At 45.8% G+C, this 286,239-nt stretch overlaps 4 protein-coding genes, 1 long non-coding RNA gene and 2 pseudogenes across 8 annotated transcripts; 4 read left to right on the forward strand and 3 right to left on the reverse strand.

Annotated features, from left to right (window-relative positions):
• Window positions 1–12,747: 12,747 nt before the first annotated feature.
• On the forward strand, window positions 12,748–68,509 carry Fam117a (family with sequence similarity 117 member A). Its single transcript, XM_004655552.2, has 8 exons — window positions 12,748–12,943; window positions 48,255–48,424; window positions 56,496–56,591; window positions 59,027–59,137; window positions 59,521–59,655; window positions 61,889–62,090; window positions 63,168–63,318; window positions 67,404–68,509. Exons 1-8 carry the CDS (start codon window positions 12,748–12,750, stop codon window positions 67,702–67,704), a joined length of 1,362 nt encoding a protein of 453 aa, XP_004655609.1. The 3' UTR covers window positions 67,705–68,509.
• Window positions 23,791–23,985, reverse strand: LOC123463675 (annotated as a pseudogene).
• Window positions 68,510–71,372: 2,863 nt separating the features above from the next.
• On the forward strand, window positions 71,373–79,776 carry Slc35b1 (solute carrier family 35 member B1). 3 transcript variants are annotated; one of them, XM_004655551.2, is made up of 9 exons: window positions 71,373–71,601; window positions 72,277–72,380; window positions 72,981–73,111; window positions 74,282–74,312; window positions 74,800–74,957; window positions 76,242–76,368; window positions 77,964–78,070; window positions 78,238–78,391; window positions 79,509–79,776. In XM_004655551.2, the coding sequence occupies exons 1-9, from the start codon at window positions 71,393–71,395 to the stop codon at window positions 79,559–79,561; spliced, it is 1,074 nt and encodes a 357-aa protein (XP_004655608.2). In that variant the 5' UTR covers window positions 71,373–71,392; the 3' UTR covers window positions 79,562–79,776. The 3 variants fall into 3 exon arrangements, with proteins under 3 accessions (XP_004655608.2, XP_045015577.1, XP_045015576.1); XM_045159642.1 differs by having other exon boundaries at window positions 71,515–71,601; window positions 73,006–73,111; XM_045159641.1 differs by lacking the exon at window positions 71,373–71,601 and having other exon boundaries at window positions 72,970–73,111.
• A 20,060-nt stretch (window positions 79,777–99,836) lies between these two features.
• Window positions 99,837–105,223, reverse strand: LOC123463572. The gene is made up of 3 exons (XR_006638988.1): window positions 105,111–105,223; window positions 101,397–101,501; window positions 99,837–100,127 (listed from the first exon to the last, which is right to left on the reverse strand). It is a non-coding gene; the product is annotated as an uncharacterized LOC123463572 (long non-coding RNA).
• A 253-nt stretch (window positions 105,224–105,476) lies between these two features.
• Window positions 105,477–213,644, forward strand: LOC101611465 (speckle type BTB/POZ protein). 2 transcript variants are annotated; one of them, XM_045158589.1, is made up of 11 exons: window positions 105,477–105,674; window positions 163,630–163,675; window positions 188,856–189,002; window positions 189,640–189,761; window positions 193,749–193,900; window positions 194,012–194,139; window positions 201,043–201,220; window positions 204,874–204,929; window positions 205,436–205,558; window positions 210,410–210,552; window positions 212,416–213,644. In XM_045158589.1, the coding sequence occupies exons 3-11, from the start codon at window positions 188,925–188,927 to the stop codon at window positions 212,558–212,560; spliced, it is 1,125 nt and encodes a 374-aa protein (XP_045014524.1). In that variant the 5' UTR covers window positions 105,477–105,674; window positions 163,630–163,675; window positions 188,856–188,924; the 3' UTR covers window positions 212,561–213,644. The 2 variants fall into 2 exon arrangements, with proteins under 2 accessions (XP_045014524.1, XP_045014525.1); XM_045158590.1 differs by lacking the exons at window positions 105,477–105,674; window positions 163,630–163,675 and adding an exon at window positions 189,100–189,166 and having other exon boundaries at window positions 188,865–189,002.
• LOC105943829 lies at window positions 105,623–130,164 on the forward strand (annotated as a pseudogene).
• An 18,327-nt stretch (window positions 213,645–231,971) lies between the features above and the next one.
• Nxph3 (neurexophilin 3) lies at window positions 231,972–236,064 on the reverse strand. Its single transcript, XM_004655548.2, has 2 exons — window positions 235,830–236,064; window positions 231,972–233,481 (listed from the first exon to the last, which is right to left on the reverse strand). Exons 1-2 carry the CDS (start codon window positions 235,881–235,883, stop codon window positions 232,777–232,779), a joined length of 759 nt encoding a protein of 252 aa, XP_004655605.1. The 5' UTR covers window positions 235,884–236,064; the 3' UTR covers window positions 231,972–232,776.
• Window positions 236,065–286,239: the final 50,175 nt, after the last annotated feature.

Genomic DNA, 286,239 nt, shown 5'->3' on the forward strand with positions numbered 1-286,239 from the left:
AAGTTTCAAGTATGATCAAAATATTAGTTGGAGGGCTGGAGGGATGGCTTAGCAGTTAAGGTGTTTGCCTGCAAAGCTGAAGGACCCAGGTTCAATTCCCCAGGACCTACGTTAGCCAGATGCACAAGGGAGCGCATGCATCTGAAGTTTGTTTGCAGTGGCTAGAGGCCCTGGTACACCCATTCTCACTCTCTCTCTCTTACTCTGTCAAATAAATAAATACATATTTTTTTAAAAAGTAAAATATATATATGTATATTAGTTGGAGCCAGCCATAGTGGAGCATATCTTTAATCCGGCCACTTGGGAGGCAGAGACAGGAGGTTCGCTATGAGTTTGAGACTACAGAGTGAATTCCTCAAAAAACAAACAAACAAAAAAAACCAAGATATACATGTATACATATATATTTGTAAAAACACAATTTCTATTTTGGCTGGGGTTCCAAGGTAAAGTCTCAAGCCCAGGCTGACCTAGAATTCACTCTCTAGTCTCAGAGTGGCCTCAAACTTATGGTGGTCCTCCTGCCTCGGCCTCCCAAGTGCTGGGATTAAAGACATGTACCACCGTGCCCAGCCAGGAGAAACACTATTTAACATCAACTCAGCACACTCAACATTACTGGATGTGTCAGCCTGAACTAGTTGCTGACAAGAAAAATTATAAAGGTGCCTAGAAACTAGCATAAAACAAAAAGTTACAAGCCAACCCCTTTGTCCTCAGAGAATCAACTGTGGTCTAACAAGGTCAGTTGAATATTTGGAGAATGCCAAATATAAGTGGAAATTGAAACAATGGTAAAGAAAATGGATCTGCAGGAAGGAAGAAGGTCTCACGTATCAAGCTGTGAAAAATTAAATTGTGGGCTGGAGGGGTGGCTTAGCGGTTAAGGCATTTGCCTGCAAAGCTAAAGGACCCAGGTTCGATTCCCCAGGACCCACGTTAGCCAGATGTACAAAAGGGCACATGCATCTGGAGTTCATTTGCAGTGGCTTGAGGCCCTGGTGTGTCCATTCTCTCTCTCTCCCCCTTCTCTGTCAAATAGATAAATAAAAATAAAATATTTTTAATTAAAAAAATTGAGGGCTGGAGAGATGGTTCAGTGGTTAAGGCACTTGCCTTCAATGTCTAACAATGTGAGTTTGACTCTCTAGTACCTATGTAAAGCCAGCCATATGCACAAAATGGCACATGCATCTGGAGTTTGTTTGCAATGGCTAGAGGGCCTGGCCAGCCCATCCTCCCTCTCTTTCTCTGTGCCTCTCTGCTTGCAAATAAAATAGAAATATTTAATAAAAAAATAAAAATAAAATTTGGCTGAAGAGATGGCAGATAGTTAAGGTACTTGCCTGCAAAGCCTAAGAATGCAGGTTTGACACTAGTTCTCATGAAGACACATACACATGATGGCGCATGCATCTGGAGTTCATCCACAGTGGCTAGAGACCCCGGTACAACCATTCTCTCTCTCTCCCTCTTTCTCTCTCTATCTAAAATAAATAAATAAATAATATCAAAAAAATAAAATAAAATCGAGTAAGAACATGTAGTAGCGTTTTCAGTTATCTATCCCAAAAGCCCTTATAGAAACTATTTTGGGCTCTAACAATAAATTCTGGGGCCTATGCTCTGAGTGGAAAGGAAATCAGATTACAGATCAGCTTTCAAATTTCTTCTCCCTTTTGTTACATTTAGAATGCCATTGGCAGAACTGATACTTAATGCCTGATTTGCTACAAAGTATGAAATGAAGAGATATGAAATCAGAGAATTTCAAGGGTATTATAGTTTATTTGCCCCTGGGGCAATTACATTTTTGTTGATTTTTTGTTATTGTTGTTGTTGTTTGTTTGAGAATGACAGAGAAAGAAGCAGAGAGAGAGAATGGGCTTGCCAGGGCCTCCAGCCATTGCAAATGAATTCCAGATGCATGTGCCACGTTATGCATCTGGCTTTCGTGGGTACTGGGGAATGGAGCCTCGAACCAGGATCCTTAGGCTTCATAAGCAAATGTTTAACCACTAAGCCATCTCTTTAGCCCTGTTGGAGGGAGGGATTCGACGTAGGGTCTCACTGTAGTCCAAGCTGACCTGGAACTCACTCTGTAGTCTCAGAGTGGCCTTGAACTCATGTGATCCTTCTACCTCTGCCTCCCAAGTGCTGGGTTAAAGGTGTGTGCCACCACGCCCAGCTCCTATTACATTTTTAAAAGTATTTTTACTTATTTGAAAGCAGAGAGAGAGAGGCAGTATGGGTATGGGTGCACCAGGGCCTCTTGCCATTGCAAACAACTCTAGACTCTTGCACCAACCACTTATGCATCTGGCCTTATGTGGCAACTGGGGAATTGAACCATTGGCTGCTGGCTGTGCAAGCAAGTGCCTTTAACTACTTAGCTATCTCCCCAGCCTCAATTATATGTATGTATGTATGTATGTATGTATGTATGTATATGGGCTTTGTTGTTGTTGTTGTTGTTTCTTTTGAGATAGGGGCTTGCTCTAGCCCAGGCTGTAGTCTCAGGGTGGCCTGAAACTCATGGCAACTCTCCTACTTCAGCCTCCCAAATGCTGGGGTTAAAGGCGTACCACACCCAGCCTCCAATTACGTTTTTTATTAATTTATCTGAGAGAGAGAAAGAGGCAGACAGAGAGAGGGAATGGGTACGCCAGGGCCTCCAGCCATTGCAAACAAACTGCAGACGCATGTGCCACCTTGTGTATCTATCTGTCTTCACATGGGTACTGGGGAATTGAACCTGGGTTATTAGGCTTTGTAGGCAAGTCTCTTAACCAGTGCGCCATCTCTTCAGCCCCAACTCCATTTTGTAAAGAAATTTTATTTATTTATCATTGTGTATGTTGTGCTTATGATGTGTTCACATGTGTATGTGTGTGTGCACACGCACATATGGACGTGCACATACCATGATGTGTGTGTAGAAGTCTGAGGACAACCTAAGGTGTTGGTCCTCACCTCCACCATGTTTGAAGCAGGAACTCTTGTTTGCCAGGCTCCCTGGCCTGCGAGCTTTCAGGAGAGTGGCCTGTCCCCACCTCCCGTCTCACTGAGGTCACAGTCATGCACCACTAAGTCTGGCTTTGCATAGGTTATGAGGCTCTGAACTCAGGTTCTCACACTTGTACAGCAAATGCTTTTACTCACTGAGCCACCTCTGAAGCCTGGACATTATTATTATTATTATTTTATTATTTATGAGAGAAAGAGCAAAGAGAATTGGCACACCAGGGCTTCTGGCCACTGTAATTGAACTCCAGACACATGTGCCACCTTGTGCACGTGTGAATTCTTGTGCATGCATCATCTTGTGTGTCTGGCTTATGTGGGATCTGGGGAGTTGAACATGGGTCCTTAGGCTTTGCAAGCAAGCACCTTAACTGCTAAGCCATCTCTCCAACCCGCCAACGTGGTTTTGAGGCAAGCGTGTAGGCAGTGAATGGCAGCAGTGAAGAGGGCACTCAAAGCAGCAGTGAATCAAACCGCTCCTTTGGTTTAGACCCAATCCTATGGGATGTACTGAACCAACATCTCAAAGTTCCTCTGTGGGGTTGGGCTGCCTGGGAAAGTCGGGTGTGAGGGTTACAAACTGCTTCCTCCAAGGTGCTGCTTTAGGAACCAGCTGTCCCCCTGAGACATCCAAATAACATTGCACAGTGGAGCTAAAGTGCATTTTGTTTTGTTTTGTTTTGTAGCTCAGACTGACCTGGAATTCATTTTCCAGCACCAGGCTGGCCTCAAACTCACAACAATCCTCCTATCTCTACCTCCCAAGTGCTGGGATTAAAGGTGTGCACCACGACATCTGGCTAAAGAGCATTTTAATTGATTTTTCTCTCAAGTACCACCTGCATGCTGGTGGCAGGATGGGTTGTGTGGCAATTACCAAGGCACATCTGTCTTCAGGTGAGTATGATGGTTCATGCCTGCAACCCCAATACTTGGGAGACGGAGGCAAGAGGATCAGGAATTGCCTTTAATCCCAGCACTCAGGAAGCAGATGTAGGAGGATCGCTGAGAGTTCAAGGCCACCCTGAGACTCCATAGTGAATTCCAGGTCAGCTTTCTCCTGGCCCTGTTTGGGCACTACCACAGTTGCTATCTCTTGGACATCTTTCATTAAAATATTACTGTCAACTTTGAGAATACTTTTAAGTCTATTGAGCTCTCTTGGAGCATTCTTTTTTCTCTTCTCAGCATGCATCTTCCTTTTCCATTTACTCCGTAAGCTTTTAGCCATGTTTTACCCAAGAAACAAACGCACGCACGCCGCATGCCAACTGGAAACTCACCATGTCTTTTTAAAAAATATTTATTTATTTGCATGCAGAGAAATAGAGAGAGATCAGAGACAGAGAGAATGGGCATGCCAGGACCTCCAGCCACTGTGAGTGAACTCCAGATACATGTGCCATTTTATGCATCTTGTTTTATGTAGGTCCTGGAGAATTGAATCCTGGTCATTAGGCTTTATAGACAAGAACCTTAACTGCTAAGCCATCTCTCCAGCTCCAAAGAAATCCATGTCTTTCTTTTCTTTCCTTCTTTCCTTCCTTCCTTCTTTCTTTCTTTTCTTTTCTTTTCTCTTTTTTGAGGTAGGATCTCACTCTGGCTCAGGCTAACTTGGAATTCATTCTGTAGTCTCAGGATGACCTCGAACTTATGGCAATCCTCCTACCTGTGCCTCTTGAGTTCTGGGATTAAAGGCATGCACCACCACGCCCTGCTAAAAATCCATGTCTTATTACATTTCTCATCATGGACTTTTTAGCAATATCAAGAGGGCAGGTATATTTGTTTCAGCCTTAAATATACTAAGAATTGCAGCATGGTTTCCCATATAGCATGGATCTCTCATCTGTAAATTTATCTAAATCTTTTTAGGAAGAAACAGTCTGCTTTAAGTATAATTTATATATCATAAAATTCACCCATTAGCCGGGCATGGTGGTGCACACCTTTAATTCCAGCACTCAGGAAGCAGCGGTAGGAGGATCGCCGTGAGTTCAAGGCCATCCTGAGACTACAGAGTTAATTCCGGGTCAGCCTGAGCTAGAGTGAGACCCTACCTTAAAAAAAATCACCCATTGCATATGCGTAATTCTATTTTTTTCTTTGTAGTAAATTTATAGGATTGCGCACCATTATCACATTTCAATTTAAGAACATTCCACCACCCCAGAAAATTAAATTGAGTCTGTTTGCAGATAATCATTGCTCTCCTCCCCCAACTCTAGGCAACCATTAATTTGCTTTTTTTTTTAAGTTTTTTTTTTTTCTGAGGTAGGGTCCCACTTTAGTCCAGGCTGGCCTGGAGCTCACTCCATAGTCCCAGGATAGCCTCGAACTCAAAGCAATCCTCCTACCACTGCCTCCCAGGTGCTGAGATTAAAGGCATGCGCTACCACAACTGGCTCTGATCTGCTTTCTGTCTCTATAAATTTTCCATTTCTGGACATTGAGCATACATATGGAATCATTATATACATACATACATACACACACACACACACACACACACACACACACACACACACACACACACAAAGTTTTGTGTCTGGCTTCTCTCACTTGGCATAACGTTTTCACATTCCATACATAGTGTAGCATGTTTCAGGAGTCTGTTCCTATTTATTGATAATAGTTGTCCATATATATTCTTCTACAAGTTATTTATGTTTTGAGGCCACATTGAGTAGACACAGGAAGCCTGGTCCTGTCTGCCTCTGTTTAGCTAAGTGGACTCTGGCATTTCTTTTGTCTGGGCATCTGTTGCTCCTATAACATGAGAGACTGAATCATCTACAGTTTCTTTTTGTTGTTGTTTTGCTTTTGTTTTTTGTTTTTTTGAGATATGGTCTCACTCTAGTCCAGGCTGACCTGGAATTCACTATGTAGTCTCAGGGTAGCCTCAAACTTACTGTGATCCTCCTACCTCTGCCTCCCAAGTGCTGGGCTTAAAGGTGTGCACCACCATGTTCATGTCCAGCTCTGAACATATATATATATATAATATTAGTTATTTATTTATTTGCAAGCAAAAAGAGAAAGAGAGAAAGGGTGTACCAGGGCATCTAGCCACTGCAAACTCCAGATGCATGTACCACCCTGTCATCTGGCTTTACATGGGTACTGGAGAATCAAACCTGGGTCATCAAGCTCTGTAGACAAACATCTTAACCACTGAACCATCTCTCCTGCAAGCCCCCCCCCCCATTTTTTTTCAAGGTCGTCTCTCTCTAGTCCAGGCTGACTTGGAATTTACTATGTAGTCTCAGGTTGGCCTCAAACTCACAGTGATCCTCCTACTTATGCTTCCTGAGTGCTGGGATTAAAGGAGTGTGCCACCATGCCAGGCTCCCGGCTGAATTTTAATATTTATTTATTTTGGTTTTTTGAGTAGGGTCTCACTGTAACCTAGGCTAACCTGGAATTCACTATGTAGTGTCAGGCTGGTCTCAAACTCACAGCAATTCTTCTACCTCTGCCTCCTCAGTGCTGGGATTAAGGATATGTACCACCATGCCAGGCTCCTGGCTGAATTTTAATATGTTTGAGTCCACATTTACTTATTCTTTGCCTATTTGAACATTTCTCACATACCTTTCTTTGCTAGGGACGAGAACCCTTCATGTTAAGAGAGGCTGCAGTCTAATGAGAAAATTAGGTTCTAGCCGGGCATGGTGGCGCACACCTTTAATCCCAGCACTCAGGAGGCAGAGGTAGGAGGATTGCCATGAGTTCGAGGCCACCCTGAAACTCCATAGTGAATTCCAGGTCAGCCTGGGCTAGAGTGAGACCCTACCTTGAAAAAACAAAAAACAAAAAAAAAAAAAAAAGAGAGAGAGAAAATTAGGCTCCCACTGAGTCAAGGAGAGTTAAAGAGTAAATATTCTCTAGTCCAAGCAAAGGAGAAAAACAAGTGAGAGAAGTAACAAGACAGAACGTGTGGGTCACAGCAAGGGACAAAATATGTCAGAGATAATATGGAAGGTCAAAATCCAGGCCGGCTGGTTGTCACAGGAGTAAGAGAGAAGGGTACAGGGAGAAAGAAGACAGTAGGATGGGAAGAGGTGCTAAGGGAGAGGACCCCTCCTTCTTCTGTTCCCATAACCTCATTCATTCCTTCAACCCTCCTTCCCAATCCCTCTCAGGCTGCTCTGCTCCTTCAGTTCTGACCCCATTTTCTCAGGATTTCGTTCCCTGAGGAGCCAGGCCTGACATTTCAGACAGAGGCTGAGGAAAGGAGGTAGGTCAGAAAGAGACACTGTGCATCTGCGTCATCTTATGTTCTGGTTTGTTATTTTGGAATTATAGGACCAAAGACGTAAGCGTACAGACATTTACCAGGATACCAGAGACGGTCTCTTAGGGACTTAAGACTTTCAGGACTTCTCTAGTCCCTGCTGAACAGTTACTAATGGTTATTATATTTTGGAAAGCAAAAAATTGGAATCCCCAGCCTTGTGGGCTATTGTGGCATAAAAGGACATACAGGGAAGAACGAGAGGTGAGTGGTGTAGGCCTGTGTAGGTAGAGTGCCTTCAGAACTGTGACATTCCTCTGGGCTGTGACAACTCTAGCCTTTCTTGACCTAGTGGCCAGCAGGATTAGGCCTCCCTGCTGACTCTGATGCGCCATTGTTCCCCCAGAGACTTTTTTCCTCAGTCGTCCCCCAGGGGTTCTATAGCTTTTAAGGTCCATAGGGCCTTACTTGGGGAGTGGCTATACCTCTGACTCATGCCTGTAGGAAAAGAACTCTAATGCCTTGCATTGTTATTTATGGCAGGTGTGGACATCCCAAGAGCAGTTTGGGACCCAGGCTCTTAAATATTTGTTGTTGGAACCCCTTACATAACTTAGTGTCCTATAGATTAAAAAAAAACACTATTTACTTGGTATCTGGAACACTCCACTTTTGGATGTTTTTGAGTGCCTTACCTGTGGCCCAAAGTCTCTGAAAGCAGAAACCAGGTTGTGTCTCTCAACTAGAATAACTAGAATAATTTAGCCTAATGCCACGTCTGCATACAAGCTTCACAGCCTGCTGGGTAGGAATCACATCTTGAACATTACTGCTACTCCTAGCTCAGAGTTTAACACATAGTGGTCACTCCAGCAAATCTGTGGCAAGTGAATTCCTGGCAATCATGATGATAAGGATGGCAGTAACAAGGGCTTTCTTGCAAGCCAGCAGATGCTTTGTAATGCCTCAGCATTGCCCAGCCTCTCCAAAGCTGGGGATCCTCTTACTAGTGAAAGCAGACAGAGGCTGATCTTCAGATGAGGTCCTTATCCTTCCATCATGCCCAGGCCGGGAGAAGCTATCAGGGAGAGAGAAGGGAACAAGAGACAGCTGGTTGGGCACGATACCTCGGAGAGAGAGGATGAGGTTCTGGGCCCACCTGCTTCTATGCTGTCAGCCGAGGTCAACTTCAATGCCTTTTGCCAGCAACTTATCAAGAAAGACCATAACTTTCTTGACTCAGCAGATTCTGTTTTTCAACTGTGCCACCCCTGGTGGCTTTTTCCACTGTCCAGATCCTCAATCCTGTCACCTTGGCTTTGGAATAAAATCTAAGTCCTGTGTCCTTGTGACTACCCACCTAACTCCTCTCTCCAAGATGAGACCGTATCAGTAAAATAATGTGTCAGTTCATCTTTAAGACAAGTCTGTAAGGTTGGCAGAGCAGGGGTGATTCTGGTACGCCAAGAGAAAGCCACTTGCCTAATGTGTCTGAAGATTGCTCAGCCCAAGTATTTTGACACTCATTCATGCTATAAAGCCAGACCAATAAATATCACTCTTCATCACCTGAAACTAAGATATGTGAGAGGGGCCCCAAAAGAGTAGAAGTATTCAGACAATATTTTGAGAGGCTAACCAGTTCACCCTTGTGTTCTCAGGCAGCTCCAAGTGCTCTAGAAGCTTGAGTATTGGTTGGGGAAGTACTTGAACCTGGAACCAAAAGACCCGGGCTGTAAGTCCAGAGTCTGCCATTTACTAACTGGAAGATCTTGGGCAAGCAGTCTAACCTCTGTGTCTTAACTTCTTGTAGAATGAAGACAATGATATTTGTGTTTTCTACCTTACATGTCTATTGTGAGAATTAAGTGAGACAATGCACATGAGAGCTAGAAAGCACTAGACAAATATTAACATCTCAGCTAGGTTTTTGTCTTGGAGAGTGTGTAAAATATACCTTCTACACTCATGAAGAAGTATTATGAGCCGAGCATAGAGACTGAGGTTTGGTTGTGGAGTCAGGCTGCCTGAGGACCTATCGGTATGTCGCCTCTCTCAAAAGCCTCCATGCAGAGGTGGTATACTCATAAGCACCCAGTGAGAAATAATGTGTGAACAGTACTTGACATGGACCTGGCATGGAGAATGGAATCCAGTGAATATCAGCTGCTGCTATTATTGATGTCATCCGTGAGGATGTGAGGCAGGGTGGTCCAATACAATGTCATACAGGCCTGAGCTAGGAATCCAAAGGATTCATTTTTCAGTTTTCCTACTTGTACCAATGGTAAAAAAATTGTTTTTCAGGCTGGAGAGATGGCTTAGCAGTTAAGTGCTTGCCTGTAAAGCCTAAGAACCCCTGTTCAAGATTCAATTCCTCAGGACCCACCTAAGCCAAATGCAAAAGGCAGTGCATGCATCTGCAGTTCATTTGTAGTGGCTGGAGGCCCTGGTACACCCATTCTCTCTGCCTCTTTCTCTGTCTGTCGTTTTCAAATAAATAAATAAAAATTAAAAAAAATTTTGAAAATTGTTTTTCTTCTTCCAGATACATGTGAACATTTTCTTAAACATGGAAATAAATATGGAAACTTAAATATGGGAACTTTGAGCTAGTTGAAATTGAGGAGCAATATGAATAGAAGCTCCTCCTCACCCTGGTGCCAGAAATCAAACCTAGAGTCTGGCCTTGAGCATACTAGGCAAGTGCTGCCCACTGACCTCCATCCTCGGCTCTAAGATATTATTTGTGTGTTTGTTTGTTTGTTTGCAAAAAGAGACAGAAAGAGGAAGGAGAGAGGAAGTGGGCATGCCACTGCAAAGAACTCCAGATGCATGTGCCACTTTGTGCATGGAGTTTTATGTGGGTATTGGGGATTGAACCAAGGCCAACAGGCTTTGTTAGCAAGTGTCTTTAACTGCTGAGTCACCTTACCAGCCCCCTAAGATATTTTTAAGTCAAGTTATATTGATCATGGCTGAGTTTTTTTTTTAAGGTAGGGTTTCACTCTAGCCCTGGCTGACCTGGAAGTTATTCTGTAGCCCCATGCTGGCCTTGAATTCACAGTGATCCTCCTACCTGTGCCTCCCAAGTGCTGGAGTTAAAGGTGTGCACCACCATGCTTGGCCTTAATGGTTGAGGTTTTTTTTTTTTTAATCAGTTTTTTGTTTGTTTTTATTTTTATTTTTATTTTGAGGCAGGGTCTCATTGTAGCCCAGGTTGAGGTGAAACTCACTCTGGCTTCAAGCTGGCCTTGAACTCCAGGTGATCTGATCCTCCTACTACATCTTTGGAGTTCTGGGACTAAAGGCATGTGCCACCACACCCAGTTCAGTTTTTTTTTTTTTTGTTTTTTTTTAATTTGGATTCTTGAGGTAGGGTCTCACTGTAGCTCAGGCTGAGCTGGAATTCACTATCCTCCTCTCTCTGTCTCCCAAGTGCTGGGATGAAAGATGTGCACCACCATGCCTGGCTTTTTTTTTTTTTTTTTTTTTGAGGCAGGGTCTCATGGAGCCCAGCTTGGCCTCAAGCTCCCTGTGTAGCCAAGGCTGACTTTGAACATCTGATTCTCTTCTCTCCATCGCCTGAGTGCTGGGATTACAGGTGTGTGTCATCACTCTGTTTATGTGGTGCCAGGGGTTGAATGCTTACCATCGGTTTTTATTCTTCCTATCTGCCTTTAATAAGATTGTTTTCTTCATGGGTAGGGAATACAGCTTACTTCAATGAACTAAAAAGGAATCTCTTAGTTCTTGAAGCAAATCTTTCAAACCAAAAGAAAGAGTACAAGAAAACCTTTCTACAGGAAGTTCCATTGTCCAATTTGTTTTGTGTGCATAGGCTGATTCTAATACCCAACCAGCTCTTGAATTTCCACTTTGAGTATTATCTGCTTTCAATACTTAAACCCACATGATATTTCATTTTTTTTCTTTCTTTTTCTTTTTTAGAGGCAGGGTTTCACTCTAGCCCAGGCTGACCTGGAACTCACTCTGTAGTCCCAGGCTGGCCTTGAACTCACAGTGATCCTTTTACCTCAGCTTCTCAAATGCTGGGATCAAAGGTGAGCATGACCACACCCAACCACAGTAACCTTTCATTCCCTCACACCATGCTTCTAGTTTACCTCCTTCTCTCTGATTAGTTAGTGTGGCTTTAGGGAATACCTTCCTCTTAACATTAAATTGGGCAAAAATTTAAATAGAAAGATAAATCTGAAACAAGATCAAAAATAGAATTCATAGCTAAATATAAATCTAGAGGGAATTAGCCAATTACTTGGATGGTCCCTGATCACAGACAATCCAGGGTTGGTTCACTTTGGTTTTTTTCCATATATAGAACAAAATGCTTTACGAGCACCAAGAGTAGTATTTTTTCTTTTGGGGAGCAACAATTAATAGTACCTTAAATACAGTTTTCTTTCTCAAATGGCTTACAGATTATGCTACGGCATGTGATTTTTCACAACTGCTTGTTTTTTCTTTGGGAACCATGCAGTCTTAGTTTGATTTGTAGGTCAGAGAGCACCGAGCTGCAGAGAGCCACTATCAAAGGGCACACTTCTCACTATTCAGCAAACATAGGCTTTCAATGGAAGACTCTGAAGGGAAATTCCTAACTCCCCCTTTAAATTCCGAATTTGATTTATGCTTACAGATTAACAACTATTTTGTGCCTTTCTCTCTCTCTCTCTCTCTCTCTCTCTCTCTCTCTCTCTCTCTCTCTCTTTCTTCTTTCTTGGTTGACCAACCCTAAGAAGAGACTTAGAAACGTGGAGAATGACAAATGTGGGTGTCACATGAGGCGAGGTGGCCATTAAGTGTACGAATTTAATGCAAAGCTCATGCAAACGACATGCAAACTTTGTTTAAATTTGTAGAATCTCAGTTTGGAGTTTGTGAGCAGCCCTGAGACCCTATGAGAATTTAAAACGAATGTTTTTAGGTTAAAGTAAATGAAATGCCTTTTGAAGTAAATGCCCTCTCGCTTCTGCTTGGACTAAAGTTCTTAAAAGTCTGATACGCGGCCCCCTATGAAGAGTCCACTACGGTTTGATTCCAATTACATCCATCCCCCGTCCCACTGTACATCCTGACGTCATGTGACATCATATTTGCATACTACCTGGGACTGGGTGTGACGCTCCCCCTCTTTGAACCTTCTCATTGGTGGAACTAGAGAACCTACCCTTTTCCCAGCGAGCCAATCAGCGGCCTTCTGGAAGTAAAAAAACGTACGCGGGGAGGTCGAGTCTTGGGTTAGATGGCTAGACACATTGACCAATCATCTTTAGAGAAGGAAGAGCCCCCGCCGGGGGATTGGCTGGGGGTGGGGCCTGGCTCTCAATAAGCCAATGAGAGCACTGAGCTACGGAGGCCGGTTTCCGCCCCGTAGGGCAGATAAGTAGCGGCCGCGGGGGTTGGGGGCCGAGTGGGGCTCGCCGTGCGGCCCGGGGCGGTTGGGGCGGCTGGGTGGGACGATGGCAGGGGCCGCGGCCGGCGGCAGAGGCGGAGGTGCCTGGGGGTCGGGGCGCGGGGGGTCCGGGGGGCTCCGACGAGGTTGCTCTCCGCCGGCTCCCGCCGGTTCCCCCCGGGCTGGGCTGCAGCCGCTCAGGGCTACGGTCCCCTTCCAGCTGCAGCAGCCTCACCAACGCCGGGACGGGGGTGGCCGCGCAGGTGAGCCGGGTCCGGAGCGGGTGCTGGGGGAGGGGGTGCGTGGCGTGCGCGCGCGTGTGCATGTGTGTGTGTGTGTGTGTGTGTGTGTGTGTATTCACCAGGAGTAGCGTGAGTAATGGATAGGGTGGGGGGCGGCGAAGGAAGAGAAGGGAAGGCGCGTAGAGTTTGCGAGGGCCGACGGGGGGAGAGCTAGGAGCTGCGAACTTGGGGTGCAGCTCCCCGGACCGAAAGTGTTGGGTGGTGAGGGGAGGGACCTGGCCGATGGGAGGCTGGCTCTTGGGGGCGTAACCACAAAGTGGGCAGGAGTGTCGCACAGGGGCGGGGGTAGGGTGCGGGAGGTGGGAGCGGGGGCGCCCCGTGCGCCGGGCTTCTTCCCTGGAGCCGGTGGGCGCTGGACGCCTGCACGGGGAGGGGGAGGGGCATGGAGCGGAGCCCGGTGGAGCCATGTGTTACTTCTCCAGCTTGAGTGTGGCCCCAGCGTCCCTCTCTGCAGCTCCGAAGTTCCTTTTTCCACCACTTCACGTGCGCTTCCCTTTATGCCAACCTCCAGGAGCAGATTTGATCTCCGCCCATTGCAATAAGTTAGTTTAACGGCTTCTACGAGGTTTGCAAAAGCTCCGTTGCTCCTGACTCTATGCATTCCTCTCGGCGTGGCCCAGAAGTTGTATGGTCCCCGATCATTGACCTGCTCAGTTAACATGGCTGTCTCATTTCAATCGTCCCGTGCCTGTGCGCTCGTGTGTGGGACTTGGGCAGTTTGCTCCCTGCCTCCTCCCCAGCTTGGCCCAAGGTGGTTTTGTCCAGAGCATTGCCAGCCAACGTGGCAGTGGAGTGAGGGCTACAATCAAGTATGCCGAGGCAAATACCCCCACTTTCTGAACAGCGTCGGAACAGTTTCTTCATGGCAGCTTGATGTGCTGGGTGTGGAGAAACCAGGGTGAAGCAGGCTTATTAACCTTGCTTTCACACTCAAAGCTGTGATGGGACCACAAATGCAAGCACTTGGGAACGGAAAAGGAACCTACTTGCACGAGGAGGTTGGCAATAAGTTGAAAGTGAGGCTTGCATTTGATTCACACCAGATGTGAAAAGATCATTGCACACTTCCAAAGGCCGAGTCTGTACCAAATGTACAAAAGTCATGCTCCCTGCCATCTTAAGGGTTGACGATGTTCTCTAAAGTTGTGGGTTTTGCTTTTTAAGATTACTAAGCTTGGATGGTGTACATTCCCCTCAGGAAGGTATGGCTGTTAAAGAGTCTTTCTAGGCAGGAATGGGCTTCATCAGGTAGAAAGCTAAGCCTATTTGGTGCTTACTGTATGTGTTAGCATCACATCGTGGAACGCAGAAACTTGATCAAATCTGATAGCAAGATGATGAGTGAATATTACAAGTATGTGTAGAATCTGGTGGTGACAATGCCCAGACACACTCTTGCTTATCGTCAACTATAAAGCAAACCGCAAGACTACAAACCTGTTGGTTTTGTTTGGGCTTCCTTGAAGCCAAGGGAAGTTAGTGGTTGAACAGAAAGCACCAGGACCTTCGTCACTTTTAGTAGGAATCAACAGAAAGCCTAGCCTGTGTAGTAATTGGATATTGAAGGGCCATCCTATTTTAAGAGCAGTTATTCTGTGAATCCTACAAAGTTAATGCTAAAAGGTTAACACTAAAACCCTGGTGGATCCTGTGCAAAAGGGGAGAGTGTAAGTTTGAATGCTTGGATCCTTTACATGGCCTGCTCCTTTTGTAGGGCCGGAGGCCCCCCAACATACTGATAAAAACATAAAAAGGCAGCACTGCACAACTTGTGACTTAAGGCAGATGGCTATGTATTGGGCTTATCCATTGTTTCTCCACCTATTAGTATTCCAAAGGTACTGAAGGGTGGTGTGATGATCTGTAAGTTTTCACTAGGGTAGGAGAGAATGAAAGAGTAGTCTGGGCCTGTGGGCTTCTTTTTAGCTAGTCGTTGGGGAGTATTAGGTCTTGATTTGGGGCAAATGTTGGTCTCAGCCTTCATGTATCTAGTCCCTGGCCATGGGAAGCAGCAGTGTTTTCCTCTGGGCCAATAGGACATATGTGACAGAAGGAATTTATTTGCTATCATGAACCCTGAAGAGCAAGGCATTGGTAGCCTGGGGTTTGAATATGAGTTCTTCCATTTTCTAGCTGTGTGGTCTTGGCTTCTGTGCCTCCCTTGCCTCATCGACGGATAATAGTGTCTACATGATAAGAAGAACATGAGTTAACAGAGTGCTGAGGATGGTGCCTGGCACACAGAAGGTGTGCACTGCTGCTGCTCTTGCTGTTGTCCCCTCCACTGAGCCACGGTGAGAGCACTGTTGGCCAGAGCCCATTGCCTTTTCAGGCTTCAAAGAGCAAACCCAGATTGGTTTGAAACCAGTACTGCAGGTTTCAGAATTTCAGGGCCTCCTCTTGCATTTTTATTCCCTCAGTTTTAAAATGAGCTTTCTGAAACTCAGCTGTTTAAAAAGGCACGTGAGCTGGGACTGGGTTTCAGGAACAATTAAGTGTCGTCACTGCTTCTGTTTTCCATCCCAAAATGATGTAACACCCGGGCTGTGCAGTTATCTCCCACCACACACCCGCTGTGTTCTTGACAAGATAGATTGGGCCTTGTAAAAAGGGTTATGGTGTAAAGAGCCAGTTTACCTTCTGCAACCATTCATCCAGAAGGGATATCTTCATAAAGCAAGATATAGCTTCATTTTTATGGGCCTGGGCTAGGAGCAAGGAACGCTGGGAGAGCATAGCAGAAAGCAAGGGTCATCTCTAAGAACCACTGGTGGGCAGTTGAAACCTGGGAAAACTTTCTTACTATCATTGCCCTTTGGATTGAATTCTCTTTCATGTCTGAGGCCAGTCAGAAGCTGCTGACTTTTGTCTTCTTCCAGGATCACTGAGGATGGACAAAACAGGTCTGGAAGGTGAACTTTTTGGCTCTTATTTATCCTGTTTAGTCCTTCTGTCTTTATATCCCTAGAATGAAAATAATGATGATGATGTTTTGTGGTGCTAGGGGTTGAACCCAGGACCTTGTGCATACTAGACAAATGCTCAACCACTGTGCTATATCCCCATCTCCATGAAAATAATATTTAGTCAAACTTTGCTAATTATTTCTCCAGTGCACCTAGGCAACCAAATACTGCTTTAGAACCTTCATAATCCACCAGAACCTTCTTTAAACCAGGTTTTAGCAACTATGGTCTGTAGGCCGCATCTCAACCTGTGTCCGTTTTTGTAAATAAAGTTTTATTGGCACATAGCCACACTGAGCATTAGCTATGACTGCTCCGCCTGTTTTCCTGCTGTCAATGGCAGAGTTGAGTAGCTATGACAGAGGCTATCCATGATCCTAAAATACTCATTGTATGGCTCTTTTTGGAAAAGTTTGCCTATTCTTGTCCTAATAATATGTCTGACTCTTACCCCTATATAAAGATCAGTTTCAAAAGTATGCAATGTACACTTCCTCAGAAAACCTTAAAAGGGCAGAGAAAATTAACAACCCTGTATCCCTGCTCATATTTTAGGGGAAAAGGAACCATCTGTTTCCAGTCAGTTCTGTCTTTGTGGCAGATCAGCACGTGTGAATCCAGACTCCCTACCCCCACAGTTGTCAGGTGACATGTGTTCAGTAGACGTAGCTCATTTGAATTTATATAAAAGCTTAACTGTTAAGCAAATTTGTTCCCCCTTTTTCCTTATGGCCCCCACCCCTCGGCCTATCAACTCAAACTAGCAAAGAATGCATTTCAAAAATCAGATGGGACTCACTTGAGGCATATCTCCTGTTTTGAATTTTTCTCAATACTGTTTAGTTTTCTGAATAGATCGTTTAGAGCTGGTAGTAGTGATGGTTGCCCTAATATACTAGCTTCCCTAGGGAGAGTGGTTTATGTCAAATGTTGATTAGGATCCTCAGGGTGACTGTTTCATGAATATAAAACAGTGTTGTTATTAGCAGTGCTATTGCTAATTATTAAACTCTTTTCCTAGCACTGCTTTGAATGCTTAGTCCTTAAGGGATCAGTGTTCAGATAGGCATGAAGCCACATCAAGGAGCTTGTGTCAGAGATCTTGAGAGAAAGTCCTCATCAGACTTTGGTCCTTCTGGCTCCTGGTGCCAGAAACAGCCTGAAGAGTAGAATAGAGTTTGAACTTGCTATGCTAAGGAGCTGTTTTGCTGTAATGAGCTGTGGGGATGCAGTTAAAATCCTTTATGAGCCACAGTTGCCCTTCTACAACCTGTCACTGAGGCTTCTGTTTGGGAAGCGTTAAGACCTCAGGCTCATCCTAGCCGGGCATTGCTAAGTGCTGCTTTCTGTAGCTTCACTGGATCCAGGCACATGGTCAGCAAAGTGCACTCCTGCAGCATCTGACCTTGAAATGTGGTCAGCAGTGATGGCACCCTTGAATCTGGGGCCTCTGATCTAGGATGTCATTACTGCTGACATTTGCCTGTCTTGTCTTTTTGGTATCCAGAGGAGTCCAGGCCCACATGTTCTTCAGGGTTTTTGGATAGTACAGGATTAGATAGCTTGGGAAGCTCTCTGTTTACGTTATTCAGAGCTAATAGGCCAGTAGAGGAGGGGTGAGAACATTGTGAGGTGTGGGTGGTAAGAGGACGTTGTTCTCTGTGGTTCCAGATATGCTTATTTAGGAAACTTGAGGCAGGACTACAGACTTGTCAGAATGCAGCTGGGGAGATGGCTCTGTTAGTAAAACATTTGCTGTGCAAGAATAGGTCCTGAGTTCAGATTGCCAGCCGCCAGCACCCACGTAAATGCCAACATGGGGCCTGGAGAGTTGGCTTAGTGGCTAAGCGCACTTCCTGCACAAGCATAAGGTCCTGAGGGGGCCTGAGACTGCCAGAGTTGGAATCTCCAGGTCCCCCATAAATGGCTGAGCATGGCTACACACCTGTAACCCCTGTCCCTTAGGTAGAAGAGACTCGAGTATCACTGGAACCCCACAAGCTCTGGAGTCAGTAAAGAGACTCCAGCTCAAAACAAGACCAGGCAGAAGACTGATGGACTGGGCATGCATGCACACACACACATACACAAAATATTATGCTTACACACATGCAAAAAAAAAAAAAAAAGCCATCATGGCAGTGTGGGCCTGTAATGCTAGTGCTGAGGAGGTAAACACAGGAGGACCCTAGGGCTTGTTGTACAGCTAGTCTAGCTATTGGTGAGGAAGACACCTGGTATTAACTTCTGGCCTCCACTTGCATGTTCACATATGCTTTCATACATGCATATTTCACATACACTTTCTTGCATACATATACACACATACTTTGATAGAGGTGATATAAATTTAGGTGTTGCCAAAGTGGTTGGTGGAGCTTTTGTAGCTAACAGGATTTTGTGTCTTCATTCTCTGCTGAAGTTGTACTGTATCACATGGGCCACAGTGTTTCTTGATCTCAGTGGAAACTTTAGGAATAGAACAGCCATCTCTTGGTTCTAATTCTCACACTGAGCCTGTCTGCCTTTCAGACATCAGCTGTGGCATATTCTGGGGTCAGGTATATTTTGGAGTTCTTTTGGACGTTGTCATGTATCAATATTTTCTTTGTGTTATTTATTTATTTATTTGCAAGCAGAGAGAGGGAGTGGGCATGCCATGGCCTCTTGCCATTGCAAACAAACTGAAGATGCACATGCCACTTTGTGTATCTGGCTTATATGGGTACTGGGAAATTGAACCTGGATCATCAGACTTTGCAGGCAAGCACTTTTAACTCCTGAGCCATCTCTCAGCCCACTGTCACGTATCAGGTGCTATTTAACACGAGTTCAAATGCTTGAGCAAATGGATTTACCTGGGCTTCTTTTGCTCCTTGGACATTGTGGAGCTCTTTGAAGGACTGGAAGTGAAAACTTGGTATTTCTTTGCCGATTCAGAGCACAGGTGGATGCCCACTAGCAAGTTAGTTTAGGGAGCATGAGCAGTCTCTTCATGGCTTGATAAGTTCTGTCCTGTGACATGGAAGCTGCTCTTCCCTGTCCTAGGAGAGGTAGTAGGGAAAGGAGTAGAAGCCAAGGAAGGCTGAGTGGGAGGTATGGTCAAGTTTCTCCTCTGCCTGAGTTTCATCCTCACACAGATTACATTATTTGGTTTGCAGAATATGAATTAACCAAACAGCCAAATCTATTCACATGGTTAGTTCAAAAACAAATCCTGATCTCAGGGAGGAAAGAGTTGGGAGTATTTGAAGTTCATAAATTATCTGTGCTCCAATTCGTCTGCAGCCGGGTGGAGCTAGGGATGGGACTGTCATTACTGGGCCCAGCTAGCTGTAAGCACACAGAACTGCAGCTCCCGGTGCCTACTGGGCATCTTGGCTGTCTGTCTGTCTGTCTGTCTTTCTGTCTTTCTTTCTTACCTAGCTTTGCAGTCACTTTAAATAGTATTTATTTACGAGCAAGAGAGAGGCAGATACAGAGGGACAGAAAAAGAAAGAGAGAGAGTGAGCCTGGGTGCACCAGGGTTTCCTTCCTCTGCAAATGACCTCCAGATGCATAAGCCACCTTGTGCATCTGGCCTTACACGGTTACTGGGGAATCAAACCCAGGTCCTTAGGCTTTGAAGTCAAGTGCCTTAACTGCTAAACCATCTATCCAACTCTTTGGAATCATCTTAAATGCTTGTCCTCAGGTCTGAATAAGCCTCAGTTGACTTTTCTGTGTGGGAGCACCACAGCCAATCAAGTGCAGCTTTAATGAACTTAAAAGAATGCTATCGAAAAAAAATGCCATCAAAGTATTTCATAATAGGAAAACTTCAAGTCCAGCCCCAGGGGACCTGGAATTGAAGGCCTGGCCTTGTACAGACACTTACCCTGCCCTGTTTGGGCACACAGATCTGTGGGTTTGCTCATGAGCCCCAGACAGCTGACGCTGAGGATAGTGGAGTGCCTCTGGCTTCGTCCTATGTGCACATTAGCTGTTCATGCTTCTAGCTTTCCAATAAAAGGGTGTGTGGCAGGGGGAGGGCTGGGAAGATTTTTCTAAGGGCTTTGGTTGCTCTGATACAGCTGGCCTATGGTTGAAGATTGGAGAGCATTCTCTTGGCTGCCAGAATATGGCCTCTTAGTTGATGGACCATACTTGGCAGTGCAGAGTTAGGAATTTGGGGTGCCTCCTCTCTGACTGTGAGCTCCACTATCTGTGAATGACAGGCAGCTTTTCCAGGAACCATGATTGTTGGGGGGCAGCTTAGTCCACCACCAGCTCTGCCACCCAAATTCCTTGTCACTCTGATCCTAAATGCAGAGCTGCAGGAGGGCATTGGAAATGTTAAGGGCCAAAGATAGCATTTGATACAGAGCTCTAAAGCAGTTGCTGGCACATCTTACCAGGGAATCAACTGTAAATTTAAGCTGGAGGAGGCACAGAATGAAAGAATACTCTATGTGTGGTACAGTTAATTATAGAACTATAGGGATGTTTTCAGTAGGCCTTTTTTGTTTGTTTGTGTTTTTGATTGGCCAGTGTACTCTCTGTAAAGTTAAATTTAATTTTATATTGCCTTCTCTCCCTTCCTTTTCAAAAATGACATTAATTGGGGCTGGAGATATAGCTTGGTAGCAGAGCATGTGTTTAGCACGTGTGAAGTCTTGGGTTCTATCCCTGTCAGTGCCAAAAAAAATGGCATCATTATAGTCTTGTCTGGTCAGCTGTGTTCCTTAATTTTCTCAACTCTATAGTTACTACTGCTCCATCCTAGAAATTTAGTGCCTGCCTTTTTAAGAGTTAGGCACTTCATGTTTCAAGTTCAAGTGCAATGGAACTCACCCTGCAGCTTTAAAGATTTGAGTGTCTTTTCTGAGGGAGGGCCAGGGCAGATGGGGAGTGTCATGCTCAATAAATACTTGTTGGATTGAGTTGCTGGAAAGGCAGTAGGGTGGGGGAGGGAGCCACACCTCCCCCAGGCTTACTTGTAATGGCCTTTCCCACTTCTGGTCCCCACACACTCTTTCCTCTCTATAATACCTCTCTGTCCAGTTCCTTGCAATACAATCCCCCTGCTCCCCAAAGCATCAGTGCTCTCTCTTTAAATCATTGGTCTCCTGTTCATCCTGGTCTTTGGGCTTGAAGCCCAGCTGGTGGCAAAGACGTGGCATTTCCATGAATGCCATTGCTAGGTTTTCTTCCCAACACATTTAAATCCCAAGGGTGAACTTGGGCAGTTACCAGGTCTGTCCATGGAAACAGCCAATGTGTAGGATTTTGTTAAAAGGCTCAGCTACCTGGCTTTAGGCTTAGAAGTATGTGATAGGCCAAGGAAACTGAAACAAATGTCCATTGTCCCTTCACTCCAGGTACATTGGTACCAACTTTTCAAGTAGAAAAACAGGATAGCCAAAGTCAAATCCATTTTTTTTTAGGCCAGTCAACAGAATGACCTGTAGGCGCTAGGTGGCCTTTCCAGTTGAAAAGAAGCTGGAAATTCCCTCTCTCATGCCAGATACCAGGTACTGCTGTTCCTCCTCTTCCTCCTACCAAATGAAGAATGAAGAGTGAAGGTGTGCTTAAGGCTGGGGAGTTGATGCAGTGGGTGAGAGGACGTAGACAAGTATGAGGGCTTTAGTCTCATTCCCAGCACCCACTGGTGTGGCCTTTCACATCTGTAACCCCAGTGCCCAGGGGAGCAGAGTCAAGAGGGTTGCTGGGCCTTGCTGGTCCACTGGTCTAAGCAAAAGATGGCACAAGAGCTGGGTGTTGTGGTGCACGCCTTTAGTCCCAGCAGTCAGGAGGCAGAGGTAGGAGGATCACCATGAGTTTGAGGCCACCCTGAAAGTACATAGTGAATTCCAGGTCAGCTTGAGCTAGAGTAAGAACCTACCTACAAAAAAAAAAAAAAAAAAAAGGATAGCACAAGCACTAGATTCATTTAGAGACACTGTGTCAAGCTAATAAGGAGCTTGGAACGAGTGAATCTGCACATGCATGTATATGATACATGCATACCACATACACTACACACATTTTAAAAAGATGTGATCAGGAGGATAAGGCGGCTTCTCTACCTCCTCCTTTCTCCCTCCTCCACGTTCCCTTCCCTTTAAGAGTTTTCTGTGCTTCCTGCCTGTTTGATCGCCCACATAACTTTGAGAAAACCACTGTTGATAACACGTGCATTCCCTGCCCCACAGCTGCAGGCTGGCAGAAACCTGTCGCACAGCCCCCGATTGGGGAATCATCTCTTTAAGCCAGTGCCCATCAGATAGGACACACAAGCTGGAGGTGGGGTAGGCGTGGATAGCATGCAGATAAGAGGGGATGCAACCAGAGGGCTTTCACAGTAAATACAGCATAGTCTGGATTGAGAGAGAGGAGGAGGGCTGTGTGAGTCACGTGCATGCATACAAGACAAGCACCCCAACCTGAGAGAAGGATCTGGATGTTTTTTCAGGGGAGCTGCCCTCTTAGGTAGGTCTGGATTCACAGCAAAAAACTTCACAGCTGCTTCTACAGAAAGAACCTACAAATCCCAAATCACCTGTATTTTCCAGAGAAGTTGACACATACATGATAGGTTTAGTTATGACAATATGTTCTATTTGTTTGGCTCTTGGTGCTGATAATTGGTACTCATGTTACTTTCATAGTGTCCTACAGGCACAGGTAGCATTGTCTTGTTTTTGCAGGTAGAAAAACAGGCAAAGAAAGGAAGTCAGTTGCCCAAGACCATGTGACTGACAAAGGCCTTTTACTTTATGAAGCAAGTGCATTTCTCCATGCACGCATGGGGGTGTCATGAGCTTCACCCCACCATGGTAATTTGTCTGTCAGCCTAGCACATCTCCAACCTTTGTTTCCCCTCTCTTTGTGTCCCTGTGTTCCAGGAGCAAAGATCCATCTGTTAAACTAATCAAAAGGGAATTGGAGATGTACTACAAAGAAGTCTGTCTCTTCAGCACCCCAGTGTGAGCACACACAGGCTTTCCACGTGCCAGATTTTCCCTGTGCAGCATAGATAGGTATGGATAGTTAGATGGTGATGCTTCCTTACCTTACTTTATGTGAGTGCTCTGGTAGTGGCTTTTGGATACTTACAGCTGGTTTGAGATACTGTTGTGTCTGCATGGAATGAATAGCTAAGCAGGGACAAGTGGCATGCAGGTGTTCCTGCCTCTGTGGAGTCTTGGTTATGGTTACTGAATTTGGAGCATAGCAAGGAGACATGCTCAGGTGATGCTGATGACAGGGTGTCTTATGTGTGTCCGTGTGAAACCAAAAAAGCACCTGAGGAAAATGTGGGTGGTGCATTCCTATTCAGGGAAGGGGGTAGTGTAAGCAGCATTGTGTCACAGTGACAACTTAGTCCTTTGTGTAGAGCGATTCCTGGCACTCCCCCTTCCCCACACAAACATACTCCTGATGTGCAAGAAGCCTGGGGCACATCATCTGCCTAAACAGGTCCCTCTTATGTTAGAATGACTGGAAATGGGGTCCTTGTAATATGTGATAGCACCCAGTTAGAGGAGCAGCAGAGATTTGAACTCTGGGAGGCAGCTCCTCTAGGGACTTACTGTCAGGGGAGATTGCCTAGCTTGCAGAATGCAGGCATTTGACTCCCACTAGAAGGTATGGACAGCCCCTTTCTCTCTAGAGAATTCTTTTGTGTTCTAATAGCCATATGCTTGTGTGGAACTTTTTCAGTTATTTCTTGACCTCATAAGGTAATTTCTTATTGCAATAAATATTACAAAACCACTTCTGTAATAATAAAGTTGTTTCCATGGTTCATATGAATGTTGTCTTGTTCTTTTTTTGTGGGTTGTGCTGTTTTTATTTTATTCTATTTTGTGTTCCCCCAAACTCACCCGGAGGAAGAGAAGAACAGCCATCAATGGCAGTGGGCAGTTGCAGCAGAGCAACACCCAGGGCCAGCTTCATGCTCGGGAGAGAGCGCTGTACCTGCGCCTCTTCCCCACGCAGCAGAGAGACTTCTTCAGTAATGAACTTCCAGAAGTGATCCCCGAAAGTAGTCTTGTTTTCCCTTTTTTATTTTTGAAATTTTATTCATTTGCATGTGTGTGTATATGTGTATGGGTGTGCCAGAGTCTCTTGCCACACAGCAAATGACCATCCAGCTCTACGTGGGTAGCTGAGGAATTGAACCCAGGCCAGCAGGCTTTGCAAGTAAGTGCCTTTAATCACTGAGCCATCCCCCAGCCCCAGTTTTGCTGTTTAAAAGCAGGAATGTGTGAAAGTTACAGTTTCACATGACTTCACTGTGTGGCCACTGTCCGTGTACCGGAGCACCTCCGCAGCAGAACGCTTCGTGTGCACTGACCGCACGTGGGCAGGGAAGGGAGCAGAACCCGGGAACTGTCACCAAGTGGCAAGGTTTTCTTTGCTTCCTGTTCATCTCCAATCTCCTGTCCTCAGAATTCCATTATGTGTACCACACAAAAACCAAGGAGTATGGTGTGTGTGTGTGTGTACATTTGCATGTCAAATGTGAACGCAGAAGAGAGTGACTGTGTGAAAAAAGTGCATGTGGAAGCAAGGTAACAGTAAAGCAGATGGCACAAGTGGTGGCAGGCAAATGGAGGTAAAGATTGTGAGTGTCCTCTGTACTTAACATGTGTCAATTTCTAATTATTTCCAAATAAAACATTTACCCAATGAACACATGCTAGACCAGTTAGACTACCAGTTTTTTTTTTTTAGAATGTAAGTTCTTTCTGTATCTTTATAACATTGCTTCTTCTCCCCATTTAACAGATGGAATCATTGATACCCAAGAAGTTACAGAACTCGTCTTGAGTTCACATGGCACATTGGGCAGACAATATGTTAGTCTGCCCCTCAGGACACTGCAGCTTGGCTTTCTCCAGCTGGACAGGATTGGCATCAGATCCTGGGAAACTGGGTGCCACAGTGTGTATGGGGGAGCGCACAGGTTTAGTGATGTGTGCTACAATACTGAGCATGCTCAGAGTATCCAGGTGCCTTCTGGGGAGAGTACCTCCTTACTGTGGTGAAACACTCCCTCTCTCTTCACTCAGCTTTTCATTTCTTAAAATACATAGAATTGGGGCTGGGGAGAGGGCTCAGCAGCTAAAATACATAGAATCCAAGACCTTACTGTGTCTGAGCCATCCTGTATATTACTGTGTATTTATACAGGAGAGGGCAAAGGTTTGGAAAGCAGCAAGCCTGGTTTAGAAAGGATGACAGGTCATGGGCCTACCTTTCCCAGGTAGCTAGTAGTATACACTCCATCTCATGAGTGTGGTGGGCTTCAGCAGGAAGTGAATGGTTTAGTGCAACACCAAGTGAGGCAGGAGTTACAGCTTCACACGCAAAGGAAATCCTTTGGATCAACCTTCCCTTAAGTCCAGGCCTAAGGAAGGCTGGATGTGGGAATCACTGCTAAGCAGATAGAGTTAGGGGCTTCAACTCTGCTGTGCTTCTGCCCCTTTCCTCACACCAACCCATGTTAGGCACCTGTAATTCTTTTTTAAAAAAATGTTTTAGTTTTTCAAGGTAGGGTTTTACTCTAGTCCAGGTTGACCTGGAGTTCACTATGTAGCCCCAGGGTGGCCTTGAACGCATGGCAGTCTTCCTACCCATCTCCCGAGTGCTGGGATTATAGGCATGTGCCTTCATGCCCAACAAAACTATTTTATTTTATTTTTTATTAGAGAGAGAGAGAGAATGGGTTTGCCAGGGCCTCCAGCCACTGGAAATGAACTCCAGACACATGTGCCATCTTGTGCATCTGGCTTACATAAGTCCTGGAGAATCAAACCTGAGTCCTTTGGCTTCACAAGCAAGCACCTTAACCACTAAGCCATCTCTCCAACCCTTGCTCTATTTCTTTTTAAAATTATTTTTATTCATTTATTTGAGAGCAACAGAGAGAGAGAGGATGCTCCAGGGCCTCCAGCCACTGCAGACGAACTCCAGATGCCACCTTGTGCATCTGGCTTATGTGGGTCCTGGGGAATGGAGCCTTGAACCAGGGTCCTTAGGCTTCATAGGCTAGCGCTTAATGGCTAAGCCATCTCTGCAGCCTGCGTTCTACTTCTTAACATAGAAAATAAAGTTTTTTGAAAGTCTTTGTAGTCTGCATCCTTTATCTGAGGAGCGTACTCTGTGGCTGTAGACATGACTAACCTGGCTGTGGCTAAGTAGTCCTCAGTGGATTGTTTATTTCATGGACCCAGCCAGCTATGTGAAATGGATCTGTGAGCACTTGCTAGATGGTCACCCTAGCTTTGTGTCCTTGGATTATTGGTCCATAGTCAGTGATCAAGTTACATAGACAATCCCTACAGTTCTCTGGTAGCTATCTGTCTCTATAGTTTGTCTATATTCTGCACTATTCTGGTGTTGTCCTGCCCCAAGGTAACTGATAGGTAGTTGGCAACCAAAATCAGGTCGAGGAGGAAGAGGAGAGTGAGAAAGGCCTGCCTCAAATTCCTTGGGGGCTGTCTGAAGTTGAGATGCTTGTGTAGAAATGGCAGTGCTGTCTTCTTAGAAAGGACTGTGACAGCTGAGCCTGCCTTCTGGTTCTCAAGAGCTTGAATAGTGCATTGATGATTACCATCCCATACTGTTTTCTGGACCCAGTTGTCATTTTGCTTTAGCAGAATAAGCCTTGTCTTTACCTGACTTATAAAAGGAGGTGACATTACCAGGAAGCTACAGGGCTGTGTGTTGGGGGTGTAGATGATATCACCTACCCCCAGTGATGTGTGAGACCACACCTCTATGCCTCTGGAAGCACAGGTGGGCAAGGAACCCGAGAGCAGGAGCAGCCTTTGGTTAGGAAGCTGGTTGTGGCCTTTCCATTGGGGAGGGTATAGGAACACTCTTGAATGGGTTATCTCCAGGCTCTTTGCAGAGGGCAGAGGGCCATCTGGTCTTCTTTTCAGACTGCTTTACCCTGCAGGCACTGCATAACCTTGTGCCTCTCTTAGGAAATCTGAACACTTGGCAGGATCAGGACTTCAGAGCCGGGGGTGCTGCCCTGGAATGTCATTCAGCACACTATGGGGTTTTTCCACAGCCAGGGTACAGCATGGGAATTTGCCACTAATTCCAGGTCATTACCAGAAAGTCAGAGCCCAGGTAAGGAGGCTTTGGTTGCGATGTAGAGGTCTCTTCAGGTAGCTCTCCTAAAAAGTTGAGGACCTGGAATAGAGCTTGAGTGGAGATGATCAGAGAAGACTTCCTGCAAGTGGGACAAGAAGGTTCACACAGAGGTTTTGGCAGTGCTGGAGATTGAACCTAGGGTCTCGGGCATGCTAAGCAAATGTTATACCACTGAACTGCATCCCCAACCCTTTCACACAGGTTTTCAAGAATATGAGGTGTGAGGACCATACCCTAACGGAAGCTTAAGAGTCCAAAACCAGCAAATCCTGTGATTGACATGTCCATCTCTAAGGAAGCTGAGCAGTTGTTCTTTATAAATGCCCCACTCCAGCCCAGAGTAGACTGAATCACAGTCAGTGTTCAGAGCAGAGGAACCTGACAGAGTCCAAGCTACTGAGGTGTAGCAAGCCGGCAAACCTGCCTGTCCTCTATGCTCCCAGCTCAGCTTGGTGGTTCCACGTGACCAGGCCTTCTGCTATGGCCAGCCACAGGTAAATTGAGAGCTATTTATATTTTTCTGCTCGGGGCAGGAGGTAGGCGAGATCATCTGGGAGCCCACAACACAGCTGTTGAAGCAGTCTAGGCAAGGTACGCTCTCCCTCTGGCTTGGTGACGTTTTTCTGTTTCTCCTTAACTTGTCTTGCCCCAGATGTACATGGGTTCTGAGGTTCAGTTCAGGTGTATTGGTCAGCACCCTGTCTTATTTAATAGTTGCAGAATTCTAGAGCTGGAGGAGGCTCAGACACATCCAGTCCAAACTCCTACCTTCAGAGGCCAATATTAAGCTGGGAACCTGAAATGATCTCTTCCTGGTGCTGTTGGAGACCGACTTCATGGTCTCCCTCATTTAATTCTAACGAGAGCTCTCCAGGTGAAGCTTTTCTACTTCCCGTTCGCACCACTGAAGACTACTGATGATTTTAAGTGTATCTTACCTTCCTCCTGAGGTGGAGCTGCCATCCCTTTAACCCTACCTGGAATCTTGCTCAGTCTCACTGGTATCCTTTTGAGGAAGAACAGTGAAGACAAGTGAATGCCTGGGGGGTCAGTTGGCTGTACATTTGAAATTATATCTTTGTTTTTGGACCCCTAGGAACTCCTTAATACTGCCCATGTATTCCTGAGATGAAATGCTACTCTTAATTACTGAATGTCATCCTTCACTTAGCATCTTGATTCTACTTTGCTTCACCCTTCAGCTTCTGAGAGTTTTCCATTCCTTGCCTCAGATTCTCATTCATGTTTTTTATTATTCATTATTACTATTATTTCTCCTCTCTAATATTTATTAATTTATTATTATTATTATTATTATTTGGTTTTTCGAGGTAGGGTCTCATTGTAGCTCAGGCTGACCTGGAATTCACTATGTAGTCTCAGGGTGGCCTTGAACTCACAGTGATCCTCCTACCTCTGCCTCCCAAGTGCTGGGATTAAAGGCATGCGCCATCATGCCTGGCTCTACTATTTAATTTTTGAGACAGGGTCTTATATGTATCCCAGGCTGGCCTCAAACTTGCTGTGTAGCCACGGATACCCTTGAACTCCTGATCCTCCCAGCTGCACATCCAGAGTGCTGGGGTTACAGGTGTGTGCTATCCTACCTGGCGCGTGCAGTGCTGTGGATGGAACCCAGGGCTTCATGCCGCAAGGCAGTCCTCTACCAACTGAACTATACCCCCACTCCATTTTATTTCTTCTTGCCCACCTTTTCAGTTGTCTAGAAGTCTAGAACAATGAAGTTGTCTGCAATTTGCTAAGGTTGACATGCTAGAAGGTTTAAGACTTGCTGCAGAGTGAATTGAATTCCTGTCCTTCTCCAATTAGGCCAGTTTGTTGTTTGTTTCTCACAGTTTATTTTGGAAAATTTTCAAACCTACCAAAAAGCTATGACCATTATGCATAACTTGTTTATCCTTCACCCAGACACTGTGGTCAACTTTGCCACAATTGTCCTTACCTGACTCCTTTACTGTGTTCCTCTGTCTATGTGTGTCTAGACAGACTTTTCACCAATACAGGTCTCTTTCAGGTGAACTTTAAAAAAAATATTATTATTTACTCATTTGGTGTTTTCAAGGTAGGTTCTCACTCTAGCCCAGGCTGACCTGGAATTCACTATGTAGTCTCTGGGTGGCCTCGAACTCACAGTGATCCACTTACTTTGCCTCCCAAGTGCTGGGATTAAAGGCATGTGCCACCACACCCAGCTATTTATTTATTTTTTGAGGTAGGGGGTCTCACTCTAGCCCATGCTGACCTGGAATTCACTGTGTAGTCTCAGGCTCGCTGGCCTTGAACTCACAGCGATCTTTCTACCTCTGCCTCCCAAGTTCTGGAATCAAAGGTATGCACCACCATGCCTGGTTCTGGTGAACTAGTTGAAACTAAGTTGCAAGTATTATGACACTTCCTTCCCCTTTTAGTTCAGTGGTTTCTCCTGAGAATAAGGGCATTTTTCTACACGACAGTATCATGTCTAAGTAAGTTAACTCCGATTGGCTGTCACTTAATACTTAGTCTGGCTTTCACATTTGTCTTTGGTGATTTGTTTTATGATGTAGGACCCAATCACAGATTTTATTTGCTTATGGTTTGGGGGCCAGAACCTAGAGCCTAGCACATGCTAGGCAAGCTCTCTATCACTAAGCTACATCCTCAGCCCAAAGGATCTTATTTGGTTATGTCTTTTTCTTTTAATTCATTTATTTATGGGAGAAAGAGTGGGAGAGAATGGGTGCGCGAGGGCCTCTGCAAATGAATCCCAGATGCACATGCCACCATGTGTATCTGGCCTGTTCTGGGAAGTCGAACCTGGGTCCTTAGGCTTCACAGGCAAGCCCCTTAATCGCTAAGCCATCTCTCCAGCCCCAGTTGTGTCTTTTTGTTTGTGGCGGGGGGGAGGGAGGGTTGAGATAGGGTCTCTGACCTGGAATTCACTGTGTAGTGTCAGGGTTGCCTTGAACTCATGGCGATCCTACTACCTCTGCCTCCTAAGTGCTGGTCTTAAAGGAGTGCACCACCATGCCCAGCTCCCAGTTACGTCTTTTTAAAAAGTCTCTCAATTTATAGCTATCCTCAACCCCAGTTTTTGTTGCTTTTTTTAAAGAAAATATATATATTTATTTATTTAATTTTTTTTTTTTTGATTTTTCGAGGTAGGGTCTCCCTCTGGTCCAGGCTGACCTGGAATTAACTCTGTAGTCTCAGGGTGGCCTTGAACTCACGGCGATCCTCCTACCTCTGCCTCCCGAGTGCTGGGATTAAAGGCGTGCGCCACCATGCCCGGCTATATTTATTTAATAGAAAGAGGCAGAGAGAAAAAGAGAAGGAAAGAATGGGCGTGCCAGGGCCTCCAGCTATTGCAAATGAACTCTACATGTACATGCCCCCTTGTGCATCTGTCTTATGTGGATCCTGGAATCGAACCAGGATCTTTTGGCTTTGCAGGCAAATGCCTTAACTGCTAAGCTATCTCTCCAGCCCTTTGTTGACTTTTTTTTTTTTTTTAAAGACGTTGTGCAAAGTAATCTTGTAACTCTTACCCACTCTGACATTTTTCTGCCCGTTTCCTATTGGTGGCATTTAATGTATTCTAGTCCGTGCTTCTTGTAATTCGGAAATTAGGTCTGGGATCTCATTAGATTTAAGTTAGGCATTCCTAACAAGAACATTTCATGGGTAAAGTTGTACTTTTCTAGGAAGTACAGAGTGCCAGGATGTCCATAACTGTTCACACTGCTAATTTGTTTTAGGAGGGCTGCTGGAGTTGAACCAGGACCTCCCATACATGGCCATGCCACTGAGCTGCACCCCCAGCCTGGGCATGCTAAGTTTGATCACTTCATGTATTGACTATCAGATTTACTACCGTGAAAGTACATTGTTCTCTTAACAAGTGGTTTATGGGGTGATACTTTGGCATTGTGTAAATATCCTGTTCCCCACAACCTTTGGCCCAGGGGTTTTGGCATCTGTTGACTGTTCCTGATTGAGATATTACTCTGGGAGTTCCATAAAGTCAGTTCTGATCTAATACTAACGGACACTAATACTGACATGACTGGTTCAGCAGAGGAATCACAAAAACAATTTTCTGTTGGATTCATTGGAGAGAAGGTAACAAAATAGGGCCATCAAATTTTGTCAACACTTACAGGTATTTTGTGTAAGTTGGATATTATTAGTTGCTTAAACATGTACTGTTGTCTTAAGCTGGGGAGATAGCTCAGTGGCTAAGAGGTGCTTGCTTGAAAAGCCTGTAGACACAGGTTCAGTTCCCCAGTACCAAGCAAAGTCTGATTTGTAAAGCAGCACAAATATCTGGTGTTCATTTGCAGCAGCAAGAGACCCTTGGCATATCCATACACACCCACACATGCAAATAAATACATTAAAAAACCTATGTTGCTGCTTCATGGTTTGCATGAAGCCAGGGAGAAAATAGACTGAATAGAGCTAAAAGTAATCATGGTGTGTTCACCAAGCAGAAACTAGTTTAATTGTCTTAAAAATTGTGTGCCCCTTACTTCTTCCTTTCTACTTTCCTCATTAAAAAGGTAGTATCTGAGCTGGGCATGGTGGCACACACCTTTAATCACAGCACTCAGGAGGCAGAGGTAGGAGAATCACCATGAGTTCAAGTCCACCCTGAGACTCCATAGTGAATTCCAGGTCAGCCTGGGCTAGAGCGAGACCCTACCTTGAAAAGTCAAAACAAAACAAAACAAAAGAGATGGTATCTGGGCTGGGGATAATGGCTTAACAGTTAAGGCACTTGCCTACAAAGCCAAAGGACTCAGGTTCAATTCCCAGTACCCATGTAAGCCAGATGCACAAGGTGGCGCGTGTGTCTGGAGTTCATTTCCAGTGGCTAGAGGCCCTGACACACCCACTCATTCTCTCTCTTTCTGTCTGTCCTTACAAATAAATAAATAAATAATATTTTTAAAAAGGTGATCTCTAAGCCAGGCGTGGTGGCGCACGCCTTTAATCCCAGTACTTGGGAGTTAGAAGTAGGAGGATTGCCATGAGTTCAAGGCCACCCTGAGATGACAGAGTTAATTCCAGATCAGCCTGGACCAGAGTGAGACCCTACCTCGAAAAAACAAAAAAAAAAAAAAAAATTTAAAAAGGTGATCTCTAAGCTGGGCGTGGTGGTGCACGCCTTTAATCCCAGCACTCGGGAGGCAGAGGTAGGAGGATCGCTGTGAGTTCAAGACCACCCTAAGACTACAGAGTTAATTCCAGGTAAGCCTGGACCAGAGTGAGACCCTACCTTGAACCCCCCCCAACAAAAAAAAAAGGTGATCTCTGTCTCTCACTCTGTAACTCTGTAAGCCTCTATAGCTATTCTCCTACCTCAGCCTCCTGAGTGCTGGGATTAAAGGTGTGTGCCACCATGCCCAGCTCATCCCTCATTTTTTAAAAAGTGTTTTTCCTATTACTAGCTTAAACAATTGTAACTCTTTTGTTTGTTTGTTTGTTTATTTACCTATTTGAGAGCGACAGAGAGAGAGAGAATGGGTTCACCAGGGCTTCCAGCCACTGCAAACGAACTACAGACATGTACGCCCCTTTGTGCATTTGCCTAACGTGGATCCTGGGGAATTGAGCCTTGAACCGGTGTCCTTAGGCTTAACCACTAAGCCATCTCTCCAGTCTCGATTCCTCATTTTCAAAATGTCCTCTTTCTCCCTTGGCCAACCCAACATGCCCAGTGTCTATAGCAGTATTTCTGAGTCCCAGATATGATCATCCAGGATCTTAGGAAGAGAAGGGACTAGAACCTATAGTCCACAGTATTTCCTGACCCAAGGCAGCTAGGTCATGAAAGAGTTGAGACAGGCTCAGTCAAACACAAGCGTGGGAATGTACTTTGAAAATTCTCCCGTTTGGGTAATAAAGGGCCTCACTTTGCACTTTAACTTTGGAGAAATCACTTTACCTCTCTACATGGGAGTGTCATCCCCCCCCCCTCCATTTGTAACAGTTTGGAAGCTTGGCCCCATGGGTGAATGCATGAGAGGGTATGGGTTGCACATATCCAAGACAGAAGTCAGTGTATCGTCTTCTAGTTGTCCTTTTGCAAGAGTCATTATAGATGAGCCTCCGTAACTTCTAGTTCTTTGCCTCACTTACCTCAAAGACAAGAACTGACTGGGTGTCATGCTTTCTATTCGATAGGAATCAGATTGCTGTGAGTGAAATAACAAAGGTGCCTGCCTGTCCTTTGAGTTTATATACCACCCCAAATGTCCTCCACTTCCAAATACCCATGGGCTGAGGAACTTTTAAAAAAATATATTTTACTTATTAATTTATTTGAGACAGGCAGAGAGAGAGAGGGAATGGGCACACCAGGGACTCCAGCCACTGCAAACGAACTCCAGTCATAGGTGCCCTTTGCATCTGATTTACATGGGTCTTGGAGAATTGAACCGGGATCCTTTTGGCTTTGCAGGCTGAACCACTCAGCCATCTTTCCAGCCTTTTTTTGTTTTGAGGCAAGGTCTCACTCTAGCCCAGGCTGACCTGGAATTCACTATGTAGTCTGAGGGTGGCCTCGAATTCACAATGTTCCTACCTCTGCCTCCCAAGTGCTGGTATTAAAGGCATACACCATCAGCCCTGGCTTGAGGAATTCTTTTTTCTTTTGGAGGTAGGGTTTGAGGTAGGGTCACTCTAGTCCAGGTTGACCTGGAATTCACTATGAAGCCTCAGGGTGGCCTCAAACCCAGGGTAATCCTCCTGCCTCTGCCTCCCAAGTATTGGGATTAAAGGCATATACCACCATATGCCCAGTACAGAATTTTTTATTTTTACTTTCTATTTACTTATTTTAAAATATATCTTATTTATTTATTTAAGAGAGAGAGGCAGAGGGAGAGAGAGAAAGAGAGAGAGAGAGAGAATGGGCACATCAGGGCCTTCAGACCCTACAAAGGTACTCCAGATGCATGCATCCACTTGTGTATCTGGCTTACATGGATCCTGGAGAATTGAACAGGGATCCTTTGGCTTTGCAGGCAAATGCCTTAACCGCTAAGCCATCTCTCCAGCCTGAGGAACTTTTTTTCTAGTGGGAGGAAGCTGGAATACTTGCTGTGTGTGTTGTCTTACAAATGCCCAGTAGATCCTAAAGTAACTGCTAGTGTTTTGTCTTGAAAATGCTGAAATCCTACAGAACTCTTCAGAGAACTCAGATAAAAGGTGAAAAGTTCAAACCACTTCCTTTTCTTCTAACTGCAGTTTCTTGAGAACCAAATAAATGTCAAAGGCCTTGCAGCCTCCTCTTGATGCATGCATATACTCACACACACTTTGGGGTTACCCTTTGCCTCCTGGATGATACCCAAAGTTAGCATAGTCCTTATTTTTTTCCCACAGTAACATCTCCAAAAAGGCTTCTCTTGGCCTGTCTCTTCAACTGTCTCCAGATGTGATCTGCATTTTGGGAAGTCAGACATGCAGCCAGCAATGCTTTCATTGGCCCTTGCTTGAGCTGTGCATTCAGCTATGGAGTGGGTGACTGATGGAGGCCTGGCTGAGGAGTTCTTCATGTGTACTCAGACACCACTGCTCTTTCTGTGGGGAGGGGGAATAAGCTGCTGTCACAGGAGAATCATGATGTAACTTTTTAAAAAATTACTTCTCCTTGCAAGGGTTTAAGTAAAATATGACAGTGTAGAAAGAAATGTTAGAGCCAGGCGTGGTGGCACACACCTTTAATCTCAGCACTTGGGAGGCAGAGGTAGGAAGATCTCCATGAGTTCGAGGCCACCCTGAGAATACAAAGTGAATTCCAGGTCAGCCTGAGCTAGAGTGAGACCCTGCCTCAGAGGGGTCGGGGTAAGAAATGTTAGTCAGTCGTGGGTGTGGTGGTGCACACCTTTAGTCCCAGCACTTGGGAGGCAGAGGTAGGAGGATCACTATAAGTTCAAGGCTACCCTGAGACTACATAGTGAATTCCAGGTCAGTCTGAGCTACAGTGAGTGAGACCCTACCTCAAAAAAAAAAAAAAAAATAAGCAAAAAGAAAGAAATGTTAGAGCTAGGGTTATAGGGTTATAGAGCATTTCCTTAGTATGGGTAAAGTCCTGAGTTCAAGCTCCAGATTGAATTTACCCGGCTGGGATGGGTGGGGTCTCTGTAGGCTTCTGGCGCTCACATAGTCATATTAGGGGTTTCAGTGTCACCACAACTTCCCTCCAGAACCCACACATCACTGAGTTAAGCAGTTAAGTGGCCTCTGAATCACAGGGAGCTTGAGACTGCCTACCCTGTAGAATCCCAACACACATGCAGAACTAGAAAGGTAATCCTGAGGCTGCTTGGAGGAACTCCCCCTGCTTACTCAAATATGTTTTGGGGAAAATGTTTAGAAATTCTGAATCCCCTGGGGTGTGGCAGCTCATGCCTTTCCTCTTAGCACTCGGGCAGAGGTAAGAGGATTACTTCTAGTTCGAGGCCAGCCTGGGCTAGAGCGAGATCCTACCTCTAAAAAAAATTTCTGAATCCCTGTTTTATTTTATTCTTTTCTAGATTAACATTGCTCATCACCACAAGGAATAGGATAGGGCAGGACGTACACCCTCAGTATCCAGCCATACTTCCTTCCTTGGTCCTGCCTGCTTCTGAGTAAAGAACATTGACTAAAATACTGCGCACACATACACACAGACACGCTCATTCAAAACAGGAGCATAGAGTATTTGCTTAGTAGACACAAAGCTCTGGGTTCAGTTAATCCCCAGCACCGCATAAATTGCCTGGTGGTATATACCTATAATCCCAACATTTGGGAGGCTGTGAGTTCGAGGCCAGGTTGGGCTACAGTGCGAAAGGAGGAGAGGTGGAGGTATCGTGATCAGTTTAAGGTCACACTTGGGATCAGGAGTTCAAGGTCATAGCAAGTTACATAGCAAGTTTGAGGCTAGGTTGGGATACATGAGACACCCTATCTCTAAGAAATTTTCTTTTAGCCTGGCATGGTGGCGCATGCCTTTAATGTTAGTACTCCAGAGGCAGAGGTAGGATGATTACCTTAAGTTCGAGGCCACCCTGAGACTACATAGTGAATTCCAGGTCAACCTGGGCTACAGTGAAACTGTACCTCAAAAAACCAAAAAAAGAAAAATAAAAAAAATGCTGCATACAAGCTGGTCGTAAGGGTGCATGCTTCTAATCCCAGCACTCAGGAGACTGATGTAGGATTGCTGAGAATCTACTGCCGAATGAGTTTCAGGTCAGCCTGGGCTAGAGTAAGACTCTGCTTTAGAACAGGCAAAAAAAAAAAAAATACACACACACACGTTGAGAAAAATCAGAACGAGTGTAGCATTGTAGTGATCTCTGGGGCATACATAGTCTTTAGTTTTAGCTTCTGGTCATCTGCAATTTCTTTTTAAAAATTTTTTAAAATGTTTTTTGTTTGTTTATTTATTTGAGAGTGAGAGAGAGAGAATGGGAACGCCAGGGCCTCTAACCACTGCAAAAGAACTCCAGGTGTGTGCACCCCCTTGTGTATCTGGCTAACGTGGGTCCTGGGGAATCGAGCCTCGAACCAGGGTCCTTAGGCTTCACAGGCAAGCGCTTAACCTCTAAGCCATCTCTCCAGCCCCTCTTTTTGTTTGTTTGTTTGTTTTTGTTTTGTTGGTGGGATTAAAGGTGGCTTCATCTGCATTTTCTTTGTGTGTGGTGGTGTGTGTGAATTCACATGTGTATACAGATATGTAAGTATGTAGAGAACACAGTCGATATTGGGTGTCTTCCTTAGTTGCTGTGTACCTTTTTTTTTTTGTTTGTTTTGTTTTGAAGTAGGGTCTTACTCTATCCAGGCTGATCTAGAACTCACAGTGATCCTCCTACTTCTGCCTCCCAGTGCTAGGATTAAAGGTGTGTGCCACCATACCTGGCACCACCTTATTTTTGAGGCAGTGTGGTACTGAACCTGGAGCTCACCAATTCAGCCAGACTGGCCAGCAAGCCCCAGTGGTCATCTTATCATTGCTTCCCCAGTGCTTGGATTGCGGCGTGCTCTGCCTTGGCCTGGCTTTTTACATGGGTGCTAGAATCAAACTCAGGCCGCCATGCTTGTGCAGTAAGCGCTCTACTGCCTGAGCCGTCTCCCCATACCCAGCCCCTTCATCTGAGTTTCCTTATGTCCTGGAACATATGTGTGGCTTCTGGTATAATGAGAATCATTTTAAGAGGGGAGGTGAGAAGGCTAGGGCTGAGAATGCCTGGCAGTGAGAAAATGACTCATAATTTGTTTGTGGCATCAGCTAGTTGTTGAGTTTTTGCCATCTGAGAAATCTCGTTGGCTGTCTCTCCCATTCTTGAATGTACTGGAATATACTAAGTGCATGATGGTGGAGTGGGGACTAGCCATGTAGTCAAGTCTTTCTCAGTTTTCTCCCAAGGACAGTAAAATGGTAGAATTGTCCCCTAGATGCCCTCGTCCTCATCTCCCACCTTCCAGTCTATCTCCAGCCAAGCCAGAAGCACTGTCATGTGCTGTATACCATCTGTTGCCTTCCTCCTTCCCTTGAGCCAAGTCCTGCCCTTCTCGAAGCACCGTCACCTCTCTTTTCAGGTTCCTCTGGCGGGGCTGTGCTGGTGTGGTTAGGCCTGAGTTGATTTCCAGTAAGGGATTTTGAAAGTAGCCAAGACAAATGGTCAATCCTTTGGAAAGTACTTTTGCTGGGGGTGACTCCCGGGGTGTGCCTGGTGGAAGTAGCTGGCACTGATGGGGTGAGTAGTGGCATCAGTCTTCCCTTCTTCTACCTTGGCAGTAGCTTTTGTCTTATGCTGCCTTTCTCGCCTGTAAGTTGCTTTATTGGTTTTGTTTTTGTTTGTTTGAGACATGGTGTCCCTATGTAACCCAGGTAAGTCTCAAACACATGATTCTCCTGCTTCCCAAGTGCTGGGATTACAGAGCTGGAGCTCAGTGGACACTTCACCTGTTCACCGAAGGAGTCGTCTGCCAGGGCACGCTGGGCCCTTCTCCCCCTGCTTCAGTGTCTTGTCTGCTGTGTGCTCTTGGCTCCGTTGACCGTCCCCAACAGAGACACCTGACTGCTGATTTTCCCCCTCAGCCATACGAGTGTAGCAGTTGGGAGACAGGGCCAAGTGGCTCTGGAAGATAGCACCTAAGGCTTTTTATCTTCAGCGTGTGCTGTTTTGTTTTGTCTTTTCCACTTGCTGTTGCCCGAGAACCAAAGCATCTGCCACTGCTCAGCTGTGTGGTGAAATGGTCTGGCCTGATGCCAGGGTGCTTCCCCAGGTGGCTGGGCTGTGGAGGCTGCTGCTTGCGATGGGCCGATAATACCCCACAGGGCTGTAAACAGGACGCTCCACCCTCCTGCAGCCACCCATTGGTGCCCTAAAGCTGGCTGCTCTGTCAGAAGCCCGATTGTGCAGTCTCCCTCTCTGTTTCCCAAATCTGAGAGGAGTGCTTTCCAGAAGTGAAACCAGTCGTCTTCTAGCCACAAGCAGCCGTTGTCACTTTTCACCACTTCCTATCCATGAGCTGTAATCACACAAGTGCAGGGCCAAGCCCACTCCCCAGATCTTTCCAGTATGCCCATGACAGAGACGCCCATGAGGTCCTACAACAGCCACACTCAGCTTGTGAGATTCCTTGGTGGGGGAGGGGGATGCAGAATTTAAGTGCTCACCTGCAGTGACTGATGCCCAAGCCTGTAAGTTGCTTTATTGGTTTTGTTTTTGTTTGTTTGAGACATGGTATCCCTATGTAACCCAGGCAAGTCTCAAACACATGATTCTCCTGCTTCCCAAGTGCTGGGATGACTGGCATGTGCCACCACACCTAGCTTAAGGCAGCTTTATATCCCCCTGCCCCGTGTGTCGCAAATGTGTCCAGGACTGCGTTTGACTGTCACTGGTAAGGACAGACCCCTTTCCAGCTTGGTGGCACAGGCCTATAATCCAAGCTACTGGGGAGGAGGGTAAGGCAAGAGGATTACAAATTTAGGGCCTTTCTGAGCTATAAAGTGAGTTCAAGGCCTGAGTAAATTAGAGAAAACTTGTTTCGCAAAGTCAAAGGGGGGGCTAAAGAGATGGGTTAGTGGTTAAGGCACTTGCCTGCAAAGCCAAATGACCTGGGTTCAATTCCCCAATACTCACATAAAGCTAGATGCACCAAGTGGTGCATGTATCTGGAGTTAGTGTGCAGTTGCAGGAGACCCTGGTGTGCCCATTGTCATTCTCTCTCTGTCTGTCTCTATCTCTTTTTCTTTCTCTCATAAAAAAATTTAAAAAAAAAATTGTAAAAAGAAAAAGGTTATACATAGTGAATTTCAGGTCAGCCTGAGCTAGAGTGAGATCTCAGCCCCCCCCCCCCAAAAGTATAAAGGACAGGAATATGGTCAGTTACAGTGGGTTTATGAATTGAAATTCTCAACAAAAGGTAAAAAGTGCTGGAAAGGGCTGGAGAGATGGCTTAGCAGTTAAGGTGCTTGCCTGCAAAGCCAAAGGACTCTAGGTTCGACTCCCCAGGACCCACGTAAGCCAGATGCACAAGGGGACAGCCCTAGTGAACCCATTCTCTGTCTCTCTATACTTACCTATTTCTGTATCTCTCTCACTCAAATAAATAAATAAATAATTTAAAAAGTATTTAAAAAGTGCTGGGAATACAGCTTAGTAAAGTGTTTGCCAAGCATCCAGGAGGCCCTGGGTTTAGTCCCTTCTACTCTGGTGGATGGAGCCTTGTACCTTCCCAGAAGACTAGGAAAGTCACAAGCCTACAAGTGACTGTGGTTAAAACCCAGCACTTGGGCTGGAGAGATGGCTTAGCGGTTAAGCGCTCACCTGTGAAGCCTAAGGACCCCGGTTCGAGGCTCGATTCCCCAGGACCTACATTAGCCAGATGCACAAGGAGGTGTACACGTCTGGAGTTCGTTTGCAGTGGCTGGAGGCCCTGGCGCTCCCATTCTCTCTCTCTCTGTCTCTGCCTGTCGCTCTCAAATAAACAAGCAACAACAAAAGCATTTTTTAAAAATATTTTATTTATTTATTTGAGAGCGACAAAGACAGAGAGAAAGACAGATAGAGGGAGAGAGAGAGAGAATGGGCGCGTCAGGGCTTCCAGCCTCTGCAAACGAACTCCAGATGTGTGCGCCCCCTTGTGCATCTGGCTAACGTGGGACCTGGGGAACCGAGCCTCAAACCGAGGTCCTTAGGCTTCACAGGCGAGCGCTTATCCGCTAAGCCATCTCTCCAGCCCAACAAAAGCATTTTTAAAAAAGATGTTAAAAAAAAAACCACAGAAAACCAGCATGTTTCTGGGTATTCAAGACAAAATCATACTTGCTTTGCTTTTCTTTCCAGTATCTCTAGGAGGTAACTTGGGCCAGACCGTGCCCTGTTGTCAGAGAGAAGGCAGCCTGTGAGGATGGTGGTGTGGCCCCATGCACGCTGAAGTGAGTTACAGCTGTCAGGCCCATGCTGCTTCCATTGTAATCCCTATCCAATGTGCCTGCCTGCCTGTGCCGCTTTAAAGATGGCACAGAAACAAGTTAGTATCTGATTTTTGGCTTTGATTTGTCTTCCTTTCGGGGGAAATCAATGCTTTGTTTTAGCCCTTAATTAGTTTTGGTGCCCAAAGCAGCAGCAGGTGCTTGCCAAACCATTTGAGGAGAGGTTTATGTTATGAGCAGTATATATTTTTTCTAGTCAAAAACCTAATCTCTTAAAAGTGCCCTCTCTTTCATTTCCTAGGCACGAAAGAAGCATGGCATTTTAGTCTTCTCAAAGGGCCTGAGACATGCCAGGAATCTGGGGATTTGGGAGGGGCAGTGGAACCTTCCGAGGACTCTGAGACAGAGGGTAATTCTACCTTGTGGTTGGCTAGAAGCTGGGCCAGCACCTTGCTGTGGGATGTGGCCTCTGTGAAGACAAGGCTGAGGTAAAGCACCTCCTCATATGAGGAGGACAAGCGAGGCAGGTCCATGCAGGTGGACGCCAGTGCGGTGAAGTTCGTGCAGGTCTGCCAGCAGAGAGGGGCAGGGCTGTGTTCATTGTACATGGACATGTGCTCTTATTCCACTCTCTCCTTCCCTCCATTCCTCTCTTCCTTCTTTTTTATTTCCTTTTGAGCATTGCTGCTGTTGCTATTGTTGTAGTTATTATTTTGTTTTTTTGAGGTAGGGTCTTGACCAGACTGACCTGGAATTCACTATGGAATCTGAGGGTGACCTCAAACTCATGGCGGTCCTACTGTTATTTTTCTATATATGGAGGAACAAGTCAGAAGCCAGGTGTGGTGGCCCACACCTTTAATCCCAGCACTTGGGAGGCAGAGGTAGGAGGATTGCTGTGAGTTAAGGGCCACCCTGAGACTCCATAGTGAATTCCAGGTCAGTCTGAGTTACAGTGAGCCCCTACCTTGAAAAACAAAACAGAATAAAAGAATCTGCTGGAACCAATCAGGATCCCTTAAGTCCACAGAGTCATTGGATTATTATAAGAGTTGGTCTGAAGGGGAAGTTGAGCAAAATGATGATTTGATTTTCATACCAAATTCCAGAATTCTGGGTGTGCCCTAAATTCCATGAGGAAAAAGTTCTACTATGGTTATTGTCTGTGAGAGTGGACTCCAATATTAGCTCACTAACCAGGGTGGGCTATCAAGGATTATTAGAACTGCTATAAAATGAGTGTGGTTAAAAGTGTCTCTAGAGCCAGGTGTGGTGGCCCACACCTTTAATCCCAGCACTCAGGAGGCAGAGGTAGGAGGGTCGCCTTGAGTTCTAGGCTACCCTGAGACTCCATAGTGAATTAAGGTCAGCCTGGGCTAGAGGGAGACCTTACCTTGAAACCACCCCCCTCCAAGAAAAAAGGGTCTCTAGGAGACAGAGGTCGTATGTGACAGATTTAAGAAACAAAAGAAAACACAAAGGAGAAACAGATCATAGGAGATCCAGGGTCAGGCATGCCAGTTTCTCTTACATGACCCATCCCTGAGTGGAGTGTAACATGCAGTCCATCATCAGGTGGCCCAGGGGAGAGACTGGGCTTTGGTCTAGGATGCTGCCCATCTCTTGGGATTTGGAGTATCGTCAGTGACTACACTCCTCTGGCCTTTGCTTTCCTTGCCAGCCTTGCCCTACTCCCTTGCAGAGCTGACGGGAGGAAAAGGTAACATTAATCAAAAGTACTTTGTGGGGACTGGAGAAAATGGCTAAGTGGTTAAGGTGCTCCTCTACAAAGCCAAAGGACCCCTGTTTGATTCCCCAGGACCCACATAAGCCAGATGCACAAGGAAGTGCATGCATCTGGAGTTGGTTTGCAGAGGCTGGAGGCCCTGGCATGCCCGTTCTCTCCCTCCCTCTATCTCTTCCCCCCCCTCAAGTAAATAAATAACTTAAATATTAAAAAAAAAAGTACTTTGTGGGGCTGAGGCAAGACTCGAAAGTACTGTGTAAGCACGAGATAGTGCTGAAGGCTCTCAGGAGATTGTGAGCAGCTGAGAGCATGGGGCAAGTGGCCCCAAGAGTTCTGCTCCCCATTGCTTATTTCTCAGCCCTAGAGCCATTGTCCTTGTTCTTGGAAACAAGGGTGAAGCAGCCTATAGAATTAGGACGTAGGGCTGGAGATGACTTAGAGGTTAATGTGCTTGCCTGCAAAGCCTAAGGACCCAGGTTCGATTCCCCAGTACCCATGTAAGCTAGCTGCATAAGGTGGCGCATGCATCTGGAGTTGATTTGCAGTGGCTAGAGGCTCTGGCATGCCCATTCTCATTCTCTCTGTCTCACTCTCTCAAAAAATAAAAATAAAAAAAAAAAACAACAACAGGCATGGTGGTGCACACTTTTAATCCCAGCACTTGGAAGGCAGATGTAGTAGGATTGCTTTGAGTTTGAGACCACTCTGACACTACATAGTGAATTCCAGGTCAGCCTGGGTTAAAGAAAGACCCTACTTGGAAAAAAGAATTAGGGCATGGTAACCTGTATTCCAAATTGCTTGCTCACCTTCCTCTTTGGTTATCTATCATGTGCAGTTGCAAAGCCCTGGCTCATTATTGTGCTCTTAGGGACAGTTTAACTCCTTTATCGACAGCTTCCATAATTATAGACAATAGACCATGATAATTCCCTCCCCCACTTATCCATCCTCCATCCTCCCCTCCCCCACTCAGTCTCTCTTTTATTTTGATGTCATCATCTTTTCCTGCTATTATGAGAGTATTATGTAGGTAGAGCCAGGCACTGAGAGGCCATGGATATATAGGCCATGTTGTGTCTGGAAGAGTGCATTGTAAGCAGTCCTGTCCTTGGTGAGCTTTTTTTTTTTTTTTGGTTTTTCTGAGGTAGGGTCTCACTGTAGCCCAGGCTGACTTGAGATTCACTATGTAGTCTCAGGGTGGCCTCAGCCTCATGGTGATCCTCCTATCTCTGCCTGTCACTAGTAGGCCTGTCACTACCTTGGAGGCACTGACAAGGTCTTAGGAAATGTAGGGAAGAGGTTGGGCCCTCCAGTGCCTCCAAAGGAAAGAAAGACAAGTGGCAATGGGGTGAGTGGGTTGAGTATATGCATACACACAGATTATTTGGTATAATTTCACTCTTCTAGTATAGAATCTACTGTAAATCCAACTGCTTGGGTGCCTGTCAGTTGCCATCTCTATGCTCTAGACACTGAGATAAATAAGAGCCAGCCTCAGCTTCCGACTGCATTATCTAGGACTCACAGATACCTGCAGCCCAAGAGAGGGGGTGGAAGTGTAAGGAGAGTACAGAGTATCCTGAGGAAACCTGGAGCATTCGGAGATCCTCCTTGCAGGGGATTCCCAGGATCAGGTAGAGGCAGTTAGGCTGCTTGCAGATGGCTCAGATTTCAGTCCTGAGCAGGGCAGAGCCTAAGAGGAAGGAAGGGAGCTAGAGAAGTGAGGTACAAAGGACAGGCAAGTAGGGCCCGAACACGAGGCCTTTGACTCTCAGCTGTGAAAGGGCCTTTGAAGAGTGTTGTTTGTTTTTTGTTTTCAAGGTAGGGTTTCACTCTAGCCCAGGCTGACCTGGAATTCACTATGTACTTTCAGGGTGGCCTCAAACTCACAGCAATCCTCCTACCTGTCTCTCAACTGCTACGAGTAAAGGTGTGCACCACCATGCCTGGCCTTAAATCCTTTTAAGCAAGCACATATTACTGAGGGAGCTTGATCTAGAAATATGGCAGAGAATAGACTAAAACTGAGAACAGGCCTGGAGAGATGGCTCAGTGGTTAAGGTGCTTGCTTTTAAAGCCTGATAGCCAATACCCACATAAAGCCAGATACACAAAGTGATGCATGCATCTGGAGTTTGCAGTGGCAAGAGGCTCTGGTGCAACCCTTCTTCCTTTCTCCCTTCCTCCTGCCTTCTCTCCCTTCTTGAAAATAAATAAAAATTAAAATTAAAAACAAAGGTGAGACTAGCCAGTCATGGTGGCACACATCTTTAATCCCAGCACTCGGGAAGCAGAGGTAGGAGGATCACCATGAGTTCAAGGACACCCTGAGACTACATTGTGAATTCCAGGTCAGCCTGGGCTAGAGCCCATTAATATTACTGTATAACCAACCTGTATTCTCACCTTTTTGTTGTTGGTTTTTGAGGTAGGGTCTCAACTCTAGCCCAGGCTGGCCTTGAATTCACAGTAATCCTCCTACCTCTGCCTCTCAAGTGCTGGGATTAAAGGCAAGTACCACTATGCCTGACTCATATAATCTTAAAAAGACAGTTGTATAGATCATCGATACTCGAAAATGGAGTTATGAAATGGGTAGAATGAAACAGAATTTAATGTCATACTGATTATAAGCATGACAATATATATGTGTGTGTGTATGTATGTGTGTGTGTGTGTATGTGTATATATATATATGTATATATATATATATGTATATATATATGTATATATATATATACATATATATATAATATATATATATATATGTATATATATATGTATATATATATATACATATATATATAATATATATATATATATGTATATATATATGTATATATATATACATATATATATAATATATATATATATGTATATATATATGTATATATATATATATATGTATATATATAATTAAAAAATATTTACTTGAGAGAAAGACGCAGATAGATAGAAAGAGAAAGAGAATGGGCATGTCAGGATCTCTAGCCACTGCAAACAAACTTGATGCATATGTCACCTTGTGCATCTGGTTTACGTGGGTACTGGGGAATCAAACCTGGGTCCTTTGACTTTGCAGGCAAGCACCTTAACTGTTAAGCCATCTCTCTAGCCTTTTTTTTTTTTTTTTTTTTTTTTTTTTTGTGGTTGGGTTTTAATCTAGCCCAGGCTGACCTGGAATTCACTATGTAGTCCCAAACTGGCTTTGAACTCACAGTGATCCTCCTACCTCTGCCTTCTAAATGCTGGGATTAAAGGCATGTGCCACCACACCCAGCATCAGTATCTTTTTCTATTCTTTTTTAAAATTTTATTTTATTTATTTGAGAGAGAGAGAAAATGAATGTGCCAGGGCCTTCAGCTGCTACAAATGAACTCCAGACACATGCACCACTATGTGCATCTGGCTTACGTGGGTCCTTTAAAATCTGGGTCCTTTGGCTTTGCAGGCAAACACCTTAACTGCTAAGCCATCTCTCCAGCCCACAATATCTTTGTTTGTTTGTTAATTTTTTTTTTTTTTTTTTTGAGGTAGGGTCTTGCTCTAGCTCAGGCTGATCTGGAATTGACCATGTAGTCTTAGGGTGGCCTCGAACTCAGTGATCCTTCTACCTCTGCCTCCCAAATGCTGGGATTAAAGGCATGCACCACTATGTCTGGCTCACAATATCTTTTTTACTGTGAAAACAAATAATGTAAAATTTAACATTTAAAAAAATTTATTAATTTATTTGAGAGGGAGGGAGGGAAAGAATGGGCACACCAGGACTTCCAGCCACCGCAAACAAACTCCAGACGTGTGTGCCCCCTTGTGTATCTGGCTAACATGGGTCCTGGGGAGTCAACCCTTGAACCAGGGTCCTTCGGCTTCACAGGCAAGCGCTTAACAGCTAAGGCATCTCTCCAGCCCCAAAATTTAACATTTTGAACATTATCTTAAGTTTACAATTCCGTGGCATCAAGTACATTTACAATGTTGTGTAATCATTGTCACTATTCATTTCTGGAACTTTTTTGTACATTCTAGAGAAAAAAGTCTAGAGCCAAGTGTGGTGGCACACACCTTTAATCCCAGCACTTGGAAGGCAGAAGTAGGAGGATAGCTGTGAGTTCGAGGTTACCTTGAGACTACATTGTGACTTCCAGGTCAGCCTGGGCTAGAGTGAGACCCTATGTATATAAAAAAAAGGAAAGTCTAAATAACTCAAAAAAGGAAAGTCTATGGCTATTAAACAATAACTCCCATTCCCCCTTTATAGTAAGTTCCTTCCCCTCCCTTCCTCCCTTCCTCCCTTCCTCCCTCTAAGCTTGCCTATTCTAATGCCTCCTGGAAGTGTAGCCATACAGTATTTGCTGTTCTGTGCCTGGTTTATTTCACTTCATGTCATCTGTATTGCAATATGGGCTGCCTGCTTTTGGGGGCTATTATAATTGATGGCTATTATAATCATAGGCATACAAATAACTTCAAGTCCCTACTTTCAATTGTTTTTTTCTGCAGGGGGAGATCTATACATACTTAGAAGTAGAATTTCTGCATCTTAAGGGAATTTTGTGTTTAATTTCTTGAGGATCTGCCAATCTTGGTGTCTTTTAAATATAAAGCTCTTCAGGTCTATTTATATCTACAGTTCCCAGTTCTATTTTGCTGTGCTTAATATATACATAAATTATCAAAGGATTACTACAGATGTGAAAGCATTGTTCTTTTTAAAGGAGAACCTTTGTAGATCTTCAGATAGCATGGCCATGGAAAACAGGGTCAACCCAGACCATTGAAACCCCTAAATGAGTCTAGAACACTTATGTTTAATCAACAGTTTAAGGTTTTACTTTTTCCCAGAAATCTTTAGCCAAGGTAAAATGAGATGAACAAATGAATTTATAATTGCTTTTTGTTTTGTTTTATTTTTCGAGGTAGAGTTTTGCTCTAGCCTGGCTTGACCTGGAATTCTATATAGTCTCAGGGTGGCCTCGAACTCAAGGTGATCCTCCTACCTCTGCCTCCCAAGTGCTGGGATTGAAAGTGTGCACCACCATGCCTGGTATAATTGCCTTTTTCCTCCCCATTTAAATAAAAGGCAGAGGAGGAGGAGAAAACCTGAAGACTTGGGTATTTTTTCTAACTGTACTTCTCTTCCTGTAGAGTAGAAAGTAGTTATACAGTTCTCTTCATCTTAGCCCCTAGGTTCATGGAGATAAGAGTCCTGAAGGAAGTATCCTTTGAGCCAGATGTGGTTATAGATTCCCATAATTCCAGCTGTTCTGAAGGCTGAAGGCAAAGGTCCCAGGTTTAGGGTCTGCCTGGGCTACATGGCTAGCCTGGGCAATGCATGTATCAAGACTTAGTCTTAAAATAAATGAAAAAGGGTTGAGAGTTATGCAGTAGTAGAGTGCTTGCTTAGCATGTACGAGGCCATGGGTTCAATTCCCAGTACTACCAAAAGATAGTTGATTGGTAAAATGCTTGCTCAGCATATGCAAGGCCCTGGGTTCAATCTCTACACTGCAAATTGAAGCAAAGCAAACAGAAAGAAAGAAGCCTTGAATAAAGTGTATTTTTGCAGTGCTTAGCAACCCCACAATAAATGAAGGCAGGCAGGAGCTAAAAGAAGGAAGAAAGCTTGGCATTTGTACTGTAGCACCTCCTGTAGCAGGAGTGTGGGGGCTTAGAAGTTCACCACGCATGGTGCACTGGAATGGGCAAAAGAGAACATGCGTAAAGTAACCCGGAAGTCCCATGTAAAATGGTTAAAAAAAAAATACATCCAGTGACACAGTGAAGGCAGGAAACTCTGGTACAATGGGATGTACCTTTGCTGGTTTGAATTCTGTCAGGAGGGAAGGAAAGAGGTGGCTGGCAGGCCAGGTGCCCTGGAAGAGAGAAGGCTGGTTGCCACAACTCCTTCCTCCATGCTGATGTCAGGGCGTGTGGGCTGTGCTCTCTTTCAGCCAGCGTCCCGTGTTCCGTGGCCCCAGAAAAGTCAGTGTGTAGGCCTCAGCCACCCCAGGTCCGACGTACATTCTCCCTGGACACCATCCTCAGTTCCTACCTTCTGGGCCAGTGGCCACGAGATGCCGATGGGGCCTTCACCTGCTGTACCAATGACAAGGCCACCCAGGTAATGCAGCTGTCTCCTAAGGGGGTCAGGAGGGCTGGGAGGGTTGGCCGGCTCAACACCCAGTCATGGAAGTGATTTGTCCCGGGTTTGGTTGTATATATAAGCTTTCTTTTTGTTGTTTTGTCTTTTTCAAGGTAGGGTCTCACTCTAGCTCAGGCTGACCTATATATAAGCTTTTTGTCATCTGCTGTTTCCCAGTTTGTTTTTCTTTGTAAACTTAGATGAAAATGAGTTTGCATTCCACCCATCTGGTGAAAGAAAGGCGTCAAGCTGGGGTTTTCAGTTTGGCTTTCAGGGTTCCTGTGTGGGTAATCCACAGTTGGATTTGGAATTCAGGATTTAAAAATGAGATTTGCCTTACTAAAATTAAACTAAGGCCAACGTTCAGTTGAGTTTGCATGCATTCTCCACACAGCTGGAGAAAGTGTCCAAGGAGGGTGCTGTGAGCTAGGGTAGATCCCATTGGAGTGACAGGAATGGGACGTTTTCAGATCATGGAATTACTGTTGCCAAGAGTCTAGTGCTCTAGGGCGTGCGTCTCAGTCCCATGGTGCTCAGGCTTCTCTCCTTCAGTGTTTTCACTTAGGACGTTTCTCATGAAGACTTCTGAGCTTGGAAGGCTTCTCTGCAGACCATACAGCCCATATGTCCGTTTTGGGATAAGTCACTGTTAGCCTGAACAAGAAGTCATCTCATCTGTAACATTGCCCAAAGATAATTCTTGGTCTGACTCAGGACTTGCAGAATTCTTAGCATCTAAGTTGGTGAGGCTTTGGGGGTAACATGAACTGATTCCTGTTCAGTACAAGTGAGCTGTTCTTCAGTAGGAGGAAACACAGGAAAGCACTCCCGGCTCAGGCCTAGCCCAGCCCTCCATTCTGGGCAGTAGGGCAAGTCAGTTCTTCCTTTGCAAGCTAGGTAGGGTGTTCCTATTGCCCACTTACCGGCTGCGTGATGGCCATGGTTATGGGCCCTGGGCCCCAGCAACTCAGTCTATCTCCTCTTCTGAGCACATTCATGTCTATTTCTTTTCATGAGATCCACTTTTAAATGTTACTGGTGAATATTTTAATATCCAGTCCTGTCCTTGCCATGTTGAAATGGAAATGAGATTTGGCCTCCTTGAGCCTGGATTCCAGTTCCATGATGGCCAGTGAACAGACAGCCAAAGGATATGATGGGGCCAAATGTCTGGCAACGTTTTGAGGAGCAGGATTCTCCTAGGAATGTCCCATCTTGAATCAACAAGAATTAAGACAGCAAGTTTAAAACATCAAGTTAACATTCATGGCCCTCTTTACATGTGTGACTAGAAGGGAAGACAAGACACTCCAGGGACATAACACAGGCCCTCCCTGGGCTCACTGGCACTATTTCCTCTGTATCCTTTGATAAGGCATATGGAACAGGCTATGCTTCTTCCCCACTGGCGCATGAGCGCACACTCCTTGTAGTAGTTAGAGATCATGCCTAATCTGTGGGGCTTCCTCCTAGAGGAGGAGGTCTTGAGGCTGTTTAGGGGCTGTAAGCTCGTGTGCATCCCGCTTTGTCAGGCATCAGGCTTCTGTGAAGCCCACCCATACCGATCATTATCACTGCCCGCTGCCAGCCTTCTATGAAGCCACCGTCCTACTCCTCACATAGCTTTCTCTTTGTCACCCCAAGGCAGGGTTGGCCTCAGAAGTCCCTGGCCGGGTGGAGTGGCCTGGGCTCTCAGCTGCATGTTTTTGCTCCGGCTCCAGCTGCAGGCCAGATCTTTTATATAACAAGTCTGGGCTTCTTGCCACTGCAAGACAGAGGTCAGCGATGTGCCTCCACGGGTCTGGCAAGGCCCAGCCCTCCAGCTTTCCTTTTTCCCTGGGATGGGCTCCAGCCCTCGAGGAACTCTTAGCAACCTGTCAATATTGTGGCTGCAGGCAGGAGGTGGGAGAATTGTGATCAGCGCAAGCATCCAGACCACAATCTGCACTCTGCCCGTCTTCATTCCTGCTCTTTGGGGAATTTTCTGCTTCCATTCAGATTTCTGCTTGTGGCCCCTGACCTGGCACAGGCTGCCACCTTCAGCCTGGTATTTAACTGTGAAGGCCTGAGGCTCACTTGCCATCTCCCCCAAGACACCTGGTCCTTCCCCAGTGAGTCCTGGAAGATCACTCAGAAAAGATGGGCATGAAGGAGAGGTTTTACTAGGGAGATACAGGGAATGTGGGGATGGGAGGAGGGAGTATCTATTGAAATCCTTGAAAACTCTGTGTGTTTCTGGGGATGGAACTCAGGACCTTGAGCATACCAGGCAAAGATTCTACCACTGAGCTGTGTCCCCAGCCCACTGGAAGCCTTGAAGCTGCTAGGAGCGGGTGGATGCTAGACCTTTCCTCAGCTGCGCTGAGCAAAGGAGCTATTCCTGTCTTTCACCACCATGTGCGCTTTCTCTTCTAGCCCCAGCAGTGGAGTTGTTTATCATCTGATTTGTCCACTGTGCTGGCAGACACTATTTTTCTTAGTTTCCCAAACTTCTCTGACCTGGAGCTGGCAGCCAGATTGTATGTTGGAGGCCACATGAGCCCTGGCATACCAGGGGCATCTGTGCAGTGGGGTTCGCAGCCACAGTGATGGCTGAAGCGAAAAGCTCCTTAGCCACTCCTTCCTCACAACCTCTAGGGGGAGCAAGGGCCCTGCCCGTGCCAAGCCAGTGTCAGAGCTGGGCAGCAAGCACAGAACACCTGCCACTAGAGAGCCAGGTGCACTTGAGGTCTCTACATACAGCAGATGATCCTCATAGGGCAAGGGTGGACTTGAAAGCTCGCAGCTATTGAGTCCATGCCAGTGTGGCCAGTAGTCTCGGGATTCTCTTCCTGGCTGTGCTGTAAGCACTCAAGAACCAAGGCAGCTCATAGTCTGACCTAGGGAGCTGAGTTCCCCATGGAGTTAGGGTACAGGAAGCAAAAGGTTCAGGGACAGTTCTTAAACGGGGAGGCAGCTGTTCTAGGAGGGAGAAGAATGTGTTGGGGCCAGCCCCAGTGGCACCGCCTTTAATCCCAGCACTTGGCAGCAGAGGTTGGAGATCACTGTGAGTTCGAGGCCACGCTGAGCCTATATAGTGAACTCCAGGTCAGCCTGGGTTAGAGTGAGACCCTACCTCGAAAAGACCAAAAATAAATAAATAAATAAAGAGAAAGAAAGTAAGAAAAGAAAAAATAGAATGTGGTGATGGGGACGAGTTTTTCTGGAAGTGTTGCTTGTCTTTTGTTGATGTTTTTTTGTTTTGTTTTGTTTTTCCCCACAGTGCTGGACAGGGAACCTAGGGCCTTACACTTGCTAGCTAAGTGCTCTACCACTGAGCTTTACCAGCAGCCCAGCTTGTTTTGAGGCAGAAGAAAAAATGAGAGAGGAGTGATGAGGTGTCAGCCCAGTGAGAACAAGGCAGAGCCTGGTCCAGCAGGCCAGGAAGGACTCGGAAGGCCCCGTGCAGCATCACGTCTTCTGTGGGAGGCATTTTTGTGTCTCGGGAGAGGTTTTCAGGGCTCCTTGGTTGATCTGAATGTTTTTTCCTCTGTGGCTCACCCTTCCCTCAGGCCAGTTGGTAAACCCAGAGCTGGTCCACCAAATGCTTTGGATTGGGCCCTCGTAGTGTCTGGGCCCAGGCCAGTACCAGAGATGGCAGCACATGCTGGTGGCTGTGGTCACCCTTCTCCCTTCTTGCTGTGCAAAGCATTTGAGTCTTCTTGTACTCTTCTGGAGGGAGGAAGTGGTCTCACCACAGCTGGGATGACTGTTTGAGCAAAGTTCCTTGGCTGGTTACATCCTGCCCACAGATGGAACCCTGGGTACCTGCCCTGCTGGACCCCACCCTGTTCTGTTCTTCTCCAGCCCCTTTTCCTCTGCATTCTCCAGGGGAAGCCTCTGACTTTTTTTTTTTTTAATTTTTCATTAGACATGGCTTATCCTTTGGGCAGAGGAAGTATAGCCAAACTGGGCATGGTGGCACACATCTTTAATCCCAGCAGAGTTAGGAGGATCGCTGTGAGTTTGAGGCCATCCTGAGACTACATAGTGAATTCCGGGTCATCCTGGCTAGAGTGAAACCCTACCTTGAAAAAGAAAGCAAACAATCCAACAACAACAACAAAAAAAAAGCAAGGCATGGTGGTGCACGCCTTTAATCCCAGCACTCAGGAGGCAGAGGTAGGAGGATCACCATGAGTTCGGGGCCACCCTGAGACTACATAGTGAATTCTAGGTCAGTCTGGACTACAGTGAGACCCTACCTCACCCCCCCACAAAAAAAAGTGTAGCCTAAATTTTTGACAAACCTCATGGGGTATCCTAAAAGGCCAGACTGAAGCAGAGTCAGACTAGCTGGTTTGAGACTTCCTTTCTGTTTTTCTTTACCTACTCCCCTTCCTCAAGCTGTGCTTCAACACTTACTGTCGACACATAACTCAGTCTGACCATTACAGGCTTTTAAAAACTGTTTCTCTTTGTGGGTATAAGGGCCTGGGCACAGCGCCAGTTTTCCAAACTAAAGACCAGGACCAGTTGTTCAGTATATCATTTGACAACAGCAGCAAATATTTGAAAATGGGGCCATGATGGAAAATCTGAGGGCTGCCTAGTCACTGTAGGCCCAGAGATGGCAGCTCTGGCCACTTGCTGCCAGAGTTCTCAGTACTGGCCAGTGGACTACCTTCAGAGCCTTTTCCTGCCTTTGTGTTTGGCTAGAGTCCTAAGGGACTACTTCCCTGCTCGCTCGAGTGCATCACGTCACTATTGACCCTATGACCGTCTCTGCAGCCGGGCCCCATGCTGCTCCTCACTTGCACACAGGTACAGTGCGTTATGGTCAACCCAGCCCTGCACCTGCAACCTATTAGAGGCCCAAGGCCCCTGGAGACTGAGGGCCAGGACTCTGCCAGCCTCTGCCTATACACTCCAGGTAGAATGTTGGGTTGGAGGCTAGAAAGGCATTTCAATGTGGAAGGTCTCATTCTTGCATTATTAGGCAGCACTGTGGGAACCCATCCTCTGTCCTCTTGCCCAGCTATCACATGTTGCCCTGAGACCTCAGAATCCCAGACAAGGTGTCCTTCATTTAACCGTGTCCGCTTTTGCACAGTCTGGGCATCCACTGCACAGCTGGTCGCTGCCACTCATGGTTGGTTGGCGATCCTGCTTCTCGCTCAGCTGCTTCTCCTGGCTAGAGTGTGGACTAGTCTGTTCCAGTGGAGGCTTTTCTCACCAAGCGTGGCTTTTTGGTCTACTATGCCCAGGTTCTCTTCTGCTTGCAAAGAACCATCTAGAATGACCACTTAAAATACTACCACTTAGCCAGGCTTCACCCTGTCCTGGTGGCCACCATGAGTAGACTTCTCTAGCTGTGGTTTTTCTGTGCCCCAATGAGACCTTGATTCAGACCTCTGTGGTAATATCCAGAGGGTCCTGACCAGTCAGAGACACAATCTCCCCTTTTGACATGCCCTGTTGCACTTGGAGGGGCTGAAGGCAGCAGCTCTGTGTATACCTGCCTTGACAATATTCACACCAATATGGAAACAACCGGGAGCTCCAGCAAATCACCCCATGGTAGGTTCCTCAGGCTGCTTTAACAATGACTTCACTCAGCCTTAGTGGCTTAGATAATAGACGGGTACTCTCTCGTGGCTCTAGAGACCACAGGTCCACATTATTGACAGTGATGATCTCTATGTAGCCCAGGTTGACCCTTAACTCATTGTGTAGCCCAGGCTGCCCTTGAACTCTTGATCCTCCTGGCTCAACCTCCCAGTTGCAGGTGTGTACCAGGATGCTTTTGGGAGAGTCTGCTTCTTGCCTCTTCCAACAGCTGCTGACTTCTTTTGATTTGTGTCCACACTGCTTTAGGGACTGTGATGTTTTATCCTATTCTGTGTGCACATTACTCCTTTAGCCCCTTTCTTTAAGGACACATACGGCATTTAGGGATCTACCTAGATAATCTCAGAATAATCTACCATCTCAGGGACCTTAATCACACTTACAAAAATTTTGCCACATAAGGTTACATTTAGAAGTTTTAGTGTTATTTCTTTTTTGTTGTTGTTTTGTTTTTTTTGTTTTGTGAAGTAAGGTCTCAGGCTAGCCCAAGCTAACCTGTAGCCAAGGCCAGCCTCAAATTCATGGCCCTCCTACTACCTCAGATTCCCAAGTGCTATAATTAAAAGTGTATACCATCATGTCTGGCTCATTTATAGGTGTCTAATATCTTTGGGAGGCTATTTTTCATCTTATTGCCCCCTACATATATTCCAGGGGCTCATCAAGATATTGTTCAAGGCCTGGAAAAAAAATAAAGCTATCTCATGTTATATGTACCACTGAGTCAACATTCCATAATACATCAGTTATACTTGCCTTTACTTCATAATTTTCTGATGTGCTACAGTAGACATATCATTTTATAATTAGAAAAAAAAAAAAACAGTGGCTGGGCATGGTGGCACACCTTTAATTCCAGCACTCAAGAGGCAGAGGTAGGAGGATTGCTGTGACTTTAAGGCCAGCCTGAGACTACATAGTGAATTCCAGGTCAGCCTGGGCTAGAGAGAGACCCTACCTTGAAAGACCAAAAAAAAAAAAAAAAGAAAGAAAAAAAAATGCCATCATATGCCAGGCATTGGTGGTTCATGACTTTAATCTCAGCACTTGGAAGTTTGAGGCCACCCTGAGACTACATAGTGGATTCCAGGTCAGCCTGGGCTAGAGTGAGATCTTACCCCAAAGAAAAAAGAAAGGGAGGAAGGAAAAGAAAAGAGCATGATCCTCTTTATTTTTGTCATCCCTCCTCTGTGGCCTTTGCCACTTTTCCAGGGGTGACAGGCTTGTGTGGTACTCAGGGCTTTGGTAGCAGATCTAGCCATCCACAGGCTTGGCTTGGGCATGCTACGTGTTTGCCATATCCCAGTAGCTGACAGAGAGATGGGCTTCCTCTTGACACGTGCTGTAGCCACTTCTGAAGTCTGACACCCTGGTTTAGACCTGAGGCTGGTAGTCCTGGATGATGGGGCTAGACTGAAGGTGCCTTCCCTCGTGACACCAGTGTTAGGACAAGGCAACTGGGGCGTCATCTTGCCATGGCTGTGTCATGGTAAAGACACTGCTCCTGCGCAGCTGTGGGCAGGAAGGGTCAAGGGCTCCGTCCACAGTGGCTCTTTTCTGCACAGCTGTCGCACATGGCAGTCTGCTCTCACAGTCTGGCTTAGACCGCCTCATGAGCTCCTCTTGGCAGCTGTTGGGCGAAGAGCAGTGTTTTCCCCGTCCTCTCCCTTTGTTTGCAGCAGCCTCTTGGGGGAGGTCAGCAGATCTCTCGGAGAAGCAAGCTCCCAGGCCCTTGTGCTCTGGCTACATGTGGAGTGGTTAAAGCTGGTCCCGCTGGACACTCGCTCCCCTCAACCCCTCCCTTGGAATGGAAGTAGGATGTTGGTAATGGTGGGGGCAGGGGTGCAGATCTGGGCCTCTTCAGCTTTGTGCTTAGAGCCAACAGTTTCCTCACGTGCCATCTTGGGTTCCCTGTCTTGGAGCAACAGATGGAAAGTCCCTCATGAGGGACAAGGAAGGCCCACCAAGAGGACTGAGCAAGGTCCAGAATTTCTGAAACTCCTCTCTGCTCATTCAGAAGGACTTTGGGGTTCCTGGTACTCCTGTGTGAAGGAGAAAGCTTGATGCACCACACTGCAGGGGAGCCTCCACTTTCTGCTAGGGCCATTGGTGACCTTCCCCTTCCCCACATTGCAGTCCTGTGTGCTGACTTGTTTTCAGTGGGCTCCCAAGCACCTAAGCCTGTGCCAGGCACACGGAGGGAAAGAGACTCAAGGACACAGGATCCCTGAGCCAGTGCTCTTCTTTGGTGCTGTTTGGGAAATGGCCTCACCGTTGGTGTACACCCACACCACCTTTGTGGAAGAGTGAGGCAAACTAGCATACCCATAAACCGATGAGATGAGTAGATGTGAGGTCACTACCTCTGCCCAGGACACCGTGTGGCTGCTTCCTGGGTCTGCCTGTGAAACTGTCGTCTCACTTGTGTGTCTCCCTGCAGACACCCCTGTCCTGGCAAGAGCCGGAAGGTGAGCGGGCAAGCTCCTACGTGCACAAGCGCTCAGCATCATGGGGCAGCACAGACCACCGAAAAGAGGTAACGCCCTCTCTCTGCTGCTTCTGTCCATCTCCTGGCACCATGTGACAACCCTGCCCTGAGGACAGCCATACTTCCAGGCTCCCTTGCCTCCTCCCAGCCTCCTCAGCACTGTCTGCAGCCTCCAGTGGCTTGATCCTAGGAGCCCAGATGTTGCTGGTAGGAAGGACTGGCCAGTGGCTGCTTGTGGCTCTCTGGAAGCCAGGCCCAGGGTAGGAGTGTTGATTGTTTGCACTCTGTTTTGAGGTTAAGACCCTGATCATTGGTGCACAGACTGAAGAAAGGGAGAATAAGCCCCTGGGAATCAGGAGTCCCCAACCTCATCTATGACCTGTCTACCCAGCCTTTTTCTTGTTTTTTGAGGTAGGGTCTCACATTAGCCCAGGCTCACCTGAAATTCACTGTGTAGTCTTAGCTTGGTCTTAAACTCACGGTGATCCTCCTACCTCTGTCTCCCAAGTGCTGGGATTAAAGGCGTGCACCACCACACCCAGTGCCCCCAGCCTTCTTTTAAATGAAAAGGAAAAATAATCTTAGGTTCCAAAATACTTTGTTCTTCCTCTGCCCCATTGATAAAGAGTAGAAAAAACCACAGGCTAGAATTATAGGGCTCCCAAACCAGCTCTTCTGACATGTCCCATGGCAGCTCCTAAGAGGGTCAACTTGCCAGGACTTACCCTCTACCTCATCATGAAGGAAGGTTGTTTCTGTCCTTGTTGCTGAGAGCGGTGAGAAGGTATGAAGTGAATGTGCTGTCAGGCTAAAGCTAAGTGGAAATTCAGAAGTTCTTAAAGTCTTGAATGTCAGAGTAAACAAGCCACACACGGTAAGGGTGGGAGGCATGGTATGAGGGACCCACAGTGGCGAGTTTTAACAGCACGTTCTTGGCCTGGGAGTGGAGCTCCGTGGTAAAGTGCATGCCTATCACAGGCAAGGCCTGCGCTCAGCTCCAGCACTTTTTTTTTTTTTTTTTTTTTTTTTTTGAGGTAGGGTTTCACTCTAGCCCAGGCTGACCTGGAATTCACTGTGTAGTCTCAGGTTGGCCTTGAGCTCACAATGATCCTTCTACCTACTCCAGCACAATTTTTTAAAAAAACACAGCTTTTTGTTCTTGGCTATGGTCATAAGTTTTATGCTGTGGTCAGCAGATCTACTTTCCGAATGCCATTCAGGCTATGTTTATATGGCTCTGCACCCCACAAGCACCTGCTAGCTCAGAGTACAAAGGCCCAGATCTGCAGATGTGACATTAATAATATTCAAAACAATTTTTGGAGACATGTCGCTGTGTAGTTCAGCTGACCTGAAACTCAAAATTCTCCTGCCTCAGCCTTCCAGTTACTTACATGTGTGTGCCACATGTGCAAACTCGCTTATGATACTTTACAGGGTATGCAAGTCAACACAAAAGATAGTATTCCTTTAGGAGAGCCTATTCTTGCATAGTGTGGTCTATTTTATTTATTTATTTATTGTGGGCTATTTTAAAATAAAGGAAAACATTTCCATCCTTCCTGGTCTGAAGGCCTTTGGGATAGTTAAAAATATCCATTGAGGGCTGGAGAGGTGGCTCAGTGGTTAAGGCGCTTGCCTGAAAAGCCTAATGACCAGGTTCAATTTCCCAGTACTCAAAGAAACCCAGATGCACAAAGACTCATGCATCTGGAGTTCATCTGCAGCCAGTAGAGGCTCTAGCACATTAAAAAAAAGAGAGAAAGAAAGGGGAAAAAAATATCCTTTGAGGAAGGAATTGTCATTGGCACTTAGAAAAACCATCTTAAGCCTGGCATGGTGACTCATACCTGCAATCTTAGCACTTGGGAGCCTGAATCAGGCAGAAGGATCATCATGAATTCAAGGATAGCCTGGGCTGTAGTGAGACCTTGTCTAACACCCCCCTACACACATACCAAAGAAGAAAAAAGTAAATAAATACATCATTGCTCTTGGTGGAGGAATGTTCCTGCTTGTCCATCTGTAATCAGCAAAATGGTTCTGGTGTTGCCTGCCTTCAGTTTGTCAGGAATCAAGTCATTCATATATGGTCAGTAATAAAGTTAAGTGGGAGCTGGAGAGATGGCTCAGTAGTGAAAGATACTTGCTTGCAAAGCCTGATGGCCCAAGATTGATTGCCCTGTGCCCATATAAAGCCAGATACACAAAGTGGTGCATGTGTCTGGAGTTTACTTGCAGTAGCAAGAGGCTCTAGTGTGTCCATATTCACTCTCACTTTCTCAAATAAATATTTAAAAAAGAAAGAAAGAAAGAAAGAAAATCAAATAGTGCAGTAATAAGCTGTCTGGCTTGGCTGAGGAGCTGGTTTTAGAGTGAAGATTAACCTCCATGTCACTTCATGGGCCTGTGGCAAGGGCCACGTCTTGGAGGGACCTCAGTGTGCTTCTGCTTTGCCTCACCCTCCTCCCTGCATTCGCTAGATCACCAAGCTGAAGCAACAGCTGCAGAGGACCAAGCTCAGCCGCCCAGGGAAGGAGAAGGAGCGAGGCTCCCCGGTTCAAGGGGATCATGCTGTGCGGGGAGCAGTGAGGGTACGTTATCTTCTCTGGCTCATGGAGCACTCCTCAGTCTGGCAGCACTGAGCCACACCGCATACTTTGTGACCCTGTGGTGGCCAGGCGAAGCTTAAGGACACTGGAAAGGCTTCTTGTCCTCAGTGTGTTTCTCCACCACGCCCATCCGTCCCTGTGCAATTGAGGCAGTGACTCTGCAAGCGCACTGCAGTCCTCAAAGCTCTAGCTTTTGGGGAAAGTCACACTGAATGGACCTGTTGCAATCTGCAGTCACCCCTCATTCATCCTTTACTCACTTGGTCCTGCCGTGTGGACATGACCGTCACCCCCTGGTCAGAGATGATAAAAAATGATGGTGCTTGATTGAGGTTCATGTGATTGCTTCATTTGCCTCTCCTCAGGCACTCCCTCCCAGCTTCCCCTCAGGGTCCCCTGTCCTGCGGCTCAGCCCCTGCCTGCATCGGAGCCTGGAAGGACTCAACCAGGAGCTGGAGGAGGTGTTTGTGAAGGAGCAGGGTGAAGAGGAGTTGCTGAGGGTGAGTGGTGGCTGTGCTCCGAGAGCACTAACGGGCACCAGACTGTGCCTGCATGAGGGGAGCTGGGGGCGCTTGGGCTGCAGCTCTGCAAGCACCAGCAAAGACACCTGTACACATGGAGTTCATTCTTCTCAAACGGATTTAAATACAGAGGGAGTAGAGGTAGGTGGGTGTCGCTGGGGAAGGCTTTGTAGTAGAGAGTGGAAAGAATGAGTGGGGAGGAACAGAGAGGAGGGTCCCCAGCTGGGAGGAAACCAGCGTCCTGCTGGTGTCTGAGCATTCAGCGCCGTCACCCACCTATACCTCAGCTCCTGCTACCCCACTTTCAGGTCACCACTTCCCTCTAGCTGCCTCTGCATGATGTGCATCCACCTCTCAAGCCCAGGCACCCTGTACGATCTTCTCTCTGCCCTACTCCCAGGCAGAACTATGTGCTACGTTTTCTGCAGCCTCGGGCATAATCTTATCTTGACACGGTGCTATTGGGGAACGTCAGTTGGACAGTATGAATATAATTGTAACCAGCAGTCCTCAGCTTATGTTTTACCTACTGGCCAGTTTTTAAAAATTGGACATATGTAGCAGTTCATATGTACATGCACACAATTTAGTGCACTGGGGTCCAAGTACCACTGAATGTTTAAAAATGAGGAGGGCTAGAGAGATGGCTTAGCAGTGAAGCGTTTGCCTGTGAAGCCTAAGGACCCCGGTTAAAGGCTCGATTCCCCAGAACCCATGTCAGCCAGATGCACAAGGGGTCGCACGTGTCTGGAGTTCGTTTGCAGTGGCTAGAGGCTCTGGCGCGCCCTTTCTTTCTCTCTCTCGCTTTTTGCCTCTTTCTGTCTGTCTGTCACTTTCAGATAAATAATTAAAAATTTTTAAAAAAATGAGGCGGCGGAGGTAGGAGGATCACTGTGAGTTCAAGGCTAGCTTGGGACTACAGAATGAATTCCAGGACAGCCTGGGTTAGGGTAAGGCCCTACCTTGAAAACAACAACAAAAAGCCAGGCATGATGGTGCACACCTTTAATGCTAGCACTTGAGAGACAGAGATAGGAGTATTGCTGTAAGTCTGAGGCCATCCTTGGACTACAGAGTGAATTCCAGGTCAGCCTGGTCTAGAGTGAGACCCTACCTTGAATAAAAACAGAAAGAAAGAAAGAGAGAGAGGGTGGGAGGGAGGGAGGGAAGAAGGAAGGAAGGAAGGAAGGAAGAAAGAAAGAAAGGGCTGGAGAGATGGCTTAGCAGTTAAGGCGCTTGCCTGCAAAGCCAGAGGACCTCAGTTCGATTCTCCAGGATCCACGTCAGCCAGATGCACAAGGTGCCACATGCATTTGGAGTTCATTTATAGTGAGTGGCTGGAAGCCCTGGCATGCCCATTCTCTCTCTCCCTCTTTCCCTCTCTCAAAATAAATAAATAATTAAAAATAAAATATTTTAGAAAAAGAAAGGGCTAGAGAGATGGCTTAGTGGCTAAAAGCACTTGCCTGCAAAGCCAAAGGATACAGGTTTGATTCCCCAGGACCCACATAAAGCCAAATGCCCAAGGTGGTGCATGCATCTGGAGTGCTTTTGCAGTGGCTGGAGGCCCTGGAGTGCCAATTCTCTTTCTCTCTATCTGCCTCCCTTTCTCTTTCTCAAATAAATACACATACATACACATTTTGGTTGTTCGAAGTAGGGTCTCACTATAACCCAGGCTGACTTGGAATTTACTCAAGTAATCTCAGACTGGCCTTGAACTCACTGTGTTTCTCCTACTTCTGCCTCCCAAGTGCTGGAATTAAAGGTGTCCGTCACCACGCCCAGCAAATAAAGTATTTTTTAAAAAAAGAAGAAAGGAAAAATGAGATGACAGGTCTTTAATCTGTGATAACCATCTGGATGCTTGTCTTGTGGTGGCTTATAGCATATGTTGGTGTCCTGGTACCTTGTCCTTAATGTCTTCCCAGCCTCCAGCACATGGGGTCTCTGCCCTCATGAGGTTTATACTCTGGTGGGGTGACACACTGACCATATCCCACAAATGAGTATGATACTGTGCTGGGCTGACAGTGCCATGAGGGAACAAAGTACTGTGGGCGAAATAGCTCAAGGAAGCAATGTTCAGCTATTGTGTGTTAGGAGTTGAGGCTGAGCTTCTAGAAGAGCCCAAGGAGTACCCTGAAGGTCATTGCAGTGCTGCAATTTTGACAAGGTCCAGGATTTAATGTCTTTCCTCTTTCCTCCTCAGATCCTTGAGGTCCCTGATGGGCACCGTGCCCCAGCTCCTCCACAGAATGGCAGCTGTGACCATCCCCTCCTCCTCCTGGAACCAAGCAACCTTGCCAGCTCTCCCTCCATGCCGTTGGCATCCCCCCAGCCTTCTGGCCAGGCCAGCCTTGAGGAGCACCAGGGTGCCATTGAGGAGTTGGCACCTATCCCCAGTGACAAAGGTAAGTTGCGGAGCCAAGGCAGCAGAGATGGCCCAGGGCTGTGGGAGAGGCTCCACTCCCTTTGCCGCTGAGCAGTTCCAGGCCTGGCGTTCCTGTGAACCAACACGACCGTCTTTGTGATTCATCGATGTCTTGTACACCATCCCAATAACGATAATGGTCCTTTGCACCCCATTCTGACCTGTAGTTTATGTTAACTGTCTCTGCACCTATCTTTCTGTGTAATCATCACTGAGAACTTCAAGGCAATTATAAATGGTCTTGTGGCCAGGGTCCTTCAGTTTGACCCAGACTGACACCTAAACTTTCTGACTCCAAATCCCTAGTTTCTCCCGTGCCCTGGCTGTTCACCAAGGAGTGAGACAGGACTCCTGCCTCCTACTAACGCTCCCTATGTTAGAAAGCACTGTTGCTCACACCGTCTGATTTGATGCTCACAGCAACCCCATGAGGTAGGCTGAAGGGCATGATCTAACAATACACATAGGTAAACAAACAAGCACAGAGTGAGGAGGAATAAATGTGAGAAATGCAGATAAAGTCAATATTTGCAACCTAGGCAAAGCACATTCACAGGTTGGAAAGTGAGAGGAATTTTATCCTCCAAGTGGGGTTGAGTCAAGGTTGCTCCTTGGAGTGGAGTACTCCTTTCAAGGAGTGACAGCTTTTCTAGACTGTGGACAGGATAACACTGTAAAGTACCGGCAGCCAGGGTCTGTCAGGAGAAGCTAGAAGGATGGCAGGTAGGTTCCTTTAAGTGTGGGGTCTAGAGATCCTCGCCCCAACTTGCCTCACGAGAATACAGGATTCTGTGAGACTTTTTCACATCAATTCAGTTTTTTATTTTTATTGCTTTTATTTTTGTGGTGGTGCTTGGGATTGGAAATAGGGCCTCATGTGTGCTTAGCACATACCCTCTGACTGAGCTCACCTCGAGCCCTGAACCGTGTAGAGTACAAAGCAAACCAGCTGACGGGCAAAGCCCCCTTGCCCCTTCGCCCCTTCGCCCCTAACCCCGAGCTGTGGAAGGCAGAGAGGCTCTCCTTGTCTCTGCTGACGGCCTTGCTCTTTTCGCAGCTTCCTCTCCAGGCCACCCTGCCTTCCTAGAAGATGGCAGCCCCTCTCCAGTCCTTGCCTTTGCTGCCTCCCCTCGGCCTAATCACAGCTATGTCTTCAAGCGTGAGCCCCCAGAAGGCTGTGAGAGAGTGCGTGTGTTTGAAGAGGCCACGTGAGTACAGCCCCGTGAGCAGAGTGGGAAGAGGAGGGCAGCGTGGAGGCGAGCCTGGCATCCCACCTGACGGGCCCTTCTTTGCTTGTGTGTGCTCTCTGCTGTATAGAGGTGGTGTCAGCATCAGATGATCAGCCCTGCAGTTTTTCCATGATCAAACTTGTTGACATTACCTACTCTGAGCACTTAAATCTTTGCTTATCATTATCTCCATAGAAACCCGCTCTCTGCCCACATGCCAGCCACAAGCGCAGCAGGAGCTGGAAGGGAAAGATATCTGAAACCTAAGCCCTTTGTTTCTTCTATTTTTTTCCATCCCTGGGGAAGGTGTGAGGATTTGTAAACCATAATCAGAGAGAACGAAGAGAGAGGGAGGGAGAGAGAGGTGGGGAGGGAGGTAAGAAACGAGGGAGAAAGAAAGGAGAGAGAGCAGAGGGAGTGCACGCTCGCAGTAGGTTCCTTACCCCCGGGTGTAAGTGTGATGCAAGTATTGGGAACTGCCAGACAGAAATCTCCACTCCTTGCCGGAAGAGACAATGGAATATTCCCAAATCGTATTGGATAGTTTCAGAAACCATCTGCTGATCTCTTTACAGTTCTCCCACATTAGAAGAGGGTTGAGGCCTTTCCAAATGCCACACTATCCCCACCCCCCCCCACCCCGCCATCACCCTTAGCAGGTCCCAGGAGAGCATACTCCATTTTCTTCTACCACTTCACATTTGTTGGGGCAGATTCACACTGGAAGTTGTGGTTTCAAAGGCAGCCAGGAAGTTTAGTCATGGTGTGGGAGGGAAGATTTGGCTGGGACTGTGTTTCGGGCATTGAGGGCACCATTTGTATCTCAAGTGAGGGAGAGGGCAAACCTTGGGTGGGGGGGTTGCATAGCTGGCCCTCTGGGGTGTTGTGGAATGAAGAGGCCAGCTCTCAGAGCTTATGCCGGCGGGTCGTTACCATTTTCCCTCTCTCCAAGTTAAGAATGCAGCTAGAAATGAGGCTGTTGCCATCCAGATTCTTTCACAGATTCAAGACAGAGGATCTGTAATCATCTAGCTTCCTGCTCTGCATTAACCCTTTCAGGGAGCCGGCAGCTCGTCACCTATTTCCTAATACACCTGGGGCTGAAGTGCTGTAGACCTTGGGCTTCTTCATCTTCCCAGCTTTCATTCAGAGCAGTTCTTGTATATAGCATACAGTAGTTCTGTTTTGTTTTTAAGATACTAGGGGATTAGAGAGGTGGCTGAGCAGTTAGGGTGCTTGCTACAAAGCCTAAGGACCCAGGTACAAGTCCCCAGAACCCATGTAAGCCATGTAAGCCAGATGCACAAGGTGGCACCATGCCCACCTTCCTTTTTTTGGGGGGGGGGGAGGGTTTGAGGTAGGGTCTCACTCTAGCTCAGGCTGACCCGGAATTCACTATGTAGTCTCAGGGTGGCCTCTAGCTCATACTCATTCTCCTACCTCTGCCTCCCGAGTACTGGAATTGAAGGTGTGTGCCACCATGCCCAACATCCTTTCTTTTCTGAACACCAGAAAAGTTCCGTCATGCTGAGCTTCTTCATTGTATTTCTGGTTTTGTCATTTCTGCTGCTTCCTCATATTCAGCATCATCTACAGATAGAAACATGTCTCAAAGGTATCTTCAGGCTGGAGAGATGGCTTAGCAGTTAAGGCACATGCCTGTGAAGCCAAAAAACCCAGTTTTGATTCTCCAGGTCCCACAGAAGCCAGATGCACATGGTGGCACATGTGTCTGGAGTTCATTTACAGTAGTTAGAGGCCCTGGAGCATCTATTCTTTCTCTCTCTTTCCCTCTCTCTGTCTCTAATACATAAAAATAATTTTTTTTAAAAAAGGCATCTTCATAGCTGGGCATGATGGTGCACACCTTTAATCCCAGTACTCAGGAGGCAGAAGTAGGAGGATCACTGTGAGTTCCAGGCCAGCCTGGGTGAGGCCCAGGTCAGCCTGGGCTAGAGTGAGACCTTACCTCAAAGAAAACAAAACAAGTGTCTTCATATTCTTCAGAAAAGACACAGCTGTCCCCTTTCAGAATCAGCCTCTCTGTCAAATCCCAAATCATGCATATATTTTCACATCTTGAGAGAAAGTCTGAATTAATGATTCTTTTATTTTAAAAATATTTATTTGACAAAGAAAGAGAGAGAGAGACAGAGAGAGAGAGAGAGAGAGAGAGAGAGAGAGAGAGAGAGAGAGAGAGAATGGCCGTGCCAGGGCATCCAGCCACAACAAACGAACTCCAGATGCGTGTGCCCCCTTGTGCATCTGGCTAATGTGGGTCCTGGGGAATTGAACCTGGATCCTTTGGCTTTACAAGCACATGCCTAAACCGCTAAGCCATCCCTCCAGCCCAATTAATGATTCTTTAAAAAAAATTTATTATTTGAGAGCGACAGAGAGAGAGAGAGAGAGAGAGAGAGTGGGGGGGGGGCGGTTGCCAGGGCCTCTTGCCACTGGAAACAAACTCCAGACGTGTGCGCCCCCTTGTGCATCTGGCTAACGTAGGTCCTGGGGAATTGAGCCTCGAACCAGGGTCCTTAGGCTTCACAGGCAAGTGCTTAACCACTAAGCCATCTCTCCAGCCCCCAATTAATGATTCTTGACACTGCCATCAAAACAAGCTGCTCAACCTCTTTTACCTTCTCTTCCTCATCCTCCCTGGCTGCCAGTATGGCCCATGCTTCCTTGATTCGTCACTGGTAATACACATTCAGGGGTGCCATCTTGGCCCCATTCTTCTTGTTCATTATAAACCCCTTACCCAGGTTCTCCCTGTCCTAACTTCATTCCATCCTGACATTTTGCCCAAATGATCAAAAGACCTAGGATGAGACAGATACAGCCAAGACCACGTGGTAAGGTAGAACCTAGATCTGCTGAGAAGCCATAACTACCTTACCTCTCTCTGTCCTTTCCTCATGGTAAAAATGTTGACAGTCCTACCTTTCAAATGTACTCTAGAATTAGATTTAGGCCTGTAGATTTCTACCTGCATCCAGAGAGACATCTGGCCATGTCAGGAGACTTTTCTATTTTGGCCATATTGAGGAATGGAACCTCATGCTCTGAGTGCTTTACTACCTAGCTACATTCCCCAGCCCAGGAAACTCTTGTAGCTGACATAACTGGGGAGAAGAGGACCTGGTACTATTGGCACCTGGTGTCCTGTGAGCCACAAGTCAGCACTTCACCACCACGACCCTGCCTACAGCAGAGAACTGTTCAGCACAAATGTCCATGTGGCTAAGGCTGAGGTCCGTGCTTTAGGCTCTGGAATCTCAGAAGTCACAGTGCCTGGATCTGTGCTTTCAGGCAAGTGGTGGGCCCTAAAATTCTTGGTGGGCTCTGACATGAAGACCCCTTGCTCTCAGAAAATGAAAGTGCTCTCTAGAGGGGATCCAAACTGTGGTTATCAGTCAGGCTTGCATAGCTCTTAAGCATTCTGGAAGCACATTGTTGGGATATTAGCCCTCCAGTTTATCCCTGTGCAAAAACAATGGGCTGGTAATGGTGACACATGCTTTTAATCCCAGCACTCTGGAGGCAGAGGTAGGAGGATCACCTTGAATTCAAGTCCAGCCTGGGCTACATTACCTAGAGAGTTTTTCCATGTCACCCTGAGTTAGAGTGAGACTCTGCCTCAAATAAAATAATAAATAAATAAATAAAAACAATCTGGCTGTGGTGGCACGTGCCTTTAATCCCAGTGCTCAGGAAGCAGAGGTAGGAGGATCACAGTGAGTTCAAGGCTACCCTGAGACTACAGTGTGAATTCTAGGTTAGTCTGAGCTAGAGCAAAGCCCTAATTTGAAAAACCAAAATAAATAAATAAATAATAAATGGATGGGCTGGGGGTGTGGGTTAGTGGTGGAGTACTTGCTTAGGATGCAGACCCCAGCACTACAGAACCACAACAAACAGGTGAGGTGCCTCCAAACTGAACTTTCAGTGTGTGGCCAGGTTACTGTCCTTTGAGCAGGACCCCAGCTCCCTGGCTGCCCTGCTGTGGCAGTATCTTGCTATTCCTCTGTGTACATTTGTTTCTGTCTTTCTCTATCCTCCAGGTCCCCTGGTCCTGATCTGGCCTTCTTGACTTCCTGTCCAGATAAGAACAAAGTGCATTTCAACCCGACCGGCTCAGCCTTCTGCCCTGTCAGCTTGATGAAGCCCCTCTTCCCAGGCATGGGCTTCGTCTTCCGTAACTGCCCCTCCAGCCAGGGCTCTCCCCTCCCCCCTGCCAGTCCCAGGGCACTGCCTCGGAAGGATCCAGAGACTTCCAAGGCCTCTTCATTGCCATTTGAACCATGGCAGCGCTCCCCACCATCAGAAGAGTCTGTGCTTTTCCAGAGCTCCTTGGTGGTCTGAGGGGACCTTCCATCTTATTCACATACACTTTACCAGGGAGACCCAGTGCCTTGGTGGCAGGCTCCTCTTTAGCTCCCTGAGCTAGAGGATGGAGGAACCCTTCCCTCTCGGCCTTTGAGCACTTTCATTTATTGTGTCAAAGCCCCAAGTTCTCTGTGGTGGACACCAGCCCCTCCAAATGGGAGAGGACCTGTTCTGTCCACATGCAGCTGGGCAGTTCAGCCGTCCTTGCTGCTTCCCTCAGTTGGTGGGAAGATCTTGAGTCCCCCATCCCAGGGTATGAGTCTCAGTGACTTACAGAAGGCTCTTGTCATGGAACAAGCTGGCTGTGACAGAGAGAGGGGACACCACAGACTTCCTTCCCTCTCCACCTCCGGAGGCACAGAAGAGCAGACCAGAAGACAGATATCACAGTCCCTGCACCTCCCTCTGGAGGAGCTGACCAAAGTGGCCCTCAGGGCCAGGACACTTGACCAATTCAGCTGTTGGCAGGGGAGAACCACGGGTTTTCATCTCACTTTCACCCTGACTAAAGATTGTCTTAAGCCGCAGCCCAGCCCCAGGTGGGCAGTGGGGAGAGGGAGAGCTGGCATTCCTCCAGGTGGCACATGGTGGCTTCACACTCTTTCCTGCCCCAGGGGTTGGGCTGAATTAGAAAAATGCCTATTTTTCTTGTAACAATGTAGAAACTCTATTTTCTCCCAAAGACACTATTTTTGCAGCTGTTTGAAGTTTGTATATTTTCTGTACTGCAAAGCTTACACAAAATTGAAGAATGTTAATGTTCAAGTTTTCTTACCTTGTGTTATAGATTTTTTTTTTTTTTTTGCAAATCTTGGTGTTAATAGACCAAATAAAAAATATTCCCAGCAGCTTGAAGTTGTGTTACTATCTGGAGCAGATAGAGTAGGGTGGACATGGAAGTTTTTATATCTTTATATCACTTACCTCGTCTTCAAGACACCTAATGCTTTGGGTCTGGATGCTGTGTGGATGGGCCGTGCTGGGGTCTCTGCAAAGACACACTCACAGGAGCTCTGTGAAGTCTGTCCAGAATGGGAAGTGTGTCCTGCAAGTGGATATGGGGGTCCCTGGGGAGTGACTCATCCTAACATGAGTCTTTCCCTCCCCAGGGACAGTGGACTTCACAGAGAACACAAAGGTAACTGAGGGGAGACAGACAGTTGGACATTGTGGGTGTCCCTTGCACTGGGAATGAAGCCAGAGGATGGACTTTCCTGGGACAGATTTAGGGAAGCTTTAGCTCTCTTGTCTGCAAGTACCTCAGTGAGCTCCTACCGCGTAGTGTGCAGCCCTGGCGGAGCGGAAGACTGCCCTACTCCATCCATAGCCTCTCATCCACTGCTGCACTGCAAGAGCTCTTAGGTTCTCTGGGAAAGTAGGAATAACTGCCCCGACTTTCTGCACTAAACTAACAAAGCATTTCCACAAAAGACACATCCCCATTGTATTGGCTAGGAATTTCACTACCCAAGGGCAGTCATAATGGATGCAATTATATCTAATAAGACCTCAAGAACAGATTCCTAGGCCAGGCCATCCCACCACCATTCATCAGCATCAGGAGCCCCTGATCAAGTGCATTTCATGAAATATCATTGAAAATATGCCAACCACTGGATGAAGGATATATGGTACATCCTACTGTATGAATGAGGGAAGGTAAAAAAGATCGAATACTTCTCCCAAAAGGCACAGATACCAAGTTTGGGGGGGGGGTGTAGAATTACAGCCCTGATCATTCTGTTGTCTTGTGTTAGTTTTTTTTTTTTTTTTTTAATTTATTTGAGAGAGAGAATGGACACTCCAGGGCCCTCAGCAAATGAACCCCAGATGCATGTGCCACCTTGTGCATCTGGCTTACCTGGGTCCTGGGGAATTGAACCTAGGTTCTTTGGCTTTGCAGGCAAGTGCCTTACCCGCTAAGCCACTTCTCCAGTCCTTGTTGGTTATTTTAAAAAATATCTTTATTTACACATGTGTGTATGGTGTTTGGGTGCACTCAGGTATTTTGTCACTGCAAACGTACACCAGATGCTCACACCTTTTTTTGCATCTGCATTGACAGCGGCTGTTGTGGGAGTGAACCCAGGTCAGTACACTTTGTAAGCAAGTGCTTACAAGTAAGCAAGTGTTAACACTGAGCCATCTCCCCAGGCTCTTCAGTTGATTATTACATTCCCACTGATTTCAGATGAAGAAAGCAGGTTGAGTGAATTGTTTGAGGTCCCAACTCGTAAATAGGCAGAGCTGGGACTAGAACCAAGTCTATCACCCAGCTGCTAATTTGGTTTCCTGGAAATACCCATTATTCAGTATGGTAAGCCAAGGTATAAGAGCAAATAGTGGACCCTCTCCCCCTAGGCAGCAGCATTGGGACAGGGCCTATGTTCTCTTAGTCCTCCTATCTTCTGAAGGATGTCTGGCTTGCCCCTTTAAGCCTTAGTGAGTCAGGTCATTAGCGATGGGTGGGATGCTGCCCAGTGTTTCTTTCCTTTCTTAGACTGAGGCTGTGCCAGCCTGGCTGGAAGAGAGAAGCCCATAGCCCCCTGCAAATTGGGCTGGACTGAGGATGGCAGTGGCAAGACCTGAGGTCAATTTTGCCTTGACAATGCGTGCCAACAGGGGGAATACCAACACTTGGATAGGGAAGGAGCTGAGGATCTGCTCAATAATGACTGGGAAAGGAGGGGGAGGGTGCTGCTGACGGGATGGCTCCATGGGTGAATAGGAAGTCCCTGAAGAAAACCGACTTCCACAGCTTGTCAAAGGCAGAGGCAGAAAGATCTGGGTGGAGTTCAAGGCCATGCTGGGCTACTTTGCAAGTTTGAATTTGAGGCCAGCCTGGACATGGGACCCTGTATTTTCCCCCCCTCCCCCCAAAAAAAATCAGTTTAATAAACGCTATTTCCACTTCCAGGATGTGAGGGGGAAATCAGAGTTGCGAAAAACTCAAATCTTAAACTTGCACAGCGCACTTTACAGTTTATAAAACACTTTCACAGAACAGCTCATTTGCTCCTCAGAACATTCAAAGGGCGACAAACGTGGCTGTTACTAATTATCCCGAGTTTACAGAGTGACAAAACTCGGTAGGTTGTTTGGCATTTTGTGAAAGGAACTCTGCTAACAGCGCACCGCGCAGCTACCCGCCTTGGAAGCCAGAGGGGGGCCGAGCGCTCCAAAGCCAGGACTTGACCGCAGGGTTAGAGGAGACTGGAGTCACTGGCTCTGGGCTGCAGCTAGAGGGCGCTGAGACTCTGTTGCGATGTTTCTTGACGACCGCAAGACTTTTAATTTGCTCTGCCGGTCGCACCTCCTCTTTTCCCGCCCACCTACCTTAGCTTCGTACCGCGTAGCCAATTGGAGACCTCCACATCCTTATACGTCATCATCCCACGTCTAGACAGCTGCTAGGCCACCCCGTCGCGATGCGGGACTTAGTTGTCCACGGATTTGCCTGATCGCAAAAATCTCGAGGAGGAAACAGTAACCTCTATACCGCTGGTTTTCCTGGTTTCCAGAAATAGAGCCACGGTTTCAGGACTTGTCTTCTTTCCTCGAATGCATCTCGTGGCTTCGGAGGCGTTTCCTCTTGGCATCTCTGAGCTGGCAGTTCTAGAGGTGGCTGCTGGGCCCTATTAAGCGGCGGTCGCATGCAGCCTCTATGAGGCCCCTGTCGCCGGTCGGCGATGTCCGCCTGGAGCTTTCGCCTTCGCCGCCGCCGTTGCAGGCTGTGAGCGGGTCTCTGGTCGACTCGTCTGGGCGTCCCATGGCCTCTAGCAGATCCCTGGTGCCCGACCGGCTGCGTCTGCCTCTCTGCTTCTTGGGTGTCTTTGTCTGCTATTTCTACTATGGGATCCTGCAAGAAAAGATGTGAGCGGACCCCCGGGCGCGGGAGCAGAAACACCCCCTTATGCCCACCCTCCATGCAGCCCCGGCTGCGGCCCGGTTTTCCTGTCTCGTCCTTTGTCCCTTGTCCCAGCTTTCTCTTTTGTTCTCGCGCCTGACTCTGACATTTTCTTGCGCCCCGTTGCTTTTGCATCTTCGGCTGAGCCCGAATCTCCCAAACACCGTGGTTGGCGCCTGGATTTTTTGAGACTTAGTTTTTCTTTTAGCTGTTTTTAAGCTTGTCGCTTCCAAGAGCCTGGGACTTCTACCTCCAAACAGGTTTAGGTGACCTTAGAGCCAACTCTGTTTTGGAACTCCCTCCCTGGTGCTTTCTGACACCTGTTCTCTCGGCCTTGCCGTCTAGCCCAAATGCTGTCTTCTACTGCTGCCTGGGGGACTTCGTTTCACTACCTGATTTTCCACGTTTCAGTTAGCTCCATCCTTGATGGATGTAAGTTCCCTAGGCTGTGGGATCAACAGGCTGGAATGCCTACTTTCTAGATCCAGTCACGTCAGCTACCTAATAAATATGATCCTTATAAGGTCTCCCCCCACATCTAGAGAGGCACGATAATTCCAACAAATCTTGCGGTTATTATGGATATGATAAAGTGAAAGATACTAATTTCTTTCTTCACTCTCTCCTTCCTTTCATCTTAGAACAAGAGGAAAGTATGGGGAGGGAGCCAAACAGGAGACGTTCACCTTTGCCTTAACGTTGGTGTTCATCCAGTGTGTGATCAATGCTGTATTTGCCAAGATCTGTGAGTACCTAATAGAAGTTTATTGGGTACTCCCACTCCCATAACTTGGGCATTAATTAAACTTTAAGGTCATTTTTTCCCTGCTTCTACCTCCCACCCTTGAGTATTTACACAACCTCTCTGTGTTAACCTAATAACTGTGACATGAACTTAAAATACTATGTCTCCAAATTGAACCAATTTTCTGAGCCAGAAATCTATAGAGTGTAGGTCTTCTGTGTTTCAAATCCCCACCGAAAATACATTTTCCTTTATCCCTTTGGCTTTCCTTTGTGTTTCAACTTCAAACATGTTTTGAGCTCTCTTTGTTCCTTGAAGATTAGGAACAGAGCTAGGTCATCCTCTCTTAACTCAGTGAGTCCCCTACCTCCACCCTGCATGTGGTCTGGCTAGGCTTAGGGGGGAACAGAAAGCTGAACAGTTTTCAGAGATTTCCCAGTCTAAGAGGACAGAACTAGCTTATGCCTGTCTTACTTGACAGATGCATTTCACATGGCTTCAGCTTTTGCTTAGTAGGTCCATCCTAGCCCCACCAGGTTTCTCTTGTATGTTTTGTTTTGTTTTTGTTGTTGGTTTTTTGTTTTTTTTGTCTTCTCCCAGTGATCCAGTTTTTTGACACTGCCAGGGTGGATCGCACTCGGACCTGGCTCTATGCTGCCTGTTCCGTCTCATACGTGGGTGCCATGGTCTCCAGCAACTCAGCACTACAGTTTGTCAACTACCCAACTCAGGTGAAGTCTCAGGGCGGGATAAGGACTGGCTCAGAAATTGTTTGAGAGTGTATTTAAAGCCATGCGTGATGGCGCACACGTTTAGTCCCAGCACTTGGAAGGCTGAAATAAGAGGATTGCTGTGAGTTCGAGGCTACCCTAACTAAGACTACATCATAAATTCCAGGTCAGCCTGGGCTAGAGAAAAACCCTACCTCGAAAGTAAATAAATAAATAAAATAAAGGGCTGGAGAGATGGCTTAGCCATTAAGGCACTTGCCTGCAAAGCCAAAGGACCTCAGTTTGATTCCCCAGGACCCACATAAACCAGATGCATAAGGTGGTGCATGCATCTGGAGTTCATTTTCAGTGGTTGGAGGCCCTTCTCTCCCTCCCTGTGTCTTTCTCTCTCATCAATAAATAAATGAAAATAAAATATATTTTTTAAAGTGTATTTGAGAAACTCAGGGTATGTAGGGCCATTGATGGCGGTAGGGATAGGCTGGGCCGTGATAGGGCTGCTTTCTGAGGCTAAATTGCCCACTGCAGGCCAAACGCTTACTCTTTTTTTTTCCCCTCAATTTTTATTAACATTTTCCATGATTATAAAAAATATCCCATGGTAATACCCTCCCCCCCACTTTCCCTTTGAAATTCCATTCTCCATCATATCCCCTCCCCATCTCAATCATTCTCTCTTTTATTTTGATGTCATGGTCTTTTCCTCCTCTTATAATGGTCTTGTGTAGGTAGTGTCAGGCACTGCGAGGTCATGGATATCCAGGCCATTTTATATCTGGAGGGAGCACGTTGTAAGGAGTCCTACCTTTCCTTTGGCTCTTACATTCTTTCCGCCACCTCTTCCGCATTAGACCCTGAGCCTTGGGAGGTGTGATCGAGATGTTACTCAGTACTCCAGTCACTTCTTTCCAGCACTATGATACCTTCTGAGTCATCCCAAGGTCACTGCCATCTAAAAAGAGAAGATTCTCTACCCAAAGTGAGAGTAGCGTTAATATAAGAGTATAAATATTAAGAGAAGTGCTTACTGGGCAGTTTGATAAGCATACTATATACATTTTTTTAGATATCAGCAGATGTTACACCCCGCTTACTCTTCTTAGTGTGCCTAATATGATTCCTCGCATGTCGCACTGACGCTCAAAACTTATTTACTGACTTATGTTTCAGGTCCTTGGTAAATCCTGCAAGCCAATCCCAGGTAAGCAAAGTAGCTGGTTTTCATCTTCCACCCTTACTCTTCCTGGAGTAAGTGTTGTCTTCCTCTGCTGGAGCTCTGCATCCCTCTCGCTTTCACCATCCCGTCACAGGTCTCCAGGGATTCTCTTGCCATCTTGTCACTTCCTGTGGCGTTCATAGGCTGACCTCGTCTGCTTCATGCAGTCAGTCATTGTGGTGTCCTGTGTTTACATTGCCATCTTGTGTTCTGAATCCGATTTTGCTCTTTACTTTCTCTGTGTTGAGTCTCTCCTTTCCCCACTGTTCTCCACCTTGCTTTGTTCCTTCCTGTACCTTTGACCTTTGTTCTCGTATGCTGTACTCAAACCTATTGCTCAATCATCTTTATCTCTAGGCCAGCGTGGCATCCCTCCTCCCATCCTTCAGTCCTTTCTTGGTTTCTGGGAGGGTCTTGGAATCACAGATAACTATAGGTGCCTAAAGTTTCCACTGCTTCTCTTCTTCTGTAGTCATGCTCCTTGGGGTGACTCTCTTGAAGAAGAAGTACCCACTGGCTAAGTACCTGTGTGTGCTGCTGATTGTGGCTGGAGTGGCCCTTTTCATGTACAAACCCAAGAAAGCAGTCGGGATGGAAGAGCACACTGTTGGCTTTGGAGAGCTGCTTCTGGTAAGGCAGCTGTTTCCAGCAAATTCCACCAAGGACAATCCCACTGAAGCTAGTAGAAGGCTGGTTATGACTTGAGGGAGGATGTGGTGCCCCTTGCTCCACATTTCTAGTCTTTGCTATAGGGTCCCTGGCTCTGCTAAGGCATGGTGGGAAGTTTGAAATATTTAACCTGAGGAAGGACACTATGACTTTTGTCTGGATCCTAGTATGATCCCTGAGAGACTTGGGAGATGAAAAAGAATCAGTGTGTGTCTCCCTGGATTTTCAGGTAACATGAGCACCAGAGTTAAGAAACAGCAGGATCAATACATAAAATATTTTTAAAAGGGGGCTGGGGGCTGGAGAGATGGCTGAGCAGTTAAAGGTGCTTTTTGTAAAGCCTGGTGGCCTAGGTTCAGTTTCCCAGTACCCACGTAAAGCCAGATGCACAAAGTAACTCATGCGTCTGAAGTTCATTTGTAGTGGCAGGAGGCCCTATCATGCCCATGCCCATTCTCTCTGCCTGCCTTTCTCTCTCTCTCCTCACCCCCTCTCAAATAATAAATAAAATACTTTTTTTGGGGAAAAAAACAAGCTGGGCATGGTGGTGTACCCCCTTTAATCCCAGCACTTGGGAGGCAGAGGTAGGAGGATCACTGTGAGTTCGAAGTCAGCCTGAGACTACATAGTGAATTTCAGGTCACCCTGGGCCAGAGTGAGACCCTATCTCGAAAAAACAACACACAGCAGGAGTCATGGCTATGTATTAAACACTGTTCCAAGTGTTTAATCAATAGATTATTTTTACAACAATCTCCTAACATAGTTAGCATTATCTCCATTTTATAGATGAAACAGGCCAGAAGGCTTGTCACTTGCCCATCATCATGCTTTCCAGTGACAGGAAGTTCAGGAGTCCAGTCCAGGCAACCTGTCCACAGACCCCTGTTTTTGGAACACTGTTCTTACTCAGATCTAGGCAGCTGAGCTTCTGGGCCTGGATATCCTTCTCCAGCCTTTTAGGAAGAGTGTAGCTGATTCACCACAGCCGTGTCAGTCCCTTGTAGGCCAGCTTGCAGGCGTCACATTGGGAAGTGGTCAACTTCCAGCTCTGCTGGGATTACAGTCCTACCATGTGGTGTGGTTAGGCTGACAGTCAAGTGCCTGTGGGAGGGACAGCTAGTGGGGGATCTCTGTCACAAGGCAGCAGCCTTTTGAGGTACCTAAGAGGAGACTCTTGTGTCCTGGATTAGGGAGGGATCTGCTTCTTCACCTCATTGCAAACTGTCCCTTTTTCTTTCCCAGCTTTTGTCTCTGACCCTGGATGGACTGACAGGTGTTTCCCAGGACCACATGCGAGCTCATTACCAAACAGGCTCCAACCACATGATGCTGAACATCAACCTTTGGTCCACACTTCTGCTGGGAGCTGGTAAGGAGCAATTCCGTTGTTCTTTGCCTTGGTCACCAGAGGGCAGGCTACCTACCCTTACCCAGTTAAGCCTGGCTCAGCTGCCAGTCGCTAACTTTGCACAGGCCAAGGGCCTGAGATACTTCCAACATGCCCTTCTGCCCAAGCCTTGAGAGACCTTCCTGGAAAAAGCTGTGCTGGCAGGGTCTACTTACTAGTAGTTCTTACGAACATAATAGGAGTAGACCTGTGCCAGATGTCATGGGAAGACACACAGTAAAACTCGTGGGGATATCTGGGAACTGTTCCTTCTCATGAGGCAAATGAGACAGAGGGTAGTACTCACAGGAAGCCTAGGTTGGGCTGAAGAGCTTAAGCACAGATCCCTTTGCTTTGCAGTCAGTGTTTCCTGACTCCTTTTCAAATCTGGGCACTTGCAGAAAGGATTTTTATGCAGCACACCTGGGTTAATGTTAAAGACTGCTGTTGGCTAGAGGTGACCAATTCTGAGCTCACCTTGAGCTGGAGGCCTGTGGGTCACTGTCTCTCCACAACGTCCGAGGATCTCTGCTTTCAGTCAGTTTTTCTTGTTCTTTCTTGGTTTGGTTTTTTTTGTTTGTTTATTTTGAGATAGTGTCTCACTCTAGCCCAGGCTGACCTGGAATTCATTATGTAGTCTCAGGCTGGCCTTGAACTCACAACTACCCTGGCCTTGTGAATTAAAGGCGTGTGCTACCATGCCTGGCAGTGGGGTTTATGGGTTTTTTTTTTGTTTTTTTTTTTTAATTTTTTATTTATTTATTTGAGAGTGACAGACAGAGAGAGAAAGACAGATAGAGGGAGTGAGAGAGAATGGGCGCGCCAGGGCTTCCAGCCTCTGCAAACGAACTCCAGACGCGTGCGCCCCCTTGTGCATCTGGCTAACGTGGGACCTGGGGAACCGAGCCTCGAACCGTGGTCCTTAGGCTTCACAGGCAAGCGCTTAACCGCTAAGCCATCTCTCCAGCCCTGTTGTTTGTTTTTTGAGGTAGGGTTTCACTGTAGCTCAGGCTGACCTGGAATTTACTATGTAGTCTCAGGGCAGCCTTGAACTCATGGTGATTCTCTGACCTGTTCCTCCCAAATGCTGGGATTAAAGGCATACACCATCATGCCTGGCTAAGTCTAGTTTATATATGTATATACAAATTATGTACACATGTATATATTAAATATACTAAACTATATATGTGTGTGTATGTATGTATATATTTCTTTAAGAGAGAGAGAAATAGGGGGAGAGAGAATGGGCGCACCAGGGCCTTCAGCTGCTGTAAATGAACTCCAGATTTATGTGACCCTTGTGCAAATGGTTTACATAGGTCCTGGGGAATCAAACTTGGGTCCTTTGGCTTTGCAGGCAAGCGCCTTAACCACTAAGCCATCTCTCCAGCTCTAAGTCTAGCTTTTGTAACCAGGAAAAAATAAATGTGAGAAAGCTGCATGCTACGACAGTCTAAAACCATTTCATGTGCTGTTCCCCACCTAGCGTCCTTCCTGGTCCTGGAGCAGACCATGCAGGTGCGTGGTGTGCGCATCACAAGATGTGCCATTCCCCCCTTGACATTTCTTTTTAGGAATCCTATTCACTGGAGAGCTCTGGGAATTCTTGCGCTTTGCAGAAAGGTACCCCAACATCATCTATAATATCCTGCTCTTTGGCCTGACCAGTGCTCTGGGCCAGGTGAGTTCTTGCATGGGGACAACCTGCCTCCCTCCCGCGGCTGCTGGTGCTCTAGGCAAGCCTGGCCTGGCCAGAGGAGGGGTGGTAGGGTTAGCCCTTAGGTCTGCCCTCATACCTGTGGTAGATACCCAGATGTCTGCCTCATGCACCTTTCCCTCTCTCTTCAGAGCTTCATCTTCATGACAGTTGTGTATTTTGGCCCCCTGACCTGTTCCATCATCACCACCACGCGGAAATTCTTCACCATCTTGGCTTCTGTGATTCTTTTTGCCAACCCCATCAGCCACATGCAGTGGGTGGGCACTGTGCTGGTATTCCTGGGTAAGTTCTATCCAAAACATGTGCTTCTCTGGGCCTCAGAGGGCCATTGGTAGGATTTTCTAGTTATTTCCCTAAAATGTACATGTATATGAGATTTATTTAGTTACTTTAGAGGAAACTTAAGAGAAAAGGAAGCATTATTTCTAATGTAGCCTCCTACTGTGCATTCCCTCTTAATCATGTGACAGGGTCCCCAGGCCCTCCTCAGTCAGGTAGAATCTGATATTTACCCCCTACCAACCTATAGTGTTATGCATATGCTGAGAAGAGTAACCCAGAAATTTTGATTCTGATTTTTTACATCTTGCTATATTTGTTTGTTTGGTTTTTTTTGGGGGGGGTGGTGAGTAGGGTCTCACTCTGGCTCAGGCTGACCTGGAATTTACTATGTAGTCTCAGGTGGCCTTGAACTCATGGCGATCCTCCTACTAGTGGTGGTGCACACCTTTAATCCCAGCACTTAGGAGGCAGAGGTAGGAGGATCGTCATGAGTTCGAGGCTACCCTGAGACTACAGAGTGAATTCCAGATCAGCCTGGGCTAGAGTGAGACCCTACCTCGAAAAACAACAAAAAACAGTATGCGCCACCACGCCTGGCCATCTTGCTGTATTTAGATATATATGTATATATTGCCAATATCTTGGTGGCTTTCTTTTTTCACTCAGTGCTATTCTGTTGTATTAGAAAAAGTTTTTTTTTAATATTTTTTGTTCATTTTTTATTTATTTATTTGAGAGCAACAGACAGAGAGAGAAAGACAGATAGAGGGATAGAGAGAATGGGTGCGCCAGGGCTTCCAGCCACTGCAAACGAACTCCAGACGTGTGCGCCCCCTTGTGCATCTGGCTAACGTGGGACCTGGGGACCCGAGCCTCAAACCGGGGTCCATAGGCTTCACAGGCGAGCGCTTAACCGCTAAGCCATCTCTCCAGCCCTAGAAAAAGTTTTATAAAACTAGTTCAACCCCCAGTTCATATCTGAGTGTCCCCTCCAAAAAAAAACAAAACCCTAGCTTAAGTCCTCAATTTTGGAGAACAAAGACTGGTTTGCCCAAATTATTGATAGACTCCATGCCTCTCCCCTGTAAATTTAAGCACATTCTTTTATTTCTCATAGGTCTTGGTCTCGATGCCAAGTTTGGAAAAGGCACAAAGAAGACATCCCACTAGGAGGAAGAAGACTTCTCTACTTCAAGAACATTTAAGTTATTGTGTCTGTAATGTGTCTTGGGAAAATGGACTCAGTCGCAATAAGGGGCTGGGTTACAATCTTTTCTAAAGAAACAAAAGGGAAACAAGATGACAAAGTGCTTGGGTTGTAACAAGACAAGTGAATAGTCTCTGCTCTTGCACAGTCCAGCACAAATAAAGAGGAGAAAGACAAAGCGTGGTGCTCACGGCCCTGCTGCTGTTCCGGGCTGGGCTTGGTGGGTGTGTGGTAATTCCCGCGAGGCGCGCATGACTGGGAGGAGTGCTGGGAGGCGCTGTGGTGTGCCGGCAACCTAGTCCCACAGGCGAGCTCTCAAAGATGCTAGGACAGGTAGCTGGCAGGTAGAGCCAGAGGATGTAAAATCACTTCTGCAAGGCTCAGTGACAGAACTGTCAAAAAAAAAAAAAAAATCACTAAAGGTATGTTCTCAAGAAACACCTTGAAAATGAAATGAAATGAAGGAATCTGCTGGATTTTTTTTTCTTGTCCCCACTGCCACCCCTCAGGCAGAAGTTGACCATGAGCCTGTGCTGGAACCATGAACGTGAACACCTCTGGCAGGTCGGGAAGATGCTTTTCCTGACTCCTCCGTCCGCCACTCTCATTCCACCTGCTCCCCTCCAGGGGGCCTGGATTCTTCTCTCCCAGCCCCTTCAGCTGCTCATGCATTGCAGTCCTCTGCCATCCTGGCTATGCCAAGGCGTTGCCACGCTAGCTTCTGCCTTTTGAAAGAGATGCTGGCGGGAGGCACGGTGCGTGAGTTCTGGCATGGAGCCGCCGTCGGGTGCTCTGGGTGGTAATGGGGGGGAGGAGGGGCATGGAGCAGAGCCACCTGCCCACTGCTGCCTTCAGAGCTGGAAATCACAATCCTCCAAGGACCAAACTTTACACATGAAAGTGCATTTCCAGCAGCTGCAACTTTCCCTCCATCTGTTCCACAGCCCCCACCCCCTTGGCTCTCCAGATGGGAGCCTGGCCTCCTTCCTGAGCAGCGTCTTGCCACCCTCTGCCCAGCCTTTCAAGCCCTGCCCCACTTGGAGTCCTCTTGCTCCTTAGGGCCCTGTGTCACTACAGCCCTGCCCTGAAGACCCCCTCTCACCTGGAACTCTTCCCCCTCCAGAGAAGTTTTAAGTACATCTGACTGAATATCCTTCCTTTCTCCACTTTGTACTTTTTTCATCCTGGAGGTTTCATCGCAAGCCACGCTGGCAGTCCTTTGCCCTCTCCCACGGGTTGGGAAGGTCAGAACCGCAGCAAGCCCAGGCTCCTCCTTGTCACGTGTGTGTGTGTGTGTGTGTGTGTGTGTGTGTGTGTGTGTGTGCGCGCGCGCGCACATGGTACAGCTGAGTGCGTGTGCATTGGAGGCCAGATGACACCCTCAGGTGCTACCACTGGTACACCTTCCCTCCTTTTAGAAGCCGTCTCTCAATTGCCTGGAGCTAGTCAATCAGACTGGCTAGCCTGTGAGCTCCAGGAAGCCTCCTGTCTTCACCTCTCCACTGCTGGGATTACAGATGGGCACCACTGTATCCTGCGCAGCGTTCACACGAGTACTGGGGATTCTTCTGCTTGTAAGGAAAGCACTTTACTAACTGAGCTACTGCCCCAGCCCCTGAGCCCACTACTCTAACAAGACATTTGGTTCCTGGCCATCAGTCTTGCCTCTTCCACCTCTTCTCCCTGCCACTCTGATACGCCTATATAATACTGGTCACCAAGAACAGGACAAGTTTCAGCAGCTCAGCGTGGCTCTTAACCTGGTCCTAGAGAGGTGGCTCATAGGACCAGCCTGCTCTTCTAGTTGGGCTGAAAATCCAGTTCCTGGGTCTTCCCTCAGGCCCTGTCTGTCCATCTAGCACTTCCTTCTGGTGTCACTAGTGAGCATGCTGAACTTCAGTTAAGGACTGTACTCTCCCTCTAGGAGGCGCACGGTCTAACACAGCTAGGAAAACAACCACCTCTCAGAAGCAGGGAGGATGCAAAGGAAGGTGTCTGGGCAAGGTGAGGCTTGACTAGAGCTGTAGGAAGATGAAAGCAAAAGCAGATGAAGCTTTGGCTCCACTGCCAAGTGGGAAAAGGTTTCCAACTGCCTTGCAGCCCTCTCCTTAACCCTGTCTACTGCTTCCAGTCAGTTCCAGTAGGAGCACAGCACGACTCCGGCTTTCAAGTGAAATGGAGTTCTACTCAACTTGACGGAGGTCTGAAAATTGTTTTGTAAGCTGCCAGCCTATTCCACATGGCGTGCTTACGTCATCCCAGACAAAGAGACCAGGTTTCCTAGTCAGTTAGCTTAAAACAGCCTGAGATGGGAGATGCGAAGCAAGTTCAAACAGGCCGCGCTGATCCCTAACCCTGGGCTCAGGTTTGCAAAGATCAAAGGACTCAGCTACGTGTGGGAGGGAGGGACCCAGCATGCAAATTTCCTTCCAGCCCCTGTTTTTTTCTTTTCTTTTTTTTTTTTGCTGTGGGGTTGTATCTTATGTTTATTTTGGTCAAAACATTAGGTCCACCTCCTCTGACTATTCATCCTCAGATTCATGGTAAAGTTATTTCCCATTTTCTGTGCACCTCTTGGCCTACAGCAAAGAGTCACCCACAAGTGTGATGGGTGGTATAATTCTGGAATTAAACATCAAAAAAATAAAAATGTCAGTTTTTTTTCAAGGTAGATTCTCATTGTAGCCCAGGCTGGCCTGGAACTCACCCTGTTGATCCAGGCTGATCTCATACTCACAAAGTGCTGGGATTAAGCTGGGCATGGTGGCACACGCCTTCAATCCTTCAATCCCAATCGGGAGGTAGAGGTAGGTGGATTGCCTTGAGTTCGAGGCCACCCTGAGACTACATAGTGAATTCCAGGTCAGCTTTGACTAGAGCGAGACCCTACCTCAAAAAAACAAAAACAACGTGCTGGGATTAAAGGTATATGCCACCATGCCTAACAAAATTACAGTTTTTAAAAGGATTTTATTTAAAAATTTACTTAAAAAATATTTTTACTTACTTGCTGGCAGAGAGAATGAATATGGGGGCACCAGGGACCCCTGCCACTAGAGATGAATTTAAGACACGCGCCACACTGCGTCTGGCTTTATGTGCGTGCTGAGCAATTGAACCCAAGCTGTCAGGCTCTGCAAGCAAGTGCCTTTACCCACTGAGATATCTCTCCAGTATTTTTTTTTTTATTGTTGTTCAAAGAACTTTAGACCCAACATGGTGGCACATGCCTTTACTCCCAGCACTCAGGAAGCTAAAGTAGGTGGATGTTATGTGTTCAAGGCTAACCTGGGGCTACAGAATGAATTTCAGGTCAGCCTGGGCTAACGTGAGACCCAGCCTTGAAAAAAAACAAAAATTAAAAGGACTTTTAAAAAGCAGGTATTAATAGCCGGGTATGGTGGTGCATGCCCTTAATCCCAGCACTCAGGAGGCTAAGACAGGAGGGTCTCTGAGTTTGAGGCCACCCTGAGACTACATAGTGAATTCCAGATCAGCCTGGGCTAGAGTGAAACCCTACCATGAAAAACCAAAACACAGCAGGCATTAAGCATTGACTATGTCACCCTCAGGAGGCGCACCAAGGAAACATCTGCATTTTTTTTTTGGTGATAGGAAAGGCCAACGGCAGGAAGGCTAGGTGTTATAAGTCGCTGGTTAACCCCGAGTTCTGGTTGCCTCTTGGACCTGGGTCTTCCAAGGGAGGACCACCAAGAGTGCCTCAGCTGTCTGGCTCTACTTGTCTGGGAACAGTTTGCACATTTTATGAGCAGAAGTGGTCATTTTCCCCAGGTGCCCTGGCAGAGAAATTGCCCCAGGTCTCCACGGGATCATTCAGCCCTTCCCATTGAAAACACACCAGATGTCTTCGGGAGTGGAGCTCACATGTTTATAGCGCTGGTGCCTTCCCCAAGCTCTTTAGTCCGGCCGTTGTTTTCTCCTTGACATTCCTGGGGAGCGATGAGGCCAGAAGCAGCCTCCCCATATTTGGAACAGGCACATGGATGAAGGTCTCACAAGTCTGTGGGAGGCAGAAACAACCTGTTTCATTTTCCAGTATCAGTTCAGGGAATGCTTTAACCCACAGCAAGCTAAGCTGGTGAGTTGCAGCTGTTGGAATTTTCTGGAAATTCCCAATAAAACATGCAAATAATCTGGGGGATTGGCACAGATCTTCTGGCCTTTTTTTAAAATTTGGATTTCATTTTTTAAATATTTATTAATTCATTTATTGAAAGAGAGGAAGAGGCAGATGGAGAGAGAATGGGCATACCAGGGCCTCCAGCCACTGCAAATGAACTCCAGGCACATGTGCCTCTCTGTGCATCTGGCTTACACGAGTATTGGGGAGTTGATTCTGGGTCCTTAGGCTTCGTAGACAAGCACCTTAGTTGCTAAACCATCTCTCCAATCCATGCTGGCCTTTTTAAAACAATGAGGACACTACGAAATGATAGTTTATTTCTTTATTTCTATTTTTTAGTTAGAGACAGTGTCTCATAATCCAGGCGATAGCTGATGCCAGCCTTGAACTAATACCTCTTCCTCTTGAGTGCTAGTATTATAGTTGTGTGGCACCATACTGGGCACCTTTATAGTTTAGAAAAGGACATTTTAGTTCAAAAATTTTAGGATCAACGTTGGAGAGATGGCTTAAGGGTGCCCAGGCTCTCTTGCTGTAGCCCAGGCTGGCCTGGAATTCATTAGTCTCACCATGCCCGGCAAATTAAAAATTTAAAAAAATTGTTTATAATTTATTTGACAGAGAGGAGAAAAGCAGAGAGAGAGAGAGAGAGAGAGAGAGAGAGAGAGAGAGAATGGGTGCACCAGGGCCTCTAGCTACTGCAAATGAACTCCAGATGCATGTGCTACCTTGTGCATCTGGCTTATGTGGGTCCTGAGGAATCAAACCTAGGTCCTTTGGCTTTGTAGGCAAGTGCCTTAACCACTAAGCCATCTCCCCTGCCCCAAATTAAAAAAAGTTTTAATTGCAGAAGATGTTCAACATAAAATATTATATTCTGGGACTGGAGAGATGGCTCAGCAGTTAAGGCACTTGCAAGGTTCAGTTCTCCAGGACCCACATAATGCCAGATGTACAAAGTGGCACACGTATCTGGAGTTCCATCTCTCTCTTTCTCTCAAATAGATATATAAAGATCATGAAAACTTTATATATATTCTGTAGCCAGACTTGGTGTCATAGACCTCTAATTTCAGCTACGTGGAAGGCTGAGGCAGAAAGATTGCAAACTCAATGCTTGCCTGGGCTACAGAGTGAGTTTAAGTCCAAACTGGGCAAGTTACACTGTTTTTTTTAAAAAAAAAAAAAATGCTGGGTCGTCTCCAGCCACTGCAAACAAACTCCAGATGCTTGGGCATCTGGCTTATGTAGGTCCTGGGGAATTGAACCTGAGTCCTTAGGCTTCACAGGTAAGTGCCTTTACCCCTGAGCCATCTCTTCAGCCACTTGAATTCTTTTTTTTTTTTTTTAATTTATTAGAGTGAAAGGAGAGAGAAAGAGAATAGACATGCCAGGGCCTCCATCCACTGCAAATGAACTCTAGATGCATGTGCCACCCTGTGTATTTGTCCTGGGAAATTGAACCCAGGTCCTTTGGCTTTGCAGGCAAGCGCTTTAACTGCATGTCTCCAGCCTGAATTCTTTTTTTTTTTTTTTTTTGAGGTAGGGTCTCAGTCTGGCCCAAGCTGACCTGGAATTAACTATGTAGTCTCAGGGTGACCTCCTACCTCTGCCTCCTGAGTGCTAGGATTGAATGCATGTGCCACCACACCCAGCTTCCAGCTTGAATTCTTTAAAAAAAAAAAAAAAAGTTACTTTTGGGCTAGAAAGATGGCTCAGCAGTTAAGGCACTTAACTGTGAAATCTCAGGACCCAGGTTTATAACAATAAAAATACTGAAAAAACAACAGGCACTCAGGAGGCAGAGGTAGGAGGATCACTGAGTTTGAAGCCAGCCTAGGACTACAGAGTGAGTCTAGGTCAGTCTGGGCTAGAGTGAGACCCTCCCTTGAAACAACAAACAACTAATAAAAAGAGGACCAGAGGGTTTGAGGAGACTGCTAAGTGGATAATGTCCCGCCATGCAAGTGTGAAGATGTAAGTTCAGAACTCCTGTAGAGCCAGACATGATGGTACACGTCTGTGTTCCCAGACTCCAGTCGTGAGATGCAAGACAGAAAGAAGAGACTGCCTGGAAGCTGCGGCCCGCTGTCCCAGTGTGGGCAGCAGTGAGCAGAGCACTTGAGGTTGTCCTCTGACCTCCCTTCACATGTCACTCCCCCGACTCAGTGGTAGAGCACTTGCCCATCATGTGCGAGGCTCTAGGTTCATTCCTCGATACTGTATGTATACATAAATGGAATGAATAAACAAATGGGAAAGTAAAATGTTAATCTCAGATCACACATTATAGGGCATGTCACTGATTGTTCATGTGTTACAACTTGTGGTTTGAGCCAGCCCAACGGTTCACGTTGGTAATCCTAGGTACTTGACAGGCAAGTTTAAGGCCATGCTGGCAGTTTAGTGGGACTATCTCAAAACAGTGGCTCAGTGATAAAATGCTTGCCTACTGCCTTTAACTCACAGGACCAGAAAAATCAAACAACCCCCAGCCTTGCAGGTGGATACTATAGCCCACAATGCTACCCAGTGAAGCCACAGTATCAGACAAGCATGCTAACGAAGACGGAAGGAAGCAAGGAGAGCTTCTCCCCACCCATGATTTAGAGCATTCTGAAAGCTCCGGACACTTGAGGTTGCCCTCTGATTTCCACACGCACACTGGCACATGTGAGACAACATTCATACACAACAATTAAAAACAAACAGGTCCACATCTCGTTTCAGGAGGTCCAGACATGGGCTCCACCTTAGTCATATGAATTGCTTAATTAAAATTGATTTCCTGGGAGTGGAGAAATTGCTTAGTGGTTAAGACACTTGCCTGCAAACACTGGTTAAAAGCACTTCCTCAGTAGTTGAAGCTTGATGGCCTGGGTTCGATTCCCCAGTACACAAGGAAAGCCAGATGCATCAAGTGGTGCAGGCACCTGAGGTTCATCTGCAGTGGCAGGAGGCTCTTGTATATGCTCATCCCCCACCCCCGCCCCAACCTCTGGTTGCAAATCTTTTTTTTTTTTTTTTTTTTGATTTTTCGAGGTAGAGTCTTGCTCTAGCCCTGGCTGACCTAGAACTCACTATGTAATTTCAGGGTGGCATTCCCTCTACCCCTGCCTCCTGAGTGCTGGGATTAAAGGGGTGCGCCACCATGCCCAGCTGCAAATAAAATTTAAAAAATTATTAATGACAAAAGCGATTTCCCAGATTGGACAGAAGAGCTGGGCTCTGCTGCAAAACCTAAGAATGTCCTCAGTGGCTGTGTGCAGATGGGGTGAGAAAGCTGAGGACACAGATACTCAACCACAATACAACATCCAGCTTCATTTCTCATTTTCTCCCAGGCCCACCACAGGCCATATAAGCTGCCAGGTTTAACAAATAAACATACAGGCCGCCTGGTTACATTTGAATTTCTGATAAACAACACATGATTTTTTTAGAGTAAGTATATCCCTGGATTCAATTTTAGCCAGCGTTCTGTACTTTATATGGCAACCTTATTTGCAGCATTAGTCATTATCCCAAATGTTCTCATGGGTCGCTAGAGAAGGCACGCTCACATTCATCACAAGTTGCAGCTCTGTGCACAAGGCTTCCAGGTGCTTTTGCTCGGGGCCAAAATTTTGTAATTTCCCTGATGGCCTGAAGAGATGCAGTACCAGACTTCACCAGCGGGGGGAACTATTCTCCTAAAATCGATCCCCCGGCGAGTTCCAGGGGCTTTAGGAAGGGAAAAGGAGGTGAGGGCACAGTGAATTGGAGGTTCTATTCGCTGCTTCTGTCTCCCCCCTTAGAGCTCACTTCTCACCCTACCACCCTGCCAGAGCTATTTCTGTGGATCGAGAACTCGTTCTGTCACTTCACTCACTCCAAAATCACTTCCAAAGTTCCGCGGTTACCTTCTCAAGGCAGCATAAAAAGCCCTTCAGGATCCGACTGGAGTCTGTTTTCCCTTCGTCAACTCTTGCTACTTCCAGCCTGCTCTGCCCACCCACCTACCTCACACTCCCAGCACTCCCATTCACCATGAACTATCTGCAGTTTCCCTGTATGCTATTTATTGTCATGCTTTTGTGCCACCCGGAGTTCCCTTTGCTTGGAATTTCCTTTTCCACTTGGTGCTTCTAGCAACGATTCATTCAACACACCGCACCCGTGTGCACTGAGACAGACCACAGCACTACGCTATGCACTGGAGAGACCAGGAAGGGGAAATCTGCCTGGAGCCCCTTTCCTGATTCCCAGCGGGGGCGGTGGGAGAGGGCACCAAAAAATACCCAAGTAAATAACAAAGTACTTGGACTTTGTTCAAGGATTTACTGATCTATCTTCCTCAAATAGAGTTGACTGATCCCTCTGGGACTCTCCGGTGGCTTTCATGTTAAGAGTCCTAAACCCTAACACCTGCACAGTCATTACAGCGAACACGCATGAATGAAATAGCCAGTTTAAATTGCTAGGAAAAGAGCTGAGGATGTAGTTCAGTTGGTAGAGTGCCTGCCTAGCATGCAAAGTCCAGAGTGAAACCCTGGGTTCAATGCCCAGCACTGTATAAACCAGGCATGGTGGTACAATGCGTCTACTCTCAGCACTCGTGAAGTGGACACAGGAGGATTACAAGTACGAGGTTTGGAGCTGGAGAGATGGCTTAGCGGTTAAGCCACTTGTCTGCGAAGACTAAAGACCCAGGTTCAACTCCCAGAACCCATGTAAGGCAGATGCACATGATGGCACATGCGTCTTAAGTCTGTTTGCAGTGGCTAGAGGCCCTGCTGTGCCCATTCTCTCTCTCTCCTCCTCCTCCCTCTTTCTCAGTAATAAATAAATACAAATTTTAAAAGCTCAAGGTTTTCTTCTGCTACAGAACAAGTTTCAGGCTACCCTGGGATAGATGAGATCTTGTCTCTAAATAGTAAGTAAATTAAAAAAAAATAAGTCATTACCAGAAAGCTGGAAGAAGCCATTCTGCATGCAGTTCAATGGGAGAAAGAGAAATAACCAGTGAAGATACTCAACAGTGGACACTGAAAGCCTTATATCTGGCCAGCCAGGCCACATGAGCCAACGGGTGCAATAGTGGCACGTCTATCATGGTGGAAACCAACTGCCCTCTAATTGGACTGGAGGCCCGCTCCACGGGAGGGAATACATCCCTGATACTGCAAACTTAAAACAGGGGTAGTCATGAGCCCTAGGGGTGTAATGTCTGCTGTTGTCTGGCTAAATGTATATACTATGCTTATCAAACTGCCCAGTAAGCACATCTCTTAATGTTCATACCCTTATATTAATGCTACTCTCACTTTTGGCAGAGAATCTTCTCTTTTCAGATGGCAGTGACCTTGGGAAGACTCAGAAGGTATCATGGTGATGGAAAGAAATGACCGCAGTGCTCAGTACTGCAATATCTCTATCACACCTCCCAAGGCTCAGGTTCTAATGCGGAAGAGGTGGCAGAAAGAATGTAAGAGCCAAAGGAAGGGCAGGACTCCATACAACATGCTCCCTCCAGACACAAAATGGCCTGGATATCCATGGCCTCACAGTGCCTGCACAAGACCATCATAAGAGGAGGAAAAGATCATGACATCAAAATAAAAGAGAGACTGATTGAGATGGGGAGGTGATATGATGGAGAATGGAGTTTCAAAGGGGAAAGTGGGGGGGAGGGCATTACCATGGGATATTTTTTATAATCATGGAAGTTGTTAATAAAAATTTGGAAATAGGGCTGGAGAGATGGCTTAGCGGTTAAGCGCTTGCCTGTGAAGCCTAAGGACCCCGGTTCAAGGCTCGGTTCCCCAGGTCCCACGTTAGCCAGATGCACAAGGGGGCGCATGCGTCTGGAGTTTGTTTCTCTATCTGTCTTCCTCTCTGTGTCTGTTGCTCTCAAATAAGAAAAAAAAAAAAAAAGATCTACTTTCCTTAAAAAAAAAAGATTTGGAAATAAAATAAAATAAAAATAAAAGTAAAAAAAAAAAGTCATGAGAAGAAGGTGAAGAAATCAAGGTGGGCTGTGACCTGGGACAAATGGAGAGTGCAGTGGCTGTTGCCTCCTCTTTACCTGCGGGTCAGGTTTGGCTTGGTGCCACCATGTTTATGAGAGAAAGGAGGGAGGGAGAGAGAAGGGAAGGAGCCAGAGAATGGCAGTTTGTTGATGGAAGTTCTTATTGCCATTGCTATGGGCTTGGGACAGATGGAGCAGGAAAGCCTGTCACTGAATTTATTGCTGAGTGTGCGTGTGTGCATACAAGTGTGAGTCCCCATGTGAGCAGGTGTGACAGCTGGGAAATGTGTCTAAGATCCATCAGCTCTTTCCTCAGTGGGCTCGCAAGTTAGCCTTCCTCTTCTTGGAGGATGGGAGCAGGTGCCGGAGAAGGCACGGCTCATGGTGGACTTACTGGCTTCCTTCCAGGTCCTGCAGCGGCTGGCACAGAGATCAGAAAGAGCTTAGAGAGGTTTTTGGTACCAACTGATGCATCCTCGGGGGAAGGTGTCTGGCAGCTGCTGCCACCCACTGCCTACACACCAGAGTGCCCCCTGCATAGTAAGCAGTCATGTGGGTCAGAGTGAAAAAGCTTTCTCTTCTCACTTGTCCAAAATGAGATCATCAAAATGGTACTTTACCCTGCGTTGGGGGAGAAGACTTAAGAGTGATCAAAACTCCAAGTTAAAGAGAAGGATGGGGGTGGTTTATACTCCTCATTGTGGTGCCCAAAAACAGAGCAGGCACTTGACCTCAGAGTGGTCTTGTTGCTTTTCTGGAAGGCTGTGCTGTCCTTTTCATCCCAAGGGGACGCTGCCTCACACCCACATGCATTCTCACTGCCCCAGTGAAGAAGGGCATGCCTTTAAAAAATAGACATCTAAAGCTTAGAAAGAATGTTTTACCCGAGCAGGAAGCAGAGCCTCCATCTTGGCCCTGAAATATCTTGGAAATCTTTCTTTAAAAAAAAATTATTTATTTGAGAGACAGAGGAAGAGGCAGAGAGAAAGAGAGAATGGGTGCGCCAGGGCCTCCAGCCACTGCAAACAAATTCCAGATACATGTGCCCCCTTGTGCATCTGGCTTATGTGGGTCCTGGGGAATCAAACCAGGGTCCTTAGGCTTCACAGGCAAATGCCTTAACCCCTAAGCCATTTCCCCAGCCCTTGGAAATCTTTCTTAATGTGGTAAAACAGAGAAGGTACTGGGCAGCCTCACTAACTCACTAGGCTGGGCTCACTCTCTAGGCTACACTATGGGAATTTAATTCTTTTTTGTTGTTGTTGATTTTGCTTTCTGAGGTAGGGTCTCGCTCTAGCCCAGGCTGACCTGGAATTCACTATGGAGTCTCAGGCTGGCCTTGAACTCACAGCGATCCTCTAGCTTCTGCCTCCCCAGTGCTGGGATTAAAAGTATGGATATTTCTAAACCACACTGCTCTCTCGGATGAGAAGTGTCTGGAAAGATGGCTCCTCCCCAACCCAGCCCAGAAACCTAACCTGTGGCCCGTGGGAAGCTTTGTAGCTAGATGATCCAGCAAGCAGTCTCGAAGGTAAGCTATGGTGGTATGTCCAGAGTCCAAGCTTTTGGTCTGGTCCTTGTTCTAGAGTGACCAACAAGCCAGGCGTGGTGGCGCACACCTTTAATCCCAGCACTCGGGAGGCAGAGGTAGGAGGATCGCCGTGAGTTCAAGGCCACCCTGAGACTCCATAGTGAATTCCAGGTCAGCCTGGGCTAGAGTGAGACCTTACCTTGAAAAAGAAAAAACAAAAAAACAAAACAAAAAAACAAAAAAAAAAACCAGAGTGACCAACAAAGTAGGGGTGCTCCAGGGGCCCATGGTTCTGAGCTGTGGACCTGGGGATGGAAGAATAGGTTTTGAATTGGAGAGGCTTTTGCTGAAAGGACAATTAATGTGGCTTGAGCCCTCTGGGTTCTAGCCCCCTTTGATAGAACCTGTCTTTCTGAATTCTTAGGAGCAGGCATACTGACATACAGCCTGGCTGTGTAGCTCGGATTGGCCCCAAACTCTCAAGTATGAGGATTCACAGGCCCATGCCATTATACCCCACTCTAAGTCAGTGTTTTGAATCTGGAAGTGAGAACACTCCCTAACCTTCCAGCTTCTCAATGGTGTTTTTCTTTCTCCTCCATTGTATTTCTCTCTTTCTGCCCCCTCTTGCCCAGGCTGACCTGGAACTCAGTCTGTTGCCTGAGGCTGGCCTCAAGCTCCTAGTAATCCTCCTACCTCAGCCCCCTAAATGCTAGGATTGTGGCTGGATCCACCACACCCAGTTAACACTGAACTTCTCACCCTCGTGCCTCCAGGTCTCATGTGCTGGCTGGGATTACTGGCATAGGCCACCATACCTGGTTTCTATTTGTTTTTCGAGGTAGGGTCTCGCTCTAGCCAAGGCTGACCTGGAATTCACTATGAAGTCTCAGGCTGGCCTTAAAAGCACAGTGATACTCCTACCTCTGCCTCTTGAGTGCCAGGATCAAAGGTGTGGCCATCAGGCCTGGTCTTTTGTTGTTTGCAAGGTAGGGTCTCACCCTAACGCAGGCTTAAAAAATTTTTTTTTTTTTTTTTTGAGATAGGGTGTCACTCTATAGCAGCCTGACTCAGAAGTCATGAGATCACAGCCATGTGCCACTACACCTGGGCCTAGCTCTCACTTCTAGTCCATACATCTGGATTTCTAGTCATACCAAGGGAATGACTCTCTGGGGCCACCACCTGACTCTGACCCACTTACTCCAATGCTTCATTCTCTCCTTCCCTTGTGCACAAGCTCCCTGCAGCCTCTTCCATCCCTGCTGCTCCCTTCCAGAGGCCAGTCTCCCGGTCGGTCTCCTTGCTTCTCCTGTCCTCTCGCTCTCCAGCACTGGGGTGTACAGGGTAAATACTTCCCTTGGGACGAATTCCTCTCCTTGTTTCTGCAGCTTCTGCCCAGTTACCCCACTGGCCAGGCCGGTTGGGAGCCCTTCCCTCTGGCCACTCTGTCTCCTTCTCTCCATCATCCACAATTATCCTCCACTTGGGGGTGGGGCTTGGAAGCCAGTTGACATAAACCAGGAGCTGTTAGGCAATCCACTCTGTGTTCTGGCTTTGAGGGTCCCAGCAGAGCTAAGAGAAACTTGGAGAAGACGACGCTGTGGCATAGGCCATTAAGGGCTGCCAGACCTAGTTTTAACTTAGGTGAGATCAAAAGCTTTTTAGTCAGGCAATCTTTGAAAACAAGGGCCAGTGACGTGAGGGAGGATCCCAGGCCTTCCACAGAAAACAAAGCTGTGACTCAAGGCAGCACCAAGATGTTTCCTTGCTCATCTACGTTCCCGAGTTTAATGTCTTTGGCTTGGGAATTAACGTTGAGGCTTTCCAACACAGATAAAAATAGACCTCATAATGCCATCACAGGCACTTCCCGATAAGGTGGCCTTTTAAGGGAAGCCTGGCTCCCAGCAGAGGGTCTGAGTCAAGGAGCCTTTTGGACTTGTGTTCCCGGTTCTCATAACCAGCTTGTGGCCAAACAATGGAGGCAGGAAGAGGAAGCTAATGGAAGCTTCTGTGTCCCAAACTCCAGGAACCGGCTTCTTGAAAGGAATGTGTATCTTACTCACTCATTTATTCACATATTCATTCCACACACATCTACCTGAAGAGCTGTTATATGCTAGGAATGTTGCTTGGTCTTAAGAGCCATGAGAGAGAAAAAAGAAAAAGAAGATCTCTGCTCCAGGGAGCATATTCTGTTTCGAGAGGGAAAGTGGGGAAGGAATCAGTCAAGTGTGGCACAGGGTGAGAGTGCAGGGGAGAAGCGTGGGAAGAGCTAGCTCGGGACTGGCACCTTTCTGAAGGAACAGCTGGCTCAATGAAGAAACCCGACAATCAGCAAAGAATAAATAAGGCTCAGCTGGGTTAAGCACAGGGAAAGGGGTAAAGCAGACTTCTAGGATGAGGGACAGTATGTGCCAAAAGTCAGAACCTAATCTACTCAGGGAACTGCAGCAGGTCTGTTTATGACCTCGAACCCCATTGCTAAGGGGAGGAAGAGCCTGGAGACAAAGGCACAAGAGACTTTCTTCTCTGTGAAGAAATGTGTTCTGTATTTCCCCGAGGGTAGCAAGGAGCCATTGAAGTGTTGCATGCAAACATGTGATTGGATCAGATCGGCATTTAAAATGCTCACTCTGGGGCTGGGGAGATGGCTCAGTGGTTAAACATGCTTGCTTAAAAAGCCTAACAGCCTGGGTTTGATTTCCCAGTATTCACATAAAGCCAGATGCATAAGGTGACACAGGCATCTGGAGTTCATTTGTAGCAGAAGAGGCCCTGGTGTACCCATCACACACTCTCTCAAAAAATGTAAAATATAGCCGGGTGTGGTGGCACACACCTTTAATCCCAGCACTTGGGAGGCAGAGGTAGGAGGATTGCCATGAGTTTGAGGCCACCCTGAGACTACATAGTGAATTCCAGGTCAGCCTGGGCCAGAGTGAGACCCTACCTTGCAAAACCTAAAAAAATTAAAAAAATTTTTTTAAATGTAAAATGAGAGCTGGGCGTGGTGGTGCATGCCTTTAATCCCAGCACTTGGGAGGCAGAGGTAGGAGGATCACTGTGAATTCAGGGCCACCCTGAACCACTCTGAGAGTACAGAGTGAATTCCAGGTCAGCCTGACCTAGAGTGAGACCCTACCTCGAAAAACCAAAAAAAAAAAAGTAAAATGAAAATGCTCATTCTGGCTGCAGAATAAACAAATGGAGAGGGCTGGGTGGCCAGAGAGCAGGCTTTTGTGATCCAGGGAAGAATTGGGTAGGGCTGAGAGATGAGTCAAGAATGACCTGTCAGAACTTGCTGATGCATTGGATGTGAGCTGGAAGAGTCCAGGATGCTTCTTGGTCCCCAGGCTTGTGCTGTTTGTGAGACAGAGCTGCTTCAAGAAGCAGGGTTCAGATCTACTGGTTATCAGGTGTCTAAGAGATAGTTTGGGCAAGTCTAGGGCAGAGAAAATGCAGCCTGGGTATATTCTTTAAGCAGATAGATGGCAGTGGAGTGGCAGAGAGTGAGGCATCTCTAGGTAAGTAAAGACAGTGTGGTGAGGAGAGGAAATGAATGAATTCAACAAAGGCCAACACTGGGTTGGAGAGATGGCTCAGTGGTTAAAGGTACTTGTTTGCTTCCAAGAAAAGCCAACAGTGTGTGTGGGTGGGGAGTGGGGGGAGTGCAAGATTAATGGTCTTCTGGGGCTGGCCTCCAAGCTTCATTTCCTCCCTTTCCCAACAGGAGTATCTTGAGTGATGGACATGGTGGTGCACGCCTTTAATCCCAGCATTTGGGAGGCAGAGGTAGGAGGATCTCCATGAGTTCAAGGCCACCCTGAGACTACATAGTGAATTCCAGGTCAGCCTGGGCTAAAGTGAAACCCTACCTTGAAAAAGAAAACAACTAAAGAGTATCTTGATTTACCTTTGGGGAATTCCTTCCTTCCTGCTGTCCCTGTGCTTTGCCTCCTGGGACAAGCATCTCATACAGTCCTCTGACTCACCCTTTTGTCATCTCTGGACTTTGAATTTGTGTCTGGACTGGTTTTCTTTCAAGATAAGAGTCTCACTGTAGCCCAGGCTGACCTGAAATTCACTGTGTAGTCCCAGGCTGGCCTTGAACTCCTACATCAGCCTCCCAAGTGCTGGGATTAAAGTCATGTGCCACCACACCTGGCTGGACTGGTGTTTTGTTTTTCCCCATCTCTCTTCTCCACCCGCTTGCCTACCAGCCTTCCACGTATGCTTCCAACTTTCATCAAAGTCTTCTCTGACATTCCAGACAAGGTTGTGGTACCCATTTATTCATCTAATTAAGTATGTTCCAAGCACCTTTTGTCCATGTGTCACCGTTGTGCTGGACACCAAGATTTAATGAAGAATAAAACAGACACGCCCCTGCGTGAGGGAGCTGACAAGTTAGTAGGGGAGACTCCTTATAAATTGCTGTACATGTTGGGAGGGTCTCTCGGAATGGAAGACTTAAGGTGAGACCTGAAAGAAGACGCAGAGCCACGCCTGTGAATGAGGGGAAGGTGATCCAGGCGGAAGGAGCAGCAACTGGAAAGGGTTTTGTAGGCAAAGGGCTCGATATTCTAGGAATAGACAGATGGTCAACATGGCTGGAGGGAGAACAGGTCCCAAAATCTTGACTGAACTTGAAGCTAAGTTTCTGCAGTTGTTGATCCAAAGCTCGGATTTTATTCTTGGTACAATTGCTACTCAAAAGGTTTCGTTTTGGTGTATGTGAATGGTGTGTTGAAGCCAGAGGACAAGTTTGGATATCACTTTTTCAGGCACTGTTCACCTTTTTTGAGACAGGATCATTCACTGGCTTGGAATTTACCACGTAGGCCAGACTGGATGGCCAGCAAGGGCTCCATCTAGTTCTTCTTGCCCAGGGCTGGGATTACAAGTGCGCCACGAAGCCTGGGCTTATGTATTTATTTATTTATTTATTTATTTTAAACTTGAGATCTGGGGATCAGATTCAGGTCCTCATGCATGCAAGGCAAACACTTTATTGACTGAGTTATTTTCCTGCTTCCCTCCCTCCCTTCTTTTTCTCTATTCAAGGTGGGGTTTCACTCTAGCCCAGGCTGAACTGGAATTCACTATGTAGTCTCAGGGTGGCCTCGAACTCACAGCGATCCTCCTACCTCTGCCTCCCGAGTGCTGGGATTAAAGGTGTGCACCACCACGCCCAGCTTTTCACCTGCCTTTTTTTTGAGACAAAGTCACATGTAGCCCTGGCTGGCTTTGAACATGCTAAGTAGCCCAAGGATGACCTTAAATTCCTGATCCTCCTGCCTCCACCTCTCAAGTGCCAGCATTCACCACCATGCCTGGCCCTTTCAGAGTTTTTTTTTTTTTTTTAATATTTATGTATTTGAAAGAGAGAAGGGGGAGAGAGAGAGAGAGAGAGGGTGCACCAGGGCCTTCAGCTGCTGCAAACTGTGCATCTGGTGTACATGGGTACTGGAGAATCAAACCAGGGTCCTTAGGCTTTGCAGGTAAGACTTTTTTTTTAAATTTTTATTTATTTATTTGAGAGCGACAGACACAGAGAGAAAGACAGATAGAGGGGGAGAGAGAGAATGGGCGCGCCAGGGCTTCCAGCCTCTGCAAACGAACTCCAGACGCGTGCGCCCCCTTGTGCATCTGGCTAACGTGGGATCTGGGGAACCGAGCCTCGAACCGGGGTCCTTAGGCTTCACAGGCAAGCACTTAACCGCTAAGCCATCTCTCCAGCCAAGACTTTTTAACCACTGAGCCATCTCTCCAGCCCCCTTTCAGAGGTTTTAATTGGGGTTACAAGGTCTTTCATTTTTATCCGATTACTCTGACTGCTAAGTGAAAAATGCATCTAGGGACATGCAAAGATCAAGAGGAAGGCTGGGCATGGGGGCTCAGTGCGCGTGATCCCAGCACTTGGGAGGTTGAGGCAGGGGGATCCCCATTATTTCAAGGCCAGCCTGAGCTACAAAGTGAGCCTCTGTCTTAAAACAAAACAAGATCAGGAAGATTCACTAGGACCCTCTTCTAGGTCCAAGCAAAAAAGAATGATAGCCAGAACTTGAATTAGAGAGAACAGATGGATTCAAGATACTTTCTGAAAAACATGTCTTATTTATTTATGCCGGGTCAGTTTGGTTTGGCCTGCCCCATCCCCACTGGTTCTCACTTTCCTTGGAGCCTCTGGGCAAATCTTCAGAAGCCCAGAGCTTGAGAAGCGAGCATCATTTGAAAGCCACTGGGTTACAGAACCTCTGAGGTCCCTTCCAGATATAAAACGCTTTCATTCTGGACTGAATGGTCTGTGAATAGGGACAATCTTCCTTCCCATTTCTTTTGACTCATCCTGTAGTACCTTGGTAGAGCTCTGTACCCGGGGAGCATTCAGTAAGTGCTAGTTGACTTTTCACTTTGGCACAGAGCTTCCGTAATTGAATTTTAGATTAAATTCTTTTTTTTTAAATAGGATTCTAAGGTAAAGTAAACTTTCAATTGAAATCAATTCACCTTGATAAAGTAGAGCCATGGCAAGGATGATCTAAAATTGTAAAATCCAAAGTAATTCTTTTGAGTTGAGGCAAGAATTTTTTTTTTTTTTTTTGCTAATTACTTGTATTTAGGTAAATGTTAGTTTTGGGCAAATGCCAACAGGTGGCAAATCAATTCTCTTCGGAACAAACAGGACCAAAAAGAGAGAGAAAGAGAGAGAAACAACTAATAGTGGATATAGTCAGTTGTCTATCAAGCCTCACTTGTTTTGAAGTGATGAATTTACATAAACTTTACACTTTATTTTTGTTGTTTATTTTATTTATTAATTTGAGAGAGTGACAGAGAGAGAGAAAGAGGGAAAGAGAGAGAGAGAATGGGTGTGCCAGGGCTTCCAGCCACTGCAAATGAACTCCAGACACTTGTGCATCTGGCTAACGTGGGTCCTGGGGAATCAAGCCTTGAATCAGGGTCCTTAGGCTTCACAGGCAAGAGTTTAACAGCTAAACCATCTCTCCAGCCCTAGACTTTATTTTTAATTTTTTTAGATTTTTAACGAGGTAGGGTCTCACACTAGCCCAGGGTGCTCTGGAATTCACTATGTAGTCTCAGGGTGGTCTTGAACTCATGGCAATCCTCCTACCTCTGCCTCACGAGTGCTGGGATTAAAGGTGTGTACCACCATGCCTGGCTTGTTTTTGTTTTTTTGAGGTAGAGTCTCACTCTAGCCAAGGCTGACCTAGAATTCACTCTATAGTCTCAGGGTGGCTTTGAACTCATAGTGATCCTCCTACCTCTGCCTCCTGAGTGCCGGGATTAAAGGCATGTGCCACCATGCCTGGCTTAGACTTTATTTTCTCAGTACTTTTTTATTTTTATTTATTTATATGAGAGAGGGAAAGAGAGAGAAGGAGAGAGAGAAGGAGAGAGAAAGAGAATGGGCACGCCAAGGGCTTCCAGCCACTACAGATGAACTCCACATGCATGTGCCACCTTGTTTATCTGGCTAATGTGGGTCCTGTGGCATTGAACCAAGGTCCTTTGACTTTGCAGGCAAGCACCTTAACCTCAAAGCCATCTCTCCAGCCCTAGACTTTATTTTTAGAATGGGTGCACCAGGGTCTCTTGCCATGCAAACAAACTCCAGACCCATGCACCACTTTGTGCATCTGGCTTTATGTGGGTACTGAAGAACTGAACTCAGCCATCAGGTTTTTCAAGCAAGTGGCTTCTGAGATTTGTAATTTTTCTGTGTATGTGTGAGAGTATGGGTGTGTTCGCCAGGATGCACGTGTAAAAATTAGAGGACAACCTCGGGTGTCAGTCCCCGCCTTCTGCCTTGTTTGAGGCAAGGTCTCGTTTGCCTCTGTGTACACCTGGCTTGCTGGCCCGCGAACTTTTGAGGAGTCTCTTGTTTTAGCCTTCCACCCTACCACAGGCACACTGAGATTACAGAAAGTGCGAGCACATTGGCTTTATGTGGGTCCTGGGGACTCAAGTTCAGGTTGTCATGCTTGCATAGCAAGCATTTTACTGGCTCTCTAGCCTTTACGTAATTATTTGAGACAGAAACTCACTCTGTAGCCCAGGCTTCCCTGGAGCTGAAGAGCCTCCTGTCTCAACCAGATGTGAACCACCATGTCCCATTTTAAAGATGAATGAAATGAATTGTATGGTCAGTTCAAGACACAAATATCAAAAACTGGGATTCAATTAGGCATGGTGGTGCACGGCTTTAATCCCAGCACTTGGGAGGCAGTGGTAGGAGGATCGCCATGAGTTTGAGGCCACCCTGAATCTTCATAGTGAATTCCAGGCCAGCCTGGGCTAGAGTGAGACCCTACCTTGTGAGGGGGGGAAGTTGGGATTCAAATTTGCCATTCCTCTGCTCCCTCACTTTGTGGGAGGCTCTACCCTTCAGATATCATGTTTCCCAGCCATTTTCTCAGGTTAAAAATTCAGGACTTCAATATCTATAAGCTTATTGAAGTCAAATACTCAGGTAAGTACATCACTCTAAACCTTTTGTTTTATTAAAGAGGGAAGTAAAATGACAGAATGCCTTTTATATGCCAAGTGCTTTTGAATAAATATATCATTCAGTGCTGTGTATTACCCTAAGACAAAGGTCTGTTTCACCAGAGATGGAAGAAATGGGTGGTCCAGCATCTGACCTGCTTCCTGTTTGGGGCCAGTCCCCTGCTGCAGAGACTGTCGACGAACAGGAACGCTACACACCATACCACATATGCCACTTTCTTCCAGGCTCCTCATGGTGCTCAAGGCTCTCCGTGTAGCCTACGACTGGTCAGCTTGGTGCTTCTGCGTGGGGTTCAGGGTTTGCAGCTTGAGACACAAAAATGGAGGGAAGGTTAGACATCCTTTTCAGGGGTGGTCATGAGTCATGCTGGCCCTTAGTGGCCAGAGGCTGACCCTCCTCTCCAGACTGGCTAAGGAAGGGTGTTGCTCTTTTCCCATCAGCTCTTGTTTCCAGTTGAATTTCCAGGTTGGGTTCTTTGTCTTAGATCAGTTCCAAAAGTCAGCCTGGTGTGGTGGTGCACATCTTTAGCCTCAGCACTCTGGGAGGCAGGGGTAGGAGGATCGCTATGAGTTTGAGGCCAACCTGAGGCTATACAGTGAATTCCAGGTCAGCCTGGGCTAGAGTGACATCCTATCTTGAATAAACAACAACAAAAATTCTGGAAGTGGGCTGGAGGGATGGCTTAATAGTTAAGGCGTTTGCCTGCAAAGCCAAAGGACCCAGGTTCGATTCCCCAGGACCCCACATTAGCCAGATGCACAAGGGAGTGCTCGCTTCTGGAGTTTGTTTGCAAGTGGCTGGAGGCCCTGGCACGCCCATTCTCTCACTCTCTCTCTTTCTCTGTCAAATAAATAAAAATAAAATATTAAAAAAAAACTCTGGAAGTTAGCAGCACAGTATTTTCTAAGTGAACTTCAGTTTGGGTGGATAGAACCAGAGTTGGCACAGGCTTACAACCAGGTACCCTGGCTGGAGTGCAAAGGAATTGGCTCTACAGCTGAAGAGTTTGTTCAGGAGCCACAGCTGGCAACAGATAGGGTTAATGGTTAAGAAATCTGTTTGGTTTCCTTGATTACATGCTGCCTAGAAATTTGAAAAAAAAAGGGGGGGGGGGACTCAGAGACAAGTAAGCATAGTGTACAAATGAGAGTGGGGATTAAAGACCACTTACTCACCAAATCCATGTGCAATGGCACACGCATACATAAGAGGTTCTACTCATCCCAGAGACCGGTCTACATTCAAATATTATTCAGTTCACTCTCACAATATGAGAAGGTGGACATTATTTTCCCCATGCTTCCAGTGGGAAAACAGACTCAGACAGGTTTAGCCATGTTTATATTATAGTACATGTTAATGCTGGGCTTGAACTGTAGTCTTCAACAAGAAGCCTGCTCATTCATTAAACTATTGCCTCACTATGAAATGTAAACAATAAAGTTTCTTGTCTTACAGAGATGACTCAGAGGTTAAGTGTACTTCTTGCACAAACATGTATGTCCGAGGGGACCCGAGACTGCCCAAGTTCGAGTCTCTAGAACCCACACAAACAGCTGGGTATGGCCACTTACATGTGTCACCTCAGTCCTGTGTCACCCCAGTCCTGTGGGGAGCAGAGATGGGAGAATCACAGGGGCTTATGAACAGCAAGCTCCAGAATCAGTACAAGACTCCATCTGAAGGGGGGAAAAAAAGTGGGTGAGTGGTGGAGGGGGACACCCAAGGTTTTCCTCTGCCCACTGCATGTGAGCCTATGGGGTGTCACAGGCAAGTGCACAGGACACTGTATCGCACATCCATGTACACACACACACCACACACCATTATCAGGCAAACTACCCACATGCAAAAACAAAGGAAAGTATTTGGGCTGGAGAGATGGCTTAGTGGTTAAGGTGCTTGCCTACAAAGCTAAAGGACCCAGGTTCAATTCCCCAGGGCCCACGTAAAGCCAGATGCACTAGGTGGTGCATGTGTCTGAAGCCCATTTGCAGTGGCTAGAGGCCTTGGCATGCCCATTCTTTCTTAAATAAACAAATAAGATAGAAAAATATTTATTTATGAGGAGATAGTATGTACACACCAGGACCTCTTGTGCTGTGAATGAAGTCCAGACATATGTACCTCTTTGTGCCTCTGACTATGTGGGTACTGGAGAATTGAACCCCAGGATGGCAGGCTTTGTAAACAACTGCCAAGCCTTTTCTCCAGTCCTTCATTGTCAATTTTCACTCACCCTCATCATGGCACCAGAACAGTGTTGTTTTTTTTTTTCTTTTCATTGTGTGTTGGTGTGTCATCTATCTCTTCTCCTTTAGGCTGTATATCTTTAGCACACAGGATTAAGTCCCTATGGTTGTCCTCTACATACATGTCCAGTATCCACAAGGGCTCTATCATGGCAGCATTAGGGCCCAGGGAGGCAATTCAAAGCTGATCATGGACTGACCAACTAAAGACTGATCTTCCTAAGGGTTAACCAAAACAGGAGTTTGTGATTATCTTTTATTCAGTCCCACCTGTCTCTTGAATGATTTAGAGAAACCATGCCTTTGCATATGGGACTGTAAAATGGAGCCCATGATTTTGTTGGCAGAATAAATACCAGACATCTCTGGGTCTTTGGGGACAGATTCCTTCCCAGACCTGGCTCATGACAGCCAATGAACATTTTGTCATTTGTGTTTTGGATTAAGAAAATGAGTTCTGCATGATTCCTACCATCACAAGAAGCAGTGAATTGAATTGGTGCCATTGTAAACTTGATTGTTGTTGCATAGATAAAAGCCTCATTAAGTCTCTCATGAGGAGAGAAAAATTTTATTTTGAGGAGAGGAGCGAGGAGGGCTTCTTGCTTGTTGTGGTTACAACAACAAAACATTAAATGGAAGAAATAATTAAATAACTGCACCCTTTTTTCCCCAAACCTCGTCAAGAGGCTGGGTGAGTTTTTAATTAGAGCTGCATTTTCAATAAATCCGTATCTGTACGTGGTACCGATTCTTTCCTGGATAAGGGAAAGATAATAATGAGAATCTTATTTTTCAGTCCCACACTAAAGGGATGCCTGGTATATTTAATCATGCTGTAGAAATCCTGGCAGCTTTCTCAGAGCCTGGCCTCTGCTCTAATTACATTTCTAGATTTTAGTAAATTGAAAGGGAAAATGTAGGAACAAAATAATTAAAACCGAAGAGGAAGTGCATATTAAAAAGGAGAAGCTGTTTAAAATTCTTCCACACAGTGCTTCCAAGGACATCTACAATCGTTTAATCAGCTGCACACCACATCAGAGCCCTTTGTGCAGAGGCTGGTAGGATCGGATCTCAGGTGGGCGGTATGGTCCTCACAGTGGAATGGGAGCCCTCATCGCATGGAACTACAGATGGCGACAGGACCTCTCATGGCCTTCCAGAACACTGGGGATTCAGGCCCTGCCTGTATAAACTGCTGGCACCAATTCCTTGCCCTGAGGAGTCCTCTCCCATATCCTGGGCAGAGTCTTTGAGGATTAGCCCCAATTACGAAGAAGCAAAAGCAGATGTCCGAGTCTCCAACTACCTCGTTCGACACCCTATTCTCTAAGAGCCATTCTTTCTTCCCCACCTTTCTGTAAAATCTGAAGTTGGGAGAAAGGCTAACTAAACAGCCTTAGGTAACACCAAGTCAGTTACTTGTAGATGCTTTCTGGGTTACCACTGGAGCATTTGATTCTCAATGTTCACAAGAACCAAAGACCTCTCTGGCTTCAGCTAGAGGAAGTAGTATTGATAATAGCAAGGGAAATCTAGCTGGAAAGTTTCAAGTACCTGTCTATAGGTGTTGAGAATTCGGTTTTAAAGTGGACATAAGCACATTGGCTACATCATTAGAGAATTCAGCATCTACAATTTGAAAAAAAAGTCGTTTTTGGGATAGAGATATGGCTTCGTGGTTAAGGCGTTTGCCTGCAAAGCCAAAGGATCAGGTTTGGTTCCCTTGGACCCATGTACGCCAGATGCACAGATGGTGCATGCTCTAGAGGTCGTTTGCAATGGCCTGGAGTCACTGGTGTGTCCATTCTCTCCCTCTCTCTCTAAAATAAATAGCATCTTTTTGGCTGGGCATAGTGGTGCATCCATGTCATCCCATCACTTGAGAAATGGAGGCAGAAGGATCAGGAGTTTGAGGCCAGCCTGGGCCAGTGAAATTGTATCAAGAAAAAAAAAAAAGAAAGAAAGAAAACAAATCGTTTTGTCTGGTTATATAAGTTCTAAACACTTGGAGTGTTTTATCTGTGATTTCAAAGACATTTTTAAGCTGTGGGATTACAGGGTCTGCTTCTGTAGATAAATGTGGAGGGCAGCCTGGCTGGGTCAGGTGATTACCAACTACCTGCAGCTTGGCTCCTGGGGTGCCAGCCTTCCCTGCTGAACAGGCTCACCAGCCACCTGGTGCCAGGAGGCATGTGGCAAGAGACAGGAGTACAGTCTCCTGGAGACCATCCCACAGGCCTGGTAGGTGAGAGAGCTGCCAGAGGCTGTTCCCAAGAAAGAACTCACTTTGTCCAAGTTCGCAAGACTCACAGGTTTCCTGGTTGTCCACTTGTATCTGATTTCCTGTGCATTTGTGTGCCTATGTAGTTGATAGTTGTTTTTTTTTTTTCAGAGTATGGGGGAAATGTACAGTAACAAATATTCCATCCTGACATTATTCCAACACAGGAATAATCTGTTTTTTTCTCCCAGGGCCAAAATGCTCTGAGACAGTTGCTTTTGTTCAACTCTGGAATTACTTATGGCCCTTGGGAGACATGTGAGGTAGACTTGGGACCCAGGTGTCCAAGGCAACAAATTGTCACAGAATCAGCTTCCTTTCAGTTGAGCAACTATACCCTACCTTTCCCAGAAAGAACAGTCCCTATGATTTTTGTCCTCAAATGCTTAACTGTTTTAAAAATTTTATTTGGGAGAAAGAGAAAATGGGCGCATCAGGTCCTCCAGCAACTGCAAACAAACTCCAGATACCTGCATCACCTTGTGCATTTGGCTTATGTAGATACTGGGGAATTGAACCTGGGTCTTTTGTCTTTGCAGGCAAGCACCTTAACTGCTAAGCCATTTCTCCAGCCTCAAACTTTTTCTTTTTGAGGTAGGCTGACCTGGAATTTACTCTGTAATCCCAGGCTGGCTTCGAACAAAGTGGTCCTCCTACCTCCTGAGTGCCGGGATTAAAGGTATGTGCCACGGTGCGGGGCGCAAATACTCAACTTTAAAAAGTTATTTAAAAATATGTTCAGAACTCACTGGTAATGCACACACTGCTTGCAAGGCTGAGTTTCTGTTGCGAATGCCTGTCGTTACCTCTCCCACCAAGCCCGCCCGCTTCTGTTCGGGCCTCGCACCTCCCGGCGCGGCCTCGGGGCCCAGCACGCGACCCCCGTCCGAGTTCCCGCCTGTTTCGACTCAGATCCCTCCTCCCGCTCAGATCCCGGGACCCCGGGACGCTTGCGCACTGGGACATGTGGGCGGAGTCTTGGGGAAGAGAGGGGAGGAGTCGGAGGGGGAGGAGGGAAGGGGAGGAGGAGCGGGAAGAGGGAGCCGAGGACGGGGTGGGGGAGGGCTGCAGGAGGGAGGGAGGGAGGCGGCCGCGCGGGGTGGGGCCGGGCGGGTACGCGCTCGCTGCGTCGACGTGCTGACGCCAGGACGCCCGGCCGGTGTGTGTCTGTGTGTGTGTGTGTTTGTGTGCGTGTGTGCGCGCTCCCAGAGTGTGTATTTGTGTATCGGCGGTCCCGCAGGTCCCGGATGTTGCGGACAGTATGAGGCGAGCGCAGGGGCTCGGGGACCAGCAGCTGTCGCCGCCGCTCTCAGGTGAGTGGGGGGAGGAAGAGTCACGGAAGAAGGCTGTCCTGTTGGGGGGGGGGTTTCCCTTGAGAGGTGACTGACTTCCCCTTTCACCTCACCCCCCCACCCCCACCCCGCCATGTATTTATTCTGTCCCATTTCCTACAACCGGGCTTTGTGGCCTGAAAAAGCCAGAGCCTAGTCTGACCTCCGTCCTTCCTACCCCAAGCATACAGGAAACACAAACGCACCCCCTTACCCTCAGCACACCCCCCTCATCATTTCCCAGCCCCATCCCCCTTGCCAAAGAGTGAGCTGTCGCCTGCGGCGAGATGGGGCACTGCGCATGTGCGAATGTGAAGGAGCTCCGGGTGTCTCAGGGCGCATGCGCAGTGCTGTGTTGCAGGGACCTGCCGGGGATAAAGAGCCCCTTGACCACGCGCCCACCTTCTTCCTAGTCTGTGTTTGGATTTGCTGTCTTGATACCGAGCCCGTCGCTCCTATCCGAGAGGGAGGATTTAAATGATGCCAGGACTTAAGGACAAAGCACCATTCGCATCTGGTGTTGCCCTAGAGACTCCCAGGCTACCAACGCCTCAGAGCCAACGTGTCCCTCGCTGACCCTTCTTTGGAAACTGACTGCAACTTCTAGTTCTAGGATGACGTTGCTTTCCTCAACTCCCATCGTCATGCTGTGTCTGCAGCACAAACTTCCCCTTAATTTAGGAATAGGTGTCACAGTTCATTTATTCTGCTAGGGGATTTTTGACAGCCTTCTTAAACAAGGACTAAGGATTAAATAAAAGAAACTAACTGGGAAACCCTTTGAGTAAGAATTCTAAATTGCCCTCACATAACTTGAAAGGAATAAGCAGCACCTCCAGTTTAAGGGTTAGGATCAAAAGTGTAAATCAAGAAAGACATCTGGATTCTCATCTACTGGTCCTACATTGTGTGGTCTCCCCCCCCCCAATAGGGTCTCACTCTGGTCCAGGCTGACCTGGAATTAACTATGTAGTCTCAGAATGTCCTCGAACTCACGGCGATCCTCCTACCTCTGCCTCCTTGAATGCTGGGATTAACGGCGTGTGCCATACGCCTGGCTTGCCTCTTTATTTATTTGCAAGGAAAGAGAAAGAATATGAGTGTGCCAGGTTCATCAGCCATGGCAAGTGAACTCCAGATGCATGCATCACTTTGTGCATCTGGCTTTACATGAGTACTGGGGAATCGCAGCCCAGAGTTTAGGCTTTGCAGGAAATCGCCCTAACCATTAAGCCATCTCTCTAACCACAATTTGTCTCTTTTGTCCGTTTTGTAGTGCTTTCAGGAGGGCTGTACAGTACTGATGCTCCCTGACCACATGTAAACAAAGACCATCTGAAAATAACTTGTAGAGGTATTAATTTCAAATCATGAACATGATGGACTCCTTTATATTGGCAAATAGCAAAAGCAAATGTAAACTAAGGAACTTTAAAGATAAACTTTCAGTGAACTGGAACCTGGGGTTTCAGTTGACAGGTTATACTTAGTCCTTGAATTTGCTGATGCATTGTCACTCTTATCTCTGCCACCATAAAGAGAAGATAAGGGTGAAGGCTCAGTGGTTAAAGGCACTTACTTGCTTGCAAAGCCTGCAGGCCAGGGTTTGGTTCCTCAGCCAGTCATCCATATAAAGCCAGGTAGGTGTTCATCTGCAGTGGCAAGAGACCCTGATGCACACACACAAATAAAATTCAGCCTTTTCTGTTGTTTTTGAGGTAGGATTTCCCTTTAGCCCAGGCTGGTCTGGAATTCACTGTGGACTCAGGTTGGCCAGAAACTCACAGTGATCCTATCTCAGTGTCCTTAGTGCTGGGATTAAAGGCATGTGCCACCATACCTGACTAAAAATTAAATTTAAAAATATTTATTTGAGAGACGGAGAATGAGAGAGAATAAACATGCCTCCCGCCACTGCAAATGAACTCTAGAACATGTACCACATTGTGCATCTGGCTTTATGTGGGTACTAGGGAATAGAATCCAGGCCACCAGGCTTTGCAAGCAAGTGCCTTTAACCACTAAGTTATCTAAAATCCAGGAAACAAGCTGGGTGTGGTGGCTCACGCCTTTAATCCCAGCACTTGGGAGGCAGAGATAGGAGGATCACTGTTTGAGGTCACCCTGAGACTATATATAGTGAGTTCCAGGAGAGCCTGAGATAGAGTGAAACCCTACCTGGAAAAACAAACAAAAAACCCCCAAGAGACAAAAGATAAAGACTTACTGGCAAAAGGTTTGTTAGCTAGATTTGGTGGGAGTTACACAGGGAAGAGGGGCCATTTCTATGTTTTTCAATTATTTGGCCAACCTGTGTCCAAGTTGGACAACTCAGAATGGGGCACCTCATTAAGTTTTATTTTCTGTTCTCTTTCCTTTGTACTCTTGCTTAAGGACTGTCATTTAGTTTTGTTTTTCGAGGTAGGGTCTTGCTGTAGCCCAGGCGGACCTGGAATCCACTATGTAGTCTCGGTAACCTTGAACTCACAGCAGTCCTCCTACCTCTGCCTCCTGAGTGCTGGGATTAAAGGTGTGCACCACCACGCCCGGCTCAAGGGCGGTCATTTTTAACTTCAGGACCTCATGTTCTTGGGTTTTCAAGTGTATATGCACTTTTACTTCCTCATTTAACTCTGGCCTTCAAGTAGCTCAGATGTCTTTTGTGCCGTTTCCTATTTCCATGCTGCAGTTGGAGTCCAGGGATGACACAGTTCCAGCACAGGGATTTGAGATGCATATATCATCCTGTGCTGGAAAGAGCTGAAGACTCATCTTTTTTCCTTGTCAGACTGAGCAGTGTAAGTCATGTGTCAACCTCACACTTGGGTCTGGGCAGTTGGTGTCCTTTGGTGCTTTGGCGATTGCTCCTTTCAGAACACTGTAGTGACTAATTTGCTAGTTAGAAATATTTAATGTTGCCTACTTCCACTCTTGAATCAGGCTCCACTAAAATCCTGCAGTGAAACTATTGAGATAATGAGTGTCTTTGTTTATAGGCTTCTATCATCTAGTATGCTTTGTTCTTATCTGGAAACATTTTCTTTCTGAATTTACTGAAGACTCATTTAAAATTTTGATGGTACAAAGACATGAAATGTTTTTTAGGATTAAGATAAGTATCAATTCATACTGGTGCATAACTTTGTGTAAAAAATAAAATAGGTAACACAAATGCATTAATCCGAAACAAAACTTAAAAGGTACACAGTGAGAATGAAAAGTCTATCACCCTTCCCAAAGGCGTCTTGTTTCTCCTTCCAAGAGTCTCTGCATTTACAGACATGTATGCATACATGACCTTTGGTGTTTTACAAAATTTGTTCTACACCAATGATAAGGTATTTTATCCATTATTATTATTATTATTGGTTTTTTGAGGTAGGGTCTCACTCTAGCTCAAGATGACCTGGAATTCACTATGTAGCCTCATAGTCTCAGGGTGGCCTTGAACTCAGTGCGATCCTCCTACCTCTGCCTCCTGAGTGCTGGGATTAAAGGCATGCGCCACCATGCCTGGTTCAAAACATTTTTTTTTTTCATGATGGCACATGACTTTTAATCCCAGCACTTAAGAGGCAGAAGTAGGTGTACTGCGTAGTGAATTCCAGGTAAGCCTGAGCTATGGTGAGACCATACCTCAAAAAAATAAAAAACAGCAGAGATTGCATTGTATAGATATACCATCATTCAACCAAGTTCTTAATGAATACTTAGGTTTACAGTTTTTCATAATTCTTTTTTTTTTTTTTTTTTTGTTTTTTTTTTGGTTTTTTGAGGTAGGGTCTCACTCTAGCCCAGGCTGACCTGGAATTCACTATGGAGTCTCAGGGTGGCTTTGAATTTATGGCAATCCTCCTACCTCTCCCTCCCGAGTGCTGGGATTAAAGGCGTGCGCCACCACGCCCGGCTCATAATTCATTCTTTATATGTACTTAGGTGTATATTGGCATAAATTCTCAGTGAATGTGCTAAATCAATGAAAGTATGTATTGTTTAGAAATTTTTATATATTCATTTATTTGCAAGCAGAGTGTGAGAGATTCAGAGAGAATGGGTGTACCAAGGCCTGTAGCCACTGCAAATGAACTCCAGAAGCATGTGCCACTTTGTGCATCTGGCTTACATAGGTACTGCTGGGGAATTGAATGTGGGTCCTAAGGATTTGCAGGCAAGTGCCTTAACCACTGAGCTATCTCTCCAGTCCCTGAATGTATTTTAATGTTAGATATTCCTGAATTGTCTTTCACAGGTTTATGACTTAAAGCATCTTTTTTATTTTTACTTATTTGAAAGTGAGAGAAAGACAGAGAAAATGGGTGTGCCAGGACCTCCCGCCACTGCCGATGAACTCCAGATACATGTACCACTTATGCATCTGGCTTACATGGGTCCTGGAGAATCAAACCTAGGTCCTTTGGCTTTGCAGGCAAGTGCTTTAACTATTCAGCCATCTCTCCAGTCCCAGGTCTATGAATGTAACTTCCTTGCCGGCAGCTTGTCTGCCTGGTTCCTTACCCACTGTTTCCAAGTTTTTTGTTTTGTTTTTTGTAGATTAGTTTATTTTTTGTAGACTGAGATGATAAAGTTCATCACGTAACTTCTGTAGCTTCATTTACTTTTGAGGAGTTGTGGACAAATTGTCACATTCATCCACAGCATCAAGAAGTAGTAGAGAATATTAATCTACCAAAGAACGAAGCCATGAGAATGAAGTCACAGGCATGAATAACACAGCAAACCACTGACAGCGTCAGAGTGGCACATAAGACCAGTTTCTTCCTTTAATTCAGATGCTAGTTCAAGCTTTCAAAAAGCTTGTAAGTGATACTCTGTTAGCCGTGACTAAGTTCACTTGTAAGTGAACTCCTGTTCTGTTGGGTTGAGAAGGTAGCCCAGTTAGTTAAGGTGCTTTACTGAATGTCTATTGTTTGGCCCGACTGCTGGTATAACCACTTTTAAAGTTTTCTGTTTGCAAAATATTTTACCCTGTGAGGTGAAGAAATGGAAGTCTATGCCTAAAGGGATTGTGCTATGCCTAGAAATCAAACTACTGAATATGTGAACTAGTGAGAAAACAGCTGTAAACCGTAGTATGTTCTTCCATGCTGAGACGACTTGTGGGAGGGACAAAGAGCTAAAGGGAGTTCCTTTGGGAGGCTTTCCTGGAGAATGTGTGTGTGTTGAGCCTTTTAACACCTGTTGAAATTGAAAACTTTTATTTTAATTTTACTTTTTTTCAAGGTAGGGTCTCACTCAAGCCTGGGCTGACCTGGAATTCACTAAGGCTCAGGCTGGCCTCAAATTCAGTGATCCCCTACCTCTGCCACCATGGCTGGCAATATGTTATTTTAATTGTGTGTGTGTGTGGGGGGGGTAATGTGTGTGAATGGTGTATGCATGTATGATACACATGGAGGCCAGAGGAGAATGTAGACTGTAGACTGGCTTTCTGCATTGCTCATCCACGTGTCTCCTTGAGATGGTGTCTCTGAACCTGGAGCTGCTATTTTATTAGAGCACCAGCAATTTTCTTGTCGCTGCCACCAACAAGACTGGGGTTACTGGTTATGTGGCCTCTCTCAACTGTGTATATGGGTGCTGGGGAATTGAACTCAGGGTTAATTAGACCCTCTCAGGCCCCTTACTTATGTTTGCATGGCCCTTACCCACTGAGCCACCTCCCCAGCCCAAAATGAAAAAAATGTACATAAAAACTGAATGAATGGTAGTTATCACCATTTGACCCAGCACTTAAGATTCAATTGTTCACATTTTCTTTCTTTCCTCTGTTTTTGTTTTTGAGGTAGGGTCTCGCTCTAGCCCAGGCTGATATGGAGTTCACTGTGTAGTTTCAGGGTGGCCTTGAACTCAGACCGATCCTTTACCTCTGCCTTCCCAGTGCTGCATGTTTTACTCCCTTTGGGGCTGGAGTTAGAGGCATGCATGGCCATGCCTAGCTGTTTATGTGGGTGCTAGGGAATTAAGCTCAGTAGTCTCAGGCCCTCACGCCTGCATGGCAAGTGTCCTACCCACCTAACTGTCTCCCCAGCCCTTAACAGTCATTCCCTAATACTTTCTGATTGATGTCCAGTTTGTAATCAGATATGCCCTATTGAAGATGACACTTTTTTTTGGTTGTTGTTTTCAAGATAGGGTTTTGCCCTAACGTGGCCTGACCTAAAATTTACTATGTAGTCTCAGGCTGGCCTTGAACTCATGGGGCAGTCCTCCTACCTCTGCTTCCCAAGTGCTGGGATTAAATGTGTGCACCACCATGCCTGGCTGAAGATGGCACTTTGTTTTGTTTTTTGAGGTAGAGTCTCACCGTATAGTCCAGGATGACCTGGAACAAAACTCTGTACTTCCAGACAGGTCTCAAATTCATGGTGATACTCCTACCTCTGCCTCCTGCATGCTGGGATTAAAGGCATGTGTCACCACGCCCAGTTCCTTTAACACTTTTCTGAATAAGGAGATGGTACGGTAGATATAAATAGATGCTAGATAGTAGTTCTGGGGATTAATTTCAGGGCCTGGAACATGCCAAGCAATGCTCTACCCCTGGGCTATCCCCGTAGCCGTCTTTACTGGTAGCAAATGAGTAGTTTCCTTTGCTTTTAGTACCATCCTGGGCTCATGGACTTTACCTTGTTGTGCTTTAGCAGGTTACAGGCATTGTGATGTACTAGATGTTCTACTTGGCCTCTGGGAGCCCTCTCAGCTCAGAGTATGAGGGCAGCCTTGCTTTCTGGCACAAGAGGTTTCTGACTCATTGTTTTCCCTGTCTGTCCCAGATGTGTAACCCTCACTTTACCTTTCTTTATCTTCCCTTTCAGTAAATTAGATTGTTCATCTCCCTTATGGAGCTCTGGAGCAAAATTCTAAATACTAACGGCACCTTTATTTTAACCCAGCATATGTGGAGTTTGATTCACTTTTGTGCTAGTATAACTAGGCTCTAGATTGCAGAGTTCACACCTTCTTTGTCTTGAATATTCTTTGTGAAAGGTAGTTTGTCCCAGAGACATTAAAGACTAGCGGATTTTTTTTTCTCATGAGTAACTTTGCTTTTTTTCTGAGGTTACAATACCCATAATGGGGCTGGAGAGATGGCTCAGTGGTTAAGGCACTTGCCTGCAAAGCCTAAGGACCCACATGACACTAGATGTACAAGGTGGCCCTTGTGTGTGGAGTTTGGAGTGGCTAGAGGCCTGGTGCTCCTATTCTCTCTTCCTTTCTTTTTCACAAATACATAAAAATATGCTGAATGAAATTTGGGAATTGAAATTGTGTGTCATAAGCCTTGTTGGTGATGTGGCGTTTTAATGTCATGTAAAAACATCTTGAAAAAAAAATGTTTAAGCCATGCATGGTGGCGCATGCCTTTAATCCTGGCACTCAGGAGGCAGAGAGGTAGGAGCATTGCTGTCAGTTTAAGGCCACCCTGAGACTACATAGTGAGTTCCAGATCAGCCTGGACTAATGTGAAATCCTACCTTGAAAAAAAAATATTGGTGCAAGGTGTGGTGGCGCATGTCTTTAAACCCAGCACTTGGAAGGCAGAGGTAGGAGGATTGGCGTGAGTTTGAGGCTACCCTGAGACTACATAGCAAATTCCAGGTCAGCCTGGGCTACAGTGAAATCCAACCTCTATGAACAAAACAAAACAAACCTTGGGCTGGAGAGATGGTTCACTGGTTACGGCACTTGCCTTCAAAGCCTAAAGACACAAGTTCCCAAGCATCCACTTAAGCCAGATGCACAAGGTGGCATGTGTCTGGAGTTCGCTTTAGTTGCTAGAGGTCCTTGTGTGCCCATTCTCTCTAATTACCTGCCTCTCAAATAAATAAAGTATTTTTTAAATCCTTGAGGGTATGTGTACAAGTGTATGTTTTTCCTTTTTTATTATTTATAACCATTTCTTTTTGTAATTTTTACATACATTTCTTTACTTGAGTGTTATATAAGATTCTGCTGCTACAGCATATTTTTCCCCATTATTGCTAGATTTTCATAAGGAGCAGACAAATTGTTCTTAATTAGGGAAATTTTTCAGTTAAACCATGAGCTCTTGATACCCAGTTATCTTAACTCAGGATTTGGAATAGCTGAACCTATGAAGACTGTATACTGTAGACTCAGAAGAAATGTGTGTTTATGAGTGTTTTCTGAAAATCTACCATGCTAATGATGACTAGTAGCAACACAAGATACAGAATTGCACTTTACTTTTGTCAACTATCTTTAAGTGAAATACTAAAATTAAAATTCTGATAAACTACACTTTCAAGCTGATTTCAGGGTCTGTATTTGTCTTAGTGAAAAATGTTTTCTTTGACTGTTGTCATGTAGTATTTTGAATGATGCCACTGATTTGGGATTACTAAAAGCCAGAAAGTAATAGTATTCTGATATTTATCTGATATCCATCTTTGAATTTCTCTTTTACCACCTTGCCATCCTGACAGGGTTGTTATAATCTACCTGGTTTTGTCCCAATCCTGGCTCCATGTGACACATTCTGCTTGTGTATCTGAGGAGGCACTCCTGTTTCTGGTGTGTTTTCAGCGATGGTAAGATCACTGAGCGGCTCTGGACACATTTGCTAATAAAAAGTAGTAGCTTCTTCACTTTTGTTTTTGTGAAACTACCATTACAGGAAAAGAAAACTAGAGGTTTTGGGAAACTCTTGGCCTTCAGTCCTGGAACTATAGTCATATTTTAATAAAGTTGTCAAGAAGTTGCCGAGGTGCTTTCTGTATATGGAAAAGCTGGCCATGCAGCTTTGGGAGAGCTGGATACAGACCTCATATGGGAATTAAATATTCATGCATACCTTTTATCTAGCCCTCAGGAGGCTGAGATAGGAGGATCACTGTTGGTTCAAGGCCAGCCTGGGGCTATACAATGAGACCCTGCCTCAAAAACAAACAAAAAGCAAGCTAAAACATTTTAATCTAGTTATTTCAATAAAATATTGTAGAAACTGAAACAGTGTATTCCTTATCTTTTCTCCTTCCCTTAGAGGCACAGCTGTCCTGTGTTTGATGTTGAACATTTTCCCACTGTTACAGTGTAGTATGTTCCATGTAGTCCTATATATTATCCTGTGTTTGTACTTAGTATGGGTTTGCGTTTTACTTAGATTGATAATGCAATGTGAGTCCATTTGAGTGGTTGTATAGTATTTTATTATATGAATATACTGTGTAACCATTTTCTGTTGGTAAGCATTTCATACATTTACATTTTATTAGTACATATAATAGCAATCCTTTTTTATTTCTATTTTTGGTTTTTCGAGGTAGGGTCTTCTCTCTAGCCGAGGCTGACCTGGAATTCACTATGTAGAGTCAGGGTGGCCTCGAACTCATGGCGATACGCCTACCTCTGCCTCCCCAGTTCTGGGATTAAAGGCGTGCACGATCATGCCTGGCTTGGTTTTGATTTTTTTGAGGGTAGGGCCTTGCTCTAGCCTGGAACTAGTAGCAGTCCTCCTTCCAGTCTCCTGAGTGCTGGGATTAAAGGTCGGGCTTTTTTTAATGACAGTTGTCACTTCTGAATTCCAGGCTGGTCTGAAACTCACATTATAATCTGGCTGACCTCAAATTCGTAATCCTCCTGCCTCAGTCTCTCAAGTGCTAGGATTACTAGTGTGAGTCACCATGCCCAACATAAACTTTATTCAGATTTGTTATATTTTCCCTTTGATGTTTGTGTTTGTTTACTTACTTACTTGAGACAGAATCTTGCTACACAGACTAGTCTGGATTCAAATTCTGAGCCTCTTACCCTAGACTCTTGAGTGCTAATGATGCAAGATTTGGGGGGGGATCAGGATTGGTCCCCTAAATTTATGAACTGTTTGGCTTCTGTCCTACCTTTAACAAAGAATTGTTAGACTCAAGAAGGATAAATTGCAGGGTGTGGTGGCACATGCCTTTAATCCCAGCACGCGGGAGACAGAGCTAGGAGGATCGCCGAGAGTTCAAGGCTACCCTGAGAATACATAGTAAATTCCAGGTCAGCCTGAGTTAGAGTGAGACCCTACCTCGGAAAAAAAAAAAAAAAAGAAAAAGGATAAGTTATGAATTACTAAGTTTATTTTAGGGAGAAACCACATATTGTGGGTTTAAGGAAGATTGGGGTCTAAGAAGGAAGGCTGGAGCAGAGTCATAAACGTGGGAAGTAGGAAACACTGCAAAGTTTTATAAGGTTCATTTAAGAGAAATTGATGTTTTGGGGGGAAACAAGTAGAGCCACAAGCACATGGAGGAATTAGACTAAGGCTTTCAAGGCAAGGCTGAGATAGGACCTCAAGCATGTGGAAGACAGTACTTAGGAGTATATGTAGGTAGACTTAGAAGGAACACACATGGCTTTTGCCATGTGCTTTCCTGTGAAGGGAAGTTAAGAGGGCAAATAATGAGGCTCAAGAATAAAGAAAAATATCATGCATGTGATGAAAGTGAGATGTTATGCCAAACTGTCAAGCATAAGCAGAGGCAAACAGAAGAGTTCCCCAAGCCAAGAAACAGTTTTATACTCTCCACCTCTACCTGTGTGAAGGGGAAGCTAGACTCACAGGTATCCCTATGAAGTGAAGAGAGGGTGGCAGAGCCAGAAAAGGAGAGTGGGGTGGAGCTAGCTCCAGGAAGAAGGCAGCAACCTTTACAGGCAAGGGGAAGACCTGATTGGTTTATAGATTTGGAGGATAGATCCCAGAGCCAGTCCACCTGGACAGTGCTAGACTGGGCAGCAAGGGATGTTATGCGCTCAATCAGACATGAGTACCATTTATGCCAAGAGTTCTGTTCTTGTGTCAGGGCATGGTGGCATCCCTTGGTTCTCTTTGGGTCTCAATCTGTACCGATAAAGCTAGCTTTCTCCTATCCTCCTTCACTAAAATTATAGACAGACAACACCACACCCAGTTTTTTGTGTCTTAATGAAGTAATCATCTTTTATACTGGGATAATTATTATATCCTAAATCTTCTACTAAATGTTTACAATTTTTTTTAAATGAGAACTGGAGCACCAGAGCCTTCAGCCACTGTAATCAAACTCCAGATGCATGCACCATCTGTGTGCAGTGCTCCACCTTGTGTATCTGGCTTAGGTGGGTACTGGGGAGCCCAACCTGGGTCCTTAGGCTTTGCAGACAAGCAAACTGCTAAGCCATCTCTCCAACACCTACAATTTTGTTTTTATCTACCTTTAATATATTTTTCCTATCCAGTTTGAGAAACTGAATTTTTTTTTCTATAAGGATAATCCTAAAGTACATATCTAATTTCCTTCTTAATTTTTAAAATTTATTTTCGTTTTACCTTGTGTGTGCACACATGTGGGGATATAAGAATATATGTGCATTCAAGTATGTGGGTATCATTCCTCAGTCTTAATCCATCTTTCTGAGACACATTCTCTCCTAAGCCTGGAACTCGCCTAATTAGGCCAGACTGGCTGGCCAGGGAGCCTCAGGAATCCTCCTGTCTCCATCTCCCCTGTGCTAGTATTTCAAGAATATACCACCACACCTGGCTCATGGTTGTAACGGAAGGCACCCTATGGATGAAGCCGACTTCTCAGGCCCTTCTTTTAAAAAAATATTTCATTTGAAAGAAGCTGACAGAAAGGAAGTGAGTTCGGACATGCTCAGGCCTCCAGTCAGTGCAAAACAGCTCCAGACTCCTACCATTTGCATTTGGTGTTATGTGGGGTGGCTATAAGGCTTTGCAATCAAGCGCCTTTAACTGCTAAGCCATCCATCCAGCTCCTATGCCCTTCTTTTCTTCTTTTTTTAAATGAGAGAATTGGCAAGCTAGGGCCTAGAGGCATTGCAATCAAATTCCTGATGTGTGCATCACCTTGTACGTCTGGCTTACATGGGACCTGGAAACTCATTCTTGGGTCCTTAGGCTTCACAGGCAAGTGCCTTAATGCTAAGCCATCCCCGTCTGGCCCTCTTATATTTTTCTTTCAATGCAAAGCCACTGTTCTGTACATACTCATATACATAACATATTCATGTCCTGAAAAGGTTGCAACTGTAGCAAGGGAAACGGCCTTGTTCCTGTCGTTTTCCCTGTCTCACATCCTTGCTTATGTTGCCCCTCGACCCTCATTTTGCATAAAAGTCTGCTCCGCTGTAAAAATGCAAGTGCAGCCTCTAACCCAAGAAAAGGTTTGTCTGGTTTGACTCCAACAAAGCAATCTCTAGCCTTTGAGGGCTGGTTTCCTTTCTCATTCATGTCACTCCAGTTGGTTCTAACTCCTAACTCAGCACCAACAAGGAAAACTGGTAACTTGGGTTGGACCTTCTACACCACGGCCCATCATTCCCTTCCCAGAAGCCGAGCTAGCCGCAAGTGGTGGCCCAGCTTGGCTCCTCAGCGCCCATCTTTTGCAACTCCGCCCACCTCCGGGAGCCACTCTCTGCGCTAGGTGGGCGGGACCTCGGACCCTCTTGATTTCCGATAAGGATAACCCCGCAGCACAATGTTTTGGACAGTCCATCTGTTCCGTAGTAGTCATTATGTCTTTTATGTTTGTTTTGTTTTTCCAGGTTGGGTCTTGCGCTAGTCCAGGCTGACCTGGTATTCACTACGTAGTTTCAGAGTGGCCTCGAACTCTGTCATCCTCTTACCTCTGCCTCCCCAGTGCTGGAAGCAAAGGTGTGCGCCACCACGCGGTTATGTATTTTTCTCTGTTCTGCGTGCGCTTGCCTATCTTGTACCAGTATTACACTGTTTTCATTACCCGAACCTTATAATTGTTCTTATGATAGTAGCCTTTTCTCTTTCCATTGGCCAAATTCCTTCAAAAACCCTGTGGATGAAAGACTTGGGGTTCAGGAGGGGTCCCCCAAACTTGTGTATTCTAACTTTGGATCCTTATCCTATTTTAATAAAGAATTGATAAAACAGACTTGATAAGGCTAAATTATGAATTATCAAATTTAGGGGAAAATTTTAGTGAGGCTTATTTAGGGGAAATTGGTATCTAGGAAAATGGCTGAGGCAATTTCAAACACACGTGGGAGATTGAATATAGAAGCCCCTTCAAATAACAGACCAGAGGAGATTTAAGAAATAGTTTAGGATTCATAAATATAAATCTTACATAGAATTACAGTGAGAGGAAACCCCTGAAGTATGACAGAAGGAAAGCAGAAAAATACCAAATACCCATGCCAGGCTGGGAAGCCAGGAGAGACTCACGCAGACGTTCCGAGAAAGGTTAGCACACAACACCAGACAGAGATCCAGGGAGAAGAGAAAGTGGGACTTGTGGTAACCTCTTTTATAAGGTTCAGACATCCAATCAGAGTGAAGATCGTCATCAGGCTGTGTATAAGCAGAGATCTGAGTGGTTCAGGCTCAATGGGCTGACCTGAGAAGTCAAAAGTTTATTGGTTCATGGGTTCAGAGGCGGGCTGATCAAAGAGCCAAGATCTGATTGGCTCATGGACCAAGCTGACGAAGAGGCAGGAAGTTCCTGCTGTGCGTGTCACTGGCAGCCATCTTGGAGAGATGGGTTCAGATACCGAATTTCAGTTTTTTGTTTTGTTGTTGTTGTTTTTCTAAGTAGGGTTTTGCTCTAGCCCTGGCTGACCTGGAATTCACTATGTAGTCTCAGGGTGGGATTGAACTCATGGCGATTCTCCTACCTCTGCTTCCCAAGTGCTGGGATTAAAAACGTGCCCCACAATGCCTGGCTATAAGTTTCAGTTTTGCCAAGATAGAATGCCATCTCCTCCCTCTTTGGGTTGTCTCTAACTAGCTCTCTGAAAGAAGCTAGCTTTCTCCTGTTTCTCCTTCACTATCAGATTGATGCATTTTATTTTGATTTTTCGAAGTAGGATCTCTAGTACAGGCTGGCCTGGAATTCACTATGTAGTCTCAAGGTGACCTCAAACTCACGGAGATCCTCTTACCTCTACCTCCCAAGTGCTGGATTAAAGGTGTGTGCCACCACACCTGGCTGATTGATGTATTTTATTGAAGCCATTTGCTGTTGGAATATGCTCACGTGATATGACCTCTCAAAGGAAAAAATGGGTCTGGGTCTCCACTGTTAGAGGTGCTTGTGTCCTGAGTTGGATCTCTCAGAACCCACATAAAGCCAGATGCACAAAGATGCATCACCAAGGGGGTCCTAGCACACACACACACATATGTATGTATGTATGTATATATATTCTTTTCACCAGCACCCCCCCAAGTAAGGAAATAAAAATACTTAAAAGGAAAAATTATTTACTTATTTATTTGAGAGAGAGAAAATGAGCATGCCAGGACCTCCAGTCACTGTAAACAAACCAGACGCATGTGCCACATCTGCCTTAGATGGGTACTGGGGAGTTGAATGTGGGTCCTGCTTTGCAGACAAGCTCCTTAGCCACTAAGGCATCTCTCCAGCCTTGGGGGGAAAAAAATAAGCCTCCCTTAGTTAGCAACTGATTACTTGTTTTGATTTAATCCACAATTTTTCAATTTTAGTTTTTAGTGAGTTTTAAATTTTTTTGTTTATTCATTTGTTTGCAAGCAGAGAGGGAGGAGAAGAGAGAGAAAGAAATAAAGAGAGAAAGAACAAAACAAAAGAAGAAGGGGCAGGCCAGCTCCTCTTGTCGCTGTAAACAATCTCCAGACTCATGTGCCACTTTGTGCATCTGGCTCTACATGGGTACCGTGGAATTGAACTCCAGTTGTTAGACTTTGCAGTTGAGTGGCTTAACCACTAAGCCATCTGTATAGCCTCATTTAGTGATTTTCAGTTTCTTTTAATTTTTTTGTGTTGTGTTGTTTTGGCTTTTTGAGGTAGAGTTTCACCCTATCTAGTCCAAGCTATCCTGAATTCATTATGTAGGCTCAGGCTGGCCTTGAACTCATGGATTAAAGGCATGTGGCACCCCTCTGGCTTTTTCTTTTTTTCTTTTTTGGTTTTTCAAGGCAGGGTCTTGCTGTAGCCTAGGATGACCTGGAATTCACTATGAGTATGGCCTTGAACTCACAACAGTCCTCCTACCTCTGCCTCCTGAGTGCTGCCGCCTGGTTATTTTAAATATTTAATTAATTAATTTATTTGAGAGATGGGGACAGAGGCAGATAGAGAAAATGAGTGTACCCAAACCTCTAGCCACTGCAAACGAACTTCAGATGCATATGCTACCTTGTGCATCTGGCTTATGTGGATACTAGGCAATCAAACCTAGATTCTTTGGCTGTGCTGGCAAGCGCCTTAACTGCTAAGCCATCTTTCCAGTCCTTTAGTTGATTTTTTGTTGTTGTTTTGCTTTTGTTTTGGGGGTAGGGTCTTGTTCTAGTCCAGGTTAGCCTGGAATTTGCTTTGTAGTCTCAGGCTGGCCTCAAACTCACAGCGATATTCCTACCTCAGCCTCTCAAATATTGGGATTAAAGACCTATAGCACCATGCCCTGTAAATTTTAGTTTTGTTGAAGTGATTTCCCTGCAAATTTTAGTTTTGTTGAAGTGATTTACATCCCCCCAACCCAGGGTTTCACTCCAGCTCAGACTAACCTGGAATTCACTATGTAATCTCCAAGTGGCCTTGAACTCAAGGCAGTCCTCCTATCTCTGCTTCACAAGTGCTGGGATTAAAGGCGTGAGCCACCACACCAGGCTGATTTACATTTTTTTAAAATTTAATTTATTAGTTTTCTTTTCAGCAAATAGAGGCAGTTTGGTACCATTGTTTAGGCTCATCCATGATCTACCCCCTCCCATTGGACCCTCCTTGTTGATGTAAATGGGTCGTGCATTGTGGAGTTAGCCCACAGTTATTGGTACAATAAATGTGTCTGCATATCATGACCCAACATGTGACTCTGACATTCTTTCTGCCCCCTCTTCCACAAAATTTCCCTGAGCCATGTTGGGTTCATTTTTGGTCTGCTTCAGTGCTGAGGTGTTGGGGGCCTGTGAGGCTCTGGCTCTCTGATTTGGTAGGAGTTGAGTTTTCTCTGTGTTGGTCTCCTTCCCCTTTGTGCTGGTATCTGGTTCACAGGAAAACATCACCCTTGCTTGTTTCGCCAATTGTCCTTAGTTTCAGTCGGGCCTCTTTTGAGGTATGATGGAGCAGCTCTCTCCTTAGGATCTGCATCTATCTGAAAAAGAGAAGCAGATTCTCCAACAGAGAGTAAGTTAGCACCCGGAAAATTGAGATAACACTTTTTTGATGGAGAGTTTGATAGGTGTAGGCCCTCTTGTACCCCATGATTGATGGTAGCTTGATATTGGAGAGTGGGCTTGTGTTTGGGTATGGTTCTGACTTGTTTCCCAGCTCCAGCTATGGGTCTCATACCACTGAGGGGATCAGTTAGCCAAATCAAGAGCAGTTGGTTCCCCACCATGGCTGTGCGCCACTATTGCACTTGTGTGGGCATCACATCCGGTTATTTGTTGCTAATTAGGTTAGACCATGAGTTGCTTGGACAGATCTTGGTCACTTCCCCCAGTCGCCTATGTAGCGCCTTCTGGCACTAGACACGCTGACTGTCTGGGGACTGACTCTCTCCTGGCTTCCAGCCATTCCATTCCATTTTACGTGTCAGCTGCGTATGGAGTCTTCAGCAATAGGGTCTTACCACTGGCCTTTGGTGGGTCATCAAGTACTCTGACAGAAGTCTGTCATTGTTTTGGGAAACCTTGTAGGTTTCTCTGATCAAAAGCTCATTGTGGATGGTAGCCCCAAGCTGGTAGTGGGGGTTACAGGTCAGTGCCCACTAAGAAATTGAGGAAAAACATAACTAATATACAAGAGTTAGAGAGGAGAGAGAGAGAGGGGAGAGGGGGAGAGGAAGGGAGGGAAGATGTAGAAGATTTAGGTTAGTCTTGATCCTACCCTCTCCAGTGTCTTGTGGTTCAGGTGTTTCCTGTAAGGGTCTAGTGAAAACAGTAATCTGATTTACATTTTTATCTAGGGACCTAACCTCATGGAATGAAACCTTGTTACAATGTGGTGTTTTGAATAAAGATTCCAACTAAAACAGTTTTGATAAAGATACTGATTTTATGGTGTTAAAGCTTTTTTCTCCTCTTCCTCTTTTTTTTTTTTTTTTTTTCAATTTGTAGCTCAAGCTAGTCTCAAACTTGTGGCAATCCTCAGCCTCCCAAGTAAGTTCTGCAGTTGCAGACATGGATCATCATACCTGGTAGTTTTAAAAGCTCCTTGAAATCCAGGTGCACTGGCGCACACCTTTAATCCTAGCACTCTGGAGGCAGAGGTAGGATTGATGTGAGTTCAGGGCCAGCCTGGAACTACAGAGTGAGTTCCAGGTCATCTTGGGCTAAAGTGAGACCCTACCTTGGGGGAAAAAACAATAAGCATTCTTGGTCGTAAGGAAACAGGACCTTTTTAAACCAAGAGATTTGTCAAAAGGTAAGAATACAAGATGATGCTGTATGGCTAGGTTTCCAAAAGGCTTGAAACCAAAACAGTTCCAGGACTTTAACAATAAGAGTTAATGAACCCTAGTGCTCTGCTATAAATAAAGTTTAGTCTCTATGAGGCTTAATTCAGATTCCTAAGGGAGATCTGATTTGGTCAGGCAAAGGCTTGATTTCCCCTGGGCCCCAGGTTCAACTGAAGTTGTTTATGGGGAAGGGGAAGTGTGGTACAAACAGCAGTTTGGGGAATGGCTGGTATTACAGACAGATTTTCCTTGAGTAATGGATCTCAGCCATGTTAGTTACAGGACCCTTACAGAATATTGAGTTCCCTAAAGAGTTATTTATTTACTTATTTTTGTTTGTTTTTGGCTTTTTGAGGTAGGTTCTTGCTCTAGCCCAGGCTGATCTGCAATTCACTCTGTAGTCTCAGGCTTGCCTGTAACTCACAGCAATCCTCTTAAAGGCATGTACCAGCAGAGAGAGAGAATGGGTGCACCAGGGCCTCTAGCCACTGCAAATGAACTCCAGATCCATACACCACCCTGTGCATCTGGATTTAGGTGGGTACTGGGGAATCAAACTTGGGTTGCTAGATTTGGCAGGCAAGCACCTTAACCACTGAGCCATCTCTCCATCCCTGTTTATTTATAAAGATGTCAGTTGGAGAGATGTCTCAGCCATTTAGGTGCTTGCCTGCAAAGCCTAAAGACCCCTGTTTGATTCCCCATTACCCTCATAAAGCCAGATGTACAAGGTGGCGCATGCACTTGGAGTTTCTTCATTGCAGTGTCTAGAGGCCCTGGCATGCCCATATTCATATTCCCACCCCCCCTTCTCCACACACACACACATCTCTCTCTCTCTCTCTCTCTCTCTATATATATATATATATATATGTATATATATATATATACACATATATATATATATGTATGTATGCCTCTTTCTTTTCAAATAAATATTTTAATTTTAAAATATTTTATTTTTATTTGTTTCTTTATTTGACAGATAAAGAGGGAGAGAGAGAGAATGGGTGCACCAGGGCCTCCAGCCACTGCAGATGAACTCCAGATGCATGCGCCCCTTGTGCATCTGGCTAATGTGGGTCCTGGGGAATTGAACCTGGGTCCTTTGGCTTTGCAGGCAAATGCCTTAACCACTAAGCCATCCCTCCAGCCCCTAAATAAATATTTTAATAGCAATTAAAAAAAAAGATGTTGCCTAGATTAGCTCTAAATTCTTGGACTCCAGTAATCTTCCTGCCTCAATCTCCTGAGTAGCTGTCAGTATAAGTGCACAGCTGAGTGGATCTTTTATAATACAGGCACTGGTCATTTGAGAAGTATTGACTTATTGAGGTGAGCAGATTTTCTCAATGTTTAAACATCTCATAATACATTATCAAAAATCTACCACATTAGTTAATATCATTGCCCACTACATGGGGGCGGGGGGAGAGATCTGCCAGTATTGAGAAGCTGTCAACCAACTACAAGTTTTCAAAAATTTAATTTTTTCTTATTAAAAGCTTAGATTTTATTATTGGCAACAAATACTGTAAGTTGCTTTCCTTCATGTGACAGACCTCATTTTCAAGAAAGGTATTCATGCCAGGTATGGTGGTGCATGCCTTTAATCCCCAGCACTTGGGAGGCAGAGGTAGGAAGATAACCATGAGTTCGAGGCCATCCTGAGACTACATAGTGAACTCCAGGTCAGCCTGGGCTAGAGTGAGACCCTACCTCATATAAATTTATTTATTTGTAAGTGAGAGAAACACAGAAAGTGGGAGAGAGACAGAGACAGAGCAAGAGAATGGGCACACCAGAGCCTCTAGCCACTGCAAATGAACTCCAGATACCTGCACTACTTTGTCTATCTGGCTTTATGTGGATACTGGGTAATCATACCTGGGTTGTTAGGTCTTACAGGCAAGTGCCTTAACCACTGAGCCATCTCTCTAGCCCTATAATGCATTTTTGAAATAATTTTAAAAATATTTTATTTATTTATTTATTTGAGAGAAAGGCAGAGAGAGAGAGAATGGGCACAGCAGGGCCTCTGGCCCCTGCAAACAAACTTAATATGCATGTACCACCTTGTGCATTTGGCTTTACGCGGGTACTGTGGATTCAAACCTGGGTTCTTTGGCTTTGCAGGCAAGCACCTTAATCACTGAGCCATCTCTCTAGCCCTGGTTTTAAAACAGTCTTGCTTTGTTGCCCAAGCTAGTCTCAAACTCCAGGGCCCAGCAGTCCACACACTTCAGCCTTCCCAGGAGGTAGGACTATAAGCACCATTGTACCTGCCCCCCTCCAAAATATATGTATGTATGTATGTATGTATATATATATATATATATATATATATTTTTTTTTTTTTGAGGCAAGGCCAACAGACTGCCTTTTATTATTTGTTTGAGACAGAGAAAGTGAGAGGGAGAATGGGCATGCCAGGTCCTCTAGCCACTGCAAATGAACTCCAGATGCATGTGCCACCATTGTGCATCTGGCTTACATGGGACCTGGAAAATCGAACCTGGGTCCTTTGGTTTCACAGGCTCATGCCTTAACTGCTAAGCCATCTCTCCAGCTCCCCCCTTTTTTGTTTTTTTCGAGGTAGGGTCTTGCTCAAGTCCAGGCTGACCTAGAATTCACTATGTAGTCTCAGGGGGACTTCAAACTCAAGGCAATCCTCCTACCTCTGCCTCCCGAGTGCTGGGATTAAAGGCGTGCACCACCACGCCTGCTACCCCTTTTTGTTAAAGTGAGAGAGAAAGAGAGAGAGAAAAGAGAATTGGCACACCAGGGCCTCCAGCCACTGCAAATGAACTCCAGATGTGTGCATCCCCTTGTGCATCTGGCTAACATGGGTCCTGGGGAATCGAGCCTCAGACTGGGGTCCTTAGGCTTCACAGGCAAGTGCTTAACCACTAAGCCATCTCTCCAGCCCAAGAGGTACATTTTAAAATGAATGGAAGATTAAGCAAGTATATACTCGGTGTTTAGAAGAAGGAATCTTTTCTTTTTTTCTTTTGGTTTTTAGAGGTAGGGTCTCACTCTAGCCCAGACTGACCTAGAACTCACTATGTAGTCTCAGGGTAGCCTTGAACTCAGGCCGATCCTCCTACCTCTGCTGCCCAAGTGCTGGGATTAAAGACGTGCACCACCATGCCCGTCTAGAAGGAATCAGTTGATTGGAGCATCTGGGTTGAGGATGGCCTTTGTAAAGGATATTTTTCAGCCAGATTTTGAAAGACTAGAATTTTGAAGTTGAGAATTTTGATCATCAGAAATGGGAGAAGGGAATTCAGGCACAAGATGCCATGCATAAAATATGGAAGTAGGGAGGTGATAGAGAATGTTGGGTGTGAGTAGGGGCTGTAATGTTAAGTGTGATCAAGGAAGGCTCTTGGAATCACTACAAAGGAAATGTTTCAGAAAATGTCTCTAGAAGGTAAAGAGACAATGGCCAGGGCAAAAGCCATGAAGCATTTTTGCATCTGGTATGTTCAAGGATCCAGCATGGCTGGAGTTAAGTTAAGAGAGAAAGTACATTCTTTCTTTCCCTCCCTCCCTCTCTCTCTCTTTCTCTGCCTCTGTCTTTCTCACAAATAAATAAATTTTTTAAAGGGTGGGGCCTGGAGAGATGCTTAGCAGTTTAGGCACTTACCTGCAAAGCCAAAGAACCCACGTTCAATACCCCAGGACCCACATAAGCCAGATGTACAAGGTGGCACATGCATCTGGAGTTCGTTTGCAATGGCTGGAGGCCCTGGAACACCCATTATCTCTCTCTCTCTCTCTCTCTCTCTCTCTCTCTATATATATATATATATATATATACATACATATATATATATATCAAATAAATAAATTAAAATTAAAAAAAGAGAGAAAGTAGTAAAAATGAAGTCAGAGAGATTAGTGGGAGTCCAGATTTCATTTATATAAACTTGATTCACAGTGGCAAGATTTATGAAAATGGCAGCATCTATTGTCTTAATTACATATTATTCTATAATATGTCTTTACTTGTTTCTTTTTATATGTTTATTTGAGGGGGGCAGATCCTGTAGCTGGCTAATTGTTGGAATTACCTAGGGAGCTTTTATTTTTATTTTTATTTTTTTAATATTTTTTGTTCATTATTTATTTATTTATTTGAGAGCGACAGACACAGAGAGAAAGACAGAGGGAGAGAGAGAGAATGGGCGCGCCAAGGCTTCCAGCCTCTGCAAACGAACTCCAGATGCGTGCGCCCCCTTGTGCATCTGGCTAACGTGGGACCTGGGGAACCGAGCCTCGAACCGGGGTCCTTAGGCTTCACAGGCAAGCGCTTAACCGCTAAGCCATCTCTCCAGCCCCCTAGGGAGCTTTTAAAAGTCCTGATGCCTGATACTGGCGAGATGGTCCAGTGGTTAAAGGCACTTGGCTTGCAAAGCCTGATGGCCTAGGTTTGATTCCCCAGTCCCCACATTAAGCCAGATGCAAAAAGTAGTGTATGTGTCTGGAGTTTGATGCCGTAGGAGGCTGTGGCATGCCCATAATTACTCACTGTGTCTGTTTCTCTTTCTCTATCTCTTAAATAAATAAATAAAAATCTTTTAAAACAAAAAAACTCTAGGGTGCTGGGCATGGTGGTGCATGTCTTTAATCCCCAGCACCCTAGAGGCCGAGGTAGGAGTAGTGCCATGAGTTCAAGACCACCTTGAGACTACATAATGAATTTCAGGTCAGCCTGGCTAGAGTGAGACCCTACCTCCAAAACACACACACCCAAAAAAAAAAAAAAAAAAAAAGTGGAAAAGCTTGACCTTGGAATAAAGGACACTTCTTTAAACAAGGTCAGTAGCTTTAAGAAAATAAAAAGTCTTTATGCCTGGGCTACATCTTTACCACTTAAATAAGAATCTTTGCAGGTGGTACTCTGCCAGAGGAGATGGAGAGAAATGAGTGTTTGGGAAGTATGTTAAGGAATCCATTTAATTATAGGTTGCATGAGGGGGTTGAGAGAAAGGAAAGTGTCAGAAATGATTCTCAGGTTTCTGGCTCAAGCAGCTGGATGAGTAGAGATGTCACTTACTGAGATCGAGGTGGGAAATAAAGAGGAATGGGAGAAGTAGGTGTGGGCTTGGAGAGAAGCTAGAAATCAGGAGTTCAGTTTTAGACATGTTAAATTTGGGATGTGAGTGAAGCTAAGTATAACTATGTCAAGTAGGCAGATATATGAGTGGAGTTTCCCGTGAAATCAGAGCTGAAGGTAATAAATGCGTATGTCATCTGCTTATTGATGGTCTTTAAAGTGACTAAATGGCACCTTAACAGGATTAATTGGGTGGAAAAAGAGCTGGAGGTTTGGGAACTACACGGTCTATTTCAGTAACCTACACCAAAGTGGTGTAGTGTGCATGAGGGTATTGGCAGTGGGGTGAAAGCAAAAAGGGAGTAGGTGGAAGTTCTGCGAGCCTGTGGGTTGGACAGCGTGCACTGAGATATCAGTGGCTGAGCGGCAGGTGTGTTAGCAGATCGAAAGCAGCCCGAAGGAGCCGGTTTGGAAGTGCTCGGCTTGGATGTGTTGACATTGAGTGGAACCTACTTCCCCCAACAGCAGACAGGTGAATTTTTTGCACTGAATTTTAGAAGAACAAATGAGGTTCACAACACAGATCTAGAAATTCATTTCCTTTCCCTGAAAATGAAAACAATTTCATTTATATAAAATTGATTTGCAATGGCAAGATTTATGAAAATGGTAGCATCTATTGTCTTCATTATGACATAGAATTCTGTCATATGTCTTTACTTGTTTCTTTTTATATGTTTGTTTATGAGAGAGAGGGAGAGAGAGGGAGAGGGAGAGGGAGAGAGTATGGGCACGCCAGGGCCTCTTGCCTCTGCAAACTCACTCCAGACACATGTACCACCTTGTGCACCTGGTTCTGCATGGGTACTGGGGGATTGAACCCAGACTGGCAGGTTTTGCAAGCAAAGGTCTTTAACTGCTGAGCCATCTCTGCAGCCCCCTTGCTTGTTTCTTGTATGGTTCAGTGCTTTTCTTTGCTCACTATGTTTGAGCTGTATTGTTTTGTTTGTTTGTTTGTTTGTTTGTTTATCCCCTGTTGTTCCAGTATTCCCAGCTAGGTTCTCCCTCAGAGCTTTTGTACTTTTTATTTTTCTCATCTTGACTTTTCCTTTTCTCTGGGTAGGATAGGAGTACAGAGTTAAAAATTCCAAAGTTAGTGCCTGAGAGGTAGGGAATGTTCCAAGAATAAGATATAGGAGTGTGGACGAGCATTTGAAATGGAATGGCTTGGAAAACCGGTGAAGCTGAACCCCTGTCAACACAGGGGCACGTGCTGCTTTTATGTGTATGCACCCTAGTGCTCAAGTCTGTTGTCAGAGACCCAACGTGGTGGTGGTTCCTGGGGGTGGAAATAATGTTGACCTTTGGGATATAACTTGACTTAGTAATGACTTGACTCATTGTCACCATCCTTTCACCTCTTGATGAAAGTATCTTATAGGTGAGGAACCTCCTTCAATGAAGATTATTATAAAATAGTTCAGAACATCTGGCTTAAAAGAAGCACTGTGTTCTTCTTGGTGTGTCTGTCTTCTTGACAATCAGCTGCCATCTGAGGAGCTGCGCAAGCAGGGTGTCCTCAGGGTCCAGCTGCACTCAGAAGGGTCCAGGGTTTGACATGCCGTCATAGGCTTTCCTACAACACAGCCTCTAACAAAACTGGGCTGTCCCGAACCCCTGGTAGTAGAATTGCTTACCTGTACACCAAGAAGGTCAGGAAAGCACCAGAGTCAGCTTGTGGCGTGTGCCCAGGCCGACTTTGAGGGGTTCGTGCTGTGAGACCTAAAGTCCTTAGGAGATTGTCCAAAACAAAACAAAACAACAACAACAAAAATATGTCAGCCGGGCTATGGTGGTTCCGTGTGTGCTAAATGTGTCCGTGACCAGGTCAAGTGAGCTGTTCTTACTGAGGAGCAGAAAACCGTCGTGGAGGTGTTGCAGGCACAAGCCCAGAGTCAGAAAGCTAAATAAACATGAAACTTCTTAACTAATAAAAATCTGTGGCTTTATGCTAAAAAAAAAAAATGTGCTGAGGCCTCAGTTGGTAGAATGCTTGCCTAGCACGCATAAAGCCCTGGGTTTGATCACTAGCACTGCATAAACAGATATGGTGGTCCATACACACTTGTAATTGTGGCACTGAAATAATTTCAGCACTTTGGGAGGTAGATGCAGGAGGATCAGAAGTTGAAGGGCAGGTACACAACAAGTTTGAGGCCAACCTGTCTCAAAAGAAAAAAAGAAGACAACCGAAATTCAGTTAAACAGCAGCTTTACCACATTATTAGGTGTAGTGGTTTGATTCAGGTGTTGCCCATAAACTTATGTGTTCTGTATGCTAGGCCCCCAGCTGTGGCAATTTGGGAATTGGACCCTCCTGGAGGCAATGTATTGACACGTGTGAGCACATAGGTGTTATAGCCAGCTTCTCCCTTGCCACTGTTTGGCACACTCTCCTGCTACTATTGTCCACCTGATGTTGGCCAGGAGGTGATGTCCACCTTCTGTTCATGCCATGTTTTCCCTTGCCATCATGGATCTTCCCCTCACGTCTATAAGTCAAAATAAACCATCTCTTTCCACAAGCTGCTCTTGGTCAAGTGTTTTCTGTCAACAATGCAAAGCTAACTACAATAGTAAAATTAGTACCAAGAAGGGAGTTGTTGCTGCTAGAAACTTCACTGTGTGGCTTTTGGCCTTTTGGACCTGATTTGTGTGAGGAATGTGGAAGGATTTGAAATATTTGAAACTTTGGTCTAGGAGATGCCTTGCAGTACTATAAGTACAGTTTGATGGACCATTGTGGTCAGAGTTGAAAGACCTGAATGCAGTAAGAACTATGAGTATTGGTTTGAGGGTGAGAAAGAACATTGTAGGAACCAGTCTAGAAGCACTTTGTGTAAGAGGCTTGCTGTGTTCTGCCTGCCTATGTCCTAAAAACTTGTTTAGGGTTATGTTGTATAAAAATGGACTGGTGTGAGCAGATGGATATGGCATAGAAAGAAAGAAGGAATATTTGGGCTGAAACTGCTGCCCATTTAGCTGCAATTGTTTGAGAGATTACAACTATTGAGATTGGGCCAGTTGATTTATGTTGGGACAGCAGGAAGAATGTGGACTCTTGTGAAATAATAAGTCTAAATGCTGAAGAACTGTCCTGTTCTTCAAAGTCAGATTTATTCCCCGCACCCCCCCCCCCCCCCCCCCCGCCGCCAGATTAACACATTAGTTGCCTACCTGGTACTATGGAGCATAAAAATGCAGGAAAGTGAGGGTCAGTGAATTTGCCACATGTTTTTTTTTTTTTTTGAAATGGCCATGGGCAGTGTGAAACAGGCTTATTGGATTACCTTTGTGGAGGCCCAGTGGAGCCATGAGGAAGAAACATGGGTTGCAGTGGAGACCCAGTGGAGATGCCAGGACTATGGGATGGCTGCCAAGGACAGCTGAAGGATGAAGTTTTCCATGACTGTCGGTAGCCTAGTTGAAGGGGTGGAATTAGAACTCCAGAATTTCATCCCTGGTTAGAATTGTCAGATTTGGAGACTTGTCACTGGCTTGAGTTGTCAGACTTGGAGCTACAGAATTTGATGTTTGCCTTGTTTGTTTTAAATCTTGTGTTGGTTTAACATTTCTTTGCTATGCTCAGTGTCATCTTTTTCAGTGTGAATGTTTTTTTCTGTGCCATTATGTTTTTGTTGTTGGTATTACAGCTCAGTTAAAAGACCTTGGACTGTGGAGATGTTTGAAGATTATTGGGATTGGTTAAAAAACAAACAAACAACTATGGGCACTTTTGAAGTTGGACTGAATATTTTATTTTACAGCATGGATAGTTATCAGTTTATGGGGGTCGGGGGTGGAATGTGGTGGTTTGATTTAGGTGTCCTCCATAAAGTTATGTGTTCTGAATGCTAGTCCCCAGTTGATGGTAATTTGGGAATTGGAGCCTCCTGAAGGCACTGTATTGTTGGGGGTGGGCACATGGGTATTATAGCCAGTTTTCTCTTGCCAGTGTTTGACATACTCTCTTGCTGCTGTTGTTCAACTGATGTTGGCCAGGAGTGATGTCTACCCTATGCTCATGCTATTGGTTTTGCTCTGCCACCTGGAGCTTCCTTTCGAGTCTACAAGCCAAAATAAACCCTTTCCTCATACAAAGCTGCTCTTGGTTGGGTGTTTTCTGCCAACAATGTGAAGCTGAGTGCAACATTAGGGAATACTGGTTTTTATGAACTACTATGTCGTTCCTGAAGTAGTGGTAATAATAGTAAATCAGAGTAATGCCACTGGGTCTGGTGGTGTACACCTTTAATCTCAGCACTCAGATGGCAGAGGTAGAAGAATCACTGTGAGTCCAAGGCCTCCCTGGAATTACCTAGTGAATTCCAGGTCAGCTTGGGCTGTAGTGACATCCTACCTTGAAACCTTCCCCCTCAAAACAACAATAACAACAACAAAATACAAGGGTAATTATAATCTTTTTTCTAGGTAGGGTCTCACTCTAGTTTAGGCTGACCTGGAATTAGTCTCAGGGTAGTCATGAACTCAGTCCTCCTACCTGTGCCTCCCAAGTGCTGGGATTAAAGGCACGCGCCACCACACCTAGCCTGGTATAATTATAATGTTATAGCATGTAGCAAGTATTTTCTTCTATCTTATTTTTTGTTTGTTTGTTTGTTCGGTTTTTCAAGGTAGGGTCTCACTGTAGCTCAGGCTGACCTAGAATTCACTATGTAATCTCAGGGTAGCCTTGAACTCACCAGGGATCCTCCTACTTCTGCCTCCTAAGTGCTGGGATTAAAGGCGTATGCCACCACACCTGGCATTTTCTTCTATCTTGTAAGATGTTTTGTTTAAGTACTTATTCCTAGGTCTTATTGTCTCTGTTGTAAGAGAATTTGGAAATAAGGAAAGACATATACAGAGAATTACAATTGTGGGTGTTTTATGTTAATTGTCAGCTCCAGATTTTTGGCTTTTTTTTTTTTTTGCTTGTGTGTGTGGGTTTATGTGTCTGTGTGTAATGTGGTATGTGTGGCATACACATGCGTGTGCCCACGTGTATAATGTGGTATATGCATGTGTATGCATGTGTATGCCCGTGTGTGTGTGTGTGTGTGTGTGTATAACATGGTCTATGTGATATATGCATGTGTATGCCCGTGTGTTTGTGACGTGATCTGTATGGTATATACATGTGTATGCCCATGTGTATGTGATGTGCTCTGGGTGGTATATGCCCATGTGTGTAACATGGTCTGTGTGGTATGTGCATGTGTATGCCCATGTGTATGTGATGTGCTCTGGGTGGTATATGCCCGTGTGTGTGTAATGTGGTCTGTGTGGTACATGCATGTGTATGTGATGTGCTCTGGGTGGTATATGCCCGTGTGTGTATAACGTGGTCTGTGTGGTACGTGCATGTGTATGCCCATGTGTATGTGATGTGCTCTGGGTGGTATATGCCCATGTGTGTAACGTGGTCTGTGTGGTATGTGCATGTGTATGCCCATGTGTATGTGATGTGCTCTGGGTGGTATATGCCCGTGTGTGTGTAACGTGGTCTGTGTGGTACGTGCATGTGTATGTGATGTGCTCTGGGTGGTATATGCCCGTGTGTGTGTAACGTGGTCTGTGTGGTACGTGCATGTGTATGTGATGTGCTCTGGGTGGTATGTGCCCGTGTGTGTGTAACGTGGTCTGTGTGGTACGTGCATGTGTATGTGATGTGCTCTGGGTGGTATGTGCCCGTGTGTGTGTAACGTGGTCTGTGTGGTACGTGCATGTGTATGTGATGTGCTCTGGGTGGTATATGCCCGTGTGTGTGTAACGTGGTCTGTGTGGTACGTGCATGTGTATGTGATGTGCTCTGGGTGGTATATGCCCGTGTGTGTGTAACGTGGTCTGTGTGGTACGTGCATGTGTATGTGATGTGCTCTGGGTGGTATATGCCCGTGTGTGTGTAACGTGGTCTGTGTGGTACGTGCATGTGTATGTGATGTGCTCTGGGTGGTATATGCCCGTGTGTGTGTAACGTGGTCTGTGTGGTACGTGCATGTGTATGTGATGTGCTCTGGGTGGTATATGCCCGTGTGTGTGTAACGTGGTCTGTGTGGTACGTGCATGTGTATGTGATGTGCTCTGGGTGGTATATGCCCGTGTGTGTGTAACGTGGTCTGTGTGGTACGTGCATGTGTATGTGATGTGCTCTGGGTGGTATATGCCCGTGTGTGTGTAACGTGGTCTGTGTGGTACGTGCATGTATATGCCCATGTGGTGCCCCATGTGCTTGCAGCAGTTGCTCACCTGCGGAGACTGGAATGGAAGGTGGTTGAGTCACTCTTTTGCCGGGTCTTGTTGTGAGCTGGAGTCTCCTTTTACTAATTTCAGAGCTTGCAGGGCCTGACGATTCTTAGGTCTCTGTTCCTCTGCAGGACTGGGGTTACAGGCCTGTGTGGCCATGTCCAGTTCTTTTACCTGGGATATGGAGATTTGGGCCCCCTTAGGTTCTCATGCTTGCCCAAGAGGAGAATTTAGCAGCTGAGCAATCTCTGCAGTCCTCAGCTCATGGCTCTAAGTAACATGTATTGACCTGGGGTGGTCAGGTAGAACTTGACCTGGATCTGCAAGTATAGTATTCCAATAAGAGGAAGAAGAATGTGCCTAGCTTTCTAGGGCTGTGCGTCAGTTTGAGAAAGGCACAGGGTTGTGTGAACGAGCTGCCAAACAGGCTGTAGTCAGCTAATTGGAGAGGCCGTTTTGTGATGTAGAGGAAAGGTTTGCATGAGAGTTAAGCTGAATCTCAGAGGACTCCTATTTATTTTTAGGACATCTTAAGGTATATAATATAAAACTATAAGATAAAGTAGATACACAGCTGTGGCCTAATTTTAGCAAACTGGATACATTAAAGTCATAAGGAATAAAGAAGGGTTATTTATATTTAAATTAGTTGAATAATGAAATTCCCAATAACAAATGTTATACTATATGTATAGTTTGGTAGATATGTTACAACTTTTGTGGATCAGTTTCTTAAAATTTTTCAAATATATTTTTTTTAATTTTTATTAACATTTTCCATGATTATAAAATATATCCGATGGTAATTCCCTCCCTCCCCACCCCCACACTTTCCCATTTGAAATTCCATTCTCCATCATATTCAAATATTTTTTTAACATATTTATTTGCAAGCAGAGATAGAGAGAAGAGAGACAGAGAATGGGTGCTCCAGGGCCTTCAGCTGCTGCAAACAAAGTTGGGATGCATGCACTACTTTGTTCATCTGGCTTTATGTGGGTACTGGGGAATTTAACCTGGGTTGTTAGGCTTTGCAGGCAATTGCCTTAATCACTGAGCCATCTTTCCAGCCTCTGTTTGTTTGTTTGTTTTGTTTTGTTTTGTTTTTTGAGGTAGGGACTCACTCTAGCTCAGGCTGACCTGGAATTCACTATGTGTTCTCAGGGTGACCTTGAACTTACGGTGATCCTCCTACCTCTGCCTCCCGAGGGCTGGGATTAAAGGTGCACGCCACCATGCTGGGCTCTGTTTCTTTTTAATCAAATCATAAGGTTTAGTTTTTTTCTGGCAGTCAATTTATTATGCAACCTTTGAAGAATATCTTGACATATAAAATAAATTTGTCTACAGTCAGGTTGGTAACTTCTAGCTCCTTAGGTCCAGCACATGCACATATGTGTGGGAGCAAAATCTTCAACTGGATGATTCTCTTTTTAGTTTTGAGAGGCTCCCCCCCCCCCCCCCCGGTTTTTCGAAATAGGGTCTTGCTCTAGCCCAGACTGACCTGGAATTAATTCACTGTGTAGTCTGTCTGGCCTTGAATTTGCAGCAATCCTTCTACCTCTGCCTCCCAAGTCCTGGGATTAAGGGCATATACTATCATGCCTGGCTTTTTTCTTTTCCTTGCTTTTTTTTTGGTTGGATGATTCTCTAGTTGCCACTTGGGTGTAGATTGAGTCACCTTTGGAAATATGGTTATCTTTTATCTCTAAGTGACATTTAAGACCAAGCAGCAAGAGGATGGTAGGAGGTCAAGGGGAATTATTACATAATAGCTTTGAATTATTCTCATGTACATTATGCATCAAAATTTATCTCATGCTGACTTCCTATTTTAATCATTCTCATGATATCTTTAATGTATATCCAGGCTACTAAACAAGTATTGTTTCGGGCAAAAAATCATTTTGTATGGAAATCTTTAGGAAAAATAACAATGCATTTGAAATTAAGATGCTAAAGATTTTTAAACTATCTTGAATTACTTGTAGCTGTTTTACCTTTGTATAGATAATTGAGGACTGATTAGATTTTTTTTTTCCGAGGTAGGATCTCACTCTAGCTCAGGCTGACCTGGAATTTAAAGCACATAGTATTGAAAGCTGATCAGTGGCATACTTTATATTTTATTTTCCTTCTAGGACCACTGTGTTTTTTTGTTTTTGTTTTTTTTTTTTTTTTTTTTTTTCATTGACCTGTACTACTTTTGACCAAAAAAGCTGCATTTTAGGAAGAACCAAAGTAAGATGTCATGAGGTGGCTAATAGCTCTTCTGATGGGCTCCTCCCTCCGCATCTCCCTCAAGATGTTTCTAACTTGGTGGAGTCTTAGAATTCAGGCTCCATTTCTTAGTTGTCTTGATGAATAGTGTCACCAGGGTTCATTGGTGTTAGGAAAAGTTTTAACTTGAGGTTGACAGATAAACTAGAATGCTATTTAATTGATGTATTTTGAAGGAATAGTATTTTCTGTGACATAGAAAACATATCTGTTGGGCTGGAGGGATGGCTTAGCAGTTAAGGTGTTTGCTTGCAAAGCCAAAGGACCCAAGTTCGATTCCCCAGGACCCATGTTAGCCAGATGAACAAGGGGGTTCACACATCTGGAATTCATTCGTAGTGGCTGGAGACCCTGGTATGCCCATTCTTTTTCTCTCTCTCCCTCTTTGTCTGTCAAATAAATAGATTAATTAAAATAAAATATTAAAAAAAGGAAAACATGTCTGTTTAGTCCATTTCCTCCCAGAATGAAGATATTATTTAAAAATGAGCAAGAGACTGGAGAGATGGCTCGGCAGCTAAGGCACTTGCCTACAGAGCATAAGGACCAAGGTTTCAATTCCCCTGTACCCACAGAAAGCCAGATGCATAAGATGGCACAGGCCCATTCATTCTCTCTCTTTCTCAAATAAATAAAAAAAAAATTGAAAAAAATGAACAATGTAATGTTTGGCCATTTACCATTATGTCAGGCATTGTTCTAAACATTTACATGCATTTAACTTATTTAATGTTAACATTACCCTAATAAGATATTCCTAGTTGATCTCAGACAAAAGGCTGAGACGTGATAATAAGATATTCTTTTTTTCTTTTTTTTGTTTTTCGAGGTAGGGTCTCACTCTGGCTCAGGCTGACCTGGAATTCATTATGTAGTCTCAGGGTGGCCTCGAACTCTCGGCGATCCTCCTACCTCTGCCTCCCAAGTGCTGGGATTAAAGGCGTGTGCCACCATGCCCGGCTAAGATATTCTTATGTGTATTGCACAGGTGAGAAATCTGCGGAGCATAAAATTTTTTTAAGTAATTTTTTATGTATTTGAGAGAAAAGAGAGAGAATGGGAATGCCAGGGTCTTCTGCTGCTACAAAAAAAAAAAAAAAATTCCAGATATCCAGATGCATTTATCACTTTGTGGATCTGGCTTTACATAGATACAAGGGAATCGAACCCAGGGCATCGGGCTTTATAGCAAGCATCTTTAAACACTGAGCCATTTCTTCAAACACACATACAGATGTTTTTCTTCTTCTTCTTTTGAGGTAGGGTCACACTCTAGCACAGACTGGCCTGGAATTCACTATGTAGTTTCAGGCTGATCTCTAACTCACAGCAATCTTCCTAGCTCTGCCTCCTGAGTGCTGGGACTAAAGGTGTGTGCCACCATACCCAGCTTACATACAAGTTTTTGAAAAAAAATTATTTATTTTAAATTAATTTATTTAAAAAATTTTTAAATTATTTTTATTTATTTCTTTTTTTCTGGTCCTTATCCATTTTTATTTATTTATTTTTAATTTTTATTAGCATTTTCCATGGTTATAAAAAAATATCCCATGGTAATTCCCTCCCCCCCCACTTTCCCCTTTGAAATTCCATTCTCCATCATATTACCTCCCCATAACAATCATTGTACTTACATAAATACAATATCAACCTATTAAGTACCCTCCTCCCTTCCTTTCTCTTCCCTTTATGTCTCCTTTTTAACTTACTGGCCTCTGCTACAAAGTATTTTCATTCTCATGCAGAAGCCCAATCATCTGTAGCTAGGATCCACATATGAGAGAGAACATGTGGCGCTTGGCTTTCTGGGCCTGGGTTACCTCACTTAGTATAATCCTTTCCAGGTCCATCCATTTTTCTGCAAATTTCTTAACTTCATTTTTCTTTACCGCTGAGTAGAACTCCATTGTATAAATGTGCCACATCTTCATTATCCACTCATCAGTTGAGGGACATCTAGGCTGGTTCCATTTCCCAGCTATTATAAATTGAGGAGCAATAAACATGGTTGAGCTCGTACTTCTAAGGAAATGAGATGATTCCTTCGGATATATGCCTAGGAGTGCTATAGCTGGGTCATATGATAGATCAATCTTTAGCTGTTTTAGGAACCTCCACACTGATTTCCACAATGGCTGGACCAGATTGCATTCCCACCAGCAGTGTAGAAGGGTTCCTCTTTTTCCACATCCCCGCCAACATTTATGATCATTTGTTTTCATGATGGTGGCCAATCTGATAGGAGTGAGATGGAATCTCAATGTAGTTTTAATCTGCATTTCCCTGATGACTAGTGACATAGAACATCTTTTTAGATGCTTATATGCCATTCATATTTCTTCCTTTGAGAATGTTCTATTTAGCTCCATAGCCCATTTTTTTATTGGCTTGTGTGATTCCTTATTATTTAACTTTTTGAGTTCTTTGTATATCCTAGATATTAATCCTCTATCAGATATATAGCTGGCGAAGATTTTTTTTCCCATTCTGTAGGTTGGCTCTTTGCTTTTTTCACTGTGTCCTTTGCAGTGCAAAATCTTTGTAATTTCATGAGGTCCCAGTGATTTATCTGTGGTTTTATTGCCTGAGCAATTGGGGTTTTCTTCAGAAAGTCTTTGCCAAGACCAATATGTTGAAGGGTTTCCCCTACTTTTTCCTCTAGCAGTTTCAGAGTTTCAGGTCTGATGTTAAGGTCTTTAATCCATTTGGACTTAATTCTTGTGCATGGTAATTAATTAATTTTTTTGACAACTTCCATGATTGCAAACAACATCCCATGGTAATTCCCTCCCCCCCCCCACTTTCCCCTCTGAAACTTCACTGTCCTTCATATTTATCTTAGAGACAGAGAGAGAAAGAGACAGAGAGAGAATGAGTGTACCAAGGCCTCTGGCCACTGCAAATGAACTTTGAGCTTTAGAAGGAGAGAATTGATGCACCAGGTCCTCCATCCACTATTCTCGAACTCCAGATGCGTGTGCCACATGGTGCACGTGCGTGACCTTGCACACTTGTGTCACCTCGTGTGTCTGGCTTATGTGGGACCTGGAGAGTCAAACATGAGTCCTTAGGCTTCACAGGCAAATGCCTTAACTGCTAAGCCATCTCTCCAGCCCTGATTTTTGTTTTTTGAGGTAGGTTTTCACTCTAACGTAGGCTGCCTTGGAATTCGCTATGTAGTCTCAGCATGGCCTTGCAGTGCCAGGCCTCCCTTTCACTCTCCCGACCCAGGCCCAGCTGACGCTCAGGAGCCGGGCTGCCTCTCCATCTGTCCCTTCCTCCCTTGCTCCTGCCGCCTGCTGCTCCCACTCACTTGGCTTTCAGGTTTAGTAGTTCTTTAAAGTGCCTGTTGGAGCAGGCAGACCACCACTACTGCCTCAGCCGCCCCCCTATTTTTTTTTATATTTTATTTATTCATTTATTTGAGAGAGAAGCAGATACAGAAAGAGAAAGAGAGAGAGAATAGGCATGTCAGGACCTCTAGCTGCTGCAAACAAACTCCAGACACATGCGCCACCTTGTGCATCTGGCTTTACATGGGTCCTTGGGGTACACTGAACCTGGGTCCTTTGGCTTTCCTGGCAAGTGCCTTAACTGCCAAGCCATCTCCAGCCCTGTGGATTTTTCTTTTTCTTTTTCTTTTTTTTGAAGAGGAGAGAGAAAGAGAGTGGGGAGAGGGAGTGAGAATGAGAGTGGGTGATGAGTATGGGCATGCCATGGCCTCTTGCCACTGGAAATGAACTCCAGATGCATATGCTACTTTGTGCATCTAGCTTTATGTGGGTGCTGGGGAATCTAATCCAGAAACTTTCTGGGCTGGAGAGATGGCTTAGCACTTAAGGTGCTTGCCTGAGAAGTCTAAGGACCCAGGTTCAATTCCCCAGTACCCACATAAGCTAGATGCACAAGATAGTACATGTGCCTGGAGCTCATTTGCACTGGCTAGAGGCCCTGATGTGCCATTCTCTCTGTCTCTTTCTTCTCTCTCTCAAATAAATACTATATTTTTAAAAAGCACCTTTAACCACTGAGCCACCTTTCCAGCCTCACATACAGGTTTTTAAGTAACTTGCCTGAACTCATACAGCTAGCAGTACTGTGCTGTACTAATGAAGAGACAACTTGAATCCAGGTGTGGGGCACACACTTTTAATCTTGGCACTCAGAAGGCAGAGGTAGGAGGACTGCCGTGGGTTCAAGACCAGCCTAGGAATACAGAGTGAGTTCTTGGTCAGTCTGGGTTAGAGTGAGACTCTACCTGAGGGGGTGGGGGGGGGATGACTTTGTAAGCATCAAATCAGCTAAGAGAAGTAAAATCCTTAGGCCATTTTATCCATATCATTATATAATCACTCATTTCAAACATTTATTAAGCGCCTACTATATTCTAGGAAGTGCCTATTAAGAATAGTACACTAATACAAGTGCCCTCTAGGGAGGCTTAAGTCTACTAGGGAAGAAGAATAATTACTGCAGCAAGAGATCTACACACTTCGAGTGAGGAGGAAGCATTTAATTCTGGTCGGAGAGGTTACAGTAGGTGTGTGCAAAGATGAGAGAACATTCTGGGTAGAGGAAACCTTTGCCAAGATGCCATAGCAAAAATAAGTCTGGCCAGCACTCGGAAGGCAGAGGTAGGAGTGTCACCGTGAGTTCAAGGCCATCCTGAGACTACAGAATGAATTCCAGGTCATCCTGGCCTAGACCAAGACCCTACCTTGAAAAACAAAAACCGTGAGTTCAAGGCCATCCTGAGACTACAGAATGAATTCCAGGTCATCCTGGCCTAGACCAAGACCCTACCTTGAAAAACAAAAAAACAGCAACAACAAAAATCAGCTTGGTGCCGGGCGTGGTGGCGCATGCCTTTAATCCCAGCACTCGGGAGGCAGAGGTAGGAGGATCACTGTGAGTTCTAGGCCACCCTGAGATTCCATAGCGAATTCCAGGTCAGCCTGGGGCTAGAGTGAGACCCTACCTCGAAAAACAAAAAACAAACAAACAAAAAAAAAAATCAGCTTGGTTAACAGTGGAACAGGATGGTATTACGGTTAAAATACTACTCCACTGCACTAGTGGCCTAGACTAAGCTGTTGGTAATGGAGATTAAGATAAACAGGTTTCACTTGGGGCATATTCTGAGACAAATCGGACAAGACATGGTGATTGAACTAGGAGGTGCGAAGTTAAGGCGGGGAGGTAAGGAGGCTGTGAGTGGGTTTCTGATGTGAACATTTGGATGAATACTAGGATCACAGGATGACAAGTTTGCAGGAAGATAGGCCTCCATTCAGGACATGTTGGGTTTGGAATGTCTGTGGGATAGCCATAGGGAGATGTTTAGTAGCTGGAAGTTGAAGTAGAGGACGTGAATCAATGAAAAGGGGCAGATGTGGGTGGTTTGGATCGGCTGGAACAGAGTGGAGAAGGGACTGTTTTTTGTTTTTTTTTTAAATCTCTATTTTTTAACAAATCCCTGTTTTTGCTTGCTTCTAATTTTGTAAAAATCTTGGCTTTAGGTAGCTTTAAAAGTCATCCCAAAATTGTTTTGTATCTTGGTTGTGATGGCATGTCTATAGGTATTTGTCAAAATTCACAGAACTGGGGCTGGGGAGATGGTTCAGTGGTTAAAGGTACTTGTTTACAAAGCCTGCCTGCCAGAGTTCAATTCCCCAGTCACCCATGTAGTCAGACAAGCATTCGTTTGCAGAGGCAAGAGAGCCTGGTGTGGACATGATTGCATACACACACACATGTATGATACAGACATATAAAAATAAAATTTTTTAAAATTGGGCTGACTGGGCATGGTGATACACACCTTTAATCCCAGCACTTGCGAGACAGAGGTAGGAAGGAGGATTGCTATGAGTTCAAGGCCGCCCTGAGAGTACATAGTGAATTCTAGGTCAGCCTGAGCTACAGTGAAACCCTACCTCAAAAAAAAAAAAAAAAAAAAAAAAAAGGGCTGGAGAGATGACTTAGCAGTTGTGGCACTTGTCTGCAAAGCCTAACGATCCGAGTTCAATTCCCCAGTGCCCACATAAAGCAAGATGCAAGAAGTGGTGCATATGTCTAGAGTTTGCTTGCAGTGGCTAAAGGCCCTGACATGCCCATTCTCTGTCTCTTTCTCTCTTAAATAAATAAATAAATATTTAAAATTAAAAAGATACATAACTTTATACCAAAAAGTGTTTTTTTACAATATATAAAAATTGTGAGTTGAGCTGGGTGTGGTGGCACATGCCTTTAACTCCAGCACTTGGGAGGCAGAGATAGGAGGATTGCCATGAGTTAGAGGCTACCCTGAGACCATGTAGTGAATTCCAGGTTGTCCTGGGCTAGAGTGGGACCCTACCTCAAAACCATCCCCCAAAAAGTTGTAAGTTAAAAAGTGGATGCTTGGTGTGATGGCACATGCCGTGCATTCGAGGCCACCCTGAGATTCCATAGTGAATTCCAGGTCAGCCTGGACCAGAGTGAGACCCTACCTCGAAAAACTAAAAAGAAAACAACAACAAAAAAGAACAACAACAACAACAAAAAGGAAAAATGCAGGGACTGGAGACATGGCTCATAGGTTAAAGGCCCTTGCTGGCAAATTCTGCCAGTCTGGGTGCAATCCCCCAGTACTCATGTAAAACCAGATTCACATAGTGATGCTTACATCTAAAGCTCATGTGCAATAGCAAGAGGCCCTGCCATGCCCATTCTCACTCTCTCTCTTTCAAATAAATAAAATAATAAAAAAGAAAAATGAAAGGGGCGTGGTGGCGCATGCTTTTAATCTCATCACTTGGGAGGCAGATGTAAAAGGATCACTGCGAGCTCAAGGCTACCCTAAGTCTACAATAGTGAATTCCAGGTCAGCCTGGGCTAGAGCGAGACCCTACCTCAAAAACTCAAAAAAAAAAAAAAAATGCAGTTGGTGGCTTATGCCTATAATCCCAGTATCCTGGGGCTGAGTTAGAAACATTGCTTTGAATTCAAGGTCAGCCTGATTTACAAAGTAATTCCAGGTCAGCCTGGGCTAGAGTGAGACCCTGCCTATAAAAAAAGAAAAGAGGGCTGGAGAGATGGCTTAGCGGTTAAGCGCTTGCCTGTGAAGCCTAAGGACCCCGGTTCGAGGCTCGGTTCCCCAGGTCCCACGTTAGCCAGATGCACAAGGGGGCGCACGCATCTGGAGTTCGTTTGCAGAGGCTGGAAGCCCTGGCGCGCCCATTCTCTCTCTCTCCCTCTATCTGTCTTTCTCTCTCTGTCTGTCGCTCTCAAATAAATAAATAAATAATTTAAAAAAAAATAAAAAACAAGAAAAGAAAAGAAAGAAAAGGAAAATACATCTAGAGTTTATTACAGAATTCTTTGGCCAAGCTCATTTATAAGGAAATGATTGGGGCTAGGGAAATTGCTCAGTGGTTAAAGGCAATTGTTTGCAAAGCCTGTTGGCTGAGCCATCTCCTCAGCCTTTTATTTATTTTTTTTTTCGAGGTAGGGTCTCACTCTGGTCCAGGCTGACCTAGAACTAACTATGCAGTCTCAGGGTGGCCTCAAACTCATGGTGATCCTCCTACCTCTGCCTCCTGAGTGCTGGGATTAAGGGTGTGTACCACCGCACCTGGCTCCACCTCCCTTCTTGCCTTGGGCATCCTGAGAATACAGAAGCTGCCACAACTTTCCACCTGTTGCTTTAGATCTGGGGTCAAGTGCTCAGAGTTGATCTCCTGAACTCTCCAGCCCCTAAATTTCTTCTTTAAATTTTTTTTAAAATTTATTTGAGAGAGAGAGAAAGAGATGCAGATAGAGTGAGAGAATAGACACATCAGGACCTCCAGCCACTGCAAATGAACTCCAGATGCATGTGCCACCTTGTATCTGGCTTATGTTGGTCCTGGGGAATTGAACCTGGGTCCTTTAGCTTTGTAGGCAAGCACCTTAAGTGCTAAGCCATCTTTTCAGCCCTGAGTTTCTTAAATAAGCTTTTTATAGCCCCTTTAGCTATATTAGGGATTTAAATAAAGGTTAAATTTCATTCTAGACAACATTATCATCTTTATTTCTAACCATACTATATTGGAAATTAGCTAAGAACATGTCAGTTATGAAAGTTAAAGTTTATAGACATTATCTATAGAAGTGATTGAGTTAATTATAAATAATGTGAAAGTATCAGGAATATTGGCCATCAGTTTTAAAGCCATTTTTATGTTACTTATATTACATGATCTGAATGGATAAGCTTTTCTAGCAGCTATAGGTAATAACTAATGAATTTACATATCCTTTAGCTCCAGATTATACACAGCCAATCACAGCCTGCCCTTTTCTTTTATGTCATAGTAGCTTGCCATTTAACATAGCAACTCAACCTAACTCTGATTTAGTTTGTTCCTTGTAGTGTGAACAAGCACAGTACTGAAATGAATGTCTATGGATTTGATATTTGCATTAGTTTCAAGTAGTTTATCTTTCTCTTCTTGATCCATTGCCGCTTAATACCATTCTTAGGTCCAAGACACAAGATTCTTGTGTCTATCTTGGAGATGAACAAGAGATGGTGTTGATGGGTATAATTATTTCATCTCCAGTTTGAGGCCTACCTCTTTGTTGTATGATTTTAGCACTTGTTTTTCTTTAGTTTGAATGTTTTTATTTGAAAGTTCTTAACCTACAAATTTTATCTGCTTCTCTGTAGAGTTCATTCTGATATATGGGATATTGAACTCTTTTAGTAGAGTTTGAGACTTTTATTTTTCTTTATCTTCATCGAATTTAAGAGACCTACCCAAATCACAGGTCTGCAGGTAAGAGATAATTTTTCCTACAGTTTGGGACACTCGCCCATACTTTGTTTTTCAAGGGTAGGGCCTCATTCTAGCACAGGCTGACCTGGAATTCATTATGTAGTCTCAGGCAGGCATCGAATTGACAGTGTTACCTCCTACCTCTGCTTCCCAAATTTTGGGCTTCAAGGCGTGCACCACCACACAGAGCTGGTTTGGTTAGTTTTTTTATTTGTTTGTTTGGCTTTTGGTTTTTCAAGGTAGGATCTCTTCTCCAGTGCTGGATTATAGACGTGTGCTTTTACTGCTTCTCTCTCCCCAGTGTTGGGGTATAGACATGTGCCACCACACCTGACTTGTGCAGTGCTAGGGTTGAAACCCAGGGCCTTGTGCATGCCAGGAGAGCGCTTTCCCAACTGAGCTACAGCCTCAGCCCCTGGGTGTCTGGCATATGTAGGACCTAGAGAGTCGATAATGAGTCTGTAGGTTTTGCATGCAAGCACTTTAACTGCTAAACCATCTTTCCAGCTCAACAAAACCTTCCTTAAAATACGGTAAAAGGGGCTAGAAAGATAGGTCAGGTTAAAGGTTCTTGCTTGCAAAGCCTGCTGGCCTGAGTTCAGTTCTCAAGCCATCCATGTAAGCCAGATGCAAAAAGTGGTGCAAATGTCTGGTGTTCATTTGTAGCAGGAAGAGGCCCTAGCATGTACACACAAACATATACATGTAGATAAGTTAATAAAAATAACTTCTTCTCTTTTTTTTTTTTTTTCAAGATATGGTCTCACTCTAGCTCAGGATGATCTGGAGTTCACTATGTAGTCTTAGGCTGACCTCAAACTCATGGTGTTCCCCTACCTCTGCCTCCCAAGTGCTGGGATCTAAGACAAGCTTCACCATACCTGGGAGAAAATAATTTTTTAAAAGATAGTAGGAACCAGGCATGGTGGTACATGCCTTTAATCCTAGCACTAGGAGGCAGAAGTAGGAAAATTGCTGTGAGTTTGAGGCTAGTCTGGGACCAGGTCATCCTGGGCTAGAGAGATGACTCTATCTTGAAAATACAAAACAAAACAAAAAGATGGAGGAAATTTTATATACTGAGAAGTTCTCAGTTCTTGGAAATATGAGTTCTTTTATTTTCAAGTTAGGGTCTCACTCTAGTCCAGACTGACCTGGAATTCACTCTGTATTCCTAGTCTAGCCTCAAACTCACAGCAATCCTCTTACCTTTGCCTCCTGAGTGCTGTGATTCCAGCATGGATTCTTTTAATTGTAAGTTCAGTCTCTTCCTGTTCTTCAAGGCTCAAAATATTTATTTCATATTTATATTAAGAAAAGAAATTAAGCAGGGTGTGGTGGCACACACCTTTAAATCCCAGCACTCGGGAGGCAGAAGTAGGAGGATCACCATGAGTTTGAGGCCACCCTGAGACTACATAGTCAATTCCAGGTCAGCCTGGGCTAGAGCGAGAACCTATCTCGAAAAACAAAACAAAACAAAAAGAAGAAGAAAAGAAAGTAGTAACTGTGAGGTTGGAAGTTCAGTATGGGACTGGACAGACTGCTTTCAACAGAGATTTTTAAAATGCATATTATATATTTTTTTTTTAAAAAAAACCTTTATTTATTTATTTATTTATTTTAGAGAGGCAGGGTGGGGGAGGATGGGTGCACCAGGGCCTCTAGCTACTGCAAACAAACCCCAGACACTTGTGCATCATTGTGCATCTGGCTTATTGAACCTAGGGTCCTTTGGCTTTGTAGGCAAATGCCTTAACTGCTGAGCTCTCTCCAGCCCTCAATAGAAAGTTTGTGGTTGGGGCTGGAAAGATGTCTTAGTGGTTAAGGCACTTGCCTGCAAAGCCAGAGGACCCAGGTTCAATTCCCCGGGACTCTCATAAGCCAGATGCACAAGGTGACACATGCATCAGAAGTTTGATTCCAGTGGCTAGAGGCCCTGGCATAGCCATTCGCCTTCTCTCTTCTCCTTTTCCCTCTCCTTCTCTCTCCCTCAAATAAATAAATAAATAAATAAATATATTCTTTAAAAAAGAAATTTTATTGTTGATTCACTTTGAGGCTATAACTAATCTTACATTTAGCAATGTTAAGATTAGTTGTTAGGACTGGCAAGATGGCTCTTAGTGATTAAAGGCACTTGCTTGCAAATCTTGTAGTCTTGGGTTCAGTTTTCCAGTACCCATATAAAGACAGATTCATAAAGTGGCACATTCACCAGGAATTTATTTGTAGGTGTAAGAGGTCCTGGCATGCTTGTGTGGTTTTTCTCTCAAATAAATAAAATATTTTTTAAAGCAGGGCATGGTGGCACATGCCTTTAATTCCAGCACTCGGGAGGCAGAGATAGGAGGATTGCCATGAATTTGAGGCCACCCTGAGACTACCTAGTGAATTCCAGGTCAACCTGAGCCAGAGTGAGACCCTACCTCGAAAAACCATTTTGTATATATATAATTTTTTTTTAACAGATTAGTGTAGGGCTGGAGAGATGGCTTAAGTGGTTAAGGTGCTTGCCTACAAAGCCTAAGGACCAGGTTTGACTCACCAGGACCCATGTAAACCAGAAGCACAAGATGTTGCACGTGTCTGGAGTTTGATTGCAGTGGCTGGAGGCCCTGGTGTGCCAATTCTCTCTTTTTCATGAAAAAAAAAAAAGATTAATGTTTGATCTAAGTTAAAAATCCACCTTTAGCTGAGTGCATGCCTTCAGTTCCAGCACTCTGGAGGCTGAGGTAGGAAGGGGTTCAAGGCCATCCTGGGTTATAGAGTGAATTCTAGGTCAGCATGGACCAGAGTGAGACCCTGCCTGAAAACGAGCAAAGGAAATTCCATTTTCTATGTGACTCTACTACTAGGATGGGAAAAACTTCCAAAATGAGAGTGAGTCATAGGCCTATCTCAAAATGGGAACTACTAAATATTTGATTATTTCATTCAGCTGATGGGGATGAATCTACTTTAAAGAAAAGAGTTTTGAGGAAATAAGCCCTTTGACATCTTGGACATCAGAGTCAGGTTATGTAGGTACTATATCAATCGATGAAGATTCACTTGAATTGAAAGGGAGAAAAGGTTATGAGGGTCAAGAACAAATAGATTTGCAAATCTATCTTTGTAATTCTGGATCCTTAGGAAGGAATCCAGTTTGTAAAGCTACTTGAATTAATTTTGTTGAGGTGGTAATAATCTACGCAGTGGAGTAAGGCAGCTTGACAGCTGACTTACTTTGAAGTCACCCTAGTTAAGACTGGAAAGCTAGGCTGTGGGTGTGGGTGTTGCAGTGTGCTTGCGCTTTCTGGTTTGTTTGTAAGGGTGTTTTCTGATAACGGAGAGAATTTGGTTGGTCCGTTTGAACTTTACATAACGGGCAACCAGCACCTCACCCGCCTCATGCTATTTCGTCTACCGTTACTGAATCTAGTATCCTTAATAACAGACTGGTTTTGTTTCACTAACGCATTATCTTTCATTTTATTCACTTTGAAATTCTCAAGCCTGACATCTCCTTTTTACAATGGAACTGTGGAGAGAGCGTATAAAAGCCTTAATTTGGGTCTAGCTCTGTTGCTGATCCTCTGTGTGTAGTAATGTCACATTTGACAAGCTACTCAGTTGTTTTGGGGTCCAGTTTCATGATCTGTAAAACAAATTTATCTGGCTAGATGTTAACTATAGAGTTATTTTATTCATTCCTTTGTTCATCAAACATTTATGAAACACTTTCTATGTGCCAGGCATAACACAAAATGCTCTCTGTATAGTACCTTGTCCTCAGAGAGGAGTTTGTCTAATTGCAAAGAATTTCCTTTACTTTATATCAATTTAGTCTTTTACTTCTGAAAAATTAATAGTATTAGGAAGTTCTCTCAATCTTTAACTATAAGGAATTTGTTGCAATGGTTGGTCTTGTTTAGATCTCTTTTTAAAATATTTATTTATTTGCAATCAGAGAAAAAAGAGAGAACGAATGGCCCACTAAGGCATCTAGCCACTGCAAACAAACTTCAGACACATGTGCATCTGGCTTTACATGGGTACTGGGAAATTGAACTTGGATCATCCAGGCATTATAGGCAAACACCTTATCTGCTGAGCCATCTCTCCAGCCCTGTTTAAATCTTTATTTCCCAAAATCCTCATGTTATCACCTTACTGCCTCCCTTCTGTTTGTATTTCCCATCCTGTAAAACACATCCCAACCCAAGCATGGTGGCGCATACTTTTAAACCCAGTACTTGGGAGGCAGAGTTAGGAGTATCTCTGTGAAAAAGAGAGAGAGAGAGAGAGAGAGAGAGAGAGAGAGAGAGAGAGAGAGAGAGAGAATGGGTGTTCCAGGGCCTCCAGCCCTGCAAATGAACTCCAGATGCGTGTGCCCCCTTGTGCATCTGGCTAATGTGGGTCCTGGGGAATCGAGCCTCCAACTGGGTTCCTTAGGCTTCACAGGCAAGTGCTCAACCGCTAAGCCATCTCTCCAGCCCTCTTTTCTTTTCTTTTTTAAGATTTATTTTTATTTATTTATTAGAGACAGAGAGAGGGAGAGAGAGACAGGGAGAGTGAGAATGGGCACACCAGGGCCTTTAGCCACTGCAAATGAACTTCAGAAGCTTGCCCCACTATGCATCTGGCTTATGTGAGACCTGGAGAATTGAACCTGGGTCCTTAGGGTTCACAGGTATGCACCTTAACTGCTAAGCCATCTCACCAGCCCCAAAGTGCTTTTTAATAATTTTGTCACCTGTGGTAGAGAGAGAGAGACTGATTATTGGGCAGAAAGATACTGATTTCCTGAAAACAGTCTAGACAATTACCCTGGCATGTTAGAACAGTGATACTTTAAACAGCTGGTCAAGTATTGATGCATCAAAAGACATTCTAAAAGGATTAGGAATATAGTGTTTGTTCTGAGGTCCAGTCTTGGAAGAAGGCAGGAGCTCAATGACTTGCTGAGGTTCCCATTAACGTTGAAGAGCATTTCTTTTTTTCTTTTTCTTTTTTAATTTTAATTTATTTATTTGAGAGAGACAGGCAGATAGAGAGAGAGAATGAGCATGCCAGGGCCTCCAGCCACTGCAAATGAACTCCAGACGCATGCGCCCCCTTGTGTATCTGGCTAACATGGGACCTGGGGAATAGAGCCTCAAACCGGGATCCTTAGGCTTCACAGGCAAGCGCTTAACCGCTAAGCCATCTCTCCACATTTCTATAGAGATCACTGGAAGAGGAAGTCAAGCCAGGCGAGATGGCACACAGTTAATCCCAGCATGAAGGAGGCTGAGAGAGGTGGATCAGGGTCAGAAGGGCATCCTCAGCTGCATAGTAAGTTCAAGGCCAGCCCGGGCTCATGAGACCCTTCCTCAAAGAAAAAGAAAAACTCAAAAAATCAAATTGCAAACTAGGATATATAAATGTGCCTTCTCTGGAATATTTTTTTCAATTCCTACATGTTGAATAAAAGCCTGTAACCTTAAGTAAGAATAAGGAAGTCAGAGGATTACAAAGTATTGGATTGATAGTTAGAAGACTGGCAGTAACTCAAGCTCCTTAATAACCATGTGACCAGGACAACTAGGAAGCTTTGAGCTTCTGTTTCCTTATTTGTAAAATACTTGTTCTGCATGCTTCACAGTGCTGGTAAAAATCCCAAATAAGATCATGAATGTCAGCACACTCTGAAAACAGGGCTGAAGATATGAAACACAAAATCCATTACTGCTTTTGAGAGTCTTCATGCAGCCTGAAGCATTAACTCAAAAGGTCCTTGAAAAGCCATGGAGGAGTGCACAGGTTGGAGCACAGCTGAATTTTGAAGATAGGGTTTCTTCGACACCCTAATGCTAAATTGTAAAGACCTATTCATGTGGCTTTATAACTTGTAACTAAAGTGACTTGTGAAACACGTGACCCTTGATGAATCTAAGTGCTATGATAAAATGTGCAAGTAAGTTTCATTTCACGACCTTATTTGATAATTAGAACCTTATTCCTAGCCATAAAATGAAAGGCACATAAAGTTAGTTGGTTTTTGTTGTTGCTTTTTGCTTTTTAGCTTTTCCTCCATTTATTTTGCCTTTGGACCATAGAGTGGTATTTCCTTTTTTAAAAAAATTATTTAATGATAATTTTTATGCATGTGTACAACGTATTTTGATCATGTTCACTTCTCATTACCTTCTCTGGTCCCTCTCCTCTTCTTCCCAGACAGTCCTAGAGTGAGAATTTATTTGGTTTGTTTTGGAATATGTATGCCCTTAAGAAATGAAAAGTATACATACACCAGAGGCTTGCTCTCAGTTGAAAGCAGCTGTTGGTCAGTGAAAGAATGGAAGGGATTAAACAAACAAAGGAAAAAAAGAAAAAGAAAAGGAAGATGGAGAAGAAGTATTTGAAAAAGGAGACCGGTTTAAATTATCTTACGGGAATAAGAACCAATTTCTAGTGTTCTTTTAAAACACTGCCTCTGATTTTTGGAACACTAAAATTTGAGGTTATTAGAGAAGGGATTGGGTTTGGGAGTTGTGGGAGGGATGAGGTGCTATGGCACATATATATTATTTTAACAATGCTATTCACAATGTCAGCATTTCAGTTTTTCTACAGCTGCTTTGATGGCTATGTATGTGTATGTGTGTGTGTGTATGGGCTCTCACTGCAAAGGCACACAAGACCCTTGTACCATCATATATAATTTTATTGGTATATAGGTATATAGGTATATATAGTTATAACATATTATACTTTTTTTGGTTTTTCATGGTAGGGTCTCATCCTAGTAGCCTAGGCTGACCTGGAATTTACTAGGTAGTCTCTGTCCTCAAACTCTGTCCTACTCCACCTCCTGAGTGCTGGGATAAAAGGTGTGTGCCACCACACCCAGCTAACAGATTAGACCTTTTTTTTTTTTTTTTAAATGCAAGAGAGTGTGAGAGAGAATTGGCAGGTCAGGGCCTCTAGACACTGCAATCAAACTCCAGACATGTGTGCTCCCTTGTGTGCCCGTGCCTGCATTGGCGTCACCATGTGTGTCTGGTTTACTACCTTATGTTGGACCTGGAGAGTCAAACACGAGTCCTTGGCTTTGCAGGCAAACACCTTAACCTCCAAGCCATCTCTCTAGCCCAGATTGTACTTAAAAAAATACATTTTATTTATAAGCTGGGCATGGTGGCGCATGCCTCTGATCCCAGCACTTGGGAGGCAAAGGTAGGAAGATTGCCATGAGTTCAAGGTCACCCTGAGAATACATACTGAATTCCCCGTCAGCCTGGGCTAGAGCAAGACCCTGCCTCAAAACAACAACAACAACAACAAACTATTTATGTATTTCGGAGAAAGAGAGAGAATGGGCATACCAGGGCCTCTAGCCATTGCAAACAAACTCCAGATGTATGCACCACCTTGTGTATCTGGCTCATGTGGGTACTGGGGAATCAAATCTGGGTCCCTAGACTGACTTCACAGGCAAGTGCCTTAACTGCTAAGCCATCTATCTGTCCAGCCCTAGATTCTACTCTTCCCTGCCTCCTGTTCTAATTTCCCTGGGGGCTTTCCTCAGTGGGGTTATGGTATTCGCTATGGGGTAATGAAGGCTTCAGTCAGTCCCTGTGGAACAGAGGGGAGGATATTCCTTCCCAATCTGTGGCTCTTAGTCTTTCTGTCCTCTCTTCTGTAATGTTCCTTGAGCCATGGCAGGTCTGTTCTGCGCCACTTTTTGAGTCTGGCTTTATATAGGTACTGGGGCATTGAGCCTGAGCCAGTAGGCTGCACAAACAAGTGACTTTTTAACTATGGAGCACTCGCGCGCTCTCTCTCTCTCTCTCTCTCTCTCTCTCTCTCTCTCTCTCTCTCTGTGTATGTGTATATATATATATATATATATATATATATATATATATATATATGTATGTATGTGGCAAATGAACTCCAGATGCATGTGCCACCTTGTGCATCTGACTTTATGTGGATACTTGAGACTTGAACCTGGGTCTTTTTGGCTTTGCAGGCAAGTACCTTAACCACTAAGCCATCTCTCCAGCATGCTATTTTACATTTTTATTGACAAATGTAAGAAACTGTTAGCTATGTCTAAAGCATGCTGAATTTCTGAGGTAAAACAAGAATTACAGGAACTAGATCAGAAATCACTGAATAAGTCCTACATTTGGTGAGTTGAAATATTCTGCAATTAAAAAAAATTGAGAAAAAAAACAAATAAATAACATAAATAAAAACTAAAAAAAAAAAAAATAGTTGATGAGCTGGGCATGGTGGTACATGCCTATAAGCCCTGCACTTGGGAAGCAGAGAAGGAGAATGCATAAATGAGTTTCAGGCCAGCCAAGGCTTCAAAACAAGACCCTGTCTCAACACTCCTTCTCCACCAAGAGAAAGAAAATGTAGAAGAGGAAAAGCTGACTAGCTATTGAAGTTTATGAGAAAGTTATTGGATATGAGACTGCAGTACTACAGCCAAAGGTAACATTTTAAAGTTGACTTTTACATTGATATTAGAATTATAGCATATAAATTTTGTCCAGGGACCATATGTTTCAGTGACCGGTGGTTTCCACTTATAAAATTTTCTCTGGAGTCTAATTTGCTATGCTTTATTATTGTGAGATTGAGTATATTTTTAATTTTTACCCTCCATGCCCCCCTCCCCCTGCTTAAACTTAGATCCTATTCAGACTTATGGTACTTGGAATCTAAGAAGTGTTACAAATGAAAACTGTTACTCTCCTCTAATAACACTCGGTTAGAAGTGTCTGAGTAGGACTTCCTTTAACAACTGGTTTGGGCAACCAACTGCCTCATGAATATATGAACTATCTTTAAGAATTTGAGAAGAATTCATATTTCGAGTACTTTTTTTTTAAACAACCAGTAAGACCTTAAAAAGGAGCACAGTGATGCAAACAACTAGAGTTCTGGATATCCGTGTACTTTCTCTCACAGTTTTCCTCATCTTAGGATATGGTCCAGGTTATTGAACACTGTGGTTGGAAAGTACCTTTGGATCTAAGCTGACTCTTATTTTAACCTGAGTGAAGTATTCCATCAAGAGTACAAGTACAGAGGAGGGGTAGGTGCTCAGTGGTTCCCACACAAAACACGAGGGCCTGATTTGCCCTGGGCACGGCCATATATTCCTACAACCCCAATCCTGTGGGGGAACAGACCAGAGAATCACTGCGGCTCGTGGAAACTGTAGCTCTGGGTTCAGAGACTCTATCTCCAGGAATCTGTGATAGAGAAGGACATCTACACACACCATCCATACGATCTCTACACTAAGATGTCTGTCCTGTTACATACTAAACATTTTCACCTAGTAAATCATCTTCCTTGTGCCATTGCAATCACCATGCTGGAATGAGATTAGTAACCTATTCTTTGGCACATCTACTCCATATTTTATGCTGCAAAGAAATACTCCTATCTTAAATCTTGCTTTAGAAAAATATGTTCTTACTGGAAGACTAACACTATAGAGTTTTGAGTTCTTTTTTACTCTGAAAATTGCTATAAAACTTTTTAGTCATAAAACAATTTTTCTCTAGCTCTAGTTATCCTCTTGGCATACCTTATCTGAATATATCACAGAAGCCTGTATTGCTTCTGTGGTAATTAAAATATAATGTAAAAAGCTTCCCTGGTTTTTTTTTTTTTTTTTTTTTGGTTTGTTTGTTTTTTAAGGTAGGATTTCACTCTAGCCCAGGCTGACCTGGAATTCTCTATGTATTCTCAGGGTGGCCTTGAATTTATGGCAATCCTCCTACCTCTGCCTTCCAAGCGTTAGCATTAAAGGTGTGCACCACCATGCCTGACTCATTTTTTTGTTTGTTGTGGGTGTTTTTGTTTGTTTGTTTGTTTGTGGTAGGTTTTTACCAGGCTGATCTGGAATTCACTATATAGTCTCAGGGTGGCCTCAAGTTCATGGTGATCCTCCTACCTCTGCTTTCCAAGTGCTGGGATTAAAGGTGTGTGCTACTACACCTGGCAGAGGTTCCTTAAAATTGCATTTTATTTGCATGATTCTTTAAGAAATATTTTTTCTTACTTTAGAAACACAGGGTACTGAGGAGATTACTCAGTAGTTAAAGGAGTTTGCTTATAAAGCCTACTGGGCTAGGTTCAAGTTCCCAGCACCCAAGTAAAGCCAGGTGCAAAATGGCCCATGTGTCTGGAGTTCATTTTCAGAGCAAGAAACTTTGGTACGTGTACACACTCACACACAGAGACACATGAATACATTTATATATATTTTTTATTGAAAACTTCTATAATTGTAAACTATCCCATGATAATTCCCTCCCTTCCCCCACTTTCCCCTTTGAAACTCCACTCTCCATCATATCCCCTCCCCCTCTTAATCAGTCTCTTTTATTTTGATGTCATGATCTTTTCTTCCTATTATGATGGTCTTGTGTAGATAGTATCAGGCACTGTGAGATCATGGATATCCAGGCCATTTTGTGTCAGAGGGGAGCACGTTGTAAGGAGTCCTACCTTTCTTTTGGCTCTTACATTCTTCCCACCACCTCTTCTGCAATAGACCCCGAGCCTTGGAAGGTGTGATAGAGATATTTCAGTGCTGAGCATTCCTCTGTCACTTCTTCTCACACCAATGGTGCCTTCTGAGTCATCCCAAGGTCACTGCCATCTGAAAAGAGAAGCTTCTCTAACCAAAAGTGAGAGTAGCATTAATATATGGGTATGAACATTAAGAGAAGTGCTTACTGGGCAGTTTGATAAGCATAGTATATACATTAACCCAGACAGCAGCAGACATTACACCTCTAGGACTCATGGCTACCCCTGTTGTAGGTTTTCAGTATCAGTGATATATTCCCTCCCATGGAGCAGGCCTCCAGTCCAATTAGAGGGCAGTTGGCTTCCACCACGATAGACATGCCACTATTGCACCCATTGGCTCATTTGGCCTGGCTGGCCAAATATAAGCATTGCAGTGTCCACTGTTCAGTGCCTTCAACAGTGATATTTCTCTCTCCCATTGAACTGCATGTAATGTGGGTTTTTCTAGCTTTCTGTCAGCTGGTCTACATGGAGGAGGTTATCAGCTCAGTTCCAGCAGGATTTCTCAGTGGCCTTGCAGTCCAAGTATGTGGAGTCTTCAGCAATAGGGTCTTACCATCTGTTCCTGGTGGGACACCAAGGGCCTGGCAATAGCCTGTAATGTTTTGGGGGCATCAGGGACCTCCCTGGCCAACAACTCACTGGAAGGTATCCCATCCCTGGCACTGAAAATTTTCTAGTAACAATCTATGGCTTCTGAGTGTTCTGTTGTCCATAAAAGTAGGTTTCCGTATGACTTATTTATATCCTCTTAGATTTTGATTAGCCCTCCCTCCACCTTTCCTTTACTCAGTCTCTTCCCCTGACCTCACTTAGGCCTTTTCACCCCCATTAATGTGTTTTTCTATTTACATGTATACAATACTATCCTATTTGGTCCCCCCTCCTTCCCTTTCTACTCCCTTTATATCTCCTTTCTAGCCTACTGGCCTCTGCTACTGAGTTCTTTCTACTCATACAGAAGTCCAGTCATTTGTAGCTGGGATCCACATATGAGAGAGAACATTGATGTTTGGGTTTCTGGGCCTGGGTAAATAAAATTTTTAAATAAGTGTATGTGCAGGAAGATTGCTCAGTGGTTAAAGGCGCTTGCTCCTAAAGCCTGCTGTCCTGGGTTTGATTTTCCCTAGTACCCACATAAAGCTAGATACACAAAATGGTGCATTCATTGGGAGTTTGTTTGCAGGGTCAAAAGGCCATGGTGTGCCCATGCATTCATTCTCATTCTCTCTCTCCCTGCACTTGAGAATAATTAAATAAGTGACTAAATTTTCCACTCAATTTTCACAAACTTAAAAATAACAAAAGTGGGCTGGAGGGATGGCTTAGTGGTTAAGGCGCTTGCCTCCCAAAGGACCCATGTTCAATTCCCTAGGACCCACGTTAGCCAGATGCACAAGGGGGCTCATGCATCTGGAGTTCATTTGCAGTGGCTGGAGGCCCTGGCATGTCCATTCTCTTCCTCTTTCTCTGTCAGATAAATAAAAATGAAATATTTTTTAAAATAACAAAAGTATAATAGGAATACCAGTTAATGTTTCCAGTAATTAAAAAGTTCTGCTAGTTTATACCACACCAACAATACATGAATTCTTACTTATTTTTTCCCTCAAGAACATCATTATGACTAAAAATACTGCACATCTGCTAGAGGAATGTGATCTGTATCAACTTCTTGGGAGTATTTTTTTTTTTGAGGTAGGGTCTCACTCTAGCTCAGGCTAACCTAGAATTCACTATGTAGTCTCAGGGTGGCCTTGAACTCACAGCAATCCTCCTCTTACCTCTGTCTCCCCAGTGCTGAAATTAAAGGCATGTGGTACCATGTCCAGCAGAAGTCTTAATTATGACTCATCAATGACAAGAACATAAACATGAAACTTGTTAATAAAATAAATCTCGCTAAGTTGACTTATATGGAGGTTAATTTCTTTGAAACAGGGTCTTCCTATATAGCCCAGGCTAGCCTAGAACTCACTATATAATTAAAGTTGCCCTTGAACTTGTAGTTCTCCTGTTTCATCCTCCCAAGAGCTGGGTTGCAAGAATGTGCTACCATGCCTGGAAAATATTTTATTTATATATATATTTAAGAGAGAGAGAAAGAGGGGCAGATAAAGAATGGGTGCACCAGGGTCTCTAGCCACTGCAAAACAAACTCCAGATGCATGTGCCACCTTGTGCATCTGGCTTATGCAGGTACTAGGAAATCAAACCTGGGTCCTCAGTTTTGCAGGCAAGCCCCTTAGCTGCTAAACCATCTCTCCAGTCCTTTTCCATGGTTTTCTTTTTAATGTATAGAATTACTATGCATTCTTTCAAGGATGGAGAAAAAAAAAGATTAATTCAGTCGTTTATTAAGTAGATTTGTTTTTGGCATGCCATGTGCCAGACAGTGTCTGGGTGTAGCAATAAGATACACGAATCTGCCTTGGTTAGAGCTTATTTTTTCAGTTAGAGGAAACAGACTGTAAAAAACAGCATGCCAGGTGACTTGAGCTCGTATAAGAAAAAATAATGAGGCAGGAATAGGATTGTGGCTGTAGGGGACGATTGCATTTTTAAGGCTGTTAGGGAAAGCTTTCGTAGAGTTAGTGACAAGGAAGGAACCAGCAGTGGTCAGGGAGTGTGTCCCAAGACTCTAGGGAAATGGGAAGTACAAAGCCCGGAGACAGAAACAAGCCTGCTGTCTGAAGAAGTTCAGCAAAGCAGGGCCGTATGGCTGGAGCCGAGTGAGCCGGGAGGTGTAGTCAGGGATGAGGCCACAGAGGTGATAGAGCCAGTGCAGGCGGTGTGGGCCTTTCAGCCTTTGAAACGACCTACCGTGTGTGGCTTTTACTCAGGGTGTGGGTCATTTAAAGGCCAATGCTATTCTGAGCAAGCAAAACAACCTGTGTCCTGACTTGGCTTTTTCCAGAAGCTTTTGTTTCTCATATATATAGATTTAAACATTTTAATGTCAATAGAGAAAATTTCCTGAAATATGATCTTGGGTATTACAGATAATTCAAAGAAAGGGAGTATGATAGCACATGCTATCTGTAGGTGGTAATTCCTGAATGACCCTATTTTATTACTGAGTTCCCAATCCTGAATTATCTTAAAAAAAAAATACTAGACTGAAGAGGTGGCTTAGCGATTAGGTGCTTTCCTGCACAGCCAAAGGACCCAGGTTCAATTCCCCAGGATCTACGTAATTCATCTGGAGTTCGTTTACAGCAGCTGGAGGCCCTGGCGTGTCCATTTACTTTATCCTATTTTATCTGTCTCTTTCTACCTCTCTCAAATATATATTTATATATAAAAGCTTTTTCACTGGGAAAAAATATTTATTTGCAAGCAGAGAGAGAGAGAATGGGTGCGCACCAGGGTTGCCAGCCACTGCAAGCAAATACCAGATGCATGTTCCACTTCGTGCGTACTGGAGAATTGAACTCTGATGATTAGGCTTTGCAGGCAAGCACCTGAACTGCTGAGCCATCTCTCCAGCCCTGAATTATCATTTTTGTTGTTTGTTTCTTTCAAGGTAGGGTCTCTCTCTAGTCTAGGCTGGCCTTGAATCTGCCATGTAGTCTAAAGGTGGCCTCAAACTCACATCAATCCTTCTATCTCTGCCTCCTGAGGAGTGCTAGGATTAAATGTGTGTGCCACCTTGCCCAGCTAAATTATCTTTAAAAAAAAAATCAAGGCCTTGTATTCATTCTTAAATATCAGAGAGTTGCCGGGCGTGGTGGCGCACACCTTTAATCCCAGCACTCGGGAGGCAGAGGTAGGAGGATCGCCGTGAGTTCGAGGCCACCCTGAGACTACATAGTGAATTCCAGGTCAGCCTGGGCTAGAGTGAGACTCTACCTCGAAAAAAAATATATATATATCAGAGAGTAGCTGAATAGTTAGGCGTGTACTCTATTGGGTTTTTTGTTGCCGTTGATGTTGTTTTGGTTTTTTATTTTTGGTTTTTTGAGGTAGGGTCTCGCTCTAGCCTAGGCTGACATAGAATTCACTATGTAATCTCAGGGTGGCCTCGAACTCACAATGATCCTCCTACTTCTGCCTCCCAAGTGCTGGGATTAAAGGCGTGCACCATCACACCTGGCTCTACTGTTATTTTAGCAATATGTGTTTCAAATATTTTATTATGAAATATGACAGAAAAATACACTGTTTTTGGAATGTATATAGTTTGAGGAGTAATTTTTAAAAGTAAATACTTATAACCATCAGTTAAATGCCTAGAAATACATCATTGCCAGTACCAGAGACTGCTTTCTGTGTCTCCTACTGTATCTTAGCTCATACCATTGTTTAGAAGCAACTATGTTCTGGCATTGATAATTGTTTACTTACCCTTTTTCATAATTTTTTGCTATGCATGTTTCATTCCTAACCAATGTAGTTTAGTTTAGTCTGTTCTTGAACTTTTTTTGTATAGATAGAATAATATAGTATGTGGGTATAGATAGAATAATATAGTATGTGGGTTGTGTGTGTGTATATGTTTTCTTTCAAAACCTAAAAATGTATCTGTGATTTTTATTCATGTTGTTATATTGAACTGTAGTTAAAATTAATTGCCCTAGCCGGGTGTGGTGGTGCACGCCTTTAATCCCAGCACTCGGGAGGCAGAGGTAGGAGGATCGCGGTGAGTTTGAGGCCACCCTAAGACTACACAGTTAATTCCAGGTCAGCCTGGGCTAGAGTGAGACCCTACCTCAAAAAAACCAAAAAATAAATAATAATAATAATAATAATTGCCCTAAACATACTATTGTGAGAATCAACCATAATTCATATAATCATTCTCTACTGTTGGACACTTGGGTTATTTCTGATGATGGGTACTTATAAAAGATGTGACAGGGTTTACATGAGATGGTGGATGTGTGGAGTTTCTCTAGGTCATACAGTGGAATTGCTGAGTCTTCAGTGTGTTGTGCATAACACAAAAAATGATAAACACATGAGGTGATGGCTATGCCCACTCTCTTGGTATAATCATTGCAAATTGTAAACATGTTTTGAAGTATCACACTGGACTCCATAAACATGTGTAACTATGGTGTTAATTAGGAAGTCTTGAGCCGGGCATGGTGGTGCACACCTTTACCCCCAGCACTCGGGAGACAGAGGTGGTAGGATTGCCATGAGTTCAAGGCTACCTTGAGACTACATGGTGAATTATATGTCAAGCCTGGACTAGAGAGTGAGACTCTACTTTGAAAAACCAAAAAAGGCTGGGCGTGGTGGTGCACGCCTTTAATCCCAGCACTTGGGAGGCAGAGGTAGGAGGATTGCTGTGAGTTTAAGGCCACCCTGAGACTACATAGTTAATTCCAGGTCAGCCTGGACCAGAGTGAGACCCTACCTTGAAAAACCAAAAAAAAAAAAAAGAAAAAAAAAAAGGAAGGAAGGAAGAAAGAAAGTCTTCAGCCAGGTGTGGTAGTGCACACCTTTAATCCCAGCACTTGGGAGGCAGAAGTAGGGAGATCGCTGTGAGTTCCATTCCAGCCTGAGACTACATAGTGAATTCCAAGTCAGCCTAGGCTAGAGTGAGACCGTACCTTGGGGGCGGGGGGGAAGAAGTAAAGGAAGAAAGAAAATAAAAGAAGAAAGAAATTACTCAAAATTTGAATTATAAACTACTTGCTAAGACAGTGCCACCCATCTGTCCTCAAATCCGCACTGAGTCCTCTGTTCCTCTTAGCCCTTACGAGTATTGTCAGGTTCTTGAGCTTGTGTCAGTTCTTTGGGCCTGAAAATGTTAATTCTGGCAAATATAACTGAGGGAAAACTCTGAAGCTTAAGAAAAAGAAAGGCCCGAAGATACTGGTTTCTGCTTTAAGAATCACACGTAGCATACTTTCATTTGATTATCATCAGCCTAAGAGTTATTACTTAAAATGTCTTAAAGACATCTATCTTTCTACCCTTGGAGGGTCAGTAACTGTGCATCTCTTTTATCACTATGTCTCAAAAAATGTCTTGCCCAGGTCGCGCTTAGCAAATATTTGTTGAATGGATTTGACCTGACCACTGCTCTTAGTAGAACTGCCTGAGGTTTTTGTAGGCTTTATTTTATGGTATCTGATCAAGGCTACCCTGTTTTAGCATCACTAGTTAAGTAAGGACAGTGGCTCACTCTGTTATGAATAGTAACCATACTTGGTTCGCCAAGATCTGTTATAGCCCAAGAGAAATTTATTTCAATCAGTGTATTATTAAAGTTGATGCTTGCATTTTGTGGAGATTTTAAGCACTCCTCTAGCTGTGACATAGTGCTTCATTTTCCATCCTACCTGTTTCTGCCTTGGTTCAGCTCCTAGAACACAGAACCACTCCGGTTTCTGTTTTGAGTCAGTCGCTGTGTAGGGTGGTGATAGCATACTAGGCTTGCCTAAGATACTTGCCAGTCTTCAAACAGGAGCCTCTTGCTTTCCCTTGAGTCGTCAGTGTCATCATGGGGCAGCGGTTTGTTTTTAATGTTGTGATTTGGTGTAACCATCACACAGCACCTTTTAAAAAAGGTCTTACAATCCAACTTCCTAGTCATTTTACTTTCAGTGTGGGTTTTTTGTATTTGAGATACAATCTTACTCTAGCTCAGGCTGATCTTGAACTCATGGAGATCCTACCTCAGTCTCAGAGTACTGAATTATAGGCATGAGTCACCACACCTGGCTTAAACTTCATGGTAATTTTTTCAGCATTTTGTTAGAAAGCTGGCAAAAATGATTGCTCGAAAACATTGGCGTGGGGCAGGTGACTTATTCCATTTTTGCAGCATTCATTGGCAGGATCATTATTACTGGCTCCTATTTTTCTGATTTTCATTTGTAAGAGTGATCTTTCTGAGAGATGACTAAAAAGTAGACGAGATATTAGAATGCTAATTTTAGCCGGGCGTGGTGGCGCACGCCTTTAATCCCAGCACTTGGGAGGCAGAGGTAGGAGGATCGCTGAGAGTTCGAGCCCACCCTGAGACTACAGAGTGAATTTCAGGTGAGCCAGAGTGAGACCCTACCTTGAAAAACCAAAAAAAAAAAAAACATAGAATGCTAATTTTGTCTGGTAAATTCTTTTTATCAGTCATTTTGTTGTAAATATATCACCTGCTTTTTTTTTTTGTTTTTTAATGAGCTTTACCCTTATTTATTTGACAGAGAGAAAGAAGCAAAGAGAGGGAGAGGGAGAGGGAGAGGGAGGGGGAGGGAGGGAATGAGCACATCACGGCCTCCAGCTGTTGCAAACACATTCCAGATGCATGCCCCACCTTGTGCATCTGGCTTATGTGTGTCCTTGGGAATCAAACCTGGGTCCTATGTCTTTGCAGGCAAGCACCTAAACCGCTAAGCCATCCCTCCAGCCCTGAGCTTTTCTCTTTTAAGAAGTGCAAGACTTGTATGAAATTCAGAATGTGGTTAAGCTGATTCATCATCTCTCTTTCCAACAGAAATTTCCTGCTAGACAAGACAAAGTTTTCCTACTGACTTGACTTGGTGAGTTTTTATGCATTTTTTAAAAAACATGTTTAAATCATGAGGGGAAAAATAGAAAGAGATAATAGAATACTTGCCATGACTAAAAAAATGCACATCTTGAGTGCAATGAACAATTTCATTTTAGTGCAAGTAGTAGGGAAAAATAAAATCATCTAAGGTAATCATGTACTTTTTTAATAGTGAACATGACAGAGTTAAAAACTGTATAAGTGATGTCAATAAAGATATTATTACTTTAGCTGGGCATGGTGGCACGTGCCTTTAATCCTAGCACTCGGGAAGCATAGGTAGGAGGATCACTGTGAGTTCGAGGCTACCCTGAAACTATATAGTGAATTACAGGTCAGCCTGGCTAGAGTGAGACCCCACCTAGGGGGGGGGGGGAAAGAAAGATATTACTTTAAATATTTCTGCCTGAAATAAATCAGAAGTCTTTATTCAGGCATTTTCTAATGACTACTATATGCTAGGAAAAAGCTATATATGTTAGAATATTTTTTGTTTGTTTTTTGAGACACAGTCTTACAATGTAGCACAAGCTGGGTATAAACTCACATTCCTCCTGCCTCAGCCTCCTGAACTGTGGGATTATAAGTGTGTATCACACATCCATCTTGATTTAAATTTTTAAACACAGTTGATAATACATGTTATGGAAATTTAAGATGATTTTCCCTCTAACATCTCCAGGGAGCTAAGGTCACAGTTTTTAAAAAAGAAAGAAAGAAAGAAAGGCAATAAAGCAACACAGAGGTTTTGTTTAATTCCATAAAAAGCTTGATTTTGAGCATATTTTCTTTGTGTATTATGCCTTACAGTTAATCTCTTTGTAGAAAACTAAAATAAAATATTCTGACTAAAATGGCTATTATTTAAAAAATTTTTTACATTGTGCTATAAAAGTTTTACTTCAAATCTTTTTATATTTTTTTTTCTTAGTCTGCTTGGTAAAACAGGCGTTATTACAGTAATTTTATTTCTTTACTTATTTATTTATTTGTGTGTGTGTGTGCGCATGCATGTGTGCACCAGGGCCCTTGCCACTCACTGCAAATGAACACCAAATGCTTGTACCACTTTTTTGTATCCGCCTTACATGGGTAGCTTGGGAATTGAACTAGGGCCAGCAGGCTTTGCAAGCAAGCACTTTTTAAAGTTTAAATTAAAATTTTTAAACTTATTTGAGAGAGAGAGAAAGCAATGGAGAGAGAGAGAATGGGGGGGTTGTGAGGGCCTTCAGTCACTGCAAACAAACTCTAGATGCATGTGCCACTTTGTGCATCTGGTTTTACATGGGTCCTGGAGAATCGAACCTGGGTCCTTTGGCTTTGTAGCAAGCGCCTTAATGGCTAAGCCATCCCTCCAGCCTGCAAGCAAGCACTTTTAACCACTGAACCATCTTTCCAGTCTTGTTATTGCATTTTAGTCTTCAAATTCTAGCAAAGATTGTCAGGAGCCAGGACATTCTGTTAAGATAGACATCCTGTCTAACTTTCCCTTGTTTTGTCTGCTCGTGTAGTTTTGTTTTTTCCTTGAGTCATGAATGTTGGAATGAACATTTAAAACTGAGAACTTCCTGCCTTTCCTTCCTTTCTTTCTTCCACTTAGTTTTATTTAACATCTTAACATAGAATGTGGGGGTGGAGGGAAGAGGTTGAGACAGGTCTCATGTAGCGGGGGGGGGGGGGGGGGGGGGGGGGGCTGGACCTGTTTCCCTCTATGGCCCAGTATGATCTTGAATTGATAATCCTCCTGCCTGTACCTCCCAAGACTGCAGACATGCACCACCCACTTTATGCAGTCCTGGGGATCCAGTCTGGGGCTTCATGCATGCTGCTCAAGCGTTCTACCAACTGAGCTGTTTCCCCAGCCCAGAATACAGTTAGTTTTGGTGACTTTAGAAGAGGGCATTTACTTTCTGAGGCTAAGCCCTAGGTAAGGCGCTCTGCTCCATGTGGACAGTCAAGACCACGAAGGAGAGGACGAGAAGCGCACAGGGGCTCCGTCTTGGTTGTTTTGTTTGGTTTGTTTTGTTTGTTTGTTTTAGTTGGAGAGAGGGGAGAGAGAGGTAGCTCAGTAATAGAGAGCATCTATCATAGTTGGAAGGAGGTTTAGGTGTCTTTACTTTCATGAAGTGCTCCAAGGAAAATTGGATTCTGGAGGCTGGAGAGATGGCTCACTGGTTAAAGGCACATGCTTGTAAAGCCCGATGGTGTGGGTTTGATTCCCCAGTACCCATGTAAAACCAGGTAAACACACCAGTACATGCATCTGGAGTTTGTTTGCAGTGACAAGAGGCCCTGGTGTGCTATAGTCTCTCTCACACACTTTCTGCCTCTTTCTCTCAAATATATATATATATTTTCGCATACCAGATCCTCTTATTGCTGCAGACAAGATGCTTGTACCACTTTTCCATTTTTACATGGATGTGAGCTGGAAGGCTTTGCAAACAAGTATCCTTAACTGCTGAACTATCTTCTTAGCCCCAGCAAGAAATATTTTTAGCTAAAGAATGGATAGGACTCTTTACAGTACACATTCTTCCAGATGCAAAATGGCCTGGATATCCATGACCTTGCAGTACCTGACAATACCTACACAAGACCAGTATAATAGGAGGAAAGATGACAACATCAAAATAAGAAGCCAGGCATGATGGCACACGCCTTTAATCCAGCGCTCAGGAGACAGAGGTAGGAGGATCACCGTGATTTCGAGGCCACCCTAAGACTACATAGTGAATTCCAGGTTAGCCTGAGCTAAAGTGAGACTACCTCAAAAATCAAAAAACAGAGCCAGGAATGGTGGCACACGCCTTTAATGCCAGCACTTGGGAGGCAGAGGTAGGAGGATCACTGTGAGATCGAGGCCACCCTGAGACTCCATAGTGAATTCCAGGTCAGCCTGGGCTACAGTGAGACCTCCTCAGAAAAACTTAAAAAAAAAAAATCAAAAAACAAACAAACAGGGCTGGAGAGATGGCTTAGCGGTTAAGCGCTTGCCTGTGAAGCCTAAGGACCCCCGTTCGAGGCTCGGTTCCCCAGGTCCCACGTTAGCCAGATGCACAAGGGGGTGCATGCATCTGGAGTTCGTTAGCAGAGGCTGGAAGCCCTGGTGCGCCCATTCTCTCCCTCTATCTGTCTTTCTCTCTGTGTCTGTCGCTCTCAAATAAATAAATAAATTTTAAAAAAAACAGACAAAAATAAATAAATGAGAGACTGATTGAGGGGGGAGGGGATATGATGGAGAGTGGAGTTGTGAAGGGGAAAGTGACGGGGGAATTATCATGGTTCATTTTCTATAATTATGGAAGTTGACAATAATATAAATAAAAGAAATATTTCATTACTTTCTTTATTTATTTTGGTTTTTGAGGTAAGGTTTCACTCTAGTCCAGATAGGATCTCAAGCTAGTCCAGGCTGACCTGGAACTCGCTATATAGTCTCAGGGGGGCCTCAAACTCAGCAATCCTTCTACCTCTGTCTCCCCCGTGCTGGCGTTAAAGGTGTGCACCACCACACCTGTCCCAAAGAAATTTTTGTTGTTGTTGTTGTTGTTTTGTTTTTCAAGGTAGGGTCTTGCTCTAGCTCAGGCTGACTTGGAATTCACTATGTCATCTCAGGGTGGCCTCAAACTCATGGCAATCCTCCTACCTCTGCCTCCTAAGTGCTGGGACTAAAGGCGTGCACCACCACTCCCTGCCTAAACAAATATTTTTAAATGGTTTGAGTAAAGTGGAGATGGCCAAAGAGAACCACCTGTTGAATTTGGCCTCTGTTAAGATAGACTCTGAGTGGGTTATGCAAGCTTTGTTTCCTGAAATGACTCCTCTGTTTTTGAATTCCTTTCAGTCTAGATATGCTTAAATAATATTAGAGCTAACCCTTTCATCTGTTTACTATTTAGATTGTATAAAGTTGTCATAGTTCAAGAGAGTGTAAAGATCCTAACCTCTCAAATCTCAAAACAGCTTGGAGAGTGTTAACTATGCAGTAAATAGAGACTTGTTAACCATGGGGTTTTCCTCTCTTTTTCTCTTGAATCTTTTCCATCCTTTGTTTAGAACAATTTTCCACCTACAGGAGAAATCTTTCACAGCATGTGGAATATGTTAAAATCTTCACCTTTCCCAAGTTTGTGGCCCTGGAGAATTTTGCTCAAGCCATTAGTGGTATCAACACATGATTCTAATTTGTAAGAATGGAGTCATTGATGGTTATTTGATTTTGCCTATCATTTCTAAAGTTTTCTTTTGCACTGTAACTCACTTTGAAGTAAAATAGCCTCTTTATAATCCAGTCTCTTTTAAAAAAAATATTTCATTTATTAGAAAAAGAGAAAATGAGGCATGGTGCCACATGCCTTTAATCCCAGCACTTGGGAGGCAGAGGTAGGAGGATCACTGTGAGCTCTAGGTCAGCCTGGACTAGAGAGAGAGACTCTACATTGAAAACGCCAAAGAGGGAAAGGGAGAGAGAAAGTATGGGCACTCCCGGGCCTTTTGCCCCTGCAAAAGAACTCTAAATGCACGTACTACTTTGTGCACCTGTCTTTATATGGTTACTGGGGATTAGAATTCTGGCTACCAGGCTTTGCAAGTAAGTATCTTTAACCACTGAACCATCTCGCTAGCCCTGTTTTGTCATATATATATATGTTTGGTTTTTTTTGAGGTAGGGTATCACTCTAACTTAGGCTGACCTGGAATTCACTATGTAATCTCTCAGGGTGGCCTCGAACTCACAGCGATGCTCCTACTTCTGTCTCCCGAGGGCTGGGATTAAAGGCGTGCGCCACCACACCCGACTACTTTTAATTTTTTTATGTATTTATTTATTTGCAAGGAGAGAGGCAGGGTAGGCTGGGAATGAGCTCTCTGGGGCCTCCTGCCACTGCAAACCCCAGATGCATGTGCCAGTTTGTGCCTCTGGCTTTATATGTGTAGTAAGGAGTCACATCCAGGCCATCAGGCTTTGCAAGTAAGTGCCTTTAACCACCAAGCCATCTCTCCAGCCCCAAGTTTCTTTCTTTTTTTTTTTTTTTGAAATTTATTTATTTATTTATTTATTTGAGAGAGAGAGAGAAAAAAAAAAGTAAAACTGGGCACATCAGAGGTAGGGTCTTGCTGTAGCCCAGGCTGACTTGGAATTAGTCTCAGGCTGGCCTTGAACTCACAGCAGTCTCCCTTATCTCAGCCTCCCAAGTGCTGGGATTAAAGGTGTGCACCACCACACCTGGCAGAAAGAGAGAGAATGGGCATACCAGGGTCTCCAACGACTGCCAACGAATTCCAGATGCAAGTGCCACTGTGCAGCTAGCCTTATGTGGGTCCTGGGGAATCGAATTCAGGTCTTTCAGCTTTATGGGCAAGTGCCTTAACCACTGAGCCATCTCCTCAGCCCTTCTTGTTCTTTTTGTTGACAGCCTCTGTACATATAGACAATCCCATGATCATAATCCCCTCCTACCACCCTTTCTCCCTCCCCAAGTCCCCCCTCCACTGAACCCCTTCTTTCCCACTGATCGCTCTTCTATTTTGAGGTCGTCACCCACCCACCCCCTTTCTGCTATGCAGGTCTTGTATAGATAGCCTCGGCCACTGCGAGGTCATTTATGTTTGGAAGGAATATTGCAAGGTGCTCCTCTCCTTCCTTTGGATCTCCCACAATGGTCCCTGAGCCTTGGAGAATGTGATAGATGAGCTCTATCTATCCACTGGGTGGTTTTTCTTTTCTTCCTTCCTTTCTTTCTTTTTTTTTTTTTTTCTCTCTCTCTCTCTTTTTTAAGCAGCTGGCAGAATTTTCCTTCCCAGCAGGGGTTCTGTAATTAACAACAGCAGCATTCACACCTGATGGTATTATCCCGGACCTTGTGAAACCTGGGCTTGTTGCAGGCATGGTTTATCCAGCTGGATTCCCCCATCCAAATAGAGACAGAATTTTTGTCCTTGCAGGCTGTTACGTGGATGTATTTCGTTCAGTGGCTATTTGTGAGTAAATTTAAAAGCCAAACAGAACTCCAGAAGTCTTCCTAACATGTGTGGAGTTGCAGCGCTACAAGGCAATTAGTTGCGTGGCTTCTCCTCACCGGGTCAAGTTTCTGCGTTTGGCGCTGGGATGCACTGCCTTCTCCCTGCTATAGTTTTGGTGCAGTGAACTATGCCAATATGGCCATATCAAAAACTCTTACATGATGGTGGGTTTTAGTGGAAGGGTATGATCTTCAAACCCTTAAATTGCACTAGGGTTTTCTGCTTTAACAATTTTTTTGCTATCTATAAAAGTTAAATCCAAAGTGAGAATTATTCTATAGTTTAACCTTTGAGCTGGCTGCTAAGATCTCCTTAGGGACAAGGACTGTCTGTAGTTATTTATAACCTTTAAGAAGGACAGTAAGACTGTAAACTCCCAGCACACACTGAGGCTTGGGAGTCAGTGGGAGCATTCTGCTATTAACCTACTGCTTTCTGTGACTTGATAGCTTGATAGTCTTTCATATTCTTTCTTGTTCAGTGTAAGTTTCGTTATATGGATAAGCCTAACTAACCAGACTATTTCTGTAAAACTCCAGCTTATATAGTACTTTGAGAAGAAGGAAAAATACTTTTGTGGATAAAAAATAAAATTGAAATCTTAATTGTCATTTTTATTTCAGAATCTATACTTGCCTAAGAAATCCTGTAAAAAGGGAAATTCTTTTTGGTTTTCCAAGGTAGGGTTTCACTGTAGTCCTGGCTGACCTGGAATTCACTATGTAGTCTCAGGTTGGCCTCGATCTCACGGTAATCCTCCTAAATTTGCCTCCTAAATGCTGGGATTAAGGGCATGCGCCACCATGCCTGGCTAAAAGGGAAATTCTTAAGGTCCTGATTTATGTACCTAATGCTATCATTGTTTCTAAGTTTTCCTTATATATAATCATTGCAAAATCAATTTAACTTTCTTTGAGCTGAGGGTCTCACTATGTTTTTTTTTTTAATTTATTTATTTGAGAACAACAGACACAGAGAGAAAGACAGATAGAGGGAGAGAGAGAGAATGGGCGCGCCAGGGCTTCCAGCCTCTGCAAACAAACTCCAGACGCATGCGCCCCCTTGTGCATCTGGCTAACGTGGGACCTGGGGAACCAAGCCTTGAACCGGGGTCCTTAGGCTTCACAGGCAAGCGCTTAACCGCTAAGCCATCTCTCCAGCCCGGGTCTCACTATGTTGACCAAGCAGGCCTTGAACTCCTGGACTCAACTGATATTGCTACTTCTGCCTCACAAGTAGCAGAGATTTTAGGTATATACCACTATGCTTGACATAAATCCTTAATTAGAAAAATATTTGGCTGTATCAGAATTGTTTTTTAAGGTAGAGTCTTATTCTAGCCAGGCTGATCTGGACTTACTCTGCAGTTCCAGGCTGGTCTGAAACTCACAATGACCCTTCTACCTCTGCCTCCCAAGTGCTGGGATTAAAGGCATTTGCTACCACACCCAGTTCAGAAATGTATTCTACATCTTCGCCTGGGCTAGGGACATTTGGTTAAGTGTATAGATATACATTTAAAATGTGACTACCACCTACTTTTTTTTTTAAGCTTTTATTTATTTGAGAAAGAGAGGCAGAGAGGGAAAGAGAGTGAGAATAGGCACACCAGGGCCTTCAGCCACTGCAAACTCCAGATGCTTGTGCCACCTTGACTTATGTGGGTACTGGGGAATTGAACCTAGATCTTTAGGCCTTGCAGGCAAGTGCCTTAACTATTGCCATTATATATGCTTTCACATGTTAAACTTTTTTCTCCAAATGCCAGTTTTAACGAAAACAAACTCAGGTTGGAGAGATGGCGCTGTTAAGATGCTTGCTTGCAAAAGGCTGAAGGCCTGGGTTTGATTCACCCCAGTGCCCATGTAAAGCCAGATGTACAAAGTAGCACATGCATCTGTTTGCAGCCACAAGAGGCCCTGGTATACATATTCTCTCTCTTTCTATCTATCTCCCTCCTTGCAACTGAATGAATAATTTTAAAAAATTTTAATTAGGAAAATGGCTAAAGAGATGGCCTAGCAGTTAAAGTTAAGTCAAGGTACCAAGGTTCAATTCCCCAGGACCCACATAAGCCAGATACACAAGGTGGTGCATGTGTTTGGAGTTTGTCTGCAGCAGCTGGAGGCCCTGGCATACCCATCCTCTTTCTCTCTCTCTCTCTCTGTCCCTCAGATAAATAACTAATTTTTTTAAGTTAAAAAAAAGAAAAGAAACTTTGTGTCAGTACAAAGAATATTGGTTGGCTAGTCATGGTGACTCACGCCTTTAATCCTAGCATTCAGTAGGCAGAGGCAGGAGGACTGCAATCAGTTCAAGGCTGTCCTAAGACTACATAGTGAATTCCAGGTTATCCTAGGCTAGAGTGAGTTCCTGCCTCAAAAATAAAAACAGGGCTGGAGAGATGGCTTAGCAGTTAAGTGCTTGCCTGTGAAGCCTAAGGACACGGGTTCAAGGCTCGATTCTCCAGGACCCATGTTAGCCAGATGCACAAGGGGGTGCATACGTATGGAGTTCATTTGCACTGGCTGGAAGCCCTGGCGCGCCCATTCTCTCTCGCCCTATTTGCCTTTTCTCTCTCTGTCACTCTCAAAGAAATAAAAATGAACAAAAAATTAAAAATAAAATAAAAACAAAAAAGTATAATTCATTTCACTCATATTACAAAGGATTTACTAACTATATTATAAAAACATATGCTATGGTTAAAAATTTTGTTTTGACCCTAGAAAACAGGGAAAAAAGGAAATATGTAGGAATTCCTGAATTCACAACAAAATTCTGAGAGAACATTTTCTAGATTAAGTTAATTCCACCACCATAGGTGCCAAGAACCCAGCCTAAATTTCTTTTTTTGGTTTTTCAAGGTAGGGTCTCACTCTAGCCCAGGCCGACCTGGAGTTCACTATGTAGTCTCAGGCTGGCCTTGAACTCTGGGCAATCCTCCCACCTCCACCTCCCGAGTGCTTCCCGCCCTGCAGGGACGGAGTTTAGTTTTTCAACAACAGGTTCATGGCAGCAACCATTTAGTGCCTCTCACGTTAACATTGAAGGCAGAGGGAGATGCTGTTCTCCCATGGAACATACATCTAGTGGGAAAAACAAGAGACAAGTGTGAAAATAGAAGCAAGATAATTTCAGATAGTAATTTAAAAAATAGGTAATATGATGAGAGAAACAGGCTTGTAAGTAGGGGCTGCTTTGGATTGGGTGGGCAGGGAGGATTTTTTGATATATTTTTTAAAAATTATTTATTTATTTATTTATTTGAGAAAGAAGGAGAGAAAGAATATGTATGTACCAGGGCCTATAGCCACTGCAAAGGAACTCCAGACACATGCGCCACCTTGTGCATCTGGCTTATATGGGTCCTGGAGAATCAAACCCAGGTCCTTTGACTTTGCAGGCTAATACCTTAGCCTCTAAGCCATCTCTCCAGCCCTGATAGTACTTTTTTTTTAGGTGATCTAAATGACAGGAAGCAACCAGCTGTGAGAAGACCTGAAAGAGCTTTGTGCAATGGCTTATATCTGCAAACCCAGCACTCAGGAGGTTGAAGCAGTATGATCCCAATGAGTGCAAACTCAGCCTGGTCTAAAAACATGTAAAGGGAGAAAGCGCTCCAGGCTGAGGAAAGAGCTCACATGCTCAGCAGTCATTTGTGTCTACAGAATTAATGGCCTGAGGACTTAACATAGTGAAAGCATAGTGAATGTATGTCTTATTTCACATAAAGATTTATAAGCCTTCTTACAGCTTGGAATAATTATATAATATATATATTGCATATGTATATTATGCAACTAATTGTATATACATATATATATGCACTTGCACATGTACACTGATGCATACCACACACACACATGCACACACAAAATAATTGTTTTCTTTCTTTCTTTCTTTTTTTGAGGCACAGGCTGACCTGGAATCCACTCTGTAGCCTAGGCTGGCCTCATACTCACACAGATCTCCTACCTCAGCCTCCAGAGTGCTAAGATTAAAGGCATGGACCACCATACCCACCTAACTTTTTTTTATTTTTTTTTATTTTTTTATTTTTTTTTTTGAGGTAGGGTCTTGCTATAGCCAGGCTAACCTGGAACTTACTCTGTAGCTCCAGGCTGGCCTCCAAATGCATGGTGATCCTCCTACCTACCTCACCCTCCCAAGTGCTGGTACTAAAAGGGGTCCACCACTACTTCCAGCTCCTGGCTAAAATATGTATATTTTTTATTTTTTGTTTTTATTTTATTTATTTGAAAGACTAAAATGGAGAGAGAGGGAGGAGGGAGAGCATAGGCATGTCAGGGCCCTTGACCTCTGCAAATGAACTCCATATACCACTTTGTGCATCTGGCTTTACGTGGGCACCGGGGGACTTGAACCTGGGCTAGCAGGTTTTACTAGTAGTGCCTTTAGCCACTGAACTAGCCATAGCTATAGCTAATTTGTTTTTACTTTGCATTTTGAATTGATAATATATTCACTTTCAAAATTCAGAAACTACCAAAAGAATACACTGGGAATTGTTCTTACCAATTTGGTGCCCAATTTCTTCCCATTGAAGTAATAGTGCCCTTAGGGTCTATGTAGTTTTTCAGAAATGCTATATATTTTAAGCCGGGCATGGTGGCACATGCCTTTAATCCCAGCACTTGGGAGGCAGAGGTAGGAGGATTGCTGTGAGTTCGAGGCCACCCTGAGACTCATAGTGAATTCCAGGTCAGCCTGGGCTAGAGTGAGACCTTACCTCGAAAAACCAAAGAAAAGCAAAGTTAGAAATGCTATATATTTTAAGACAAATACATATATTCTGTTGAAAAAACTTATTCTTTTTTTGTAGATGCTATTATTGCATTGTATATCTGTATTATAACTTTTGTTTTGTTTTTCGAAGTAGGGTCTCACTCTAGCCCGACTAACCTGGAATTCACTATCTAGTCTCAGGCTGGCCTTGAACTCACAGCAATTTTCCTGCCTCTGCCTCCCTAGTGCTGGGATTAAAGGCATGTGCCACCATGCCTGCCTCCATAACTTATTTCATCAACCCACTACTGATGTATTTTTAAGTTACTTTCTTTTTGTGTATTTACATAAAGTGCTACAATGAAAACATTTCATATTTGTCATTTAAAATATCTAGAATCCAAAGTAGAATTGGGATCAAAGAACATGTGTATTTTTTTACTCTGATAGAATGTCACCCTTCATAGAATTATAACAATTTGTACCCTAAGCAGAAATGTTCTCCTAACCCTAGGGAAGTGCTACCCAACATTTTGATGTTTACCAATTCAGTGGGTGAATCAATGTGCAGTTTAAGTTGTATTTATCTTAATATAAATGAGAGTTGAGCATCTTTTCGTATTCCTAAAAACCATTGTGATTTCCATTTCAGTAACATTTTTTTTTTTTTTGCTTGTTTTTCTACTAGGCTATTGGCTTCTTTTCATTCTCTAGATTTATTTAATATTTATTTAAACTTTCTAGATCCTTGTAGAGGTACATTAAGAATTTTGAAAAATGGAGCCAGGCATGATGGCTCATGGTTATAAGTCCCTCATTTGGGAGGCAGAGATAGGAGGATCACTGCAAGTTCAATGCCAGCCAGATTGACATAGCATGTTCCAGTTCATTCATGGCTATATAACAAAACCCTGTCTCAAAAAAACTTTTCTTAAAACAGAAAAAGAGCCAGGCGTGGTCGTACACGTCTTTAATCCCAGCCCTTGGGAGGCAGAGGTAGGATTGCCATGAGTTAAAGGCCATCCTGAGACTCCATAGTGAATTTCAGGTCAGCCTGGGATAGAGTGAGACCCTACCTCAAGAAAAAAAAAACAAAAAAAAAAGGATAACAGTATGACCTGAGATAGCTATCTTTAGGATAATAAGAAAGCAATTATTGGGCTGGAGAGATGGTTTAGCGGTTAATATCAAGCCTAATGACCCCAGTTCGAGGTTCGATTTCCCAGGACCCACATTAGCCAGATGCACAAGGGGCACACGCATCTGGAGGTCCTTTGCAGTGGCTAAAGGCCCTGACGTGCCCATTCTCTATCTAGCTATCTGCCTCATCCTCTCTCTGTCTGTCGCTCTCAAATCAAAAAAAAAAAAAAATTTTTAAAAAAAGAAAACAATTATTCCCACCAGGGCCATGTATGGTTGAGTACACTATAACAAGAAATAGAAAGCTGGGCTAGAGAGATGGCTTAACTGTTAAGGCGCTTGCCTGCAAAGTCAAAGGACCTAGGTTCGTCTACCAAGTACCCACATAAGCCAGATGCACAAAGTGGCGTATGTGCCTGGAGTTCATTTATAGTGGCAGAAGGCCCTGGTGTGCCCATTCTCTCTGCCTCTCACATAAAATAAATAAATAAAAAGAAAACTGCTTTTAGGTCACATTAGTTTTTCCAAAACTGAGTATACCCAACTCTCTTTTTTTAAAAAAATAATGTTTTTAGCATCTTCTGTTTTGCAAAATGCAGACGTCTCTCAGGTTTAAAATAGATATGACTTTGGGATTTTTCTTTACTTAGAAAATATACAAGGCTTTAAACCAGAGAAAAAAAAGAGTGGTAGGCTTTTTAAAGTTCCTAACCATTTTCTGGTAGGAAGCTAGCTCACGCTACGTTTCTAGCTCATGCCTGCCACGTGTTATTGTGTTGTGTGCCACATGTAAGTGCTGGTGTGTGAAATTACATGGTTCCATTTAATACCTTCACAATCTCATTCCTATCCATTTTAACAATGATGAACATAGCTTGTATGAGGTACATGCTTACTTGTGTTAATTGGTGTATTTTATATTTCAATTCTCTGGATAAGCATATTAGATTGATGATGGAGGAATATTCATGAAGAATGAATAAAAGATTGGAAAAAAAACCCAGCTGTACAAGTTGTCCATGTTACTTTTTCAGAGAGTGTTTTAGCCTAGCTCAGTATATACCACAGGTAAGCTATTGTAGCATTTCCCTTTACTGTAAAGGGAATCCGCCTCTATCTTGAAAGAATTCTGACTATGTAAGAGGTGAATCTACGGGCTAACCCTAATTAGTCCAAATTGATTTGTATTTCCAGAATGAAGGAAATTAGAACTAGTCTTTTCCCCTTGTAGAATAAAGATGCACTTAATAAAACTCATTTTTACCAAAGCTGAGGTTTGAAGTTCCAGGCTGGAAGAGTGGGCCTGTCATTTGCCATTATTCAAAAGAATAAATTACTGGTTCTCATGACATTGCAAATCTGATCTGTTAAGTATTATTTGAGAAGCTGTTTTAGAGATACGTGGAAAAGCAACAACAAAAAGCAGAAAAGTTAAAAAGCTGGAATGCAATTAGATAAGTATTTTAATCATCAAAGTATTTTTACTAAGTCAATAGCTTTGGTTCAAGGTGGTCTGTGCTAGGTTTGAAGGGGATAGATGCGCATTCCGTTCAAGTAGCTTTGAAGTCTACCTGAGGAGGCAGAAGTGCATGTACATGCACAAAAAGCATTGTTTGTGCACCATAACAGCAGTAGTATATTTTCAAGCAAGCGCCTTTAACCACTGAGCAATCTCCCTAGTACCTTTTCTTCTATCTACCTTTCAAAGTTTTTTTTTTTTTTTGTTTTGTTTTTTGGTTTTTCGAGGTAGGGTCTCACTCCAACCCAAGTTGACCTGGAATTCACTATGGAGTCTCAGGGTGGCCTCAAATTCACGATCCTACCTCTGCCTCCAAGTGCTGGGATTAAAGGTGTGTGCCACCATGCCCAGCTGCTATATTGTGATTTCTAACTAGAAGGTTAAAATTTAGGGGGCTGGAAAAGATGGCTTAGCTGTTAAGGCATTTGCCTGCAAAGCCAAAGGACCCTGGTTCAATTCCCCAGAACCCATGTAAGCGAGATGCACAAAGAGGTGCATACATCTGGAGTTTGTCTGCAGTGGCTGGAGGCCCTGGTGCACCCACTCTCTCTCTCCCTCTCTCTCTCAAATAAATAAATATATTTAAAAGCATGTGGAAGGTAGCTGGGCATGTGGTACACACCTTTAATCCCAGCACTCAGGAGGCAAAAGTAGGAGGATTGCTGTGAGTTCGAGACCACCCTGAGACTCCATAGTGAATTCCAGGTCAGCCTAGGTTAAAGTGAAACTCTACCTCAAAAAACAAAACAAAACAAAAAAAGGGGAAAAAACAAAAAAGAAATCACAATATATTGGTTGACTTAAATCCCCCTGTCAAAAAACATGGTCAACTAGGGGCTCAGGTGATAGCTCAGTGATTAAAGGCACTTTCTTGCAAAACCTGCTAGCCCAGGTTCAATCCCCAGCTATGCACATAAAACTGGATAGGCATTCATTTGCAGTGTGCATGTGTGCACCTAAACATACAAGTGGAAATAAATGAAAACTTTTAAAAATGATCAATGATTTTATGATCTCATAGTACTGTAAGAAAGCATCCCATTAGAGACTTGTCTGTTAATACTACTTTTGTTGTAAGCAATTTTAAAATTATTTATTCATTTATTTATTTGAGAGAGAGAGACAGACAGATAGAGAATGGGTACACTGAGGCCTCTAGCCACTGCAAATGAACTTCAGACGCATGCACTGCCTTGTATATCTGGCTTTATGTGGGTAGTGGGGAATCAAACCTGGGTTCTTTGGCTTTGCAGGCAAACACCTTAACTACTTAGCCATCTCTCCAGCCCAAGCATTTTTTTTTTTTAATAGTTAACAGGGATATGTGTACTTTCTTCTTGTTGTTTTCATGATAGGATCTCACTCTAACCCAGGATGACCTGGAACTCACTCTGTAGCTCTAGGCTGACCTTGAACTTGTGGCTGTCCTTCGGATTAAAAGCATGTACCACTTTGCCCAGCCGGAAGTACCTTTTTTTTTTTTTTTTCTTCTCTTTTTGATGTGATTCAGAGGCCTGGATTTAATAAAATGAGCAGGAAAATAAATAGTGGTCTATATCAGGTATCTTTAGCCTTAAGAATTTCCAGTATCTTAGAAAGCTTGGTAAGGTTTAGAAAATAAATTTCTCATTAGCGAACTTGGACAGTCCTGTCTTAACTTGTGTGAGGCTGTGAACATTGCATTTTGGCGCCAGTCGTTTCCTGCAAACATTCTCAAACTATGACCCTCAAATAGAGCTCTTCTTTCCTAAAATTGCTTTTCTGCTGAGCATCTGTAGCCGTTGGCATGAAGCGCTAGAGTTTATGTAGCACCAGCCACTTAGCTGATGCATACTTTCCCATGGTGACTGATTGCTCTGAGTGAAATTAATTAGGCCTGTGCCATCCCAGTCACTTTCCTCCCAGCAGGCTTTGTGGTTTGAGCGCCTCTGAGGCTGAGGCTGAGTCTCCAGTTCCCCCTGCTGCAGGGCTAGACATTTTTTAAAAATTGGACAGTAGGTGGTGTATATTTTATATATATATTTATTTACTTACTTATTTACGTAAGAGAGAGAGGCAGATACAGAGAGAAAGAATGGGCTCATGAGGACCTCTAGCCACTGAAGAAAAAATTAAAAAACTCCACATGCATGTGGCACCTGTGCAGCTAGCTTATGTAGGTACTGGGGAATCAAACCTGGGCCTTTAGGCTTCTTAGGCAAGCACCTTATCCACTAAGCCAGCTCTCCAACCCATTAAAAAAAAAATTATTTCTTTTTTTTTTTTTTTTGGTTTTTCGAGGTAGGGTCTCACTCTAGCCCAGGCCGATCTGGAGTTTACTATGTAGTCTCAGGCTGGCCTCAAACTCATAGCAAGCCTCCCATCTCAGCCTCCCAAGTGGTAGGATTAAAGGCGTGCAGTACCACACCTGGCTTTATTTAATTTATTTATTTTTTACAGAAAGAAGCAGATAGAGGATGTATTTAAAAAAAAAAAAAAAAAACTTAGCTACAAAAGAAGACAAAACCAAAAAGGTGCCGGGCATGGTGGCACACACCTTTAATCCCAGCACTCAGGAGGCAGAGATAGGAGGATTGCCATGAGTTTGAGGCCACCCTGAAACTATATAGTTAATTCCAGGTCAGTCTGGGCCAGAGTGAGACCCTACCTCAAAACAACAACAACAGCAGCAACAAACAACTCAAGAAGGTAGAGAACAATGACTGAGATCAAAATAGTATTTCTTTTTTCCTTGTTGTAATGGAGGAAGACTCAGTAACAAAAACTAAGGCATTGATGTAATTGCAATTTAAAATTTACCTTTTGTTATATTTACAGAACTTGTAAATTATTGCAGTGGTAGGCATTGAAGCTTTGGCCTCACAATACTAAGCTTAGCACTGTCACTCCCTAGCTGCCTCCCCAGCCCAGTAAATTGCTAATTTTTTCATAAATTTGAGCTTAAAAAAAATTCAAAATAAGCTCAGGCTGCAGCAGAGCCTTAACACAAACCTCCAGAGCTACATCTTATGCTTTAAAAAAAATTTTTTTTTTTTTGGTTTTTCAAGGTAGGGTCTCACTCTGGCTCAGGCTGACCTGGAATTCACTATGTAGTCTCAGGATTGCCTCGAACTCTCGGAGATCCTCCTACCTCTGCCTCCTGAGTGCTGGGATTAAAGGCGTGCGCCACCACGCCTGGCTAAAAAATATTTTAAAATTTATATTTTACTTATTTATTTGAGAGAGAGAAAGAGACTGAGAGAGAGAGAATGGGTGCTCCAGGGCCTTTAGCCACTGCAAACAAACTCCAGACTCATGAGCTCCCTTGTGTATCTAGCTTACGTGGGACCTGGAGAATCAAACCTGGGTCCTTAGGCTTCGCAGGCAAATGCCTTCACCACCAAGCCATCCCTTTAGCCCCCATCTTACCCTTTTAACTAAGATGTAAAATTTATATTTTCATTGCTACCCTGTTCAGAAAAGGAATTTTGATATTTTATTCAAACTGCCTTAGGTATAATAAGTTATTACTAGACAAAAAGGTCTGTGAGAATAGAATGTGTTTCGTGGCAAATGCAAGCTTACCTTGGAGGTGATCATAGTAAATTTGGTCTCCTTCCTTCCTTCCTCTCTTTCTTTCTTTCTTTTTTTGTTGCTGTGGTTTTGAGGGAGGGTCTCACTCTAGCACAGGCTGACCTAGAATTCACTGTATTGTCTCAGGCTGGCCTCAAACTCACAGTGATCCTCCTACCTTTGCCTCCCATGTGCTGGGATTAAAGGTGTGCACCACCATGCCCGGCTTCAGTCTCTTTTCTTGATGTTATAATGAAATCACAAATTACATGAATCAATAAGTGCAGTGCTTGATTTACATGCTTTGGTGAGAAAGGACACCATGTCTATAAGTCTGTTAAGTTCGTCTGGTATTACATGGGATGCTGTAATTACAAATTCATATAAGATAGTGTTTAGACCACTTGAACAACATTTGTCAGTAATTTTACTCCATAAGAATACAAATATGTCAAATATTAACAGTCCAATGCTTATTACCAAAGTGGTAAATGTTTATAAGTTGAATTACTGATTTCTTTTTTGTTTGTTTTTCAAGGTAGAATCTTGCTCCATCTCAGGCTGACCTGAATCTCACTCTGTAGTTCCAGGCTGGTCTCAACTCACAGTGATACTCCTACTTCTGCCTCCAGAGTGCTGGGATAAAGGTGTGAGCCACCAACCCAACTTGAATTACTGATTTTTAGCAAGGATTTGTAGCAAACTGCAAAAATGCTTAACCTATAAAACATATCAGTTCAGAGAATTATAAAAGTAATAAAGTTAAAGAAATAAAACTAATAAAGAATGAGTATATGAGGGCTATGAAGATGGCTCAGCAGTTAAAGGCCCTTGCTGGCAAAGCTTGCCAGCCTGGGTTCAATTCCCCAGCACTCATGTAAAAAGCAGGAACAAGAGGTCCTGACATGCCCATATTCATTCATTCATTCTCTTTTTCTACCCCCCCGCAAATAAATAAAAATATTTCTAAAAAGAATGATCAAGGGGCTAGAGAGATGGTTCAGCAGTTACCTACAAAGCCTAAAGACCAGGTTGGATTCCCCAGGATCCACATAAAGCCACATACACAGTGGTGCAAGCATCTGGAGTCCGTTTGTGGAGGCTGAGGGCCCTGGTGCGCCCATCCTCTCTTCTTCTCTCTCTCCCCTTTCTAGCTCACTCTGCTTGCAAATGAATAAATAAAAAAAAAGTTTAAGAATGATTAAGTGGGGCATAGTCTTTAATCTCATGCCTTTAATCTCAGTGCTCGAAAGGCAGAGGTAGAAAAATCACTGTGAGCTCAAGGCCAACCTGAGACTACGTAGTGAATTACATGTTAGCCTGGGCTAAAGCAAGGTATTACCTAGGAAAACCAAAAGTAGGGCAGGAGAGATGGCTTAATGGTTAAAGTGCTTGCTTGCCTATAAAGCCTAAGCACCTAGGTTCAATTCTCCAATATGTAAGCCAGATGCACAAGGTGGCACATGCCTCTGGAATTCATTTGCAGTGGATGGATGCCCTGGTGTGCCCATTCTGTTTCTAGATGCTTCTTCTTTCCCTCTCAAATAAATAAATATGAAGGAAAAAACCAAAAATAAAATAAAATAAAAAGACTTTATGATTATATGACCATATGGAAAACATAGCATAGCATATGGAAAAGGCATGTGAACCTTTTGTTTTAAGAGAAGAGTCACAAATTTGTCTCAGAGCTCCCAAGTAGCCAGGCAAGAGGACAACATGATTGATCAGGTATAAAATTTATATTGTATATCTATATTTGAAAACAAACGAGGTGTTCAGGAAAGAAACTTCTCCCTTGGATATTATAAACCAGACAATGTGCAATACAATGGAACATGTACTTATTGCTACAGTATTTTTTTAAAAAGCAAAGCAGTACAAAGAATAGTATACACTCAAACACCTATCATCTCTGAGATTTGTATTGTCATATTTGCCTCATATCATCATTATAAAAAAAATCCCTTGGAATGGAATTTCAAAGGGGAAAGTGGGGGGGGAGGGTATTACCATGGGATACTTTTTATAATCATGGAAAATGTTAATAAAAATTGAGAAAAAAAGCTGGGCATGGTGGTGCAAGCCTTTAATCCCAGCACTCGGGAGGCAGAGGTAGGAGGATTGCCATGAGTTCAAGGCCACCCTGAGATGACAGAGTTAATTCCAGGTCAGCCTGGACCAGAGTGAGACACTACCTCGAAAAACCGAAAAACAAAAACAAACAAAAAAAAAATGAGAAAAAAAAATCCTTATAGGGCTGGAGAAGTGGCTCAGTGGTTAAGATACTTGCCTGCAAAGCCTAACGACTTGGGTTTGATTCCCCAATATCCACATAAAGCCAGATGTACAAGGAGGTGCATATATCATACATGTGGAGTTACTTGGCAGTGGCTAGAGGCTCTGGTGGGTCCATATTCTCCCTCTTGTTCTCTTTCTCTCTCCTTGCAAATAAACAAAATATTTAAAAGAATCCTTTTAGAGAAAATGAGAGATAGTTGAATTTTTATTTTTTTTAAGCCAGGTGTGGTAGCACACGCCTTTAATCCCAGCTTGGAAGTTCAAGGCCACCCTGAGACTACGAGGCATATGTGGGTCCTGGATAATTGAACCAGGATCCTTTAGCGTTGCAGGTAAACATCTTAACTACTAAGCCATCTCTCCAGCCCCCTAATTGGAGTTTTAAAAAAAATTTTTGTTTTGTCGAGATAGGGTCTTGCTGTAGCCCAGGCTGACCTGGAATTCACTATGTAGTCCCAGGCTGGCCTTGAACTCATAATGATCCTCCTACCTCTGCCTTCCAAGTCCTGGGATTAAAGGTGTGCCCTGCCATGCCTGGTTTAAAAAAAATTATTCATAGTGGGGGCACACGTGCCATAGTGTGCATGTGGAGGTCAAAGGTCAACCTTGTGGTATCTGTGCTCCACCTTCTTTGAGACAAGGTCTCTGGGGCTGAAGAGATGGCTCAGTAGTTAAAAGCACTTTCTTGCAAAGCCTACCAGTCCAGTTTCAATTTCTTAGTACCCACCTAAAGCCAGACGCACAAAGTGGTGCATGCATCTGGAGTTCCTTTGCAGTGGCAGGAGGCCCTGGTGCACCTTTTTTTCCCTCTCTCTCTATGTATATACATCCAATCTCTCTCTCTCTCCCCCTCTCTCTCCCTCTCTCTCTCCATACACACACACACACACACACACACACACACACACATCAAATAAATAAGTACTTTTAAGAAAAAGAGATACGGGCTGGAGAGATGGCTTAGCGGTTAAACACTTGCCTGTGAAGCCTAAGAACCCCGGCTCGAGGCTGGATTCCCCAGGACCCATGTTAGCCAGATGCACAAGGGGGCGCACGCATCTGGAGTTCATTTGCAGTGGCTGGAGGTGCGCCCATTCTCTCTCTTTCTCTGCCTCTTATTCTCTCTCTCTCTGTCACTCTCAAATAAATAAATAAAAATGAACAAAATAATTTTTAAAAAAAGAAAAAGAAAAAGAGATAGGAGCCGGGCGTGGTGGCACACAACTTTAATCCTAGCACGTGGGAGGCAGAGGTAGGAGGATCGCCATGAGTTCGAGGCCACCCTGAGACTACATAATGAATTCCAGGTCAGCCTGAGCCAGAGTGAGAGACCCTACCAAAAAAAGGGGGGGGGGGGCGCCAGGTGTGGTGGCGCACGCCTTTAATCCCAGCACTCAGGAGGCAGAGGTAGGAGGATTGCCAATACTTCGAGGCCACCCTGAGACTACATAGTGAATTCCAGGTCAGCCTGAGCCAGAGTGAGACCCTACCTCAAAAAACCAAAAAAAATGGGTGGGGGGCTGGAGGGTATTACCATGGGATAATAAAATAAATTTTTGAAAAGAAAAAAAAAGAAAGAAAAAGAGAGAGACGGGGTCTCTTGTGAACATCAGACTAGCTGGCCTACGAGCTTGAATTCTCATTGGTTTCACTTCCGTTGTCATAAATGCCTTGGGATCCCAGATGCATGTACCACTCTGCACCAGGCTCTATATGGGTGCTAGGAAATTGAACCCTGGCCAGCAGGCTTTGCAAGCAAATGCTTTTAACCACTGAGCCATCTCTCCAGCCCAAGGTGAAGTTCCTTACGTTCTTTCCCTCATATCGTTCTGGCCACCCCCCAAGTTGATATATAACTTTTTGTTTGTTTGTTTCTATCATGAAATACTTTTTACATAAACAATGCACTGCGCTTGCCATTTCAGACCTTGCTTCTTTTCCTTGGTGCTGTGTTTGATGACCCTAGTGTTACAGATCTAATTCATTATTAGTATTATTTTTCCATGTGTGTGCATGCATGTGTATCCTTGCACGTGTGTGCTCATGTTTGTGTGTGCATGTGGAAACCAGAGGTCAAGTTATGATGTTTTATTCACCATGGCCCAGGCTGGCCTTGAACTCACATAATCCTCCTATCCCAGCCTCCCATGCGCTTGGAACACAGATGTGAGCCCCCATACCCAGCTCCCGCCTTACTTTTTGTGACAAGGTCTCACAGGGAACCTAGAGCTCACCAGTTTGGCTAGACTAGCTAGCCAGTGAGCCCCAGGGATACCCTGTCTCTTCCCCCCTAGTTCTGGGAGTACAGGAGCTCATTGCCGCACCCAGTGTCATACGTGTGTGTTGGGGACTCACACTCAGGCTCACACTTTCATGGTAGGCACTTGATTCACCAAGCCTTCTCTTCAGCCCTTGTGCAACAGTTTTCCATCATGTGGAAATAATCATTATGGCTTTTTGTTCCTTACCAAAACAATTTTAATTTGTTCCTAATTTTTCACTGTTAAAAACAGTGTTATAGGGGCTGGAGAGATGGCTCTGCAGTTAAGATGTTTGCTTGCAAAGCCTAACAAGCTGGGTCTGATTCCCTAGTACCCATATAAAGCCACATGCACAAAGTGGTGCATGAGTCTACAGTTTGTTTGCAGTGGCAAGAGGCCCTGGAGTGCCCATTCATTCTCTCTCTTCTTGCAAACAAATAAAAATATTTTTTAAAAACAGTGTTAGGCGGGGGTGGTGGCACATGTATTTAATCCCAGCACTCAGTAGGCAGAGGTAGGAGGATCACCGTGAGTTCGAGGCCACCCTGAGAGTACATAGTGAATTCCAGGTCAGCCTGGATTAGAGTAAAACCCTACCTCAAAAGAAAAACAGTGTCAGCTGGGCATGATGGCACACACCTTTAATCCTAGCACTCAGGAGGCAGAGGTAGGAGGATCGCCATGAGTTCAAGGCCACCCTGAGACTACATAGGGAATTCTAGGTCAGTCTGGGCTAGAGTGAGATCCTACCTCAAAAAAACTAAAAACAAAACAAAAGAAACAAACAGCAACAACAACAAAAAAAACAACAGCAGTGTCACAGGCTACAGAGAGGGCTCAGTGGTTAAAGGCACTTGCTAAAATCCTACTGGTCTGGTCTGGATCCATTTCCTCAGTGTCCACATAAAGCCAGGTGCACAAAGTGGTATATGCATCTGGAGTTAGCTTGCAGTAGTAAGAGGTCCTGGCATGTGCGCACTCTATCTTTCTACTTGCAAATAATTTTTAGTGCAGTTTCTTTGGGATAGTGATTCTCAGTGTGGTTCCAGGACTGGCACATCAGAATCACCTTGGATCATGCTGGAAAGGCAACTTCTTCCACCCATCCCAAATCTGAATGAGAGGCTATGGGTGTGGGGCCAGAAGTTTTCTTAAGGAGTGACTCTTTTTTTTAAATATTTTTTCTTATTTTATTTTATTTTATTTATTTGAGAGAGAGAGAGAGAAAGAGAGAGGTGAGGGGGAGAGATAATGGGTTTGCCAGGGCCTCCAGCCACTGCAGGCAAATTCCAGATGTATGTACCACCTGTGCATCTGGCTTACGTGGGTCCTGGGGAATCAAACTTGGGTTCTTAGGCTTCTCAGGCAAGTGCCTTAACCACTAAGCCATCTCTGCAGCTCAAGAATTGATTTTGATGCACGCCAAACTTGAAAGCCTCTGCTGTGGTATACATACTGTTAAAAATAGTATTACTGCCCAGTATGGTGGCACACACACATTTAGTCTCAGCACTCAGGAGGCAGAAGTATAATGATCACTATGAGTTTGAGGTCAGCTTGAGACTTCATAATGAATTCCAGGTCAGCCTGGGCTGGAGTGAGACCCTACCTCGAAAGAAAAATAGGGTGACTAGTGTTTAGGAAATAGCTCAGCAGATAAAGATGCTCGCTTGAAAAGCCTGCCCGCCCAGGTTCAGTTCCCCAGCACCCACATAAAGCTGAGTGCAAAGTGGCTCATGGGTCTGATCTCAAACGGAGCTAAGCTCTCAGGGGCCAGCTGTTTGCAGTCCGGCAGTGCCTTTGCAACAGCAAAAAACCCTGGCTTGAAGAAGGTGGAGGACAGACGCCTCAGGGTTGTCCTCTGACCTCCACACTCTGCTGAGGCATGCACACACATATATACAAATGCATACATGCATATGTATGTACATGCATTCATACATAAGTTTTAAGATGTTAAAGCAGGATTACAAAGTCCTATAGTATGTCTACTTTCAATTTTGCTAGATATGGCCAATTTTTTTCTTTTTAATTTTAACTTATTTTTAAGATTTGTTTTTATTTATTTATTTATTAGAGACAGAGAGAGGGAGAGATAGAGAGAGAGAATGGGTGTGCCGTGGCCTCTAGCCACTGCAAACAAAATCCAGACACATGCACCACCATATGCATTTGGCTTACATGGGACCTGGAGAATTGAACGTGGGTCCTTAGGCTTCACAGGCAAGTGCCTTAAGTGCTAAGCCATCTCTCCAGCCATCTTTTTTTTTTTTTTTTTTCCAAGATAGGGGCTCACTCTGGCCCAGGCTGATCTGGAATTCACTATGTAGTCTCAGGGTGGCCTTGAACTCACAGTGATCCTCCTATCTCTGCCTCCCGAGTGCTGAGATTAAAGGTATTAGAGTCTGTTGATTGTTTGTTTGAAGTAGGGTTTCATTCTAGCCACCACGCCCAGCTGCAGCACTCTTTTTAATTTTTGTTTATTTGAAAGAGAAGGACTAAATGTGTATTGGTACACTAGGCCTCCCAGTGCTGCAAAGGCATTTCATATGCACTGCTCACTTTGTACTTTTGGCTCTACATGAGTACTGGGGAATAGAACCCTGACCAGCAGGCTTTGCAAGCAGGTGCCTTTGCCTGCTGAGCCATCTCCCCAGCTGCTGGCCAAATTCCTATTCACGCTACACTTCGATTTATCGTCTCACCAACAGTGTATGAAAGTTCCCATATTCATCTATAGTTTTGCACTCTGCCTTAAATTTTTTTGGGAAGAATTTTTAGTTGAAATTTGATTTACTCCTGGGATACCCCATTGAGATGTACAGCAGTTATTTGAAAGTGGTTTGCGGTTTATGAGAGAGGTGGGAGTTGGACATGGGAATGACTACATAAGGGCAGAGATTTGACCCTGTTCAGATTTATATGATTGCCATAAAGAGAGTGGAGATTAAGATGAGGACTAAACCATGGGGAGTAACAGTGGAGGAAGAGAATCCAATAAAAGAGATTGAGGATTGCTTAGCAGGGAGAGGAAGGAAAATCTAGAAAGTCAAGTGGGGGTTTAGGTGGAAAGATACCTCTTGATTTTGTAGAGAAAAGGACGCAACTAAGACAGGTATAAGAATGTTGCTCTTCAAGAGATCGGCTGGCAATGGGCTCAGAAACCAAAGGCTGCTCTTGTGTTCGCAGGGAAGTACAGGAGATCAGGCCCAGTTAGAGGGGAGCAAGGTCATTTCAGCGAGTGAACAGTGGTGCCCTAAAGCAAGGAGCCAGTGGCAAGGTCGTGTCTGGTGCTGACTGCAGCTCTTCCTCAGACAGCCTTTTCATAATATGTCCTTTGAGTAAGTTTATTTGCCATGATAATGTTGAGGATTGTGCAGAGGGTTAAAACGCAGTAATAGAGTCGTGACGAGGAGACTGAATGATCTCTCTGAGGCTGGTATTTAAATTTGGGATCTGAATGCTAACCAGCCACTTGAATGGTTGGGACAGATCATTTCAGACAGACCACAAGCTTTCCAGTGTCTAAGAGCACAAACAAATAATAGGATAGTAAATAAAAAATCAAATAAGACTTCTTAAAAAAAAAATAAATCTTCTTGATTATCGGGTCTGAGCAGAGTGAAGAAAAAAAAAAGAGAGAAAACTTTGGCCCCTGACTGGAATCTCGCTGAACCTTCAAACTGGCGATGTCAAGGGTTCCAAGTCCTCCACCTCCGGCAGAAATGTCGAGTGGTCCCGTAGCTGAGAGCTGGTGCTACACACAAGTAAGTTCATGTTTTTGCCCTGTAAGGCTGACTGACATCTTGGGAGGATTTTGTGGACAAAAACAATAGGATTGCTTTTCTACTTTGGGTTTCTTAGTTTCTTCGGATCCTAACTTGTCAGCCCTGCATTCCTTGTTTTATCACATGGAATCTGAATCTCCCAGGTTAGTGCTTTTCTGTGGTGTTTTCAAGAGAGAGTCTTTGAGCATTTACAACCTCCTTGACGGAGATGTGAAACAAGGCTCCTGGGAGAGGCCAAGTTTGAGATTCGCAGCTCCAGACAGTGGCATCAGCACCTCAACTGCAGGCTCATTTAAGGCCACAAAGTCTGAGACTTTCCGAACCTCCTTCATGTTTTATTATTGTTCCTGTTCTTCCCTTGTCCATGTTTCCCTCACTTTCCATCCAGTGTCTCTGAGAAGATCACAGAGTTATAAAAGCAGTGTCACTATGAGATTTCCTAAAATGTGAATGAGAGACCCAGCTCCAGAAAAAGCTGAGCCTGCCCCCTGGCCCCACAGTGCTGCCTTCCTATGGGGAGGTGCGGAGAAAGGGAGGGGACTGCTCTGGGGATCTTCAGCCTGTGTTTCAAGTTGTCCATTTCCTACTTAACTGCTTCCTGGTTTTCTATCAACAGATCAAGGTAGTGAAATTCTCCTACATGTGGACCATCAATAACTTTAGCTTTTGCCGGGAGGAAATGGGTGAAGTCATTAAAAGTTCAACTTTTTCATCAGGAGCCAATGATAAACTGAAATGGTGAGGAAGAATATCTCTAGCTATCATTTATTTTTATTTTTATTTTTTTTGCATTAAGTTGCCTGTTGACTTGGTGTTAATGGGATGCTGATAGAATGTAAGTTCCTTGAAGGCAGGGACCTAGTTTTGTTCTTACTGTGGAGAATAGTGCCTGGTGCTCACTAAGTTTCAATGAGTTTACCAGAAGTTAGTAAACTCCAGCTCTGTAGAGTAATATAAATGAGTAAAGAGTAAAGTGGGCTGGGAGTGTGGCTCAGGTAGCAGAATGCTTGCCTGGCGCGTGTGAGGGCTGTGGAGTTGGTCCTCAGCACTGTAGTACAGATGCCAGCATGTAGGTACATAGGTATGTAGACAGGTAGGTGCGTACACAATTCTTACTTACATACCTACACGGTTGACCGGTGGCTACTCAGCTCTAACTACACAGCTATGTGTGGAAAAGGGCTGATGATCACTAGAATTTCTCATTTTTCAAGAAAAGCAAGGAATTAGCATTTTCCCCCCAATTTTTGTGGGTGTGCTAGGGCCTCTAGCCATTGCAAACTAACTCCAGATGCACATGTCACCATGGACATCTGACTTACATGTGTTCGGGAGTTGAACCTACGTCCCTAGGCTTCACAGGCAAGGGCCTTAACTGCTAAGCCATTTCTCCAGCCCAGAAATGCACATTTTAAACAAAATGTTGACTTCTATGTTTTAAAATATTTTATTTATGCTGGGTGTGGTGCATATCCCAGCACTCGGGGGGCAGAGGTAGGAGGATTGCCAAGAGTTCGAGGCCACCCTGAGACTACGTAGTGAATTCTAGGTCAGCCTGAGCCAAAGTGAGACTACCTTGAAAAACAAAAATAACTATATATGTGTGTGTGTGTGTGTGTGTGTGTGTGTGTATTTTTATATATGTACATTTATATATACATATATAAATATATGTATATATAATGTATATGTATATATTTATATATACATATATATTTATATATACATATATATATATATGAACATATATATATATATATGATTTTGCTTTGATTTTTAATTTGAGAGAGAGAGAATGGGCACACCAGGGCCTTTTGTCACTGCAAACGAACTTCAGATGTATGTGCCATTTTGTGCATCTGGCTTTACATGGATAATGGGGAATTGAACCTGGGTCCTTTGACTTTGCAGGCAAGCACTAAGCCATCTCTCCAGCCCAAAATGTTGACTTTTAAATTGCCTGCTTTTGGGGTTGGGAATGTAGCTCATTTGGTAAAATGCTTAGTATTTTTGAACCCTGGGCTCCACCCCCAGCTCCAGGGTAGTGTACACCTCTACTCCCAGCACTCAGCAGATAGAGGCAGAAGGATCAGAAGTTCAAGGTCATGTCTAGCTACATAGTAAGTTCAAGGCCATGCTGGGATACAAAAGACCTTGTCTAAAAACAAAAAAATAAATAAAAATTTTAAAGGCCTGCTTTGGGGCTGGACAGATGGTTCAGCGGTTTAGACACTTACCTGTAATGACTGACTACTCAGGTTTGATTCCTCATACCCACGTGAAGCCAGATGTACAAAGTGGTGTATGCATCAGGAGTTCGTTTACAGTAACTAGAGACCATTAGCATGCCCATTCATACTCTCTCTCTCTCTCTCTCCTTGCAAATATATATGTGTGTGTGTGTGTGTGTGTGTGTGTGTGTGTGTGTGTGTGTGTGTGTATGTATATTGGTTTTTCAAGGTAGGGTCTCACTCTAGCCCAGGCTGACCTGGAATTCACTAGGGAGTCTCAGGGTGGCCTAGAACTCATGGTGACCCTCCTACCTCTGCCTCCCGAGTGCTGGGGTTAAAGGCGTGCGCCACCACGCCCAGCTTGCAAATAAAAAATTCTAAAAGCCCTGCTTTTAAGCAATAAAAGAGATTTATTTGCCTTTGTAACGTTGGGTTGGCAGGGTGCAGTTGAGTGTGAATCAGTTGTCCCATTGTTAGAGGACAGACCCTGTCTGCCCCTTTTCCATGCTATTGGGCATTTTGAATCTAGCTTCCCTGTTACTTGAAATAGCAATCTACGGCATGCCAACAAGTCTTGAGCTTTTCTGCACTGACTGTATAGCCAAGAATATGTCATCCATGCACTGAGTGGGTTAGGTCTGGCTTCCCTGAGCTAGTGCTCGTGGCTATGGGAATCACATCTGAGTGAGGGTCGATTCCAGCTGACCCATGAGTCACCTTGAGGAAGAGGAGCAGGCAGCCCAAGATGCAACTGCAAACACCAAAACATGTCCCTAAACCATCAGTATTCACCTCTGAGAATCACTTAAGAGTTAATGTATTCATTGATTTGTTGGCTTTGTACATTAAGCAGCATATAACTAAGTGTTGAAATGTTCATTCTTAGGCATTGTATTTAAATCCATATCTCTAGCATATTATAGAGTGTGGTATAAGTGGCATCTGCACTCCCTAGAGAGGCACTGGATTAGACCACCTGTTTGTGAGAGGTGTCATGATACTGGCAAGGCCTAAGGATACATATGGCCCGTGTCTTCTGTGTGGCAGAACTGTCGGAACCACACGCAATTCTACTAATGACATTTACAACTAAACTCGGTTGAACCTATTAAGTTCTGTCTAAATTTTGTTTTGATCCGTCCTCAACAGATTGTCATCTCTAACTCTATTTTGAAGCCTAGTCTGGAATGTCCTCACTTTGGTTTGTGCTTCTTCCACAATTTTTATTTTCTTTCTTTCTTTCTTTCCTTTTTTCTTTTTTCTTTTTTTTTTGAGAAAGGCAAAGGGGAATGATTGAGAAAAGGGTGAAAAAGCCCCAAAGTGTCATGCTTAGGACGTCAGCTGGCATCCAAAGGCAAGAAAGAAAAGGAAAAAAAAGAAAAGTTACACTTTTTGAGTTAGACTCAGAAAAGCAGGCAGGCTCTGCAGTGAGAGTCTGAGCAACTGCCACCTCTGTTATTTTAATCTTAAAATATTGTTGCCAGATTAAGAAAATATCTATGATTATACACTATATACATATTTCTCTAGGACCCACAGGAATATCCAAGGGCTCATCGACTTTTCCCCCATGGTTTCTCCATCATCCCAAGAAAATCAAAGGCTACCTTTTCAGAGACTGAAGAATAAAAATCACACTAGGGAGCTGGAGAGATTGCTCAGTGGTTAAAGGCGCTTGCTTGCAAAGCCTGCTGTTATGGGTTCTATTCCCCAGTGCCTACAGAGAGCCAGATACACAAAGTATCACACGCTTCTGGAGTTTGTTTGCAGTGACAGGAGGCCCTGGTGTATCCATGTACTCTCTCACTTTCTCTCTCTCCACTCTGCTTGCAAATAAAATATTAAAAAAAAAAAACAAACACCAAAACCAGCCAGGAGTGGTGGAGCATGTCTTTAATTGCAGCACTCAAGAGACAGAGGTAGGAGTATCACTGTGAGTTCGAGGCCACCCTGAGACTACATAGTGAATTCCAAGTCAGCCTGAGCTACAGTGAGATCTACTTTAAAAAAACAAGAAAGAAAATAAGAATAAAACAGACTAGGCTTTAAATTTTTAATTATTTTAACAAGGCAAAGGTGAATGATTTGGAGAGATTATGCAAGGGACGTGAGTACTCTTTTATATTTGTCTACTTTTTACTAGGTGACCCAGAGTGGTGTAGAAAAATAGTTTGTAAGTAGTCATTCTATGAATCAGTCTCCCAGTCTGGGGATCTGGGCATTTAAAAACAACAGCAACAAAATGCTAGGTGTGGTGGTGCACATCTTTAATCCCAGCACTCGGGAGGCAGAGCTGGGAGGATCACTGTGAGTTCGAGACCACCTTGAGATTATGTGGTGAATTCCAGGTCAGCCTGGGCTAGAGCGAGACCCTACCTCGAAGAACAAACGAACATCTCCCTCTCTTGAATCTGATGTTCTAGTTCCATCTCACCCCTTCCCAAGCCTATCTGGATACTTCTGACGCCATTGTTGTCCCCTCTGTTTCGGGCAGGTGTTTGCGAGTAAACCCAAAAGGGCTAGACGAGGAAAGCAAAGATTACCTGTCACTGTACCTGCTGTTGGTCAGCTGTCCAAAGAGTGAAGTTCGAGCAAAATTCAAATTCTCCATCCTAAATGCTAAGGGAGAAGAAACCAAAGCTATGGGTAAATGTTTTCCTTCATCTCCAGCTTACTCTATCACTGACACCGACAAGTTGTGGATTTGATCTGGTTTTTGAGTAACTTTTTTTTTTTTTTGTTATGTTTTAATCTCAGAGAGTCAACGAGCTTATAGGTTTGTGCAAGGTAAAGACTGGGGTTTCAAAAAATTCATCCGTAGAGATTTTCTCTTGGACGAGGCCAATGGGCTTCTCCCTGATGACAAGCTCACCCTCTTTTGTGAGGTAAGTCCCTCTACCCTGCTTTGAGACTAGCAATTCCCAGACTGGATGGGTATTGGTGGACGTAATTGTATTGTATCAAAGGACGTGTGATGAGAAAAATCCCCAAGTGGAGTGGTGCTGTACGAATGTCATTTATGGGTCTGATTGAATTGCCGCATGATTTCAAGGTTGTTGGGCACCTCAGCTTTCCACTCGTTACCTGTCCACAAGAATGGAGATTGTGTGTCCGTTTGGAGGTTCCTGCACTAACATTCTTACATTTTTACTTGAGTTTTTTTTCAAATAGTGTTTGGAAGGGCTGTCACTCCAAGCTGAGGCTCTGTTCCTTAAACTTCCTGGCTCCTCCTCGAGTGGAGAGTCTGGGTGTGTCTGACCAGGGCTCACTTCCCTGTTCTGCTCTCTGGCCTGGATGGGCCCCTGCAGGGGTTCTGTGTCTATGGTTTGTCTTGCTGGGGTCACTAGGAGACAGAAAAGGGCCAAGCCCGGCTCAACCCCAGCTTTAGTGCTATATATTCCGACAAGTCATTTCATGCTGTTTTCTATACATTTAGAAATACTCACAAAGTGGGGTGTTAGTTTCTCTGTACATCTCATGGCTAAGAATATTTCTTAAGCAACATAGTTAATGAGAAAACCATTGTGCCTTCATGGGGCGGGGTACAGGCAAGTATCCCAACTGGCAGCTCCCTCTGCCAGATAACAGGCTCATGCTGGGAGTTAATGACAGTTCCAAAGGCATATCACCACCGGTGTAGCAGGGGAGGTTGTCCCTCAGGAATCTTGCCCTTTTGCAGAAGAAGCCTTGCCAGGAGTAGCAGGCTTCTGTATTCTGGCAGAATAGTTGCTAATGATTAGAAAACTTTGCAGGCATGGTTTATTAAAATACCACACTGAATAAGTAAAATATAGTTTGCATAATGTGCTGTTCCCTCTCCGTCTTAATTGCAAAGTAAAAGAATGAAATACTGGAGTGTCAGCATCTATATGAATATATGAGATGTGGCCGTTGTTTTATGTCTGGTGAACTAGAGATTTGAATTCCGTAGAAGTCTTGCTAGGTGCATAGCACTCTCAGTTGCCGGAGTAAAGACGTGACAAAAATACAGTAGCTTTGGGGCTGGGGGTGGTGGCACACGCTTTTAATCCCAGCACTTGGGAGGCAGAGGTAGGAGGATCACCGTGAGTTCAAGGCCACCCTGAGACTCCATGGTGAATTCCAGGTCAGCCTGGGCTAGAGTGAGACCCTACCTTGAAAAAAACAAAATAAATAAATAAAATAAAGTAGATTTGCCTGAGGTTATGTGTTTTATAAACAGAGCAACAGTTTGGATTGTTGCATAGCGTCCTACTTTGGAGACTTTCTTTTTCTCTTCTTTGCTGTTTTTCTTTTTTGAGACAGATTACTCTGTAGCTCAGGCTGGCCTTGCACAGTGATTTGGGTGCTGAAGACTTGTATTTCAAGACAAACTTTAAAATAGTGGAAATTCTAATTTTGTTAGAAATGAAAGCCAACCTTGAAACTTCTGAAGAAAATCTTTAAATATTGCATCTGGTATTTCCAGGTCCTCAGCGGTCCATCCTTTCCCGTGTGCTTCCTCCTCGTTCTCCATCTTGTTCCAGCTGCTCCAACCCCTGTATTGACATTCTTGATTTGGAAACCAGTTGGCTTGCCCTCACTTGGCAATCCCTTATCCTCTGGTTAAGTGTGAGGCAGGGTTCCAGCGCTTTCTCCTCACTTCCCCATATGAAATTCTCTTAGGAGAAATCCTGTGGTTAAGTTTAGATTTGCCTTACTGACTTAGGAGGGAAGTGAGATGACACGTTGGGCAGGAGGAGATGTTGAGCAGGGAAACGTCTGCTGGGTTCTGCTGATGCCATCGGTTTCTTACCATAGAACCAGGTGTACCATCTGCTCCTCTCACACTTCTCAGTTGGCCACAGGTGCTGAGTGTTGCTTCTCATACTTGGGCCTGTGCCTAGTGAGACTTGTTTCTGTTCCAAGGCTCTCTGTGGACTTTGTAGCATTCAGCACTGCAAGACGGTTGCGTGGGGGTGTGTATTGGATGTGTGGGTTTAAAAAATGTCTGTACTTCATCTGAGTTCTTAGCATTTTTCATGGCGGGATTGTTTCTGGCTCAGGTTCTATCTTTTTGACCTGTTGTTTTCCTGTGTTAATGGAATGTTTATTTAAAAGTTTATTTTTTATTTGCTCTTGTTTTAATTAGTATTTTTTTAATATATATTTTTATTTTTATTGGAGAGCGAGGGGGAGAGAGAGAGAGAGAGAGAATGGGCGTGCCAGGGTCTCCAGCCACTGCAAACGAACTCCAGATGCGTGCGCCCCCTTGTGCATCTGGCTAACGTGGGTCCTGGGGAATTGAACCTCGAACCGGGATCCTTAGGCTTCACAGGCAAGCGCTTAACCACTAAGCCATCTCTCCAGCCCTTAATTAGTATTTTTTATTATTATTTAGAAGCTTTTATGAACATGAGGTACACATGGGAATTCAGGTTACAAGAGCTTACTGTGTACCATTCCTCCCTCAGCCTGTGTTCAGACTCTTCTGTGCTTCCTTGATGTACAAAGTAGTTTTTTTCAAGGACTATCTAGGGATCCCAGAGACCACAAGAAGGAATCCTCAGGTGAAAGACTGAGAAGGATGCATTTGTGCATTTGGCCTGTATTTCAGTGATATCACTGTTATTGAATGTTTAAATGAAAATGTAAACCGATAATGCCAAATGGGTGGTCATGTTTGTAATGTGCCACGCTGGTTCACTTTCAGTTCTCAATAATGTTTTGTCTGTTAGAAAATGTTGCAGTTCTTCCAAGTTGATCTTGCTTAATTAACTTATTTGGATGCATTTTTCAAAGCATTTTCTGAATCATCCCTTATCACAATCCTTTGAGCTAAGTAAGCTCTGCCTTCCTCATTCCCTGTCACAGGGAGAAACAGCGCCTTGGGAGGTCAGGCAATTCTTCCTAACGTTGTCCAGCAAATTAATGTCAGGGCTGTGTCAGCTCTCGGGTTTCCATCTCCAGTTGGCTGTGCTACATGAAGTGGAACTGAACACCATTCCCCCAAGAAAGCAAGAGCTCTCCCGAGCTTCCTCAGCAAGGATAGTTACTTGAGTAATGTAAGAGAGAAGCATGAAAGCTTGTTGAAGTTAAACCTTTAATTTTCTCTTTAATAATTTTGGCCATAGGAAGTGCTCATGAAATTTTTCAGCTTCTCTTAACCCTCCATATTGAGACAAACACTAACAAAATACTGACAAATTCTAACAAGAACTGTTAGAAATTAAAGGTGCTGTGTTCTCTGTTTATGCCAATGTCTTTGACAGATAGAAAAGCGCAGTGCCTCTTTGTGAGGTCACAGCTAAAGATGAAATACCAATTATAAATGTTCAAGCATTAGTTTACTCTTTTAGAACATTCCTTCATTCTCACATGTAGAATATCACTTCATGGCCTAAGAACATGTATTTTGCCAAATTTTAAATAAGTACAACCATTTTTTCCTTCTTTTTAGTAATGAATTGTTTGCGGACATTAGTTGCACCATATGAAAGTACCAGTATTTGATTGTTCTTGACCTACAAATATGTTAATTTTGAATTTTTATTTTTGTTTATTAGAGATAGAGAAAGGGAGGGAGGGAAAGAGCGAGAGGGCCTCTAGCCACTGCAAACAAACTCCAGATGCATGTGCCACCTTGTACATCTGGCTTATGTGGGACCTGGAGAATCGAACGTGGGGCCTCAGGCTTCATAGGCAAGTGCCTTAGCCTCTAAGCCATCTCTCCATCTCAATATTTTTTTTTGTTTTATTTTTCGAAGTAGTGACTCACTCTAGCCCAGGCTGACCTGGAATTCACTATGTAGTCTCAGGGTGGCCTCAAACTCATGATGATCCTCCTACCTTTTCCTCCCAAGTGTTAGGATTAAAGGCGTGCGCTACCACACCCAGTTTATGTTAATTTAATATGTAGCATTATTGTAGGTTATAAAGCATGTTAACATAGCAAAGCCAGTCCCCAAACTAAGATGACCAGTAACGTGGACCTAACCTGTATAGCATCTTCCATATCCCTATGACTTGTCTCCCTAATCAGAGAATGAAAAACAGTTATTTTGAATTTTATGTTATTCCCTTATGTATAATTTATATGTCTGAATAATACATGACTTAGATTTACTTGTTTTTGAGTTTTATAAAAATGACATCAAATTGTATGTTGTCATCTCAGGCTTTTTTAATGTTTCTAAAATTTATATTTTTATGTAACTATTCACTTTTAGTGCAGAGTCTCTTATATAAGTATATAATTTATTCCTTATTTTTTTAAAAATTTTTTTTAATTATTTATTTGAGAGCGACAGACACAGAGAGAGACAGATAGAGGGAGAGAGAGAGAGAATGGGCGCGCCAGGGCTTCCAGCCTCTGCAAACGAACTCCAGACGCGTGCGCCCCCTTGTGCATCTGGCTAACGTGGGACCTGGGGAACCGAGCCTCGAACCGGGGTCCTTAGGCTTCACAGGCAAGCGCTTAACCGCCAAGCCATCTCTCCAGCCCTAATTTATTCCTTATTGATCAGTATTTAGGATATTGCTGGTGTTTTGCTATGAGTAATAGTTCTGCTACTATATATAATTAGTATGTAGTGTGTGTTTTCTTGATTTTTTTAATTACATTGATGTTAAAAAATGCATTTTCATGGATTTCACTTTCTATGTAGATGAAATGCACAAGAATTGGCACAGTCTTTAATTTTTCATGAAATTTCCTTTCTTAAGAAAAAGAACTGATGTTAAAAGTGAGACTCTCTTACAACTTGAAACAGAGAATTCCACAGCCTTCCTGAGACATTTTCATGTATTCACTTATAAGACGACATAAATGTCACAATCACGTCATCTGCGCAGCTGCAGTTCTGAATGAGTCTCCATAGTCAACTTTACAGGCATTAAAAATTTTTTTAGTTTTTCTCAAAATGGTCTCATTTTAGCATCATCATTTGCAAAGGAAAACAATCCCTCTCTAAGTTAAAACTTTGGGCTCTGAAGACTCATTTGTGAGTGCCATTTAAAATTTATTTTTAATTAAGCATATTTAATGTTGGTAAGAGGTGCCAGACATTTGGGGCTCTGGAGACTCCAAACACCCATATATCTTCAGAACAAGACTGGCTCAGACAGGGAAGGTGCTTCTCTTTCCTGCTGTGTTCCCATTGGTGTCCGGAGAGAGCTGTCCCACTGAGAGGTGCTGCAGCCTTTGGGCCCCACTCATTACCAGGCGTGCATCTAACCAGCAGAAGGCACATTGGTAGCCATAGTTTATGTAAAATTCAGCTTAGCTTTTGCCAATTCATTTTACCCAGTCTACTAAATTGCCATCAAGTGTTAATGACTTTGGGCTCATGTCAGCCTGGTTTAATTCAAGCTAGGAACACGGTGCCAAAAAGCATTCTCCATTCCCTTCATTGGCCACCCCTGGAGACTCCTGCCTCTTCCTATGAGGAAGTTGCATTTAATTGATCCTTTTTTTAAAAAAAAAAAAAATTTTTATAACAATAACTGGGAACAGCCAGCTTCCACTTTGGTGGCAATGTTATATCAAAAAAGTAAACATCTTCATATAAGAAAAATGGCTAAACCAAATGAGAAATCTTAGAGAGGGCTGTGGCCTGCTGGATCTTGAGCCAGTAAAATAATGTTATAATCTGTCTCTGATAAATGTGCTACTAATGCTAAACACATTTATAATTGATTAACTTGGCTGCTTCATTGCAAGGCCATAACAGCTAGTTTTTAAACAAATGAATAAGTTTCTTGACCTGGTAGTAAATATTTCACTCTTGCACAGAAGGGATCTTGCACACAGGTCATTTGAATCCAGCACTAACATTGCCCCTGGGTTTTTGACTGCAGCTATGGGATGACTTGCATCTTAAAGGTCAAAAGAAATCTAGGTCATCAAGTATGTTCCTGTCTTCATGTGACTTAGCAATAGCAAGAGTGGGGAGTTATTTCTCAAGGCTTGTGAATGTTGTATGGGTTTAACTTTTCTAACTTTTGCAGGAGGTGAAGCATGGCAGTGGCTGTTAGGCACATGATTGTTTTTTCCGATCTTATTTTTTGTTTGTTAACTAGCATTTATTTTATAATGTTAATGTGACTTATAAATCCTTAGAATAGGTATCCTAATAAATGTGAATTTTACTGACCCATTTTTTAGCTTGACTTTTTTTCTCTCTTTTTGGTTTTTCATGTTAGGGACTCACTCTAGCCCAGGCTGACCTGGAACTGGAATTCACTATGTAGTCTCAGGCTGGCCTCGAACTCAGTGATCTTTCTACCTCAGCCTCCCAAGCACACCACTCCACCCAGCTTAGCTTGGTTTTCTATCTAGGTTGAACAGTTAATTCACTTGGTTGAAATATGCTGCTGCTGCTGCTGCTGCTGCTGCTGCTGCTGCTAAAGCCAGGGTAGGAATTTGGAATCTTCAGTAAACCAAGCAATGCTATTCTGTTCCAAAGCTCCAAGTGCATGGGGAGATGCAAGGAGTCCTTCTGCGTCACCCCTCGTTTAAGGTGGGGTGCGGTGAGCACTTGACATGCAGCATTTGTTCTGTTGGTCCCCTCTGGTGGCTGCGCTCTGGTTTGTAGTGCAAGGAGGCAGAGCTTATTAGGACCTGGGGGAGAAGTCCCTTTGCAAGGCCCTGTCATTGTTCTGAGGTGGCATTTCAAAGTATGGTTATAAAAAGTAGGAAACTAATTAATCCAGCAGAGAAAGCTTTGGTTTGTGGAGGTGATTTCAAGAGAACGTGGTGTCTGAATCAAAGCTGTCTCCCCACCGGCTGGTAACAAAAGCTTTGGGTTGTGTTTCCTCATATTTCACAGGTGAGTGTGGTGCAAGACTCTGTCAATATTTCTGGCCAAAATACCATGAACATGGTGAAGGTTCCGGAGTGCCGACTGGCTGACGAGTTAGGAGGGCTGTGGGAGAATTCCCGGTTCACAGACTGTTGCCTGTGTGTGGCCGGCCAGGAGTTCCAGGCTCACAAGGCTATCTTAGCAGGTTGGTATCCATTTATGGTTTACTTTATAATTTTGATAAAATAAGGAAAAACAGTTGGCTGCATGATCACCTATGAAACAGCTTCAAGTTTTTGAACTCTGAACGTAGATAAATATTTATGTTGATGTTTGTTTTCTTTTTAAAAATATTTTTATTCTTTATTTGCAAGCAGAGAGAGAACTGGGCGCACCAGGGCCTCCTGCCGCTGCAACCAAACTCTACATGTGTGCACCTCTCTGTGAAGCTGGCTTTATATGAGCACTGGAGAATCAAACTAGGGTGGTCAGACCTTGCAAGCAAGCATCCTTAACCACTGAGTCATCTCTCTAGCCCTGGTTTTGGTTTTTTTGAGACAGGGTCTCACTATTCAGTGTTAGACTGACCTGGAACTTGACATGGCCCAGGCTGTCTTTGAACATTCTGATCCTCCTGGCTCCTCCCAAATTCTAGGATTACAGGCACACACTACCATGCCTGGCTATATTTTTATATTCTGAAGATCCTAGTTCTTAAAACTAAAAATGCTGCTTTCCATAAAAATGGAGCTTCTGTTTTGCCTTTTGTAGTGGATAAGGCTATTTGCAAGGTATAAATGTTGATGTGCAAAAGTATTAAATGTCTTCGCACCTTGGGAGTCACGGATAGAACACTTAAGAATGGGTGGCAGTTCCTGATGTTTTAGGTGTTTGACAGGCAGTGGAGATGATTTTTGTCTTGAGACTGAATACCATCCAGCCGACACACAGACATTGAAGGGTTTAGCCTTCTCTTCAATAGTAAGAATGAGACTTGTTACTGATCCGGAGAACCAGATCTTGCTCTTGATCTTTAAGACCAGAAAGACTAACGCAGAGGAGGAACTGAAGGACTGACTTCACCTTACAGGACAGGGAGGCTGCAGGTCTTCCCTGCACATCACAAGACCTGTGAGGGGAATCACATGAGCCTCCAAGTAACATGCTTCTTCTAAGACTGCTCAGCAGAGTCTGTGTGGCTCCATCATTCTAAAGTGCACGTCTGAGATGACACAGTCTGCCTCACTGAGCATCTTCCATTTCCTCCCTCAGTTTGGTGTCACTGTTAGTGCTGAAGGAAACTTAGGCCAGCGTCTGTCCATGCAGTGAGGCCCTCAACACTGCCATTGTACCTTGTCTATCTGTCAGTCTATCTATCTGTCTGCCTGTCCATCTTTTGGGGAGTAGGGTCTTGCTCTAGCCCAGGCTGACCTGGACCTCACTGTGTAGCCCCAGGCTGGCCTTGAACACACTGTGATCCTCCTACTTCAGCCTCCCTTTAGCTAGAACTAAAGGCTTGTACCACCACATCCAGCATCTTTCTATAGATGCAGCCAGATGCCTTTCTTTTCCTCAACAATAGATTTTTCAGCTTTAGCCACTCTCCTAATCCCCCACAGGATGTCTTTGTCCCAGAAGGTCCCTTTTGCAGGATCACCCTGGCCTCTTGTCTCTCTCCTCTGCTGTACTCTCAGAGGAAGAGGAAGAGTATTCCTTGTGCTCAGAGAGGACTGTTTGAATCTCATCCTGCCTTCTACCATTTGTGTGCTGTCTGCCCCCAACACACAGCCAAGCTCAATTCCTTAACTTAGCACATTATTCTCTCCTTCCTTTCTCCTCCTTGTCCTCAGTTCACCCTCGTGCTAGGAAAGCAGTTTTCCAAAGTTATGTGCATTACCTGCTCCTTGCTAAATTTGAAAGGCCACAGTTCATATACTACTTGACTCCTCCTCCTTTCCCCCCTGGTCCTCTGGCTACCTTTTATTCCCTTATAGTTGAGAGAATCCAGCCCAAGGCCCCACACATGCTCAGCAAGCACTCTCCCGTGAGCTAGATCCCAACCCTCTCCTGCTACTTCTTGTGTTTGGGTTTTAGTATTTCAAGGTAGGGTCTTGCTCTAGCCCAGGCTGAACTAGAATTCACTCTTTAGTCTCAGGCTAGCCTCGAACTCACTGTGATCCTCCTGCCTCTGCCTCCCGAGTGCAGGGATTAAAGACATGTGCCACCATGCCGGACTTCTCTCCTACTATTTCTCATGTGTGGCCCTCCTGACCCATCCCATCGAGCACGGGTCAGCCCTAGGTGTCTGTCCTCCCTGATTGTTCTGCTCATTATATTGCATCCACTGCTGATGACCTGCTAGGACCTACCTGCCCTGTGGACCCTGTCTTCTGAATTAAAGTATTAGTCCTTTAATGCCAGATAGTCTATAACTCATTTGAGATAGGAAAAGTAAGAATTATATCCTTCTGCTATAATCTAAAATATTGAAGTTCAGAGGTTAAGTGATTTGCCCAAAAAAATGGTTTAGAAAATGGCAGAGCTAAAATTGGCCCTTTCTGACATAAACTATAAGCCGAAAGCTCCAGCTCACCGTTAGCTCAAAGCCTTCCCACATACCCCATCTGCTCTCCCACCATTCGGCAGTGCCTGGTGTCTCAACTTTGACCCAGGCCCTGATTTATCCAACAACATGAAAAACCTGAGATCTCAGTCATTCCATTTCTTTTTATGATTGAAATTAAATTTACTTATTTTTTGTGGTGCTCATGGCTGTCCATAGCTTGTGCGTGGGTTAGGCTAGTGTTCTGTAACCTTTTTTCTTTATCCTCATCCATAAAGAAAACAACTAAATTGTCTATGATAAAAAGAAATCAAGTACTAAGGAAGATGATTTTACTAAGTAGAGCAAGCTTTAAAGGACCACAGACCACCATGTTGTAGAAGGCTTTCCCACCTCTTTGGATGCTCTCACGTCCAGTAAGAATACACAGCTTAGGAGAACTACCTGCCATCCATGAGCTTATATGTCATCTGCCTAGGGCGCAGCATTGAGCCCAGCTCTTGTCTTTCTCGCTGTGTGGTCTCTAGAGCTGTCATTATTCCAGCCAAAGTCCAGGTATTGGGGCACCCTGCATAGACTATGGATTCCCTTCCATTTGTACCTCAAAGTCCACACCAGAGGACATACTATTGCTATCCAACGTAGATGAATATTTTCTTAAAATAGGGGTGGTTGAAATAGAACTAATAAATTGAAAAGCCAGGTGTGGTGGTGCACACCTTTAATCCCAGCATTTGGGAGGCAGAGGTAGGAGTATCATTGTGAGTTCAAGGCTACTCTGAGACTACATAGTGAATTCCAGGTCAGCCTGGGCTACAGTGAAACCCTACCTCAAAAAAAAAAAAAAAAAAAATGGGGCTGGAGAGATGTCTTAGCGGTTAAGCGCTTGCCTGTGAAGCCTGAGGACCCCGGTTCGAGGCTCGGTTCCCCAGGTCCCATGTTAGCCAGATGCACAAGGGGGCGCACGCGTCTGGAGTTCATTTGCAGAGGCTGGAAGCCCTGGCGCGCCCATTCTCTCTCCCTCCCTCTATCTGTCTTTCTCTCTGTGTCTGTCGCTCTCAAATAAATAAATAAATAATTAAAAAATATATTTAAAAAAAAACAACTAATAAATTATTTTGAAAATATATGTGAAGAAAATAATTTTATAATTCTGATGTGATTTGAGCTGCAATTCATTCTTCAGTAGGAATGGAACAGAATACACAATGATCTCTTCATTTTTCCTGAGGATAACCAAGCTATTCTATTTCCATTTGATAACTACATGTGTTTGTTTCCCTTCCATTTTATAGCTAGATCTCCAGTTTTTAGTGCCATGTTTGAACATGAGATGGAAGAGAGTAAAAAGGTATGTAACCAGATGGATACGTGTCTTTTTAACCAGGTCATTAGAATCAGATTATTTCCTGGTTTGGCAGATTTATTCCCCTAATTACCTTTTTCTTACTGTGCTATTAAAATGGAGTACAAGTCCCCAAACAGACACCTTCTGAGAGCAGAGAGAGGTGGTCTGGAAGTGTTCCAGGTAAAGTGGACTCACTTAATGCCCAACAGACCAGCTGAACAGTTTGGGGTAAAGATATTAGACATGTGTTTCTGCTCTGAAAAAAATCAGTAGAAGCAATCAAAGTCAGAGATGGAGCTGTTTTGCTGTTGTACTTGAGAGAGCAAGATATCAAATGAGGAGAGAAAGGCTCGTGCTTTCAAACAGCTGAGGAGCCATTTTCTATTCATGTTAGGTTAGACTGTAAGTCACACAAACTGTTTTTCCTCACCAGAGTTTAAAAGTCATGAAAACAGTTTAGGAATTCTGTTCTGTTGGAATGCTTCTCATTTTCAGTTTTTCCTGCCTAGAATCGGGTGGAAATTAATGATGTAGAGCCTGAAGTTTTTAAGGAAATGATGTGCTTCATTTACACGGGGAAGGCGCCCAATCTCGACAAGATGGCCGATGATCTGCTGGCAGCTGCTGACAAGGTGAGAGGAGAATCGGAGCGGACCATGGGGCCAGGCATGGCTGCGACCTCTTTAGACCTGTGAGCGGACTTCTGTGTTACAGTATGGGCAAAATGAGCATGCATGTGTCTTGGTTTGGGCAGAACAATCTTATTTATATGTGTTGTTCTAATACAGTAGCAACCTTTTTGTCCTAAAAATATCCTATGGATGGTAAACTATGAGGGTTACCCTATGGGGAAAAAAAAAAAAAAAAGATACACTTGATATTCACCTCTTTCCTCTTTTAACTTTTACTTTTATTTTTGACAGTTTCACTCATACATTATGTATTTTTTTTTTAAAAAAAGTTATTTACTTGCAAGCAGAGAGAGATAGAAGAGAGACAGAGAAAATGGCAGCACCGGGGGCTCCAGCCCCTGCAAGTGAACTTCAGATGCGTGAGCCACCTTGTGCATCTGGCTTTGTGTGGGTTCTGGGAAATCAAACATGAGTCATTAGGCTTCTCAGGCAAGTGCCTTGACTGCCTGCATTATGTATTTTGATCTTGCCTGACATTACCTCCTCTTCTCTTCCCCCCACTAAAACCCTTCTTGCTAATTCCCTTCTAACTTGCATCTTTTTTTCCTTTCTCTTCTTTTTTTGTGCACCTGTGTGTGTGTGTAGGTAGGGTCTCACGCTTGCTCAGGCTGACCTGGAACTCACTCTGTGTAGTTCCAGGCTGGCCTCGAACTCACAGCTACCCTCCTACCTCTGTCTCCTGAGTGCTGAGATTAAAGGCGTGCACCACCACACCTGGCCCATTTTTAGCTTTTGCTAAGTCATTATTGAACTATACCATAGTTCTTCAAAATTATAAAATGATTAACAGCTCTTTGGGGAAAAAGAAACAGAATTTATTCAAGTCAAAAAGTTGGCATTTTACTGCAAGATTTCTCAACCTGGAGCATGCTAATGTGCACTGGGAGTTTTAAAAAGTGTCTTTCCATCTTAGCTGGACCTAGAACCCTTTTGCTCCAGCATCACCTGTGAGGACACTGGACCTCACAGCACACTGGGGACCTGACTTCAGCTGTGTAGGCCCATCACATGGAGCTTATTCTGTCTGTCCAGGTCCTGGAGGCACCACATGTAGGAAGGGCAAAAGGGCAGAAGCTTTTCCTTTATGGGGGACAGGGGCATTTGATGTGAGAGTGTTCAAAAAGGCCTAACTTGCCAGCAGTAGACCCCATGAGAAAGATGTTTGGCTAGAAGGGCTATCTGGTCCTGCACCCATCAGAGGGGAAAGTAGGCTCAGCCAAGGACACCAGAGCCTTCCTGGGACCTGCTCAGGGAAACTGTATGTCACCTTCTACCTCCCTTGTACCTAAGGACAGAGAAAATGACTAGGTTGACAGTGGAGGTTTTATTTTTATTGATCAGCATTTTAGAGTGTTTGTAGTTGAGGCATGTAGACCCAATCAATGCTCCTGATGAAGGTTGGAATAATAACCACATCCTTCTTATCACCTTTGAGGAATGTATTAGTACAATTAGCAATATGAAACTCCGTGCCCTTCCAGGTGATGTTAATGCTGGCCAGAAGAAACTTGCTTCCAATAGAAACAATAAGAAAAGCTTTCAATGGAGACAGTAAGAAAATATAATTAAAAAGAAAGAAACTAAAGACATAGTCGAATACCCATTTTGTTGTTTATTTTGAGATAGTATCTCACTATGCATGTAGCCCAGCTGGCCTGGACCTTATCATTATTCTGCCTTAACTCCTCAGTGCTGGGATTACAGATGTATATCCCCATGCCTAGGCCATGACCTGCTTTTCATAAAGTTTCTGTGGTTCTACCTGACCTGCCTCTGATTCTGGTGAGATCAGAACCAGGTCACTTGTGCTTGTACACATCGGGTGTTTATTACCTCATTTTCTAGGTCCTGCAAGGATGAATAGTACTACAAAGTCTGCTTTTTTAAAACATATATTTCACTTATGTATTTGCTTGAGAGAGAATGTGGCACCCCAGGGCCACTAGCGCACTGCATGAACTCCAGATGCATGTGCCACCTTGTGCATCGGGCTTTACGTGGGTACTGGGGAATTCAACCTTAAGCTTTGCAGGCAAGTTCCTTAACCATTGAGCCATCTCTCCAGCCCCAAAGTCTACTTTTTTGTTGTTGTTGTTGTTTTTTCCAGGTAGGGTTTCACTGTAGCCCAGACTGACCTGGAACTCACTATGTAGTATCAGGGCGGCCTTGAGCTCACAGCAATCCTCCTACTTCTGCCTCCCAAGTGCTGGGATTAAAGGCATGCGCCACCACGCCTGGCTCCAAAGTCTACTATTGAGACAAATACTAAGGTTTAAAGTTGTACATCTTTAGAGCCGAAGTTAAACTTCTGTGTTCCTGAGTTGTCATCTTTTTCCTCTGTCAGAGAACCTACTGGTACCCTATACGAAGTGTCCTGGGCACAGGATTAGTGTGAATTACCAACCAAAGATGGTATTTTCAATGCAACAGGTTGCTTTCTGGTTGTAAAAGATAAAGCAATTGAGTCACAGCAGTGCTTTAAATTTATGAATGAGAAGTAACTGAAGGGTGTATTTTCAAATTCCATTCAGAATTCATTAGTCTTTGCTCCAAGCCTATTCGAAAATACCTTTTACCTTTACACCTCCCTGTGAGTTTTCGGACCACAGAATAAGAAATCTTTCATGGAAGGATCTAAACATCTAGAATTTACCCAAGAGGCTAAAACAGCTTCTTCTGAGCTTTTCTAGTCTCCTGGGGACATGTGTAATTAGACCAAAAACAAAACAAAACACGTTGGCCAGGCCTAGGAGACAAAATTTCAATCTCCCGGGTAAGTACTGCCATTAGGCAGGTTTTTCAGAAGCATAATTAAGAAAAAAACTTTGTCCCCCTAGGGACAAGAATGGCTACTTTTGTCTAATTATGCAGTAGGAATCAGAGCTATTCACAGCAAAAGTCCTTTTAAGAGAATGTATTAGAAAGGATAAGAGGAATAGTCTATGTGGCATTGTATAAAGACGGAACATTTTTACTCATCTTTTTCCAGTCTTTTAAGATAAAAACAACTTCATTTCTCGCTTGTCTAGTATCATTCCTGTTTTCCATGGAAACTGCTTTCCAGTTACTCAAATATAAAAATTAAAGCGGCACCAAAACCAATAACTCTTTTTGCTGCAGGAGATCACAGTGCTGGCAGATATGCCTCCTCACCCAAAATTCATAACACTAAAATTGTCCTGGTTTGATTGCCATGATTCAACCAGAGGGGTGTTGTGTCTTTGAGTTCTTAAGGCCTCAGGGTGGGACCTCAAAGGAAACTGGAGAGCTTCACAGCAAACTGTTCTCCTGTACTGATTAATGGCATTTTTTTGTGTACCTTCTTTTATTTCCTTCTGCTTTCTAGTCCTAAGTAAGTTCCTGTCATATGACAGAGAAGGTAACAAGAGGTTCATAGTCAACTGGATCCATGTGCTCAGCATTAACCTAGACCTTCCATGTCTAGACCATTTATGCTGTTTATTTAGAAAATAAGGGACTGTAGAGATGGCTTAGGTTTTGTTTCGTTTTGTTTTCCCAAGGTAGGCTCTCATTCTGGTGCAGGCTGACCTGGAATTCACTATGTAGTCTCAGGATGGCCTCGAACTCACGGTGATCCTCCTACCTCTGCCTCCCAAGTGCTGGGATTAAAGGTGTGCGCCACCACAGGGGGCTGTGATGGCTTAGCTTTTAAGATGCTTGCCTGCAAAACAAAAGGACCTAGATTCGAATCTCCAGGTCCCATGTAAGCTAGATGCACATGGTGGCACATGCGTCTGGAATTTGTTTACAGTAGCTAGAGGCCCTGGCGTGCCCATTCTCACTCTCTCTGTCTCTATCTCCCTCTCTCTGTCTCAAATAAATAAATAAACAATAAAATGAATTTTAAAACATAAAATGGTTTTTGTTTGTTTGTTTTGAGGCAGGGTCTCACTCTAGCCCAGGCTGACCTGGAAGTCACTATGTAGACTCAGGTTGGCCTCAAACTCATAGCAGTCCTCCTACCAAGTGCTGAGATTAAAGACATGCGCCACCATGCCCAACAGAAAATTGAGGTTTTTAACCTAAAATTGGGACAATTTTTAGGAACCAGGGTCTCTATTGTTTGGCCCTTATGCCCTGAAATTCTTAACCTCAAAACCCCAATAAAGCAGGACTGCCTTGCTCCTTTGCTGTTTCATAGGAGGCCCTTGGCTCACCCTTGCTTAGGAGCAACTAGTGGCAGAGATGCTGGCGGAAATCACCACAGGGTTGCTTCTTCACAGCCTGATGGGCCACTTGGAGAGGCCTGTGGGGGCCGTGACAGTGCTGCAGGGGAGGACTGAACTTCCCCCCAGTGAGTGCTAATAAAAGAATTGCACCAGGCAGGGTGGCGCACCTTTAATCCCAGCACTCGGGAGGCAGAGGAAGAAGCATCGCTGTGAGTTCGAGGCCCCCCTGAGACTACACAGTGAATTCCAGGTCAGCCTGAGCTAGAGTGAAACCCTACCTTGAAAAACCAAAAACAAACAAACAAACAAAAAAAAAAAGCAGTACATTCAGGATATGAATCTGCTCTGACTGACATTTTCTAGTATGTAAACTTTAGAATTTGATAGCAACTACTGGCATCAGTCTAGTTACCATTTCAGCTTCACCAGCTAGCCTTGGGAGGGCAGCTGTTTTCTAACCGTGGCCGTAGCTCTCCGCGCGCTCTCTAACCCTGTTCCGATGTCGTTCCTTATGTAATGGTTCCGCTAAACACAACGACGTCGGCAGCAGTCAGCCCAGCGCGACCGCTGCCCTGTCGACCGCACGGCTTGTGTCTTGCAGTATGCCCTGGAGCGTCTGAAGGTCATGTGTGAGGATGCCCTCTGCAGTAACCTCTCCGTGGAGAACGCGGCAGAAATTCTCATTCTGGCTGACCTCCACAGTGCAGATCAGTTGAAAACTCAGGCAGTGGATTTCATCAACTAGTGAGTTGGCCTCTTCAAAGTTCCTCCTTCAGAGTAATGGGGATAAAGAAATGAGAAAGACTTTGAGTTAGTGAGCAAAACAAATGAGTGGCTTGATTAGCCTTTGGTGGTAAGTATAGAGTTTCCATCTTTTCCTTTAGTTAGACAGCATGGAAAGTGTTTTTTGTAGATCTGGTCTGAGTGATGAGTGAAGTGCTTTACTTCCCAATAGTGGTAGAAAATGATGAAAATGATCATTTGCTGGCCGGGAAAAGTTGTGTGTCTCAAATGATAGCATCTTTATTTCACCCTTTCAGCTGAGCATGACATGTAGGATTTCTAGAAGAATAGAAGTACATTTTTTAAAATTTTTATTTATTTATCCATTTTGAGTGTGAGAGAGAGAGAGAGAAAGGGGGAGAGAAGAGAGGGAGGGAGAATGGGCACAGCAGGGCATCCAGCTACTGCAAATGAATTCCAGATGCATGCACCTCCTTGTGCATCTGGCTTACGTGGGTACTGGGGAGCCGAACCTGGGTCCTTAGGTCTCACAGGCAAGCATCTTAACTGCTAAGCCATCCTTCCAGCTCTAGAAATACATTTTTATGAGTTAGTAAAATGCATCTGGTGGGATGGGGGGAAAGGAGAGGATTATCATTAGCTGAGATTGTTAAATACTATTTTTAAAAAGCATTATTCCACCAGATCAGCTATTTGATCCCAAGTGACAGGTGAGCTAGCCTTATTACTAAAATCTGTTGAAGAAGCCAAAACAAGTTGTGACAACAGGTCATCTTCTCACTGGGGCAGATTCTATTCCCCTGCCTAAAGTTAGAAGGGGAAAGAAAGGGGCAAGCCCACACAACAGCCTCTCGGGGGTCAAACAAGTTATGATGTTCCAGGTTGATGTGTGAAAAAAGACAGGAAATAATGTCCTCTCGATCCAGCTGAAAAGTTGCTTCTAAGGAATTACCGACTGAGGCGAGGGGTGAAGAAGCCAGTGAACGAAGCTCTGCTTAGCGCCCGCTCTTTGCCCAGCACTGTTTAGAAGGTAGCTCAGCCACTGAGCAAAGAGGTCTTCTCTCCTTTTTCCTGGCCATCAAGTAGGCTCTGGCTGTAAGACAACAAATGGCAAGGCCAGGTGGAAAGTGCCAGGCCGACAGAGGAGAACCTTGCTTCTTCTCTACTAGCCTCACCAGTGACTATAAAGAGACTCCACAGGTTACAAGTCGGAACATCCCACTATTTTAAATTTTTGATTTCTTCATTTTTTAATGTTTTATTTTTATTTAATTGTTTGTTTGAGAGAGAGAAAGAGGCAGCTAGGGAGAGAGAGGATGGAAGCTCCAGCCACTGCAAGTGAACTCCAGATGCGTGCATTCACCACCTTGTGCGTCTGGCGTATGTGGGTCCTTTGGCTTTGTAGGCAAGTGCCTTAACCACTAAGCCATTTTGCCAAACCTTCTTTCTTCTTTAAAAAAAAAAAAGTTTTATTTATTTATTTGCAAGCAGAGAGAGAGATAGAGAGAAGAGAAACTGACAGAAAGAATGGGCGTGCCAGGACTTCCAATCACCGCAAATGAACTCCAGATGCATGCGCCACTTTGTGCCTTACGTGGGTACTGGGGAACTGAACTCAGCTCATTAGACTTTACAGGCAAGTGCCTTCACCACTAAGCCATCTGTCCAGCCCATAGCCCATATCCCACTTTTTGAGACTTTGAGGACTTAAACCCCAGTGTGCACATTGTCTAGCAGGCACATTTGGATGCATATCAAGGATTATATGATTATATACGTGAGAAGAGCGGGCTATCTAGGTGGCTGTTCAGTTCCTCCTTTGCCTGCTCCCTTTGGTAACCTCTCTCTCCGCCTTTCTCCTAGTCACGCTTCAGATGTTCTGGAGACCTCCGGGTGGAAGTCGATGGTGGTGTCACATCCCCACTTGGTGGCTGAAGCATACCGTTCTCTGGCCTCAGCACAGTGCCCTTTCCTCGGGCCCCCACGTAAACGCCTGAAGCAGTCCTAAGATTCTGCCCGTTATGAGACTCCATTTATTTTCCAGAAGCAGCAGCCACTGTTGCTGCCACTGACCACCAGGTAGACAGAGCGATCTGTGGAGCCTTTACTCTGTTGTGGGGGAAAGACTGCCTTGTGGCCCCACACTTATAAAACAGCACTAAATAACTTAGGGGAGCGGGGGGAGGGAAGGGCCCAGGACTTGGGGCTACTCAACCGAATGAAAACCCTGTTGCTGCGTCATCGTGTTCCCTTTGGCCTGGCTGAGTTTGACACTGGGATTCAGTTTAGGCGCTGGCCCCGAGCACATCCCAGCAATGGTACTCTGGAGAATCCTGCCTGCATCTAACTGAGAAGAACAAATCATCAGGTGCCTGGAGCAAAGAGGAAAAAAAAAAAGGATGTTCAGTTTTAAAAGAAGGGAAAAGAAAAGGAAGATTTCAAAAATCAGTTTGTGGAGTCCAATAATATTTATGTTGAGAAGCAAAATTTAGCCCTTCCAACTGTTCTAAACCTCCAATATTTGTGAAAACTCCTCGCTACTATACAAGTGTCCGAAGAGCTCTCTCGATGTCAGCACTTAACGTTTGCAAGAACAGAATATATCCTTTTATCCTCTTATGGAAAGAGACAAATGAAGGCAAAGGAAGGAGGTTATATGATCTGGAAGATGAATGTTGTGAGGATAGTGGCTTTTGCAAAAGTCTTTATTGGTGATGAAAACTGGAAAAACCTGATCACCCAGAATTCATACTGTCTTGACAAAGAACTATGGTTCTGTTTTTAAATATCGTGGAAAATGTTTTTTGGCATTTTTCTTTGATCTTATTTCTCTTCCCTTCCCCCTCTCATTTTCTAAAAACAAACAAACAAAAAACACTTCCAGAAAACACATAAAGCAATTAAAGAAAAGGAAATTTTATTATTATTGCTATGTGAAACAAATCCCAGCCCAGACTGCTCAGCTGTTAATACCTGACTCGCCACCTGCATAGGAGCCAGTCCTGTTACTTCTGATTAGCCCTCTTCCTACAGGAGAGAACTTCCAAATGTTAAAAATTTTTTTTGAAAATATAAATAATTACTATTTTGTACTGTGTGGTATCTCTGGTCTTTTGTTTCACTCACCTGACTTGCCTCTTGAGTCTGAGTTTCTTGTTTAAGGGCTTTTGAAGCCCTAGTTTGATCTTCATCTCATAGGGATTATGTTTGCAATGTCTAAGAAGCAGTCAGGATTTATTTATTCTCCATAATCTCAAGTTTCCTTTGTGAACTCTCGGCATCTCTTGAGGATCTGACACTCCATATCTTGATGAGGGACCAGGACCAGGCCCTACTCTGCCAAAGCAGCTAATTGTACTGGTCTTGCCTGTACCCTTTGTGTTTTAAACCCTAAACCCCAATCTCCTAAATATATATATATATATTTTTTTTTCCAGGGGACATGAATATGGAGATTAAATAAAGACAACAACTTTATTGTCTTTGACAAGTCCTGTCGTTGACTTGATGCCTTTTCCAGAAAAGTTAATGTCTTAACTGTCAGCTCACAGACAAGGTTTCCTGTCAGCCCCTCACAGCACTGTTGCAGTGTAGGACACACTAGAAGGTGCACTGTCCATTTGGCCAAAGGTGTATTATTTGTTCTTAGGTGGAACCTTCCATTTCCTTTCAGTGGCTTTAGCCTTAGCAAATTTTCTAGTTTTTATTTGTCTCACCACCCCTAGATTAAGTAGACATGGTCTAGTAGTAATTTAATCAAAGGCAGGACCTGTTTATAAAAAGTACTCCATTGCCTTTCCAGTTTACTCCTGAGGGTGACCTACATGAGGACGTGCCCAGTACCCTGTGTTGCTGGCTGATGGCCTGTGCCACGCTGGCCCTTGCTTTCCAGGTTGGCACACAGACCTAGTGGACTGAGTGAACACAGAGTCTCTGCCCTGTCATGTCTCCTCTGGGGTAACTGCGTTTTTTCAGAGGCTCTCCGTTGTCGGCTAACCTTCCTCTGTCGTGACCCACTTGAACATCTTGATGAGTCTGGTGGGACCGACGGTAGACGGCAGCAGTCTATAGCTGGGAGAAGGTACAAGTGAGGGAAGGAGCCTGCCTGAGGGTGACACAGGCCCTGAGCGCCGGATCTTCTAATGCCGTATCCTTAAGCTTATGCAATGAATGGAGGAAGTTCCATTTCTGGAGCGCCTAGGTGCAAAATTGGAAGTGAAACTTACTTCCTCTGGGAATAGCAAGAACAAAGCGTCAGAAAGGTGCCGCCACTGGCCTGTTCTCCAAGCTTCCAGGAGGCCGAGCACTTTGCTTTCGTCTTCCCTCCCAGCTCCGGATAGGAGTGGTGGACTCAGGAAATGCCCCTCACGAGGACCACAGTCCTGGCACCTAGCTTTTGGTGGGATGAAGAAAGTGTCTTCTGGGATTTCCCAATATTGTAGAATTTCCATACAGAGTCCATTGTGGATAGAAAGATGTTGGAATTTCAAGTACAGGTGAGCCTGCTCAATGCTTCTCCTGTCGTCGCATTATTTCTGGACATGTTTGTTTTTGTTTAAATGATACAGTTGAAGCCATCTGGTTATGACAACATCGGAGCCCCAGCATACTGTTCATAAACCTCCTACTGCCACCGCCCCTTCCCTTAGCTCCTCCACATCTGAGATTTAATTCAAGTTAACTCCACAATCTGGGGCATGTGCTGTCACTGCAGAGAGGTCCGTGCCAGTGGAACAGTTGGAGATGGCAATTCCGCAAGGATATGGCTTATTTATCAAAACAATATTTCAGGCAAGTAGTTCCACAGAACCTTTGGAGTTCCAGTCTCAGGTCCAAATAGAGTATCTGGCACCATCCCCGCCATCCTCTTCCCTATGCTCAGCCCCCTCAGAGCTGGCTCTCCATGGGGAAAAAAAAAAAAAAAATCCAATTTTCTACGTGGAGATTAAACCTGTCTGTTGTTATTAAGCAGCTTGGAGACCTTTATGGGTTTGAATAATTTGAGGGGAAAAAAAAAGTCCCTTTTTTCCTTTTTACTGGTGAAGTCTTTAGCTCTCACAGAGATGCCTCTTTTTTCCCCCCCATCTTTTTTTAATTCCAGCCAGGAACATGGAGAGCCTATGCTAGGCCTGAAGCGCTTTGGCTGGACCTCTCCTCTGAGTGTTCCTTCTTAAACCTGGCATCTACCTGTTGCAGGATCTCCACATTGGATGAGCCTGCGCCGACGAAGGAAGCAACTTGTACGTTTGTGAGCAGAACAGCAAACAGGGCGGGGGGGGGGGGTGCGGAGCTACACCGTGAGACTGACCACTGCTTTCTTCTGGCCCTTCGACTCCTCAAAAAGAACAGCTAAATTCCCCCAACTTCATTAGATCTTTTGGTGTATATTTGTCAAAGACAACTTCTTGGCTGGAACCCAGCCTTATTTTCCACAACTAATTATCTTTCTAATCAGCCTGGGCCCTAGGTGTTTCCTCTGTCTCATGACTTCTCACTGAACTCTGCCCTCCATCATTTACATTCGTTTCTGATGGCTTGCTAACATTCCAAGGAGTATCTCCCGGCTGCTGTGAAGGTGTGTGCACAAGGCAGATGCGCTTTCTCCCTTCTAATTTCAGAAGTGACCGTGCCACGATGGGCCCTTTGACCCAGTATGTGGACACCTTGTGGATACAGTGAGCGAGAAAGCAGATGCAGGATGATCAGGCTTTGGGATAATGAGCTGGGAGAATCAGAAGCTCTGACCTCCAGATGAGAACAGAAACTTGAATGTTGTTGACTGATGGGATCTTGATGCCACTAAGCCATTAGCAAGATGAGGGCTCCCCTCGGCAACTCCTGTAATACTGGAGGAGGAGGTGGCGTCTGCAGTACTATTTGGTGTGGATTTCTACAGCTCTGAGAGAGAGAGAGAGAGAGAAAAGAGAATTCTCAACTTGAGGGAATTCAATACAAGCAGCAGAAATGATTAAGGAGTTGAAGGTGGGAAAACATTATGAAGATAAAATACACATTACTCCAGGATAGGAATGTCGCGCCTGTACCTGCAGCTGACAGATGTCACTGGTGTTCTGAACACTTGCTGGTGTGCTTTTGCGCAGCTCCCCCCTTTATCCCAGTTGTGTATCTGGGGAAGGTGATCATGTGACTTCTTCAAGGTCACACCCCCCTGGGCCCAGAGCCAAAAACAATAAAATGCAAAGGAATATTTGGGGGTCAGATCCAAGGACCAAACAGAAGATGACAATCCAAGTTTGCATGGTAGCAGTGTGGTCTTGTCTACTCATAATGCTCAGGCAAAGGGGGGAAAGGTCTTAGGCGCTCAATGCTTACACAAGCTGAAGCTCAAAGGCAGGCAGCAGCCGCAGAACGCACTTTCTTTTCGTGTCAGAGAAGCCAGACACCCATACAGAGGAGCCACGCTCAAGGTCATAGAGACTAAAACTCAGACCACGGGTGGAACAAACTCTGCCAAGCTAATCCTAGGACAGAGGGTAAGATTTCTGCTCTACTAATGAATTCCAATGAAGGAGGCAGAAACAACCCCGAGAGATCCCAAAACTGAGGGAGCACTGGAAAGAAGTTATTAAGCTTAGCACAGGTCAATGGTTAGTTTAGAGCAGTTTCATTTCCGTCAAATGGTGACGGCAGAAGCCAAGGCTGGTAAGAAGGTAAGTCTACAAACTGAGTATACGCAACTCTTTCCAGAAGTTTGGCAGGGAGAGAAGAAGAGATCCTCCTACTTTTAAGAATTTATATCTCCATCTAAGCAGTCAGCATCTTTGGTTTTGTCTAGAAGTGATGGTGTAGGAGTTCTATAAATTACAAACACTTTAGTGATGGTATTTATAGTGAAATGCATATCATGTCAGTAGAATTGTGGCTTTAAGTTGAGAAGACAACTTTCAGCCCTGACACTGTTTTGAGAATGATTTCCCAAAGACATGTTTCATTACTTCCAACTATCCCTCTTCCAAGGGAAGTTTGCTTCACACTTTTACGTGCTCCTGAGCCAGTGGCCTGGTTCACTGGTATGCTTCAAGGTAGGCCATTTGGCTGCCAAACACAGAAGCCCTGATGGGCTGCCCTTTGCCAGTCCCCATGATGCAAATACTCACTGTGGCTGGTTTCTCATCTTCAAGGTGACCTTACTAAACTGGTTATCTTGCCCACATAGCTACCACTGATTGTAAATAACACTCCCAGGCTTAGATAGTGGTAAGGTATGAAATGATTAGGAAGAGGGTATTTTTTTGTTTGTTTGTTTGTTTTTGAGGTAGGATCTCACTGGAGCCCAGGCTGACCTGGAACTCGATTGTTCCATGCTAGCCTCAAACTCACAGCAATCCTCCTACCTGTGCCTCCGGAGTGCTGGGATGAAAGGCATGTGCCACCACGTCCAGCATGACGAGATTTTCAAGTACTTATTACCTTTATTAATTGTATGACAATACAATTAATTTTTAGTAATGGCTGTTTAACAGCTAGCTTTCAAAGTTTCTGGCAGCTTAGCACTTGGCTCTGGAAAGCCAGGGTGAACTAGCTCGGCCATGCCAGGGTGAACTAGCTCGGCCACGGCAGTGGTGTGCTCTCACCTTTGTCCCCTGACACCTCTGCACCTCCCAGTTTTTCACAGTAACAAGGCACTTAAGTCATTTAATGGAAAATGAAATACTGTGTTTCTGTTCATCTATAGATACATTGACATTGATACATGAACCAACAGTCACATTACACATTTTAATCTCTGGGTAAATTAACATACTTTTATTTCTGTCTCACCACTACTAGAGGTGCGTGTTGATTGGAAGTAATGAAAAGCGGACGTCAGCACTAAGGAGTCATCCGCCCTCATCTGCAGCTCCTCCAGGGCTGTGGTCTCCACCGTTCCTCCTTTCTGCCCTGTAACTCTAAACCGAGGTTTCTAGAAAAGAGCATCTGAGTGAGGGCAGTCAGCTGTTGGGGGATCCCTGGAGTACCCTGCTCCCACCTTACCTGAAGACTCTCTGCTTTGATGCAGCCCCTTAAGAAATGTTTTCCACCTTTTCAGTTTGCTAATAGTTCATTTATATGCCCGATAAACAGCATGCCATGGACCGTGCCAGTTTCTCAGCCCATGAGTCAAAGTGACTGCTCCTTGCCCTCATGGGAGTTTATAGCCTAATGAGAGCGTGTCCCTAATAAGCCCACAGATACTGTCACACAAGTAAAAGCTGGTAGGAGAAAATTCACCAAAAAGTAGAGGAAAATACAGTCAAGAGAACAAAGACAAGATATGCTAAAGTTTCCACAAGAGAAAATAAAATGTGCTCGTTGGAATGAGCTACTGGTGACCCCAACCAGTCATTTCAGGGTCAGGCAGTGAGTGGGTGGGAAGTGAGGCACTGGAGACAGGACATCTGGGCAAGTCTTTGAGGACTGACTGTGAAAGGAAGGGCAAATGAGTGGAGGGCAGTTTTTGTTTGGGGGGGTTTCTTTTGCTACAGGATGAGAGAAATGAACATGTTTAGAACTGGGGAAAGGACCCAGAAAAGAAGTCATCAAAGCCCCGAGGTCCAGTAGAGAGGGAACAGTCTACTGTGAGGCTCCAAGGGAGGGAGGGCTTATGCAAGAAGCAACAGGCTTGTCTGGTAGTGGGAAGGTAACCAAGTTTTCGCCTGTTAGCTGGTGCGTTTTCAGTATTAAGTAGAAATGAGGTCATGGCCACAACCACTGGGCACGGGTAGGTCTGAACTAGCTATGGAAGAGGGGTTCAGGGCAGTGCACCCGTGCAGCTTGAGGCACCTGGAAGGCTGTTTCTCACCTCCTGTGACTGTGGTCAGAGTATTGGCTTGGGTAAACCTTCACTTTCTTATGCATACATTGTACATATCAAATAGATGTCTCTAGAATGTTTTTGATTTTTTTTTTTTCAAGATAAGGTCTCCCTGTAGCCCAGGCTGACCTGGAATTCACTATATAGTATCAAACTGATCTTGAACTCATGGCCTCCTGAGTGCTGGGATTAAAGGTGTGTGTCACCACCCCTGGGTTGTGTTTGGTTTTGACCTTCCCCACCCCCCCAGGCAGGGTCTCACTGCAGTCCAGGCTAACCTGGAACCCATTCTATAGCCCCAGGCTGGCCTTGAACTCATGGTGATCCTCCTACCTCACCCTGCAGAGTGCTAGGACTACAGGCTGTGCTATCGTGCCTTACCGCAAGAACTAACGAGAGGGCTGGAGGGAGGGTTTCGTGATTAAGGTGTTTGCAATACTCCAGATTCGCTTACGTGGGATCTGGAGACGTAAGCGAATCTGGAGTTTGTTTGCAGTGGCTAGAGGCCCTGGCGCACCCATTCTCTCTCTCAAATAAATATATTTTTTTAATTAATTAGAAACTACTTGCCACATCCTTAACACAGCACTTCCCATTGAAAAGTTCCAGAAAGATAAGCTGCTAACTAATATAGTTGCTCTTATTGTATGATTATTACTATTTCTAACCTCCGTTTCTAACCTAAGCCATCTGTGGCCTTTCGAGTCCATTTCCTTCCAGGATTTCTTAGCAGCTCTGCAGTGAGGCACTTAGATGAGCACCTTTGGGTGTGTGTGTGGAGGTCTTCCACAGCAACAATGACTCTGACAAGAGCGTCTTGAGGAGACTGGCTAGCTGGGTGCCCCGCAGGCTCCAGGCGTCTCACTGCTGTCATGTTTGGAGGAGGAAGAGGCCAGTGGGGTCCCAGGGAAAAGCCTGCATTGAATCTTTTGGTCACCTGGAAATAACTCATCTTCACTTATGCTGATCACTGTCACCATTGTGATAACCTCCACAGGTCAGGAAGGCAGATATTCCTGCAGAAGGTAAGCGCCAGGGCAGAACCCCTTGGGACTGGAGGTATAAAGATAAGGCGTGAGGAGAGGAACTCACTTGGCACCCAGAGCGCTGCTTCCTGGACTGTTGCTGCCTTCCAATGATGCCAAGCCTGTCCCTGCGGGACCTTCGTCCCTTTGCTGCCTCTTCCTTCCTTTGTTGCTTCCTGTTCTGTCCTCCTTCTGGAGCCTGGAAACTCCCATTTATTTCTCCCTCGTTTTCCTAGACATTTCTCCCTCATCTCCAGTCTCTTTCACGAGGATGACATCTTGAGCCTGATCCTGCTGCATTTTTTTTTTTTTTAAATATCTGCCTCCACCAAGCCCTCCAGTTCTGATCTCCACGGAGATGTGGCAGATGGCACAGCCTGACTGAGCGGCAGCGGTCCCCCATCCTTGGCCGGCGAGCTGCCAGGCTTGATAAATGGGTTAGCTATGTGTCTTTCTACACTTAAGTACCACAACTTGGGGTCCCCCAAAGCCAGAATTGCTTGTGTGTCCTGCAGAAGCAAGCTAGAAGAGTGTAGTCGCTTCCTCAGCTGTGCTTCTGCCCTGTGGAAGAGCAGGACATAGCCGCTGAGCTCAAGGCTCACCCCATGCTCTCAACCCTTCCCAGAGTATGGAAAGAAACAGCTCACCCCAGACCTGTCCTCAGGGAACTCAGGTCATTGCTGAACAGATAGACCCTCACATTGGTGGTCCAGCCCGGGGCAGGATCGTGTTTTGCGCGTGCACACACATACCAGCATGGGACCGGGGGTGGGAGGCATCTAGGCTGGTGAACTGGTGAGGCTCAGGAAGACAGAAAGGTCAGACTCAAACCCAACTCCCTTCTTATTCAACTTTCGATACCTGGAAAAGGGGAGCCCAGGCTTGCTGGGCCCTCTGGAAGCTGATCTTTCCCAAGTGGGTAGAGGTGGTGCAGGTGGGCAAGGAGAGAGGGAGGAAGCTGGGTTTGACCAGGGCACAGCTGGTGCTAGGGCAGTCAGTGATGCCAAGACTTAGGCTGAAGAACATAGGGTTGTGGGGGGCACCCAAGCCTAGAGTGTGCTTGGGGAGCTGCTCTTTAGTGTTAATCAGGCTCCTCAATAAAGACCTTCGGGGGCTGGAGAGATGGCTCAGCAGTTAAGGCGCTTGTTAGCAAAGCCTAAGGACTTGAGTTCAGTTTCCCGGTACTCACGTAAAGCCAGATGCACAGAGTGATGTGTGTATCTGGAGTTGGTTTGCAGTGGCTAGAGGCCCTGGCATGCCTGTTCTCTCTGCCTCTTTCTCTCAAGTAAAATATAATAAAGACCATCTTCCACCTGCATTCTCAAGGGCTGGAGGGATGGCTTAGTGGTTAAGGCATTTGCCTGCAAAGCCAGAACCCATGTTCAATTCTCCAGGACCCACGTTAGCCAGATGCACAAGGGGGCACACGCATCTGGAGTTCGTTTGCAGTGGCTGGAGGCCCTGGCGTGCCCATTCATAGTCTCTCTCAAATAAATTAATTAATTAAAAAGTTGTGTACATTTTTCTGGATAGAGATCTGGATGGGGTACACCAGTGAAACCCTTCACACAGAGGAAGGGGCTTCTCCAGGGCCAGTAGAAGTGAAATGTAAACGTGGGCCCCGCTGCTTACCCAGAATCAAGGAAAATCTGCCTAGATGCCATCTGAAGGTCTTTTGTAAAGTCATGACAGCCTTCTGACCTTCCCTAGAGTGGTTTTTTTTTATTTATTTTTCCTTTGCACATTCTTCCTGGAGTGAGGAATCTAGAGCCTAGGCCCATTCTTCTCATCTCCCACCCAGGCAGGGTAGAATCGCAGGGCCGTGGGATGGAGCTGTAATCTGAGCAGCTGTGCCAACAGTTCCAGATGTTTTGTTCGAATAGCAACCCTCTTAGAGCACCCCCATTTCACAGAGTAAAAAAAAAATTCGAGATACAAAGATGTTGGGAAACGTCAGTGGCCTGCAAGGGAAAGTGGCAGAGCAAGAATTTGATTGCAGGCAGTCTGGCTGCAGGGTCCGGCGGGGGCGGCTGGACTACACCGCCTGCCCTGACGAGAAGGAGCCAGCCCCTCCCCTTCCCTGGGGCATCGGCCACACTGACGCAGTGCTCACTGTGGGCAGAGCCAGTCTAGCCTCCCACTGGGATAGCCAGTGCAGGTGGGGCAAGAGAGGCCAGAAGACTGCATCAGGATCGCATGGTAAATGAAGACCCAAACCCACAACTGCTCTCAAAGTGTCTGGACATGACCTTCCCCTGGCCCAGGGAGAGGGGAGCACAGGCTCCCTGGGACACTGGAGGTTGATCTTTTTCAAGCCACAAAAGGAATCTGGGCGAGGATTCCTGATATACTACGATGAGAAGTTGTGGGCTGGGAAGATGGCTTAGTGGTTAAGACACTTGCCTGTGAAGCCAAAGGACCCAGGTTTGGTTCCCCAGGACCCATGTAAGCCAGATGCACAAGATGGCACATGTGTCTGGTGTTCCTTTGTAGTGGTTGGAGGCTCTGGCGCACCATTCTCTCTCTCTCTCTCTCTCTCTCTCTCTCTCAAATATTTTTTTTAAGTTGCTAATTAGGAGCCAAAAGTTTTTTAGTTTTATTTTTAACCAAGTAAATCTGGACCAGACCCTACCTAGCACAAGCTCCAAGAGACTGCCGGAGTTTTGAAGGCCTTTTCAAAGAGGACAGTCACTGAGGTTGGGGAGTGGGTGCGCCAACACTGACTGCTGCCTTCACCCTTCCAGGGGTGGGGTCTAGGGGTGCAGGAGGACCGGAAGTGTGGCAGCCCCTTCCTCTCCTGCTGGGGGGTTGAAGATCGCAGGGTGAGTGCCAGCATAGCAGGTGCCACCTCCTGCGCCCACTCTGATGTACTAGGGTACCGTGGGGGGGGGCTTTGAGTGATGACACCCCAGGAGACGTACCATGCAGATGGGGGCACCCAGCCCTTACCCTCGGAGGACCTCCAGGCTGTGGGTGAAGGAGCTCCTGCTTAGACATTTTCTGAGATCTCCCAAGTCGGCAGGCACTCAGCAGTGCAGTCCATCTGAGTAGGCACAGGCTCTTCACAGGCTGGTGAGAGCGGGGTGGCAGAGGAAATGTTCTGGAGCATCAGGGGAGGAAGAGTGCCATACAAAGGCCCAGGTAGTAGGAAGGGTCCTGATTTGTAGCTTGGGAGGGGACCGCAGGTACGGAAGGGCTGGGCGCCATCATTCCCGAGCCCCGAAGGGTCCTACTCAAGCCCCCTGCTCTGCCCTAGCCCCTGACGTCACACTCACCCCAACAGAACATTTCCTCCGAGGTGATGGCTCCAGGGTGAGCCAAGACCCCTTCCCTGGATCTCCTGGCTCGGTGGAGACCAGCTGGAACTTTGAGAGGCTTTATTAAACAATATTTGTTGAGTGAATAAGTACTAAGGGAGAACAGAAGGGGTATTAACGGATGATGTCCACAAGTCCTAAAAATAGCCCAGCTCACGAGCCTGGGTTTCGTAGTCTGTCCTTGCCAGGGCTTGGCAGGCTCTAGCCTGGCTGGGGCTCCTTCTGCCGTCACAGGGAAGAGTCCTCAAAAAAAGCACATGACCTCCCTGCAGCCCACCTAAGTCATCCCTTTTCATTCCCATCCACAGTGCAATGACACTGAGGAAAGACCATGCTCTAGGGGCACAGGTTTCTTTTAGTGGGTGCAGAAATGCTCCCGTTTGTTTTTGTGTCTTTTTTTTTTTCTTTTTCTTTTTTTTTGAAACCGAGTCTTACTGAACCCAGAGCTTACTGGTTCAATTTACCTAGACTCTGAGCCCTCTGGATTACCTGTCTCCACCTCTCCAGGGCTGGGATTAGAGGTGCGGGTCATCATCATGTTCCTGCTTTTCCTTGCATGGGTTGCGGAGGTCATGCTTGCACGGCAAATGCTTCCAACTGAACCATCTCCCCAGCGCCCTTGTCCTTGTGTCTTAAGCCAGACCACCGGGGAGAAATTACAGCCATGTCTCTGGTCTCCAGAGTGCCCTGGGCAGGGCTAGGACAGAATGCCTCAGATCTGACCTTAAATGGTGTGCCGGTCCTGTTCTTCCCTCAGAAACATTAAAAGCTTCCGGTCCCAGCGTCTGGTACTCTGCTTCCAAGGGCCTGCCCCGCGCTGCCCCCCGTTCAGCTGGGCCCAGCACATCAAGCTTTCTGTGCCCTGTGTGGCCACTAGGGTGGGAGAAATGCTGGGCTCCGCTGGAATCCCTGAGGCCTGAAAGGCCAGCCCCTCCTCTGTCCTGTGTGACTGCCTCCCATCATGCCCCCTTTCTGTCTTGGACCTCCAGAGCTGTGTTGTTGCAGGTAATTAAAGGGTTTTAATTAAATTAGGATCCCATCTGGCTGGGATCAGTCAGGCCCTTAACGAGGATTGTGTGTCACCAACATCAGAATATATATGGGGACTGAGGCATGTGGGGACTGAATGAATTTGGGGCCTGGAGGCCCTTCAGGCAGAGGTAGAAAATCCTGAGACACCTCCCCGCCCACCACCCCCACACACAGGGCTTTCTGAAATACAACAATTTGTCTCATCTCCAAAGATAGAGGGACCAGGGTGTGGTAGCCTATAAATCTAGCACCTAGGAGGCTGAGTAGAAGGATTACCATGAGTTCGAGGCCAGCCTGGACTGGAGCATGAATTCCAGGTCAGCCTGGGAAAGAGGGAAGGGGGATGAGAGCTTTCAAGTCCCTTCTTGTCTAGGAGTCTACAAAAGTTTCTGGTAGGGCTGAGGAGGAGGTTAGCAGTTAAGGCGCTTGCCTGCAAAGCCAACAGACCCAGGTTTGAATCCCCAGTAGCCACGTAAGCCAGATACCCAAGGTGGCACATGCATCTGGAGTTTGCAGTGGCTGGAGGCTCTGGCATGCCCATTCTCTCTCTCTCAAATGAACAAATAAAATATTTTTTTAAAAACTCTCTAATGTGTGCAAGATCTACACTCATTATCTCAGTTCTACCAATGGGGAAGCTGAAGTCTATAGGAGAGCATTCCCATGCACCCACAGAATCAGTTGCCTCTAGACACCGCCTCAAGGAATGCAGACCCCCAAAGCACAGTGGCTTCAGTTGAGTGTGAGGAAACTTCATTCTCTCAATAAGAAATCTAAGGACCAAAAAAATAAATAAATAAATAAAAATAAATTAAAAAAAAAGCTAGGCGTGGAGGTGCACACCTTTAATCCCAATACTTGGGAGGCAGAGGAAGGAGGATAGCCATGAGTTCAAGGCCACCCTGAGACTACATCAACCTGGGCTAGAGTGAGACTCTACCTTGAAAAACCAAAAACAGAAAAAGTCTGAAGGCACGGGGCTGGAGAGATGGCTTAGCAGTTAAGGTGTGTTTGCCTGCGAAGCCAAAGGACCCAGGTTCAATTCCCTAGGACCCATGTAAGCCAGATGCACAAGGGGCACATGCATCTGGGGTTTGTTTGCAGTGGCTGGAGGCCCTAGTGTGCCCATTCTCTCCCTCTCTCTCTCTCTCTCTGCAAATAAAAACAAAAAAAAAAATTTTTTTAAGCCTGAAGGCAGGCGGTTTAGCTCTGGCATGGAATGTCCATTTCACACTTTTCAGGAATTGAGGCCACATCCAGCTCACGTGCTCTACCCGCCTTCCACCCCATAATCTAATGGCAGCTTGAGCCACTGGTCAAGTGATTACATACATATTCCAGGCAGCAGGGTGGAGGATTGGACAAAGAAGCGAAGAGTAGGCACTTTTTATCTTGAGAGGTCTGGAACTCACCATTTAACCACTTAGATTAACTGCCACTGGTCAGATCTTAGTCATGTGACCACATCTAGGTGAAAGGAGGTAGACAATTGAGGACCCACAGGGAAAATAGATATTGTATTAGTTGCCATGACCCAAAGCAACTGAAGGAAGGAAAGGCTTGTTGTGGGTCACAGGTTGAAGGGACACGATCCGGCACGGTGGAGCAGACAAGGCAGCGGGAGCTCAAGGCAGCTGGTCACATCGCATCCACCGGTCAGAAAGTAGAGAGATGAATGCTGCTGCCCAGCTTTTGTTGTTGTTGTTTTGTTTGTTTGTTTTTGTTTCTTGAGGTAGGGTTTCACTCTAGCCCAGGCTGAGCTGGAATTCACTAGGTAGTCTCAGGGTGGCTTTGAACTCACGGTGATTCTCCTACTTCTGCCTCCCTAGTGCTGGGATTAAAGATGTGCACCATCATGCCTGGCTTCAGCTTGCTTTTTCCTTGTGCCCTTTTTATTCAGCCCAGTCCCCCAGACCCTGGGATGGTATCCCCTGCTTTCAGTTAAACCTCTGGAAATACCCAGAGGTTTAGCTCAAAACTGATTCTAGGTCCAGCCAAGTTGACAGTGAAGATTAAACATCATAAATATTGTGCAGCAATTATTAGCAGTTTCTGTCACAGACATCTTAGGACAGAACCAGGACAAAAACTCTCCAGACTGAAGCCTTTTTGTCCATCCACACCAGGAGTAAGGTTGAAGTTAACATAAACCCTGTTTAAAAGCAAGTGAGGGCCCGAGGGAGTGCCTTAGGCACTTGCCTGTAAGGCCAAGGGACCCAGGTTCAATTCCCCAGTACCCATATAAAGCCAGATGCACAAGGTGGTATAGGCATCTGGAGTTTATTTGCAGTGGCTGGAGGCCCTGGTGCACTCGTTCTCTATCTGCCTCTCACACTCTTTCTCTCTCTCAAATAAACAAATTTTTTTAACTAAACTTTTTAGCCAGGTGTGGTAGTGCACACCTTTAATCCCAGCACTTGGGAGAGGTAGGAGGATTGCTATGAGTTCAAGGCCACCCTGAGAATACAGACTGAATTCCAGGTCAGCCTGGGCTAGATGAGATCCTGCCTCAAAAAAACAACAAAACCAAAAATTAATTTTCTTAATTATTAGTTATGGACATGCTCAGTATGTAATAGCACATGTTGGTACCATCCTTTGCCTCATCCCTGCCCCCCTCCAAAGGGACCCTCCTCATTGGGAATGAAGGTCATTGGCCATCCCCATAGGGATTGTGGGTCGTGCATTGTGGGGTAACCATCAGTTGTAGGGAAGAGGCAATGTCTCTGTACATAATGTCCCAACTTGTGGCTCTAACAATTTTTCTGCCCCCTCTTCTGTGAAATTCCCTCAGCCATGTTGGGTTCGTTTTAAGTCTACTTCAGTGATGGGCTCTTAGGAGCCTCTGGATCTCTGAAATTTAAAAATTTATATTAACAAAAACGAAGCAAAGAAACTGGGCATGGTGGTGCACGCCTTTAATCCCAGCACTCGGGAGCAGAGGTAGGAGGGTCGCCATGAGTTTGAGGCCACCCTGAGATTGCATGTGAATTCCAGGTCAGCCTGAACTAGAACAAGACCCTACCTCAGAAAACCAAAAAAAAAAAAAAAAAAAAAAAAAAAAAAGCAAAGAGAGCAACCAGGTGTGGTGGTGCACACCTTTAATTCCAGCACTCCGGAGGCTGAGGTAGGAAGATTACTGTGAGTTCAAGACCAGCCTGAGTATTGGGAGACTCTACCTCAAAACAATAACAAAAACCAGACAAATAACCAGACAAGGGACATTTGATGGGCAATCAGTTTTTCTAGTGATGCTCCACAGTAGGGAGAATCGATGTTTTTCATATAAGGAGGTGCTAGGAGATGGTCCTCTGTCCAAGAGCACCCTATCACAGGATGAAGATCCAGCTAGAGTTCCCTGTGCAGCCTCTGTGGTTCAGGAAGAGCTAGCTTGTTCTTGGGGACTACCTAGCCAGATAGCTCTGAGACGATAAACTAGGGGGTCTTGAACTTGGCATCCTTGGCGCCACTCACTATCAAGTCCTCCTTTAAGTCTGGCAGGTCAAGGTGCCCAGTGCAATCAGAACCCAACCCCCACCGGTGAGTTTCAGGTCTCTTTCTGGCATTTGTGCTTTGGAGATGGTGCCAGCTGCCGCTCCAGGACTTTGGCATAATCGGTGGGTGCTGCCCTCCCCCTCCACTTGCGTCTGCCTGGTGGGCTGTCGGTGCCTCTTGTCACCTGTCACCCCAGCCCCCAGTTCTCCTGGCAGCACCACAGGACTCAAGAGTCTGCGGAAGTGACATTTCTCTCTCCTACTCCCAGCCACGACACTGGATTCCTTCCCACGTCAGAGCAACTGGTTCACTGTGTTGACTCTCTACACATACCCACTTGATGATCCGGGTCCCTGGTCATCCCATGACCTTCATCTGCCTCCACTCCCATAAACTCCTCCCCCCAGCTTCCCCAACCACCCACGTCATGCATCTCTGAGCAATGGGCCTCGCCACGGGAGTGTGCCACATGCAAGGTCACCAGCATTGCTGCCAAGGATGAGGAAGGGGGGTGACTCAGTTCCCGCTTGCTCATCTAGGGAAGGAGAATGGGGTGGGGTGGGGGTGGGGAGAGGAAACAGGGACAAGGCACTCATTCACTTCTGCCTTAAGCTTCATCAAGAGGAGGGCTTGGCTTTGTTGTCACCGGACCCCCCTCCACTGGCTTCCCAGGCTACAGAGAAGGTGACCACGACAGAGATGGTACTGCTGAGGCCAGGCAGCACCTGAGCGCAGAGCTGAAAAGCAAGGGCATTCCGGGAGTGAGTCCCGAAGCAGTTCCCTTCACCTACACTGCAGTTCTTGCCCTCGGGGAGACACTAGTGTGCTGAGGGCAGATCTGTCTCTGCCCCAGGGACCCTTATTCTGAAATGCCACCCAGCTAGCTTTCCTTGAGTGGGATGGACCAGTGGGTTGAGAGAGGCCCAGCCTGCTCCCTAGACTAATGAAGAAATACAGCCCATGGCCTCAAAGAGCTCCTGATCTGCGAGTGTCCCGGTATGGTAGATCTGTTCTGGTGGCTCCACTGTATGGGGAAACAAGGCCCCTGGCTGGTGGAGTGGATGGGAGAGAAGGACAGACAGAGGCTTGCTCCCCAAACAACAGAGGAGGTTGCTGACTGCCCTGAAGACAGTAGAAGGCTAAAGGGTTTGGTAGACATTCAGGGGTAGAGAGGGCTCCTTCAAGAATTAGTCTCCCAGGGCTGGAGAGATGGCTTAGCGGTTAAGCGCTTGCCTGTGAAGCCTAAGAACCCCGGTTCGAGGCTCGGTTCCCCAGGTCCCACGTTAGCCAGATGCACAAGGGGGCGCACGCGTCTGGAGTTCGCTTGCAGAGGCTGGAAGCCCTGGCGCGCCCATTCTCTCTCTCTTCCTCTATCTGTCTTTCTCTCTGTGTCTGTTGCTCTCAAATAAATAAATTAATAAATAAATTAATTAATTAAAAAAAAAGAATTAGTCTCCTGTGAGTGTTCCAAGGGCAGTGGTGGGAGATCAGAGTGCCTCATGGGGTCTAGGGTCTCATCTCCAGGGGGCAACGCCGTAGATATTACTCAGAAACAGCAGTAGTGGGTGCCATCTTAACCAGGGAAGTTGGGTAGACCTGCTATGCTTGTGAGGATCAAAGAGGCTCAGGGGGTATCCGGTCATAAGAGGGACCAGAGGGCTGCTCAAAAATAATAATAATAACAATAATAATAAAAATTAGGACTTGGGAGGAAATATGTTAGCCAAAGCTGAGCTGAGAACAGCCTGGTTACTGGAGAAGGCACGGAGAGAGGAAAGAGGCGGCAGAGTGTGCATGAGGGTGGAATGAAGTTATTAAAATGAACCCACCCCCTGTGCAGCCAGCGCTGTGTGCCAGGAAGGCCGGGCCCTCCAGCTGTCGGCAGCAGCTGGCTCTCCGTGGGAGGAGAGGAGTAGGAGGGGGCCGGTCAGAGTGCCCCCAGGTCCTGCCGAGAGTTCAGCATTCAGCAGCCACACCGAGGAGGAAGTGGGGGTCCCGATGGCTGCTTCCTTTAGACCCCACAGTGCTGTGGCAGGTGCTCCCAGACAGTGTCTGATGGATGTCACAGGTGGGGCCACCCTCCAGATTCCAACAGCCAGCGCCCCCCAGCCTCGGGTCTCTAACTTGTAGGATCTTGCTGTAGCCCAGGTTGATCTGGAATTCACTATGGAGTCTCAGGCTGGTCTCCAACTCACGGCAATCATCCTACCTCTGCCTTCCAAGTGCTGGGATTAAAGGCGTGCGTCACCACGCTTGGCTCTAACTTTAAATATATAGATTTGCAAGGAGATAGAGAGAGAGAGGAAGAGAGAGAACAAGTGAGCAAGCTTGGGCACACCAGGACCTCTTGCCACTGCAAACGAATCTCAGACACACGTGCTACATTGTGCATCTAGCTTTACGTGGGTTCTGGGGAATTGAACCTCAGGCCAGCAGGTTTTGCAAACAAGCGCCTTTAACCACTGACCATCTCCCCAGCCCTCTAACTTTAATCACCTATCTACAGAGAGGGAGAGAAGAGTCAAGTGGGGGTGTTTTGAGTCTGCTCATGAGAGCTGGCCCCAGGATGGTACAAGGTAAGGCTGGAATGGGAGCATGACCTCCAGTCACCTCCGTTTCTGGGTGCCTTCACACAAGATGGGGATACAACCAGGTGGCTTCCAAGCCTTCTCCCCATCCCCCCCCCCCCGCTCCCAGCTGCATGTTAGTGTTTGAAGGGGACCATCTGGGCTCAGTGCTGATAGGCAGAGGCAAAGACTCGGGGGAGTCAGGCCCTCACCCCAAAACTCTCGCCATTGTGAGTTGACTGACAAAAGGGAGCCACGTGACCTGAATGCTGATCTCCCAAGACGTCAGACCTAGAACGAGCTCCAGAGGGGACGCTGTGGTGGGAGTCCCAGCCTTCATCCCCCCCAAAGGTCAAGGGTACTGGGCAGCCGTCCCTTTTGGTGCTCTTCCCAGCTTGGGGGAGGTAGTGGCCGATCTGATGCCCCATGTCCCCGCACCACCTCAGCCTGTTCCCTCTCTTCCCCAAGAGGCAGATGGGAGTCACAGCTGGAGAGAGCTAGTGGAATCTGTCCTCTGGCACCAGACGGGTTTGCTTAGAGGTCACCGGGCAGTGTCAGCATCTACCTGCTGCGTGCTCCTTCCAGATGCCATGCTGTAGCCCCCCCCCCCATCTACTCAATTAGGGAAGTCCTGGAGAGCTGTGCGGTCACCAGTCCTGGGGCGATTCTGATGGCCACTCACATTTGAGAACCTCTGGGCTGGGCAAACTGAGAGACAAGATGACAATGAACTTATCCAAGGCTAAATAGAAAAATAATAGTGGAGCTGGAATGAGCCTGGGTATCTGCTATTGGACTCTCCATAGAGCCTACTAGGATGGCAATTCAAGAAAGAGGAGGAACATGGATTTCCCTGCCTTCCCCCACCAGCTCTTCCTTAGTCCCATGAGCACCAGGCACAGGGGGTCTGCTTGGGACTCCGGCTGCCTGCAAAGGGCGCTGAAGATCTGCAGCTCCCATCCCCACCAGGGTCCTGCTGGCTGGACCAGGGGAGCCCTCTCTCTCAAACGTGGACAACACAAAAATGCAGCGCCCTGGGAAAACTTTATTCCCTGCTCCAAAGACAAGACTCTGCACACAAAAGTGACAGGGCATTTCACAAGACTTCCCGACCCCTCCCCCCGGCCCACAGACGACACTACGGAACATATCCAGCACAGCCCCCCAGCCTAGCCTCCCATGCCCCACGTGGCTAGCGACCCCCATGGGCCAGAGGTGGTCCCACCCCTCTTCAGGAGAACCCTAATTGATCCCAGGGGCTGGCTGATGAGGGACTGCTCCCAGCACAGGGTAGGGTGGAGGATAGGCACGTGGCATACAGGTGGGCTTCCGCCTGAGGCCTTTGTGCTAAGAAGACCTAACGGTCCTGTCTCAGCTTAAGGGCAGCGTGCCATCAGCAAGAGGGTGGCAGGAGCGCAGAGTGCTGACAGAAGGAAGGATTTTGGGGTGGCCTGTCTGATGACAGATGGTATATTTGTCAAGTCAGCCTAGTGTAGGAAAGGGGCTCAGAGCTGACCACTATTGGCCCCCAGGAAGCTGTTTCATCCATCCATCCTAAGTCGACTATTCAGTGCCCACAGGGTCATGTCCCCTTGGCTTGCTGCTGTCCTTTCTTAGGTGGCAGGGAGGGAGGCAAGGCATCTTTTCCATAACTTGATCTAGGACCACCTGACCTGCCTGTCCAGGGGTCTCGGGCCCAGCATATGCTGCAGCTTGATGAGAAAGCTCTGGAAGGATGCCCAGAGCCCACTCCTCGTCTGGAATACCCACATTCCAGCTTTCGGGTTGAGACCAGTACCGGGGACCCTTCCTTGACATGGAGGCCTGGTCTTGGCCCGCTTGGCCTCTCCTCCTTCCCACCTCCTCTCCGCTTGAGGTCCAGCCCCTTCCCTGCCCAGTGTCCAGACAGATAGCCTCCTGCACTGGCAGGCCCGTCCTTCCAGCCCTGGCCTGGCCTCTGTGACCCATCCAGGTCACCCAGAGGGGTAGTAAGGGGTATCGCTGTGGTAGTTGTAGTCTGGGCACACCTTCTGCACCAGCCGATAGTCCGTGCTATAGAAGGCAATGTAGACACAGACGACTTTGAAGGGCTGCGAGCAGCTCCAGGTGGCTGAGCTCTGAGCGTGCTCTCGGGAGCAGACCTTGGCTGGGTCGTGCGTGCAGAGCGAGGTCCGGCGGCCCCGTTCTACTTTCTCCCACTCCATCCGGCAGTTGAAGATTTTGGAGGCCTTCGCTTCGATGAAGATCTGCTGCTCCTGATGGAACTCTACCGCCTTGCTGGGGGGGACGAGACTAACGGAGATGTTACCCTGGCCTGTGGCGTTGTGGCGGAAGTGGACACTGAAGGTCCCGTTGCCGTGGTCCACAATCTTCCCGGTGACAAGCAGGTTCAGGGCCACCGTCTTGATATTGGAGTAGAAGTCACCCCAGCCGAATATCTTCTTCACTTTGGCTGAGGGTAGGGGGCTTTGCTTAGGGCGGTTGGGGGGTTGCCCAAGGACACCCCAAGCTTCCCCTGGTGGGGCCAGCAGCCCTAGAAGGGTGGAGTTGGCCATGAGACGGGACTTAGTTGAGATGTGGCCCCGCTTCCGAGGCACCCGGGACCGGGGCTGGCCCTCATGGTCATCATGCTCAGGGTCCTCTGAGCCAGGGGAGCCATCATCTTGGCCATAGATGACCTGCGGAAGGATTTGGAAATGCAATGAGGGCCCTCTCCCCAGACAATTTGGGAGATCTGGCCCACCGCCCCACCACCTTGTCTCTGTCTCTGCTACTGTGATTCTGGCTGAGGGAATCACTGCTTTTGGTCGCCCTGCCCTGGACTCTGACCCACACCTGATTCTATCCTGATCTCCTCTCGGCCTCCAATACCCGAGTCACCCCCATGTACTCTCCCTACCGCCACGCCACTGGCTGCTGTTCAAATCTGGACAGATGGCCAGGAATTCTCTCCTGTGGACCGAAGCTTCAGAGACACAAAGCCCCTACCCCCGAGGCTCAGCCCATCTTGGGAGAGCACCATCTGATGGCAGAAGCCCCCAATCTGAAGGGAGAGGCACTAGCTCTGTCCTCAAGGAGGCCCCGTCTCTATCCTGGGAACCCCCTGTTGACAGGAGGGGCACAGCACAAGAATGTTTTGGAACATTCGAGTCCCCTGAGTTCTCAGTGTTCCTAGCCTAGGAGGACTGCCGCCCTTAAAGGCAAAGACAGCTCGACAACCCATCAAATGAGAACCCAGAACACAGTGAAAGTCCCAGTCAGGTACGGATGCAATTCGGGTCTTCCCAGGACCACGGGAAGGCCAGAGGAAGCCAGAGGTGACTACCACACCACAAGATCACGGTGCTCATGGAAGCCAGCCCCTTCTCCGGGGAACGCTGGTGATGACACGCAAAGGTAGTGCTTGCATGGTGAGTCCCGTTTCACAGCTGAGGGCACCGGGACTCGGAGGTTACATCACACAAGGCCAAGGCCACACAGCGTCAGTCCTTCCATCACACCACGCACTCCTGCCTCACAGACCCGAGGTGCCTCTTCAAAAGACTTTTATCCAAGCCCTGTCCCCACCATGATGTACTGTCAAACTCTGCAGGGGCTTGTCCTGCCTCTGCAGGCTGCGCCCCCCTTGGTGACAGGGAAGCTCCCTGCTGGTGGGAGAGCCAGCAGCGCGTCAGGGAGGTGAGCAGGCTTCCTGAACTCAGTGGCCTGGTTGTGTGCTTGCTTGGATTCTGAGAGCAAGTTCTCACCCATATATCTATGTCACCAGTATGGGGCACCAGCTCGGCGGGCAGCCTCGGGACTGGTGGTGGTGGTGGTGGTGGAGGCACGGGGTGCGGTTGGAGGATGAGTGAGAGATGAGCATGGGAGGCTCCAAGGGGCCTTGGGACTTCTGTCCCTTGTTCTAGCCGTGGTCACGCCAGCAGCCGTGTATAGTAGACAAGCTCGTCTCTGCCCCACAGTCAAGGCTGGCCCTGTCTGCCAGGTCACCATGATGGGGTACAAGGGATGCCAGGAATGGAGGCTCCTGGGACTGGGTTCAGGGCTGCCCACCTGTGCATGCTTGACTTTAGGGGGGGGGGTGTCACAGCTGAATGGCTGAGGGATAGAGACCAGAGCTGCGTTTAGGGCGGAGTGGAGAAGGGCTCCCCAACACTGGAGTAGGGGTTCTGGCACTAGGGATCATTTTGAGGAAGGGGGCCGATCCAGATGTAGCGCTGAAACTGGATGGGGGCTAGGGGTGGATGGGAGAAGGCGATCTGGAGGTGCAGGGGAGTTAAGCACAGGGCTGGGGGCTGGGGTGGGGCTCCGGAGCGTCCTGGGGCACAGGGAAGCCGCGGGCCGGCGCCGGGGGCGCGGGGGTGGGGGCAGTGGGGTCGGGGCACTCCGCTCAGCTGCCGCCACGAGCGCCCAGGGCGGGAGCCGCCTGTCCAGGTCCTGTGGGGCTCAGGCTGCGCGCAGCCAGGAGAGGCGAGGAAAACAACAGGAGAGGAGGGAGGGACGGCGGGAGGGAGGGACGGCGGGCGGCAGGGACGCTGGGGCCGTCCCCAGTCTGCACTGGCTTGGCGCGCGCCGGGGGGCCCCCCGGAGCCAGGAGGGGTTCCATGGGCCCCGGAGATCAGAGGGGGGAAGCCTGCGTCCCCTGACCTGGCAGGTCCACTCGCTCTTCCCCACGCGTCTCGGGGGTGCCCCGAGAGGTCAGGTAAATCCTTGGCGACCCAGCTCAGGGGGCCTGATCCCCTGGTGCCAGTCGCACCTCCAGCCACGGGCGACGGAGTGGGTGGGCCAGCCGAGCACCCTCTCCCCGCCCCTATTAACCCTTCCTGTCCGGCCTCCGGCCTCGGACCCGCCCTCTCCCCCCCCCCCCAACCAGCCTCCAATCTTCGCCTGCATCCCGGGATGCTGGCGTGTGTTGGGGGGGTGCGGGAAGGGGGGCGAGGGAGAAAGTTTCAGGGCTCGGCATCTTCCCGCGCTCTCCCCACCCACCCTCGGGCCCCCGCCCCTGCGCCGCTCCCCGCGGACCACTCACCAGATAGAGGCTGCCCTGCACTAGGAACACGAAGCAGCAGCGGGTCAGTTGCATCTTCTTCCACGGATCTCACCCCCTTTTCGTCTCTTTCCCCCCCCCTTTCGTGGAGGGTGAGGAATCCCAGGCCCCTCTACCTCCCCGAGACTACTCCTTCAGGAGCGCGGTCCCATGCTCCAGTCGTCGTCTTTCCCTCACCATGCACCCCCCTTCCCCGTAAGCCTGGGACCGACCCCGCCCCCTCCGGTCCAGCTGTGCAGCCGACCCCCGCCCTCCTTCTTTTTGTCCCGCCCTCCCGTGTCCAGCTGCGCGCGGTGCTGCCCCGTGGTAGTGGGGGGGGGGCGGTGTGCTCCGGGTCTCAGATGTGCGCCCCGAGAGTCTCGGAAGGTTGGTTCCAACCGCGCGGTGGCTCCGCCGCTGCCCACAGGCGCTCCGCGTCCCCGCTCGCCGCCGGCCGCTCGGCTCTCGTCCAGATGTGCAGGAGGCACCCGCGCGCCCGCCCGTCCCCGGGGCGAATCCCCCCCAGATCCAGACCGTCCCCTCCCGCCCCGTCGCGGCGCGCCCTCTGCTGGGCGCCTCCCCCCGCCGCCCTCCTCCTCTCCCCGGGCCCGGCCGAGGCGAGCTGCGGCCGCCCGTTCCCCGCGCTGCGCCCCGCCAGACTGGAGCGCTCCTGGCGCCCAGGCGGCTCCCGCTTCCTCGTCCCTCCCACTGGCGGCGGCGGCGGCGGCGGCGGCAGGTACGGTGAGCCTAGCCGGTACCTCCGGAGTTAACTCCTCCCCTGCCGGCCCGCAGCCCGGGGACTTGGCGGAAGGGGTGGGGGTGGGCGCTGACTTTTCATGGAAAGGAGGCCGGGGGGAAAAAGAGGGGTGGAGGAGCGGCTGGGAGAGGTAGCCAGAGATGAGGAGCTAAAGGATGGTGACCTCCCTCAATCCCCCCCCCCAAAAAAAAACATCCTTTTATAACACCCCTCTGGCAACGCTGCCCTTCTCCCGGTCCTAGGAGTCCTGGAATTGAGAAGGATAATTTTTATCCAAACCCCATTCTAAGATACCTTCGTCTTGCACGTCCGTCTACAGACTCGCTGAGAAGACTTGGCTTGGTGTTGGGGAAGTTCGTCTAAATGTCTAGCCTGCAATTTGCCCCGTCCTGTCCTCCTTAGATAATCTCCAGACCTTAGGGCCACCACTGGGAAGCATTTGGCTGGGGCCCTGGGCGGAAACGACGGCCACGCACCAGCTGAATTCGGTGGCTGGGGTAACTGTGAGCCTCTGTGGGAACAGCAGAGGGAGTGGTGTCGGCAAGACCTCCTGGGGGCTGTCCCTCCAGGCTTCAGGCCCCCCGTGGACGCCTGGGTTGTCTGTGCAAATCCCCTGGTCAAGGAGGAAGGACCAGGGCTGGAGGGGTAGCTTATCGGCTAAGGCGCTTGCCTGGGAAGCCAAAGGACTCCGGTTCTGGTTCTATCCCCCCAGGACCCACGTAAGCCAGATGCACAGGTGGCACATGCATCTGGTGTTGCTTTGCAGTGGCTAGAGGCCCTGGCATGCCCATTCTCTACCCCCCCCCTCAAGTAGATAAAATTTTTTAAAAGTTTAAAAATAATTTTTAAAAAAAAGAAAGAAGAAGGCTCCATAGAAGATTCCTAAAGATGAGGACGTCACTCCTACGCCTATGGCCAGGTCTCCTTCCTGGAATTCCAGAACCTTTCTAGTCTTATTGTTATTATGTTTTTAGGTAGGGTCTCACTCTAGCCCAGGCTGACCTGAAATTCACTATGTAGTCTCAGGCTGGCCTCAAACTCACAGTGATCCTCCTACCTCTGCCTCCCAAGTGCTGGGATTAAAGGCAGAAGTGCGCTACCATGCCAGCCCTCTAGTTTTTAGAAAATAAATAAATAAATAAAAGGTCAAGTTCTAGTACCCTTTGGAGGCTGTGAGAATGGAGAGGTGCTCCAGCACTTGGCTGAGCCTGTGGGGGCGTGGTGGGCACTCTGCCCTGTGGCCCTAATGAGGTCCAGTGTGGTCCCTGGCTAGGGCCCCCAGCAAGCACCCAGCCTCCTCCCCCACCATCTGCCAGGCTGCGCGCGGGGAATGCAGATGAATCTTAATATCAGCTTGGGCCAAGAGCGAAGAGGGAGACAGACTGCAGAGCCAAGACGGCCCCTCAGGCCCCTGCCTTCTGGATGCCCCGGGCCTTCCCAGAACAGGGCGCAGAAGCTCTCCCGTATGTGTGTGTGTGTGTGTGTGTGTGTATGTGTGTGTGTGTGTGTGTGTACGTGGGACCTCCCTCTAAAGCCAGGGTGGAACAGGTAAACCCTTCTCTGGCCTTGGAGCCTCAGTCCAGCTGAGAGGAAGAGGCTGCCGGTCTGAGCGTGGGCAGCTCACTCTGGCGCTCTTGGCTAGGCAGAGGCGTAGCTGGGCGCGCTCACTATCCACTCCAGGTTCGTGGGCCAGCAGAAGGAGACGTTTTCAGGCCAGATTCCATCCCAGGCCTGGGCCTGCTGTGTGACCTTGGGTAGGTGACTCCAGCTCTTTGGTGCCAGTTTCCTGACCTGTTGTTGCAAGAGAGCAGTGAGACGCGATGTGCAAACCCGGTGCAGGCGCAATGGCTGGCGGGCACCGTGGGAGTGCAATAAATGGAAGGGCTCGCGTTTGCACTTCCCACACGTTTGCTCCGACTGCTCTTGCTGCCAGCTTTGCCCTCACTCCCCTCTCCCTGCCACTCCTGGCTCTCACCTCCTTCGAGTTTCTGCTCTGCGTCCATCCATCAGCCACTAGCTGGACCCGTCCTCTGTGCCAGGCGCCGGGCCAGGGGCTGGAATACCGAGATGAATGGGACACCATCCCTGCCCTCAAGGATCTCTTAGGCAAGTGCGTGAAAATCGATCATTATAACTCACTGCGGTGAGTGGAATAGCAGAGCTTCAGACAAGGCATTATGGATGCACCAGGAAGGTGGGGGGAGGGGCGGGAGGGGCAGGGCTGGTTTGCTAGAAGAGGTCCTGCCCAGGAGGTGAGGAGTCAGCCTGGCAAAGGCTATTCCTGCTAGAGGGTGCAGGAGGCTAGAAGCAGAAGCAGCTTGCTTTGGGATAGTGACCCCCCCCACACACCACCCCCCCACCACTGGGGAGAGAAGGGGGCAGGTACAGGAGCCTTATATCTCAGCTCAGAGGGTCAGCACCCTTGTTTATGAGGAACTGTGGAAGGGTTTTAAGGAGCTGGTGATTACAGTCAAATTTGCATTTTTAGACGGCGGCTTTCGGGGGAATTCACTAGAAAGAGGAGCGCCTAGAGGCGGAGGGGAGGGAGGAGACCAATTAAGAGATCCGGGTGTGTGGAAGAGGTGGGGAGTGACAGGAGGCGCACCTGCAGGCCAACCCATCAGGTTTTGGTAGTCGCTGAGGTGAGGCGGGCATGGAGGGGGGCATGGGTGCCAAGCCAGCTTCCCGGCCTGGGACAAAGGCTGGAAAATGGATGAGGGGGTACCATCATGGAAGAGGAAGGTGGAATCTTGGGGGGGGGTGCTCAGCTTTGGCTAGGTCACATCTGGGTTCTGTTGGCCACTCAAAGGCAGCAGAGTCTAGACCAAGGTGTGGAAGGTGCTAGAGGAGCTGCAGGCACAGAGGATGGAGTCATGGGCATCCTGGCATCCAAGAACTGGGCAAAGAAAGAGAACCCCAGATGGGCATGGTGGTGCACGCCTTTAGCGCCAGCACTCGGGAGGCAGAGGTAGATGGATGGATCGTGGTGAGTTCGAAGCCAGCCTGAGACTACAGAGTGAATTCCAGGTCAGCCTGAGCTAGAGCAAGATGCTGCCTCAAAAGAGAGAGCGTGAGAGGGAGAGAGAGAGAGAGAGAGAGAGAGAGAGAGAGAGAGAGAGAGAGAGAGAGAGAGAGAGAGAGAGGGCGCCCCCCAGAGGCTTCTGGGAAGAGCAGGAAGACAGAGGCAAGATTGATGGTGAGGCTGACTCTGGAAGCTGCAGGGGCAGGGTCTCCCATGTGAATGTGCCCAGCAGAGGACACAGTGTCAGTCACCCAACAGCCACCACTTTTACTTTTTTTGTTGTTGTTGTTGGTTCTCGACTTCCTCAGTGGAGAATTGGGAATGCAGGAATATATATATTGGGACTATCTGACCTGAAAACTATTCCTTCTGCTGGATCACTGTATGTTCGAGGTCAGCCTGGCTTAGAGCGAGACCTCTACCTTGAAAACTCCAAAAAATTAAAATTAAAATTTTAAAAATGAGTAGAAGAGAGTAAAGAGTGACAGGAAGGAAGGAATGAGCCACTGTGCAGAGGAACAGAAAAACATGGCCAGGGAGAGAGAAGAGCCACCGCTGGGTGGATTGAGAGTCCTCTGGCCTGTTGAGGACAGGCCACAGGCAGCATTCTGTGCGCCAAGCACCAGGACAGTAGCACAGGTGGTGATGCCCAGGGCGTGTGTGCCACGCAGGCTTGCTGCTTTGCATGCCAAGCCTCTTCCCACCGCGACTTGCACTCAGTGAAGGAAGGCGTGTGTGATCTCGCAGCACCCAGGCTGGGGAAGCACCCGTGTGCCCCTTGGAGGAGGCTGTCCCAGCATTTTCTCAGCACTTTCCATGTGCTCACCTGTTTCTGGAACAATCTTGTCTGTGTGGCTTGCTTCCTCCCTGCACCCCCCCCCCCCCAGTGTATCTGCAGTGGAGCAAGATTGTGCTTAGTGGATGAATGGGAAATGGAGTTCCTGAGGGTTTGAAAGGCAGAGAGACAGTGGCTGCCCTTGAACCAGCTGGATGGAGAGGGCTGGGAAAGAGGTGAGAGCAGACCATCATTGTTAATAATCTCTCATGTTTAGCTGGCAATTTGCAATTTGAAAGTGTTAGGATAGAGTGCTATGTGGAGGGCGTTGGCGAGGCCCAGGGGGAAACCCTGACTCAGATGGGGTCAAGCACAGATCCCAGAGAGATGAGTGGGAAATGATGTGTGGATCGAGAGGGGAAGGAAAGAACCTTCCAGGCAGATGAAGCAGCTTATGGAAATGCCAGAGATGAAAGAAAGTCTGGGAGTGGGGTTCTGAGGGGGACCAGATGAAAGAGTCATTTGTTCCATGAATAGTTAGCAAGTGTCTACTTTTATGTCCGGTCCTGGCTGGGTGTGAGGTACTGCTCTGCATGGGGAGACCTCAGTTTTCATTTGCATGGAGAATGTGCCAGAGGAGGGAGACAGGTGGAAAAACTACACAGGAACGCACCAGCTCCGAGCTGCTGGCATGTGGCATGGGGGAAGACCAGTTCCAAGAGAGATGAAGAAAGGATGCTCCTAATTTACCTGGGGCCCATAGGATGAGAAGGCCTGGGGCCACCTGCATACTGGGGGTGGGCCTTTCAGACAAAGGCAGGGGCAGGTGCAAAGACCTTAAACCTTGGCAAGGAGGGAATTGGAGGTGAGTATGGGGAGAATAGAGAGATGGACTCAAGGCCTCTGGAGCTTGTGTGTGTGTGTGTGTCTGTGTGTGTGTGTGTGTGTGTGTGTGTGAGAGAGAGAGAGAGAGAGAGAGAGGGAGAAGAGGGGGAGGGACCTGAGGGTGCAGGCTCTGCAGGTGAGTACCAGGGCCGGGGTTTCACTAGATGACTCAGGTATATTTGTTTTGGCTTTGCACTTTGGAGAAAGCACCAGGACCTGCAGCCTGGCCTGGGTAGACAGTGAGGCTGAAAGCTGGGGTGACCCTGAGGGTGGGAGGCGATGGCAGGCTGAATTAGGGCAAGTTGGGAAGAGGTGGAAGGGTGCCGGAGAGAATGGTCCTGAAAGGTATCTAAGGCCTAGAGTGGACAGAGGTCAGATTCAAGGACACAGGAGTCAAAGGGCCTAAGCTGACTCAGAGCACTTTAGCTAGAAAACACAGGTGTGGGGAGCACAGGGGCAGGGGAGAACTGTCACCCCATTCTGATCATGTTTGTGAGATGCTTAGGACTCAGACACAGGGATCAAGACCCCGACGTGGGTGAGCCTGGGGGGGTCACCCGAGGTGAGGGTGCTTGTGGAAGGTAGGGTGCTAAGGAAGGTGCCTGCACATGGGGGGGAGGGGGGCTCCCAGAACCTGTCTTGAAAGAGAAAAAAAAGTATGGCTAGTGTGAAACAAGGGAGTTGGGGGGGGGCAGTGAGGATACCCTGACCTGAAAGGCCCTGAAAGAGGCTGTGCATGCCACAGGCCCCAGAGATCATTTTGACGGTCCACACGCCCTCCCTGGCCAGAAGGACTTTTCATGTAGCAGCCCTGGCTGGGGATCTAGCCTGGAAGTCCACCCCTGGCCATCACGAGTGATTTCTCCTCTTCTAGGACCTCCACATGCCCATCTGCAAAAGGGATCACCTCGGTGTTTCATGAGTGGAGAGGGCGGGACCTTCAGGCTCTCTCCTGGTCTTTGTCTGGACCTGGCCAGTCAAGCGCTTTGTAAACAGAGAGCAAGAGAACTCCTTCCAGATATGTGTCAGCTTCTTGGTGGTGGTGGGGAAGTGAGGAGCAAAAAGGAAGAAAACGGGGGGGGGGGTGTCTGAGCAAGGCCTCTAGATTGCAAGCACCTGTCAGGGCGCCAACACCTGGCACCGTGTCAGCGGCTGCCCCCTTGGCCACCTGTCGGCTGGACTCAAATCACTGTGGTCAACGAGAACGCCGCAGGGGGCGATGGAGAGACGGCGCGGGTGTGGTGCCTGGAGGCGAGTGGGGTCAGCGCGCCACCTGGTGGGCACGTGGGAGAAGGAAAGGCCTCTCCGGGCTTCCAGCTAGGATCTTGGATTTAACTGAGCCTGGTATATAAAGATGCTTCATAAAAACTACTACTAATAATAACAACGGCCATCACTTGGGAGGTGAAAATTGTTGAATAAGGATCCCAAGGCCTAAGTTCGAAACCAGCCTGGACTACATGAGACACTGTCTCAACCAAAAAGGGGGCTGGGTGGGCTGGAGAGATGGCTTAGTGGTTTAGGCGCTTCCTGCAAAGCCAAAGGATCCAGGTTCAACTCATCAGGATCCACGTAAACCAGATGCATAAGGTGGCACGTGCATCTGGAGTTCGTTTGCAGTAACTGGAGGCCCTGGCACACCAACTCTCTCTCTTTCTCCCCTCCTCCAAATAAAAGTAAACAAAAGCCGGGCGTGGTGGCGCACGCCTTTAATCCCAGCACTCGGGAGGCAGAGGTAGAAGGATCGCCGTGAGTTCGAGGCCACCCTGAGACCACAAAGTTAATTCCAGGAGAGCTTGAGCTAGAGTAAAAACCTACCTCGAAAAAACAAATAACAATAAAAAATAAACAAACAAACAAAAAGCTGTGCCAGCTACTTGGAGATGTTGTTCACTTGAACTCTGGAGCCTCCTCCTGTCCTGGACTTGCAAGTTACTTGTACAAATCACTTCTCTCGGTCTCTGTTTCTTTGTGGAGTTAACAGTATCTGCATTTGGCAGAGGCGGGGGTGTTACTTTTGGGGCGCAGAACTGACTCGGTCTTCATTAGTATAATGGGTCACTATAGCATCTGCGGAGAGAAGTTTCCCTTCCTTTGCCAAGAGAGAAGGCTGAGGAAGGGCACCCCGGGTCTGCAGGCTGCCCATCACCGGGTAGAGGACTTGAGGTTTGCTCGTGGTTGCAGCCACGGCAGCTCGAATTCAGGGGCTGGACCCCCACCTTTCGGCTCCCGGTGGACATTGAGGCCAGAGCTAAATGGCAGCCTCTTCCAGAGGTCAAGTCTTCACGTGGCACCTGGGGGCCACCCTCCAGGCCGGTCTAGGGGCTGCGGCAATTCCCAAGGCTCAAGTCCCCGGGCGTCCAGACCTGCGGCTTCCATTTACAGGCCGGTAGCGTCCCCTGGCGGCAGAGGCGAATATAGCTCTGGCTTTCAGTTCACCACGCGCTTTGAGAGCTCATCTAAGGGGGACCCCGCTGGGCATTCCTAGGTGGTGATGGGCAAGGGGAGCAGCAGATGCTGTCAATAGGATCCAAAAGGCCCAAGTACTCCGCAGAGTAGCCCAGACCTGGGTTTTACTTGGGTAGATGACCTCTAGGATCATCTGATTCCAAATTTCATTAGAAATCCAGCGGAGGGGGAGCCTAGGGGTAATGAGGAAAGAGCAAGCCTGCGGGGTGGTAGTCAGAGACCTCAGGGGCTTCCAAAGGTTTGTGCCCCTGAATTATTTGGGATCATAGCTGTTCCCCTTTGATGTCCCAGTTCCCAAAGATTTCAATGATAGTACATTGACCAAAGAAAAATGAGCCTGGAACCAGAAGCCCCTTGCAAGGGGCCCTGGTCCAGACTGCTTGTGTATTAGCTGTGGCCAGGAAGTCTAAAGACCCGTAGAAGATGGGGGGAGAGACAGCAGGAAGCCGGCCACCTGGACATGACTCTTCTATTCCTAACTGCCCACGCCCACTTCATGCAAACTTGGCACCTGCTTGCTCCGGGGTCTTACTGCTGGTGGGAAATCGGAACTACTCACTCCACAACCTCAAGACAAAGCCAGCCAGCCGCCTGCCATGAGTTCTGACGTCCCTGAGTGAAGATGTACAAAGCCCAGGGGTCCACCCAGGAACCCGCACACTCCTCTCCACGTCAGTGTTGCCTCCACTCCCCACCACCCCCGTGTCCAGTTGTGGCCCAGAGCGGCCTGCAGGACTGGCCTCCCCAGGTTCTCCCCCGCCTTCTGAGAGCCAGGGGGACATGCAGTTCTGAGGTGCAACCTGCCCAACCTGCTAAGTCAGGTTCAGTAAACATGGCTGGCCAACTGCTGCCCCATTTTACCTATGAGAACACTGAGGCTTAGACAAAGCAATGTCTCTGAGAGTCATAGCTAGTACTCCCTCTAGGGAGGGAGGAAGGAAGGAGAGAGACAGAGAGAATGGGTGCGCCAGGGCCTCCAGCCACTGCAAAGGACCTTCAGACGAGTGCGCCCCCTTATGCATCCGGCTAACATGGGTCCTGGGGAATCAAACCTGGGTCCTTTGGCTTTGCAGGCAAACACCTTAACCCCTGAGCCATCCCTCCAGCTCAACCCCAGCACTTTAGAGTGCAGAGGTAAGAGGATCACTGTGAGTTGAGGCTACCCTGACACTCCATAGTGAGGGCTACAGTGAGACCCTACCTCAAATAAATAAATAAATAAATAAATAAATAAATAAATAAATAAATAAATAAATAAATAAATAAAACTAGGCTGCCAAATTGTGATCCTCCTGATCTGACACTGCTACAAAACAGATCTCCCTAGGGAGATGGCTCAGTTCACATTCCCTGAACCAGGAAGCAGTGGTGGGTTGCTGTGGTCCCAGCCTGCCTCCCTGTGGTGAGATGGGAAGCAGAGACAGAAGAATTTTCTAGAGGCTAGCCTGATGAACTGAAGCACCCTGCCTCAGGTGCGGAGGAGGGTGAGGACCAGCTTCTGGAAGCTACCCTCTGACCTCCACACTCACATCATGGTGCGTGCCTGCTCATGATCTCATACATGACCACGCATACACACATACCAAAAAAGATCCTGCATGCATGGTGGCATACACACTGTTCGCCATGAGTTTGAGGCCATCCTGGGGCTACAGAGTGAGTTCCAGGCCAGCCTAGGATAGAGGGAGAACCTCAGGGAAAAATAAAAAGACACCAAAAAACAAAGCAAAACAAAAATATTCCAGAGGACTTAGATCTGAAGTTAAAAACTAAATATGTCAGAAGGAACTAAAATAATTACAGGAAATTCTAGAAGATCAATTCTTTATTTTTTTTTAAATTGTTGTTGAGGCTGCTACATAGCTAAGAATGACCTTGAACCTCTGATCCTTCTGCCTCCACGTCCCAAGTGTTGGGATTACAAGTGCATACCACCACACCTGGCTAAAAAAATATAAGACAAAGCAAAGAGAGACAGAGAGAGATTTGGTTATGAACAATTATTTGAGTGACATAGGGTTCCATGAACAAAGTAAAAATATAAGCAATACACTGAAAAATTATTTGCAAAATATGTAACAAAGGACGCATAGTCTTCCTATAAAAATTAACTATAAACCAGTAAGAGATAAAAAATAAAAACCAGGCAGAGGCAGAAACAAGCAGCTATATAAGAAGATATGCAGGGAAAGAGATTTAGCTTCTCAAGTCAGAGAGATACAATTTAAAATGACACTGAGGGCTGGAGAGATGGCCGAGCAGTTAAGGTGCTTGCCTGTGAAGCCTAAGGACCCAGGTTCGAGTCCCCAGTACCCATGTAAACCAGCTGCACAAGGTGGTGCCTGCACCTGGAATTCTTTTGCAGTGGCTGGAGGCCCTGGAGCATCCATCCGATCTCTCTATTTCTCTCCTTCTTTTTTCTTTCTCAAAAAAATAAAAATAAAATAAAATATTTAGAAATTAATATAGCCGGGTGTGGTGGCGCACGCCTTTAATCCCAGCACTCGGGAGGCAGAGGTAGGAGGATCGCTGTGAGCTCGAGGCCACCCTGAGAGACTACATACTGAATTCCAGGTCAGCCTGGGCTAGAGTGTGACACTACCTCGAAAACCCAAAAATAAATAAATAAAATAAAATAAAGTGACACTGAAATGTGTATTTAAAAGAAAATGGGTTGGGAGGCAGAGGTAGGTAGTAAATTCCAGGTCAGCCTGAGCTAGAGTGAGACCCTACCATGAAAAACAAATAAATAAATAAAATAAAATAAATTGCTCTGGAGAGATAGCTCAGTAGTCAGTTAAAGACACTTTGTTGTTCTGTTTTTTTGTTTTTCATGGTTGGCTCTGTCTCCAGCCCAGGCTGACCTGGAATTCACTATGTAGTCTCAGGGTGGTCTTGAACTCATGTCCACCATGCCCAGCAAAGACACTTTCTTACAAAGCCTGCTGGCTGGGGTTCAGTTCCTCAAGGCACACATAAAACCAGATGCACAGAGTGATGCATTCATCTGGCGTTCATTTGCAGTGGCAAGAAGTCCCGGGGTGTGCTTTCCGTCTCTCTCTGTCATTGCTCGCAAATAAATAAGTTTAAAAGAGAATTAAGATGGGCATGGTGGCACATGCCTTTAATCCCAGCACTCCGGAGGCAGAGGTAGGAGGAGGATCGCTGTGAGTTTGAGGCCAGCCTGGGGCTAAAGTGGGTGGTCATCCTGGGCTGAAGTGAAACCCTGCCTCAAAAAAACAAATTAATGGACAGCCAGGTGTGGTGGTGAACACCTATATGATCCCAATCACTAAGGAGACAGATGTGGGATTATTGTGGGAAGGTTCAGGCTAGTCTGGTCTGAGCAGTGAGTCCAGGTCAACACTGTGAAGCCCTGGCTCAAGAGTCCAGAGCAAGAGCCAGGTGTGGTGGCACACGCCTTTCATCCCAGCACTCGGGAGGCAGAGGTAGGAGGAACACCATGAGTTCAAGGCCACCTTGAGAATACATAGTGAATTCCAGCTCAGCCTGGGCTAGAGTGGGACTGTACTTGAACCTCCCCCCCCCCAAAAAAAAAGTCCAGAACAAAAAAAAAAATTACTGAACTTTCTATTTTCGGGCAGCTCTGTGTTGCACAGAAAGCTCCTGTACGCCTCCACACTTTGCCCTCTCGTCACCTTACTCCAGCGCAGCCCATTTGCTACAACTAATGAACCCATATTGATGGATTATGAGTAACTAAAGTCCATAGTTTATTCCAGTTTTCCTAGTTGGTACCTAGTGTCCTTTCTTCTGTTCCAAGATCCATCACTGCATTTAGTCATCATTTCCCCTGGGGCTCCTCATAGTGGCCCATGTCCCTTTGTCAGACTTTCCTTGCTTTTGATGATCAGACGGTTTGAAGAATATTGCTCAAGCAGGGTTTCTCTGTTGGAATTTGTCTGTTGTTGTTTTTTTGTCCCCCAGGCTGGTACTATGTTTGGGTTTTGGGTGAGAGGTAAAAGCTCTCTCTCTCCCTCTATTTTTTCCCTCTCCAACTCTCACTTGGTACTAATCTACCCCCAGTCCTCTTTTTTTTTTTTTTTTTTTTTTGAGGTGGGGTCTCACTCTAGCCCATGCTGACCTGGAACTGATTCTGCAGCCCCAGGCTGGTTTTGAACTCACAGCAATCTGCCTAGTCTGCCTCACAAGCGCTAGGATCAAAGGTGTGTGCCACCTTACTAGGCACCCTCCAGCCCTCTTTTTTACTTGCTTTTTAAAAAAATTAATTAATTAATTAATTTTTTCCAGGTAGGGTCTCACTTTAGCCCAGGTTGACCTGGAATTCACTATGCAGTCTCAGAGTGGCCTTGAACTCCTGGCGATCCTCCTACCTCTGCCTCCTGAGGGCTGGAATTAAAGGCATGTGACACCATGCCTGGCTTTACTTGTTTTTTAAAAATTTACTTTTCATTTTTATTTATTTTTTTCCTCTTTTTACTTTCCAGTGTGAGATAGGGTCTCACTGAGTCCCCTAGGCTGACCTTGAACTTACTGTGTAGCAGGCCTTGAACTTGTGATCTGCCTTAGCCTCCTATGAAATTGCAGTGACAGACCTATACCACCAGGGTCATCACACCATGTCCAGGATCTACAGGACCTAGTGGATGGCTTCTGACTGCTGGTGTGAACATAGTCATTTGAAAGTAGTTCATCGTGCCGGGCGTGCTGGCGCACGCCTTTAACCTCAGCACTAGGGAGGCGGCAGAGGTAGGTGGATGGATCACTGTGAGTTTGAGGCCACCCTGAGACTACATAGCGAATTCCAGGTTGGCCTGGGCTAGAGCGAGACCCTACCTCGAAACACCAAAACCCAAAACAAAACAAAACAAAAAAAGAGTAGTTCGTCACATTTCTCCACTCTGTCATCTCCAGAGGGTTAGTCCAGGAGGAATGCATCCATGTGGCCCACAGCTAAGGAGCGGGAGCTATACTCCCTTCCCTGATGGTTTCTACATTCTTCATTTGGAAATGTGCCTGGCAGATTTGTCACGTCTGTCCCTCTTACTGACCCCGTCAGCCGTGCTGCGTGTCGCTGTGAACTCGTGGACAGTTACGTCATGCTTTGGGTTCTGATCCAGTCTTCTTTGACTTATGCTGCGCATATTGTCAGGATGCGTTTGTCCTTCAGATTACGAAAACAGGAAAGACTGAGGCTGGGGAATTGTCTCAGTGGTTGAAAGCACTTGCTTGCAAAACCTGCCAGCCTGGGTTCTATTTCCAAGACAGATGCGAAAAGTGCTGCGAGTGTCTGGTGTTCACAAGAGGCCATGGCACAAATATGCACACACACACACATGCAAATAAGTGATTTTTAATTTTTTTAAATAATTTATTTTTATTACAGAGAGAGAGAGAGAAAGAATGGGTATGCCAGGGCCTCCACTGTGCATCTGGCTTTACATGGGTATTAGGTAATCGAACCTGGGTCCTTAGGCTTCACAGGCAAGCACCTTAACCACTAAGCCATCTCTCCAGCCCCCAAGATGGCTTGCCTGCGAAGCCTAAGGACCCGTGTTCAATCTCTCTCCAGATCCCATGTAAGTCCGACACACAAAGATGAGGCAAATGCAAGGTCGCACATTCCCAGCATGTGGTGCAAGTGTCTAGAGTTTGATTGCAGTGACTGAGGCCCTGGTGTGCCAGTTCTCTCTCTCTTGCTCACTTTTTAATTTTTTTTTTTTTTTTTTTTTTTGAGGTAGGGTCTTGCTCTAGCTCAGGCTGACCTGGAGTTTCGGGTGCTGGGATTAAAGGCATGTGCCACCATGCCTGGCTCTTGCTCACTCTTGCTGTCTCAAAATAAATAAATAAATAAATATTTGGGGGCCAGGTTTGGTGGTGCACACCTTTAATTCTAGCACTTGGGAGGCAGAGGTAGGAGGATCGCTGTGAGTTCAAGGCCACCCTGAGGCTACATAGTGAATTCCAAGTCATCCTGGAGTAGAGTGAAACCGTACCTCAAAAAAAAAAAATCATTTGTAGAGAGAGCACTCCAGGGCCTCTTGCCACACTGCAAACTCCATATACATGTGCCACTTTGTGCCTCTGACTTTACGTGGGCACTGGGGAATCGAACCCCAGCTATTAGGCTTTGCAAGCAAGAGCCTTTAATCGCTGAGCCATCTCTCCAGCTCTATAAATACATTTTTTTGTTTTTTTTTCTTTCGGCGTAGGGTCTCACTCTAGCTCAAGCTGACCGGAATTTGCTATGTAGTTTCAAGGTGGCTTCGAACTCTCGGTGATCCTCTTACCTCTGCCTCCCGAGTGTTGGAATTAAAGGCGTGTGCCACCACGCCCAGCTCTATAAATACTTTTAAAAAATAGGATCAATTAGTAAGTAGGGCTGTGGTCCAGAGTCCAAACTGCTGCTCCTTTGAGGGTGGAGCCTGAGGTCCTGACCTCGAAGCTGTGGAAGATCAGAGAACAAGAGCGGGCCAATGTGGACCTGAGCTCATGTTTATTTTCAAAGAAGAGATTTATCCGTCTAATTTGTCACCAGTGGACATCCTAAGCGTCCTTGGAGAGCACGACGGTGCCTTCCTGTGCCCTGAGAAGGACATTCAAACTCCTTGTTGTGGGGCTCCAGTTAAGCATCCCTCCTTGTCTAGAAATCCCACTTTCTGAGACAGCAGGCCCTGTCACCCTCACCTGCCCAATTTCCCCCGGGCCAGTTCCACGCGGTGGGACATCTTCCCGCCCCCGCTGGACCGGACCCGGGAGCCCCGCGCGCCCGCCGCGGACCCGCAGGCTGCGGAGCCGCCCTGGGCGCGACGTCGGGCGCAGTGTTCCGCGGCGGCGGCGTTCACAGCGCCGGCGGGAGGCGGGGACGCCGGAGAAACGGGCAGCTTTGTCTTCGTAGACACCCTTGGTTTGTTTAAGTGTGGTTACAAAGAACATGTAGTACTGTGGCTTATAATTAAAAAGAAAATCCAATAAAGTTAATAAAAAAAAAAGAAATTAAAGTTTTCATTTCCCGGGGACGAAACAAGAAAGGAGCAGAGGGGGAGCACCCAGGTGTCTCCTGCGGCGGGGAGATTGGAGAGGCGGAGAGCGCAGGAGGGGGTGCACGGAGGAGGGAGGGGGGGAGGAGACTGGGGGGGCGGGGAGGCCCTGGGACAGGGCGCCCTGGAGGCTGCGTTTGTGCAGTGGCTTTAGGAGGGTTTATATAAGGGTGGGGGTGGCAAGGGCCAGCCCATGGTCCAATCCCTGGCTCCCGTGCCTTGGGTGTGGTGGTGGTGGTGTGTGTGTGGGGGGGGGGGGCAAGATCATCTCCCTTTGTGGCTTGTTTTCACTGATCAAATAGGGCATGGTCCGGACGTGGTGACGCACGCCTTTAATCCCAGCACTCGGGAGGCAGAGGTAGGAGGATCGCCATGAGTTCGAGGCCACCCTGAGACTACATAGTGAATTCCAGGTCAGCCTGAACTACAGTGAGACCCGACCTCGAAGAAGCAAAAAAACAAACAAAAGGGATGGTCCAAGAATCTTTCTCCCGGCTCACATGTTCTCCTCATGCACGCTGGTTCCTGGGGGCCGTAGGAAGTCGGATTGGACCAGACAGGGTCGTGAAGGAGAGGGTGTGCCCACCACCACGACAGACGCTCTGAGCAGAGGCTCCGCTCGGGCCAGCAGAGGGCGCCGCGCCGCCGCGCACGGCGCTCAGCACGCCGCAGAGCCGGCCCGTCGTTCGCGCTGCTGGAGCCCTGGCTGTGACCCTGGGATGCACTGCCCGCGGAGACCCTGTCTTCAACACCCTGGTTGCACAGCTTCTGTGGTGTCCGCTTCTGCAAGCTTTGGAGGAAGAGATGACGCTGGGTCAGGAGTCTGGGCAGAAGTCACTCCTTCCCATGCCCCCCGCTTTCAGGCCGACTTTCACAGACCTGCTCTTTTGCACGTGGTCTTTATTCTTGGTGCCAACCCCAATCTCTCTCTCTCTCTCTTTCTTTTTCTCTCTCCCTTTGTCTTTCTCCCTCACTCTCTCTCGCCTGTTCAGAACTCACCACTTTGTCTTGGGCAAGTGACCCTCAAGGTGAAGAGCCCTGGGCAGCCCTCCTTGTGCAATTGCAGCCTCCGCCAAGGCTCTCCCCATCTCCCAGCTCCCCATGCTCGGAGGTGGCTGGGCTCTGCTGGTGACGGCATGGGCAGGATCAGCTCTGGTAGTGCAGGTCCCTCACTCTAGTGCCTTCCTTCCTCTCCTTCCTTCTTCCCTGTTGCACACACTATTGGCTCTGCTGTCCTGGGTCTGGCAGGCTCATACAGCCCAGACTAGCCTGGAACTCACTGGATAGCTGAGGGTGGCCTTGGACGTCTGCTCCTAAAGTTACAGGTATGTGTCACCATACCTGGGTTTTGTAGTGCTGGGGATAGAACCCAGGGCTTCCAGCAAGCACTCTACTCAGCCACATCTCCTGCCCCTTGGGCACCTATTTTGTCCCAAGGCCAAAGAAACCTCTGCCATGTCTCAGTTGCCCAGTTTGTCCCTCCTGGGATCCCATCTTTATCTTCCCTGGAATAGACTGGGCGTCTGGAAGGGATCAGGCCAGGATCAGAACATCCTGAGACTCCACCACTGGGTGGCCAGGTTCCTTGCAGAACCAGGGAAGAGGGCCCACTGGCTTGGGGGAGGGGAGGCAGCTTTGCTGTGTTCCTTGGAGTAGCCGCATCTGGCCTGGCTGATAACAATGTGCCAAGAGAATCCACACGCCCTTGCCTCTCTGGTCCTCTGCTGCTCCACAGCTCTTTCCTCCTGTAGGCTGTTGCCCAGGATCTCAGGGGGTGAGGATTGGCAGAAGTGAGGCTAGGCCATTGAAGCTGCTGCACATTCCAGAGGCCTCCCAGGAGGAGTGTGGGGCACGCAGCTCCGTGTGGCGTGTGGGGTTGAAAGCGTCCCTGGCCAGGCACTGCGGACGGAGCCACACCCAGGCCGATGTGGACACCACCCCCCCAGGAGCCCCCCCGCCCCTTCTCCATACACCCTTCTGCTCCCTGTAGCTGACAGCAGGGGTCGGGTCAATGGACTGCCCCTCCTGGGATGCCCCGTGCTATCATCGGTTGCTGAATCTAGACGGAGCACAGATCTATACGTATGTGGCAGACACGAGGGGGTGGCATGGACCTGTACAGGCAGGCCACATCAGGAAGTCCTCAGCTAGGCATCTGGCCTAGGACTGTCCATCCTGACACAGGCTGGACGACAGAAGGGCAGCATAGTGAGTAACACCTTGCCAGGTTCAAATTTGGATTCTAATATTTGCTTACTGGGTTGCTGTGTGACAAGAAAGCCCCTACTACACCTTCCGAGCCTTACTTTCCCCATCAGAAAGGTAGGACAATGGCAGGAGAGATGGCTTAGTGGTCAAGGCACTTGCCTATGGAGCCTACGGACCCATGTTTGACTCTCCAGGTCCCACATAAGCCAGATACACAAAGGTGAGGCAAGTGCAAAGTTGCACATGCCCACTAGGTGGCGCAAGTGTCCGGAGTTCGATTCCAGTGGCTGAGGCATGCCAATTCTCTCACACTCTCTGTCTGTCTGTGTGTTTCTCTCGAAAATAAAAAAGAAAAGTGGAACAATATCTCCAACCACCATGGAATTAAATGATGGAGTATGAAATAATTGTCAAAGCAGCCTTTAATCCTGGCACTTGGGAAGCTGGGGTAGGAGGATCACTGTGAATTTGAGGCCAGCCTGGGACTCAGAGTAAGTTCCAGGTCAGCCTGTGCTATAGTGAGACACTAATTCAAAAGACCAAATAACTAAAGTTGTGAAAGCAAACCCTGAGTAGTCTCAGGGACCTGAGTATGTTACAGGAATGAACTTCCCTCTCAATCCAAGCCTGGGGTCTGTCTTGCCACTAGCAATGTAGACAGAGGGACCCAGACCTTACAGGGACTGGGAGAGATCAGAGCAGGCCTCTTTTGAGCTAAACTAGCCTTTACCTACTCAGTAGCATTAGTATTTAATCACAAATGTGCAAGCTTGTATTGGATCTGCCTACCCTACCTGGTGAGCCCACGGTGTGGATGGGTTGAAGCAGCTCATCCAGTGACACACACAGCAGAGAGAGATGGAAGCACCCGTACCTGGCTCAGGTGCCCATGCCCTCTCCCCTTAAGTCAACACATCATGTGATGCCAACTCAAGTGTTTGTCATATCAGTGCAGTCTCAACAACAATAAGCCTGCTGGATGCTCCTTACAGATGGAAGACAGCCCTTGAGCCAAACCTGCCTCTCACTGCACACTTCTTTTGTTCTTTTTTTTTAATATTTAATTTTATTTATTTATTTGACAGAGAAAGAGAGAGAGAGAGAATGGGCGTGCCAGGGCCTCCAGCCGCTGCAAAAGAACTACACACAAAAGAACTACACACGCATGCGCCCCCTTGTGCATCTGGCTAACGTGGGTCTTGGGGAATTGAACCCAGGTCCTTTGGCTTTGCAGGCAAATGCCTTAACTGCTAAGCCATCTCTCCAACCCACTTCTTTTGTTCTTAAGTGGGTGGTATATGTATGGTGTATGCACATGACTGTGTCCATGTGGCTCCCCGTGAGCTTGCCCACAGTGGCTGAAGGCATGTGTTGGGTGTTCCCTACCACTGCTCCTCTGTCCGTTTGTACTTGAACTAGAGTCTCTTACTGCTCCTGGAGCTGGCTGGTTGCTTTGTTTTGTTTTGTTTTCTCTTGAGCCCCATTGATCTTCTGGTCTCTGCTTCTCAGAAGACTGGGGTTATAGACGTGCATGGACGTGCCCAGATGTTTTTGCGCGTCCTGGGGATTGAATTCAAACAGTCTTTCAGGCCTCCTCGGCCCTCGGGCTTGCGCAGGAAGAGCTCATAACTGCTGAACCATCTCTCTAGCTTGCACTGCCCACTTCCTCCTCAGAATGACGTCTGGTAAGGCTGTGGAAGAGTTCTTTGTCTCCAGGGGGTGATCGAGAGGTGAAAGTTGAGGGTGCTTAGGAGTTTTCCAGGTAGACATGAAGTGAAACCCATTCAAGGGGAGGAAAGAGCATGTGGTGCAGGGGTGAGAGTGTTGACGGTGGGTGGAGGCTCAGGGCAGCTCTCTTGGCCGGGGGGGTGGGGGCGGGCGGCGGAGTGGATCATGCTGCTGCGGCATGGATGTGGTCACTCCTCGCTTCATGTTGGTTCTGGTCCCCAGGGTGGCTGTGGGAGATGAAAGTGGATTTTGTTTGTTTTCTCAAGGTAGGACCTTCCTGTAGCCCTGGCTGACCTAGAATTCACTATGCAGCCTCAGGATGGCCTCAAACTCACAGCAGTCCTCCCACCTCTGCCTCCGGAGTGCCATGGTGGGCTCTTTAAGAGGTCAGATCTGGTGGGAGGTCCTTAGGACAGTTGAGCTCCCTAGAGAGAGGAAACTGCTGCTTCCAGTCTGACAATGTGACCATTTGCTCATGCATGGCTTCTGTCATCACCACTCCCCAGGATGTAACAGCCAAGAGGACCCTTACCAAAGCTGCCATGACCTAGAACCTCCAGCACTACGACTTAAACAAACCTCTTTTACTTATAAGTGAGCCCGTTTCAGGCATTTTGTAACATCAACAGAAAGCTGACTAATACACCACCGGGGGAAGTTGTGCTTGGGCATTAACAAGGACAGGAGACTTAAAAGGGATGGTTCACAATAGGGGTAAGACTGACCGTGCAGACTGGAGGTAAGGCTTTGGCTCGAGGAAGGCGGCAAAGTGGCCACTAGCTCAGTTGCCCTACAGGATGGTCACTGCATGACCTGCCCACATGGGGTCCAGGAGAACCTACAGCTCAGGAGTCGTTGCCTGCAGCCAGGCCTCACACTTGGGCCTCTGTGAAGCTACGCTGTGTGTGCTCACGCACTAACTGTGTGTGGAGGATGCACTAGAGGTCGGGATGTGGGAATGGATGGGTGTAGAAAATGTGTGTGTTGAGTGTGTGTGAAGAAATACAACTACAGGTGTCTACCAATGTAGTTCCCCGTAGAGCGTAGTGAGTACACAGGGCATGTGCTTGGGACTTTATTTATTTAGTTATTTATTCTTTTTTTTTTTTTTTTTTTTTAGGGCCGGAGAGGTGTTTTAGAGGTTAAGGCACTTGCCTGAGAAGCCTGAGGCCCCATGTTCAGCTCTCCAGATCCCACATTAGCCAGATGCACAAAGGTGAGGCAAGCGCAAGGTCGCATGTGCCCACTAGGTGGCGCAACTGTCTGGAGTTCCACTGTACTGGCTGAGGCCCTAGAGCGCCAATTCTCTATACTCCTTGTGTGTCTCTCTCTCACTCTTTCTAAAATAAAAAAAATTAAAAATATGTATTTATTAGAGAAAGTGGGAGAGAGAGAGAGGGAGAGAGAGAGAGAGAGAATGGGCATGCCAAAGCCTCCAGACACATGCGCCTCCTTGTGTATCTGGCTTTACATGGGTACTGAGGAATCGAACCTGAGTCCTTTGGCTTTGCCAGCAAGTGCCTTAATTGCTAAGTCATCGTTCCAACCCCAGGACTTGGTTTTCAGATGTGCATGGAGGTAGAGACAGTCTGTGCATATGTACAAACCTGGTCTGTAAACCTAAGTGTGGGGCTCTGTGTGAGAGAGAGAAAGGGGAAGGGAGGGAGGGAAAGAGAGACACAGAGAAGAGACAGATTCTGAGGAGGCATCTAGGTTAAGGCAGGATACAGAGGCAAGTCCTGAGAACAAGTTGAGCATCCTGTGAAACTGGAATTCCGGGCTTGCTTAGAAATGTCCAACCAGGAAGCACATGCAAATCAGATGTCAGTGGCATGCAAATGAGCAGACTTCTCTTTTCTGGCCTGGGTTGGAGACCCTCTGAGAGCAGGGCAGAAGGAAATTAGGCTGAGGCAGTGCTAGCATCAGAGCTCTTTGTCACCTTGGTCCCTTTTAACTCCAACCGGGATCGGCTCAAAACCTCACCAGACCCCACGGTTTCCATGAGACCCCATGGGAGGCGTCCAGTTGCTGCCAAACCTGGTTCCCAGCTGTGGGGTGGGGACAGAGGAGGAGGGAGCAGGGGCCCCCAGGCTCCACCGCGGAGAATGGATGTCACAGTGACAGCTGGCCTGGCCTGCATTGGTTGGTCAGGCCCAGTTGTTGGGGCGCCAGGGCAGGGGATCAAGGACAGACAGAGGCCCAGAGATGGGTGTGCAGGGCCCCTTGGGTTTCCCTTGGTGCTCCGAGCCCAGACCCATGGCACTAGGGAGGCCTCCTGGCCTCCTCCCCACCCCCACTTCTTGTGTGCAGGAGACTGGAGATGGCCCAGCGGTCATCAGACGAAGACTGTGCCTGGGCTCCCAGGTCCACACCAGTGTTTGTCCCTCTGCCAAGGAAGAAGCCTGTGACTCCGACTGGCACGCGTGCTGCACGCGCACTGCACACGCCTGCCCTCACACCCTGTCCACCTGTACCCTGGAGCTCACTGCGCAGCACAGGAGCCCAGGCCCAGAGCCCCCATGCCCAGGCTCCGGGCTCTCTGGTCCAGCCGCCGCCGACCTGCTCACGCATGCGCTCCAGTCCCAAGCGGGTCCCTCCTCCCACATTCCCAGGCTCACGTCTGCGGCAGGGTCGGGCCAGGGGGGGTCCGTGGTTTCCCGGCCCCACACACTCTGCTTCCCTGGCTGCTGATCCAGTTTCAGATTCACACGCAGCCGGGGGGTCCAGCTGCCTCCAGAGTTGGGGTCTGGTGTTTGCAGATCTTTCCCTGAGGCAGAGGCTGCAGCTCCTCCCTTCACTTGGGGTTCCTGAAGGCAAGAGCTGTGCATCCCATCAGACTAGAGTTCTTAATGATAGTGACTGGTACCTGTTGTCGCACGGATGCCTCCTGCAGGCAAGGTGTGTCTACTTCCAGCACAGTAGACCTGGCGCAACGGTCTTTTGATCGGGGACAGTGGACAGATAATTTGATTTGCTTCATATTTAAAGAATCAAGGTTGGGCTGGAGAGATGGCTCAGAGGTTAAGGCACTTGCCTGCACAGGCAAAGGACCCATGCTCCATTCCCCAGTACCCATGTAAAGCCAAATGCACAGGATGGCACATATATCTAGAGTTCATTTACAGTGGCTAGAGGCCCTGGCATGCCCATGCTCTCTGCCCCTTCCCCCTCAAATAAATAAATAAATAAAGAATGAATGAATGGGGGTAAAGTCCCTGAGACACACAGGAAGGGAAACCCAGTGTGAGTCTCTAGAGCAATACTTTTTTATTTTGGGTTTTCGAGGTAGTTCTCACTCTAGCGCAGGCTGACCTAGAATTCACTATGTAATCTCAGGGTGGCCTCACACTCACTCACTGTGATCCTCCTACTTCTGCCTCTCAAGTGCTGGGATTAAAGGAATGTGCCACCATGCCCAGTGCTTTTTTTTTTTTTTTTTTTTTTTTAATGAGGGATAGAGAGGGAATTGATGTGCCTCCAGCCACTGCAACCAAATTCCAGACTTGTGCGCCACCTAGTACACATGTGTAGCCTTGCACTCTTGCGTCCCTGTGCATCTCATCTGACATGTGGGGCCTGGAGAGTTGAACATGAGTTCTTAGACTTCTCAGGCAAGCACCCTAACCGCTAAGCCATCTTTCCGGGCCACAAGCCACTGCCAGAAGCCATAGGCTCTGGGGAGGAAAACAGCGAGTGACTGGTAAGTGTTTCTGGGTGCATTTCCTTCTGATCTGGCCCCTCAAATGAGCCTCAGCTTGGCAGCCAAACCTCAGCCCTGCCTGTGGCAAGGAATAAGCTCTCCCTCACCCAGAGGTTCAGCCTCCACCGAGCACCCTGGCTTTAGGGTGGTGAAAGAGAGGTGTGGCTCCCACCCTCCAGGAGCCCAAGGTAGCCAGCGGACAGTCCCGGCCCCCTTGGATAATTTGTAAGCCGCCACTCCTATTGGGATCGGTTACTGGGGCACTGCGCCTGGCTGGCTGGCATCTCTGTGACATCTCGTCTGGCTGGGTCCAGGCTGCCTCTGGCACCCAGCACAGAGCCCGGCCCTTGGCAGATGTTCACGAGATGTGTGTGGAAGTGAATGTTGGGGAGCCACAGCCTAGATCCCAGGGAGAATCCAGGCCCTTTTCCTTCTGCAGCCCAGTCACCAGGAGCCCTTGCTCTTCCTTCTGAGCTCAGGTTCAGCCCCTTCCTGACCTCCGCACAAACCAGCCCCACAATTCCTTCTCTTCCCCTAACCCACAATGGACAGATGGCCCCTTCTGGGCCTTGTACCTCCCATGCCCCCCTCCCCAGAGCCCCCAACTCTGTTTCTGGCATTCCAGGACTTTCTGGGCCCACACACTACCCTATGTCGCCCAGCCTTAAACGTCTCCAATAGTCCATGCCTCCCTTTCCCCAACCTGCCTGGGGTGCACAGCCCTGCTTTGTGCCCCCCCCAACCTGCCTGGGGTGCATGCCCCCCAGCTTGCGCTGTGTTCCTGTCACCTGTGGGCCTCTCAGACTTTGTCAGGACTGAGGAGCCCAGGAGCAGAGCGGGGGCATCCACTAACCACGGAATGCCCGTCTCCCAGCATATACTGGGGCAGACCTGGAGATCCAGGCACACACAGCCTTCTCCTATGGCCCAGCCCCCACCTTGATGTGTCTTTCTGTCACTTGTTACATCAGGATGGATTTGCTTGCTGATTTGCTTATGTGTTCAGTGTGAGCTCCAGATGGCCTTGTTGTCATAACTGTGACCAGCCATGCTAATACCTGCAGGTGTCACGTCCCTTCCAGGCTCCCAGGATCCCCAGAGAGTAGCTCTGAGTTCACTGCCATCTTTCAGAAATACAGTCTGCTCCCAGCTTGTCCAGGGACAGGAGGTTAGGCAGTGAGGAGCTGTGACGGGAGCCCAGGCTTCACCCAGCGCTCTGTCGCCCCGCCAGGTTGATTTCTCCCGCTCCCGCTACAACTGGACTCATTTTCTGCTTCTCTGCTTGGGAGCTGAGGGGAACTGGAGATCAGAAGGGAGGCGTCGCTGACCAGACAACAGAAAGCTTCCAGGGCTGAGGACGTGGCTCAGCAGTTAAGAGCTAAGAATGCTTGCTGCTTAAGCACAAGGGCAGACGCTGCACTGCCCAGAACCTGTGTAAAAAGTTGGATGTGGGGTTGGAGAGATGGCTTAGCCATTAAGGCGCTTGTCTGAAAAGCCTAAGGATCCCGGTTCAATTCTCCAGGTCCCACGTAAGCCAGATGCACACGGTGGTGCCTGCGTCTGGAGTTCGTTTGCAGTGGCTAGGACCCTTGCATGCCCATTCTCAGTGTCTCTGTGTCTCTAATAAACAAATAAATAAAATAAATTTTTTAAACAATTGGATGCGGGCTGGAGAGATGGCTTAGTGGTTAAGGCGCTTGCCTACAAAGCCAGAGAACCCAGGTTCGATTCCCCAGGACCCACCTAAACCAGATGCCCAAGGTGGCATATGAGCCTGGAGTTCTTTTGCAGTGGTCAAAGGCACTGGTGTGCCCATTCTCTATCTGTCTCTTTCTCTCTTAAATAAATAAATATAATATCATTTTTAAAAAGTTGGATGTGGCCACTCACATCTGTAACCCTGGTCTGTGTTGGGGGGGGTGGGGAAACTGGAGAACTGCTGGGGCTGACTGACACCCAGAGGGTCCGAGTCGAGGGAGAGATCTCACCTCAAGGAAATGCATGCTCTTCTCTGGCCTCTGCACACATGTGCGTGGGGTACTCATTTACCCACATGTGCATATACCACACATATACTCTACACACGCGCACGCGCGTGCACACACACACAGGAAGAAAGAACTTCCAGGTCCTGTCTCTCCACAGGCAAAGCCCGTGTCTTACAGATGCTGTTGAATTGAAAGAGCCCACTTGAAGCGAGGAAGAACTGTCCTTGTGTGGACAGCCTGCTGGGATGGTTGAGGAATCCAGGCAGGGGAATAGCAGTGATGCTCACAGTGGTCTCCTTGGGGCCACGCTGGAAGAGAAGGGGTTAAGCCACCCTGCCAGCCTGTTTGCTTTGGCTCAGGGAGTCAACTCTGTCTGAAATGTCCCCTCTTGCCCAGCTCTTGGCAGGCCCACTGTCCTGCAGGCTAGCCATCCAGCTGTGCGGCTGTCTGGCAATACAGGGTGTGAGAACATCTGGGGCTGGGTGTGCAGACCAGCAAGGCGGTGGGACGGGGGCCCCTGAGCTGCTCACCTCAGCGTGGAGGGACGAGCCACCCAGGAGCTCCTGCAGTGTGGAGATATGCAATTGTCCCTCTGGCCTCTGAAGCTCTTTGCCATGCAAAAAGGTCAACCATCCGGGGTGTTTCCCAGGAGGGGGCTGGAGAGAGGATGCGAGCACAGGACCAGGAGCTGACTTTCAGATTGACCATGTGTGTGGAGGAGCCAGGGAGCCTCTCCCAGGGTGCCACCCATGGGGTGCCAGCTCAGCCAGGCTACCTCCTTCCATCGTCTGCCCCCCAGTCCCGGCCTCTGGCACTTGCTACTACTAGGTCCTATCTGCAGTTCTTCCCCTTTTCTAGCCCCCATCTTTCCCTCCAGTCCACTGTCCAGATGCAAACGACGATCCCGCTGAAATCCATGTCCTTGCTTGTCTCTGAGATCCCTGGGTTCCGCTCAACTTCAGCCAGGCTCTGGGTCGCGGCGGGAGAAGGAATGGGGAGGTCTGGGCAGCATGCTGGAGAGATGCCCACTGAGCAGATGTCATCATGCCCTTCCCCACCACAAACATCCACACTCTCTGCTGCCCCCATAACTACCTGCTCTCTAGTCCGATGTCTCCATCCAAAATGTCCTGGAGTCAAGATCCACACTGTCTCCCAGACCAATGATGCTCAAGTCATTCCTTCCCTGGAAAAGGCAGCTCCCAGCCTCACCAAGCCCAGCTCAAAGCCCCCAAACCTGACCTCCCATAAGGACTGAGGGGGATTGTTTTTAAAATACTTTATTTATTTACTTAATTGACAGAGAAAGAGAGAGAGAGAGTGAGAGAATGGGCTCCCCAGGGCCTCCAGCCACTGCAAATGAACTCCAGACACGCCCCCTTATGTATCTGGCTAATGTGGGTCCTGGGGAATCGAACCTGGGACCTTTGGCTTTGCAGGCAAACAACTTAACAGCTAATCCATCCCTCCAGCCTGTGATTGTTTTGATGTGTGTGTGTACGTGCATGCACCAGCCATAGCATGTGTGTGGAGGTCAGAGAACAGCCTCATGTGCCAGTCCTTACCTTCCACCTTATTATTATTATTTTTTTTCCTGAGGTAGAGTCTCACTGTAGCTCAAGCTGACCTGGAATTCCCTATGTAGTCTCGGGGTGGCCTCGAACTCATGGTGATCCTCCTACCTTTGCTTCCCAAGTGCTGGGATTAAAGGTGTGTGCCATCAAGCCCAGCTTTATTATTATTATTATTATTTGATTTTAATTTATTTCTTTGCAGGTGCATATGTGTGTGTGTATGGGTGCACCAGAGCCTCTTGCTGCTGCAAATGAATGCCTGGCTTACATGGGTTCCTTGGGAATTGAACCAGGGCTGGCAGGCTTTAAGCAAACACCTGTAACTGTTGAGCCACCTTCCCACCTCGTTTTGAGGCAGGGTCACTTGCTAGTTGCCCTGCAGACCACACCTCCCATCCTGGTGTCGATGTGCTGGGATCACAGATGCATGTCTGGCTTTCCATGGGTTCTGGGGATCTGAGTTCAGGTCATCAGACTTGGGCGGCAAACACTAGGTGCACTAAGCTATCCCCCCCCAGCCTCCTGAAGGTGACCATTAGTAGTAGTAGTAGTAATGCCGGGGGATTGAACCCAGGGCCCTGTGCAGGCTAGACAAGCACTCTCACTGAGCTACATGCCCAGCCTGGAAGTGAAATTTTTTTCTTTCTTTCTTTTAGTTTTTCAAGGTGGAGTCTCACTCTAGCCCAGGCTGGCTGACCTGTACTCACTCTGCAGTCCCAGGCTGGCCTTGAACTCACAGTGGTCCTCCGACCTCTGCCCCTCAAGCGCTGGGATTAAAGGTGTGTTCCCACTTGAAGGTGACTTCTTTATGTGAAGTTGGCCTCAAGAATGGGGTCCCAGAGTCCAGAGGCCCAGACCTCAGCCTCCTCCACAGACCCAGAGTGCACACTCATCACTGTTGAGTCCGACTTGAGTAAGTAAAGGGTGTGGACGTGGTTCTCTCCTGGGGCTCATGGCAAATCCCAGTCTCACAGAGATGGGGGCGCTGAAGTCTGTGGAGGATGTTTAGGAGGGACAGAAGCACACAAGGTGACCCCCCATTGAGTCACACTTTCACGCATTACAACCTCGGTCTTGTGCCAGCAATGGAATATGTCACAGGAGACCATTGTGCAGATGTCATAAGGTCCCGAGTTAGTTGGTTTTGAGTTGTCAGAGGGAGGTAACTCCGGGTGGGTCTACTTTATTAGCTGTGTGACCTTAGAAGAGGGGCTGCTTCAGTGAGCAAAGCACTTGCCTCGCAAGCAAGAAGACCTGAGGACAAGCTAAGCATGGTGGCTCCCACCTAGAACCTCAGCTCTGGGGAAGCAGACAGAGAAAAGAATCCCCAGGGCTTGTGGGCTAACTCGCTGAATCAGGTGAGCTCTAGGTTCAGTGAGAGACCCTGTCTCAAAAAGTGAGGGGTATTGTGTATCTGACTTTACATGGGCACTGAGGAATCAAACCCATGTTCAACTCTCCAGAACCCACATAAGCCAAACACACAAGGTCACACATGTGCACAAGGTGGTACACACATCCGGAGTTTGATTATAGTGGCTGGAGGCCCTGGTGTACCAATTCTCTCCCTCTCTCCCTCTTTCTCTCTCATAAAAAAAGTGAGATGTAGAACAATTGAGGAAGACATCTGATGTTAACTTTTGGCCTCCATAAGCGCACACACACTTGCACACGTGCACATAGGCATGCGTATACACGTGCACATAACACACACACACACACACACACACAAAATAAATGAATTAAATAATGAAATAAACAAGGGACTGACCTCCTTGAGGTCAGAAGTACTTCTGGTGGCCTGGAAGAAATACCCTTCTGGCCTGCAACGGCAGCCACAGAGATGACTGGAACAACCTCAGCCCACAGCACAGGAACTGACGGCAGCCAGTGACTACCTGGCCTTGGGAGGGGACCCTGAGCTCCAGAAAGGAAGGCAGCGCAGCCCTCCAGCACCTAGATTGCAGCCTGAGCCCCTGAACCCAGCCCCAGACTGCCGACCCATGGGACAGTCACGTAGCATATGCGTGCCTTTAAGCCACTGAGGTGCGGGACTGCTTACTCACGGTGGACACAGAGGAAGGCTTGGGGACAGCAGCCTCAGGGAGTAAGGTGGTGGCAGCAGGGTCTCAGGGTGGCCCTGGAGAAACAGGAGACCACCAGCTCCCCCGGTTTAAGCATCTCGCTCCCACCATCTCAACCTCTAGGCCCAGCCTGGTGTTCTGGGAACTCAGTGAACCTATATGGATGGAATTCAGCTGGTCTTAGAGTGGGTTGTGGAGAGGCATACGTAATTTATGATTCCTGTACTCTGGGGATCCTTAATTCACAACCAACATGAGGACAATGCTAACCCTGTCCCAAACCCATACCCCAATCCTAGCACCAACTGCAAGGCTCCAAATTACCACAGAGGCAGGTGAGCATGCACCCCCTCCCTAGTGTCCCCCCTATAGAGAGCCCTGGCGCCGTCTGTGCCCCAGACAACCCCAGCAGACAGCTGCTGCCTCCCCTCAGCTCTTCTTTAACCAGACAAAAGCCCCCCTCAACCCTCGGCAGGCCATGAGGGAAAAGTTCACAGCCACCATGGCAGGTCAGCAGCTGAGGCTCCAGATGTGGGGGAGCCCAGAGCCTGGGGTAGGGTTACGCCCAAAGGATTGACCAGCTTTCCATAGCAAGACATGGGGCTGTCTGGGGTGTCTAGGAATGTAGAATGGCAGGGATATATATGTACTTCATACCTTACCCTCACCCCTAGCCCCTCCCGAGGCTAAGAAAGCAAGCTTGGTGAGTGAACTAGGTTCTCAATCAATGGGGTACAAACTGCCCCCCTCCATCTTTCTTGCCATAGATGTCCCAAGTCTTGGCAGGAACCCCAGCTTGAGCAGCTGGTGAGAAGAGCTTGACCCCTCTCCAGCACCTTCCTTTTGTCCACAGTGAATGCATGGGATTTGGTTTCTGCGCAGACCCCTCCTCATCCCGCCCAGCCCCTGGCCCATGGCTCCATCCATCCTGTCTCCGCAGGGCCTCTCCAGGATACAGACAAAGAAGGCAGCTCAGGTTCCCTGGCCGGGGGCGCCTGCCCTTTGATCTGCCCCTCCTCCTGCCTTGGGGTACTGGGTGCTATGGGCGAGGCTCCATCCAGTGACAGGCACCCAGAGATAAGATCTGGAATGGGAAGGAGCCCAGGATGCAAGGGACTTTAAAAGGGGTGCCGAAAAGCCAGTGCCCCCTTCACCAAGCTCACTCTTTTTTCTTTTTATCTTACACTATCCCAGGGTGACCTGGAATTCACTAGGTAGTCTCAGGCTGGCCTCGAACTCACAGCAGTCCTCCTACCTCAGCCTCTCAACTGCTGTGATTTACGGTGGGCACCACCACGCCTGGCAGCAGGCTCACTCTTGACTGCTTACCTGGGCTCTCCCTGCCGCCCAGCATTCTAGCAGTCTCTAGCATCCTCTCCCTGGCCCTCTGTAGTCACTGCTGAGAAATGCTCAGAGCAGGGAGCCCGGGTTTCTGCCCTCCACCTTCCTGGCCACCCTGTGGAAAGCTAGCCAGTGCATAGCACTTCATCCTGCACAGAGATGGCCTGGACCACATTGTTGCCACAGCGTCACCTCGGAGGCTCAGGGGACACTCCTTTCCTGTTCTCCAAACCTGAATCTCCAGGAGGGGCCTGGACATCAATATGCTCCACAAGTTCCTAGAGGACCCCACAGGCCCCCATTCTTCCCCAACCCCCAGGATTACTTATTTATTTATTTTTCAAAATTTTATTAACAACTTCCATGATTATAAAAAAATATCCCATGGTAATACCCTTCCTCCCTCTCCCCACTTTCCCCTTAGAAGCTCCATTGTCTATCATATCCCCTCCCCCTCTCAATCAGTCTCTCTTTTATTTTGATGTCATCATCTTTGCCTCCTATTATGATGGTCTTGTGTAGGTAGTGTCAGGCACTGTGAGGTCATGGATATCCAGGCCATTTTGTGTCTGGAGGAGCACGTTGTAAGGAGTCCTGCCCTTCCTTTGACTCTTATATTCTTTCCACCACCTCTTCCGCAATGGACCCTGAGCCTTGGAAGGTGTGATAGAGATATTACAGTACTGAGCACTCCTCTGTCACTTCTTTCCTGCATCATCATGCCTTCTGAGTCATTCCAAGGTCACTGCCATCTGAAAAGAGAAGGTTCTCTACCAAAAGTGAGAGTAGCATTAATATAAGGGTATGAACATTAAAAGAAGTGCTTACTGGGCAGTTTGATAAGCATAGTATATACATTTAGTCAGATAGCAGCAGACCTTACACCCCTAGGGCTCATGACTACCCCTGTTTTAAGTTTTCAGTATCAGGGATGTATTCCTTCCCATGGAGCAGACCTCCAGTCCGGTTAGAGGGCAGTTGGTTTCCACCATGACAGACATGCCACTATTGCACCCGTTGGCTCATTTGGCCTGGCTGGCCAAATATAAGGCTTTCAGTGTCCACTGTTGAGTATCTTCACTGGTGTTTTCTCTTTCTCCCATTGAACTGCATGCAGAATAGCTTCTTCCAGCTTTCTGTCAGCTGGTCTACATGGAGGAGGTTTTCAGCTCAGTTCCAGCAGGATTTCTCAGTGGCCTTGAGCCCAAGTATGTGGAGTCTTCAGCAATAGGGTCTTACCATCTATTCCCCCAGGATTTTTTTAAAAGGCATGCACTACCATGCCCAGCTGAGTTCTCATTGTATTAATTTATTTTATTTTTTATTTATTAGAGACAGGAAAGAGGGAGACAGAGTGAGAATGGGCACACCAGGGCCCCTAGCCCCTGCAAACAAACTCCAGATGCATGCACCACTATGTGCATCTGGCTTACATGGGACCTGGAGAATCAAACCCAGGCCAGGTCCTTAGGCTTCACAGGCATGCTCCTTAACCACTAAGCAATCTCTCTAGCCCCACCCCTAGGATTTTGAGGAGAACACAATGTACCTTCATTGTGGGGGCTCAGGGTGCTGCCAGAGGTACCCTGAACTGGGACAGAAGCTCTCCTTAGTCCCTCAGGGTGTGTGTACAGGAGAACCCCATTCTACCTCTCTTTGCTGTCCTCAGGGCTGGGGGGCCTTCAATAGAGACCCTTGGAGCAGACTCTGTGCATGACCCTCTTCCTCACTTACTTCTCCCCACCCTGCTTGTTTTTAGTCCATCTTGCTGTGTAGCTCAGGTTGGCCTCAACCTTGCGAACTTCCTGCTTCAATCTTCAGAGGCTAGAATTCTAGGCGTGTGCCACCACACCTGGCTCTCCTTGACCTTTCTTGCCAGTTTACAGAGCAGGGAGGGTTGCAAGCAGTTTGAACACCAGCTTACCACGCACCAGCTTATGGCCTGGGTGAGCCCTGGGCCCACTTGATATCTGTTCCTCAGATTGGCACTGAGCCCAAGTCTTCTCCTAGCTCTTCTGTCCTATAGCAATGGAAGTGACCCTCTGCCAAGCCACTCACTTGGATGGGTGCATACTGTCTCCTGCAGTTGCAAGGGTGAATACGGACAGACCTATGTGGAGCAGAAGCCAGCCGGACATTCTTCTTTGGTTTGTTTCTGATCTGAAAGGCCAAGTTATATTTTTTAATTTTTAAAAATAAATAAAAATGTTTTTATTTACTTATTTGTGAGGAGGGAGAGAGAGGGAGAGAGAATGAGAGAGAACGAGAGAAAATGGGCACAGCCGAGCTCTTGCCATTGTAAGTGAACTCCAGACGCATGTGGCACTTTGTGCACTGGCCTTACGTTGGGTATCAGGGAATCAAGACTGAGCTGTCAGGCTTTGAAAGCAAGGGTCTTTAACTGCGAAGCCATCTCCTCAGTCCTTTTTGCCTTTTATTTTTTCTTCAACATAAGGTCTCACTGTAGCCCAGGCTGACCTGAAACTCATTCTATAGCCCCAGGCTGGCCTTGAACTCACAGAGATCATCCTCCTACCTCTGCCTCCGGAGTACTGGGATTAAAGGCATGTGCCACCATGCCCAGCTCTTTTTGACTTCTTTTTAAACTGGCAATTTTGCCGGGCATGGTGGAGCATGCCTTTGACTACGGCACTTGGGAGGCAGAGGTAGGAGGATGGCTGTGAGTTCTAGGCCAGCCTGGGACTACAAAGTGAATTCTGGGTCAGCCTGGACTAGAGTGAGACCCTACCTTGGAAAATAAATAAATAAGTAAATTGACAATTTTCATCCATGTACTCCCCTGGCTCCCCCTCTCCTTCCACTGAACTCCTTTCCAAGTCGTCCTTCCTTTACTTTAATGCCTCTTTTTGCCCTCCTCCATTATCCACAACATCATATTAACGGGCCCATTGCCGTGCAGGTCTCATGAGGCCTGAGCACAGTGGCCGTGCCACGTCCGGAAAGCAGTGTTCTTCGGCTCTCCCCCATCCTCTCAGACACTGTCTTTTTAAAAAAAAAAAAAATGTTGTTATTTATTTATTTGCAAGCAGAAAGAGACAGAGGAGACAGGCAAAGTGAGAGAGACAGAGAATGAGAAAGAGTGAGAGAGAGAGAATGGGTGCTTTAGGAGCCACAAATGCAACCCGGATGCATCCTCCACTCTGTGTACCTGGCTGTATGTGGGTACTGGGGAATCGAACCCAGGCTTTCAGGCTTTTCAGGTAAGCAACTTAACCACTGAGCAATCTCTCCAGTCCCCATCCATCTTAATTAACTGTGAGATCTCAGGCTGGAGAAGAGTGGGAAGTCCGCAGCTTCCGGCTTCTGCCCAGGATGGAGAAACAGGACTGTATTTGCTGTTTGCCCTCCCCTACAGAATATGCCAAGTGGCGAGCTTTGGGAGAGGCTGAACACCAGGGTGCAGAGAACAGTAGCTTTCCTCTCCCCTCTCCGAGGGGGAGCCAGTGAGGCTGAGAGTCTCTGGCCTGCTGTCTGGGGAGGGGAGTTTTCAGGCAGAGGTGGTATGTGTGTAGGGTGATGCTAATGACAACCTGATTCCCAGAGAAGGGGGTATGAAGGTGGGGGATGGGGCGAGGTGGCTAGAGCATGAGTATTAGGGAGACACCTGCAGACGCAGAGCCAGAGCTGCACCAGGGGCTTCTGGGGAGGGGCTGAAGTGCTGATGAGTGCACGCGCAAGCGTGTGTGTGAGTGTGCATGCAAATGTGTGTGTCAAACACCTTCGGCTGGCGGATAGCCGACTGCACAGGGCCTGCGTTTACTGAGGGCTGGGCGTGTGCCTGCTTCCCCTGACCCAGGCTGCAAATCCTGGCTACTCATGTGGCCTGAGGCAGAATATTCAGGAAGGCTAATCATGGGGAAAAAATGAGGGCCAGACTGAACAGTGCTTTTGAAAGAGAATGTAGTGGGGTGGTGTTAGGGTTTGATCGTGAAACGTCCCCACAGACCCATATGCTTGGACACTTGGTCCCCAGCTGGTGTCGCTGCTTTGGGAAACTGTGGGATTGTTTTAGGAGGTGGGGGCTAGATGGCAGACCGTTGAAGGTTATGTCAACTTTTACATTATTTTTAAAAATATTTTATTTATTTATTTATTTATTTATTTGAGAGAGGGAGAGAAAGAAGCACATATAAACAGAGAGGATGGGCATGCCAGGGCCTCCAGCCACTGCAAACGAACTCCAGATGCATGTACCACCTTGTACATCTGGCTTTACGTGGGTCCTGGGGAACTGAACTCAGGTCCTTAGGCTTTTCAGGCAAGTGTCTCAACCACTGAGCTATTTCTCCAGCCATATATCTACTTTATTTTTTTATTTTTATTTTTTTAAAAACTTTTTAAATTTATTTATTTATTTGAGAGCGACAGACAAAGACAGAAAGACAGATAGAGGGAGAGAGAGAGAATGGGCGCCCCAGGGCTTCCAGCCTCTGCAAACGAACTCCAGACGCATGCGCCCCCTTGTGCATCTGGCTAACGTGGGACCTGGGGAACCGAGCCTCGAACCGGGGTCCTTAGGCTTCACAGGCAAGCGCTTAACCGTTAAGCCATCTCTCCAGCCCCATGTATCTACTTTAAAAAACAGTTTTATTTATTTATTTGAGAGAGAAAGAGAGAATATGGATACACTGGGGCATCTAGCCACCTCAAACAAACTCTCTTGTGCATCTGGTTTTATGTGGGTATTGGGGAATGGAACCCAGACCTTAGGCTTTGCAAACAAGCACTTTTAACCACTTTAACCACTGAGCAATCTCTCCAGCCCCAGTTATATCTACTTTTGGTCCTGACCTATGTTCTCTGAGTCCTGTCTGATCCCACGTGAGGAGTCTGCCATGTGGCCCTGTCACCACGTGCTCTGCCAAGCCTTCTGTGTTATGGTGGACTAAAGACCATCTGAATCCAGGAGCCAACATAGCCCTCTCCTCCCTTAAGTTGCTTCTGTCAAGTATTTTGTAAATGTAAAGAGAAAAGTGACAGACCGTTCATTGAACCTAACTTCCAGGCTTATAAACCAGCAGTCCTCAAGACATGGGGTTACAGGTGTAAAGACCAGTAAATCAATGCTGTTGCATAAGGAATTCAGAAGCAGACCACACATTCATGGGGACTTGACTTTGGCAGGTCAGAGGAAAACAATTGCAATTAAGCCAGGTGTGGTGGTGCAGACTTGTCTTGTTTTTGTTTGTTTTTTGGGGTAGGATCTCAATCTAGCCCAGGCTGATCTGGAATTCACTATGTAGTCTCAGGGTGGCCTCAAACTCACAGTGATCCTCCTGCCTCTGTCTCCCAAGTGCTGGGATTAAAAGTGTGTGCCACCATGCCTTTAATCCCAGCACTCGGGAGGCAGAGGTAGGAGGATCACTGTGAGTTTGAGGCCATTATAAGATGACACAGTGAATTCCAGGTCAGCCTGGGCTAGATTGAGATCCTACCCCAAAAAACAAACAAACAAAAAAATTAACTGTCATCCATATATCACAACCACACACAAATATTAACTCAAAAGTTGCCATAGAGTTAAATGTAAAGCTTAAAATTATAAAACTTCTAGAAGAAAACATTTATGAACTTTTGCTGGGCAAAAATTTCTTAGATATGACACCAAAACCAGGATTCATAAAAGAGCAAGTTGATATATTAGACCTCATCAAAATAAGAATACAGGGCCAGAGAGATGGCTTAGTGGTTAAGGCGCATGCTTGCGAAGCCTAAGGTTCAATTCTCTAGGTCCCCCGTAAGCCAGATGAACGTGGTGGCACATGCATCTGGAGTTCAGTTGCAGTGGCTAGAGGCTCTGGCATGCCCACTTTCTCTCTCTCTCTCTTTCTCCCTCTTTCTGTCTCTAATAAATAAATAAAAATAAAATATTTTTAAAATAAAATAAAAATAAAAAAATAAAGATAAAAATCTGGGCTGGGGAGATGGCTCAACAGTTACAGGGATTTGCTTATAAAAGCTTGAGAGCCTGGATTAAACTGCCCAGTACCCACATAAAGCCAGATGCACAAAGAGGTGCATGTATCTAGAGTTCGTTTGCAGAGGCAAGAGGGCTTGGAGCACCTATTCTCTCTCTTTCTCTATCTCTTCTTGCAAATATATAATTAAAAATATTTTTTTTTGGGAGAAAAGTTTTTTATTGTTGTTTATAGTCTTTTTTTAAATTTTTATTAACATTTTCCATGATTATAAAATATATCCCATGGTAATTCCCTCCCTCCCCACCCCCACACTTTCCCATTTGAAATTCCATTCTCCATCATATTACCTCCCCATTACAATCATTGTAATTACATATATACAATATCAACCTATTAAGTATCCTCCTCCCTTCCTTTCTCCACCCTTTATGTCTCCTTTTCAACTTACTGGCCTCTGCTACTAAGTATTTTCATTCTCACGCAGAAGCCCAATCATCTGTAGCTAGGATCCACATATGAGAGAGAACATGTGGCGCTTGGCTTTCTGGGCCTGGGTTACCTGACTTAGTATAATACTTTCCAGGTCCATCCATTTTTCTGCAAATTTCATAACTTCATTTTTCTTTACCGCTGAGTTGAACTCCATTGTATAAATGTGCCACATCTTCATTATCCACTCATCTGTTGAGGGACATCTAGGCTGGTTCCATTTCCCAGCTATTATAAATTGAGCAGCAATAAACATGGTTGAGCATGTACTTCTAAGAAAATGAGATGAGTCCTTTGGATATATGCCTAGGAGTGCTATAGCTGGGTCATATGGTAGATCAAACTCTAGCTGTTTTAGGAACCTCCACACTGTTTTCCACAATGGCTGGACCAGATTGCATTCCCACCAGCAGTGCAGAAGGGTTCCTTTTTTTCCACATCCCCACCAACATTTATGATCATTTGTTTTCATGATGGTGGCCAATCTGACAGGAGTGAGATGGAATGTCAATGTAGTTTTAATCTGCATTTCCCTGATGACTAGTGACGTAGAACATTTTTTTAGATGCTTATATGCCATTCGTATTTCTTCCTTTGAGAACTCTCTATTTAGCTCCATAGCCCATTTTTTGATTGGCTTGTTTGATTCCTTATTATTTAACTTTTTGAGTTCTTTGTATATCCTAGATATTAATCCTCTATCAGATATATAGCTGGCGAAGATTTTTTCCCATTCTGTAGGTTGCCTCTTTGCATTTTTCACTGTGTCCTTTGCGGTGCAAAATCTTTGTAATTTCATTAGGTCCCAGTGGTTAATCTGTGGTTTTATTGCCTGAGCAATTGGGGTTGTATTCAGAAAGTCTTTGCCAAGACCAATATGTTGAAGGGTTTCCCCTACTTTTTCCTCTAGCAGTTTCAAAGTTTCACATCTGATGTTAAGGTCTTTAATCCATTTGGACTTAATTCTTGTGCATGGCGAGAGAGAAGAATCTATTTTCATCCTTCTGCAGATATATATCCAGTTTTCAAAACACCATTTGCTGAAGAGGCTGTCTCTTCTCCAATGAGTATTTTTGGCATTTTTATCGAATATCAGGTGGCTATAGCTACTTGGGCTTACATCTGGGTCCTCTATTCTGTTCCACTGATCTACATGTCTGTTTTTGTGCCAGTACCATGCTGTTTTTGTTACTATGGCTCTGTAGTATAGGTTAAAATCAGGTATGGTGATACCACCAGCCTCTTTTTTGTTGCTCAGTATTATTTTAGATATTCAAGGTTTTTTGTGATTCCAAATGAATTTTTGGATTGTTTTTTCTATTTCCATGAAGAAAGCCTTTGGAATTTTGATAGGGATTGCATTAAATGTGTAGATTGCTTTAGGTAAGATTGCCATTTTCACGATTTTGATTCTTCCAATCCAGGAACAAGGGATGTTTCTCCACTTTCTAGTGTCTTCTGCAATTTCTCGCTTGAGTGTTTTAAAGTTCTCATTGTATATATTCTTTACTTCCTTGGTTAGGTTTATTCCAAGGTATTTTATTTTTTTTCATGCAATTGTGAATGGGAGTGATTCTCTGATTTCATCCTCTGTGTGTTTGTTGTTAGCATATATGAAGGCTACTGATTTCTGTGTATTTATTTTGTATCCTGCTACATTGCTGTAGGTTTTGATCAGCTCTAACAGCTTGCTAGTTGAGTCTTTAGGGTCCTTTATGTATAGAATCATGTCATCTGCAAATAATGATAACTTGATTTCTTCCTTTCCAATTTGTATCCCTTTTATGTGTGTCTCTTGCCTTATTGCTATGGCTAAGACTTCCAAAACTATATTAAATAGAAGTGGGGACAGTGGACACCCTTGTCTTGTTCCTGATTTTAGTGGAAAAGCTTCCAGTTTTTCCCCATTTAGTAATATGTTGGCTGTAGGCTTGTCATAAATAGCCTTTATTATATTGAGATATGTTCCTTCTTTTCCCAGTCTCTGTAGGACTTTTATCATGAAGGGATGTTGGATTTTGTCAAATGCTTTCTCTGCATCTAATGAGATGATCATGTGATTTTTGTCCTTCAACCTGTTTATGTAATGTATTACATTTATAGATTTGCATATGTTGAACCATCCCTGCATCTCTGGGATAAAGCCTACTTGGTCAGGGTAAATGATCTTTTTGATATACTCTTGTATTCTGTTTGCCAATATTTTGTTGAGAATTTTTGCATCTATGTTCATGAGGGAGATTGGTCTGTAATTTTCTTTTTTTGTTCTATCTTTGCCTGGTTTTGGTATCAGGGTGATGCTGGCCTCATAGAAGGAGTTTGGTAGAATTCCTTCTTTTACTATTTCCTGGAAAAGCTTAAGAAGCAATGGTGTTAGCTCTTCCTTAAAAGTCTGGTAAAATTCAGCAGTGAATCCATCTGGGCCTGGGCTTTTTTTAGTTGGGAGATTATTGATAACTGTTCAGATCTCCATGTTTGTTATAGGTCTATTTAAGTGATTAATCTCATTTTGATTTAATTTAGGTAGGTCATATAGATCAAGGAAATCATCCATTTCCTTCAGATTTTCATACTCTGTGGAGTATATGCTTTTATAGTATGTCCCTATGATTTTTTGGATTTCTCTGGAATCTGTTGTGATGTTACCTTGTTCATCTCTGATTTTATTAATTTGTGTCTCTTCTCTCTTTCTTTTGGTCAGATTTGCTAAGGGTTTATCAATCTTGTTTATCCTTTCAAGGAACCAACTCTTTGTTTCATTAATTCTTTGGATTGTTCTTTTTGTTTCTATTTCATTAATTTCTGCCCTAATCTTTATTATTACTTCCCATCTACTGATTTTTGGTTTGCCTTGTTCTTCTTTTTCCAAGGCTTTAAGGCGAAGCATTAGGTCGTTTACTTGCGACCTTTCTAATTTCTTAATATAGGCACTTAAAACTATAAATTTACCTCTTAGAACTGCCTTCATTGTGTCCCAGAGATTTTGGTATGTTGTGTTCTCATTATCATTTGACTCTATAAATTTTTTGATTTCCTTTATGATTTCTTCATTGACCCACTCATCATTTAGTAGTGTATTGTTTAATTTCCATGATTTTGTGTATGCTCTATAGCCTTTCTTACTACTGATTTGTAGTTTAATTCCATTGTGGTCAGATAGAATGCAAGGAATTATTTCAATTTTCCTGAATTTGTTAAGATTTTCTTTGTGTCCTAATATATGGTCTATTTTAGAGAATGTTCCATGTGCTGCTGAAAAGAATGTATATTCTGCAGCCTTTGGATGAAATGTCCTGTATATATCTGTTAGGTCCATTCCTTCTATGACCTCATTTAGTCCAGATGCCTCTCTGTTTATTCTTTCCCTGGATGACCTGTCAATTGATGAGAGTGGGGTGTTAAAGTCACCCACCACCACTGTGTTTGGTGTTATCTGTGACCTTAGTTCTAATAGTGTTTGTTTGACGAATTTGGGAGCCCCCATGTTAGGTGCATATATGTTTAGGATTGTAATGTCCTCCTGTTGGAGTGTGCCCTTAATCAATATAAAGTGACCTTCCTTATCTTTCTTGACTAACGTCGGACTAAAGTCTACCCTATCTGATATTAGGATAGCAACCCCTGCTTGTTTTCTAGGCCCATTTGCTTGAAACACCGCCTTCCAACCTTTCACCCTAAGATAATGTCTATCCTTTGTAGAAAGGTGAGTTTCTTGGAGAGAACAAATTGTAGGATCCTGCTTTTTAACCCAGTCTGCAAATCTATGTCTTTTCATTGGGGCATTGAGACCGTTGATATTAAGAGATATTATTGAAAGGTGTGTATTTATGTTTGCCATTTGTGTGTGTGTGTGTGTTTCTGGTTCTACCTGTGCTCTCTTCTGTTAACTGGTATTTGAGTATAGCTTGTTTTTTCTAGGTTCCTTATATGTGTGCTTTTCCTTTTGTTCAGCATGGAGGATTCTATCAAGTATTTTCTGTAGAGCTGGTTTTGTCTTCAAATACTCCTTTAACCTGCTTTTGTCATGGAATGTCTTTATTTCTCCATCTATTTGAATGGATAACTTTGCAGGATAAAGTAACCTTGGTTGACAGTTGTTATCTTTCAGAACTTGGAATATATTACTCCAAGCCCTTCTGGCTTTAAAAGTTTGTGTTGAATAATCTGCTGTAATCCTGATGGGCTTGCTTTTGTAGGTAACTTGATTTTTCTCTCTAACTGCTTTCAATATTTTTTCTTTGGTGTGTGTGTTTGGAAGTTTGATTATAATATGGCGAGAAGAGGTTCTTTCTGGGTTTTGTCTGGCTGGGGTTCTAAAGGCTTCCTGTATCTGTATTGGCACCTCTTTCCCAATTTGGGGGAAATTTTCCTCTATGATTTTGTTGAAGATGCCTACTATGCCTCTGGAGTGGAGTTCTTCTCCTTCTACTATGCCCTGAATTCTTATATTGGATCTTTTCATAGTGTCCCGAATATCTTGAAATTCCCACTCATACTTTTCTATAAGTTTGTCTTTCTCTTTGTTGGACTGCATTAGGTCTGCCACCTGGTCTTCTAGCTTAGATATTCTGTCCTCTCCCTCATCCATCCTACTGGTGAGATTTTCTACAGAGTTTTTTATTTCATTAACTGTGTTCTTCATTGCTAGTAATTCTGACTGTTTTTTCTTTATTATTTCTATTTCCCTATTTATGTCTTGTATTGCCTTCTTTATTTCATTAAATTGGTGTCCTGCCTCTTCTTTGATTCCTTTGATTTCCTCTTTGATTTCCTCTTTGATTTCTTCTTTGATTGTTTTCATGTGTTCTTTGACCTCTTTGAACATATTTATAATTATTCTTTTGAACTCTTTCTCAGGCATTTCCTCTAACTCTTTCTCACTGGAGGACATTTCTGATGCATTAATACTTTTAGGTGGGTTTATATCATCTTGCTTTTTAGTGTTTCTTGTGTTATAATGTATATATTTTTGCATCTTGGATTAAGTTAATGCTTGGATTTTCTAGCTAGCTGTGTACTCTTAGCTGTATCAATTGATTTGATGTAATATATTTTCAGGGTAGGACCTTAAGGTATTAGGTGTGGCTCTTAAGACTCTCAAAGTATCTACAAAGATGTTCTTAGGGCTTGAGTTTCCCTGCTATAGGAGTATTCAAGCAGGCTGAGTGGAATAAAATACAGGTAGATTCTAAAATTTAACTAAACACTGTACACATTCAATTAAAACCAGCCCCGAGTATGTATGCAAAAGTAGTTATTATAATGACCAGATCCTCTATCAACAAAGAGGTTTAGATTTCAGGTCTGTTGAGGGATCCAAGTCAGCTTGTGACCAAGTGAGACCCTTCCCTGGTGCAATCCCAGTTACCTTGGGTGATTTTGGTCTCAGTCAAGTTGCTGCCTGGGTCGTCGGGCTGCTATTCTGATTTCTGGAGCTGGGCACTTGCTTATCCTACTGGGCAAACTGAGCCGCTGATGCTGCCTCTGCTGCTGCTGTAGCTGCCACTCCTGGAGCCACCACTGCTGCTGAAGCTGCTGCTGCTGTGTCCACTACCGCTGCTCCCCCTGAAGCTGCTGCTGCCGCCGAGTCTGCCGCCGCTGCCGCTCCTGGGTCTGCTGTTGCTGGGGCCGCTGGTACCGGTGCTGGAGCCGCTGATGTTGCTCCCGAACTCTGCTCCTGCTTGGGTCCCGCTGTCAGCCCAAGTTGGCATGGCCAGGCCCCGGGCTGCTGCTGTGTTCGCTGGAGCTGGGCTCAGGCGGTGGGGGAGGGGAGGGAGCCGCAGCTGCTCTGGTTCTCTTGCTGTTCCACATGTTCTTCTACCTCACGGTCTGCTCCTCCGCTGCTTGCTGCCGCTCTCCCCTCACGTTTCCTGAGTTGCGGAGAGCGCGGTGTGAGGGGAAAATCCCGCACCTGGCTTTTCCTGCGGCTGGAGCCGAGTCTGGCGGCTTTCTGCTGGGCTGCGGCCGCGGTGGTTGGCCGAGCTGCCGGAGCCGCTTTTCCCGCCTGTGCAGGCTCTGGATGCTCTATAACTCTTCTACTTCTCCGCTGCCGCTTCAATTTCCTATACACCTCACTTTTTAGTAAAAGTGTGTATTTTGCTGAGTTTTTTGGTCTTTTTCCCCCCTAGGCTGCTTTGGCGTGGTACCTACGCCGCCATCTTAACCGGAAGCCCTAATTAAAAATATTTTTAAAGAAGTGGCACAAGTAGCCAGGCATGGCGGCATATACTTTTAATCTTAGCACTCAGGAGGCAGAAATAGGAGAATAACTGTTGAGTTCAAGGCCTGCCTGGAGCTACAGAGTGGGTTCCGGGCCACACTGGGCTAGAGTGAGACCCTCCCTCACAAAAATCACAATGCAGCTGTGTGTAGTGGCACACACCTTTAATCCCAGCACTCGGGAAGCAGAGGCAGGATGTTCACCACGAGTTCGAGACTACTCTGAGACTACATAGTGAATTCCAGGTCAGCCTGAGCTATAGTGAGACCCTACCTTGCAAAACAAAACAAACAAACAACATCAAAAAGCATATTGCCCTCTAAGTCTAGAGCAACCAAGGCAATGTAGTATTGGTGAAAGAGCACCCAATGGGGCTGACTCATAGAACCACATAGATGGAGTCAGCTGATCACTGACAAAGAAGCAAAAAGAAGGCAATACAGCAAAAACGGCCTTTTCTTTTATGTTTTAATTTTTTTCTTTTGAACCCCAGACTGACCTGGAACTTACTCTGTAGCCCAGCTGGCTTCAAACTCAATATATACTTCAGCCTCCCCCAAATGCTGGGATTAAAGGTGTGAGCCACCACACCTAGCTAAAGATGGTTTTTGCAACCAATGCTGAGCTACTAGAAATTCACATGCAGAGAGGGGGTGGAAGGATATAACCTGGAAATTCACATGCACAGAAGGTAGGCGGGTATGGCCTTACATCCTTCACAACAATTAATTCAAAATGGATTATAGGGCTGGACAGATGGTTCAGTCATTAAGGCACTTGCCTGCAAAGCCTAAGGACCAGAGTTTGATTCCCCAGGACCCATGTAAAGCCAGATGCACAAGATGGTGCATGCGTCTGGAGTTTGCAGTGGCTGGAGGCGCTGGTGTGCCTGTTCTCTCTTTCTCTCTCTCTCATATATATATATGTAATTACAGACCTAAACATAAAACACAAAACTACACAACCGTAGTAGCTCTGGGGAAATGGCTTGGCAGTTAAAGATGCTTGCTTACAAAGCCTGCCAGTCCAGGTTCAGTTCTCCAGGATTCACATGAAGCCAGATGCAAAGTGATGCATACATCTGTGATTCCAAGGCGCCTATGTCCGTGGGAGGTGGAGCCAGGAGAATCGGAAGCTCTTGGACCAGTTAGTCAGATGTTACTTTGCAGTCTGGCAGTTCATTTGCACCAGCAGGAGACCCTGCCTCAAAGAAGGTGGGACCCAGACACCTGGAGTTGACCTCTGACCAACACACAGTGCCCTCACTACTCTGCTTGTCCCCTAAATTACAAAGAAAAGAAAAACTCTTAGAAAACAACATAGGAGGGGCTAGAAAGATGGCTTAGTCGTTAAGGCACTAAGGACCCAGGTTCAACTTCCCAGAACTTTATGTAAGCCAGATAGATGCATATGGTGGCGCATGCATCCGGAGTTCATTTGCAGTGACTAGAGGCCCTGGTATGCCCATTCTCTCTCTCTCTAATAAATAAATAAGTAGAAATTTAAAAAAAAAGAAAAGAGAACACCATAGGATAAAACTGAATTGGTGTTAGGTATGGTAAAGCTTCGGGCAATAACAAAAAAGGCTTGGTCTATGAAAGAAATAATTGATTAAGCTGGACTTCCTTAAAATTAAAGCCTTCAGGGAAACTGGAGAGATGGCTCAGCAGTTAAAGGCACTTGCTTGCAAAGCCTGACAGCCTGGGTTCAATTCCAAGGCCCTAGTACACTCATACTCATTCTTTCTCTGTCTGCCTCTCTCTCCCTCAAAATAAATTTTTTTTTTTTTTTTTTGAGGTAAGGTCTCACTCCAGCTCAGGCTGACCTGGAATTCACTATGTAGTCTCAGAGTGGCCTTGAACTCTCAGCAATCCTCCTACCTCTGCCTACCAAATGCTTGGATTAAAGGCATGCCCCACCATGCCCGGTTAATTCAAAATAAATATGTAAAAATAGTTAAAGCCAGTCATGGTGATGCACACCTTTAATCCCAGCGCTTGAGAGGCAGCCATAGGAGGATAGCAGTGAGTTTGAGGCCAATTCAGAACAGAGTGAGTTCCAGGTCAGCCTGACCTAGAGATAGAACCTACCTCTCACCCCACCCCCCAAAAGCTCTTTTCTTTTAAAAAGACATGCAACTAAATAAATAAAATATAAAATACTAAAACCTTCTGTCTGCAAAAGAGAGTGTCAAAAGAATGAGATGATAAGCTACACATTGGAAGAAAATATTTGCAAACAACACATTTGACTGAGGGTTTTCATCCAAAACATTCAAAGAACTCTTAAAATTCAAAACAAGAAAATGAGTGACCCAATTTTAAAAACTAATTGAAAGACCTGAGCAGGCACCTCACCAAAGAAGAGCCAAATGGCAAGCAACCACGGGGAGATGCCAATTAAAACAACAGTTAAGCCGGGCGTGGTGACGCACGCCTTTAATCCCAGCACTTGGGAGGCAGAGGTAGGAGGATCGCCGTGAGTTCAAGGCCACCCTGAGACGACATAGTGAATTCCAGGTCAGCCTGGACCACAGTGAGACCCTACCTCAAAAAACCAAAAAAAAAAAAAAAAAAAAAAAACCAGTTAGATACCTCTTCATACCTATTAGAATGCCCAGATTCCAAAACACTGATGGCACCAAGTGCTGGCGAGGTTGGGGCCCCAGGAGCACGCATTCACTGCAGCTGGGAACGTGCTATGGTTCGGCCACTTCCTAACACAGCTGGCAGAATCTTAGAAAACGAGCATACTCTTGGTATTTACACAAGTGAACTGAAAACTTGGGTCCACACGAAAACCTGCACATAAGTACTTATGGATGTTTTATTCATAATTGTTAAAACTTGAGGGCTGGAGAGATGGCTTAGCGGTTAAGCGCTTGCCTGTGAAGCCTAAGGACCCCAGTTCAAGGCTCAGTTCCCCAGGACCCACGTTAGCCAGATGCACAAGGGGGCGCAGGCGTCTGGAGTTCGTTTGCAGTGGCTGGAAGCCCTGGTGCGCCCATTCTCTCTCTCTCCCTCTATCTGTCTTTCTCCCTGTGTCTGTCACTCTCAAATAAATAAATAAATAATGAACAAAAAATATTAAAAAAAAAAAAACTTGAAGGCCACCGCCATGCCCTTCAGCAGGTGAATTATGATGTAGCCAGACTATGGAGAATTACTCATGGCTAAAAGGGAGAAGAAATGAGTGGGCTGGAGAGATGGCTTAGTGCCTAAGGAACAAGGAGTGCTGGAGGCTGGGGATGCTGGGTACTGGGACTGTGCGCTGATGAAGAGTTTCTGTCCTTGCATCTGGAACTTCCACTATGTGATTGCCAAGACTACCGCTGGGAATTGTCCTTCTTATGACCAGCACAGTCCCTGGTTGATGCTTTGACCTGGATCTCTGGCAGTCTGGACTAGTTCTGATCTCGTTGGTTGCCAAGTGTAACACATGTGCAATAAATCACCTCTTTTGCTGTCTCAGCTGAAGACTCAAATAATAATGATAATAATAATAATAATAATAATAATAATAATAATAAAAGGATTGATGGGGCTGGAGAGATGGCTCAGCAGTAAAGGCACTTGCCTGGAAAGCTAATGGCCCAGGTTCAATTCCCAGTACCCATGTAAAACCAGACGCACAAAGCGGTGAGTGCATCTGGAGTTCTTTGTTTGCATTGGTTAGACGCCCTGGTGTGCTCATTCTCTCTCTTTCTCTCTCTGTCTCTTTTCTTTCTGTCTCTCTCTGCTTACAAATAAATAAATAAATAAATTAGTGTTTTGAAAAAAAAAAAGGATTGCTGGTTGCCAGGGGGTGTGTGGTGGGTGGGAAGGTATGAGTGGAGCGTAGAAGGGTATTTTTTTATATTAGTTTTTTGGGTTTTTAATTACTTTTTTATTAAAAACTTCCATGATTATAAACAATATCCCATGGTAATGCTCTCCCTCCCCCCACTTTCCCCTTTGAGACTCCATTCTCCATCATATCCCCTCTCCCTCTCAATCAGTCTCTCTTTTATTTTGATGTCATCATCTTTTCCTCCTATTATGATGGTCTTGTTAGGTAGTGTCAGGCACTGTGAGGTCATGGATATCCAGGCCATTTTGTGGCTGGAGAAGCACATTGTAAAGAGTCCTACTCTTCCTTTGACTTTTACATTCTTTCCACCACCTCTTCTGCAATGGACCCTGAGCCTTGGAAGGTGTGATAGAGATATTGCAGTGCTGAGCACTCCTCTGTCACTTCTTCCCAGCACCATGATGCCTTCTGAGTCATCCCAAGGTCACTGCCATCTGAAAAGTGAAGGTTCTCCACCAAAAGTGAGAGTAGCATTAATATATGGGTATGAACATTAAGAGAAGTGCTAACTGGGCAGTTTGATGAGCATAGTATATACATTTACTCAGATAGCAGCAGACATTACACCCTTAGGGCTCATGACTACCCCTGTTTTCAGTATCAGGGATGTATTCCCTCCCATGGAGCAGAGCGGTCCTCCAGTCCAATTAGAGGGCAGTTGGTTTCCACCATGACAGATGTGCTACTATTGCACCCATTGGCTCATTTGGCCTGGCTGGCAAAATATAAGGCTTTCAGTGTCCACTGTTGAGTATCTTCACTGGTGATTTCTCTCTCTCCCACTGAACTGCATAGAGAAGAACTGCATTCTTCCAGCTTTCTGTCAGCTGGTCTACATGGAGGAGGTTATCAGCTCAGTTCCAGTAGGATTTCTCAGTGGCCTTGCAGCCCAAGTTTATGGGATCTTCAGCAATAGGGTCTTACCATCTATTCCTGGTGGGAAACCAAGGGCCTCAGCAATGGCCTGTAATGTTTTGGGAGCATCAGGGACCTTCCTGGCCAACAATTCACTGGAAGGTATCCCATCCCTGGCACTGAAAATTTTCTAGTGAAAATCTATGGCTCCTGAGTGTTCCATTGTCCAAAAAAGTAGGTTTCCATATGAGTTATTTATATCCTCTTAGATTTTGATAAGCCCTTCCTCTACTTTTCCTTTACTCAATCTCTTCCCCTGACCTCACTTAGGCCTTTTCACCCCCATTAATCTATTCTTCTACTTACATACATACAATACCATCCTATTAAATAGCCCTCCCTTCCTTTCTCTTCCCTTTATATCTCTTTTCTAGCTTACTGGCCTTTGCTATTGAGTTTTCTTCCTACTCACATGGAAGTCCAATCATCTATAGCTAGGATCCAAATATGAGAGAGAACATGTGATGTTTGGCTTTCTGGGCCTACATTACCTCACTTAGTATAATCCTTTCTGGATCCATCCATTTTCCTGAAAATTTCATAATTTCATTTTTCTTTACTGCTGAGTAGAACTCCATTATGTAAATGTGCCATATCTTCATTACCCACTCATCAGTTGAAGGACACCTAGGCTGGTTCCATTTCCCAGCTATTGTGAATTGAACAGCAATAAACATGGTTGAGCAAGTATCTCTAAGGGAATGAGGTGAGTCCTTAGGATATATGCCTAGGAGTGCTATAGCTGTATCATATGGTAGATCTATTTTTAGCTGTCTCGGGAACCTCCACACTGATTTCTACAATGGCTGGACCAGATTGCATTCCCACCAACATTGTAGAAGGGTTCCTCTTTTTCCGCATCCTTGCCAGCATTTATGGTCATTTGTTTTCATGATGGTAGCCAATCTGACAGGAGTGAGATGAAATTTCAACGTAGTTTTAATCTGCATTTCCCTAATGATTAGGGATGTAGAACATTTTTTTAAGTGCTTATGTGCCATCCATATTTCTTCTTTTGAGAACTTTCTATTTAGTTCCATAGCCCATTTTTAAGTAGCTTGCTTGATTTCTTATTATTTAATTTTTTTGAGTTCTTTGTATATCCTAGATATTAATCCTCTATCAGATGTATAGCTGGCAAAGACTTTTTCCCATTCTGTAGGTTGCCTCTTTGTTTTATTCACAGTGTCCTTTGCCATACAAAATCTTTGTAATTTCATGAGGTCCCAGGGGTTAATCCGTGGCTTTATTGCCTAAGCAATTGGGGTTATATTCAGAAAGTCCTTGTCAAGACCAATATGTTGAAGGGTTTCCCCTACTTTTTCCTCTAGCAGTTTCAGAGTTTCAGGTCTGATGTTAAGGCCTTTAATCCATTTGGAATTAATTCTTGTGCATGGCGAGAGAGAAGAATCTATTTTCATTCTTCTACAGATACATATCCAGTTTTCCCAGCATCATTTGCTGAAGAGACTGTCTTTTCTCCAATGAGTATTTTTGTCAAATATCAGGTGGCTATAGCTATCCAACTCACATCTGGGTCCTCTGTTCTGTTCCATTGATCTACATATCTGCTTTTGTGCCAGTACTATGCTGTTTTTGTTACTATGGCTCTGTAGTGTAGGTTAATATCAGGTATGGTGATACCACCAAGCCTTATATTTGTTGCTCAGTATTGTTTTAGATATTCGAGATTTTTTTGTGATTCCAAATGAATTTTTGGATTGTTTTTTTCTATTTCTGTGAAGAATACCTTTGGAATTTTTTGGTTTTTTTTTGGGGGGGTTTCGAGGGTCTCACTCTGGTCCAGGCTGACCTGGAATTCACTATGTAGTCTCAGGGTGGCCTTGAACTCATGGCAATCCTCCTACCTCTGCCTCCCGAGTGCTGGGATTAATTAATTAATTTGGAATTTTGATGAGGATTGCATTACATGTGTAGATTGCTTTCGGTAAGATTACCATTTTCACAATATTGATTCTTCTGATCCAAGAACAAGGGATATCTTTCCATTTACTAGTGTCTTCTGAAATTTCTCACTTGAGTATTTTAAAGTTTTCATTATAGAGATCCTTCGCTTCCTTGGTTAGGTTTATTCCAAGGTACTTTTTTTTTTTTTTTTTTTGATGCAATTGTGAATGGGAGTGATTCTCTGATTTCGTTCTCTGTGTTTTTGTTGTTAGCACATAGGAAGGCTAATGATTTCTATGTGTTTATTTTGCATCCTGCTACATGGCTGTAGGTGTTTATCAGCTCTAACAGTTTGCTGGTAGAGTCTTTAGGGTCCTTTATGTATAGAATCATGTCATCTGCAAATAATGATAACTTGATCTCTTCCTTTCCAATGTGAATCCCTTCTATGTGCGTCTGTTGCCTTATTGCTATGGCTAAGACTTCCAGTACTATATTAAATAAAAGTGGGGACAGTGGACACCCTTGTCTTGTTCCTGATTTTAGTGGAAAAGCTTCCAGTTTTTCCCCATTTAGTAATATGTTGGCTGTAGGCTTGTCATAAATAGCCTTTATTATGTTGAGATATGTTCCTTCTATTCCCAGTCTCTGTAGGACTTTTATCATGAAGGGATGTTGGATTTTGTCAAATGCTTTCTCTGCATCTAATGAGATGATCATGTGATTTTGTCCTTCAGTCCATTCATATAATGCATTACATTTATTGACTTGCATAAGTTGAACCATCCCTGAATCTCTGGGATAAAGCCTACTTGGTCAGGGTGAATGATCTTTTTGATATACTCTTGTATTCTGTTTGCCAATATTTTGTTGAGAATTTTTGCATCTATGTTCATGAGGGAGATTGGTCTGTAATTTTTGTTTTTTGATCTATCTTTGCCTGGTTTTGGTATCAGGGTGATACCAAAAATTAAAATATTAAAAATAGATTAATTAATTAATATATATGTATGTATATATATAAATTAATTAATCTATTTTTATTAACTTTCATGATTGTAAACAATATCCCATGGTAATGTCCTCCTTCCCCCCACTTTCCCCTTTGAAACTCCACTCTCCATCATATCCCCTCCCCTTCTCAATCAGTCTCATTTATTTATTTATTTTTGTTTTTTCATGGTAGGGTCTCACTCAGGCTAACCTGAAATTCACTATGGAGTCTCAGGGTGGCCTTGAATTCACAGTGATCCTCCTATCTCTGCCTCCTGAGTGCTAGGGCTGGGATTAAAGGTGTGCGTCACCACACCCGGCTCTCTTTATTTTGATGTCATCATCTTTTCCTCCTCTTATGATAGTCTTGAGTAGGTAGTGTCAGGCACTGTGGGGTCATGGATATACAGGCCATTTTGTGTCTGGAGGAGAATGTTGTAAAGAGTCCTACCCTTCCTTTGGCTCTTACATTCTTTCTGCCACCTCTTCCACAATGGACCCTGAGCCTTGGGAGGTAAATTTTTTTTTTTTTTTTAAGGTAGAT

This window comes from Jaculus jaculus, chromosome 9, assembly GCF_020740685.1.
Source record: "Jaculus jaculus isolate mJacJac1 chromosome 9, mJacJac1.mat.Y.cur, whole genome shotgun sequence".
NCBI classification, from domain to species: Eukaryota; Metazoa; Chordata; class Mammalia; order Rodentia; family Dipodidae; genus Jaculus; species Jaculus jaculus.

Coding starts and splice junctions, on each gene's coding strand:
- Fam117a (XM_004655552.2), top strand. CDS start 12,748: ATGGCAGGGGCCGCGGCCGGCGGCAGAGGCGGAGGTGCCTGGGGGTCG. Junction 59,138..59,520: donor CTGTGCGGGGAGCAGTGAGG/GTACGTTATCTT, acceptor GCCTCTCCTCAG/GCACTCCCTCCCAGCTTCCC. Junction 59,656..61,888: donor GTGAAGAGGAGTTGCTGAGG/GTGAGTGGTGGC, acceptor TTTCCTCCTCAG/ATCCTTGAGGTCCCTGATGG.
- Slc35b1 (XM_004655551.2), top strand. CDS start 71,393: ATGAGGCCCCTGTCGCCGGTCGGCGATGTCCGCCTGGAGCTTTCGCCT. Junction 73,112..74,281: donor TTGTCAACTACCCAACTCAG/GTGAAGTCTCAG, acceptor CTTATGTTTCAG/GTCCTTGGTAAATCCTGCAA. Junction 78,071..78,237: donor TGACCAGTGCTCTGGGCCAG/GTGAGTTCTTGC, acceptor CTCTCTCTTCAG/AGCTTCATCTTCATGACAGT.
- LOC101611465 (XM_045158589.1), top strand. CDS start 188,925: ATGTCAAGGGTTCCAAGTCCTCCACCTCCGGCAGAAATGTCGAGTGGT. Junction 193,901..194,011: donor AGAAGAAACCAAAGCTATGG/GTAAATGTTTTC, acceptor TTTTAATCTCAG/AGAGTCAACGAGCTTATAGG. Junction 210,553..212,415: donor GCAGTGGATTTCATCAACTA/GTGAGTTGGCCT, acceptor CCTTTCTCCTAG/TCACGCTTCAGATGTTCTGG.
- Nxph3 (XM_004655548.2), bottom strand. CDS start 235,883: ATGCAACTGACCCGCTGCTGCTTCGTGTTCCTAGTGCAGGGCAGCCTC. Junction 233,482..235,829: donor TGCAGGGCAGCCTCTATCTG/GTGAGTGGTCCG, acceptor ATCCTTCCGCAG/GTCATCTATGGCCAAGATGA.